Source organism: Mixophyes fleayi, chromosome 2, assembly GCF_038048845.1.
Source record: "Mixophyes fleayi isolate aMixFle1 chromosome 2, aMixFle1.hap1, whole genome shotgun sequence".
Lineage (NCBI taxonomy): Eukaryota > Metazoa > Chordata > Amphibia > Anura > Limnodynastidae > Mixophyes > Mixophyes fleayi.
Window position 1 is genome coordinate 181,178,160 of NC_134403.1, and position 288,358 is coordinate 181,466,517.

Below are 288,358 nucleotides of genomic sequence, written 5' to 3' on the forward strand. Positions count from 1 at the left end.
CCAGATGGTGGCTTACCAGAGTAATATAGGTGGTAATAGGTACTCTGGTAGCAGGGTGACAACGGAACAGGAAGAACAGCAGATGGTGAGAGAATGCTCAGGAAAAGTCTATGACTAGCAGCACTGGTAATGAGTATATAACTGTACACGAGGAACCAGATGGACAAGGAAACGTGAGGGTAGTCAGTGGTCTGCGTGTAGCAAGTTGTACCACTGCTATAGTGAGGAGGAATGTCCAGAGGTAATGAGGAGGCAGTGAGAGTCAGCGGTCTGCGTATAGCAAGTTGTACCGCTGTCTAGGTGAAGGAATGGAATCCAGGTGGAAGTAGATAACAGGGAAGTCAGTGGTCTGCGGATAGCAAGTTGTACCACTGCTATGTGAGAGGATACTGGAAACTGGTGTCACAGGGAACAGGAATCAATGGTCTGCATCTAGCAGAGGAATGCAGAGGATACACGGGGCACACGGAACTTGATCCCACGATGATAACCACAATACAATAATAACTGACAAGCGCTGCTTGAAGTATACAAAGTCACTATAGAGATCCAGGTAATAGGAAACAAAGTCAATAGTAACAATAGCTTCAGTAGATGGAAGACTCCGGAGATGAACACAACACAGTCCAGACGGATATGCAATACAATAGCAAAGTCAATGGAAAGTATGCATACCGCGGTTCAGGAGAGCAGGCTGTCAAGGAGAAGTGCAGGGATACCTGAACGGCTGAACGCCGGCAGGAGGAGAGACCACTGGAGGATGGAAGCGGTAATCAGGTTGGTGCAGCGCACGAAAGGTAACCGGTAATCAACGGAGCAATACTCAGGAAGCAGTAGTAAGTAAAACTGGAAACATGATGAACACGGGAGAGTTGAGGCTGTCTGGTATCCGGCAGTAGTAGCGGAGGCAGCGGAGGGGAGACGCGCTGAACACAGGAGAGTAGAGACGGTCTGGAATCCGGCAGCAGTAGCGGAGGCAGCGGAGGGGAGACACGCTGAACACAGGAGAGCAGAGACGGTCTGGAATCCGGCAGCAGTAGCAGATAGGAATCAGTGGAGAGCTGACACGATGAACACAGGAGAGTTGAGACGGTCTGGAACCCGGCAGTAGTAACGGAGGCAGCGGAGAGCAGACACGCTGAACACAGGAGAGTTGAGGCGGTCTGGAATCCGGCAGCAGTAGCAGATAGGAATCAGCTGAGTGCAGACACAATGAACACAGGAGAGTTGAAGTGGTCTGGAAACCACAATCGTAGTAGACAGGAATCAGCTGGAGCTGAATACACGAGGAAACACAGGAACACCTTCAGAGGCTCATGGGGAATGAGACTCCAAGATCAGGCAACTAGGTAATGATCACAGGTGGTTTAAATAGGGAGGGTTGCCTGATCATCCAATTAATTAAAAGCAACAGGTACTGAAGGTTTCATAAAGGGTGCACATGCGCAGACCCTCAGGATGGCGGACGGCCACGGTTCCTGAAGATAGGAGAAATGGCACTCACAGTCCGGTGAGTGACACCGCAGACTAACGGAGGGTCGTGAAATGTGCACCGGCTGGAGAAACCCAGGAAAGCGGAGTGAAGTCCAGGCAAGGGTCGAGGGCCGGCAGCAGACAGCGTATCCAATGGGCAAACCAAGGTCAGAGGGCACAGGCAAAGCAGCAGCGTGAGGGTCCACGCAAGAGATCAAGGGCACAGGCAATTTTCCTTTGCGCGCGCGCCCGGCTGTCCTAAGTGCTGGGACGCAGCGCTAACAACCAAAGAGTGTGCACATAGCGGACATAGCGGAAGTGACATCCCGGTCGTCATGACGACGGCCGGGACGAGAGGGCACCACACTATAACGGCTGAATTTTTGAGTATTTTCGACAAGTGGAAGGGGGCCTATAGAGACAGAAACCAAACTGCCTTTGTCCATTTCTATTAATATTGTACAGTCTATAACGGCTGAATTTTTGAGTATTTTCTACAAGTGGAGGGGGCCTATAGAGACAGAAACCAAACTGCCTTTGTTCATTTCAAATAATATTGTACAGTCTATAACGGCTGAATTTTTGAGTATTTTCTACAAGTAGAGGGGGGCCTATAGAGACAGAAATCAAACTGCCTTTGTCCATTTCTATTAATATTGTACAGTCTATGACAGCTGAATTTTTGAGGATTTTCTACAAGTGGAGGGGGGTCTATAGAGACAGAAACCAAACTGCCTTTGTCCATTTCTTTACATATTTAACTATAAGTGTAGGGTGTAATATACATCCAAAGACGATGGCTGCCTTGCCATTATGCATAGATGGAGAGGAAGACAATCTGGTTTGTGTGTAGAATTAATGAAGGCCTACCAGGAATTAAACTGTTTTTTGAATAATTTATTAGCTTTACAATTACATTACTTATCTAAGAAACAGGTGGAGCACTACATTTGGTTATTTTAACATTGTTTTTTTTTAAACAAAATAGCAAAACAAAACCAAATTAAACCAAAACCAAAACCAAAACACGCAATGGCGGTTTGACAAAACCAAAACCAAAACACGACGGTAATCCAGATCCAAAACCAAAACACGGGGGTCAGTGAGCATCTCTAGTATAAACTCTACATTTGACACTTTCGAACAACGTAGTAGGGTGGTGCTTTTCTAGCTATAATTTCCTGCTACAATACTTTTTCTTTGTCCATGAGTAAGAAACCATATGGATGCATCCACTATACGTCCAGGTATCCACATAAAAAAATCATAGAACTTCTATATTCCTATTAGGACACTAATGCCAACTAGTGGCTGAATTTAGAAACCCAGCTGGAAGGATTAACATGAAATTAGTTGTAATTTTCAGATGTGAAGGTAAAGATTTTGTACAATCATATAGGTTTACCTTTCCTGTATCTTTCTGTAAAAAAATAACGTGAGTATGCATATATATATATATATATATATATATATATATATAGATATATGTATGTGTATATATAAATATATATATATATATATATATATATATATATATATACATATATATATATATATATATATATATATATATATATATATATATATATATTGTCGAAGTCAGCATATTGGATAAAGTCATTTCAATTAATATCGAGCAAACTTGATTGTCTTTGTCTGAAATTATGCGTAGAGCACTCGACGGCGTGGAAGGGCGTATCCAGCCGCAACACGTGGCAATAACAGTTTTTACACTTTTGTATACATTCGCACAAACACACACATTTGTAAATAGTACACATTAATCGTAGTTGCAACACATAGTTATTTATGTCAAAATATAGTAGTGTTTATGTGTAATATTATAAGCTATATGCATATTAGTGATACATATGGTTCAGGTTAAAGGAAAGGTGTCATGTCTGATATCATATTAATCCCCTTTACATCAGCAGCTGTGCGGTGCATTCGGCGAAGAGATCGCACATTGCATACTCTAGTTATTGATGTTAGGGAATAAACCTTTAATATGATGCTGACTGTAAAATGCTAATGGACTGGTTGTAATTGGAGTTTTGGCAGGAAGAACAGAGCTCATCCCCTGGAGAGATGACCCCCACTTTTGGATTCCTTAGATTGAACCAGCCTATGATCTGCAACCCCCTGGACCTTCCTGAAGCCTGGACCAATAGAAGCAAACCATACCATCTGCATTGTTTCACTGTATTTCTATTTGCATATAAGCAGGAGCTTTTCATCTAGTGTTCAGACATCTTGTCCACAGACTTTAGGACTGAATGACTGTTCACTGGATCCAGAACGCCTGCGATAAGTAACGGCTGTACTTATTATTATTTCGCTTGAATATATTCTGCTACTTTTTGAGAATAAATCTTTGTGCGTTGGAAACACAAATCGAGATTCGACAATCGTTATTGGATAGCGACAAAACGCTCTTAACAATATATATATATATATATATGTAGTGACAGAGTCACTGGAAGGAGGCTAAATGGAAAAGGTATGTGTCCCAGAATTCCTGCATTGCGTACTTTAAAATGCCGAGAGAATGTAGATGTGTGGGAAAAGCTTCCCACAGAGTGTTTCCATGTGGTAACAAACCATGGTAAGGGTCACTGGTGTTATGTATGGAGAAAGAGAAGGGTGGGCTCCATACATAAGACCCAGTCCAGGTCTTCTGATCTACCAGTCTCTAAACAGACTGATCAAGAAATGCACCTGTGAGGTGCCTGTGATAAAGCAGTTAGAACATGCAGTCAGGGTCTCAGACCTGGGGAGGAGGTTAGTTGCCTCCCTAGACACTCTGCTATGGTGAGCAATAATATATTGACTGTGTGTTTGGACACAAGGTCCAACACCTGAGACAGGGTCTTGCATAAATGTGTTAGCTAGTAGCTTGTTTATGTTTTGTTTTATTTTCAAGCTGGTGAATAAACTAGCTGTGGCTGGTGTCCTGAAACCTCTGGACTTGTGTGGTTTACTGTTGCTGTTCACCAAGAAGATAGTACCTATTAGCCTGATTATACTACATATGGTGGAGAATTGGCTTGCAAAGATCTGCACATGTAAAGAATAGCAGCAGTTTTGGAGATACTTGCAGAAACCAGCTCTGTGTGTGTGCTTGGAAAGTTTAAAAGGGACAGACACCATGGAGAAATATGTGCATGTCTTGTCATATGGATAAAAGCAGCTAAAAAATGGAATGTTTATGCACAGCAACAGTGGGAAACAGAGATCCACGTGGATGTGAGCAATAAATCCTACTGTGAAATACTGTTTAAACAGAGTTGCTGCATATATGATGATTTCAGAGGAGTTAAATGTTGTCAGTGAAACTGGTTCTGTTGGAACAACAGAAGTGTATGCAAACACCATTGAGACACAGATTAAAGGCAAAGAAATCAAGTGTTTTCATGGACTGCGTTTAATTGCTCAAAATCAGGTGTGTTCATTAAGACTGGAAAGAAAACCCAAGTATATGTTGCTGAATTCTAGGGATCTAGGGAATGTGTGTCTCTGCAAAGCACAAGTTGGGTGTGGCATGGTTCCGTGCATAAGCAAAGAGCAAAAGACTTTAAAAAGAAAAGCTTAATGAGAATCTTTGTCAGTGTAAAGTGGATGTTTCTGTGTTGAAGCAACAGAAGCATGCAAATGTGTTTGCAAAACCATTGAGCAGCAGTTTAAAGGAAAAAAAACACCAAAGGAAACGTTTGAGACATATACTGGGTGTTGTAATGCCACACATCTTAAGTCAAGTGAAGTGCTCCTTCTATAAAGAAAGTGCTTGGTTCGTATAAAAATATAAGTGGCTGCGTCTTTAGCTACAATGGGCAAGAAAGGCAGAAGCCTACTGTGTGAAACCAGAAAGAGTACATACAGGTTTGTCAAAGTCTCGAAATGGAGAGAGACAAAAATCAGAACTTGGAGCATGTTTGTGTAGCGGTAGATTATGACCCTCACCATTGTGTTAGGTTAAAAGAGGAGGATGTTTCTGATAAAGACTGTTACAACCCAGCAGAAAGCTGTTAGGCAACCGCTGTTACAAGATGCTGCAGCTATGTCTGATAAAGGGCTAGATGCACATTTGTTTGGACTCTGGGAAAATGCTCTGATGTAGTGCCCTGAAAAGGACGACATGCTAAAAGGCTTTCTACACGCTGCTATGGCCCAGCAATCCGCCATAAGACAACAACAGTTAGAATTAGAGGATACCCAGAGGCAACAACAGTTAGACTTTGAGGACTCCTGCAGGCAACAACAGGAGTATCGAAGAGAACGGAAACAAGGCCTTGAAGCCCTCCGTAAAAACGTGAGCTCTAGTAAAGCAAGACAAAAGTCTCAGGAACTAGCCTTAGAAATGCTGAAACAAGAAAAAGAAATTGCGGAAACAAGGTTTGAAGCCGCACAAGTAGAATGTTTAAAATAACGGCAGCATATGAAGCAAATGGGGAGAGAAATAAATGAGCTACAAGATAATCTGAAAACAGAGCAGGGAAAAGCTCTGGTAACTGCAAAGACAGGGGCCCCGCATAAAGATAAAGGGAACGGTGAAATACCGCAACTTCAAGCTAAGCTACAGAAGCTTGAAGCAAATATTGTTACTGTTGCAGGAATCTAACTCTGAACTCAGTGAGAAAAGGGAGATGTTGCTGTCGGAAAAGAATTTGCTTGAGAATGAGGTGTTGGCGCCCCGGGGCAAAGCAGAAGTGTCAGACAAATGGGTGCAACATCTTCAGACTGCAGTAACGCAATTAGAAACCAGGTTGAGAGCATCAGTGCAAAATGTAGAACAGTTAAATGGAAAAAAACGCTTTTGGAAAAACACATTGGGGAGCTACAGGCAAAATTTTCAGATTTGGAAGGAGAGAAGTATGTAGCTATTTCCAGAGTCCATGACTGTATGCAGATTTTAGAAGAAGCCAGCCTTCAGAAAGACCAGGCACTTCTTAGAGAAAAGCAAAAGGAGGAAGATATTGAAAAGATGACGCAGGTAATAGCTAAGATAACTCAAGAAGCTGCTATGAGGACACGAAAAGAGGTAGAAAATGACAAAAATCTTTGTAATGTGCAGATTTCACGTTTGACAGATGACCTCTCAGCATTGCAAATGGAATGTGGAGAGAAGCAAAGCCTTATTGAACGCACCTTAAGAGAAAAGCGAGCTGCGGAGGAAGAACTGGAAAAGGTGTATCAAGAAGGATGGGGGAATGAGGGAGATTATAGGAAGCAGGATGAACTACAGCAGAGATGTCTGATTGCAGAACGCAGTAAATATGACCTCAATATAAGTCAAGGTCAATGTCAGAGTACAAAAGAAGAAGCAGTAAAACTGAGGAATGAGAAGGAAAATCTGCAGAAAGAACTGGATGCCAAAATCACAGATATACAAGAGAAAATTAAGATCATATCACAGGTTGAAAATGTTGGAAAGCAATATAAGACTCAATATGAAGAATTAAAGATTCAGCATGATACGTTGGCTGCCGAAACCCTCCTAGCTCAGACAGCACAATTAGAAGAGCGAGCTTCTCAAACAGATGTACAAGAGTTAAGAGATTCCCATGTCCAGGCTGAAATGAGATATCTGCACTGGCAGATCAACAAGCATCAATAAATGGAAAAGGAAATAAAGATAAAGGTCAACAGGAACAAACCCGAAAAATTCTAGCAGAGTTGTCCACAGTTCAAAAAGTACTATAGTACGCTACTAAATCTATTCAAGACAATGTCAGCAGAATACAAACTGTTAAGGATAACGTGGAGAGGTTTGCCTATGGCTTTGAGACACCTTCTACTTGGGTTTCAGGAAAAGAAAAGCAGTCAAGTGATCCAGGATTATCCAAGATGAGCCTCAAGTTACAAGCACTCAGGAAATTATTAATATGCTTTAAAAGGTAATGGCAGATTGCGATTATTACCGACTTGCCTTGGCAACAGTTAAAGGAGCTGCAAAATCAACCCTGTCAGAAACCTGAGTTCCTGTCCTCATCTATGGCTCCATTGAAAGTGGTACAGACCAAGTATATAGCAACAAAAGAAATGAAGAATACACCCCGCCAGCCTCTAGTTCGGAAACGGCGATCTCCAGTGGATTCTGGTAAGACTGTTCCAGGGGAAAAGGGTGCTAGGCGGTAGAATAAACTGAAATGTACAGAAACTGTAGGCTCAGAAACTGGAGATTGGCCAGTTATGCCAAGAAGGTTCCGGCCTCATAAGACATATGTCAGAAATGTGATTGCCTCTTTTAGATGTGGTGGCTTAGGCCATATTGCTGCTAACTGTTCACATACCTTTGAATCTATGCAATGTAATAATGCTTATATACCTCATAGAAGGTCTTTATGTGCCCAGTTAGCCTGTATTGCAAACCGACAGGCTAAGCCTGACAAATTAATTTGTGAAGTTTCTGTAGAAGGTAAAAGGGTAAAACAACTGTTAGATTCAGACAGCATGGTTTCTTTTCTAAAAGCTGAGTTGATGAGTCCCTTAAAGCATCAAGGGAAAACTGTTGGCGTAACCTGCATACACGGGGATACACTACACTGCGTTATGATACTACTGAGGTACAAGTAGAAACACAGTATGGTCATATGGTAGTCACTATGGGATTAATTCCCGATTTCAAATTTGATGGGATATTTGGGAGAAATTGTGCCCACTTTTGGAAGCTGTGGAATACCCAGTCGATTGCCAAAGTGAATAGCCCAGACCCACATGGTAATGTTACTGATACAGTGGTATGGGGTATTCTCCCCAAGTCAGAAGTGTTACCTTTATCAAATGTGGTTGGTGAGTCAGGAAAGGACAAGGGTAGCAATGGACTGCAGGCGAGTGTAAGTTCTATTGAGATGGGAAATGTTTTCAAGACTGTTAACTGTACACCTGATGTTAAAGTGAAGGAAGATGTTTATGCCTCAGAGCAATTAAGAGACCCACTCTAATAAAATCCAGAGAGAGAGTCAAAATTATTAATCAGAGGCAAGTAGAACCTGGTAATAGATTGTTGTATCCTTACTTGGCAATAAACCAGGGGTTCAAAAAGAGGTCTTTAATTGTTGATCATCCTGCTCTGAGTGTCTGTGCCATATTTCCACGTCTCATTATAAAAGTTTGCTGGCAACTACCCCAGTTTCTCCACTATCCATTGTTCCTTTGGGTTGGAAAGGATCTGTAGCCAATACCCTCCGACTCAGTTTACAGCATAAAGCTAAACGTTTTAGAAAGAAATAGATGAGCATTTAGGGTTACAAGTGTTGCATCCGTAGGTTGAAACAAAGGGGGGGGGGAGGGATATATGACAGAGTCACTGGAAGGAGACTTAATGGGAGAGGTATGTGTCCCAGGCTTTCTGCATTGTGTGCTTTAAAACAGCAGGGAGAATTTAGATGTGTGGGAAAATCTTCCCACAAAGTGTTTCCATGTGGTAACAAACCATGGTAAGGGTCCTGGTGTTATGTATGGAGAAAGAGAAGGGTGGGCACCAAACATAAGTCTCAGTCTGGATTTTCTGATCTACCAGTCTCTAAACAGACTGATCAAGAAATGCACCTGTGAGGTGCCTGTGATAAAGCAGCTAAAATATGCAGTCAGGGTCTCAGACCTGGGGAAGAGGTGAGTTGCCTCCTAAGACACTCTGCTATGGTGAGCAATATTATATATTGACTGTGTGTTTGGACACAAGGTCCAATACCTGAGAGAGGGTCTTGCTAAAATGTATTAGCTAATAGCCAGATGGCTAGGAGTTTGTTTATGTTTTTTAGATTTTCAAGCTGGTGAATAAACTAGCTGTGGCTGTTATCCTGAAACATCTGGACTTGTGTGATTTCCTGCTGCTGTTCACCAAGGGGATAGCACCTATTCCCCTGATTTTTTTATATATGTAGGGTGTTTACATGTAAAGATTTTTTCCGGGCATTTTTGACTTTCACCATCATGTAACCATCTGAGGCTAGCCTATTACATAAATAAACAACAACAAAAGATTAGTGTAAGGTGCAAGAGATAAAAATGTTGAAACACTATGTACAGAAAATATTTGGAATGTTACTCAGCATGCATTATGGAGAGTGAAGAGGCAGTAAAAATCACATGTCATTAGATGGACAGAGGCATCAGTAGATATCGAGACAAGTAGATAACCAAAAGTAAAGTGCAACATAATTTGCTGTCTCTATATAATTACATGTTATATGATGATAGACAAAGGTGGCCTGAACTCATGCTAAAAATTTCAAAGATTAGTACTATGCATTTCTCGATGGGCAGAGCATTCATCAATAGCGGATGGTGCCGTAGTTCAGTGCCGTAACTAGACATTTTGGTGCCCTGGGCGAGACTGGGCACCGGTGCCCGCCATCTAAGTGGGAGTGGCATTTGACAAGTGGGTGTGACCAACCTAATGTGGGTGTGGCTAGCACTTTACTGAAAGAATTCATATATTATAATATATATATATATATATATATATATATATATATATGTACACACACACACACACACACACACACACAGGTGCATTTTTAATTCTTTGCAAAACATTTTTACTTTATTAATTTGTCCTTTATGGGGGGAAATATATTTTTATTTGTACTCCTAATGCAATAGTATGTATTAATATAGGACTAAGTGATAATAAAGCAGTTACCACCAGCAATATTCACAGCCCATCATTCGCAAAGGCTTCCCTATTCCTTGGCATGGGGAAGTCTATTCAACGAGTATTATGACACTAATGCCATGACACCTGTTCTGTTAATAGACCAAAAGCATAAAAAAATGCTTTATTTATAGAATAAATCTTCAGATATGAGCAACAGGAAGTTCTGCATTTGAAACGCAAAAGCGTTCCAAATGCCGAACTTCCTGCTTTCGGTGGAACGCACATGAGTTTCACTGCATTGCCGGGAATGGATTGTTACTTGTAGGGGAGCTGAATTAGAGCGGCGATTCCTCTGGGCACGGAGTCAGGTATCGGGCGGCTACGCCCCCTTGGGCTTGCGCCCAGGGCGGTCGCACCACCCGCACCGCCGTCGTTACGGCTCTGTGCCAGTTACCATGTATATCAACATCCAGATAGCATGTATCTACATACTAATGTCAAGTTTGAGATTAAAATGTCAATTTTGATTTGTCCATTTGGCTAACCTCAAGTGTATTATCTTACCTAGTACAGTTGCTTCAGGATGCCTTGAATGGGCGGATCTCCTTGGTCTGATGCCAGTTGGCTGGTGGTGTTTGGAGCTCAAATTGCCTATGCCTTCGGGGGAGAGGGACTGTAGGTGACATGAAAGTGCAGCGGCATTGAGACTGGAGCCTTCACTTTGCACAACCCCGGGGTAAAGGGGACTGCCGTGACTTGAAGTGAAGGCGTTCCCGAAGACCCATATATAAAATATGGAATGTATAAATAACACAGCTCAACAAAAAATAATTGTTTAATAGCTAAGGATATTTGACAAAAATTATGGTATTTTGTGGTTGTTGAATTCAAATCTGAAAGTATTTTTTTCAAATTGGCTCTAGTTTTTGAGATAATGGATACCCTCAATTAATAGAGAACTTAGCCATAACATTTGCATATAAGAATCTACCAAAATATTCTAGAAGGTGAGACACACAAATATTCTAGGTGGTCATTCCACGATCATTCTAGAAGATTCCCCCTCCATATACAAGTGATCGGTCACCCAATCAGCAGTCAGTTGTCAGTTGAGCATTTTTTTCTTGTTTCTCATCGATGTAATATATTTTTGTCCATATAATTAGTGAAAATAAGTGAAGTTGTATATGGAGTGGTTGTAGTGACAATTTGTATATTCAGTGTGTTTCAAGTAAGAATAAATTGATAATTTATTGACCGCAAAAGAACAAATAATCCACTATTCCATATCAAGCTTTGACTAATGAAACAATTTGTTAAGGCATTGGACAAAGATGGTGATTGCTTCAAATACATTTGTAAATCGTTCCCTGGAAAGTATGGAAAAATTTGAAAGCTGAAAGCTTTGATTTATAAACTTATCAATGATTTTAATTTCACTACATATATGATTGGTGTTGAAGCTTCTATCTGGTGCAGTTATGTCTCAGTTGTCAAGAACTTCAATTCAATAATTGGTCATTAATCTCATTCCAGTCCTCTAGAGCAGGACATTAGTGAGGCACACTTTATAGTCTATACCATTTACGACTTTATCTTTACATAAATGAACAATTCACGGAGTGATCCGCCAATCATATATTGTATATTTGCAACATATTAATGCATAGATTACACTCTAACGCTCCCATACGGCACATTTCTATAATCCACATATTTTCTGTATATTTTGTAGTCTTTCTTATGCATTTATTTTATTATTTATTTTGCACAGAATGAGCCTCCCCTCCCAGACACCGAGCCCCTCCCAGCGTATTTTAAGCTCTAATCCAGGGACTCAAGATCATTCAAACTGACTCGGTATTTAGATGTATACCACGTAGGCCAAATTTTTGGATACTTAGCTTTAGCATTTCTACTAGTATATACATATTTTTCATGTTGCATTGTATTATTAACCAGGGCTCTCCATTTATGAAAATCGGGTGGATCAGGTGCCACCACGCCCGGGAGATCACCACTTTTGCGAGTGTCATTAAATTGAAAATAGAAACAGGTGGATATTTATCAATTAGATCATCTAATGATATCCCATAAAGACAGATTTTGGGATTCATAGGGGGAGCCATTGGAATCGTATCAATCACACATTTCCAGACCTTCACCCAGAAAGCACCTACTACTGGACAATCCCATAGCATATGCCAGAAATCTGCAGGGGAAAAACTACATTTTGGACAGGATGTATCACTTCTCTGACCCATACGGTGCAAACCAACTGGAGTCAGATAAACTCTGTGAAATATATATAAATGTATTTGTTGGTACCGTAGGCAGGTTGTAGCACAAATAGATTTAAGCATGTCAATCCAATCCTCCTCCGTTAGCTGACCCAGATTCACCTGCCATTTCACTTTCAATGATTCTAACTCCTGAGGGGCCAAAGAACCATTAATAATTGAATAGAGCTGGGAAATAGTTTTATTTCTACCCACATTTAGTAAAAAAGTTTTAAGGGAAGATGCCTGAATTAAGGGAGTAGAAGTAGGAAATTGAACATTCAAGGAGTGCCGAAGTTGTAGATAACAGTAAAACGCAGAATTAGATATCCCCCTTTCCTGTGATAATTGTGCAAAGGATTTCAATGTACCAGACTGATATAGCTGTCCAATATTTACTATGCCATATTTTTGCCAAATATTATACTCTCTCAATTTATTAAGCTCCGAGAAGACGAGATTGTGCCACAAAGGATTAAAAGGATCGTAACCTTCATTTCCCACTATATTTTGAGAAATATGCCAGATTTCAACAGCCTGTTTAACTATTGGGGCCACCTTATTCAAATATTTTCCTTTATGTTTATGCTGACACCTTGATTTTTAAATTTTCTTTGTTTCTGACCGCCGGACGACATTTTTCTTTTATTTGCACTTGCACATTGGTCTTATTTGTCCTTGGCTGCCGTCTCAAATGATTTTATACACTTGTACACATTTCATTAATTTAAAGAAGCGCGCCTTTTTTTATTTCACTATTTTCTAGTTGGTTTTTTGGGAGTTGACCACTCCCTACAGCTGCTGCAGGCTTTATAAGATGAAGGTTATGGGGAAGGTTTTAAATGGAACACTGTGAATGTAAATTTGTACCACTAGCTTAGGGACTCACCTACAGGAGATGCCTTGACGCCGATAGGTGAGCTTAACCCCAATATAGCTATATTGTGCACAAAATTCTCCTTTATGTTTATGCTGACACAGTGATTTTTAAATTCTGTTTGTTTCTGAGCGTTGACAACATTTTTCTTTTATTTGCACTTGCACATTGGTCTTATTTGTCCTTGGCTGCTGTCTCAAATGATTTTATACACTTGTACACATTTCATTAATTTAAAGAAGCGCGCCTTTTTTTCTTTCATTATTTTTAAGGGAAGATGCCTGAATTAAGGGAGTAGAAGTAAGAAATTGAGAGTTCAAGGATTGTCGAAGTTGTAGATAACAGTAAAATGCAGAATTAGATATCCCCCTTTCCTTTGATAATTGTGCAAAGGATTTTAATGTACCAGACTGATATAGCTGTCCAATATTTACTATACCATATTTTTGTCAAATATTATACTCTCTCAATTTATTAAGCTCTGGGAAGGAGAGATTGTGCCACAAAGGAGTAAAAGGATTGTAACCTTCATTTCCCACTATATTTTGAGAAATACGCCAGATTTCAACAGCCTGTTTAACTATTGGGGCCACCTTACTCGAATATTTCACCCTTAGTAATATTCCCATAGGCAGCAAGAGTGCTCCGCCTGAAGCCTGCTCGGCCAGAAAGCCCAACAGATCAAGAGGAATCTGATCTCCCGCCCGATTAATCAAATGGGCAAGTTGTGCTGCTTATTAATATATTCTCAAATTTGGAAGCGCTAATCCACCATCAGCCTTAGCTCTGTATAAAATAGACATTTGGATACGTGCTCTTCCCTCGGCCCAAACAAACGAGGAAATAAGTCTGTCTATTTTACTAAACATTGCTCGAGGGAGGTATATCGGGAAGTGCTGAAGAGTGTATAGGAATTTAGGCTGTATTACCATCTTAAAAAGGTTAATCCTTCCCGTTACCATAAGGGGGAGTGTTTTCCAAATATGTGATTTTACTTTAAAATATTCTATAACCGGATCAATATTAAGAGATACAAATTCACTCGCCAAATTAGATATCCAGACTCCAAGATACTTAAACCTTTTGGTCCATTTAAGAGAGTGTCTAGATCTATCCTCAGAGGGATTTACGCCATGGAGGGGAAATATATAAGATTTGTCCCAGTTGATCAATAGGCTTGAAAATATTCCAAAATTATTAACCACCTCTAATAGACAGTTCAATGAGGAATCAGAGTCCGACAAAAACAGCAACATGTCTTCACCATAAAGAGCTTTATAATCACAAACTTCTCAAATTGGAAGCCCAACAATTAACAAATGGTCCCTAATGAAGCAGGCAAGGGGTTCAATGGCCAGCGCAAATAATACTGGAGACAGGGGAAAAAGCCTTGCCTGGTTCCTCGCCCCAAACTAAAGGAGGGAGATGTGTACCCATTTACAGAAACTCTTGCCGTTGGTTCCGAATACAGTAGCCATATCCATTTAATAAACTCCGCCCCTAGCCCGAATCTATGCAGTACCTCCCAAAGGCAACCTCACTCGACCGAGTTGAAGGCCTTGGCAGCATCCAAGGACACCACAACTGCCCCCTCCTCGGCCACATGGGGCAACTGAATATGAGTATAGAGATGTCTTAGATTTGAAAAGGTGGATTTACCGGGCATAAAGCCTGTTTGATCAGGGTGAATTATTTCAGAAATAACTAAGTTAAGCCTAGAGGCAAGTATCTTAGCCAGTATTTTAACATCGGTGCATAGTAAAGAGATAGGTCTATATGACTTGGGATAGAGGGGATCCTTTCCAGGTTTCGGCAAGACCATTATTAGCGCTTCTGACATAGATGGAGGCAATGAGCCTGAATCAAAAAGGCCATTATACAAATCCAGCAACTGGGGAACAAAAAAGTCTTTAAACTTTTTATATAGCTCTATAGGTAGGCCATCAATTCCCTGTGCCTTATGACCAGGGAATGAGGATATAGCAGACTCTATTTCCTCCATCATAGTAGGCGCATTAAAAAGAGATGCCGAGTCCTGAGAAAGACAGGGAAGTTTGATAGAGTCCAAGTAACCCGACAGCTGCGTCTGAGAATATTTGGCTCTTGAAGTATAAGCTTCTTCATAGTATTGATAAAAAGTATCAACAATTTCACCAACTCTAAAAAGTTTTTCGTTTTGACTATTATAAATTGCTGAGATTACTCTACTGAACTGTTGATCTCTTTCAAGGCAAGCCAAATAACTTCCACCCATATCAGCCTCTGAGTATTGCCTATGTTGGGAAAATAAGAGCCGACGTTTAGACTTATCTAGGAGATGATCTCTCCATTCTATCTGAGCCCTTAACCAGTGTAGACGATCATCAGGGATATGTGAGCTTATATGTAAACATTCCCGATCTCTACAACGCTGTTCTAAATCAGACTCTTTCTTCCTGTTGGAATTCTTAATTTCAGCAATACATTTAATTAGAGTTCCCCTCAAGAAGGCCTTGAATGTATCCCAAAGAATATTCATATGCGTTGACCCATTATTGTCAGTAAAAAACGCTTCCCAAGGAACTGTAAGGATTACTCCCGTGCCCATCGTGTTCAGCCAGCATGGGTTTAGCTTACAAAATCTTACTCTTCTATCACTTGACAAGTCTATACCAACAAGAAGCGGGGAGTGGTCTGAGATACCTCTGAACAAATATTCTATCGAAGTTACATAAAGGGACAACGATAAGGATGGTAAGATCAAATCTAACCAGGTGTTATAACTAGTTGAGTGACATGAAAATTGCTATTTATTAGCATTTCTGCATCTTCATACATTTCCAGACCCACTTCTTCTACGACCCGAGAGAAAGCGGTGGGACCACCTTGTAATGGTACACCTAACTCCCGCCATCTATCTAAACCTGCGTGTAGAACATTATTAAAACTCCCAGACATACCACTGGGGTAGCCAGAGATAGCGACATGAATGAGGAGGCTTTACACAAAACATCATTATTATATGGTGGTGGAATATTTATTGCAAAAATAATAAGTGGGGAGAAGTTAACAATTGCCCTTAGGAACACATATCTACCATAGGGATCAATTTCCACATGCTCTAACGTAAAGGTCAAGGATTTCCTTATCAGTATAGATATACAGGCTGTCAGAAAAGTCTCACCGCTGCTGTTTTTAAATGCTGTGATTCTTCTCAAAGAAGGTCACCATCATCTAGCAGCCTTCCACAACTAGTATAGAGATCTTTTTCAGCAAGAACCAGCATTAATCAGGATAGCTATATCGGATTGTGTAGGAGAGCAAGAACTACACGTCCTACTCCATACTACTCCAAGCCACGCCCAGCATGTTATCTTACATTTTGGTATTCTGGAAATACTCATGGTAAAACGGAAGTGAGTGTGGGAGTAACCTGGTCGTTAGACTGCAGGGATTCAATCAATGCTGCTAGAGATGTGGGTAGTTGGGAAACAGAGGCATCCCAATGTGCACCAGGGCCGTCTGTGACATACTCATGCCAACTAAACCATTTTATAATAGGTGCTGATGCAGATGAGGAAAAGGGTACATTTACTGTCTCCATCTCAAAGCTATATTAAATTTTTGAGACAATGCGGGTGATGGTTGGGGGTGGGGGGTAGGAGACTTCCAGTTTTGAGCGATCGCTGCCCTAGTGGCTATAAGCATATGTCCCAATAGGTAGCAGTCATGTTTAGGAATAGAAGTCGGGTATAAATGGAGTAAGGCCAGTGCAGGGTCTGGAGCAATGGTAGTTTTCAAAACAGTGGAAATCAAGGCAAAGACCTCATCCCAGAGTGGCTGGAACACCGGATATCAGCAATCTGGGCACAGTGGCGCCAACAGAATTTTGACTGATTTGGCCAAATCTTGTGAATCCGGGGTGAGGTATCGCCAGTTGAGGAGCTTAACTTGCAATTCTGTGTGGTTAATGCACTTTGACATGTGGTGGGAGGATAAGTAGATAGTTTTCCATTATTGCTGAGTAAGGGATAAACCTACATCTGCTTCCCAGCGAAGCTGGGCTGGGGCTTTAGAGGGCAGAATCAAGGAGTGGAGATCCTGGTACCAGAACGTTATTCTGCCTTTATTGGCACCTTTTGTCAGTCTATCTAAAATTAGAGCTGGTGGTAGAGGGAAAGAGTGAGGAGCCTTAGAGGCCTTTAACACCCAATGCCTGACTTGCAGGTATTTATATGTCTCAGATATGGGGAGGCTTGGTCTTGGAGCAGGGAGAAGGGAAGGAAAAGACTCTGGGCAAACAAATCAGACAGAGATGTAATCCCTCTGTTCTTCCAACATTTTTATGTTTTCAATGGGTAACAAATTATCTAAAACATTAGAACCCATCTAGTAATCCAATGATATATTCGGAATCAGCACCACAAAGTTAGTCCAAAATCACTCTATTATGATTGCCAATAAAATGAGTGTTGACCAATGTAATATATACAGTATATGTTATATTAGTGAAGTGTAAGAAATATATAATAGACAGTTCAAATAGGGCAATACTTGTCCTTCCCACAAAAGTAAATCTAGATAACTGTCATTGATGCAGATATGGTTACTAAAAATATCTGTCTTGATAAGACAATGCTTATGAGAGTCCACCTTCTGAGATATTAAGAAGCCATAATTTTGCTCTGGCAAAGAATACATGTATAAATGGAGATATGATGGCTGATGGTGATGGCGTTATTTGAATTGGAGAAAGCAAATGCAGTGATGGCAAAGTTACAAAGTCTTTCATTAAGACGAGAGTAGACACAAGACCTCAACAATGGACAGCGGCATTAGTAGACATTCAAAAGATGATGAGAGGGCACAATATTAAATGGTGCAACTCAAGATGGCATTGTCCCTGGGGGACACCCACCCACCCAAATGTGGAAAAAGGACGTGCACATAGTTTAAAAACCCAACCACTTCAGCAACAAGGACTGTGGCTGAAGTGCTTAATTTGTTTGGCCCACACAAAAGCCAAGGTTTTGGTTGTTGAACTGGAGACTAGATAGGGATGTTAGCAAATGAATCACACTGTCACTGTTCATCTTCCTCAATGGTGACAAATGACAATCATCACCCTCATCAAAGACATTTATATCAATTACATTTACATTTAAAATAAAATACACCAATAAGGTAACTGTTAAGCAGAATGTGTGGCACATTGGAGTTGGTCAGCAGCATTTTTCTGGAGAAAATTGATGAAAATGTGGACAGTTGTGAAGAGATCATTAGAAAATAGACTGTAAATGACTGTCAATGCTATAATAGAAAAATAGAAACAGAGCTCAAAATCATGTAATTTTCCTATTTTTCAATTTTTTTTATTAAATCCAGATTCAAAACCAAAAACTTTTATGATTTTGTGGCAAACACTTGTATCAACACCAAAGCACGACGACATTTTAGAACCAAAACCACATCCAAAAGCCAAAACATAGGGGTCAGCACCAATCTGTAGGATTAATACTTCATGTTCCTAGAAACACACATGTTTTGCAGTGGTAAGGACAAGCAGATGGAGAAGTCATCACGGGAACAACCTCCTCTCCATCTACTGGTCCTGTACATTCACCATCAGTGGACCTACGGGATGACTAAGCATGAAATAGCTTCTAACTGCGACCGCTACAACCCTCAAGGAGATGAAGGACCAGCAGTCACACTATTTTGGGCATTTAGTATTAACTATAGCGGAGCCTGCGCTGCACTGGTGCCCTTATCAATTCCCACTGACCTAGGGACTGTACCCGCATCTGGCCCTGCTATGCATGAGCCTAGTAGAGCAGTCTCACACCTCCTCTCTTGCAGTAACCAGTGCTCATTCAATATGGAGTCAAATGTGGAGTGCATTGTTTACGGAAACCACAAAAGTCTTGCAGCGGAGACGAGCCTAAAGAAATTTGCCCCATGTGGGGCCTTATTGCTTCGGGGGAGGGGGGGCAGGATGTAAAGTGCCTGTATACTGATGTTAGAGGCACTGAGGGATGCCTACATCACATGGAAGAATGACAACCATTATTTTGGTTGCATGAATTACTGGATGGAATATGTTACGGTTAACATTCGCAGGCCAAAGGTAGACAATAAGCATGTGAAAAAAAGAGAAACTTCAGGAGTGGCTGGGATGTGAGAAATGATCTGGAGGAGATCAAGGGGAGCCTGAAAAGACACTTTGAAGAGGAATACAGATTGCTTCATCTTCTGTTCCAAGTTGGAGAACCTGTCAAAGATGAGAACTGTAACTATTTGCCTTTTAGGAAACTGTACTCTGACCACACTCCCCTGTATGAGCTGTGAAATGGTATTAGTATTCCCAGGAAGGGGAAAGAGGCCATCATGGGAGTCATCAGAGACTACTATGGCAGCCTCAACTCCACAAAGGCAACTGACCAGGACGCGGCTGATAAGTTCCTGCAAGGTATCGCTTTCAGTACTGATCCTGCGGGTAAGGCAGCATGGGTACTCTCCTGGTGCTGGAGGAGCTGCACTCTTCCACTAAATCCTTTACCCCACGTAGTACCATGTGTAGTGACTATCTTCCAGAGGAGTTCTATGTAGCACTGTGGGTCCTCATAAGCTCAGAACTGCTAGAACTGTACGAGGAGATGGTGATAGAAGGTAGAATGCCTCCAGTGCTGAGGGAGGGAAACATCACAATCTTGTATAAGAGGACATAGGTGACCTTAAAAATCAGTGACCTGTCTCTCACCTACACATGGACTAAAAGATCCTAGCCAAAGTACTAGCCAACTGGATAAAGACTGTCATGAGACAAATAGTTTACCCGGAGAAGACATGGTTCATTATATCAAGGACTGGCATGTGCAAGTGGCCTTGGTCAGCCTTGATCAGGAGAATGCCTTTGATTATGTTTCACATGAGTTTATGCGTAGGGCACTGCAGAGATTTGGTTTGGAGGATATGTTTTGTTCGTATGTTAACCTGATGTACTATGACATTTACAGCTCCGTGTTAAGGATTGACTAGAAGACTCTTTCACTACTTCTTTTTGTGTGTTGTATAGAGTTTTTTGTAATGTGCATCAGACAGAATCCAGATATTAGAGGGATCATCACACCAGGACTTGACTGATGAGAAGCCAAGTGATGGTGTTACTGTCTTCTGCGCAGATCAGTGTTCAGTGACGGTACTCATCCAGACCTGCAAGAGCTTCAGGGGCAAAGGTCAACTGTGGGAAGTCAGAGGAATGCTCTTCTGGCAGTGGAATCTGTCATCCTTTGCTGCTTTCCCCTTCACTATCAAGCCAGACTTCAAAACAATTTTGGGAGGTTTGGTGTGGTAGAGAGGGAGCAGCCCTAACATTTTGGGAGGAGAAGCTGGTGACAGTACGATAGAAAATTGTGCTGTGGAGCCTTAAAGACCTTACCATTGAAAGAAAAGCACTGCTGCCAGACAATGAGATACTTTGGCATAAAATCCTTTATCATAAATACACGTAGAAACATGACACCTATATGTGTCGATGCCCCTACCCGAAATTAAAATCGTAATCCCTTGTCTTACAATATAGAAGTGGGATTGCGCTTGTTTTCAACATAGAAGGAGGTAGGAGTATTTATAGTTCAAAACTCTGAACTGGCAGAATCTCTGACATATAACCATGAACATGTTAGTGACACGATAATAAATAAAACAAGCAAAATAATAAGGCACATATTTACAAGGCAGAAACACAATTACCATCATCCACTAGTTAAATGATAAACTAATAAAATATTAATTTATAAAGACAATATTTTAGTTAAAAATCAAGGTTTCAGCCTTCTGGACTCATCCTGTGTCTCCAACGTTATTTGATTTCAGTTGTGCCCCAAAAATTCACTATGAATCTCTCAGAGAACTCATGCAGGCATTTCAAATAGGCAGATACAGAATGGTTCTCCACTCCCTTTTTGATGTTTCTAATATAAGTATATATTGAAAGGGCGTGATGTTTTACCTATGTAAAAAAAGGCCACAGATGCATTATAATAAATAAATATTGATTTTGTATGGCATTTAAGAACTTCTTTTTAATCATATATGTTCTTCTCTTAACCTCAAATTCAAAAAATGTATTCTTGTCTATTTTTACAGATTTTTGATCACAGTGTATTCTCTACATCCGTGGAAACCTGTAGTCCTAATGCAGTTCTCCTTCTTTCTATTAATATAAGTACTTTTTACTAATTTATTCTTCAGATTTGGTGCTTTCCTATAGATTAATATGGGTACATAAGGTAGGCTATTTAGGTGTACAACCATTCTTTGTAGCACTTTCTAGGGCATTATTCCCTTTAACAGTTGAGTACTCTTTTTGTAAAAAAAAAAAAAATATTTTACCCTTCTAGCTTGTTCATTAAACAATTTTTTTTCAGAGCAAATTTTCTTAAGTCTTTAAAATGTCCATTTGAAATATTCTCAGGTCAATTGTGATGGTGACTACTTGAGGCTTCAATATAAGAATTAGTCTGAGGGATTTGCATAATTTAATGTATGGCTATTTATTATTATTTACATGGCACCACAAGTTGTTCATAATGCCGTAGATTGTAAACAATAAGACAGTACACACTATGTCAGGACAGAACAATAAACGCGTAACACTATAACTCCTAAAGCTCCAACCAGAGCTAATAATATCCAGCTACAGGAAGGCTAGAAGAGGAGGAGAGAGCAGGATACATTCCCCAAAACCTGAGAACCTGTGCCCAAAAGTGTGGGCGCAGCTAACAGGTAAGAGGTGCAAAGATATTCAGGAGTGGAGTCAAAGGCAGAAAGCCCAAGGAGAAGGTGGGCAGTGTAGCTGAAGCAGAAGTAATAAATAGCGAGACAGGAGGGAAGCTCAAAAGAGCTAAAAAGCTAAAGAGAGGGCAAACAGACATCAGACACAAGGGGTAGTCAGTGAAGGGTATCTGGGGTAAGAGGAACGTTTATGAGGGATAGAGGATGAGAGAGGGTGAGATAACAAGCACAGAGAGATGGTTAAGCAGATGGCTGGTAGCCTTTCAAGAAGAGGTGAGTTTTCAGTGCCCGTTTGAAGATGCACAGACTAGGGGAAAGTCTGGTAAACTGAGGGTGAACGTTCCCGTGGAGAGGGGCAGCCCGGGAGAAATCTTGGATTTGGGAGTAAAATCAAGGGGGTGGAGAGGTGACGGTCATTGGCCTATCCCAGGGATCGGGAGGGAGTGTCATTGAGAGGAGGTTGGAATTGTAGGGAGCAGTGGAGTGGGTGTGGCGTTAAGGGCAGAGTAGCTTGAGATCCTCAACTGCTAGAACCACTTTGCGAGATGTTCACCGATAGCATCCCCATTTTCGAGGAACTTGCTATGTTCAACAGTACTCGGTTGCCCCCAGGATAGGCTTGGGTTGTAACAGTTGTTGAGCTAGCACCTGCCTGGTAGAGATGACCGGACACAGAAGTAGTAGTGAGCAGCCAGGATATATTAGCAGAACCCTGAGCCAGACAGACAAGGGTCAATATGCAATAGACTGGCACATTATGGTGAGCAACCATAATGTAATTGGCAGAACTCAGAGACAGACGGGCAGGGATCAGGAGTAGAGAAGACAGTGGAATCCTTTAAATAAGCCATGGGTCAGGTAGGTAGAGATATGAGAGCAAATCCATTTAACAAAGCCAAAAGTGAGGAGTGGAGAAGACAGAAGATTTCCAAGTCTGCTTTATTACCTTTCCATAAAAGAAATATCGTCTATATATCTCAACCAGGACACTAGGCCTTCCCTGCCTTATATACCCCATGTAACCAATCAAGAGGCAAGAAGAACCAGCGTAATTATGATCCCCAGGGGCTGCCTAATTAATGCACAATACATTTGAAAGATTCCTTAATAGGCTAATTACCTCCCACAGTGTCATAACACAAAACGGATACAAGGCATCAGACATACATTATAAAAGATGGAGCACCTAGCCAAAATGCAAAAATTATAACTAAGTGGCTCGGGGATCAAAACATCAAAATTTTGGGTCCATGGCCAGGAAACTCCCCGGACCTTAATCCCATTGAGAACTTGTGGTCAATCTCAATAGATGGATGGACAAACAAAAAAACACAAATTCTGACAAACTCCAAGCTCTGATTAGGCAAAAATGGGTGACCATCAGTCAGTATGTGGCCCAGAAGTTGATTGACAGCATGTGAGGGTAAATTGCAGAGGTCTTGAAAAAGAAGGGTCAACACTGTAAATATTGACTCTTTGCATAAACTTAATGTAATTGTGAAAAAAAGCCTTTGACACTTATGAAATGTTTGTGTCACGGAGGTGACTTTAGTACCTCCAAGTATTGGCTCAGCTATGCCAGGAGGCGCGGAGTCTAACACGCCGCCGGTATTCACCAGGGACCCCCACAAGGGAGTTTGGACTTTGCGGCGAACGACGTGCAGGTCGCGGCCCTCCCAGGTAGCTACTTGCGAGGTAAGGGCAAATCCGTGGAGGTACAGGCCGAGTCAGAACCAAGCGGGCAGGTAAGGTACAAAATCAGAAGGCAGAGGATAGTCAGCAGGCCGAGGTCAGAACCGAAGAATAAATGCAGGACACAGGGAGAATCCAAAGGCAAGGTCAGGAAGCCGGGTCAATAACAGGAATCAATGGAGAATACACTAAGGATGGCTGAAACGCTGGAGGCTAGGAAACTAGTTGCTCTGGCATCCTAGTGATGTCAGAGCAGGATATAAATAGCAAGAGCTAAACCCCCATTGGTGGGCAGTGATTCGGTGGCCAGCTGTCTGGCCGCCGACAGGAAATCATAGCAGCGCGTCCCGTTGTCATGGCGACGGGCGCGCATGCGCACACCGCCCCTGGAAGGTGCGTCTCCGTTGCCTAGCAACGGGACGCTGAAGGAGAGTCAGACGTCCGTCCCTGCTTAGCGTGGAGGCGCGGGGACGGCGTCTGACAGTTTGTAATTTTACTTCAGTATGCCACAGCAACATCTGACATAAAGGTCTAAAAACAGTGAAGCAGCAAACTTTGTGAAAACAAATACTTGTGTATGACTGTAGTTCCTATGAGCCACCTGTTTGCAAAATAGCTGTTTGCCAAAAAATCTATGATAAGGAATAGGGAGAGACTGAATTGAAGCTGCAGCCATTCTAATGGGTAGACAAAGACAAGAGCCTGAACAATTACTGTCCCACTGGATTATCTGACCTGCCATGCAGTTGATGGTTGGATTATGCTGGGACAATCATGGCTACATTAAGGAACAAAAAAGAGGAAATGTGTATATATAGGGCACTCGATGACTCATATATTTTATGCTATATTAAAAAACTACATTTTATTGGTATACATTAAAAATGGAGAATGATTGTGTCTCATTCCCATATAGAACCAGTGAAATATTAAAAAAGAAAATGGATTTTATTTATAACTTGAATTTCTGTTAACATGGTAGCAAAAATTACCTAGCCACCTCACTGCTCATCCATTATAACCATTAATGTTAGATTTATTAGTCTTAATAATGAAATAATTTGTTTGGTGTGTGTGAGCTTTTTCAAAAAGGGGATTCTTGGAATTAGACATCCATACTAATATTGTTGTTCGCAGAGCTTGAGTATGATAACGCCCTTATTAATATAATTTGGATGTAAATATTATGGTAATAAAGGATATCAATATTTATAAATCATTTATATGTTGCAGTTATGCTCAATTCGACATTAGCACCATATTAACCCAATGATATATAATTCGGTTAGAACAAGTCCCTATAGACTGGGTGTGGCACATGTTGAAGTATTTCTCCATTGCTCCAAGCCTGCTTATGTATCTCTTCACTTTGGCCAGATTGTAAGCTCTTCATCCAAGGAACTTTGCCACACAGACCACTGACATCTTTGCTATGTCTCAGCCCAAGTGGTGAAACAGTCCAAGCTGGTTTGGGTTTTGGAGTTGTGCATTTCGTGTTTCCCTACTTGTTGAAGTATTTCTCCATTGCTCCAAGCTGAGGGGAGGGAAGCGCAGCGGCGATTTTTAAAGGGTGGGTCGGCGATTTTTAAAGGGGGGGGGCGGCGATTTTCAAACTTTGCCTAGGGCGCCAAGGACCCTAGCACCGGCGCTGTGTGTGGTTGCTTGTTTACTAGCAACCTCTTAATTTTAAAATATACTATGTAAAAAAATGTCCCTTAAATGTTAAAAGAGTTACTTCAAACACTACCAAGCTTTGGACCTTTTGAAAAACAGTGCCAAAATAGACTTCTGCCCCAATTGCCACTTTGTTTACAAGTGGGCCCACACCCAAATGGCAACCAGAAAAACCACACAAGCAAGCAATATAAACGCGTTTGTGTCAGACGCTAGTGGAGCATTTTTGGAAGGCAGTATCCACATTACGTGTAAACGAACTTTGGGACAGCAGATAAACCACTAACCACCCTTTTCAGTTTATATTTACATTGTAAGCTATTTGTGATATGTTATACATCACCTATATTGATCATTGGTCCAGCCATGCAATGTTCCATTCCCGGCCCACACAGATACTCCTTTTTTGCGCTACTAAAATGTGTTTGAATACACACATTGATAGCCAGCACACACTGAACATGTGTTGTGCCCCTCACAATGTATGCTCCAAATAGTTTGTGTACAAATTAGAGATTGGTTCGTGGTGTAAAAATGTGTCATTGCTTGTCAATACAATTTACATTGCTATTGGCCTCTGAAAGGGGCAAGTCTCCAAAATAAGCCCCATTCAGGATGGGTTTCTCTTAATGTCAGATCTGTTAGTGTGTGTTTGTGTAAAGAATCTTTAGGGATACTTTGTGGCATAGTAACAACTATGCTTGTTTCAACATGATAGCAAATGTAAGGAAATCACCAGTACTTTCAAAGTGTTAGACATCACATTATTCTTATATAACTTACATACTAACTCGTATTTCATGAGGCAAACAAATACTTGATACTTTATTTGTACAATGAAAAGAAAAGATTCTATTTGTGTGCTACATGTTAAAACAGTCATTATGTAATTTACGTGCCAAACCAATTACTCATTTGCGCCTCTTGCATTTTGACATGGTTTGGGCAAGGACACTATTTTATAAACATTTTAATGTTAGTGGCTTTAAGATTAAGGACACATGTACAATTTTCTTTCGGGTCTCCATCTAGCACACATTAGTCCTTTGACTGTTTAATGTCTGGGTGATATTGTAGATAATGTATTAATGGTATTGTGAGGCTTCATAGTTGATAGTTTCATAGCTTTTGCTAAATGGGTAACTGTCTGTGTATTATCAAACAATCCAAACGTACCTAAAAAATTTTTTAATGAGGTTGGGCCTAATTTCAATTAACATGACCTTGCTTTAATTAAAACAACTACTGTAGGGGAGCTTCAACCTACTGACCTGGCCTCTATAAAAGTGTATGCATGCAAGTGTTCAGAAGCAAACAAACACAATGGCCAGATTCGGACAAAAAGCCATACAGAATGACGTATTGTGTATATTTGGTCTGGTTGGCCAGGCTCAGACCATTGTGATTTATTACATCACTACTGGATAGTGCAGTTTTAGAGACAAATGAGCTCTTGGACATCCATCACTAGTCGATGGAGATAATGTGTTGTCTACTTACTAAGATTACAGGGTGTAGTTCTTTGGCAGAGGTAAAAATTCCCAATCCTCCCTGTGTATTATATTACAAAACATTATTATCCTGACACACTGCAAACAGCTCACACAGCACAACAGACTTAGGTTGTTTTCCAAAATATGTGCCTATTGCAATAATGACAGGAATGACCATTGATCTAAGTGGTTTGGTGCAGTCCTGGCAGTGTGCCAGCCACTGTGCATTAGCACTATTCTAAAAGGCTAATGGCTTCGTATATATTGTAAATTTGGCCGTATACATACTGGTACATATTTTACGTTAACATTTATGTCCTTGGTGCATACCTAGAATGATTTAAACTAGTCCATTCGTTGCATTTTAACCTGTAAATTGTATCACATTATTGACAGGTAACATATTAAGATAGGCAAATATCCTTGGCTGGAGGAATTTTGCTACCTAGCAAGGTACACTGTAGTTGTTAAATGCTTTGCTCGCCACCATTTAGTCACACAAACCAAGAGACACTGCAACTGGGGTAAACTATGTCTGCTTTTGGTAGCCATTACCCAGTATGAGATATGTTAGAAAATGCACCTATTATGGCTGCCATTCACATGACGCTAGTTTAAATATTAGAGATTTCCAAACCTGATTAGCAGGGCCTGATTAAGGGTTCTGGCCGCCCTAGGCTAATACGGCCGCAGCAAACCCCCCCCCCCCCCCTCCTCCGAATATATAGGTGTATAGGAACACTCCTGAATATGAATGTTCAGGTGTATTCTCCAGCATTCAAATTTAGACAGATTGTGCCATTGTCTCTTACCTGTTCTTGCTCTTCTCTCTTGCAACTTTGTTATCCTCTCGCTGGCTTCTGGAAAGTTGGCGTCCCGTTTTGAAAATGCAAAAATTTATTAAAATGCAAAATGTTAACAAACCCTGAATGATTAGGCCCTTTAGTTAAAACAAAACACTCCATTATGGCCAGCTAAAAGTACCCCATTGGACAGGCATATATAAGCAATATCTGAATATTTGTTGTCAATCAAATACAAACCTCTACCAGCCCCATCTCACTAATATTTAGTATTCTAGTGATTGCTGAGACCACCCATGTGACCACCACACAATCATGAGATTCTGCCCCCCAAAGCTGCTCTATTTTTTAAATACCCCCTGCAGCCATTTTCCTTAACCACAACCCCCCCCACAGCCATTTTCCTTAACCCCTGCTGCAGCCATTTTCTTTACCTCCCACCCTGCATCCATCCGCCTTGCAGCTATTTTCCTTACCTCCACTCTGTAGCTATCCCCCACCCCCATCACATCAAAACTCCCCCAGTCACATATATCAGCCCCCTTCCTCTGCCCTCCTTCATACATATCAACCTCTCTCCCTCCCTATAGATTTTCATGGCAGCCCCCCCCCCTCCCACCCTATAGATTTGTATGACAGTCCCCCTCTCCCTCCCTATACATATGCATGACAGTCCCCCCTCTCCCTCCCTATAGATATGCAGGGTAGTACCCCCCTCCCTATAGATATGCAGGGTAGTTCCCCCCCTCCCTATAGATATGCAGTGTAGTTCCCCCCCACCCTATAGATATGCAGGGTAGTTCCCCCCCTCTCTATAGATATGCAGGGTAGTACCCCCCCTCCCTATAGATATGCAGGGTAGTTCCCCCCCCTCCCTATAGATATGCAGTGTAGTTCCCCTCCACCCTTTAGATATGCAGGGTAGTTCCCCTCCTCCCTATAGATATGCAGGGTAGTTCCCCCCCCTTCCTATAGATATGCAGGGCAGTTCCTCCTCCCTATAGATATGCAGGGCAGTTCCAGCCCTCCTTATAGATATGCAGGGCAGTTCCCCCCCTCCTTATAGATATGCAGGGCAGTTCCCCCCCTCCCTATAGATATGCAGGGCAGTTCCCCCCCCTCCCTATAGATATGCAGGGCAGTTCCCCCCCTCCCTATAGATATGCAGGGCAGTCCCCCCCCTCCCTATAGATATGCAGGGCAGTTCCCCCCCTCCCTATAGATATGCAGGGCAGTTCCCCCCCCCTCCCTATAGATATGCAGGGCAGTTCCCCCCCCTCCCTATAGATATGCAGGGCAGTTCCCCCCCCTCCCTATAGATATGCAGGGCAGTTCCCCCCCCCTCCCTATAGATATGCAGGGCAGTTCACCCCCCTCCACTTACCTGTAGTTGTGCCAGCGTCACTCCTCTCCTCAGATCAGCAGATAGGAAGTGAAGACGTCCTGCTTCCTGTCTGCTGCACAGCAACAGGCAGCCTGGCGATTGGCTGTGTGTTGCTAACCACTGACCACCAATGCTTTTGATCGTCGCGCCCTCCACCCCCCGCGGCGACCCCCCCACCGCGACCCCCTGCGGCGACCCCCCCACCCCTCCCCCACCCCGAAAAAAAAAATGAATGAAGAAAAAAAAAAGAATGAAAAAAAAATAAAAAATACCTGCAGCGCCGCGCCCCCCCGGGACCCAGTGCCCCAGGCTGCAGCCTGGTCAGCCTAGTGGTTGATCAGGCCCTGCTGATTAGTGATGTACATGTGTACTGACATTTAGAGCTTTAATCTGCAGATCCAAGCCATGTTTACATTAAATATTTAGCAATGTGTTGACTATGGAGAAATTAATGTCATGCCTGCATGCGTTGTCATGTACGACATCACTAAATAGTTAGTGGTCAAAGACTGAAATTTAGAGTTAGACATAAGGGTGTTAGCAGTCGCGGCGGCCGCTGGCACCGCCGCGACTCTCACCTATTTTCTGCAGGCGTCCCGGTCGTCGCTATGGCAACCGGGACGTCACTTCCTGCTTTGACCCGGCCGTTGCCAGGGCAACGGTCGGACGTTAGTTACAGAGGCGCTGCGTCCCGGCAGCTGGAAACAGCCGGGCGCATGCACAGAAGCGCCCACAAGCCTGTGGGCTGATTAACATGGCAGGATTGAGCCTGCCCATGTGATGTCAGAGCTAAGCTCTGATTGGCCACTACTGGTATTTAAGGCAGTGAGGTTTGCAGCCTTACTGCCGGTTATAGCGTTCTGTCCTCAGTTCTGCTGCCTGCTTGTGCTATCCATTTTGGTTCCTGCTACCTTGGATTTGACTACCCGTGTTTTGACCCCTGCTTGTTATTGGACCTGTGACCGTTCTCTTCTGACCTTGACCTTTTGCCTGGAATTCGGATTTTGCTTCTCTGCCTGTGAGTTTGACCCTTCGCTTGCCCTTGGATATTGCATCTGTGCCTGTGACCTTTTGACCTAGGATTCTTCTTATACTACAGTCCACCAATCACTCCACTCCTGGGAACTCCTTTAAGTCAGTATACGTTACTCGACCCTCGGTCGGCCCGCAGCCCAGTCTGTCCCCACCACTAGGGGCTCCAGCGAACACCTGGCCTTCTGAGTAGTTCCCGAGTTTCACTGTACTGACTTGGGAGTTCCTAACATTATAATCGGCCAGGAAGATTGGTATCATACGGCCATGGATGGAGAAGAATCGAATCTGTCCCCAGCCCAAATTCTGGCCAACCAGATACAGGCGATTTCTCAAGTGGTGCAGACTTTATCCCAGCGTCTGGCAGTCCAAGAAGAGGTTTCCAGAGACCGGCAGCTCCAGCAAGTTCCCGCTGGTGACACACCGGAGCCTAAGATGAATTTGCCTGACCGATTCTCTGGAAGCAGGCCAGCCTTCCGTAATTTCAAAGAGAGCTGCAAATTGTACTTCCGTCTGAAACCACGTTCCTCTGGTTCCGAACAGCAGAGGGTAGGGATCATCATCTCATTACTCCAGCGCGACCCGCAGTCTTGGGCCTTCTCCTTGCCTTCCACAAGTCCAGCCTTACAGTCTGTGGATGCCTTCTTTCAAGCTCTGGGGTTATTGTACGATGACCCGGACAGGGTAGCCTCAGCTGAGGCTCATCTTCGCACGCTGAGGCAAGGACGTCGCTCAGCGGAAGAGTACTGTGCGGAATTTCGACGATGGTCTACTGATAGCGCCTGGAACGATCCAGCATTGAAAAGTCAATTTCGCTTAGGACTCACTGAGCAGATAAAGGATTCTTTGGTCCAGTATCCGATATCCGACACGTTGGAGAATTTGATGCAACTCGTTATAAAAATTGATCGGCGGATCAGAGAGAGGAAGGCCGAACGGGAGTCCTCTGCTCCTCTGGACGTTTTGCTCAACTTGATAATACTTTGCCTGATTCCTCCGAACCCATGCAGTTGGGCGCTTATCGTTTGCCTCCGGAGGAACGCTCCAGAAGACGCTCACTAGGCTTGTGTATGTATTGTGGTCAACCAGGCCACTTAGTCTGTTCATGTCCAAGCAAGCCGGGAAACTCCAAAGCCTAAGTGCAGGTGAAGAGGTGCGCTTGGGTCTTCAGATTACCTCTTCAGACAATTCTTTATTAGTCCCTGGACGTCTAACCTTCCGTGAGAGATCCATGGACCTGAAAGCTTTTCTTGACAGTGGTGCGGCTGGTAATTTTCTGGATATACATTTGGCTCAGACACTTGATATTCCACATATCAGGTTAGGATCAAGCATCACCACATGTGGTTTGGATGGTAACCCCTTGCCTGGGGAAAGGATTCTCGCCAGGACTCCAATGGTTCGGTTGTCTGTAGGAGTCCTCCATACGGAGGAGCTCTCTTTCTATCTTATCTCTTGTCCCTCTGCTCCTTTGATATTGGGGTATCCATGGCTTCGCAGTCATAACCCCCTTATTGATTGGAAAACAGGGGAGATTGTCCGTTGGAGTCCCGGGTGCTCTACGTCCTGCTTGACCTTGCCTCTTAGAATTATACAGCCTAGTCCAGAATTGTTGCCGGTACCCTACCAGGACTTCAAAGATGTCTTTTGCAAGAAGAAAGCTGATTCACTTCCACCACACCGGGAATACGATTGCGCAATTGAATTGGTACCCGGTTCTAAGTTGCCCAAAGGGCGTTTATATTCTCTATCCCTTCCTGAAACACAGGCCATGGAATTATATGTAAAAGAAAACATGGAGAAAGGGTTCATCCGCCCTTCTAAGTCCCTGGTAGGCGCAGGTTGTTTTTTTGTTTCTAAAAAAGATGGCAGCCTGAGGCCTTGCATCGATTTCCGTGGACTAAATAGCATCACGATTAAGAACATGTATCCGTTACCCTTGATCTCTGTTCTGTTTGATCAATTAAAAACAGTTACTATATTCTCTAAGATTGACCTCCGAGGGGCCTATAATCTTATCCGAATCAAGAAAGGGGATGAGTGGAAGACTGCCTTTAATACCCACTCGGGACATTACGAATATCTCGTAATGCCATTCGGTTTGTGCAACGCTCCGGCAGTCTTTCAGGACCTGATTAACGATGTATTACGTGAGTTCTTGGGAAAAACAGTTGTTGTTTATTTGGATGACATCTTAATCTATTCCGAATCCTTATCTCAGCATCGTCAACACGTCCGCCAGGTTTTATTGAGATTACGAGAGCATCATCTGTACGCAAAATGGGAGAAATGCGAATTTGAGGTGTCCACAGTGGCATTCCTGGGTTATATCATCTCCTCATCAGGATTCGCTATGGATCCCGCCAAGGTGCAGGCAATTCAAGATTGGGTTCTACCTACTAACTTGAAGGCGATCCAAAGATTCCTTGGCTTCGCCAATTATTACCGAAGGTTTATTGGCTCATTCTCCTCGTTAGTGGCTCCTATCACTGCCCTTACTCGAAAAGGAGCTAACCCAGCGGAGTGGTCCGCAGAAGCACTGGCAAGTTTCTCAGCTCTCAAAGCTGCCTTCATTTCCGCTCCAGTCCTTAGACACCCTGATCCAGGACTTCCGTTTATTGTGGAGGTGGACGCTTCGGATGTCGGTGCTGGTGCCATTCTCTCTCAGAAAGACCCACGGACTAAAAAGTTGCATCCTTGTGCATTTTTCTCGAGAAAGTTTTTGCCTGCGGAATGTAATTATGACGTTGGAAACCGTGAATTATTGGCCATTAAGTTGGCATTGGAGGAATGGCGACATTGGTTGGAGGGAGCTGCACATACCATTACCATCTTCACAGACCATAAAAACCTCCAATATATTCAGACCGCAAAAACTCTGAATCCCAGGCAGGCTCGCAGGGCCCTATTCTTCACCAGATTTAGGTTCATTATCACGTTTCGTCCAGGTTCCAAAAATTCTAAAGCCGATTCGTTGTCCCGAAGTTTTTTGGCCCATCATCCTCAGTCACCTGACCCATTGCCTATTGTTCCTTCAACAACGATTCATCTCGGACTCACCCAGGATTTAGGAGCCACTATCCGTCATTTCCAGAAAGTCGCTCCGGTGCAGACACCTGCCAACAAATTATTTGTTCCGGTGCACCTTAGGAAATCGGTTCTCATAGAAGGTCACAATAACCGCTCTGCTGGTCATCTAGGAATTTGTAGGACTATCGAAATTCTTTCTCGCTGGCTTTGGTGGCCTACCTTATCAGATGACGTAGAGACCTATGTCTGTGCCTGTCCTGAATGTGCCAGAAATAAATCTGCTAGAAATCGTCCTTCTGGTCTACTGTTACCCTTACCTGCTCCAACTAGGCCTTGGACCCATCTTTCGATGGATTTTATTGTTGACCTGCCAGTATCTACAGGTCATAACACCATTTGGGTAGTGGTGGACCGATTCAGTAAGATGGCACATTTTATTTCCTTACCCAAATTACCGGATGCTAGGACCTTGGCCACCTTGTTTCTCACACATATATTTCGTCTCCATGGGCTTCCCGAAGATATTGTATCGGACCGAGGATCCCAGTTTATTGCACACTTTTGGAGATCTTTTTGTAAATCCGTTGAGATCACTATCTGTCTGTCCTCGGCATATCACCCTCAGTCGAATGGTGAGACAGAAAGAACCAATCAGGCTTTGGAACAGTTCTTACGCATGTATGTGTCTAAATTCAATGATAACTGGTCCTCTCTCTTACCCTGGGTGGAATTCGCGTATAATAATTCTTGCCATTCCACTATACACACATCCCCATTCTTCTGCAACTTCGGGTTCCATCCGAAATCCAACTCGTTCTCTACTGCTGTTTCCTGTGGGGATTCCGGAACACCTGCTTTTACTGCCAGGATGAGGGGTGTCTGGAAAAAGGTGCACTCTGCATTAGGTCTAGCCTCGCAAAAATGCAAGGTTTTCGCGGACCGCCATCGTGCGCCATGTTCATTGAAAGTGGGGGATCGAGTTTGGTTGTCCACACACAACATCAGGTTACGGCAACCTTGCAGGAAGCTGGGGCCCCGATACATTGGACCATTTTCAATCGAGAAAAAGATAAATCCAGTGGCGTTCAGGCTGAGACTACCACCTTCCTTAAAAATACCTTCAACATTCCATTGTTCTCTTCTAAAGAAAGCTGCGGCTCCCAGCAAATTCAGTCAGCCTTCCTCTAACAGGCCCCGGCCTTTGATTGTGAACGGAGACCAGGAATACATCGTCGAAAGGATCCTCGATTCTAGGATGGTTCAAGGCCAAGTTCAATTCCTAGTCCAATGGAAGGGTTACGGCCCAGAAGAGAGATGTTGGATACCACAGAGGCGTCTCCATGCTGAAAGGCTCATTAAAGAGTTTTTTAATAAGTTTCCCACGAAACCTGGATGTCGGGGGTTCCTTGACCCCTCCTCAAGGGGAGGGTACTGTTAGCCGCCGCGACTCTCACCTATTTCCTGCAGGCGTCCCGGTCGTCGCTATGGCAACCGGGATGTCACTTCTGGCTTTGACCCGACCATTGCCAGGGCAACGGTCGGACGTTAGTTACAGGGGCGCTGCGTCCCGGCAGTTGGGAACAGCCGGGCGCATGCGCAGAAGCGCCCACAAGCCTGTGGGCTGATTAACATGGCAGGATTGAGCCTGCCCATGTGATGTCAGAGCTAGGCTCTGATTGGCCACTACTGGTATTTAAGGCAGTGAGGTTTGCAGCCTCACTGCCGGTTATAGCGTTCTGTCCTCAGTTCTGCTGCCTGCTTGTGCTATCCATTTTGGTTCCTGCTACCTTGGATTTGACTACCCGTGTTTTGACCCCTGCTTGTTATTGGACCTGTGACCCTTCTCTTCTGACCTTGACCTTTTGCCTGGAATTCGGATTTTGCTTCTCTGCCTGTGAGTTTGACCCTTCACTTGCCCTTGGATATTGCATCTGTGCCTGTGACCTTTTGACCTAGGATTCTTCTTATACTACAGTCCACCAATCACTCCACTCCTGGGAACTCCTTTAAGTCAGTATACGTTACTCGACCCTCGGTCGGCCCGCAGCCCAGTCTGTCCCCACCACTAGGGGCTTCAGCGAACACCTGGCCTTCTGAGTAGTTCCCGAGTTTCACTGTACTGACTTGGGAGTTCCTAACAAAGGGCCCTGATTCATTCCGATCTTAAATTGAGAAGTATCTTCTTAAAGTCTCCTGGACAAAACCATTTTACAATACAAGTGGTGCAAAATAGTTTTCTGTTTTGTACACAAGTTAAATACTGACTGTTTTTTCATGTAGCACACAAATATCTCCTTTTAATCTCAGTGTACAAATAAGCGACCAAGTATTTGTGTGCTACAGGAAAAATAGTGAGTATTTAACTTGTGTGCAAAACAGAATACTATTTTGCATAGAGATGGTCACTGACCCCCGTGTTTTGGTTTTGGATTCGGTTTTGCAAAACCGCTATTGCGTGTTTTGGTTTTGGTTTTGTTTGGTTTTGTTTTGCTATTTTTTTGGAAAATCCATGTTTTTGGGCCTAAATTAACCCAATTTAGTGCTCCAACTGTTTTAGAGACAAGTAATCTAATTGTTGAGGTAATAAATCATCCAAAAAAACAGTTTAATTCTTCGTTGGTAGGCCTATTCTACACACAAAACAGATTGTCTTCCTCTCCATCTATGCATATTGGCAATGCAGCCATCGTCTTTGAATGTATATTACACCCTACACTTATAGTTAAATATGTAAAGAAATGGAAAAAGCCAGTTTGGTTTCTGTCTCTCAAGGCCCCCTTCCACTTGTATAAAATACCAAAAAATTCAGCCATTATAGACTGTACAATATTAATTGACATGGAGAAAGCCAGTTTGGTTTCTGTCTCTCTAGGCCCCCCTCCACTTGTATAAAATACTAAAAAATTCAGCCATTATAGACTGTACAATATTAATTGACATGGAGAAAGACAGTTTGGGGTCACTCTGTCTCTCTAGGCCCCCCTCCACTTGTATAAAATACCAAAAAATTCAGCCATTATAGATTGTACAATATTAATTGACATGGAAAAAGCCAGTTTGGTTTCTGTCTCTCTAGGCCCCCCTCCACTTGTATAAAATACCCAAAAATTCAGCCATTATAGACTGTACAATATTATGAAAAATGGACAAAGCCAGTTTAGGGTCACTCTGTCTATGACACCCTACCCTTAAGGATAAATTGCCCTAACAGCAGCCTTTCGAGATGGTATGTGATATGGAAATGCCACAAGTCCCTTTCCTCTTTGGGGGTAGATTGCACCCTACACTTACATAGAAAGTTTTAAAAAGATGTTATCGGCATCATCTTCAGCTTAATCCTCACCCTCATCAGTGTGTACGTCCTCATCACAGACTATCAATTCATCGCCGCTTGAATCCGCCATTAGAAAACAGTCAGTGCTTAGATGTCTTGGATGGTGAAGGCCTTCCTCGTGGAAGATGTAGTTCATTTTTATAAACATCATTTTCTCCACATTTTTGGGAAGTAACCTTCTACGGCGATCACTGACTAAGTTCCCTGCTGTGCTGAACACTCGTTCAGAGTACACACTGGAGGGTGGGCAGCTTAGGTATTGCAAAGCAAGTTTGTACATGGGTTTCCAAATGGCCTGCTTTTCTTCCCAGTAAGGAAAGGGACTGTCTGACATTTCCATATCAACTACCTCTTGAAAGTAATCCTCCACCATCCTTTGCATGTTTATACTCATATTGGATGGAGTTATGGGCAAAGTGACACATTTTTTTGAAAAATCCTTCAAACCAGCCCAGATGTTAAATTGTTCTGGTCTGCCCCCTGTGTCTTCCCTGCTTCTTTTTTGGAAATTTAATTTTTTACGAGCAACAGCTTGAGAAAGTGAAGGAGGACACGTCGTCAAGCCGAGGCCCAGTTCAGCGGCCAACTTGCTGAGCAATAGCTCCTTGCAAAAGTTCACATCTCGCTCATTTACAAGTAAAGACTCAATGTAGGTTTTAAACCTTGGATCAAGCACAGTGGCCAAAACGTACTGATCCGAGTTCAAGATCTTAATAACTCGAGGATCATTGTGAAGCGAATTAAGTACTTGATCGACAAGGCCAACATACTTTGCTGAATTGCTTGCTTTCAGCTCCTCCTTCATTTTCTCAAGCTGCTTTTCCAATAGTCTAATTAAAGGAATGACTTGGCTCAAACTAGCAGAGTCTGCACTGACCTCACATGTCACAACTTCAAATGGTTTCAGCACCTTGCACAGCACTGAAAGGATTCCCCACTGTGCAAGAGTGAAATACATCCCCCCTCCTTTCCCAATGTCATGACTTGTGCAATATGCTTGGATGGCTTTGCGCTGTTCCTCCATCCTCTGAAGCATGTACAGGGTGGAATTCCACCGAGTTACCACCTCTTGCTTAAGTTGGTGGCAGGGCAAGTTAAACTGCTCTTGGAGCTGCTGTAATCTCCTACATGCTGTGGCTGAATGCCTGAAATGGCCTGAAATTTTACGGGCCACCGAAAGCATCTCCTGCACCTCACGGTTATTTCGTAGGAAGCTCTGCACCACCAAGTTGATGGTGTGAGCAAAACAGGGAATATGTTGGAAATCACCCAGCTGTAATGCTCGCACTATATTGTTGGCGTTATCTGAAATGACATACCCTGGGGAGAGTCCGAGTGGTATAAGCCATGCATCAATCACATCTCTCAGTTTGCGTAACAAATTGTCAGCCGTATGCCTGTTAGTGAAGCCGGTGATACAAAGAGTGGCCTGCCTGTGACAAATGTTACGTAGTGGTGTACATGCTGCTGCTGTTCCTGCTGGTGAAGGTGAATGACCAACCCAGTGGGCTGTCACAGTCATATAGTCTTTGGTTTGGCCACTTCCACTTGTCCACATATCTGTGGTTAAGTGAACAGTGGGCAGAATGGCATTTTTCAGCGCAATCTCTACATTTTTACACACTTTTTGGTATAGTTGTGGAATAGCTTTACGGGAGAAATGGTGTCGCGATGGAATTCTGTAACGCGGACACAAAACCTCAATTAACTGTGAAAAACCAGCTGCGTTTATTGTGGAGATTGGACGCAGATCTAACACTAACATTGCAGCCATGGCGTCTGTGATTCGCTTGGCGACTGGATGACTGCTGTCATATTTGCTTCCCCTCGCAAATGATTGTTTCACAGTTAATTGCTGAAATGTAGGACTGCTCATTTTATTAACCTGCCTCTGGGATGACGATTCACCCCCAGCAGCAGCAACAGCAGCAGCAGGACTAACGCTTTCTTCAGAGGAATCAATAATAGTGCCGGAGTCATCCAGCCTTAAGTGGGATGCCGGGCTAACTCCGAGCGATACTGAGGATATTAATGAGGATGGTGTGGTGGGTGTATTTTGTAGCCGTCGGTATGTCGGTGAGCGGAGGGTCTTAGCTGATGAGGGAGTGTTTGTATTCTTTTGGGAAGAACTTTCAGCTTTTCCCAACACTTTGCCATGAACTCTCGTTAAATGGCGTAACATAGACGAGGTTCCAAGATGGTTAAGGTCCCTCCCTCGACTGACTGTGGCTTCACATACACTACAAATGGCTATACAATTGTTGTCTGGATTTGGGTAGAAATAATTCCACACATAAGAAGTTGATTTTTTTGTTTTATGCCCAGGCATGACAATGGCCTTTTTCTTGTCACGTGCCAGAACTGCTGCCACTGGTGCAGGACTTACACAAACAACCTCATCCTCATCAACATCCTCATTAGCGCCCTCGTCGCCTACACAAATCTCCCCCTCATCCTCTTCTAATTCCAAAGTGGCATCCTCAATTTGGGTATCACCGGCTACACTCGGGCTATTAAGGCACACATCAGCAGAATGCTCACGATTAGACATCCCACTGTTGGATGGACTCTCCACAGGGATTGTTGTCATTTGTGAATCAGAGCAAATATTCTCCTGTAATGCCTCACTGTTATCTTGCAGCTCGGCTTTGACGCGTAACAGTAGTTGTGCACCAATTGTAGGCTGGGTAACTTTTTGGGATCTGCCACTAATAGCCAAAGGTGAAGGCCTCATTCTCTCTTTGCCACTGCGTGTGTAGAATGGCATGCTTGCAATTTTTTTTTTATCGTCACTTAACTTTTGCTCAGTTACACTTCTTTTTCGCTTCAATACAGTAAATTTTTTTTGGTTTTTGTTTTTTGCACTAATTTGAAAACACTCTGTTGTTTGACATCGCCTTGGCCAGATGACGTACTGGGAACACTAACATCAGGACTGGTGACAGAACCTGGTTGCTCATTCAGATCATATGTGGACTGCTTTGAATCCATTCTGAGCGCAAACCACTGGGGAGTGCTAAACATTATTTAGTAGATACTGCTGACAGATATGACTTTTGACAGCCAGAAATATTAATGCACAATTAGGGAGGACACCCCAAAAGCACTGAGGAGTGCTAAAAATTATTTAGTAGATACTGCTGACAGATATGACTTTTGACAGCCAGAAATATTAATGCACAATTAGGGAGGACACCCCAAAAGCACTGAGGTGTGCTAAAAATTATTTAGTAGATACTGCTGACAGATATGACTTTTGACAGCCAGAAATATTAATGCACAATTAGGAAGGACACCCCAAAAGCACTGAGGAGTGCTAAAAATTATTTAGTAGATACTGCTGACAGATATGACTTTTGACAGCCAGAAATATTAATGCACAATTAGGGAGGACACCCCAAAAGCACTGAGGAGTGCTAAAAATTATTTAGTAGATACTGCTGACAGATATGACTTTTGACAGCCAGAAATATTAATGCACAATTAGGGAGGACACCCCAAAAGCACTGAGGAGTGCTAAAAATTATTTAGTAGATACTGCTGACAGATATGACTTTTGACAGCCAGAAATATTAATGCACAATTAGGGAGGACACCCCAAAAGCACTGAGGAGTGCTAAAAATTATTTAGTAGATACTGCTGACAGATATGACTTTTGACAGCCAGAAATATTAATGCACAATTAGGGAGGACACCCCAAAAGCACTGAGGAGTGCTAAAAATTATTTAGTAGATACTGCTGACAGATATAACTTTTGACAGCCAGAAATATTAATGCACAATTAGGGAGGACACCCCAAAAGCACTGAGGAGTGCTAAAAATTATTTAGTAGATACTGCTGACAGATATGACTTTTGACAGCCAGAAATATTAATGCACAATTAGGGAGGACACCCCAAAAGCACTGAGGAGTGCTAAAAATTATTTAGTAGATACTGCTGACAGATATGACTTTTGACAGCCAGAAATATTTATGCACAATTATGGGGGACACCCCAAAAGCGCTGGGGAGTGCCAAATATGAAGAAAAAATAATAAACCTCTATCCTCCTCTCTGCACTAGCGATTTTGGTTAGAGCAATTGCAAGAACAATATTGTATTCTCTGTCCCTGCTCTAATTAGCCTATGACTACACCCTGCTCTCTCCCTCTGTCAAATGGCAATGGATTGCTGTGGAGGCGTGTATTTATAAAGTTGAAGTATCGCGAGAACCGAGCCCCGAGATCCGACGACATCACAATGACGTTCGGCCTCGATTTGGATTCGGAATGGGCGGGAGAGTACCGAGCTGCTCAGCTCGGTACTCGGATACCCAAAGTTCAGGTGGGTTCGGTTCTCGGAGAACCGGACCCGCCCATCTCTAATTTTGCACCACTTGCATTGTAACATGGTTTTGTCTGGGAGACTTTAAGAAGATACTTCTCAATTTAAGATCCTGAATGAATCAGGCCCAAGATGACACTTGGGGGTAAATGTATCAAGGTCCGATTTTGCCAAACCAGCGATTTTCTCGGGAGAGTTGAAACTCGCACATGTATGAAGCAGAGATTTCATGCAAAATTGCATTGCAGTTGTGCTTCTGTCAAAATCGCTATTTGCAAAATCGCCTGTTTGCCACTGCAGCTATACAAGTCTCAAATGTATGAAGCTGCGAGTAAGCAAACTCTGCAGAGTTTGCTTTCAAACACGCCAGCAGCTAGCAGCGTGTTGTATGAACACATCACTGTTACACTGTCTGTCACGTGTAAAAATGGTAAAGAATAGATGAAAGTATAAAAAAAAAAAAAGCGTGGCCTCCCCCCTCTATTCGTGCTTATCCCCAGGGAATCCAGCCCAGGGCTGAACAGTGTGGGGTTGGTTAGTCATTATGGCAGGGGGACCCCTGCTGCGTGTCCCCCCTGCTATAGTGCCTACAACCACGGCTGGTTTGCCTAGTGCTGGTTAAGTGAAAATCGGGGGGACACCACGAAAAAATTTTCTCCGATTTTCACGGAACCAGCAGTAGTCAGGCAACACTAGGGTTAAGCAGGAATAGAGGGGGGACCACACGCTTTTTTTTTTTTAAACTTTTATTTATTCTTTACCATTTTAACAGCTGCCGGAGCTCGATGCTACAACACAGGAGAGTTTGCGAAACACGGGAGTGCTTACATCGCAGCAAATCGCCAGAGATGACCAGCGATTTTGAAGATCGGGGTCAAAATCGCAGCTTGATACATTTCAGGTTTTTTTTACTAAAATCACGGGTTACAACCCGCGATTTGACGCGATTTTAACACGCTGTCAAAATCGGACATTGATACATTTACCCCTTGGTCTAGATATCAACTTACCGTTTGAAACATTAATGTCTTGTCAGACACGTTGCAAAAATTAGATTAAGGAATGTAGACTCAGTGTTCTAAGATAACAATGTCATTAGACTTATTTAAAAGTATAGATTTTTAAAAAGCATCCTAAAATATGCTATAACAAAATTACAGCCACATAGTTTTGGTTTGAATATAAAATTTAATATAAACATAATATGGTCTTTTTATTACACCTTTAAAAAAACTATTTTAAAAAAAAAGTAAAATCAAACTCTTTTCCGTTGTAACTGGTTCACACCGACAGGTGTGACTTCGGGTTAACCGTGATGTGGAGGAGTCAGAGGAAGCATCCAAACTCACAAGAGGAACAGATTGAGTCCGACGCTGTGAAGGTGCAGGGTCATGGCCAGGGGGGTGGCAGGGGGCAGGACACGGGGGGTGGCAGGGGGCAGGACAAAAGGGGTGGCAGGCTGCAGGACAAGGGGGGTGGCAGGGGGCAGGACAAGGGTCGTTGGCAGGGCTCTGGACAAGGGGGGTGGGAAAAACATGTGCATAGGACATATAATAAAGATGGGTTAGGGTCGGGTCAAGGAGGGGGGAGGTCACAGACGGGGCAAGGAGGGAGGAGAGAACAGACGGGTCAAGGAGGGGGTAGGGAACAGACGGACCAGGGAGAGAGGAGGGAACAGACAGACCAGGGAGGGAGGAGGGAAAAGACGGGGCAAGGATGGAGGAGGGTACAGACGGGGCAAGGATGAAGGAGGGAACATAAGGAGCAGGGAGGGAGGAGGGAACAGATGGACCAGGGAGGGAGGAGGGAACAGACGGGTCAAGGAGGGGGGAGGCAACAGACGGACCAAGGAGGGAGGAGGCAACAGACGACTGGGGTTAGGGGCTGGGGAATGAATAGTCTGAAATGGGTGAGGGTTCTGTGCCAGAGGTGCGTTGGGAGTGGGCATGCAAGAGATCACCCAGGAGTGTTGCTATAGTATACATTGTGGTATTTAGAGTAGCCATTTGGGTGGTGTGTGTTAATGAAAGTGGTGTGTGTGCTCATGAAAGTGTTGAGTGTGCTATTGAGAGTGGTGAGTTGGTGCTCCATACGGGGTAGAGTGCTCGCTATTTGTGTAAGGTGAGTGTTCTGTGATACAGTGGTGTCTTCAAACCTTTGGGATGCGAGTGGGAGTGCCTGCACCCTTGCAAGTTCAGGCTGATCCCTCTGAGGCTCCTCCACATCACGGGCAACTTGCTCCTGCAGCTGTAGAGCAGCCTGGTGTTCACAATCTGTAGATAGAGGAAAAGAAACAAGAAGATATTAAATCCAAACAGTAACGCTAAAGGTTTTATTTGTAAACATTTTTAGCCACGCGAGATGTAGCATTGGTAAAGTGTAAGCTGCCATGGAATTTGCAAACAGGCCTTTACAGTCCACAAAAGCAGATATAGGCACATATGGTGCTACCTTTTTCTAAAAGCCAAACATATCGAGACATTTTGTCTTCAGTGTGTACATTTCATTTCCTACTATGTGATAGGCAAACACATTGTGCCATTAAAGTTTTACAGAAGACACATACTGAGAGTTGACACATGTGCAGATACAGACACAAACATTAACAGACATTAAATAATGAAACTCATCATGTACCTAGGGGAGAGTGTTCTCCTGTTCGGGATGGGCTAGAGCCAGTATCTATGTCTTCCACCCCAACGATCTCAACAAGAGCAATTGCTGCACTTGCACGCTCCTCTAGGGGTGTTAAAGATGTATCCAGGGGAGGAACCCCACCAGTTCCTTGGGCATGTTTGTGCGTCTGCACCATTTTCGCTTTCAGGCGCCCTTTATAGTCTGCCCATCTGTGCAAATGACAAAGATTATGCCGTGAAATAGCAGCTTACAAACCGAAAAGCAACTTCATTGTGTACTTTTGCTAACTACACAAAATAACGAAACAATAACACTGTAAAATGTGTGGGCCATTTCCAGCGTGGATAATGTAGAAAACTGAACATGTTAATGTGACAAAGTCCCATGGTGATTTTGAATTAGAACTAAGGCCCTGATAGAGAAATGACTTACAGACACAAAGTGGGTTAAGCTCACAGTTGTCTAGCTAGTACTATGGTTACAGTCATCCAAACTAAATTGGACTTTAAACAAACATTTGATTTGTACTGTTTCTGAACTTCTTGCGTTCTACGGTCGAACGAAGATATGTGATTTATTTTTGTGGTGATTTCCGCTCATTATTGGGCGCGTTCATAGCCCGTTATTGGGTGATCATCATTGTGGAAAAGCAAGATGACTTGCTCCACTAGTACTTCCAGCTCCGCGTCTGAGAAATTTGGCCTCGGGCGGCTTGGTAGCCCTGTGGTCCGCTCAGAGCATCAGACATATTGCTCTAGAAAAGAAAAGGAGTGTGTTTATTGGCAAAGCAAACAGTCAGGTGCATGAAACATTGTAGGCCAACCCATCCCCTTACAGATTGCATTTGCCAGACTCCAACCTATGTATCAAGCACATGCCCCTTAATCTAAAAAACATTGTTGTTTCTATATATAAAACCAACATTCACTTAGGCAACAGTACTTTTACAATATTTGTCTAAAATAACTCAACATTCTACTAATACTACCACTCTACACTTTATATTTAATTACATTGTTTATCACGTTGCCAACACAGTTAACTCATCTATATCCCATTTAAAATCCTGACCAGGAACACAAGAATGTGATTTTAAAATACAGCCACCACCAGGATTAAGATTGTAGAATAAAAAATTTAGATTTTTTGGATTCAACCAAATAAGTGCATAGATACATTTGCAGTAATCTGACCATCAATGCTATATTCAACTTATTAGTGTGCTTGTTAGGGGGAAGCCCATTGGCAGAGTGTAGCATTCAATTGTATACTTTCCATGTACATTTTGAGGGCAAGGCCACTCTTTTTTTTTTTTCGGCAAGCAAAGTAAGACATAATTCATCCTAAAAAGCTGTCTCCATAATGTCAGACAAACATTTTATCACACTACAATTAGATCACATCAAATTTTACTTACTGTTTGTTGATGAGAAAAAAAACACCCACAACTGACCACAATTTTAAACGCCACGTGGCCTGGCCTGCAAAATAGCAAGTGAACAGGAATAAAACCTAAGTCCAGGTGGGGTTAAAAGCATGATTTGCTTAATAGACCTTACTAATTGCAGAGCACAACGAGAGCCATGTTTTTGGAGGGAGAAGCAACCATTACACATACAGGTGTCAGAAAGATCCGCGTGAGACGTGATCGCACCCATACGTGGCTCAGAGAACCAATCGGAGTGCAGAGTGCTCCATTTTGTGTGTGAGAGAGAGAGGAGTAGAAAATGAGGGCTACAATTTTCTGCAGGAGAGAGTTAAGAGTGCTCACAGAGGGCATGGATAATGTGCCCTCTGGTAGATACGTGTCACGGTTGGCTTACGGAAAATGATCCCTAGGCTCTGATGAACATGGCTTGACCCACCCACAGGTGCGGAGTCTAACAGGCAGGTGGTTTTCACCAGGAACCCCCGCAAGGAGGTATGGTTTTTTGCGGCACCAAACCTGCAGGTCGCGGTCCTGTGAGTGGGTGAACGGCAGAACGGTGTGTAGGAGGAGCCAGGCGAAGCGGGTAGAGGCTAGTACCCACAGGTATATGGTATGGGAACAGGAACACTAGAGATAGGAATGATGGGCAGCAACAAACGAGGCACTAGGAGAACGGATGTCCTGTGGTATAGCAAGGAAAGAGCAGAAGCTGTCACAATGGTGTATCCAGGAGTAATTGGTAGAGATACTGGAACAGCGGGAGTACAGCACTGGAGTTATGCTGAGCACACACGGGAAAGCAGAGGTAGCTTAGGGAAGCAGCCGATGAATCACCAAGGCAGTTGCGGCTCACAGTGGTAGTGGTTAGAGAACTGGAGCTGTCACGATGAGGTACATCAGAGATGGTACAGTAGAACTGGAGCAGCAATAGTTTAGTGCAGCAGGAGACTGAGAGTAAACTGTCGTGGTGAAGGTAACTCGTAGTAACAGTTGATGTGTCACAATAGTAGTAGCAGTTCTGAGTGGTGGCGGTGAGAGAACTGGAGCTGTCACAATGAAGTACAATTGAGATGGTAATATCAGTACTGGAGCAGCGATAGTTCAACACAGCCAGAGACTGAGAGCAGACTGAAGTAGCGGAGGTAACTCGTAGTAACAGCTGATGAGTCACAATAGTAGCAGCAGCTCTGAGTGGTAGCGATGAGAGAACTGAAGCTGTAGCGATGAAGCACAATGGAGATGGTAGTAGAAGTGCTGGAGCAGCAATAGTTCAACACAGCAGGAGACTGAGAGCAAACTGAAGTAACGGAGGACACTCGTAGTAACAGCTGATAAGTCACAGGTGTAGTAGCAGCTCTGAGTGGTAGCGATGAGAGAACCGGAGCTGTTACGATGAAGTACAATGGAGATGGTAAGATAGGTACTGGAGCAGCGATGGTTCAGCACAGGCTACGAACAGAGAGCAGGCTGGATTAGCAGAGAACCACAAGGAGAACAGGAACCAGAACCACAGGCTACAGGAAGTGAGGTTGAAGAACAGGCATCATACAGGTGAATCCAGGAGGTTTAAATAGTGCTCCAGGAATGCTCAGCCAATGACAAGAGGAGGGAAGTCCAGAAGTGCAATAGATTTGCACCTGTGTAGAACTGAATGTAGCTGAATGAATGAATTAAATTTGTCTGATGCTGGAACATGGCAGTTTCCAGATGAATGAAATGTGGGTAACGAGACAGATACTATTTGCTAGACCGAAGCGTTACAATACGTGTCCAACGAGGTTAAATTGCGGGCCTGCCACAAGGTCCACAGATACTTCCGCCTGCGGCTGAACAAAATTCGGAGCATCGTCCAGTTCCAGCGCCGCTGGAGCGACCTCCGCCGGCTTCATCCCCAGCTGCTCCGAGAGCTCCAGGAGGAAATTATAAGAAGTGAGTTCTCTATTAATCGCAGGAAAAGTGTGTAAACATTTATTTTTGGTATATGTATCCAAATGTGTTCACCCAAATCACCTGACATGGCCTACCACTACACAACATATCAATCTTTCTCCACACTGGAAAGGTCATTCCCCTTACAATGCACTTAACATGCTTTGGCTCCTGTCTCCTAAATGTACAATTATTTTCAAACATGATTTATTGTGAAACTTCAGAACATTAATGCAGGTTTTTAGTTCAAACTCTCCAACTCTTGACCCCAGTGCTGTAACTTGCTGACCTAAGCTTAAAAACCATTTGCTAATTTGAGTGGCAGATTGTTAGGAACCCCTCCAGCCGGTAAAAGCAAAACCCGGAGTCTGCTCTGAAGTCTGGTGTTCACTGTTGCCCCTAGTGATGGGGACAGACTTGGCTGCAAACAAACAGAGGGTCGAGAGATGTGTACCGGCTAAGGAGAACCCAGGAATAGAGTGTTCTGACAGACAGCAGCGTGGGGTCCAGGCCAGAATCGGGGCCGGCAGTAGTCAACGTATCCGGAGAACAAACCAAGGTCAGGGTCACAGGCACAGGTTCAGGATCCAGGGACAGGCAATAGATCAGGGTCAGAAGCACAGGTTCAGAGTCCAAGAACAGGCAATGGTCATACACGGGAAATCAATCTTAGGTTAAACACCAAACACAGGGACAAAGTAGCAGGCAGCATAACTGAAACCGGACGCTATAACCGGCAGTGACGCTCAGTCCTCACCTCCTTAAATAGTGCTAACAGCCATTCAGGGCATGCCCTGATAGTATTCCCAGGACCTGAACCTAATTAATAATAATAGTGGGGCAAATAATTGAATCTTAGTGGATCTAGTGCGCCCAGCGGCACTAATAAATAAGCTGTAGCATAATTAATCAGCCAAGGATGGCTGGGTTAATACAGCCCTGTGCGCACGTGCCCGGCTGTTTGACAGCTGGCCGGGCGCCGGGGCAGGGAGCCTAAAGCGCCCCGGTTGTTGCCCAGGCAACCGGGAGATGGGAACCGGAAGTGACGTTCGGTCATCATGGAGACGGCCGGGACGTCACGAGCAGGACAGGAATGGTCTTGGCGGCCGCGGGCACCGCCGTGACTGCTGACACAGATGTGTTTTTATTATTTGCAAAACATTTGAAAGGCAGCTTTGAATAACAAAAGACCTTAGCTAATTTTCCAAATTTTGGAAGGTCCCATAAGATGCAAACATATTACCTACTGGACTATATATACCTAATCACTCATTCAATAACTGGCTATTTACAATGTGATGGAGTCTCAACAAAGGATGATTTCAAAAGTATACTCATCATCCAAAGTATTTGAGATCCCTCCACTAATTCCGTGGTGCTGTACAGAGAGAAGTAATTCACATCATTACCAGACCTATGGGAGCTTGAAGACTTACAATTCCCCAACATTTCCACACAGACTACTGGCAAATTCTAAAAAAATCCAAATTACTCGCACAGTAGTATTTTTTGAGAGTGTTGCAGTCAACACATGCAAGTATGGAGCAATTTAGCAAACTCCACACAGCTGAATGTTTGATCAGGACGCAAACTCCTACTCCTACTCCTAGTGCTGTAAGAGCAAAGTGCTAACCACTAGGCCACTGAGATATTCAACATCCCTATACCAAAATCAAACATTTGTGACAGGTCATGTGAAATGCTTTGGGTTTATCATGTTTGGTTCCTTGCTTTTGTAGTAGCTTATATTTATGTCTGCTGGCAATGAGAAGTTTATTAAAAATGTATGATCCCCTGATTATCGTAATACTATAGGTTTATTAAGCTGGTGATTGTGTTAACAATACCCTTTTTATTTTATTCCAACAGACCGGGCACGTTGGGAACGGCGGCAACGGCGTTGGTGGAGGAGGAGCCACAGCTGGATCAGCCACTGCCACCAACCTAGCAGCAGTCAGACCAGGCCGCGGGGGATGGCGACGCCAATGGCAATGGCGAGGCAGACCCAGAAACGGAGGTGGAGGGGCAGGGCCAGGGAGATGAGGAGTGGGCCGAGATTTCTGCGGCTGAGCCCCAGTCCTCCACCTCCGCCTCTGGTGATGCTGAGTCGGAGTTGGAGGCGGCGCCTGAACCCGTGACCCATCCGGCCCCGGAGGACAATGGGCAGCTGGGGGATCAAGTGGATGAGGCGTTAGGAGAGAGTACGTATTTCCAGGAAAGGCTTTTCAGATTGGACTACCATTGCAATGTAAATATTCCCTACTTTCAAACCACAGACAGAGCCATCTTAATACATGGGCACGCAGGGCAGGGGTCACACGAACAGATGGGCCCGATAGACTTTTTAATTTGTCAGTATATAATTCTATTTTTTGTTAATTAAAATCTAAACCAAGTTCATTTAAATTTCTGTGAATGGTTGTGTAGGTGGTGCTTCACTGTAATGCTTTGTCCTGGGGCCTATAATGCTGTTAAGACCACCCTGTCCACGCCCCTCTCCCCGGGGCACAACAGAATGTAGTACATCTATAAAAATGCTACACCAAAGCCTTATCAACGTCTAATGTGCGTCCAAATGCTTTTGTAGCTAGAGGCCTAACATTTTAAAGTATTGTAACAGTACACATCTCTAGTAAGTCCGGTCTGTTTGACAATTTAGGTTTGGATGTATATTTATTGTATTATTTTGGTTTCTTTCAGCACCCGTGGAGGAAACTCGTATTTGCGTCCCCCACCACCCACTGCTGCCCAATTGTTGGTTCAAATGGCTCACTTTATCTCAAACTTTGAGTCCCTCCACAACCAACAGGCCCAATTGCTGGCCGATTGTAAGGCCACATTGGCCTACTGTTTTTATTTTTGTTTTTTTTTTAGTGTAAATAAGATATTTTACATTTGTAAATATTTTTGGCAATTTGAAGCCTTTACAAATTATAAATGGCTGTAAGTGATGTAAGACAGAAGTGCAAGCGAAGCCAAGCTCAATGGTACTGGAGTGTGGAAAGCGTTGTGTTTGGATAAAGCCGAGTACATCACATAACGTGTACGCCGTGGATCCAGATGAAAGTCGGTTTGCAGGCAATGTTGCATTTAACTCCAACAAGGCTGTCCCCTCCAAATCCCCCCCCCCCCCTCTTAGTACATTCCTAGTAATAAATGTCAGCATGCACATAAGAATGTGTATGTGAACTGTGGGCCCTGAGGCTTTTCAAAACTTCACCCACAAAAATGAGTTTTTTACAATGCAGAATAAATAAGAGGGCATATTTTACAATGTGGTTGAGCGTGTAGAACAAAACAAAATTAAAAAATAAAACCATTGTGTTAAGTTCCTGCATTTCTTTTTAGCGTAATGGCTATAGTCCACAATGTGCAGACAATTGTTTTTGTGGGTATGCTTGGTATTTGAACTCATGCCTGCTGTGTTATGAGTTCAAAGTGCTAACCACTGAGCTACCTGTGAGATTCCTATTTTTTCATTAATTTGTGTGATTAATGAAGAGTACTATTAAGTGTCAGTTTCCTGTGTAGCACGCATGCTGTATTGTTGGTGTTCTTCATGCTTTTTCAAATCACAGATTGTGCTAGTGGGTAGCTCTCCCACTTTTACATAAAGGTCATCATGAGTTCTAATCCAGACAGAAACCCTTTATCTGTGTGGAGGTTGTATACACTCTTGTGTATGTATCCTTTATGGAAGAGTATGCTATGCATTTTCCTGAAAAGCCAGATGGATTTATACAACATACATTTTCATATATTCATTGTTCATGTGCTTTTAATGTAGCCATGTCCATGCATTTTGCATACTATACGGCGACTTGAAATCCTAAACACAGAAAGGTCTTCAGCAACGTGTCTTAGTTAAAAGTGTGTATTACGCTAATTAATAGCAAACGAAAAACATTGTTCACAGTGTACCACATCATTGTTATTTGCCACTGATTAATCAGTAAAGAGCTATCCCGTGAAAATAAGTCACAGGCATTGTGTTTTGCTATGTGTAAACAAACTGTTTGGCCCTCCCTCATTGGGCGTGACATTTCTCAGCTTCACGTCAATTGCTTGTGATTCGTCGCTTGTGCTTGTACCTATTTTAAAGATCCGCAGGTGGGTGTGTTTTTGGAGTTTGAGGTTGTTATTTCTCTTGCGTAAGTGTCTGTGTCACTCAAAGTATGCAACGAAAATACGGATGCGTTTCCGTACCTTGATAAATTGGGCCCCTTGTTCTTAACTTAAAATCGGGCTTCATTCACTCCCCACCAATGATTATGTTTCCGTGCTTCTGAAGCTCAGTTCACCTTGGCTTTTTCAAAGGGTCATTTAATCTTTGTCACTCACTTAATTTTCATTAACATCAGAACTGTACAGCAGGACAGAGACATGAACAAGCACAAATGAGGGCGAAGATTTAAAGGTGGAGGTGGCTGTCACACCTGCATCTGTCAAAAGTGTTGGACTGGGACATAAAGGGCCCACCAGGGAAATGAAATGGAAGGGACCCATGAAATAATATGGCCAGCCATAAGATGGGGGCGAGGCCATCTGTCAGATAGGGATGGTCAGACACTAGAGGCCAATGAATTCTGTTGAATTCATGTATGACCATGTGAATATTTTATGTAACCTCTCAAAGTATGCTTTGCTGACTGACCTAGGTGACCTGTGCAATTAACAAAGGGTCTTTTAAAACTAGCCAGATAAATAAGGATCTTGGAGGAGTTTGAAGCCCCAAGTTGTAAATTATCTAGTCACTCAAAAAGAGCAGAGGTGAGAGATTCTCTGAGGTGCCCAAACATATATCTTAGTTATAAATAATTTACTTTGGAAAGCTCTGTGTCATTTTGGGAATTAATCTGACTTAATTGAAAGTGTAATTCCTAAGATGGGGGTGAAGAGCCTGTAAGAAGAGTTTAAAATCCTCTGCTTTAGACAATACTGTGTGCATTTTCATGAGGGAGTCTTTCAAGACTGAAATTGCTTCGAGCCGCAGCAGTGCCCAGCCGCCGCGACTCCCTCTTCCGCGTCCCGGCCGTCGCTATGATGACCAGGACGTCACTTCCGGGTCACGTCCCGGCCATTGCCTAGGCAACGGACGGGACGCTGTAAGAGATAGCGCCGCGTCTCGGCATTAGGTGCAGCCGGGCGCGTGCACTAATTAGCGTGGAGGTCAATATGACAGCCTCTAGGGCTGATCACCTCTCCTTCCCCATTGGTAAGTGGTTCTTTATTAGGCAGGGAGGGCTTAGCCTCCCTGCCGGTTATAGCTCAGTGCTCCTGTGCCTAGCCTGCTCCTGTGCCTCAGCTGGTGTATTGTCTTGGATTTTTGATTACCCGTGTATGACCCCTTGCCTGTTACTGGATTTTGCTGTCTTGCCTGTGTCCCTGATCTTTTGGCCTGTACCACGGATTCTGCTGACCTGCTCGTGACCCTGACCCTTTGGCGTGTTTGACTATTCTTTTCTACTAGTGATCCCTGACCTCGGCCCGTTCTCTGGAATAACGATCTGCCATTACTCTCCGTTTCTGGGTTCTCCGCAGCCAGTACCCATCTCACGACCCTCCGTTTGTCTGCAGCAAAGTCTGTCCCCACCACTAGGGGCAACAGTGAAAACCAGACTTTCGGAGTAGACTCCGGGTTTTGTGGTGCTTGTTGCTGGGGTTCCTAACATTATAACCGTCTAGTGAAACTGGGACACGCTTCCCATAGATGAAAGCGGAACAAATCTTTCCCCTGCTCAGGTTTTGGCTGGCCAAATTCAAACATTGTCTCAGATGGTCCAGGGTCTGTCACATAGGTTGTCTGCGCAAGAAGAATCAGCCAGAACCTCACAAGCCCAGCAAGCTCCCGTGTCCGGTACGGTTGAACCCAAATTGAATCTGCCGGATCGGTTCTCTGGAGATAGAACCTTATTCCGCAACTTCAAGGAAAGTTGTAAACTGTATTTTCGCCTCAGGCCTCGGTCTTCAGGATCGGAACTCCAAAGGGTTGACATTGTTATTTCTCTCCTACAGGGTGATCCGAAATCCTGGTCACTTAGCCTGGCACCTACAAGTTCTCCTCTCCAAACTGTGGATGCGTTCTTTGATGCCCTAGGGCTCCTGTATACTGATCCTGATAGAGTAGCCTCAGCCGAAACACACCTCAGGACTCTGAAACAGGGTCGCCGCACGGCTTAGGAATACTGCGCGGAGTTCAGGCGCTGGTCCACAGACAGCGAGTGGAATGACCCCGCACTCCGTAGTCAATTCTGTTTCGGTCTTTCCGAACAAATAAAAGATTCTCTGGTGCAATATCCAGTACCAACTACACTAAGGAATCTCATGCAGTTGGTCATCAAGATTGACCACAGATTCAAAGAAAGGAAGGCCGAGAAGGACACCTCTTTTCCCTCAAGTTCTTTTTCTGTTCCTCCTGCTGTACATTATGAAGCAGCTGAGCCCATGCAGCTGGGTGCATACCGTCTCACTTCCGAAGAAAAATCCTGGAGACGTACTTTAGGCCTTTGTCTGTATTGTGGCAACAGGGGCCACCTCCTTCGTGCTTGCCCAAACAAGTCAGACAAATCGGGAAAAGAGCAAGCTAGAGAACGTGGAAGAGGTTCGTCTAGGCTTACAAATCATATCTTCCAAGAATGCACTCCTCGTTCCGGCGGTTGTCTCCTTTGGTGCACAATCTGCTCCTGTCTCTGCCTTCCTAGATAGTGGCACTGCTGGAAACTTCCTGGATTTAGACCTGGCTCATTCCTTGGGTATACCCATCATTAAGCTTAAATCACCCATCACTGTCTGTGGTTTGGATGGAGGTCCTCTTCCAGGTGGGAAAGTGTGTTCTCAGACACCACTATTACAACTCGCTGTGGGGGCGCTACATTCTGAAGCCTTGCCTTTCTTCCTTATTAGGTGTTCTTCCATTCCGGTGATCCTGGGACATCCTTGGCTACAGCTCCACAATCCGGTCATTGATTGGAACAAGGGAGACATTATCTGCTTCCATCTTCCTTGAAAATACCTAATACATTCCACTGTTCCCTTCTGAAACCTGTGGTCTTATCCTCTAAGTTTGAGACTCTAGAAGAACCCAGACCTCGACCAGTTAATTTGCATGGTTCTAAGGATTTATTGTAGAGAAAATTCTCGACTCCAAGTGGATTCAGGGACAAGTCCATTTTCTTGTACATTGGCGGGGCTACGGCCCAGAAGAACGTTCTTGGGTCCCCTGGAAATGCCTAAATGCCAACAAACTTCTCAAGGAATTCTTTAAACGGTTCCCTGGAAGACCGGGTTGTCGGGGTTCCTTGACCCTTCCTCAAGGGGGGGGGTACTGTTATGAGCCGCGGTGGTGCCCGGCCGCCGCGACTCCCTCTTCCACGACACGGCCGTCGCTATTACGACCGGGACATCACTTCCGGGTCACATCCCGGCCGTTGCCTAGGCAACGGTTGGGACGCTGTAAGAGATTGCGCCGCGTCCCGGCATTAGGTGCAGCCAGGCGCGTGCGCTAATTAGCGTGGGGGCCAATAGGACAGCCTCTAGGGCTGATCACCTCTCCTTCCCCATTGGTCAGTGGTTCTTTATTAGGCAGGGAGGGCTTAGCCTCCCTGCCAGTTATAGCTCAGTGCTCCTGTGCCTAGCCTGCTCCTGTGCCTCAGCTGGTGTATTGTCTTGGATTTTTGATTACCCGTGTATGACCCCTTGCCTGTTACTGGATTTTGCTGTCTTGCCTGTGTCCCTGATCTTTTGGCCTGTACCACGGATTCTGCTGACCTGCTCGTGACCCTGACCCTTTGGCGTGTTTGACTATTCTTTTCTGCTAGTGATCCCTGACCTCGGCCCGTTCTCTGGAATAACGGTCTGCCATAACTCTCTGTTTCTGGGTTCTCCGTAGCCAGTACCCATCTCATGACCCTCTGTTTGTCTGCAGCAAAGTCTGTCCCTGCCATTAGGGGCAACAGTGAAAACCAGACTTTCAGAGTAGACTCCGGGTTTTGTGGTGCTGGCTGCTGGGGTTCCTAACAGGAATGTCCCATATTCTTCCATTGTGTTCCCTCACACACATCAAGTCTACCTAGTAAGTAGTTATTAATTTTTGTAAATAAGCTTTGGAAATATTTTTCAGATTAAATAAATTAAATCTAGTGTATTCTCTGTGATTGTTTGTGAACTTACAAAGCCCAGGGAGGCTCATGCTACATGTGTATGTGATTTAAGTGTATAACATTAATAAGTGGGTTTGGTGAACCTAAGGACACTATACTAAATCATCTGTGGTGGCAGAAAAGGTGCGTTCATTGATATGTGACTAAGGTGATGCCAGTCATGGGCAGCTGTTAAGATTGCTGTATCTGGGACAGGCTGGGCGTTAGTGACATTAATAATAATAATAATAATAATAATAATAATAATAATAATTATAATAATAATAAAATGCATAGTGAAATTATATTCAGATATCGTATATTATTGTGGAAAACTAGCATTTTTTAGTACTGTTTTTGGGTTGCTGTGCTACATCTGGCACTGGGTGTCTTGAACGTGCGTATAGCATCATGAAATCTGGAGATTACCAGGCCGTGTTGAACCCAGTGTCAAAAAGCTCTGTCTCCATTGAAAGTCATGGGTTTTCCAGCAGGACAATGACCTCAAACACTTCAAAAGCATTCAGGGGGGTAAATGTAACAAGTTCTGATGTCTGTATGTTGCTGGAAATAGGCGACTTTGCAGGGGAAATTTAAAGCAGCGATGGCTTTAAAGGCAAAATTGTCTTTACAAGCCGAGAAAGAAATGTTGAGACCAAATACTCTTGTTAATTGCACATTATGTTTACAGGTAACTGATATTTATTTGACAAAAAGACAAGGGGCTTAATATTTTTGCAAACAACGTTTAGTGCATGTCTAGATTCTGCTTTTTGGGAGCTATTCCCATGAAATGTGGATGCATCGCCCTCTTAATGCAGAGACTTATGCTACTGATGTCAGTTATAAAACACATGCTGAGCACTCATTGCTCTCCAAGGTGCCAGGTCGGGTACCCTACCTCCCTGACTAACAGTCTCTTCTTCACCCCCTCACCCTCGCCATTCTTTTCCGCTCTACTTAAGACCCTTCTCCCGTTCTTGTATCCTTCTTCTCTTTTCATCTATTTTCATTGTTCCTTTTCTTTTCGCTCTTCTTAGATGTAGGTCTGATCTGCTATACTGCACAATGCAAAGCAGGATACGTCCAATACCTATGTGAACTATGAAATCCACATAAGAATGCACAGAAAATGTCACCTGTTATTAGTAATGAGTCAGGCTCAATGTGTAAAAAAAATGCAAACAAGTGACTTTTAAATATGCTGTCAGATAAAACAAGACTTTCCTGTTTCATTTGTAGTGAATCATTGATATTTGTTCTACAGTTTTTTTTGCATATATGTAGCAGTTTGTTAACATATGTAATTAATCCATTGTTACTCAGACTTTTCTAAATTTTAATTCTTGTATGTATTTAGATGGAAGTAATAAACATTTGACCAGATATTAGATTGGATGAAATTTATAGCAGGAATTGTATTGTGATATAAAAACCATTACATATACATAGTATATATGGACTTTGGCAGTACATGTTATTCTGTTCCAAAGGAGAGTGTGACACAACTTGGAGGACGTCACACAAATGGTAAAATAGTAACAGTGGCTGTGTTTGTATGGGGTGAGGTGTTCCAGGGTTTTGGAATGTAGTATAAGTGCTGGCAGCTGAATGACAGGTATTATGGAAGGTTATAACAGTGGCATATGGTGCCAGTACTGCAAGCATTAGCCACCTTAACTAAATCTAAAGGAAAATTCTACTATGCTGTGGCAGTCAGAAGCAGAGACCCTGCACTTTACTTCTATTGGCAACACCTTTGATTAACCTGGAGAGCGGGGCTACAGATATTCGGACACGGAAGTATCCCGCCCGAATATCTTACTTAACGATGTACTGGTGAGGGCCCCATCAAGAGAAAGACAAAACCAAACAATGACACTCATCGGGTAGTCACTGCCTCCTCTTGTTGGTCACCTGCAACGTCCAAAAATGGTGCCTAGGAAAAGGGCGAAACACAACAGCCCACCCACAGGGTTGTCTACTGGGCTAATGTGTAATACGCGTTCTAGTGCTAGCTATAGGAACAATACAACAGCAGCACTCTGATCCTAATAACTCATTCACTCAACATTCTATGCTACCGGTATGCAGTGCAACTCCTAGCACTAGGTGCATTGCATTTCTGCAATCCTCACAATTCCAATACATAGATGTACAGAATAGCAAACAGGAACTACAATATAGATGATAAAAGCTTACCTTTCATGGGGGCATGACTCCTGGATCGTGTAATGGACTCCTGGATCCTGTACCTCAAATGCATACATTTAATAGGGGCCTGATGATTGATTGCAAGGGCACAATAAAGGTATATGCACAGGTCTATAAGTGACCACCACACAATGGCCTGGGATAAAATGTTCAAATGGGGTCAGACCAGGCACGGTCTCACAATGATAGGGCTAACTCCTAACTGTTACCAGTCCTAATGTCAACCTTGTGTCCACAGGCCTTGTGCCTGAATTAACTTTGCCACAGGCTAATCTTGCATTCACTGTTGCCAAAGGATAATCCTGAGTTTACTGGGGCCACAGGCTAATCCTGATCTTAAAATGCACCCAATGAGGAAAAAAAGAAACCTATAACACCTACCAGTATCATGTGTCTGAAAGGTAACATGGGCCTTGTCATGCTGATCTTGTCTGTCGGCTGCCACTGTCCTCAAGGGCCCGCCCCTGTGCTTCTTCGTTGGTCCGACGCATCTTGCTTGATACTGACATCTTCTTTCTTGGTCTTGACGTAGTCTCTCCAGAGTTCCTTCCTGGTCTGTCTCCTCCATTGAACTAAAACCACGCTGCTCGCGATGGATAAATATAGGTCCTCACAAGTGTGTTGGGTGATTACATGGCGAGCACCGATTGGCTCACCATGGCACCAAAAATTCAAATAGGCGACATGAGCTTCGACTGTCTCATCATCCTGGCCATAGATTGGCTGGCACCAACGTCGGAGGACGCTGAAAGGAAAGAAGACAGACCTGCATACTGATGTCGTTGAAAAGGTAAGTCACCCTTCAGATACCTCTTCACACTGGACTTTTTTATGGTTTAAGTGTGCAAAATAGATTAATATAACCCCTATTCTATGTACATTTTGTTGAAAGATAAACTCCCTAATAGAGTATATTTAGCAATTTCCTTTACGGCAGAGTCTCCATTTGCGGTGGGTTGGGTGTATGCCAGAGCCATAGCGAGGGCGATGCGGCCGGTGCCCAGGGAGCAAGGCGGATGAAGGCACAACAGCCCCCTATTATTAAACAGGAAGCAGCCCCAGTTACACTTCTGGGGCTCATGCAAAGTCAGTGCCAGCGGATCGTGCTATGAACAGCGGGGGGACGACGACACCATATTGCAGAGGCACTCCACCCGCTATTGACACGACATAGTGACACTGATGTGTAGCACAGGACGTTCCTACGTTAGTCTGGTTTGACTGCCCATTCACCCTCCCACTTAGTGCTGATTGGCAAGCTTACCAAAGTGCCCCTCTCTGGTGGTTAGCCCAGCAAGCTGCTGTCATATTATGGTGAATGCTCAGCAGAGGACCCTCCGCCCCCAGGACAGCCCACCAGCTTCTCCATTTTACAACTTCCTGTACTACAGCCATCTAGGTAATACTAGACATGTTGTTCTTTCTCTTCCTCACTCTCTGTCTGTGAATCTCTCTCTCCCTCTCTCATATCATATGTCTCCCCCTCAGCCTATTAATCAATCTCTCCTCCATATTCTCTCCCCATCAACATATGAGTCTCTCCCCCTCAGCTTGTGTGTGTCTCTCTCCCCCTCCTTCCCTTCCTATTGTCTCCACCTCAGCCTGTCAGTCTCTCTGACCATCCTTACAGGCAATTAATTTAATGGGAATAGGGACTATTAATGTATTGGTAAGGCTATTTATTTAATAAAGGTGCGGGCTATTAATTTAACAGGAGTTGGGGTTATTAATTTATCAGAGGGCCTGTTAATTTAAAGGGGGCAGGGTCTATTTATTTATTAGTAGTGGGGGTTACAAATTTATTAGTAGGGCTCTTAATTTAATGGGGGTATGGCCTATTAAGTTAAGAGGAGTATTCATTTATTGGTAGTCACTGTTAGTTTAATGGGAATAAGGGGTACTCATTTATTGGTTGAGCTATTTGTGAAATGTGAGTGCTATTACTTTAATGTCAGGACAGGTGAGAAGGGAAATGTTTTTTTTAAGAATCATATGTGAATAATATTAACAATCTTGCGAAGGAGACATGATTATTAAACATGTGTACGTTGATTTAATGTCAAGGCTGGTTAGAAGAGGGATGCCTGGACTGTTCACTAGTTGCTTTACTTTCCTTGTGGTGAATAATAACTCTTTTTTATTCCCAAGCAGAGCCACAACAGGATCCAGCCAAGCAGAAAGTGAGCTTAAGATGCCAGCAGCAGCTTTATGTGGTCAAACTACAAGAACAGGTAGGAAAAAGTTGTACAGGGTTGGAAAACCATCTGGTACTTGTGAAAGGTTAGGCGTGTGGTCCCTCCCACACGCTCTCTCTACAAGAGGATGGCTACTTCTCTTGCAGCAGTGCACTCCTTTGGAGGCATCATCTACTCCCACCAAAATTGGTGGTGGGGGGGGGGGGTGGTGGCGCCAGTGGACTATCTTGCCCAGGGCACTAAAATACATAGTTACGGCTCTGGTGTATACAATTTTTTATCTGAGGCTGACACCTACCCAACATCATTGTCTTTGAATTGAGCAGCGCAAATAGCCTTTTGAATTATTCAAACCACAATGACACAGTGGTGGGGATCAAGCAAAGGCAAAAGTATATACACACCAGCAGTAGGTAGAATCATTTTCCTTTTTTTTTATACATAATATCTTCAAGCCAGATCAGTAGAAATACAAAATATCTAGCAGTGATCCAAGTTTATTCATGCTAAAATATTTACTTTGATTCCTTCAGGGTAAGTTTCATAAGGCTACATTTTCTGAATTGAGCCCCAGAGCATTTGAAATCCCATGTAAAGGCTATGATCCATATAATATACCTACCACATTATAAAAAATGTCATGCCTTATTCACAATCTTAATGATAAAGACATTTAGAATATAGATAGATTGATCAATAAATAGTTCAGGGAAAAAAATACTGTTTGTAAAAGAGTAACAGCAGTGATGACTGTGTTTTTTGTTTCTTGCAGAATTTACACTTAATTTAATAATATCAGAATAATGTCATGTTGTCAGTATTGTCATGTTTCATTTACTGTTCCTGTAGTCAGAAAAATATTTAAAAAAACACAATGTTCCACCTCCTCAATCATTACATAGAAACGGTGGTAGTCACATAAATGGTGCTGATAACATCGACAGTGACTAGAATGAAAAAAAAATCTCAAAACTGACTTGCCCAACAGATAATAAATGCTGACTGACCTTAATAATGACAAAAGAAGTCCCCGACAGTCCACGACCACCAATAATGACAGCAGGCTGTTTAAACGTCATTTAAAATGGTGACCGCTTTATCAGTATTTTTAAAGCGGCAATGCCGGTTCTCATCGATCGTAAGTGTTAGGGTTAGAAATAGGGTTAGGGATAGGATTAGGAATAGGGTTAGGGTTATGGACCCGGCATTGCCCCTTTAATAATACTGATATAGTGGTCGCCATTTCAAATGACGTCAAGACAGCCGTAATTACTGGTGCTCGTGATTTCTCAGCACACTGTTGGGACTTCTTTTGTCATTACCAAGGTCATTTAACATTCATTATCTGTGGGGCAAGTCAGTTTTATGAAATTTTTTTCGTAGTAGTTACTGTCGCTCTAATCAGCGCTGCAAAATCGTACCCCACCCTATAGAAATCTATGCACATGCTTTATTTTTGTTTTAATGGCATAAAAGGTTGATTTTGTATTCAGAGATATAATGACTAATTAATGTAGATCAATAAGAACCAGTGGCTCCTCTTCTCACATTTCATGGAACGACACAGAGTTAGGAGCATTTGAAATCCCATGTAAAGGCTATGATCCATATTATACCTAACGCATTATAAAAAATGTCATGCCTTATCCACAATCTTAATGATAACAACATTTAGAATAGAGATGTGCACCGGCCACTTTTCGTGTTGTGGGTTTTGGGTTCTGATTACCTTAAGGTTTTGGGTTCTAATGGGTTTTGCCAAAACACCCCCCTCAAGGTTTTGGTTTTTGGGTTTTAGGTTCTGATTTTTTTTTTAAAAAGCATAAAAACTACTGAAATCCTGGGTTTTTTTTGTTTGTTTTCACTCCTACGCTATTATTAACCTCAATAACATTCATTTCCACTCATTTCTATTCTGAACACCTCACACCTCACAATATTGTTTTTAGGCCAAAAGGTTGCACCGAGTTAGCTGGATGTCTAAGCTAAGCAACACAAGTGGCCGGCACAAACATGTGGCCCATCTAGGAGTGGCACTGCAGTGGTACTGCAGTGGCAGACAGGATGGCAGTTTGAAAAGCTAGGCCCCAAAGAGCACATAATGCCAAAAAAAGAGGTGCAAGATGGAATTGTCCTTGGAACCTCCCACTCACCCTTATGTTGGTGAAATAGGACATGCGCACTTTAACAAACCAATCATTTCAGCGACAGGGCCTACAAAACTCTGGCTGAAATGATTGGTTTGTTTGGACCCCCACAAAACGAGCTGGCAAAGAAAAAAAAGAGGTGCAAGATGGAATTGTCCTTGGGCCCTCCCAACTACTCTTATGTTGCGTAAAAAGGACATGCACACTTTAACAAACCTATCATTTCAGCGACAGGGCCTACCAAACTACTGTGGCTGAAATGATTGGTTTGTTTGGGCTCCCACACAAAAAAAGCTATTTATTTCTCCCTGTACAAACTAAACTGGCTCTACTGAGGCAAGATGTCGTCCTCATCCTCATCCTCTGATTCCTGGCCCCCTTCAGTGTGTACTTCCTCATCCTCACACATTATCAATTCGTTCCCGCTGGACTCCACAATCACAGGTCCCTCTGTAGTCTCTGGAGGCCATTGCTGGTCTTGATTGAAGAATTGATAATTCATTTTGATGAACATCATCTTCTCCACATTTTGCGGAAGCAACCTCCTTCGCCGCTCACTGACCAGGTTCCCCGCTGCACTAAAAACTCTTTCGGAGTACACACTGGAGGAGGGACAACTCAGGTAAAATAGAGCCAGTTTGTACAGGGGCTTCCAAACTGCCTTTTTTTCCTGCCAGTACAAGTAAGGACTGTCTGACATGTCTACTTAGATGCTGTCAGCAAAGTAATCCTCCACCATTTTTTCAATGGTGACAGAATGCAATGCAGCGACAGTAGACATGTCAGCAATCGTTGGCAGGTCCTTCAGTCCGGACCAGATGTTCTCTGCATCCCCGCCAGCGGGTCGTTTAGGAAATCTCAGCTGTCCCCTCGCAGCCACAGGTGTGGAAGAAAATGAAGGAGGAGCTGTTGGCATGTCAATGTCCTCTTCAGAAGACAATCTCCTGATCTGCAGGTCTTTGCACCGCTGTAGACTTGTGTCCGCCGGAAACAAAGAAACAACATACGCTTTAAACCGAGGATCGAGCACGGTGGCCAGAATGTATTCCTCTGACTTTAAAAGAGTGACCACCCTCGGATCCTGGCAAAGCGTACGAATGGCTTCATCCCAAAGAGCTACAGGCTGTGTGGAATCGCAATGCTTTACCAGTTCCTCCCTCACTTTTTCCAGCTGCTTCTGCAACAGCCTGATCAGGGAAATCACCTGACTCAAGCTGGCAGTGTCGGAACTGACTTCTCGTGTGGCAAGTTCAAATGGCTGGAGAACCTTGCACAACACGGAAATCAGTCTCCACTGCGCTGGACTCAGGCGCATCCCCACTCCTTTGCCTATGTCGTAGGTGGCTGTGTAATCTTGAATGGCCTTTTGCTGCTCCTCCATCCTCTGCAGCATATAGAGGGTGGAGTTCCAGCGCGTCACAACCTCTTGTTTGAGGTGATGGCAGCGCAGGTTCAGGCTTTTTTGATGGCGCTCCAGTCTTTGGTAGGCAGTGGCAGAATGGCCAAAGTGTCCCGCAATTTTGCGGGCCACCGCAAGCATATCCTGCACACCCCTGTCACTTTTCAGATAATGCTGCACCACCAAATTTATTGTGTGGGCAAAACATGACACGTGCTGGAAATTTCCCATATGTAATGCCCGCACAATGTTACTGGCGTTGTCTGACACCACAAATCCCCAGGAGAGTGTAAGTGGGGTAAGCCACTGCGAGATGATTTCCCTCAGTTTCTCTAAGAGGTTGTCGGCGTTATGCCTCTTACTAAAACCGGTGATACACAACGTTGCCTGCCTTGGAACTTGCAGGCTTTTCGGAGATGCTGCTACTGATGCTTCTGCTGCTGTTGCTGCGGAAGGTGATGCATCGACCCAGTGGGCTGTCACAGTCATATAGTCTTTAGTTTGCCCTGAACCACTTGTCCACATGTCCGTGGTTAAGTGGACAGTGGGTACAACCGCATTTTTCAGAGCACTGGGGACACTTTTTCGTACTTCTCTGTACATCCCGGGTATCGCCTGCCTAGTGAAGTGGAATCTCGATGGGATTTGGTACCGGGGACACAATACCTCCATCAACCTTCTAAATCCCACTCCACTGATGGCGGACACCGGAAGCACGTCTAACACCAACATAGCTGTCAAGGCCGCCGTTATCCGCTTTGCCATAGGATGACTGCTGTCGTACTTCATGCTCATGGCAAACGACTGTTGTACGGTCAATTGCTTAGTGAAAGATGTAGCGGTATTACGACTTCCCCTCTGGGAAGATGACCGACTCAGAGCAGCAGCGGCAGTAGTAGGCGTGCCGCTGCAGGATCCTGCGGAAGAATCCCAGGTTGAAGAGGACTCAGTCATGCCGGTGACATGGCCTGCAGGACTATCTCCCATCTAGATCGAGGAGGAAATTGACGAGGAGGGTGTTGTTGGTGTGGATACAACGTCACCAAGGGATTTAGGTGTCCCTGGACTGCTGACGGTCCTAGCCACAGTTCCTGAACTAAACACAGATTTATGAAGGTACTTCAGGTGACGTATAAGGGAGGATGTCCCTAGGTGGTCAAGATCCTTACCCCTGCTTATTGCAGCTTTACATAAGGTACATATGGCAATACATTTGTTGTCCGGATTGGGATAGAAATAATTCCAGACCAAAGAGGTGGATTTATTGGTCTTCTGGCCAGGCATGACAATGGGCTTTTTAATCCCATGGACAACAACTGTTTCCCCCCCTGGTGCCTCATTTAAGAAAACCACATCAGCATCCTCCTTGTCAAGTCCCTCCTCAGCGCCAGCTACATCAATATCCTCCTCCTGGCGTACAACATTGACACCTTCATTATCCAAATCTGTAACTGCACTGTGGGTGAGCCTTCCAGCATATTCAGAGGGCATGCTGCAAATGGTGGAAGGAGCCACCTCTTCCCGTACAGTGATGGAAAGGTCAGGCTTCGCAAATACCAAACACCCTTGGACTCGCCTTGGGGATTTGTGATGCCATGTCTTTAGAAGGCATGGTTGTTGTTGTGTTGTTGATGACAGCTTAACTGTCTTAAATTTTTTAGAGGGGGGGAGGAGGAGGGCTTTGATCGTTGTGTGAAGCTGAACTACTAGTCATGAACAGGGGCCAGGGCCTAAGCCGTTCCTTGCCACTCCGTGTCATAAATGGCATATTGGCAAGTTTACGTTTCTCTTCAGATGATTTTAATTTCTTTTTTTTCAGCATTTTAGTGACCTTTGGCTTTTTGGATTTTACATGCCCTCTACTATCACATTGGGTATCGGCCTTGGCAGACGACGTTGATGGCATTTCATCGTCTATGTCATGACTAGTGGCAGCAGCTTCAGCATTAGGAGGAAGTGGTTCTTGATCTTTCCCTACTTTATCCTCCAAATTTTTGTACTCCATTATATGCAGCACAAGGGAGTGTACCCCTAAACCACACACACCCGGCAAAGGCTTTAAAAATTATATGCGGCACTGGACTGGAGTTATATAGCAGTACCACTGGACTTATACTGCAGGATCAGTGAACTTTGTTATATAGCAGTACCAATGGACTTATACTGCAGGATCAGTGAACTTTGTTATATGGCAGTACCAATGGACTTATACTGCAGGATCAGTGAACTTTGCTATATAGCAGTACCACTGGACTTATACTGCAGGATCGGTGAACTTTGTTATATAGCAGTACCAATGGACTTATACTGCAGGATCAGTGAACTTTGTTATATAGCAGTACCAATGGACTTATTCTGCAGGATCAGTGAACTTTGTTATAGCAGTACCAATGGACTTATACTGCAGGATCAGTGAACTTTGTTATATAGCAGACTAGCAGTACCACTGGACTTATACTGCAGGATCAGTGAACTTTGTTATATAGCAGACTAGCAGTACCACTGGACTTATACTGTTGGATCAGTGAACTTTGTTATATAGCAGTTCCAATGGACTTATACTGCAGGATCAGTGAACTTTGTTATATAGCAGTACCAATGGACTTATACTGCAGGATCAGTGAACTTTGTTATATAGCAGTACCAATGGACTTATACTGCAGGATCAGTGAACTTTTGCTATATAGCAGTACCACTGGACTTATACAGCAGGATCGGTGAACTTTGTTATATAGCAGTACCAATAGACTTATACTGCAGGATCAGTGAACTTTGTTATATAGCAGTACCACTGGACTTATTCTGCAGGATCAGTGAACTTTGTTATAGCAGTACCAATGGACTTATACTGCAGGATCAGTGAACTTTGTTATATAGCAGACTAGCAGTACCACTGGACTTATACTGCAGGATCAGTGAACTTTGTTATATAGCAGACTAGCAGTACCACTGGACTTATACTGTAGGATCAGTGAACTTTGTTATATAGCAGTACCACTGGACTTATACTGCAGGATCAGTGAACTTTGTTATATAGCAGACTAGCAGTACCACTGGACTTATACTGTAGGATCAGTGAACTTTGTTATATAGCAGTTCCAATGGACTTATACTGCAGGATCAGTGAACTTTGTTATATAGCAGTACCACTGGACTTATACTGCAGGATCAGTGAACTTTGTTATATAGCAGTACCACTGGACTTATTCTGCAGGATCAGTGAACTTTGTTATAGCAGTACCAATGGACTTATAGTGCAGGATCAGTGAACTTTGTTATATAGCAGACTAGCAGTACCACTGGACTTATACTGTAGGATCAGTGAACTTTGTTATATAGCAGTTCCAATGGACTTATACTGCAGGATCAGTGAACTTTGTTATATAGCAGTACCAATGGACTTATACTGCAGGATCAGTGAACTTTGTTATATAGCAGACTAACAGTACCATTGGACTTATACTGCAGGATTAGTGAACTTTGTTATATAGCAGTACCCCTGGACTTATACTGCACGATCAGTGAACTTTGTTATATAGCAGACTAGCAGTACCAATGGACTTATACTGCAGGATCAGTGAAATTTGTTATATAGCAGACTCGCAGTACCAATGGACTTATACTGCAGAATCTGTGAACTTTGTTATATAGCAGTACCACTGGACTTATACTGCAGGATCAGTGAACTTTGTTATATAGCAGTACCACTGGACTTATACTGCAGGATCAGTGAACTTTGTTATATAGCAGTACCAATGGACTTATACTGCAGGATCAGTGAACTTTGTTATATAGCAGACTAACAGTACCATTGGTCTTATACTGCAGGATCAGTGAACTTTGTTATATAGCAGTACCAATGGACTTATTGGAGGAATCTGAGTAACAAGAATCGCTGGGGTTATGTGAAATACCCTACCTAGTAAAAACTGGGGAGCGATTCTTGATTGAAATAAGAGGCAATGAGGATAGGTGTAACAAAACGCTAACGCTCCGATTAGGCTCGGATCGGCACTGTTCGGGGGTGTTCGGATTGAGAGAATCCGAGACCGCTCATCCCTAATTTAGAATATAGATAGCATGATCAATAAATAGTTCAGGGAAAAAAATATTGTTTGTAAAAGAGTTACAGCAGTGATGACTGTGTTTTTTGTGTCTTGCAGAATTTACACTTAATTTAATAATATCAGAATAATGTCATGATGTCAGAATTGTCATGTTTCGTTTACTGTTCCTGTAGTCAGAAAAATATTTAAAAAAACACGCTGTTCCACCTCCTCAATCATTTCATAGAAACGGTGGTAGTCACATAAATGGTGCTGATAACATCGACAGTGACTAGAACGAAAAAAAATCTCAAAACTGACTTCCCCAACAGATAATAAATGCTGACTGATCCAAATAATGACAAAAGAAGTCCCCGACAGTCCACGACCACCAATAATGACAGCAGGCTGTTTAAACGTCATTTAAAATGGTGACCGCTTTATCAGCATTTTTAAAGCGGCAATGCCGGTTCTCATCGATGGTAAGTGTTAGGGTTAGGAATAGGGTTAGGGATAGGATTAGGAATAGGGTTAGGGTTATGGACCCGGCATTGCCACTTTAATAATACTGAGATAGCAGTCGCCATTTCAAATGACGTCAAAACAGCCGTAATTACTGGTGCTCGTGATTTCTCAGCACACTCTTGGGACTTCTTTTGTCATTACTAAGGTCATTCAACATTCATTATCTGTGGGGCAAGTCAGTTTTGTGAATTTTTTTTCCGTAGTAGTCACTGTCGCTCTAATCAGCGCTGCAAAATCATACCCCACCCCATAGAAATCTATGCACATGCTTTATTTTTGTTTTAATGGCATAATAGGTTGATTTTGTATTCAGAGGAATAATGACTAATTAATGTAGATCAATAAGGAGCAGTGGCTCCTCTTCTCACATTTCATGGAACGACACAGAGTTAGGAGCAAATTTGCAACTGATTAAAAACATTTTGTGCTGCAGATGGAAAAATGTAAAATGTACAACTTTAGAAATGTAAGGGGAGTGAAGACGTGATCTAGCCTAAGAGCATGCAGTAAAATGTTTTGCAACTTCACTCCTTGCACCATAGTTTGCTCATGCTGCAACTTCTGCACCTAGCTGTAGATAACCCCCAAAGTTAGGTGCTTTATGTTATATTCGGATCACAAATGATATCAAATCTGATTACCATTTGGCCAGCATGTTTTCAGTCATTTAATTACTGATCTGTATCTGGATTATAGCACTTTAGAAATGTGTGAAAATATTCAGTTTACCTTATGTTAATCCTTATATATGTATTTTTTTAGGTCTTGCAGTCATAAGTGTGTAAGTAATACTAATAATAAACAATATAGTGTAAAAGAGTTGGAAACAACTGCCACACAATGCAATTGTGTGTCATTTTTTTTAAATGTTTTATTTTCCAATATTTTCCTGGAGCATACCTTGACTGATTTGGATTTCAGTAAAAATGTAGTGAAGATTTCATCTGACAACAAGTAAAAATAAAGGTGAGTAAAAATGACAAACTGCTGACAAAGTAAAGTTGTAAATTCTTTTCTTATTTTTCCTGTTCCTTGTTTTCGTCTAGATTACTACTTTTATCGTTTGAAACATTACAAAATGCTCTTTATCGTTAAGTTTTTATAAAATTATCAGTAAAGAATATTTGCAAAGGTTGATAGCCCTGTTTGTATGGCGTTTGGTGATAGTGCATTAAGGAAATAATTCCTTTTGGAGTCTACAGGAGCCTCAAGTGCTGAAAATCCGCAGGATATTACAGTACTAATACATCTCTTATTTTTTCTTGTACTTCATAGGGGCAGATTCAATTTGGCGCAATGTGACTCTAAGGACAGCAAAGCATGAAAAAGGAGTAACTACATCTGGCCAATACCATGTTGCATTGAAGGGGGAGGTAAATTAAAATGTGGGGACAGATTTATAGTTGAAGTCGGGCATGTCTTAGATCAACTTTAAATTGCAATATAAAAATCAAGTATCATCATCATCATCATTTATTCATATAGCGCCACTAATTCCACAGCGCTGTACAGAGAACTCATTCACATCAGTCCCTGCCCCATTGGAGCTTACAGTCTAAATTCCCTAATATAGACACACACACAGACACAGACAGACAGAGTGGGAGACAGACAGGCAGAGAGGGAGACAGACAGACAGAGACTAGGGTCAAATTTGATAGCAGCCAATTAACCTACCAGTATGTTTTTGGAGTGTGCTAGATGAAAAAACAGACAGTATTTAACTTATGTGCAAAATAATAATTTGCACCCTGTGCATTGTACCATGATTTGTCCTGGATGAACATTTACTCCTTTCTTTGCCTTATAATCCTTAATAACTCAGGCCACATGTGTCTGCAGAGACGCATCACGTCAGAGTGTTTACAAAAATTTCTCCTGGACAAAACCATGTTACAATGCAAAGGGTGCAAATTAGTTTATTATTTTACACATAAGATAAATACTGGCTCTTTTTTCATGTAGGACACAAATACTTGATAGCTTATTTGTACTTTGAAATTTAAAGTTGATCTAGAAAATGCCTTACCCCAACTACAAATCTGCCATCACATTTAAATGTATCTCCCCCTCCAATACAACATGGTTTTGCCAAGGTTCAAAGTTACTCAATTGTTTTGCTTTACTTTACTTAATGAATCAGGCCAAAGTGTGTACTTTCTAAGCAAAAGGGTATATTTTATGTATAAAGTAACGAAGTGTAAATGGAGGTAGATCTGGACAGCTGTATAGACCTAGTGACTTACTGTTACTGCAAGAAAGTACAGAAAACATGGTCATAAAGCACTAGACTTCCTTACAACCTAAAATAATCATACTTGTCTTACTCAATCAGTAACATAATCTCAATGTCTGAAACATAAAAAAAAGAATATTGGAAATCCTATGACTTCTCGACACCAGCCCAATCCACAAAATATCTCATGCAGTATTGTGCAAAATGCTTTTAGTATCAAGGGTAAAGGTAAATCATAACAAAAAGTATGGTTTTCTTCCCTATGCCAAAACATACAACAAAGAAGAATAATAATGTCTATATAAAAAATATTCCCCTTTGATCCATATTTCATAAAATAGAATAACGTGCACAGGTTACAGCAATTTTCGTCTCCCACTGAAAAGTACATTACCAAAAGCATACTTTAGTGATAACTCCACCCCTACTCTAAAGAGAGAATGTAGACATGAGAATCTACTCTATTGTGGAATCCTGCAGAACGTGCTTCTCTAGTGGGCTACTGTGTTAAACTCTTTCAAGATCATCTAGCATAGAGGGGACAATGTTTTACTGAACTTGCATTCTATCAAAGACAATGACAGCACAGATGGATGGACTGCGGGAGAGTTCTCCTCTATCAGGCAAACCTCGCCAATTTATACTTCGATTGTTACCTGATGGATTCTGTGATGAAACAAAACAGCAGCTTAGATTGGCCATACCTGTGGTAAGAGCCTCTTTTCATGACTTTATATGCACATGCCTAGCTCCCAACTTTTGAATATGATTTGAAAGAACACTTTGCTGCTGGACACACACATTTAAACAATTCAAGTGTGGTGCAGTATAGGCAGAACTTGGTGCTCTATAACTCACTTAGTATGGCTATGTCCTTTTTTAAAAAAATGTGTGTCTTTAATAAATATTAACCTAAAAAACATAGATAATTAAAATAAATAATAAAATAAAGAAATAATAATAATAATAATAATAATAATAATAATAATAATAATGAAACATGAAAACTGTACAATCTTATATGCAGAACGTGTGAAATTGTACTGTAAAGTTCATCAATATTGGAAAAATTGGGTAACTTGGAGAAAAGCAAAAATCCAAGTATAGGTCATTAAAAGCAAGGACTGTTTCTGGATTATAGGGACAATATTTAACTAAAGAAATGTACAATAACAAAACAGTGCTAGTAATATAATTGATACATACTTTGAAGGCATTTTAAAAGCAATGGACAAGTTAGACATTTGAATTATATTAGACACACTTAAACATTTGTAGAAAAATCATCTCATTTATTGGGAGTTTAGTTTTTGCAATGAAATGTTAAAAATATATAAATGGAAGAAAAAAGTAATGAAGGCTTGTATTGAGGTCTGTGACATAACCAGAACACAAATGCTTATATTTATCATTTAATAGCTATCTGTTATTACTGATAATTGCAGCCTGGACTTGCTGGGACCTATAGTGCACCAATTCAAAATAGTGTCTTTCTCACATTTAACACTTTTATTACCCCACACCTACTGCCCAGGAGTGTGGGAAGAGCCCAATCTTTCAGCATGGGAATGGGTACCCATAGGGAAGGGGTCTACTACATCTCCCTAGGAAATCCAGACCTGTGCTGGCCATGATGGGGCTGGTAGCACTATAGCAGAGTAGTCTGCAGCATGGTGTCCCCCTGCCATAATGACAACCAGCCCCAGGCTGGTCAGCACAGGGCTGACATAACCTAGTGCTCGTTCTAGTAAACTCAAGAGGACCTCACATTTTTTTGTACCCCTGATTTTGCTAGTACCAGCACTAGGCTGTCAGTACTAGGGTGAATCTGATTTGAGAGCATAGGGACCACGCTGTTTTTAACCCTTTGTGTGTCGATGACTTACGGGTTTGCCAGCTGCCAGTCCAAGTTTTTAGGTGTTGTGGAAGGCACCGTGGGGTGGTGTACTTTTTACTTTTATTATTGTTTTTCTTTCTTAACACTGTTTGTGCCTTATAGCCACTGGACCCGCAGGCATTGCTCATTTAATGTCAGTGTTGTGTTTGTCGGCGTTGTCATTGCCAGCAATCACACTGTTTTCTCAGTGTAGGTCAAATGAAAATGTCGGCATTTGCCCTGTCAACATTTTCATGATGGCAGGGTAAGTGTCCCTATCTGCCACCATTGCCTGGCTGATTTTGTTACCTCTTCTCTTTCACTTTTCCCTCCCGCTACCTCTGCTGTCTCTCCTTTCACTGACTTTTTCCTTAACCACCATTACCTCACCTCACTTAACCTCTCACCGCTCACTGTCCTTTCTTTCTGTCAAAATTTTCAATTGTCTATTTCACACTTATCTCTACCACTAATATAATTTACTCCTTTCTCCCTTCTGTCTATTTCCGTTTTTCAACCTTTTAATATTCTCCCAATTGCTCCCTCCCCCTTTGCCCCTTATTTAAAACCCTGCCCCTCTTCAAACAAATATGTTGGAAATACTTTTATGTAAATAATGATGTCCTTTGCCCTTTTATTAGGAGGATACTATAGATTTTTCCTTAGTAGAATCGGATACAGTGATATCACTTAAGGAAGAGAGAAACAATTTAAAATATGCTTGATCTTGATTTCTTTTAAGCAAATACTTGTACAGATATGTTATATATGTTAAACTCACAGTTCTATTTGTAATTTGGTCATATGCTTAGGTCTTCTGCGACATTGTCCTGTATAAAATGCAAGAGTTGGTTAGGTGCAGGATAGGAAAATTACAGTTCCCAAGGACACTGTGAGCCAGCAAACCACAAAAATAAACTGGGCAAAAAAGTTTGCAGCAGTTTGGCATTTGGAGAGGCTGGTTTCTTAGTGGGAGTAGAGCAGGCCAACTAGTGGCTCTCCAGGTGTTGTGAAGCTACAAGTCCCAGCATGGCCTGCCAGCTATTAGCTGGCTATATATTGACAAAGCATGCTGGGGCTTTACAGTCTCACAACACCTGGAGACCCACAAGTTGGCCAGATCTGAAATAGAGGATGAGCCCTTTAGAAATCCCTGAGTTGATATTAAGACTAGTCTATCTATTAAAGTAAAAAATAAATAAAACAGCCGCACTCATTAGCTAGACTCTCATACTAGAATATCTAAGAATAAGCTAGACCAAAGTACACTATATGGACAAAAGTATTTGGACGCTTGATCACTATACCAACAGGGACTGTAATGACATTAAAATCAAATAAATATACTTTAATATGGAGTTGGTCCAACCTTTTGCAGCGATAACAGCTTCCACTCTTCTTGGAAGGTTTTCCACAAGATGTTGGAGTGTTTCTGTGGGAATTTGTGCCCATTCTGTAAAGTATTTATGAGTACAGGCACTGATGTTGGACGAGAAGACCTGGCTCGCAATCTCCGTTCCATTTCATCCCAAAGGTGTTCTATGGGGTTGTCACGGGCACTAGGAGTCTTTACCCAGGGATCACCAGATGGTAGGCTTACCAGAGCAATGTAGATGGTAATAGGGTACTCTGGTAGCTGGGTGATCACGGAACATGAAATGATGGCCGATGAGATGCTCAGGAAAGTCTATGACTAGCAACACTGGTAATAATGAGGTAATGATACACAAGGAACTGTATGGACAAGGACACGTGAAGGTAGTCAGTGGTCTGCGATAGCAAGTTGTACCACTGCTATAGTGAGGAGGAATGTCCAACAGAAACAAGGAGGTGATGAGAGTCAGCGGTCTGCGGGTAGCAAGTTGTACCGCTGTCTGAGTGAAGGAATGGAATCCAAGTGGAGGTATCCAGGTAGTCAGTGGTCTGCGGTAGCAAGTTGTACCACTGCTATGTGAGAGAATAATGGAACAGGTGATACCGGAAACAGGGATCAGTGGTCTGACATCAGCAAGTTGTACCACTGAATATATATGTGAGGAGGTGCACGGGGGAAGACTGCAACACAGGATATACACAGGCACCTTATACACGATCCACAGTAATATGCACAATATAGATATATATATATGTAAATGACTGATCAGGTCTGCAATCTAGAAAGTCTCTTGAAGTAGTCCAGCACAATGATAACACAGTCAATGATGGCAATAGACTCAGCGGATAGCAGACTCCAGAGAGAACCAAACACAGTCCAGCAAGATATGCAATACACAGCACAGTCAATGAAAAGTATGCATACCGTGGTTCAGCAGTAGCAGTCAGATGGGATTGCAGCGGTACCTGAGCGGCTGGAGGCCGACTGGATAGGAAGTCCCTGGATAGGTGAAGCAGCGGTCTAGCAGGTGCAGCGCACAGGTGAGTAGACCGACAGGGACACGAATCCACAGGAGTCAGCAACACGTGGAACTGGACTCATAGGAAACCCAGGAGAATGGAGATGATCCAGCAGAGGGTAGTAGAAGAGATACAAATCCAATGCTGACAGGAGGGTAGAGACCAGTGGAACACGTGAAGGCGTGGAGAGTGGATCAGCAGGAGATGGACGATAGCGCTGACCACAGCGGCAGGACTCAGCGGCACACGGAGGTAACCAGTAGCAACCACAGGAACCAACAGCGATGGGAAACAGGAGTGCAGCGCAGGGCAGGAGCTGTAGATCACGAAGTGTAGCAGATGGTAATGAAAAGCGGCAGTCTCGAGGAAGTCACAGCGAAGATGAGATGAGAGTGTAGTGCACGGAGGCAGCGGATAGTAATCAGCTGGCAGTCACGATGTTGAACACAGGCGAGTTGCAAGCAGGAGACTGTAGTGCACAGAGGCAGCGGATAGTAGTCAGCTGGCAGTCACGATGTTGAACACAGGCGAGTTGCAAGCAGGAGACTGTAGTGCTAGGAGGCAGCGGATAGCAATGAGCAAACAGTCACATTGATATAAAATAACGTTGAAGTGGTGTAGAAGACTGTAGTGCACGGAGGCAGCGGATAGGAATCAGCAAACAGTCATGATGATACAGTTGATGGTAGAAGTGGTATGGAACCACAGTAGTAGAAGTGGTTTGGAAACCACAGGAATCAGCAGCGCTGAATACACGAGTAATACAGGAACACCTTCAGAGACTCATGAGGAATGAGACTCCAAGATCAGGCCACGTGGTAGTGACCACAGGTGCTTAATATAGGGAGGTTGCCTGATCTGCCAATTAAGTTAAAGGAGTATACACTGAAGTATAGAAAAGGGCTGCGCATGCGCAGACCCTCAGGATGGTGGACGGCCACGGTTCCTAAATGTCCGGGAAGAGGCACTCACGGTCCGGTGAGTGACAGTACCCCCCCTTTTAAAGGTGGGCACAGAACGCCTGGAACCGGGCTTGTCCGGATTTTTGGAGTAAAACTTCTTCAAAAGGGCAGGAGCATTAAGATCTTCAGCTTTGATCCAAGAGCGCTCCTCAGGACCAAAGCCCTTCCAATGAACGAGGAAGTGGAGGACTCCTCGCGAAATTTTTGCATCTAGTACCTCGGTAATCTCAAAATCCTCCTCCTGATGAACTTGAACTGGCTGCGGAGCTGAGGGAGGAGTTGAAAAACGGTTGATAATAAGAGGTTTGAGCAAAGATACATGGAAGGCATTAGAAATCCGAAGACTCTTAGGAAGAAGGAGTTTCACACATACTGGATTGATAACTTGAATGATCCTATATGGACCAATAAAACGAGGGGCGAATTTCATGGATGGAACCTTCAAACGAATATTTTTTGTGGATAACCAGACACGATCTCCAATTTTTAGTGGTGGAATAGCCCGCCTCTTTTTATCAGCGAAAGATTTATATTTGACAGATGTCTTCTTTAAACAGGTTCTGACCTGAGACCAGATATTTTTAAAGGTCTGACAAACCGTCTCCACCGCAGGAACTTGGGTGGGCGGGAGGGCAGGAAATTCTGGAAAAGACGGATGGTGACCGTGAACCACCAGCACTTGACTTTTTGAAGATGACTCCTGAGATCCATCTTCAACGTCCGATGACGTCACGAACGCCCGATGAGGAGGAAGGCGTTCAGACTGAACCTTATCACACAGATCCGTAGATGAAGGATCCTGTGGAGGAGGACCTGGTGGAATAGACGAATGCTGTCTTTTGAATGAACCCACTTGAGAGAGACAACGATGATGACATTCAGCTCCCCAAGATGTAACTTGAGAAGTGCGCCAGTCAATCTGGGGAGAGTGACACTGAAGCCATGGAAGGCCTAAGACAATCGGACTTGTCGTAACAGGAAGAATTAAAAACGAAATCTCTTCATGGTGTAGCCCACCAATCTGAAGCGTTACTGGAGACGTACTCTGGGTGATGAGACCATTGATGAGACGTGATCCATCCATAGCAGTCACAGTAATCGGTGTTTTCAAAGTAATCACTGGTAGGGACCATTGATTCACTAATGATTTGGAAATGAAATTTCCTGCTGCTCCGGAATCAATCAATGCCTGTGACTCAAAGGCTTTGGTAGCACAGGAAATCGTAACATCAAAGGCGCAGACTTTAGATTTCATGGAAGATGGAGAGGACTCCAGGAACCCTAACCTTATCTCCCCAGTATTGGTTAGAGCCCGGCATTTCCTGGGACAAGAATTGAGCATATGCGTAGAATCGGCACAATAGATACAAAGTCTATTCTTTATTCTTCGGTCCCTCTCCTCTAAAGTTAATTTGGAGCGACCTATCTCCATGGGTATCACCGGAGATGAAGCTGGGTGAAATTGAGGATTTGAGAGAAGAGGTGTTTTAGCAGAAGTCGTTTTCTCAGCCTCTCTTTCACGAAAACTCGTATCAACACGATGGCATAGAGAGATCAAATCTTCAAGTGACGAAGGAAGCTCTTGGGTAGTCAGTGCATCTTTAATTTTATCGGAAAGCCCCTGCCAGAAGGCGGCAACTAGGGCTTCAGTGTTCCACTGAAGTTCAGAGGCTAAGATCCTAAATTGAATGACGTACTGGCCTACAGTATGAGATCCTTGTCGCAGACGGAGGAGGCTGGAAGCAGCGGAGGTCACACGACCTGGTTCATCGAACACACTTCGGAATGTAGAAATGAATTTGGCACTATCTTGTAATATTGGATCGTTCCTCTCCCACAGAGGGGAGGCCCAAGCCAGGGCTTGTCCTGAAAACAAAGAGATAAGATAGGCCACTCTGGAACGATGGGTAGAAAAATTTTGAGGTTGGAGCTCAAAATGGACTGAACATTGGTTAAGGAAACCCCTACAAGTTTTGGGGTCTCCATCGTACTTTGACGGAGTAGGCAGGTGAAGCGTGGAAGCTATAGACACCTGGGATGGCAATGGGGAAACGGAGGAAAGCACAGGAGCTTCAGTAGTAGCTGTCACAGTCTGTCCAGATGTTCCTTGGGAGGTTAATGACTGATAACACTGAAGTAACAGCTGTTGGCGGGCATCCTGTTGCTCCACACGGCTAACCAGATGTTGCAGCATCTCTTTGGCGGTAGGTTCCACATCTGGGTCTGTCATGGCCTGATCTTACTGTCACGGGCACTAGGAGTCTTTACCCAGGGATCACCAGATGGTAGGCTTACCAGAGCAATGTAGATGGTAATAGGGTACTCTGGTAGCTGGGTGATCACGGAACATGAAATGATGGCCGATGAGATGCTCAGGAAAGTCTATGACTAGCAACACTGGTAATAATGAGGTAATGATACACAAGGAACTGTATGGACAAGGACACGTGAAGGTAGTCAGTGGTCTGCGATAGCAAGTTGTACCACTGCTATAGTGAGGAGGAATGTCCAACAGAAACAAGGAGGTGATGAGAGTCAGCGGTCTGCGGGTAGCAAGTTGTACCGCTGTCTGAGTGAAGGAATGGAATCCAAGTGGAGGTATCCAGGTAGTCAGTGGTCTGCGGTAGCAAGTTGTACCACTGCTATGTGAGAGAATAATGGAACAGGTGATACCGGAAACAGGGATCAGTGGTCTGACATCAGCAAGTTGTACCACTGAATATATATGTGAGGAGGTGCACGGGGGAAGACTGCAACACAGGATATACACAGGCACCTTATACACGATCCACAGTAATATGCACAATATAGATATATATATATGTAAATGACTGATCAGGTCTGCAATCTAGAAAGTCTCTTGAAGTAGTCCAGCACAATGATAACACAGTCAATGATGGCAATAGACTCAGCGGATAGCAGACTCCAGAGAGAACCAAACACAGTCCAGCAAGATATGCAATACACAGCACAGTCAATGAAAAGTATGCATACCGTGGTTCAGCAGTAGCAGTCAGATGGGATTGCAGCGGTACCTGAGCGGCTGGAGGCCGACTGGATAGGAAGTCCCTGGATAGGTGAAGCAGCGGTCTAGCAGGTGCAGCGCACAGGTGAGTAGACCGACAGGGACACGAATCCACAGGAGTCAGCAACACGTGGAACTGGACTCATAGGAAACCCAGGAGAATGGAGATGATCCAGCAGAGGGTAGTAGAAGAGATACAAATCCAATGCTGACAGGAGGGTAGAGACCAGTGGAACACGTGAAGGCGTGGAGAGTGGATCAGCAGGAGATGGACGATAGCGCTGACCACAGCGGCAGGACTCAGCGGCACACGGAGGTAACCAGTAGCAACCACAGGAACCAACAGCGATGGGAAACAGGAGTGCAGCGCAGGGCAGGAGCTGTAGATCACGAAGTGTAGCAGATGGTAATGAAAAGCGGCAGTCTCGAGGAAGTCACAGCGAAGATGAGATGAGAGTGTAGTGCACGGAGGCAGCGGATAGTAATCAGCTGGCAGTCACGATGTTGAACACAGGCGAGTTGCAAGCAGGAGACTGTAGTGCACAGAGGCAGCGGATAGTAGTCAGCTGGCAGTCACGATGTTGAACACAGGCGAGTTGCAAGCAGGAGACTGTAGTGCACGGAGGCAGCGGATAGCAATGAGCAAACAGTCACATTGATATAAAATAACGTTGAAGTGGTGTAGAAGACTGTAGTGCACGGAGGCAGCGGATAGGAATCAGCAAACAGTCATGATGATACAGTTGATGGTAGAAGTGGTATGGAACCACAGTAGTAGAAGTGGTTTGGAAACCACAGGAATCAGCAGCGCTGAATACACGAGTAATACAGGAACACCTTCAGAGACTCATGAGGAATGAGACTCCAAGATCAGGCCACGTGGTAGTGACCACAGGTGCTTAATATAGGGAGGTTGCCTGATCTGCCAATTAAGTTAAAGGAGTATACACTGAAGTATAGAAAAGGGCTGCGCATGCGCAGACCCTCAGGATGGTGGACGGCCACGGTTCCTAAATGTCCGGGAAGAGGCACTCACGGTCCGGTGAGTGACAGGGGTTGAGGTCAGGGCTCTGTGCGGGCCAGTCAAGTTCTTCCACGCCAAACCCATCAAACCATATCTTTGTAATCCATGCTTTGTGCACTGGGCCACAGTCATGGTAGAATAGAAAAAGGACTTCCCCAAACTGTTGTCACAAAGTTGGAAGCATAGCATTGTCCAAAAGGACTCGGTATGTTGAAACATTAAGATTGTCCTTCACTGGAGATAAGGGTGCCTAGCATCTGCCAAACCAAGATTCCCTCATCTGACTGTTAAACAGAGAAGTGTTATTCATCATTCCACAGAACATGCTTCCACTGCTTCACAGTCCAGAGTCAGTGTGCTTTACACCACTGCATCTGATGCTTGTCCATTGGTCTTGGTGATGTGAGGCTTGCATCCAGCTGCTTGGTCATGGAAACCCATTCCATTAAGCCCCCGCTGCATAGTTTTTTGGGCTTACATTAATGCCAGTGAAAGATCGGAACTCTTCAACTATGGAATCAACTGATCGTTGGTGACTTTTACGCACCATATGCCTTAGCAGACAGACAGACAGAGAGGGAGAGACTAGGGTCAATTTTGATAGCAGCCAGTTAACCTACCAGTATGTTTTTGGAGTGTGGGAGGAAACCGGAGCACCTGGAGAAAACCCATGCAAACACAAGGAGAACATAGAAACTCCACACAGGTAAGGCCATGGTCAGGAATCGAACTCATGACCCAACTGTTGTGAGGCAGAAGTGCTAATCACTAGGCCACTGTGCTGCCCATCACCTACAGTTGACTGTGGAATATCCAGCAGGGATGAAATTAAACAAATTGTCTTTTGCAAAGGTGGCTTCCTATCACAGTACCACGCTTGAAGTCATTGAGCTCTTCATACTGACCCATTTTGTATCACAAATGTTTGCAAACGGAGACTGCATGGTTAGGCGTTTGATTTTATACAGCTCTTGCAACGGGTCTGATTGAAACACCTTAATTCAATAATTAACAGGTGTGGCCAAATACTTTTGTCCATATAGTGTATGTATACATTCCCTGTAAGACAGCACCTGTGTCGAATTCCACTCTGGGTTGGCTGAAAGCCCTGTCAATCAAAAAATACATCTGGCCATGCCCAGTATATTTCCTTCAGAGCTCTTGACTCCCTTTAGTAGTGACAAACATACTGACCCATGAAAGAAGAAACACATGGATGCAGATTTCCTCAGGGATATCTACATTAAAAACTACATATCCCCTGGCATTAGTGGGTTTGTTGGTGGAAAGTAATGCTAAGCTAGAAAAATATATTTTCTGAGTTTCAAAGTTCAGTTAGACCACTAATTCTTTTACTCCCCATAGCAAATTGTTGTAGAACTTAATTTTAAAGTATTAGTTCTAATCATTATAATAAACAGAAAACATACCATAAGCTCATACTTGACCTTATGGTTTAAATAAAGTAATACAATTTTTATTATAGTTGTATATTCAAATAATAACCCTTCCTATCTAAACCTGGTATCTTTTAGCTGTGCATGTCCCTGCTTTCGCCTAGAACTGACAGGGCTCGGTATGAGACCAGAATCTGCCCGTTTCTGCTCATACCCTTAACTTACTACAGGCAGCAATTTTTTATTTGCAATGTGACCATATTTGCTTAGAATTTAGTATTATTGCTTCATGTATGGAACACAAACAATCTAAAGTGATGCACTCTAAGGCAAAACATTGTTTTAAAATGTGTTAAGTTTGATTGTCCATTACTTAAAAACATTTGTCTTGCGAAGTATGAGGAAAAATGGAAGGATTATAATTAAATGATTTCTCAAATCGCTTATATTTAAATTGGCCCATTTGTTCAAATTGTTCAATAAAAATATCTAGAATTCATTGGTTCAAATAGTTTTCCTGAAGTTTCATGTAGCAATATTAACACCAAAGTGACGTAACTTCAAAATGGACAGCGTCACCAAGTATGATCCAATAGAATGGATCAGGTCACCCTGGCTTGCCTGAAAATTCAGTTGGCAGATGACCGCTGTGAAGTTTATCTGGCCCAGTTATACCCACTTTGCGTTGGCTGGCAATCCAGTGGTGCCTTGTTAATCCAGGGAAGTATACCCCTTCTAGGGTTTTATAGACACTCAGGCAAATGCAGTTAGAAAAGTAAAAACAGTTACTAGAATATCATAGACAGACTGTAAATGAATGCCAGGCAAGTTTACCACATTATCTGTCCATTATCTTGCTAACTTAAGGGGCTAGATTTACTAAACTGCGGGTTTGAAAAAGTGGGGATGTTGCCTATAGCAACCAATCAGATTCTAGCTATCATTTTGTAGAAGGTACTAAATAAATGAAAGCTAGAATCTGATTGGTTGCTATAGGCAACATCCTCACTTTTTCAAACCCGCAGCTTAGTAAATCTAGCCCAAGGAGTTACAGTCACCTGGGTATCCTGATTTGCTGATCCCGGACACTTGGCCTGATAATTTCTCCTCAACCAGCGTGGTAGGGGTCAAGCCCTAGGTCTCCCTGCTCTAGCAGGCCCACCAAGTAACAAGACCCATGGAGTTCCGATGAGCTGCAAATGTAACAGCAGGATGCTCAGTCTTGTTGCCAGGATGAAAGCAAAAACAACAACAACCTTTCCTGGGTCTCACTATTGCCTCTTTACCCTGTAGTTTTACCACACTACAGTGGCTGGATCAGGAGTAGCCTTACTTAGCGGGACCCTATGAGAATGTCTTTCTCTCAAAAAGGGGTGCTACAGGGCTGCTTTTCTTATAACAATATAACCCTGGCCACCTGCTGGTTTGACTCTGGGCTACCTAGCTGGCCACAACCTGAGACAATGGTGACATATTCAGGTTAATTAAGGGGCAATGCCAGGATGATAAAGTTACACTTCCTGTATTAACCCCTTGCAATCTTTTTAGCTGGAACTTGCCACCAGCTGTTTAGGGCTTTCTGTAGAGACAGAAGGTGGAAGGAATGCAGCACAGCCCATTCACCTGAGACCATTTATGACAATGTATAACACTATCATTACAATACCAACAATATATATTTTTACAATGGGTAACACATTTTGAAAAAGACTCCTATACAGGCATGACCCCAGTAGAGAGAGGATGTCCAGTGGTTTGCGACTTTTATTTACATGTGTCAGACACCCTGCTTTTGCAGCAACTACTGTCATCTTGTGTGTACGATGTGTGATGTATGTGACTAAATTGAAAACTCATGTGGTCACACCGGCAAAAGGGTAGGACCAGTCCCATATCTGTAGCATTTGTAGCAGATAAAAACTCACCCTTGACATCCATTTAGCAGCATACTAGCTATTGTATAATGTACGTATGATGAGAACAAAAATGTTGATTCATCTCAAGAAGCTAATATATTAACTTACATTTTCTGTTTTGATTATATTTTAGTGCCTATCTCAGCTTATGGTATTTTTTTTGGTTTTTGTGAGTTCCATATTCTGCGGGCATTTAGGCAAAATTGAGCTGGATTCAATAACACTTGCTGCAGCTGTAAGTATTTTCAGTATTGTAACTAAATTGAACTGCATCAAAAAAGATTGAAAAATATTTGTATGTATTTAAAAGCTACCCAAAACTTCCATAGTTCAGCATTAATCCACAATATAACTTATCTGAAGTTCAGTGAACCACTTAATCTGGCAGGTCCCCCAACATCTGGAGTTGTCCAATGATGCTGTCTTTGCTCCTCCTGACTTGTATGGTAAAAGCTCATCTCGGCAGGTACAAGGAGAAAAACCATGCTGTGCTTCAAGGGAGGAGGAAACAAATTTAAAATGTGTAGACAGATTTAGGCTGGGTACACACTATAAGGTTTTCAGCCAACCATCTGGCCAATCACACGATTAATGACTATTTGGCCCGATATCACATTAGTGTGTACGCTCCAACAATGAATGATTATTGTTCCAAAGCACATTATATCCTTTCATTTGATTTTTAAACCAAATTAAAATCTCGTTCAACGATGGAACAATGTCGTTCTAATTCTGCAGTGTGTTTGCACTCACCACTGGCAGTGTCCATAGATCTCTATGGAGTGTGCAGAGTCACGATTTTTTCAGGCTATGGTTATGACAGATGAAGAGCACAGATCTGAAGATAAATCTTATAAAACATGTATAGTGAGTACACATGACTTTTTTTTTTTCAGTCGTTAAAATCGTAACAGATTTTAACATTGTAACATCAGGAGAAATTTTCTGTAGTGTGTATCCAGCCTTAGAGTTGGGAAGGATGCACCTCCTAGCGCAATTCTAAATCACAGTATTAACTAGAGATGCTCACTGACCCCCGTGTTTTGGTTTTGTTTTTGTTTTTGGATCTGGATCACCGTCGTGTTTTGGTTTTGGTTTTTCCAAACAGCCATTGCGTGTTTTGGTTTTGGTTTGGTTTTGTTTTGTTTTGCTGTTTTGTTGAAAAATCAATGTTTTTGGTCATAAAGTAACCAAATTTAGTGCTCCACCTGTTTCTTGGATAAGTAAGGTAATTCTAAAGCTAATAAATTAGTAAGAAAACAGTTTAATCCCTGGTAGGCCGTCCTTAATTCTGCACACGAACCTGATTGTCTTCCTCTCCATCTTAGCCTATTGGCAATGCAGTCATCGTCTTTGGGTGTATATTATACTCTACACTTCTAGTTAAATATCTAAAGAAATGGACAAAGGCAGTTTGGTTTCTGTCTCTATAGCCCCCCCCCCCCCCCCCCCCGCCCTCCACTTGTAGTTGAATAGAAAAAAAGCAGCCTGGATAGACTGAACAATCTAAAAAATAAATGGACCAAGGTAGTTTGGTGGCTGTCTCTGACCCCCCCCGCCCTCCACTTGTAGTTGAATAGAAAAAAATCAGCCTGCATAGACTGTAGAATTAGAATATACAAAGAGATGGACAAAGGCTGTTTGGTATCTGTCTGTATCCACCCGCCCCCCATCCACTTGTAGTAAAATAGAATAAAAGCAGCCTGCATAGACTGTAGAACAAGAATATACAAAGAAATGGACAAAGGCAGTTTGGTATCTGTCTGCATCAGCCCCCTCCCCCATCCACTTGTAGTAAAATAGAAAAAAAAGCAGCCTGCATAGACTGTAGAACTAGAATATATAAAGAAATGGACAAAGGCAGTTTGGTATCTGTCTGCATCAGCTCCCCCCCATCCACTTCTAGTAAAATAGAAAAAAAAGCAGCCTGCATAGACTGTAGAATTAGAATATACAAAGAAATGGACAAAGAGAGTTTGGTATCTGTCTGCATCAGATCTCCTCTCCACTAGGAGTAAAATAGAAAACTATTCAGCCGTTATATAATCTAGAATATAAATAGAAATTGAGAAAGGCAATTTGGTATCTGTCTGCATCATAATCATCAACATCCTCATTAGCGCCCTCGTCGCCTACACAAATCTCCCCCTCATCCTCTTCTAATTCCAAAGTGGCATCCTCAATTTGTGTATCACCGGCTACACTCGGGCTGTTCAGGCACACATCAGCAGAACTGCTGAAAGGGCCCCTCCTTATGGGTACACTAACAGAATGCTCACGATTAGACATCCCACTGTTGGATGGACTCTCCACAGGAATTGGTGTCATTTCTGATTCAGAGCAAACATTATCCTTTAATGCCTTACTGTTATCTTGCAGCTCAGCTTTGACGCATAACAGTAGTTGTGCACTACATGTAGGCTCGGTAACATTTTTGGATCTGCCACTATTAGAGAAATACGAAGGCCTCATTCTCTCTTTGCCACTGCGTGTGTAGAATGGCATGTTGGCAATTTTTTTTTTATCGCCAGTTAACTTTTCTTCAGTTACACTTCTGTTTCGCTTCAACACAGTAAATTTTTTTTTTGGTGTGTGCTTTTTTGTCTGATTTCAAAAGACGGTGTAGTTTGACATCGCCTTTCCCAGATGACGTACTGGGAACACTACCATCAGGACTGGTGACAGAACCTGGTTGCTCATTTTGCTCATATGTGGACTGCTTTGAAACCATTCTGAGCCCAAAGCACTTGTAGTGCTACAAATTGTTTTAGATACTGCTGCCAAATAGGACTTTTGACAGCCAGAAAAATTTCTGCAAAACAATGGGGGACACCCCAAAAGCAATTGGCAGTGCTAAATATATTCTTTTGACACTGCTGCCAAATAGAACTTTTTTGACAGGCAGAAAAATTTCTGCAAAAGAATGGGGGACACCCCAACAGCACTTGGGAGTGCCAGAAACTGAACAAAAAAAACCACTCCTCTCTTCTCCTCTTACTGCGGTAACAACTGGTATTAAGATTACAATTGTATTGAATACAAACAATAATGTGTCCAATTACTGCACTGTCCCTGCGCTGATATAGCCAGTGTGACCTAACCCTGCTTTCTCCCTCTGTCAAATTGCGATGGATTGCTGTGGAGGCTGATATTTATGCTTTTCAAATCTCGCGAGAACCAAGCTCAGAAAAAGGAATACGTCACAATGACGTTTTGCCTCGATTTCGAATCTGAAAGGGGCGGCCGAGTACCGAGCCTACTCGGCTCGGTACTCGGATAGGCTAAATTCAGATGAATTCGGATCTCGGGAACCGAGTCCGCCCATCTCTAGTATTAACATAAAGCTGCTCAGTATTTGTGTGCTATTTGTTACTTCTGTCTATAGATATCTAAGAAATGTACAGATATTCTCCAAAGACCAAATTGTACTAAAAGGAAAAGAATCATGATCTAATAATACAAATCAAAAGTATGCAATCACCATCATCAGCATCAACATATATTTATATAGCGCTAGCAAATTCTGTAGTTAGTCCTGCAATTTGAATTAATAAAACCCACTTCAGATATCTATTATGTTTTATTTGACACAACCGATTAAAATTGTACTTTTAAAGGCCATTCCCTTTTAAAATAGTAGCATGACAGCAATACCGAGGACACGTATTTCTCCTTAGCTCCATGTTCTAGTGTGCTTTTTACTAGTATTGGTGCCCCATTTGGCCCTTCTCATTTAATAGGTAGTTCACTCAGGTGTACGGGCACTACATTCTGGCTGCCTCTTGGGGCTCTCCTACTTCCATTGGACATACCTTTAACCAGGCGAACGGAGGACCCTCACCTGGCACCCTCATCATTGACGGTGAGCTCCGGTGCCATATATACCACCAGAGCCGTAACTAGGGTGGTGCGGGCGGTGCCGTCACCCAGGGCGCAAGCCCGAGGGCGCGCAGCAGCCGCCCGCTACCTTCTCCTCTGTGGCACATAGTAAAAAAAAAATATAAAAAATAATAATTGCGGTACCCCCCCCCCACCACACACACGAGTCGCCGGAGGGGGGGTCGGGTACCGCAAGAGGGGGGAGGGGCTAGTGTGGTGGCTGGTCTCCTCCCTCCCTCTTATGTGTGGCCTGCTCTGTGTCACATGGGACATGCACCACATGACAGGTGCCGTCCCATGTGTGAAGGGGATGAAGACTGCACAGCTCGTGGATGCTAAAGGGTAAGTTTGGGGGGGTGGTTGTAATATATTAAGGGTGTGCACCGGCACTTTTAGTGTTTTGGGTTTTGGGTTCTGATTAGCTTGAGGTTTTGGGTTCTGATTTGTTTTCCCAAAACACCTGACGAAAGGTTTTGGTTCTGATTTCGGGTTTTGGGTTCTGATTTATATTTAAAAAAGCATAAAAAGCACTAAAATCCAGTTTTTTGTGTTTTTTCCCACTCCTACGCTATTATTAACCTCAATAACATTCAATAACAATCATTTCCACTAATTTCCAGTCTATTTTGAACACGTCACACCTAACAATATTGTTTTTAGTCCAAAACGTTGCACCGAGGTAGCTTTCTGGACTGCGTAGTGAAGTGGCCCCGGTACCCAATTTGGTACCGGGGCCACAATACCTCCTCCAACTGGTCTAAATTCCACTGCACATATGGCTGCTCCTACATTCTCTGCAGCATATAGACTGAGGGTGTAGTTCGAGCGCATCACTACCTCTTGTTTTCGACGACCATGGTACAGAGCATTCATCATTGAGATCCCATCAAGTATGTCAAAGACAGACAGCGTTGAAGTGTTATTTGTTGACTTTGGGAACAAAAAAACTGTCCCTGTTGCAAATCTTCGTGCAATGAAAAGTGACTTTTTCATTTAAAGGCTCAAGCTTTCAAGTGTAGTGTTTATAACATCATTACACCAACAGGTAAAAATCCTTTTAACTTGGATAATGGAGCCACAAAGGAAATTGCCCATATGTAATGCCCGCACAATGTTACTGGCGTTGTCTGACACCACAAATCCCCAGGAGAGTCTAAGTGCGGTAAACCATCAACCGTCTAAATCCCACTCCACTGATGGCGGACACCGGATGCACGTCTAACACCGACATAGCTGTTAAGGCCGCAGTAATCCGCTTTGCTATAGGATGACTACTTTGTGCTCATGGCAAACAACTGTTGGACGGTCACATAATGCCAAAAAAAGATTTGCAAGATGGAATTGTCCTTGGGCCCTCCCACCCACCCTTATGTTGTTGAAATAGGACATGCGCACTTTAACAAATCAATCATTTCAGCGAAAGGGCCTACCAAACTGTGGCTGAAATGATTGGTTTGTTTGGGCCCCCACACCAAAAAAGCTATTCATCTCTCCCTGTACAAACTAAACAGGCTCTACTGAGGCAAGATGTCGTCCTCATCCTCATCCTCTGATTCCTCTCCCCCTTCAGTGTGTACTTCCTCATCCTCACACATTATCAATTCGTCCCCGCTGGACTCCACAACCACAGGTCCCTCTGCAGGATCTGGAGGCCAGTGCTGTATTTGATTGAGGAATTGATAATTCATTTTTATGAACATCATTTTTTCAACGTTCTGCGGCAGCAACCTCCTTCGCCACTCACTGACCAGGTTCCCCGCTGCACTAAAAACTCTTTCCGAGTACACACTGGAGGGGGACAACTCAGGTAAAATAGAGCCAGTTTGTACAGGGACTTCCAAACTGCCTTTTTTTCATGCCAGTAACAATATGGACTGTGTGACATGTCTATTTGGATGGTGTCAGAAAAATAATCCTCCACCATTTTTTCTATTGTGACAGCATCCAATGCAGCGACAGTAGACATGTCTGCAATGGTTGGCAGGTCCTTCAGTCCGGCCAGATGTTGTCGGCATCCCCGCTAGTGGGTCTTTTAGGAAAACTGAGCTTTTTCCTCGCAGCCTTAGGTGTGGAAGAAAATGAAGGTGGAGCTGTTGGCATGTCACGGTCCTCTTCAGAGGACAATTTCCTGACCAGCAGGTCTTTGCACCTCTGTAGACTTGTGTCCGCCGGAAACAGAGACACAACATACGCTTTAAACCGAGGATCGAGCACGGTGGCCAGAATGTATTCCTCTGACTTTAAAAGAGTGACCACCCTCGGATCCTGGCAAAGTGTACGAAGGGCTTCATCCACAAGAGCTACATGCTTGGTGGAATCGCAATGGTTTACCAGCTCCTCCCTCACTTTCTCTTGTAATATAGATTGCAGTACCTATTCTCTTGCACTGCTTAAAAATTGAACGTATTAAATGTTATAGAGATTGCAGTACCTATTCTCTTGCACTGCTTAAAAATTGAACGTAGTAAATGTAATATAGATTGCAGTACCTATTCTCTTGCACTGCTTAAAAATTGAACGTAGTAAATGTAATATAGATTGCAGTACCTATTCTCTGGAACTGCTTAAAAAATCAACGTAGTAAATGTAATATAGATTACAGTACCTATTCTCTTGCACTGCTTAAAAATTGAACATAGTAAATGTAATATAGATTGCAGTACCTATTCTCTGGAACTGCTTAAAAATCAACGTAGTAAATGTAATATAGATTGCAGTACCTATTCTCTGGAACTGCTTAAAAATTGAACGTATTAAATGTAATATAGATTGCAGTACCTATTCTCTGGAACTGCTTAAAAAATCAACGTAGTAAATGTAATATAGATTGCAGTACCTATTCTCTTGCACTGCTTAAAAATTGAACGTAGTAAATGTAATATAGATTGCAGTACCTATTCTCTGGAACTGCTTAAACAATCAACGTAGTAAATGTAATATAGATTGCAGTACCTATTCTCTTGCACTGCTTAAAAATTGAACGTAGTGAATGTAATATAGATTGCAGTACCTATTCTCTGGAACTGCTTAAAAAATCAACGTAGTAAATGTAATATAGATTGCAGTACCTATTCTCTTGCACTGCTTAAAAATTGAACGTAGTAGATGTAATATAGATTGCAGTACCTATTCTCTGGAACTGCTTAAAAAATCAATGTAGTAAATGTAATATAGATTGCAGTACCTATTATCTGGAACTGCTTAAACAATGAACGTAGTAAATGTAATATAGATTGCAGTACCTATTCTTTAGAACTGCTTAAATATTTATTTTTTTATTAATTTTGTATAATTTTTAAAATAAAATTTGTATGGACTTAGCACAACAAAGCACAGGACTAAAGCAACACTGGACTCAGCAGTACAGACACTGGCCAAAGCACCACTGGACTCAGCAGGACAGAGCACAGGACAAAAGCACCACTGGACTCAGCAGGACAGAGCACAGGACAAAAGCACCACTGGACTCAGCAAGGACAGAGCACTGGACACAGGCATAAAGCACCACTGGACTCAGCAAGGACAGAGCACTGATCACGCAGGAGCACCACTACCCTACACACCCTCCCTCTTCCCTGATGTCAGGCGAAATGAAGATAGCGGCCGCAAGGTGAGTATTTATGACATCCGAGTATCGCGAGATCCGATGCGAGACTTGGATGTCATAGCCTCGTTTTGGATTCCTTTGGAGTACCCAAACAGTGCTCGGATCCCGTCGGATCCGCACTGTTCGGGTGGGCTCGGATTAGCAGAATCCGAGCCCGCTCATCTTTATAATATATTGCTTGTGTGTATATATATATATATATATATATATATATGTATATATATATATATATATATATATATATATATATATATATATATTATGTGTATGTGAGGGGCCACTGTGTGTGTGTATTATGTCTATGTGAGGGGCCACTGTGTGTGTGTATTATGTGTGTGTGAGGGGCCAATGTGTGTGTGAAGGGGATGGCCCAAACCAATATCTTGCCTAGGGCCCCATGAGGTGTAAATCCGGCTCTGATAGATATATATATCATGCATTTGCAAATTTGTGTAGCAGAATTCTTTCAGTAAAGTGCTAGCCACACCCCCACATTAGGTTGGCCACACCCACTTGGCAAATGTCACTCCCACTTCGATGGGGGGCGCCGATGCCCTGTCTCGTCCAGGGCACTGAAATGTCTAGTTACGGCACTGTATACCCCCCAAAGCGAGTCACAACGCAGTGATTCGGCCTTTGTTCCTACTCTCTCTACCCTAAGTCGCGGTGGCTGCAACTCCCCCTGGCCCTCTCCGGATGCCATTTTTCAGACAACTATCATCCTACAATTACTGAGGCAGTTGTCTCACCTACCTGGTCACTGCAATCTGCCCGGGCTTCATAGCACCGGTCCGCTGATCTACATCTCTCCACTGACAGAGCACACTGCTCTGTAGTGGATACTAAGGCAAACTGCAAGTACTGAACATATTACAGTTGAATTGTGACTGGACTCCTGCAGCTGGAGCCTAACATCAACCTCTACTCTTTAAGAGACACTGACAAGCAGCATGAGAAGGGAGCTCTGTCTAACCTACAGGCTTTCTGTACCATCTTGAGCTCCCTTCTGCTTTATACCTGTCATAGGTTGAGGTTGATCTCTTCTGGACTCGCAGTCAACCCCGACGGTTGCAAGCACAGATCTTCCCCCATCAGTGCCACGTGGCTGAGGCCTCTTTCCAGCCCATTCCTGGTTAGTGGGTCATCATTTCCTGCTGCCATCCGTCCTCCTCCGGGACTTATTGGACATGTGCCTGGCTACCTTTGCACCATAACCGCCAAACTTGGCTCTCTGCTTTTTGGAACTTGGACATTGCAGGCTACAGCTGCGACACTCCGCCATCGTGGCTCTCCTTCTCTGTTGACCACGTGACGCCGCCATTTCCAACAGAAGCTGTCTCTTCCTGTGGATCCAGCAACTTTGCGTCAATTTACTGAGATGAGCACTCCCATAGAGATGTCCTGCAACAGTGACATAGGTGAATTCCATCTCTACCTGGCAATCTGCATTGCCTGCGGGAGAAAGTGGCACCGCATAAAACATCCAGCCTGCGCGGCACCCAGATATCTCATCTCCTGACGATTATAATCACAAGCACCTAAGGGGCACTTACAGCAACAAAGAATAGGATGTTTTTCCCTTTCTTTATGCAGTGCACAGACATCTTTTTAATAGCATCAATGCCATCTTGTGGGTGTTTCTCAGATTACATTGACTGTTTCACTATTTCAAGAGGGTCACTAATACTGCACTGAATATATGACCTCCCTTATCTTGCCTGAACCCAGGCGGATCCCTCTCATACAAGCTGAGACTGGTGTACGACCTCTCACCTCCCTCCTTACTTTATCCTTACCTTCTCTAATCCTCTCCGATCCTCCAAGCTCACTGACTGTTTGTTTTTTTGTTGACCTCACAATGTCCAATAAATCAATGAAAAATGCTACAGGGGCCTCAGCCAACTTCTTCGGCTCTAAATTCAAAGCCTCTCCTCCATGTTTGGATTGCTCTGAGGTGTCAGGCACCTCACTGACCGAGGAAGTTTCACTTGACCCTTAGATTCCACTAAGAACTTTCTAAGGCGGCTAATGATTTAAAATCCGAAATAAACTCGCTTGTGTCAGGCGCTGTCCTCGCTGAGCCTTGTCAGTCGGGGAACGGACGCCCTCCTTCCTTCCGGCCGCAGCGGTCTGTAGGCTAGGTTGCAGAGTCCTGTCGGGCGCATGCGCCCTGTCTCGTCCCGTTGCCTAGCAAAGGGCCGCTATCTGCCCCGCTGGATCCCCGCCTCCCGGCACCTCCAATCATCAGCTGGTAGCATCTATTTAAACCTGGCTCTGGCGCCATTAGAGTACCAGAGTAACAGGTTTATCCTAGTATTCTGGTTCCTGCTTCCTTGTCCCGCATTGTGCCTATATTCTGCTCTCCGTGTGACCCGGCTTGGCGACCATCCTATTGTCTGTGACCCATCTTGTACTTCGACCTCGGCTTGCTGACCATTCTCCCGGATTCTCCCTGGTACCGTACATTCCTGATTGGCTTTGACCCGGACCGTCTGACCCTTCTACACTACACCGGCAACTGGCTAATAGGACCGCGACCTGCGTACCCTGTGCAGCGAAGTCCAAACCCCCTTGCGGGGGTCCCTGGCGAACACCAGGGGTATGTTAGACTCCGCACCTGCTAGTTCAGTGGCGCTAATACCGGTTAGTGTTCTGTTCCGTATACTTCTCAGAAGGCCTGCGGCCTGACAGCTTGTCACTAGAACAGACGCCCTGGAAACAAAAACAAACAAACCTTTGCCACTCACAGTATGTACTTGACAAGGAACTCTCTCGCCTGCACGATGAAGTCGAGGCCCTGATAGAAAAACAGGAGAACTCCGAAAAAATCGTTCTTGTCGCAACAACATTCGCATCAGAAATGTTGCTGAAGAAGTATCAAGACGGATCTTTTTGTCAAGGACCTTTTTCTCCACATTCTTCCGGAACTTTCTGATGCAGACTGCCTTCTGGATTGGGCTCACGAAGCACAGCGGGCCAATCGGTTTGCACTATTATCATACTATAGACCGCATTCAAACAGCTACTAGAGACAAGTCTGTTCTTTCCATCCGTGACATGGACATCCAACTGTTTAAGGACCTTGCACCTTCTGCGATTCAAAAACGACTTGCAGCCTGTTACTAGGATACTTCACCAGCACAATATCCATTACTGCTGGGGCTTTCAGTTCCAACTACAGGGTTTTGTGGCCAACACCTCTCATTTCATTAAACCGCTGGATCAAGGTCAGGACCTGCTAAGCTGGACATCCTTCCTGTGACGTCAGCCTCACAGTCTTCACCTCTAATAACCGTATTTCTCAAAGTGAACTCAAGATGCTACTCTACCCTGATATGACTTCTGTTGATTTTTCTAATTTTTTGATGTCTGTTCTTTATCTAGTTTGATTTTACAGGCTGACCTCTTTATAGGATGGAGCTCCGGGCATCTCGAACCTGATTGCAAGTTCCTCTGATCCGTCACGGTTTAAGTCCTCTATTCTGTTCAATTAGTTGTATAGTTCTAATCGTTGTGACATTATACTGTTCTGACATTTCCATTTAACCCTCCTGGTTATTTGCTATGAGTGGCTAGGAATAATCCCTTTCCCTCCTTCCCTCTCTCCCCACTTCCCCTACCCTACAGTTCAATTTAATATCATTAATAGGGGATTGATTTTTGTATACTGTTCACCAGCTACTTATATCTGTTGTGATTTATGCCTGTTGTTATCTGCCGTGGGTCCCCTGGTCCTGGTCTCCTGCTTCCTTAGCTTCAGGACCACCCCCCACGTACCGTTCGACATTGTTCTACTACTTATGTATAGTTTCTCCACTATGTCTTCGAACCCCCCATGGGTTCCTATCACTCTTGGGTTTTTCCCCAATTGGGCTGTCTCATTTCCTTCCTTTCCCCTCTTTCTCTTGTGGCTTCCTTAATTTTTCCATTTTGCATTCTTACTACATGTTTCAAAGATGGACTCCATATTTCCTTCCCCAGTCCCTGGTCATTTATATAAGAGCTGACGTTGTTTTCCTGCAAGAAACACACCTTACTGGAGCCCACTCCCAACTCCAAGGTAAGTAGTTTTCTCAGACCTGCTTTGTCTCTGCGGATTGTAAGAAATGGGGCGTGGCTATTTTGATCTACAATAAAGTCCCTTCATACACTTCTCTACTTATGCAGACTCTGAGGACCATTTCCTGTAAATGGGGGGGGGGCACCCTCCACTCTGTTCCTGTCACCCTAGTATCAGTTTATGCACCAAATCAGAAACAAAAGCCCTTTTTTTCCAGGCTTTTCAAATGCATTGAGCAGTTTGTGTGGAGTCTCGTGATCGTCGGAGGAGACTTCAATGTTGTCCTTGATCCTGTCTTGGACATGTCTCCTGCCCCACTCCTCCCTTCCCTTAATCCACCTCTCTTGCTACATTGCTCATCCTCAACTGTCTCTACAACACCTGGCGGCTTTGTAAATCGAACGCTAGGGACTACACCCACTTTTCCGACCCCCCCACTAGGTATATTCAAGCGCAGTCATGTTACATGTCTCCAAATCCCTTACCTCCTACGTGACTCAAGCAGGCATAACTCCTCTCTCTTGGATGATCACTCTGGGATGTTATTCCTCCTTGATCTTTTTAAACACCCTCCACAATGGGGTAGGTGGCACTTTAAAAAATCGATCTCCAATTATTTTCTTGAAAACTTTACTCCTGATGTAATTTTGGGTATCTTTTGAGAGGATCACAAAGCTACAATCGAGGACATCTGATTAATTTGGCCGCTACTTCCCGGAGAAAGGCCGCAGAGGAAGTGTTATCCTTAGAACGCAAAGTTGCCTTGCTCCTCGTCCAACACCATGTCCACCTCAACCTGATCCTACTTTCTCAGCTTGACTCGCTAAAGGGTCAATTTAACACCCTCCTCTCCCGTAGGGCATCAACCACCATGCAGAAACTCCAACAGCGTTATTACAACAAAGCTGGTAAAGTTGACTTAGTACTCGCTAGAAAGCTTTGCAAGAAAATGGCCTTGGACCATATAGACAAAATTCAGCATTTCTCCCACAGATGAACTCACCTACGACCCGACGGCAATAGTCTGGAATTTTTACTCTTCCCCTTGACACCCACTCTGGAGGATTACCTTATATCTATTCCTCTTCCCAAAATTACTCCAACAAAGCTATCTTCTCTAAACTCAGACATTACCCTCCTTGAGGTTCCTCATGCCATTAAATCCCTGAAGGCTTCATCTACTCTGGGTCTTGATGGATTCAGCCCACAATACTATAAAAAGTTCGTCAGGTGCTTCTCCAGCACCTGACAAAGTTTTTTAACAAGGTGCTAGAGGGGGCTAACATTATTGTCATTCCGAAGCCACTGAAAGACCCTTCTCTTTGTGCTAGCTATAGACCTATTTTGTTACTCAAGGTGGATCTAAAAACCTATGCTAAAATCATGACCTCCAGATTGAACCCGCTGCTGCCTTCCCTCACCCATCCTGACCAAGTAGGCTTTATTCCAGGGCGGCAAGCCTCTGACAATACCAGGAGGGTTATTGACCTGATACATACAATTCATTGTGATAAACTTCCATCTTTACTCATGGCATTGACGCTAAAAAGGCGTTCTATTGCATCTCCTTGTCTTTCATGGATAGGGTGTTCTGAGCTATGGGATTCTCTGAATGGCATTTGGGCTCTATAATGCTCCCCTTCAGCTGCAATCTCAGCAAACGGTCTGAGCTCTGAGCTTTACTATCTGAAACGGCATTCGTCAAGGCTGCCCTCTCTCTCTCGTTCATTTTTGCTCTTGTTATTGAGCCTTTGGCTGCCAGAATTTGGGCTAATCAGATGATAGCTGGTAAACAGGTAGACTCCTCTGCGCAAAGTATTCTGCTCTATGCAGATGACATACTGATGTCCATTGCTCACCCTACTGTCTCTCTACATTCCCTCCAAGCTGAGCTGGACCTCTATAGCCACTTTTCGGGCCACAAGGTCAACTTGGACAAGACTGAGGTTCTGGAATTTTATGTTTCCACACCAGACAAGCTATAGCTTGAGCGCGTATTCCCTTTCCACTGGCGACTCCAAAAAATCAAATACCTTTGGGTATTTATTACAAAACATCACCATCACCTTTTCCATGGAAACTTCCCTTGCATCCTTACCCAAATAAAACAAGACCTTGTCGCTTGGTCACAACTTTATATCTCATATTAATGCTATCAAGATGAATATCCTCCCCAGATTGCTAAGTCTTTTTCATACCCTACACATCTGTGTCCCCCCCCCAATGTTTTCTGGTCTGGTAAACGCCACTGGGTTCGACTCAAGGTCCTCCAGAGGTTCTTTCGGGAGAAGGGTGGGGCATCCCTGACCTCCGACACTACTACCTCTCCGCCCAACTCGCTCAATGTGTTCTGTGGTGTGGGTATGAATCATCCACAGTCTGGATCAGTATTCAGGCTGAAGGTCTGGGTGTCAAGATTTGAAACCAGGGCTTCTGCCTCTGTGGACTGCTGCTCTGCTGACTGAGCTATTCTGGCTGCCGGACAGTTCCTTGCCTTTATTCTGTGTTCTAGATCAGTTCCACTGATCTCCTGATCTTCCAGCATGCCTAAGCTCCACCCCTTGACTTCCTATAAAAGCCTGGCCAGTTCCTGTCTCCAATGCCTGATTATTGTGCTCTGTGCCTGTGATCTAGCTCCTTCTCCTGTTGCTGTTCCTGTCTACCAGCATCTACTACACGTGTACCGACCTCGGCTTGCCTTCCACTTCGCTTCTGCCCCAACTTTGGACCTCTACGCCTCTCTGTGTACCAAACCCGGCTTGTTTGACCTTTCTTCTATCTCATCTCCTGTTAGCCAGCCTTCCTCCCTGCCACTGGGTTCCTATCCTGTCTCCGGACCGTGATACTGGGACTGATCTCACCATCTACTCTCCTCTGGCTCCCAAAGGCTCGTCGCCCAAAACACTCTCTTCTTCACACAGTCATTTCACACTCTTTAGCGGTTTGGGACTCGTTTTCTCACAAATACAGTCTCTCTCCTCACTCCACTCCAGTAATACCATTATTTAACTCCCCTGATTTCTCCATGGGACATAAACCCAGTGCGTTCCAGCTGTGGCTCTTGTGGGGAGTCAGACACCTTAATGACCTCACTTCTACTGCAACATTTCCCCAATTTGCAAACATCCAATCCCATCTACCTATTCCCAAAATACCAATATATGCACATTTGCCATTTCCACAGCACAATCAAATCTCGTTTCTCTTTCAACCTTTCCACCACTCTTGAAGCTCTCTGTTTGCATCATACCTTCACGAAAATTCTCATCTCTACTCTATACTATGAACTTGCTCCATCCACTTCTGGTCTCTGGGACCCACACAAACTGGCCTGGGAAAGATACCTTGGTTAAACTTTCTTAGAAGAAGAGTGGTCTGAGATCCATGAGAATGTTACCTCTAGTTCTATCTGTGTCAAAATAATAGACAATATCTATAAGGTGTTGTTCCACTGTACTATGTGCCCTCTCGACTCCATAGAATCCTCCCTAATTATTCTGATTGTTGTTGGCGATTGTTGCTTGTCCACGAGGGTACCTTCCTCCATATTTGTTGGATGTGTCTAAAGTTAAATCGCTTTTGGACTGATGTGAAACATCTAATTCAATCAATTCTCTAGGTTGAAATGCCCCTGGATTCTAAATTTATTCTCCTACCATTGGGAGCCCCCACGGCGACCTGACACTGGAATAAGTTGATTAGATGCATTCTCTCGGCAGCCACAAATTGCAGCCAACTGGAGGCAGCAGACTCCCCCATCTTTTCAGACCATAATTAATAAACATTGGCAGACACAGTACATGGAATATATGACTAGCATCCTACGCAACACCTTAAAATCTTTCACCAAGGTTTGGGACCCATGGCTCTCCTTTTTGCAAGCCCGCTCTCCCTTTGCCTGACCTTGTATTGTTCTCAGTCCTCTCCTGTCTCAATCTTCTCTTCTAACTCTTCGCAACCTCAACCAAGCCACGCTACGCCACTTCTTTCTCTCTCCTCTCTCACTCCTCTCTCTTTCCTCTCTCTCTCCTTTCCCTTTCCTCTATCTCTTCTCTCTCTCTCTTTTATTGTTTCCCTCTTCTCTGCTCTGTACTCTTAAAAATTCCTGGTCATACATTATATCTATGTCAGGCACGGATAGAGAGGAACACTAACCAGAATTAGCACTACTGAGCAGATAGGTGCGGAGTCTAACATAACCCTGGTTATCATCAGGGACCCCCGCAAGGAAGTATGGGCTTCGCTGCACAGGGTACGCAGGTCGCGGTCCTATCAGACAGTTACTGGTGTAGTGAAGAGGAGTCAGACGGTCCGGGTCAAGCCAATTGGTATACGAGGTACAGAAGGAGAATCCAACAGCGATGACAAAACAGGCCAAGGTCGCAGGAAAATGATGGGTCACACAGAATAGAGAATGGTCAGCTAGCCGGGTCACAACAGGAATGCAGAGACTAGAGAATGGTCGTAGAAGCCGGGTCCAAACACGAGGCACGAACACAGTGGGAGCTAGAGGCAGGAACCTGTTACTCTGGCACCCTAATGGCGCCAGAGCCAGGTTTAAATAGAGGCAGAAGGCAGCTGACAGGCTCCGTGGAATAGGCACAGGAAGTGCCGGGAAAAGCGTCCCGTTGCCCAGCAATGGGACGAGCTACTGCGCAGGCGCCTGACAGGGTTGGGAGGCACGGCTATTCAGTTGCCCGGCAACCACCTGGGCAGAGCGGTTGTGACAGGCGTCGTCTCCGCCAAGAGGGAGTATGACTGAGACGGCGCCTGACAATCTATTTTATAGTACCAATATTCATGGAAGCCATGAAGCTGCACTGGACGCAGTTATTATTTTATCTCCTATGTTTGTATAAGAACTTTCATTGTTGCATTAAAGTTATTTCATCGCCTACCAATAATCATTGTTCGCTGCGATTTGTGTGGTTCCAATGCACATTTAGATTTAATAGCAAAAAGTAGCAGGATACAATTCAATAAAATAAGTACAGCTGATACATATGCAGGCGCCCTGGATCCATCATACAGTCATTCAATCCTGAAGTCTGTGGTCAAAAAGACTGTCTGTTGGTCCCAGAGCCCCTGCCTAGATACAGCTGGTGTTAAATTAAAAACAATAGAGATGATTTGGCATGTTTCCATAGGTTCAGGCTTCAGGACAGTCCAGTATATTGCAGTTCATAGGTCAGTATGCATAGTTCAACAGCTGCATACTAATCTTCCCGCCGAAAGCTTGTTCAAACTGGTCTATTTACATCACACACACAATACCATTCTGATCATTATTTCCCTATACTCCATAACTTCCGGAAGTAGGTGCGATCTCTTAGCCGATAGGAACAGATGTTTGAGGATAAATAGGGGATTAGAATGATACCAAACCTGAACCATAGATGTCAATAAAGTGCTTTTAACATTATTATATTTAACTATAAACTCTATTACATTTGATTATAAATGACTGTGTGTTGGAACTATTTTTAAGGTGAACTATTTACAAGTGAATGTGTCAGTGTAAGTGTATGTGTGTGTTATTTATCCGTGCGATTGCGTCATAACACGTGACGTACTAATCGCAATCGCATGGTAAAACAATATTATTCAATTTGATTTACTTCATCCAATTTTTTGACTTTGACAGTTGGTTGTAATGTTCATATGACCTTGCAAAAATAATTTGTTTTTTAAAAAAAGTAGAATATGTGTGTCCCCTATATTCAGTGATACATTTGTTGCAATTGAAAAGCTACACATAATTATTAAATAAGGCATTTTTGCTTTGAACTTAGGGATTTGCATAAAGGGCTGTAGCACATGGGTGCTATTGACCATCATAGTTTTCTATCCAGTATACAGCAGTTTGTCAGCTAAGTGCCCTGAAAACATACTTCTTTGCCAGTGGAATAATGTGCTAAGTGTAAAGTATTATCTAACTCGGTGGGCAATTTACATTAATAGTACCTCGGTTTCTGGATTGAAAATTGCAAGGTTCAAAGCACCCACATACTATGGCCTAAAATGTTTCCTCATTTGATATGTGTATGTTTTTCTTCACAGGTTATTAATGTAACTGGCATATCAATTGGTTTAGGCATGGCCTCCGCATGTGATACTCTCATGTCTCAGGTACAAAAAAAAGAGTTATAATGCTGTATGTATTTTAAACATGCTTTTTAAATACATAGTAATTACAAGTTAACCCATGCATGATACTCATGCATTCTAGAAAATGTTTGTTCCCAGGGGGATGTTAGGGCGAGGAGATTTAGGCCCCGCCCCCTTTCCGACTTCTGAGGTTGCCGGGGGCTGCACAGTATGTGCAGGTCCGCTCGGCAGTGACAGGCAGGGACAGTGTGCTGCCTGGCCGCTCTGATTGTGTTTAAAACACAATCAGAGCAGCCGGGCAGCACACTGTCACTGCCAAACGGACCTGCAAATACTGTCGGCAGCAAACCCCTGCTAGGGGGGGGGGGGGGGGGCGATTTCCCCAATCGCAACCCCCTGGATCCGCCACTGTACACATGTGTGTTCATGAGGTAAAATTACCTCACGAAAATGAGTTTGACCCCTCAACTCGTCAATAATGTCAGTATACCAAATTTCAGCCCTTTTTGAGGGGTTTTTTCCCACACACACTAAGAATTTAGTAGGTCAGTTAACCCGTGCATGATACTCATGCATTCTAGTCAAATCAAGCTACTTAAGGTGTTAAAAACTCCCCACTGTCACCCCCGGCAACCATCAACCACTCCCAACTGTCACTTCTCCTTCAAGAAATATATATATATTTTTTTAAAATCTTTATAAACACTTTTAACAATTAACAAACTAAATTAACAAATTAAAAACATCTTAGTATACCAAATTTCAGCCCTTTCTGAATTTTTTTTTCCACACACACTAGGAATTTAGTAGGTCAGTGTATAACTCTGCCCAGCAGGTGGCGCTGCAGCTTGGTTTTATTTTTTCCACACACAGACAGACTAACACATGCCACTAGACATTAATATATTAGGTTATGTAACATCCCCTTTCCTGTAGATCAGCTGGGTGTCTATATAAATTGTATTGTGACCTGTGGTGTTTCCTTTACTTCTATTCTCAGTTAGCGCAGTGCCTCCACCTTGGTTTGAGTGCAGTAGGCTCTTCTTGGATAGTGTTCTTGACAAGCAACACCAGAGACAGGCCAAGGAACCCTCCGCCCCCTACTAACAAAACCAAAGGCACACACAGAAAGAGACAGCAATAGGCAAATTGGTCTTTGAAAGCCACACCAGCACTTTTATTGATTGGTTGCGTGCTCTCAAAGGATTTTCATGTCTAGTTAGACTTTATATATACCAAAATAGAATATCTCTTATATAAACTGTATTTTAAAAGTAACCCTTTAAAACAACTACAATGCAATAACTTAACCTTTTTTACCTTTGCAAAGATGTACCCCTACCTTAAATGCCTATTTGCAATTATTCACCAACTGTAATAATGTCTAGCAATAGTACACTCTAAACTCAACACATATCCACTAACTTAACATGTCAATATAGGCATATTTAGCAATAGAATGCAGTTAAGTGGTCTTATGAGGAAATTAATGACAAGCAAATGTCTCTCCACTTCTCTATCCCAGAAACAGTTGACTATGGTGGAAAAAGCTCCAGAATAAAGTTGTTGGTGTCAGCTTTCCTTAGCTTTGTCAAACACAAATCTCTTTTAATAGTTGCACTCTGTAGTATCCCTCACTTTTCTAATAAGCACAATTTGTAGTCTGTCTTTATCCCGGAGGAATATGACTTGAAGTTGTTAGATGTGTACACACTTTCCTCGTGTCTCGTCCTATTACACAGGCCCAGTCCTGCAGTGAGCCATCTCTCCTCTGTACTTCACTGCAACGAATGTCACTAGTCTGAGGTTTATAATATATATCAATATCTGATCCCTAGCTATATTTTCCTATCACCACCCCTGATAGTTTATCACAGTCCTGCAAAGGGGTGTACAAATTATCTTCAGGCCTTCCCACCAAGTCCCAATCTACCTAATAACAAGAAACACAATACACAGTCCCATCAAATAATAAAAAAAACAGGGGTTAATCATTCATTTAGATTCAGTTTTCTCCTCAGACTTCTCACATTAAATGTCAGCTGTTTCTCTCACAGGACAGGGTTGACAAGTCTGATTGGGCTCTTGCTCCTGTCAGAGCTGAAACACTTCTGTCCCTCCCTGCTGTTTCCTCCTGCCCTTTTCTATACTTCAGTGTATACCCCTTTAACTCAATTGGCAGATCAGGCAACCTCCCTATATTAAGCACCTGTGGTCAACACCACGTTGCCTGATCTTGGAGTCTCATTCCTCATGAGTCTCTGAAGGTGTTCCTGTATTACTCGTGTATTCAGCACTGCTGATTCCTGTGGTTTCCAAACCATTTCTACTTCTGTGGTTCCATACCACTTCTACCATCAACTGTATCATCATGACTGTTTGCTGATTCCTATCCGCTGCCTCCGTGCACTACAGGCTTCTAAACCACTTCTACCATCAACTGTATCATCAGGACTGTTTGCTGATTCCTATCCGCTGCCTCCGTGCACTACAGTCTTCTAAACCACTTCAACGTTAGTTTATTCTATGTTACTGTTTGCTCATTGCTATCTGCTGCCCCCGTGCACTCCAGCTTTTACTTCACTCACCTGCTTCTCATCAAGTCTGTTTGCTGATTCCTATCCGCTGCCTCCGTGCACTACAGTTTCCTGCTGGCAACTCGCCTGTGTTCAACATCGTGACTGCCAGCTGATTACTATCCGCGGCCTCCGTGCACTACAGTCTCCTGCTGGCAACTCGCCTGTGTTCAACATCGTGACTGCCAGCTGATTACTATCCGCGGCCTCCGTGCACTACAGTCTCCTGCTTGCAACTCGCCTGTGTTCATCGTGACTGCCAGCTGATTACTATCCGCTGCCTCCGTGCACTACAGTCTCATCTCATCTTTGCTGTGACTTCCTCGAGCCTGCCGCTTTCATTACCATCTGCTACACTTCATGATCAACAGCTCCTGCCCTGCGCTGCACTCCTGTTTCCCATCGCTGTTGGTTCCTGTGGTTGCTACTGGTTACCTCCGTGTGCCGCTGAGTCCTGCTGCTGTGGTCAGCGCTATCCTCCATCTCTTGCTGATCCACTCTCCACGCCTTCACGTGTTCCACTGGTCTCTACCCTCCTGTCAGCATTTGATTTGTATCTCATCTACTACCCTCTGCTGGATCATCTCCATTCTCCTGGGTCTCCTATGAGTCCAGTTCCACGTGTTGCTGACTCCTGTGAATTCGTGTCCCTGTTGGTCTACTCACCTGTGCGCTGCACCTGCTAGACCGCTGCCTCACCTATCCAGGGACTTTCTATACAGGCGGCCTCCCGCCGCTCAGGTACCGCTGCTATCCCATCTGACTGCTACTGCTGAACCACGGTATGCATACTTCTCATTGACTGTGCTGTGTATTGCATATCTTGCTGGACTGTGTTTGGTTCTCTCTGGAGTCTGCTATCCGCTGAGTCTATTGCCATCATTGACTGTGTTATTATTGTGCTGGACTACTTCAAGAGACTTTCTAGATTGCAGACCTGCTCAGTCATTTATATCTATATGTATATCTATATTGTGCATATTACAGTGGATCGTGTATAAGGTGCCTGTGTATATCCTGTGTTGCAGTCTTCCCCTGTGCACCTCCTCACATATATATTCAGTGGTACAACTTGCTGATGTCAGACCACTGATCCCTGTTTCCGTTATCACCTGTTCCATCATCCTCTCACATAGCAGTGGTACAACTTGCTGCCGCAGACCACTGACTACCCGGATACCTCCACTTGGATTCCATTCCTTCACTCAGACAGCGGTACAACTTGCTACCCGCAGACCGCTGACTCTCATCACCTCCTTGATTCTGTTGGACATTCCTCCTCCCTATAGCAGTGGTACAACTTGCTATCGCAGACCACTGACTATCTTCACGTGTCCTTGTCCATACAGTTCCTTGTGTATTATTACCTCATTATTACCAGTGTTGCTAGTCATAGACTTTCCTGAGCATCTCATCGGCCATCATTTCATGTTCCGTGATCACCTAGCTACCAGAGTATTCGATTACCATCTACATTGCTCTGGTAAGCCTACCATCTGGTGATCCCTGGGTAAAGACTCCTAGTGCCCGTGACAGTAAGATCAGGCCATGACAGACCCAGATACGGAACCTACAGCCAAAGAGATGCTGCGGCATCTGGTTACTCGTATTGAGCAACAGGAAGTTCGCCAACGGCATTTACTGCGGTGTTACCAGGCCTTAGCCTCCCAAAGACCGTCTGTACAAGATGCCACAACTACTGTTGATGCTCCTGTGCCTTCCTCCGTTTCCCCAGTGCCATCCCAGGTGTTTACAGCTTCCACGCTTCACCTGCCTACTCCGTCAAAATACGATGGAGACCCCAAAACTTGTAGGGGTTTTCTTACTCAATGCTCAGTTCATTTTGAGCTCCAACCTCAAAATTTTTCTACCCATCGTTCCAGAGTGGCCTATCTTATTTCATTGTTTTCTGGACAAGCTCTCGCATGGGCTTCCCCTCTGTGGGAAAGAAACGATCCATTGTTACAGGATAGTGCCGAGTTTATTTCCACGTTCCGAAGTGTATTCGATGAACCAGGTCGTGTCATTTCCGCTGCATCCAGCATTCTCCGTCTTCGCCAAGGATCTCGCACTGTGGCTCAGTACGTCATTCGATTTAGGATCTTAGCCTCTGAACTTCAGTGGAACACTGAAGCACTAGTTGCCGCCTTCTGGCAGGGGCTTTCCGATAAAATTAAAAACGCACTGACTTCACAAGAACTACCCTCCTCTTTAGAAGATTTGATCTCTCTTTGCCATCGGGTAGACCTGAGGTTTCGTGAAAGAGAACCTGAGAAAACAACTTCGGTTAAAACACCTCCTCTCTCAAATCCTCAATTTCACCCAGCTTCATCTCCGGTGATACCCATGGAGATAGGTCGCTCCAAATTAACTTTAGAGGAGAGGGACCGAAGAATAAAGAATAGACTTTGTATCTATTGTGCCGATTCTACGCATATGCTCAATTCTTGTCCCAGGAGATGCCGGGCTCTAACCAATACTGGGGAGATAAGGTTAGGGTTCCTGCAGTCCTCTCCATCGTCTATGAAATCTAAAGTCTGCGCTTTTGATGTGACTATTTCCTTTGCTACCAAAACCTTTGAGCCACAGGCATTGATTGATTCCGGAGCAGCAGGAAATTTTATTTCCAAATCATTAGTAAATCAATGGTCTCTACCAGTGATTACCTTAAAAACACCCATTACTGTGACGGCTATAGATGGATCACGTCTCATCAACGGTCTCATCACCCAGAGTACGTCTCCAGTAACCCTTCAGATTGGTGCCCTGCATCATGAAGAAATATCGTTTTTGATCCTTCCTGTTACGACAAGTCCGATTGTCTTAGGCCTTCCATGGCTTCAGTGTCACTCTCCCCAGATTGACTGGCGCACTCCTCGAGTTACATCTTGGGGAACTGAATGTCATCATCGTTGTCTCTCCCAAGTGGTTTCATTCAAAAGACAGCATTCGTCTATTCCACCAGGCCCTCCTCCACAAGATCCTTCATCTACGGATCTGTGTGATAAAGTTCAGTCTGAACGCCTTCCTCCTCATCGGGCGTTCATGACGTCATCGGACGTTGAAGATGGATCTCAGGAGTCATCTTCAAAAAGTCAAGTGCTGGTGGTTCACGGTCACCATCCGTCTTTTCCGGAATTTCCTGCCCTCCCGCCCACCCAAGTTCCTGCGGTGGAAACTGTTTGTCAGACCTTTAAAAATATCTGGTCTCAGGTCAAAACCTGTTTAAAGAAGACATCTATCAAATATAAATCTTTCGCAGATAGGAAGAGGCGGGCTATTCCACCACTAAAAATTGGAGATCGTGTCTGGTTATCCACAAAAAATATTCGTTTGAAGGTTCCATCCATGAAATTCGCCCCTCGTTTTATTGGTCCATATAGGATCATTCAAGTTATCAATCCAGTATGTGTGAAACTCCTTCTTCCTAAGAGTCTTCGGATTTCTAATGCCTTCCATGTATCCTTGCTCAAACCTTTTATTATCAACCGTTTCTCAACTCCTCCCTCAGCTCCGCAGCCAGTTCAAGTTCATCAGGAGGAGGATTTTGAGATTACCGAGGTACTAGATGCAAAAATTTCGCGAGGAGTCCTCCACTTCCTCGTTCATTGGAAGGGCTTTGGTCCTGAGGAGCGCTCTTGGATCAAAGCTGAAGATCTTAATGCTCCTGCCCTTTTGAAGAAGTTTTACTCCAAAAATCCGGACAAGCCCGGTTCCAGGCGTTCTGTGCCCACCTTTAAAAGGGGGGGTACTGTCACTCACCGGACCGTGAGTGCCTCGTCCCGGACATTTAGGAACCGTGGTCGTCCACCATCCTGAGGGTCTGCGCATGCGCAGCCCTTTTCTATACTTCAGTGTATACCCCTTTAACTCAATTGGCAGATCAGGCAACCTCCCTATATTAAGCACCTGTGGTCAACACCACGTTGCCTGATCTTGGAGTCTCATTCCTCATGAGTCTCTGAAGGTGTTCCTGTATTACTCGTGTATTCAGCGCTGCTGATTCCTGTGGTTTCCAAACCATTTCTACTTCTGTGGTTCCATACCACTTCTACCATCAACTGTATCATCATGACTGTTTGCTGATTCCTATCCGCTGCCTCCGTGCACTACAGGCTTCTAAACCACTTCTACCATCAACTGTATCATCAGGACTGTTTGCTGATTCCTATCCGCTGCCTCCGTGCACTACAGTCTTCTAAACCACTTCAACGTTAGTTTATTCTATGTTACTGTTTGCTCATTGCTATCTGCTGCCCCCGTGCACTCCAGCTTTTACTTCACTCACCTGCTTCTCATCAAGTCTGTTTGCTGATTCCTATCCGCTGCCTCCGTGCACTACAGTTTCCTGCTGGCAACTCGCCTGTGTTCAACATCGTGACTGCCAGCTGATTACTATCCGCGGCCTCCGTGCACTACAGTCTCCTGCTGGCAACTCGCCTGTGTTCAACATCGTGACTGCCAGCTGATTACTATCCGCGGCCTCCGTGCACTACAGTCTCCTGCTTGCAACTCGCCTGTGTTCATCGTGACTGCCAGCTGATTACTATCCGCTGCCTCCGTGCACTACAGTCTCATCTCATCTTTGCTGTGACTTCCTCGAGCCTGCCGCTTTCATTACCATCTGCTACACTTCATGATCAACAGCTCCTGCACTGCGCTGCACTCCTGTTTCCCATCGCTGTTGGTTCCTGTGGTTGCTACTGGTTACCTCCGTGTGCCGCTGAGTCCTGCTGCTGTGGTCAGCGCTATCCTCCATCTCTTGCTGATCCACTCTCCACGCCTTCACGTGTTCCACTGGTCTCTACCCTCCTGTCAGCATTTGATTTGTATCTCATCTACTACCCTCTGCTGGATCATCTCCATTCTCCTGGGTCTCCTATGAGTCCAGTTCCACGTGTTGCTGACTCCTGTGAATTCGTGTCCCTGTTGGTCTACTCACCTCTGCGCTGCACCTGCTAGACCGCTGCCTCACCTATCCAGGGACTTTCTATACAGGCGGCCTCCCGCCGCTCAGGTACCGCTGCTATCCCATCTGACTGCTACTGCTGAACCACGGTATGCATACTTCTCATTGACTGTGCTGTGTATTGCATATCTTGCTGGACTGTGTTTGGTTCTCTCTGGAGTCTGCTATCCGCTGAGTCTATTGCCATCATTGACTGTGTTATTATTGTGCTGGACTACTTCAAGAGACTTTCTAGATTGCAGACCTGCTCAGTCATTTATATCTATATGTATATCTATATTGTGCATATTACAGTGGATCGTGTATAAGGTGCCTGTGTATATCCTGTGTTGCAGTCTTCCCCTGTGCACCTCCTCACATATATATTCAGTGGTACAACTTGCTGATGTCAGACCACTGATCCCTGTTTCCGTTATCACCTGTTCCATCATCCTCTCACATAGCAGTGGTACAACTTGCTGCCGCAGACCACTGACTACCCGGATACCTCCACTTGGATTCCATTCCTTCACTCAGACAGCGGTACAACTTGCTACCCGCAGACCGCTGACTCTCATCACCTCCTTGATTCTGTTGGACATTCCTCCTCCCTATAGCAGTGGTACAACTTGCTATCGCAGACCACTGACTATCTTCACGTGTCCTTGTCCATACAGTTCCTTGTGTATTATTACCTCATTATTACCAGTGTTGCTAGTCATAGACTTTCCTGAGCATCTCATCGGCCATCATTTCATGTTCCGTGATCACCTAGCTACCAGAGTATTCGATTACCATCTACATTGCTCTGGTAAGCCTACCATCTGGTGATCCCTGGGTAAAGACTCCTAGTGCCCGTGACACTCTGAAATGAAAAACAAGCAACCGCTTAGTGAAAAACAAGCCCAAAACAAGCCCAATCCAATCCTAAAAAAGCCCCAAAAAAATCCCAACTTACAGGGGACCGTCCTTTTCTATAACACTAATTTCTACACTGAATCTCCATTTAGAAAACCTTTATAAACACAAGAGGACACATTTATACACTGATAGGGCAAATGAAAAAGCAAATGCTGTAATTTAGGGCACTGGTATGTCTATCCCACACAGCTCCATGATATGACAGTATAAAATAGGGCTCTGAAAGCAGTCTTCTGACATGAGCAGATTACTGAATGGGAGGGGGGGTGTTATATAGCAGTGTTATCTGCTATAAGTGCAGCGATCGTGTGTCTGTCACAGCACTTATTTCAGCAGGTTGCTGTACATCAGTCTTCCTGTGATTTATTCCACGTTCTCCTCTGACTCCGCCCACCCACAAAGCGCCACTTCATTGGAGGAATTCGCTGCACAACCCGCCCACAAAAAAAAATATGGAATGCAATCACAAAATGGTGACAGAGGGAAAAAAACGATTATGCAGCCTGAGGACTTGGAGAACGTGTCCAAGCCCAAAAACAAGCTACCTGCGGCAATGAAAAAAATCCCGCAACTTCACAAAAAAAAAAGCCCAATTCCGCTTGTTATAAGCGGAATTGGCAACTATACAGGGACCAACTGCCAGTTTAAAGTAATTCCTCTCACACCTGTCGCTTTTCCCTCGCTCCCTTGATCTCTGTGATGTCACTGTGAGCAGAGATTTATCAATCCCTCACATAAATGCACATGTGCGGGCCATCATGTCCGTCGGCACTACAATTATAACCACAGAGACTTACCTTGTGTGTTATTGGTAGAGATGGGCGGGTCCGGTTCTCCGAGAACCGAACCCACCCGAACTTTGGGTATCCGAGTACCGAGCTGAGCAGCTCGGTACTCTCCCGCCAATTCCGAATCCAAATCGAGGCCGAACGTCATTGTGACGTCGTCGGATCTCGGGACTCGGTTCTCGCGATACTTCAACTTTATAAATACACGCCTCCACAGCAATCCATCGCCATTTGACAGAGGGAGAGAGCAGGGTGTAGTCATAGGCTAATTAGAGCAGGGACAGAGAAAGAATACAATATTGTTCTTGCAATTGCTCTAACCAAAATCGCTAGTGCAGAGAGGAGGATAGAGGTTTATTATTTTTTCTTCATATTTGGCACTCCCCAGCGCTTTTGGGTTGTCCCCCATAATTGTGCATTAATATTTCTGGCTGTCAAAAGTCATATCTGTCAGCAGTATCTACTCAATAAATGTTAGCACTCCTCAGTGTTTTTGGGGTGTCCTCTCTAATTGTGCATTAATATTTCTGGCTGTCAAAAGTCATATCTGTCAGCAGTATCTACTCAATAATTTTAAGCACTCCTCAGTGTTTTTGGGGTGTCCTCTCTAATTGTGCATTAATATTTCTGGCTGTCAAAAGTCATATCTGTCAGCAGTATCTACTCAATAAATTTTAGCACTCCTCTGTGTTTTTGGGGTGTCCTCCCTAATTGTGCATTAATATTTCTGGCTGTCAAAAGTCATATCTGTCAGCAGTATCTACTCAATAAATTTTAAGCACTCCTCAGTGTTTTTGGGGTGTCCTCTCTAATTGTGCATTAATATTTCTGGCTGTCAAAAGTCATATCTGTCAGCAGTATCTACTCAATAATTTTAAGCACTCCTCAGTGTTTTTGGGGTGTCCTCTCTAATTGTGCATTAATATTTCTGGCTGTCAAAAGTCATATCTGTCAGCAGTATCTACTCAATAAATTTTAGCACTCCTCTGTGTTTTTGGGGTGTCCTCCCTAATTGTGCATTAATATTTCTGGCTGTCAAAAGTCATATCTGTCAGCAGTATCTACTCAATAATTTTAAGCACTCCTCAGTGTTTTTGGGGTGTCCTCTCTAATTGTGCATTAATATTTCTGGCTGTCAAAAGTCATATCTGTCAGCAGTATCTACTCAATAATTTTAAGCACTCCTCAGTGTTTTTGGGGTGTCCTCTCTAATTGTGCATTAATATTTCTGGCTGTCAAAAGTCATATCTGTCAGCAGTATCTACTCAATAAATTTTAGCACTCCTCTGTGTTTTTGGGGTGTCCTCCCTAATTGTGCATTAATATTTCTGGCTGTCAAAAGTCATATCTGTCAGCAGTATCTACTCAATAATTTTAAGCACTCCTCAGTGTTTTTGGGGTGTCCTCTCTAATTGTGCATTAATATTTCTGGCTGTCAAAAGTCATATCTGTCAGCAGTATCTACTCAATAAATGTTAGCACTCCTCAGTGTTTTTGGGGTGTCCTCTCTAATTGTGCATTAATATTTCTGGCTGTCAAAAGTCATATCTGTCAGCAGTATCTACTCAATAATTTGTAGCACTCCTCAGTGTTTTTGGGGTGTCCTCCCTAATTGTGCATTAATATTTCTGGCTGTCAAAAGTCATATCTGTCAGCAGTATCTACTCAATAATTTTTAGCACTCCTCAGTGTTTTTGGGGTGTCCTCCCTAATTGTGCATTAATATTTCTGGCTGTCAAAAGTCATATCTGTCAGCAGTATCTACTCAATAATTTTTAGCACTCCTCAGTGTTTTTGGGGTGTCCTCCCTAATTGTGCATTAATATTTCTGGCTGTCAAAAGTCATATCTGTCAGCAGTATCTACTCAATAATTTTTAGCACTCCTCAGTGGTTTGCGCTCAGAATGGATTCAAAGCAGTCCACATATGATCTAAATGAGCAACCAGGTTCTGTCACCAGTCCTGATGTTAGTGTTCCCAGTACGTCATCTGGCCAAGGCGATGTCAAACAACAGAGTGTTTTCAAATTAGTGCAAAAAACAAAAACCAAAAAAAAATTTACTGTATTGAAGCGAAAAAGAAGTGTAACTGAGCAAAAGTTAAGTGACGATAAAAAAAAAATTGCAAGCATGCCATTCTACACACGCAGTGGCAAAGAGAGAATGAGGCCTTCACCTTTGGCTATTAGTGGCAGATCCCAAAAAGTTACCCAGCCTACAATTGGTGCACAACTACTGTTACGCGTCAAAGCCGAGCTGCAAGATAACAGTGAGGCATTACAGGAGAATATTTGCTCTGATTCACAAATGATAACAATCCCTGTGGAGAGTCCATCCAACAGTGGGATGTCTAATCGTGAGCATTCTGCTGATGTGTGCCTTAATAGCCCGAGTGTAGCCGGTGATACCCAAATTGAGGATGCCACTTTGGAATTAGAAGAGGATGAGGGGGAGATTTGTGTAGGCGACGAGGGCGCTAATGATGATGTTGATGATTATGATGCAGACAGATACCAAATTGCCTTTCTCAATTTCTATTTATATTCTAGATTATATAACGGCTGAATAGTTTTCTATTTTACTCCTAGTGGAGAGAGGATCTGATGCAGACAGATACCAAACTGCCTTTGTCCATTTCAATTTATATTGTACAGTATATAACGGCTGAATTTATTAGTATTTTATACAAGTGGAGGGGGGCCTAGAGAGACAGAAACCAAACTGGCTTTCTCCATGTCAATTAATATTGTACAGTCTATATCGGCTGGATTTTTTGGTATTTTATACAAGTGGAGGGGGGCCTAGAGAGACAGAGTGACCCCAAACTGTCTTTCTCCATGTCAATTAATATTGTACAGTCTATAATGGCTGAATTTTTTAGTATTTTATACAAGTGGAGGGGGGCCTAGAGAGACAGAGTGACCCCAAACTGTCTTTCTCCATGTCAATTAATATTGTACAGTCTATAATGGCTGAATTTTTTAGTATTTTATACAAGTGGAGGGGGGCCTAGAGAGACAGAAACCAAACTGGCTTTCTCCATGTCAATTAATATTGTACAGTCTATAATGGCTGAATTTTTTGGTATTTTATACAAGTGGAGGGGGGCCTAGAGAGACAGAGTGACCCCAAACTGTCTTTCTCCATGTCAATTAATATTGTACAGTCTATAATGGCTGAATTTTTTAGTATTTTATACAAGTGGAGGGGGGCCTAGAGAGACAGAGTGACCCCAAACTGTCTTTCTCCATGTCAATTAATATTGTACAGTCTATAATGGCTGAATTTTTTAGTATTTTATACAAGTGGAGGGGGGCCTAGAGAGACAGAAACCAAACTGGCTTTCTCCATGTCAATTAATATTGTACAGTCTATAATGGCTGAATTTTTTGGTATTTTATACAAGTGGAGGGGGGCCTAGAGAGACAGAGTGACCCCAAACTGTCTTTCTCCATGTCAATTAATATTGTACAGTCTATAATGGCTGAATTTTTTAGTATTTTATACAAGTGGAGGGGGGCCTAGAGAGACAAAGTGACCCCAAACTGTCTTTCTCCATGTCAATTAATATTGTACAGTCTATAATGGCTGAATTTTTTAGTATTTTATACAAGTGGAGGGGGGCCTAGAGAGACAGAAACCAAACTGGCTTTCTCCATGTCAATTAATATTGTACAGTCTATAATGGCTGAATTTTTTGCTATTTTATACAAGTGGAGGGGGGCCTTGAGAGACAGAAACCAAACTGGCTTTTTCCATTTCTTTACATATTTAACTATAAGTGTAGGGTGTAATATACATTCAAAGACGATGGCTGCATTGCCAATATGCATAGATGGAGAGGAAGACAATCTGTTTTGTGTGTAGAATAGGCCTACCAACGAAGAATTAAACTGTTTTTTTGGATGATTTATTACCTCAACAATTAGATTACTTGTCTCTAAAACAGTTGGAGCACTAAATTGGGTTAATTTAGGCCCAAAAACATGGATTTTCCCAAAAAATAGCAAAACAAAACCAAACAAAACCAAAACCAAAACCAAAACACGCAATGGCGGTTTTGCAAAACCAAAACCAAAACCAAAACACGACGGTAATCCAGATCCAAAACCGAATCCAAAACCAAAACACGGGGGTCAGTGACCATCTCTAGTTATTGGTGACATGCCATGTTACAGTTCTGACCGCCAACAGAGCTGCACAATGGTTCATGTTTTCTGTGCTTTCAGCCCTTTCCAAATTCCCTATTAATTCCATCCACTCTACTCATCAGTCTCCCATATTTCTCTCCTCCACTCAAAGCAGCTGCTAACAGTATTAACAACATGTTTATGCTTGTCACACTATTGGACTTCCCCTTAGAGAAAAATCAGAATATGGCTAATTTACCTGTCAATTGTTTGTATACTTTTATTTACTATTTCCTTATTGTCCCTTTGTCTAATTCCCTTCCAACCAAATGTATCTTCCTCCTCAGTTTTTATATCCTTTTTCCACAAAGCTCAAAATGAAAATTCATACCTCTTTATGTATCACCCAAATGATAAGATGCTAATTAACCCTGCTATTTTTTTAATGTAGTTTTTTACTTCCTTCTATAAAAACAGTAAATATCAAAGTGTTGTCTAATGTCACGTGTGTACTGGAGATTTTAGATGACATTTATCAAGTTTGAAAAGATAGTAGTCTGTGCTTTCATACCCTTTATTTATTACAATATAATGCAATAGGCAGCCAAGAAAACTGTCAGTTTTTAATATTTTATTTTTGCTTTGTTTCAAGAATGTGCAAAACAGTTAAACCTCAGCACTGAAGAGAAGCAGAAACGTTTCAACTTAGTTTTCAACTATATTTTAACAGGAAAATTAATAATGATGTCTGCAGATAATTTTATTATGAACCAAAAAATATGCATTCCAGCAAAAAAAATTAGAAAGAAAGAGACAGGTGGCCCTATCTGGGTCTAGATCGGGGCCAACATTATTCATTTCATTCAGAACCCATTATTTACACTAATATCCCAACTAAATTAACCTGGACTGAATAATTGGTGGTAAAGGTGTCATTGCACATCAGTTTCTTATAGCCCAGGTTAACGCATCTAAATTGGAAAATAAGAGCAAATAATTCTATATTGTGTAAAATAGATATTGGCAGCTATCAGCCTCCAAACCAAAGGTGGAAAACATTCAGTAAGAGACCTAATAAATCAACCTCAATTGAGTATTTTTTGCACTCTATCAGAAATGTAACATATTGATATTCATTTTAACATTTATCTTAACCGATTTTATGTATGTAAATTAACTTGCCTCCTTACCCCTTCTTCTAGACATATGGAGGAAAAAATGTGAAGCGTGTGGGGACAATATTACAGAGAGGCATTCTCATCCTAATGCTGTGTTGTTTCCCATGTTGGGCTATCTTCATTAACACAGAACAGATGCTGCTGCTCTTCAAACAGAACCCACATGTTGCCAGGTTATAAGTATTTGTATACTATACAACCATCTAATAATTACCAAATGATACTGCATATATTAAATGGAGAACATTCCCAGGAATAAGGAGAAAACATTGTGTGCATTTATTTCAATTTGATAAAGGCTTCAATCGCAGCCAAAAGCAGCAATAACCAAGCTGAAATAAATATGCATATGTCGCATGCACTCTATAGTATCAAACAAGCCCTCATCTATATTTAAACAAAATGAAAAATGCATAGCACTGACAATGAAGTGTATACATGTGTGTAATTTATGTTTCAGCATAGTTTTAAAGCTGCCCTGTCACCTAAGAAGGGGTTGCAGTCATTATTTTCTGGACCCCGTGGCTACAGCTGGGGCTGTGCAGGCTCGGACTGGCCTGCAGGGCAGCAGGACTATCCACCGGTAGGCCCCGCCACATTATAGCCACGCCCCCTCCGTTGTTAGGGAGGAGCTAGGAAAACAGCTGACTCCCGACTTGCATACAATTCATCTTTTGGACATACGCGGGAACAGGAAGGGACAGATGCGTTCCACAGTGGAACGTAGGCACCTTCCTCTCCAACAGTAACAAGCACGGACCATGAGAAACATCCTCTGATTTCAGCACACTGGGTACCCGGCCACCATCTCTATATACATCGAAACTGCAAGTAAACAAAGTTAAATTTGAAATCATTGCAGCAATAACCATGTGATATATGTGGACAGTGATCTGAATATTTATATTGCACTAGCAGAGACTTAAAGAAATACAAATTCCCATCTACTGGACTTGTATGCTATGAACATTATTTTATTGAGATATCAGTGACTGTGTTATATCTGGATAAATGCAGCATTTATACCCACTGCCATTTGCCTCCCAGTAGCTAGACTAGTCCAGGTCAATATACCTAGGTTTGTCTGATTTTTTATGTATGTTCAATTGATGCCATACCATATGTATGTATATAGAAATCAATGCCTCATAATATAAATACTGTGGTTTAATTGGAGTATTTTATTTCTCTATATTAATGTATTTTTATGTATTTTAACCAGGATTCAACAAATTGTGATAAAACAAACATTAAATGTTATCCCACTAATAGAACCGAGCCTCTTGCTCACAGCCTAATACAAGATATAGAAAAATACGAATTGTATTCAGGATAAAAGAATACAAATTTTATTATTAGCATTACACTTGGAATAATACATAAGTCAATGAGCGCTTAACTTTCAGTATATTATTAGTTCGTAGAGAGGGATAACCTGTGTTAATGCTGCTCTTGCAACAGTAGGGGTAGAGCGCAACTCCTCTCCCCCCCCCTCTCCATTTTTGCTAAACACTACCGTTAAACACACTACCACAGAGGTGCTGAGAGTCACGTCTGGGCTCTCTGAACCTGCGCGGTAGTGTGTTTTTCACTTTGAGCAGGGCAGATGAGAGTAGAAGTTTCGGATATCCAACCGCTCAGAGGAGCATGAGCAGGTTAGTAACTAAGTGCGCAGTCAGCCTGTCATTTTAAAAGAGAAGGATGAGCACACTACATTCTTTATATACTACACTATGGTGCTAGATGTCCTTCGTGGGTTCACCACTCCCCCTCTAGTGTCTGGTCTTGCCTCTATGATGGCTGGCCACACCCCCTCTGGTGGGCCCCTAGTGTTGCAGTCCCCCGGTGGGCCCTTCATGCCCCAGTCCGACACTGGGGCTGTGAGATGTGTTGGAGAAGGGTGTGAGTACATGGACCAGTGAGAAGCTGCACTTACAGACATTACTGCTTTTTCCTGCTCACTTCCACGGTTTTCATCCATTGTAAAGTGCTGAACAAAAATGTATATATTTTTGGTGGCTAAAATTTACATTTTTACCATTGTTTTGAGAATGCATTTCCATACATACTAGAGCTCTTGTCCATCAAAGAACTGTTACTGTGTACTGTGCTATAAATAATAGTTTTTATCACCAATTATCTAGTAGTTACCTCACTTTATGTAGCCTGGGCCAGGCTATTTGAGTGAATAGATCGATATACTGTATATCACTAAGTGATACTGCTGTGTAGAGACACAGAAAACCAGCTCACATAAAAATTCACAGTAATTTATATAAATCAAACAACGACGATGCGAGTGCGCATAAATCAATTGGAGCTCTATACAAAAAATATACACAAATACTAATACACTACTTCATACAGTGGAACTAAAACGTTTTCAGCCTTGCTATAGCATTATGAATGATACTGTCATAAAATTTCTTCCTCCATTCATTCAGAAGGTAATTCATTTCTTTCTCACAGAAGAAGAATGTTCCAGTAAGCATAGTATTTCTTAAAAAAACAATATATATATATATATATATATATATATAGGCATAAACAGGATGATTCAATTCTCCGCAATGTGCCACAGAGTGCCTCCAGAACGGTCGTGTGGGCAACCCATAGAGGTGCACAGGAAAATCTGTGATGTTGGTGCACCATCACTGCGGCGGTGTTCCGTGGCGCACCATGTCCTAAATACTTGATTCTTTTAGCACAGAGTTTTATTTGCTCAGTCTCACTATAAGCAATTCAGTCCTTTTAGAAGGAACATTGTAAAAACCCCATTTAACGAATGCTGGAACTTTACTTTTCCTGTGTTTCCATCCCCAATATTCTTGGATGTACAAGAACTATTTACTACATAGATGAAACATATGCAGTTCCAATCCTCTAGCATCTATCAGCACCTGGACCACATTCCACCACTGTTCTTGCTGTACTGCATCTCACTTGATGACATGACAGACAATGCAGACAATTCCTTCACTTTTTATGGTACTGGCATTTTGGGCAGTATATGTTATCAGGGTTAATTAGACACTGTGCTCCCACTCTGGCAGCACTGGGTCTATTGGAACAAGAACTAAACTTATTATCATCTTTTCAGGTTAACACAGAGATATGTGATAATATTTTCACTTGCTCTTCCGGTAAGTTTTTATTTAGTGCTCTATTTTATTATTTTAAGTTTCCCACCCCCCTTGTTTATATATATATATATATATATATATATATATATATATATATACAGGGCCGCCATCAGGGGGATACAGGGGGTACTGTTGTACCGGGTCTGGGCTCACCTGGGGGCCTGGTACAACAGCGCAACACAAACTTACCTGGGGGCCCGCTGTCTTGTATTCCGCTTGTCTCCGCAACTCCGCGCTGATGTCTTCAGCCTGGCTGTCATAGCCAGGCACCAGAATGCGATCGCAGGGGTGGAGGAATCATTCCCCTGCGATCATGTGATCTGCCTGTGACAGCCAGGCTGAAGACATCAGCGCAGAGTAGCGGAGACCAGCAGACTGCAAGACAGCGGGCCCCCAGGTAAGTTTGTGTTGCGCTGTTGCTCATGGGGGAGGGGCGCTCATCGGGGTGCTCACCGGGGGGGGGGGGGGGCGTACTGGGACCCATGATTCCTGATGGCGGCCCTGTATATATATCTATATATCAAACAGTCAGATTTTTCAGATTTGATGACACTTATGTATGACCAAATCTGACAGATCATCAAGTTCCTGGTGAAACTCAGTTTGTATAAATAAGTGGTGATCAAAGGCAGGAAACACACCCAGAAGAATTGAGTTGGGCTGACCATTAGTGTAAGTGGCCAAAAGAACATTGGATACAGTAGAGTTTTAGTGGAGTCTAGCAAATAGGAAGTAGGTTGAATGGGCTATAAAAGAAACATTTTAAGAGACAGGTATCAGTATGATTATACATTTAAAATATGTCCTATTATTTTAGAGATATTATAATTTGTTTGTAATTTAGATTCTACATATATGTACATAATAACATTTGATTTGTTCAGTTAGCTTGCACTATTTAGATTTTTTTTTGTCAAGTTTGTGTGAAAAGCTGTACATATGTGTGTCTGTATGCTTTGTATGTTCTGCTTTGCACTTTATGGACCTCATTTAGAGTCAGACGCAAAGTCCGTCTAAGAAGTGTAGGAGTGGGAGTGTGCCGCAGCTTGGCAGGGTATTACGAGTGGCAAGCAACCCCAGTTACATCCCACTCGTAATACCCTATCAAGCTGCGAGCAGTTCCTGCAGCTAGCTAAAGCTTGCACCACCTAATTCCTGCAACACAGCTTTAGCCCTATTTGATGTGTGTTGCGTCTGCGCCTCACTGCGATTTGGATGTTTTTACATGGTCACGCCTTCACAAATCCGTGTTCCTCCCATTCTCTCGTAGTGAGTCGCAAGCTGTCGCAAGTGTTAATTGCATCTAAGATGCAGGCAGATTTGATGCTTTCTGCACATGCGTGGTAGTGTTTTTTTGCTGGATGCGCCTAAAACGGACTTTGCATCCGACTCTAAAAGAGGTCCTATATGGTTCTGATCATTTTTACAGGCAGTTTTTCTTCAGCAGCTACAAACAAAATATTTACAAAACCAGGTAACAAAATGTACATGTATTGTATCTGTTTTATTATATCTTGATTTTATGTTACTTTTTATATATTTACTCTCCTCTCTCCAATTTTAAACAATGGACTCTTGGGAGGTATTCACTTGTTAACGAGTTGTTTTTTCCCCGCCGGTAAAAAAAAAATCTCCTGTGGGTTTTTGAGGGCAATAGCGATCGTTTTGAGTTAGTGCAGCGGGGAAAACTTGTGCAATTCAATTGAAAAAGAGGTAACGCTGCCCCCGCGCGTTAAACATTTTAAGGGAGTGAATAGCAGAAAAAAAAGGTTTTGCATACATTTCCATACATTAGATTGCATTACACATTGATAATGTCTACATTACAGTACTTTCTTTAGCATATTTTTTAATTGAACTATGTTTTACCATACAATCATCTATACCATGTCAAAACACATTACTACATTCATATTTGTACCAAAAACATACATAAATATAATTAATTAGTGATTTTATTTTTTATGTTTTTTTTATTTCATTATTTTTTCACAGGAAAATCAACTTACACAAGTTAGGCATTAGTGATAAACATAAGTTTATCTTTTTTTTCCACATTATTACATGATTTCAAATAGTTTTCAGAGGTTTTTTTATTTTTAACACATCCCAAGGAGGTGCGAGATAAAACAGCATATTTTCCTGTTTTACCCGCTGCTTTATTGAATAGCTTTTAACGCGGCTGCTCTCGCACACCCTATACTTTCGATAGACCTGGTAGGTTAATTGGCTGTTATCAAAATTGACCCTAGTCTCTCCCTCTCTGTCTGTCTGTCTGTCTCTGTTTGTCTGTCTGTCTGTGTGTGAGTGTTTGTCTATATTAGGGAATTTAGACTGTAAGCTCCAATGGGGCAGGGACTGGTGTGAATGAGTTCTCTGTACAGCGCTGCGGAATCAGTGGCGCTATATAAATAAATGATGATGATGATGATGACGACCTTGTACTGGAGTGCCAGAGGACCTGTTCATGAAAAAAAACGTTGTATTAAAAATGGAATTGAATTGCAGGTAAAATTAACCCACTCGAAAATGATAAAAACAGCGTTACAATGACTTAACGTGGTAAAAAAACAACAACTTGCTGACAACTGAATACCCCCCTTGAAATCCTCTTGTGTTTAAATATTCAGCATTTGTGATTTCTGATAATAATACCCTTAATATATTTGAGTGTTTCTATCAAGTCACCACTACTCTGTCTATCCTTGAAATGATATATGTTTATCTCATTAATTCTTTGCAGACAAATTTTGTTTTGCAGCCTACCATTATGTGCAGCACTTCACTGCATTGATTCTAGCTTACCAGCAAATTTTTGGAGATAAGTCCCCTGAAAGCAGTACACAATCCCTGAGATGAGGTCTAAGGCTGGGTAAACATTATAGGTCTTTCACCCGATTATCGTGCCAATCACATGATAAACGACTGTTAGGCCCGATATCGCATTAGTGTGCACGCTCCCGCGATCATGTATTATTGTACAAAGCACATCGTATCGTTTGATTTGATTTTATAAACTGACTAAAAATCTCTATAACTGATGGAAGGATGTCAGGCAAATTCTGAAGTGTGTATGCACTCATGACCAGCAGTGCAGGCAGGTCTCTATAAAGTTTACAGAGTCACAATCTTTTCAGCAGATGGTTATGACAGATGAAGAGCACAGATCTGAAGGTAAATCTTGGAAGTGTGTAAGAATAATTGGCATGCTGATCAGGACTTTCAGTCGTTGGTAAAATCATTAATGATATTGCATCAGGAGAGATTTACTTTTTCTCCAACCTTCCTGCTACTAATATAACTTCATATAGCAGCAAGAATTCTTCTGGTTTTTCTAACTTTGCTATATCATTTGGGCTAAAAAAGAAATTAGCCCTTTTGCTTAGAGATGATCAGGCTCGATTCCTCGGAAACCGAACCCACCTGAACATATGGGATCCGAGTACCGAGCCAAGTCGGCTCGGTACTTTTGCGCTTTTTCGGATTCGAAACGAGGCAAAATGTCATTGTGACGTCGTCGGATCTTGGATCTCGTGAGTTTTGGAATCTATAAATACCGCCCACCATGGCGATCTAGCACCATTTGAGAGAGGGATACAGAAAGGGTAGCATAGAGTGTAGAGCAGTTGGGCAGGCAAAGTTAGAGAATAGAAAGAGGAGGGTGGAATCAGTGTTAAAGAATGCTCCATTAGTAATTGTCATTGCTGAAATACAAATATACTAGTCTTTGCAGGTTTTTCTTCTGAATTTGCACGAAAAAGTGTAGGGTGTTATATACACCCAAAGACAATAGCGCCATTGGTAATTATCATTGCTGAAAAACAAATATACTAGTCCTTGCAGGCTTTTCTTCTGAATTTGCACCACAAAGTGTAGGGTGTTATATACACCCAAAGACAAGAGCTCCATTGGTAATTGTCATTGCTGAAATACAAATAGGAGGGCTAGCAGGCTTGTCTTCTGAATTTGCAGGGAAATTGGACTGTGTTATATTGAATAAACAGACACATAGGGGGAGAAGGAGAAGAGGGAGACAGAAAATTAATCATCTTCCTTTTCCTCAGGACTGTCAATGGTGTTATAGTCTCTTAGTAGGCTATGGATTAGCCTGCGACAGTTCTGGATGGTCATCTTCTCCCTTTTCAAGATGAGGCAATTCCTGGCAAGCCAAATAGCGTCCTTAAAGCAGTTCATTAGGCTCCAGGCCTCCTGTATTGCCCCAATGATGTGGGTCCTAGGAAATAATCCATAATATAAACGAATGGTATGAAAGGCAAGTATCCTTAAGTTCATGATCCAAGGCATCCAACAGTGCCTGTGCAGTAGGGCAGTCCAAAAAATACGCTGTGCTGTTTCCCTTCTGGTCATGCAGAAAGGGCAGTGGTCAAATCAGCACAGGTTTCGAGAGTGCATGAATGTCCTAAGAAGCAGACCCCCCCCCCCCCCCCCCCCCGGATAGCCATCCATGCAATGTCTTTGTGTCTTTAGCTCTGATGAGCTTGTGGACAGTTTTGGCTTCCACAAGTCTGGTTTAAGTCCCTCCAAGATGGTGCACCCTCACAAATTGTCCAACATCCAGGTAAAATTAAGGTGTAGTCCGATTGTAAGGGAAGGAGCTGTCCCACTTGTCTGAAATAAGGGTCCTCCAAAGAAGCATGCGGAAAAAGCGAGACATGGTGGGGATATTCGGAATCCCTTTCCCTTCTTTGAGGGTCTCCTTATACGTGACCGCTAGCTTCATTCTGTCCATGTATTAGCTGTAGAATTACACTAGTTATCCAAGGAACGGGTGGAGCGATCAAATGAACCATAACTGATTTCCTGATCCAGGATTAATTCCATCTTGTACCACTTTTCTTTTCTACCACTGCTGTGTGCCAATGTATCCTAGATGTGCTATGAACTGCCGTGTGTTTGAGTCATTGCTGTGTTGCTTACCATCCTGCCAGGTCGCTGCAGTATTGGTCCAAAAGTTTATGAAAATAATAATGTGACCTGTGAGGTGGTCAAAACTCACTGCAAATTACTTGAAATTTGTGTTAGTGAGGTTAATAATAATGTAGGATCAAAAAAGAGCAAAATTATGTGATTTTAGCATATTTTTTCAATTTTTCTAAAAAAATACAGATCCAAAACAAAATCAAAACCAAAACAAGAAGCTAATTCAGATCCAAAACCAAAACCAAAACCGCTTCACGGGGGTCAGTGAGCATCTCTACTTTTGCTGTGTTATTGTCAGTACATTAGCAGATATATTTACTAAACTGCAGGTTTGAAAAAGTGGAGATGTTGCCTATAGCAACCAATCAGATTCTACCTGTCATTTATTTAGTACATACAAAATAGCAGCTATAATATCATTGGTTGCTATAGGCAACATGTCCACTTTTTCAATCCCGCAGTTTAGTAAATATACCCCTAGATCTTTGGAGTCAACATTATATTAGTTCTAAGATCTCACAGTTTGAGATCGGAGAACCGATATGAAATGTTTTTGCAGCCGAATGAGTAAGTTCACTGTATTTGACTTATCAAACTGGTGAGAAGACATCAGCATCCAGTTCAGTTATGGTTTATAATTCGGCTACACAGATCATACAAGTGCATTGTGCTCATTCTGGAATATTTGTATCATTAAGAAGAGAGCCATACAATTTGATTAATACAATTTAAGCTACTTTAGTTCACTTTAGTCAACACACAGTTCATTTACCCCTTCTGGGGCATTAACAAATCTGTGTGTCATCTGAAAAGGAACATAACCTTCCTTACAGACGGCAAGTATTGAACAAAAATATCGTTTTTTCTGCGGCTTGGGTTGTGGCCAACTTAGTGGTAGTGTTAAGAATCATATTCACGGAAGATAGTGTAGTGCAAACAATAATAGTGCCTAGTTCACTGAACTAATTTTAAGCTCAGAGACAGATAACGTAAATGCTGATAAATTGTTGTGCAGGGAAAGAAATTCAGGGAATGCATGTAGGAAGAATACCTGAGATCCTGAGCAGCAGACGGCCCTTCCAAGTGTCTCTTGTTTTTCTTTTCTAAAAGAAAAACAGTTATTGGCTGATCTTGTTGCCAAAAAGTACTCTCCCCACTCACCACTCTGCTGTCCACTGGACATTAAAAGATGGCTGGTTCGTCTCCTACAATGTTGCCAGTAGACGGACAGCACTATGAACGGGATCCAGCTAGAGGAAGTTGATAGATGAGAGAGCCAAATGTCATATTTTCACCAAATAAGGAACTGAAAAATTGACCTGGCATCAGATATGGCCAAGCATATTAGACTTTGCACAAGATATAGCTATATATGTTAGACAGCTGTGTGTAAGTAGTAATTGTTAGAAACTCCTCCAGCCGGCACAACACAACCCGGAGTCTACTCTGCCAGTCAGGTGTTCACTGGAGCCCCTGATGGTGGGGACAGACTGGGCTGCAGACTGACAGAGGGTCGTGAAGTGTGTACCGGCTGGGGAGAACCCAGGCAAGAAGAGTCAGGTCCACGCAGAGGTCAAAGGCCGGCAGCAAGTAACAGTAACAATGAACAAGCTGAGGTCAGAGGTCACAGGCAAAGTAGCAGAACGGGTAATCAAGCCAAGGATCAGGGTCACAGGAAACACAAGCGAAGTCCAATACGAAGCCAAGGGTCATACACAGGAAGTCAAAACGTAGATACAGGGTACAGGATCTGGAACAAGCAGGTCAGCAGACTGGAGCACAGAAGCTATAACCGGCAATGAGGCAGCAGACCTCATTGCCTTAAATACAGACATAGACCAATCAGGACTTGTAAACACACCTGCAGAGTAGTACCAATCAGGGCTTGTCCCTGAACACACACAGTTACAGGCTAATGCCTGATAATCAGTCCTAACGACTGACACCTAATGCGCATGCGCCCGGCTACCAGCACCGCCGGGACGCAGCGCTAATGAAGTAGCGTCCGGCCGTTGCCCTGGTGACGGCCGGACAGGAGGAGGAAATGACGTCCCGGTCGTCAAGGTGACGGCCGGGACGCTGGGGTGCATGGGAAGCGAGCAGCAGCGGCTGCGAGTACTGCCGCGGCTCGTGACAGTACCCCCCCTTGAGGAGGGGTCAAGGAACCCCGACACCCAGGTTTTCTTGGAAATTTCTTGAAGAACTCCTTCAGCTGTTTAGGGGCATGAAGTTGTCTCCGAGGGATCCAAGAGCGTTCTTCTAACCCGCGATTCCTCCACTGCACTAAGAAGTGCACTTGCCCTTGCACCTTTTTAGAATCCAGGATCTTTGTGGCTTGCTTGCATTTCTTCCAGACAAACTCGAAGACTGGACTTGATTTGGATAAAGTACTGGTTTTAATAGAGAACAATGAAACGTGTTGGGGATTCTCAAGGAGTGTGGAATTTTTAGCCTGAATGCAACTGAATTGACCTACTTAATGATGAAAAACGGCCCGATGAACTTAGGGCCCAACTTCTTGCAAGGTTGCTTCAGCCTGATATTTTTCGTAGACAGCCAGACTTTCTAGCCAACCTTAAGAGAGCAGGTGATACGATGCCGGTCCGAAATTTTTTTTGCAACAAGTGAGGCTTGTCTTAAAGATGAGTGCACTTTCTTCCAGATAACTCTGAGATCCCTGGCAGTGGAACGGATTTCCTGGATACCAACGGACTGGAGAGAATACAAAGAGTTCGATCTGGGGTGAAAACCATAATTGCAAAAAAACGGAGAGGTTTTGGTGGACGAGTGACAGGAGTTGTTACAGGCAAATTCCGCCCAGGGCAATAAGAAGGACCAGTTGTCATGGAACTCCGACGTGTAGCATCGCAAGAACTTCTCCAAGTACTGGTTAACCCTTTCAGTCTGCTCATTTGACTGAGGGTGGTACGCTGATGACAAACTAATCTTGATTCCCAGGAGGGTACAGAATGATCTCCAGAACAACGCTATGAACTGAGAACCCCGATCAGAGACGATGTCCGCAGGAAGTCCATGGAGGCGGAAAATGTGTTGGATGAATAGGACGGCCAAATCTCGAGCAGTAGGAAGCTTGACTAGTGGAATGAAATGCGCCATCTTGCTGAACCGATCTACCACGACCCAAATGGTATTGTGTCCCGCAGAGGGTGGTAGATCAACTATAAAGTCCATGGAAAGATGTATCCAAGGTTTAGCAGGGGCGGCAAACGGAACTAACTGCCCTACCGGACGAGTCCTGGGAACTTTGTTCCTGGTACAAACTTCACAAGACAGGACGTGACTTTTAACGTCAGCGGATAGAGACGGCCACCATACGGTACGGGAAAGTATCTCTAGTGTTTTGTAGATGCCAGGATGTCCAGCAGTCCGACTGTTGTGTGCTTCAGCAAGAACTGTCTTCCTTAGATGAACTGGGACAAACAAACGTCCTACCGGAGTGTTATCAGGGGCCAACCTCTGGAACCTTTGTAAGGTACAGCTCAGATCTTGAGTTAATCCGGCATGAACCATTGACACAGGAACAATAGGCTCTGGGTTAGTGACTGGAGCATGATGTGCCAGAAAACTTCTGGACAAGGCGTCCGCTTGAATATTTTTAGAACCAGGACGATAAGTAATAATAAAGTTAAATCGGGTGAAGAACAGTGACCACCGATCCTGACGGGGTTTAGACGTTTAGCTGACTGAATATACTGCAGATTCTTATGATCCGTGATAACGGAGATCTGGTGTGCAGCGCCTTCCAACCAGTGTCGCCATTCCTCAAAGGCCCATTTAATTGCTAGCAATTCTCGATTTCCCACGTCATAGTTGGTCTCCGCTGAGGAGAATTGGCGGGAAAAAAAGGCACATGGATGCAAGCGGTGAGTCTGAGGATCTTTTTGTGACAAGATAGCTCCAGCACCGACGTCAAAAGCATCTACCTCGAGAATAAACGGTACCTTCGGGTCCGGGTGTCTGAGGACCTGAGCGGACACAAAAGCTTTCTTTAGGGTTTTGAATGCATTTATTGCTTGCTGTGACCAAACAGCCGGATCACCTGGCGAATCCTAGGAATCTCTGGACCGCCTTGAGGTTATTGGGTTGTACCCAATCCAGGATTGCCTGGACCTTGGTTGGGTCCATGGAGAAACCCTCTGAAGAGATTATATAGCCAAGAAAGGATACCTTCTTAACCTCAAACTCACATTTTTCGAGTTTAGCGTAAAGATGATGCTCCCGTAGTTTCTGTAGGACTTGTCTGACATGACTTCGATGTTCCGGCAATGAATTGGAATATATGAGAATGTCATCTAAGTAGACAACAACAAAGTGTCCCAGGAACTCACGTAACACCTCATTAATCAAATCCTGGAACACAGCAGGAGCGTTACTAAGGCCAAACGGCATGACCAAGTATTCGTAGTGACCCGAGAGCGTGTTGAACGCCGTCTTCCACTCATCACCTGCTCTAATGCGTATGAGGTTATAAGCACCACGAAGGTCAATTTTTGTGAAGAGAGTTGCTCCTCTTAACTGATCAAAGAGTACAGAGATGAGAGGAAGAGGATAGGTGTTTTTAACCGTAATCATATTCAGTCCCCGATAATCGATACAGGGTCTGAGTCCACCATCTTTCTTGGACACAAAGAAGCACCCAGCCCCTACTGGAGACTTGGATGGCCTGATGAAGCCTTTCTCCAGATTTTCATCAATGTACTCCTGCATGGATTTGGTCTCTGGACCGGAGAGAGAGTACAAACGTCCCTTGGGTAGTTTAGTACCTGGAATTAACTCGATGGCACAGTCGAACTCCCGGTGCGGTGGTAGAGTATCAGCAGCCTTTTTAGAGAAGACATCCCAGAAGTCATGATACCTGGAGGGAAGCTGCTCCGGAATGGACCGAACCACACTTAGAGGTAATGTCAAACAGGACTGTGAACAATGAGAGCTCCACTAGACAATCTCTCCTTTTGCCCAATCTATAACAGGGTTATGACGGGATAGCCAAGGGTGACCTAGAATCAAAGGCACTGACGGGCATTCGATGAGACGAAAGACTATAGACGCAGAGTAGAGAGCCCCAATTGTAGTAGCGGGGTCTCCCAGGTAACCTTACCGCCTGGCAATGGAGCACCATTTAAGCCACATACCGTGATGGCGGATTTGAGTTTAACCAGCGGAATTCCAGCAGAGCGGGCAAACTCGAAGTCCAAGAAGTTACCTGCAGCTCCACTATCAATGAAGGCTGCCAGACCCACAGAACAAGCACTGAACGTGAGCTGTGCAGGAACCAATACCGCATTATTCGGGGAGAGAATTTGCAGGCCTAAGTGAACTTTCCCCTCGTTCCCTAGGCATGCTCGTTTCCCGACTTGTTTGGGCAAGAACGGGAGAAGTGGCCCCTTGTGCCACAATATAAACATAAGCCTTGTGACCGTCTCCTGTCTCTTTCCTCAGAGGAAAGACGATATGCTCCCAATTGCATTGGTTCCTCACCATCCTGGGAGATAGAAACGAAGGCTGATGGAGGTGATGACGTTTCCTTTTCAGTTTTTCGCTCCTTATATCTCCTGTCAATTTTAATGGAGAGGTGCATCAGATCCTCCAGAGAGCTAGGAGACGGGTATTGCACCAGCGAATCTTTAATCTGTTCGGATAGGACGACACGGAATTAACTACGTAAGGCAGGGTCGTTCCATCCACTGTCAGGTGACCATCTACGGAATTCAGCGCAGTATTCTTCTGCCGACCGTCGGCCTTGTTTCAAGGACCGTAGATGAGCTTCCGCAGAGGCCACTCGATCCGGGTCATCATACAGCAAACCCAATGCCTCAAAGAAGGAGTCTACGGACTGCATGGCAGGACTGGTCTGTGGCAAAGAAAACGCCCAGGACTGGGGGTCACCCTGTAAAAGGGAAATAATAATCCCAACTCGTTGCTGCTCTGAACCGGAGGAGCGGGGTCTCATCCGAAAATAGAGCTTGCAGCTCTCCCTGAAGTTCCGAAACAGGGTTCTATTTCCGGAGAACTGATCCGGTAAATTCATTTTGGGCTCCTAGATGGGATCTGAAGGAGGTTGTGAAGCTTTTGTGGCTTCTTCTTGAACAGACATACGCTCAGCCAATCCCTGCATCATCTGATACAAAGACTCAACATGGCCTGCTAGGGTTTGTGCCGGAGACGGTGTGGATCCACTTGCATCCATTCTAATCTTGTCTCCGTGAGTGGGCCGGTTATAATGTTAGGAACCCCTCCAGCCGGCACAACACAACCCAGAGTCTACTCTGCCAGTCAGGTGTTCACTGGAGCCCCTGATGGTGGGGACAGACTGGGCTGCAGACTGACAGAGGGTCGTGAAGTGTGTACCGGCTGGGGAGAACCCAGGCAAGAAGAGTCAGGTCCACGCAGAGGTCAAAGGCCGGCAGCAGGTAACAGTAACAATGAACAAGCTGAGGTCAGAGGTCACAGGCAAAGTAGCAGAACGGGTAACCAAGCAAAGGATCAGGGTCACAGGAAACACAAGCAAAGTCCAATACGAAGCCAAGGGTCATACACGGGAAGTCAAAACGTAGATACAGGATACAGGAACTGGAACAAGCAGGTCAGCAGACTGGAGCACAGAAGCTATAACCGGCAATGAGGCTCGTGACAGTAATGAAGAGTCCAGGATGCCAGATGAATCAGTGGAACAATGTAACAGGAGTCTAGAATGTCAGAAGAATCAGACATACAATATAGCAGAAATACTAGGTGCCAGGAAATCAATAATACGACAAAAACAGCTGTTCAGTATATCAGATGTCTCATGAATACAGTCATGGCCAAAAGTTTTGACAATAACACAAGTATTAATTTTCACAAAGTTTGCTGCTTCAGTGTTTTTAGACATTTTTGTCAGATGTTGCTATGGTATACTGAAATAAAATTACAAGCATTTCATAAGTGTCAAAGGCTTTTATTGGCAATTACATTAAGTTTATGCAAAGAGTCAATATTAGCAGTGTTGACCCTTCTTTTTGAAGACTTTTGCAATTCGCCCTGGCATGCTGTCAATCAACTTTTGGGCCACATACTGACTGATGGCTGCCCTTTTTTGCCTAATCAATGCTTGTAGTTTGCCAGAATTTGTGGGTTTTTGTTTGTCCATCCGCCTCTTGAAGATTGACCACACGTTCTCAATGGGATTAAGTTCTGGGGAGTTTCCTGACCATTGATGTTTTGATCCCCGAGCCACTTAGTTATCACTTTTGCCTTGTGGCAAGGTGCTCCATCATGCTGGAAAAGGCATTGCTCGTCACTAAACTGTTCTTGAATAGTTGGGAGAAGTTGATCTTGGAGGATGCTTTGGTACCATTCTTTATTCATGGCTGTGTTCTTAGACAAAACTGTGAGTGAGGAGACAGGAGAGGAGAGACAGACATTGTCAGTTATACAGTAAGTGAAGTCTTCGCCAGACTAGCTGTCTATTGGTTGTGCTGTTCCAGGATGATTTTTTACTAAATACTTCCGTAAAATCATTTGTCGTTGTTGCGATGACAGATGAATATTAACGGGGCAAAACCCTGTTAATTAATAAATGGGCCCCTTAGTGTGTTTTTCTCATAGAAGAAGCAGTGGGTTTGGATCTGGGGTTTTGTCAATAAGATAAACAAATTTCCCTAAATGAAAATGAACACATCTCATTCTTATCTCATTGCCACTAACAATGAGTGACTGAGAGAACCACACCATTCACGCTCAACCAGGGGCATAGGAATGAAGATTTCCATAGGGGGGCATAAGGCCAAGGACTACTATAGGACTTGGAGCCACTTTTTCTCGAGGTTTGTATCTCGTTTTACAACAGTTGTAACCAGGGATGAGCGGACTCGGATTATCGCAATCCGAGCCCACCCGAACAGTGCGGATCCGAGGGCGATCAGAGCACTGTTCTGGTATTTCCGGCGCTGAAAAAAACTGAAAACGAGGCTATGAGTCCAAATCCCGCCGTCGGATCTCGCGATACTCGGATTCTATAAATTCCCCGCTTGCCGCCGCCATCTTCACTCGGGCATTGATCAGGGAAGAAGGAGGGTGTGTTAGGTGGTCCTCTGTCCTGCTCTTTCTCGTGCTGTGCTGTGCTATGTCCTGCTCAGTCCAGTGGTGCTGTGTCATGTGTTCTGTCCTGCTGAGTTCAGTGGTGCTGTGTCCTGTGCTGTATCCTGCTCAATCCAGTGGTGCTGTGTCCTGTGCTCTGTCCTGCTGAGTCCAGTGGTGCTTTGTCCAGTGCTCTGTCCTGCTGAGTACAGTGATGCTGTGTCCTGTGCTCTGTCCTGCAAAGTCCATTTTTATAAAAAAATTATAAAAAAATTATAAAAAAAGTATAAAAAAATTATAAAAAAAGTATAAAAAAATTAGTACTGCAATATCTAACTACATCCACTGTTCCTGCAGTAAAAAGGAATTTCTACTGCAATATCGAACTACGTTCACTGTTACTGCAGTATAAAAAAAATACTACTGCAATATATGACTATGTTCACTGTTCCTGCAGTCCAGAAAAATTAGTACTGTAATACTAAACTACGTTCACTGTTCCTGCAGTCAAGAAAAATTAGTACTGCAATATTTAACTACGTTCACTATTCCTGCAGTCCAGAAAAATTAGTACTGCAATATATAAATACGTTCACTGTTCCTGCAGTCCAGAAATATTAGTACTTCAATCTTTAACTACGTTTACTGTTCCTGCAGTCAAGAAAAATTAGTACTGCAATATTTAACTAGGTTCACTGTTCCTGCAGTAAAAAGGAATTTATATTGCAATATCTAACTACGTTCACTATTCCTGCATTATAAAAAAAATACTACTGCAATATTTAACTACGTTCACTGTTCCTGCAGTCCAGAAAAATTAGTACTGCAATATTAAACTACGTGCACTGTTCCTGCAGTCAAGAAAAATTAGTACTGCAATTTTAAACTGTGTTCACTGTTCCTGCAGTCCAGAAATATTAGTACTGCAATATTTAACTACGTTTACTGTTCCTGCAGTGAAAAGGAATTTCTACTGCAATTTCTAACTACGTTCACTGTTCCTGCAGTATAAAAAAAATACTACTGCAATATATAACTACGTTCACTGTTCCTGCAGTCAAGAAAAATTAGTACTGCAATATTTAACTACGTTCACTGTTCCTGCAGTCCAGAAAAATTAGTACTGCAATATTAAAGTATGTTCACTGTGCCTGCAGTCAAGAAAAAATCGTACTGCATTATTTAACTACGTTCACTGTTCCTGCAGTCAAGAAAAATTAGTACTGCAATTTTAAACTATGTTCACTGTTCTTGCAGTCCAGAAAAATTAGTACTGCAATATTAAACTATGTTCACTGTTCCTGCAGTCAAAAAAAATTAGTACTGCAATATTTAACTACGTTCACTGTTCCTGCAGTAAAGAAAAATTAGTACTGCAATTTTAAACTACGTTCACTGTTCCTGCAGTCAAGAAAAATTAGTACTGCAATATTTAACTACGTTAACTGTTCCTGCAGTCCAGAAAAATTAGTACTGCAATATTAAACTACGTTCACTGTTTCTGCAGTCCAGAAATATTAGTACTGCAATATTTAACTACGTTCACTGTTCCTGCAGTCCAGAAATATTAGTACTGCATTATTTAACTATGTTCACTGTTCCTGCAGTCCAGAAATATTAGTACTGCAATATTTAACTACGCTCACTGTTCCTGCAGTAAAAAGGAATTTCTATTGCAATATCTAACTACGTTCACTGTTCCTGCAGTATAAAAAAAATACTACTGCAATATTTAACTACGTTCACTGTTCCTGCAGTCCAGAAAAATTAGTACTGCAATATTTAACTACGTTTACTGTTTCTGCAGTAAAGAAAAATTAGTACTACAATATTTAACTACGTTCACTGTTCCTGCAGTCCAGAAAAATTAGTACTGCAATATTAAACTACGTTCACTGTTCCTGCAGTCAAGAAAAATTAGTACTGCAATATTTAACTACGTTCACTGTTCCTGCAGTCCAGAAAAATTAGTACTGCAATTTTAAACTGCGTTCACTGTTCCTGCAGTCCAGAAATATTAGTACTGCAATATTTAACTACGTTCACTGTTCCTGCAGTAAAAAGGAATTTTTACTGCAATATCTAACTATGTTCACTGTTCCTGCAGTATAAAAAAAATACTACTGCAATATATAACTACGTTCACTGTTCCTGCAGACCAGAAAAATTAGTACTGCAATATTAAACTACCTTCACTGTTCCTGCAGTCAAGAAAAATCAGTACTGCAATATTTAACTACGTTCACTGTTCCTGCAGTAAAGAAAAATTAGTACTGCAATATTAAACTACGTTCACTGTTCCTGCAGTCCAGAAATATTTGTACTGCAATATTTAACTACGTTCATTGTTCCTGCAGTCCAGAAATATTAGTACTGCAATATTTAACTACGTTCACTGTTCCTGCAGTATAAAGGAATTTGTACTGCTGTATAACTCCAGTCCAGTGGTACTGTCCTGTGCAGCATTTAATTTTTAAAGCCTTTGCCGGGTGTGTGTGGTTAAGGGGTACGCTCTCTTGTGCTGCATATAATGGAGTACAAAAATTTGGAGGATAAAGTAGGGAAAGATCAAGAACCACTTCCTCCTAATGCTGAAGCTGCTGCCACTAGTCATGACATAGACGATGAAATGCCATCAACGTCGTCTGCCAAGGCCGATGCCCAATCCCCTAGTAGAGGGCATGTAAAATCCAAAAAGCCAAAGTTCACTAAAATTAGCAAAAAAACAAAATTAAAATCATCTGAGGAGAAACGTAAACTTGGCAATATGCCATTTACGACACGGAGTGGCAAGGAACGGCTTAGGCTTCATGACTAGTCGTTCAGCTTCTCCCAAGGATCTAAGCCCTCCTCCTCACCCCCTCTAAAAAATGTAAGAGAGTTAAGCTGTCATCAACAACACAGCAAACAACTCTGACTTCTAAAGAGATGGTATCACAAATCCCCAAGGCGAGTCCAAGGGTGTTGATGGTTGCGAAGCCTGACCTTCCCATCACTGTACGGGAAGAGGTGGCTCCTTCCACCATTTGCAGCATGCCCTCTGCATATGCTGGAAGGATCACCCACAGTGCAGTTACAGATTTGGCTAATAAAGGTGTCAATGTTGTACACCAGAAGGAGGTTATTGATGTAGCTGGCGCTGAGGAGGAACTTGATGAGGAGGATGCTGATGTGGTTATCTTAAATGAGGCACCAGGGGGGGAAACAGTTGTTGTCCATAGGAAGAAAAAGCCCATCGTCATGCCTGGCCAAAAGACCAAGAAATCCACCTCTTCGGTCTGGAATTATTTCTATCCCAATCCGGACAACAAATGTATGGCCATATGTACCTTATGTAAAGCTCAAATAAGCAGGGGTAAGGATCTTGGCCACCTAGGCAATTCCTCCCTTATACGTCACCTGAATAACCTTCATAATTCAGTGTTTAGTTCAGGAACTGTAGCTAGGACCGTCAGCAGTCCAGGGACACCTAAATCCCTTGGTCCTGTTGTATCCACACCAGCAACACCCTCCTCGTCAATTTCCTCCTCGATCTCGATTGTAGATAGTCCTGCAGGCCATGTCACTGGCATGACTGAGTCCTCTTCAATCTGGGATTCTTCCGGAGGATTCTGCAGCGCTGCGCCTACTACTGCCGCTGCTGCTGTTGCTGCTGGTAGTCGGTCATCTTCCCAGAGGGAAAGTCGTAAGACCGCTACGTCTTTCACTAAGCAATTGACCGTATAACAGTTGTTTGCCATGAGCACGACGTACGACAGTAGTCATCCTATGGCAAAGCGGATAATTGCGTCAATAACAGCTATGTTGGTGTTAGACGTGCGTCCGGTGTCCGCCATCAGTGGAGTGGGATTTAGACATTTGATGGAGGTATTGTCTCCCCGGTACCAAATCCTGTTGAGAGTCCACTTCACTAGGCAGGCGATACCCGGGATGTACAGAGAAGTACGAAAAAGTGTCCTCAGTGCTCTGAAAAATGCGGTTGTACCCACTGTCCACTTAACCACGGACATGTGGACAAGTGGTTCAGAGCAAACTAAGGACTATATGACTGTGACAGCCCACTGGGTAGATGCATCGACTTCAGCAGCAACAGCAGCAGCAGCATCAGTAGCAGTATCTCCGAAACGCCTGCTCGTTCCAGGGCAGGCAACGTTGTGTATCACTGGTTTCAGTAAGAGGCACAACACTAACAACCTCTTAGAGAAACTGAGAGAAATCCTTTTGCAGTGGCTTACCCCACTTACACTCTCCTGGGGATTTGTGGTGTCGGACAATGCCAGTAACATTGTGCAGGCATTACATATGGGCAATTTCCAGCATGCCATATTTTGCCCACACAGTAAATTTGGTGGTGCAGCATTACCTGAAGAGTGACAGGGGTGTGCAGGATATGCTTGCGGTGGCCCGCAAAATTGCTGGACACTTTCGGCATTCTGCCACTGCCTACCGCAGACTCGAGCAACATCAGAAAGTCTGAACCTGCCCTGCCATCACCTCAAACAAGAGGTTCTGACGTGCTGGAACTCCACCCTCTATATGCTGCAGAGGAGGAGCAGCAAAAGGCCATTCAAGCCTACACAGCCACCTACGACATAGGCAAAGGAGTGGGGATGCGCCTCAGTCAAGCGCAGTGGAGACTGATTTCCGTGTTGTGCAAGGTTCTCCAGCCATTTGAACTTGCCACACGAGAAGTCAGTTCCGACACTGCCAGCTTGAGTCAGGTGATTCCCCTGATCAGGCTGTTGCAAAAGCAGCTGGAGAAAGTGAGGGAGGAGCTGGTAAACCATTGCGATTCCACAAAGCATGTAGCTCTTGTGGATGAAGCCCTTCGTACGCTTTGCCAGGATACGAGGGTGGTCACTCTTTTAAAGTCAGAGGAATACATTCTGGCCACCGTGCTCGAGCCTCGGTTTAAAGCGTATGTTGTGTCTCTGTTTCCGGCGGACACAAGTCTACAGCGGTGCAAAGACCTGCTGGTCAGGAGATTGTCCTCTGAAGAGGACCGTGATATGCCAACAGCTCCTCCTTCATTTTCTTCCACACCTGTGGCTGCGAGGAAACAGCTGAGATTTCCGAAATGACCCGCTGGCGGGGATGCAGACAACATCTGGTCCGGACTGAAGGACCTGCCAACCATTGCTGACATGTCTACTGTCGCTGCATTGGATGCTGTCACCATTGAAAAAATGGTGGAGGATTACTTTGCTGACACCATCCAAGTAGACATGTCAGACAGTCCTTACTTGTACTGGCAGGAAAAAAAGGCAGTTTGGAAACCCCTGTACAAACTGGCTCTATTTTACCTGAGTTGTCCTCCCTCCAGTGTGCACTCCGAAAGAGTTTTTAGTGCAGCGGGGAACCTGGTCAGTGAGCGGCGAAGGAGGTTACTTCCGCAAAATGTTGAGAAGATGATGTTCATAAAAATGAATTATCAATTCTTCAATCAAGACCAGCAATGGCCTCCAGAGACTACAGAGGGAACAGTGATTGTGGAGTCCAGCAGGGACGAATTGATAATGTGTGAGGATGAGGAAGTACACACTGAAGGGGGAGAGGAATCAGAGGATGAGGATGAGGACGACATCTTGCCTCAGTAGAGCCAGTTTAGTTTGTACAGGGAGAGATGAATAGCTTTTTTTGTGTGGGGGCCCAAACAAACCAATCATTTCGGCCACAGCAGTTTGGTAGGCCCTGTCGCTGAAATCATTGGTTTGTTAAAGTGTGCATGTTCTTTTTCCAAAAACGAAAGGGTGGGTGGGAGGGCCCAAGGACAATTCCATCTTGCACCTCCTTTTTTTCTTTGCCAGCTTGTTTTGTGGGGGTCCAAACAAACCAATCATTTCAGCCAGAGTTTTGTAGGCCCTGTGGCTGAAATTATTGGTTTGTTAAAGTGCGTATGTCCTATTTCAACAACATAAGGGTGGGTGGGAGGGCCCAAGGACAATTCCATCTTGCACCTCTTTTTTTGGCATTATGTGCTCTTTGGGGCCTAGTTTTTCAAACTGCCATCCTGTCTGCCACTGCAGTGCCACTGCAGTGCCACTCCTAGATGGGCCACGTGTTTGTGCCGCCCACTTCTGTCGCTTAGCTTAGACATCCAGCTACCTCGGTGCACCCTTTTGGCCTAAAAACAATATTGTGAGGTGTGAGGTGTTCAGAATATACTGGAAATTAGTGGAAATGATTGTTATTGAATGTTATTGAGGTTAATAATAGCATAGGAGTGAAAAAAAACAAAAAAAAAACCTGGATTTTAGCACTTTTTATGCTTTTTTAAAAAAAAATCAGAACCCAAAACCCTAAATCAGAACCAAAACCTTGAGTGGGGTGTTTTGGCAAAACCAATCAGAACCCAAAACCTCAAGCTAATCAGAACTCAAAACACAAAACACGAAAAGTGGCCGGTGCACAACCCTAGTTGTAACAGTGACTGTAGATATACAAAGACTCCCAATCCTATGTTAATTTTTGTTAGTGTTTCAGGGGTGGACAAACCCAGTTTCATTGTTTATTTTACTATAAAAATGTATTTATACATTATTAAATAAATATTATTATTAATATTAACTACCAATTAATATAATACCTGTTAGAAAGAGAGATAAATTCAATTGTTCATCTTAAACATTTTCATTTTTCATAGTCCTTAACCTAGTTTTTATTCAGATTTCATTGACAGCTTAATCTCATTTGATTGGAAGTATTTTTAAATCTATAGTCACTGCCTCACTGGTTATGCTATGTGCTATAAATTCAGATTGCTATATCTCATGTTTGTTACCGGACACACAACACGAAATTCAGGGTAAAAGTAAAGTGAATAGTTGTTCATCATCAATACAGGTTATTTATTAAATGTTTATGAACGGAACACTTAGTGCTAGATTTACTAAACTGCAGATTTGAAAAAGTGGAGATGTTGCCTATAGCAATCAATCAGATTTTAGTTATCATTTATTTAGTACATTCTAGAAATTAAGGCTAGAATCTGATTGGTTGCTATAGGCAACATCTCCACTTTTTCAAACCCCCAGTTTAGTAAATACACCCCTTAGGGGGTATTCAATTGGCCACGTTACTTTTAACAGTAACACGGCCTGCGCACTATTACCGTTATTATGGTAATACTGTGCATAATTACCGTTATTACGGTAGTTTTAACACCGGCTTTTTGCCGGGTTACTATTACCGTAATAACGGTAATATGGTTAACGCGGCGGTACTTAGGTTGAATTCCCCCTTACAGTTTTTTAATAAACAAATCAATCAATCTGTATTAAATCTATACTAAAGCAATCTATATTAAATAACATTTGGTAGTTATACTAAGACAATCTATAATTGGACGGACCGGCGGTGTTTCATGTTGTATTAATAAGCACCAAAAATATTAAAATTCAATTTTACTTTGCTCAAAAAGATTATTTAAATGAGATAAAGGAGTTGAGATAGGACATTTACAGGGACATTCCCTGTTTTGGGGTAGGGTGCAAAGCCTTTAACTCATCACAGTAGGATTTTTCCATGATCTCTTTGGTGCCAGAGATGAAGTATTGTCTTATACGGTAACATTAGTTCCAGTTAAACTTCTGTAGAAAAGCGGATTGCAGGTTCAGTTCAACCAATGTTACAAAAACATACCACACACAAAAGCAAGCCGTAATAATGTCCAGGATAGGCATAAGTGCAGGTTAAGGGTTGTTGTTTGTTTAAGGCAGCCTACATTGATTAGGATTCACAATGTATAGACACAAAAAAATTAAGCTCATTTTGCTTCCTTTTCAGGGTATAATGTGGCCTCAGTTTTTCGTTGGTTTGATAGTTAACGTGGTCAATGCAGTTGTCAATGCAATCTTACTGTATGGACTGAAGCTGGGAGTAGAGTAAGTAATCTCACATTTAATTCTTCTTCTGCTATATGTAAGCAAGTGATAACATGCTGAAACTACCAAAGTATGCACATTCATATTGGCACGTAATAAACGCTGATAAAGCAAATGTGACAGAAAATAATACCTATGTGGAATTACTGTATAAATTAACCAAACTCAGAGTGTGATGACACCTCTTGTTTTATGTAAAACTAGCATATTAACTAAAATTATTTACATATGGGCATATGCTTATTATTTATAGCCACTGTATATTGTTACTGTGAGGTGATGTGGAATTGTGACTTAAATGTCCAATGATTTTTCTCTTACAGTATTATTATTTATATCCTCCAATTGATAATTAAATGTTTAAGCTAACATGTCCCACAACTATTATGTGTAGGGTGGTTACCATTACTTTAATTCGAGAACCTATTCTCACTAAATTGGGCTTGATGCGTATATAACAAGCCATCCGTATGATGGAATATGAATACTATCTTTCAGACTATCTGTATAAATGTCAGGTGAAATCTCCAGCTCACAAGTAAATTGGTTAACAATAACTTCACTGTAAATATTTTTTAAAAGGAAGCAGAACACTAAATAAATTTAATTTTCAAGGTATGCTAGTATTAAGTAGTAATATAATTAAAAATCGCCTGTCCTGCAGTTTTGACAAATCTCAAATCAATAGTAGACCCTGAGTAAACAAATATTTTACACATATGCCATTTTGGTTAAAATAAGCTAGAAAACATTACTCTTACCTCTTTACCTTATTGTTTTTTTCTCCAATAAAACCAATGGTAGTAAAGAAGCCTAAATGATTTTATTAGGCACCCATGAGTGGTCCTCGTTGGTAAATTCTTTCCCTCTACTCTCTCTCATATACAAATGTTCTTCTGTCTGTAGTATGGTAAAGGTGTGATGCAGGTGGCATTGGGTGTTTTTAGCACACACATTTAGGAGATGGTTTTATATGAAAAGATGAAAAAGAACAATGGTTGTGTGGGAACTGGGCTTTTTAACTGATGTTTTTGTACCATCACAGAACATGCTGAAAATGTGTCTGTCAAATATACATACAGTATATAGATCTATCACCCAAAAAGTTCTTTAAGCTAACCAGCGCTTTGTAAAAGTGACCACAGTGAATCATATAATAAATTTATACTTAAATATAATAGGCAGCTCCCCAGTCAATCAACACCTGTCTGCAAGTGTTACACCTAAAAGATAAAATACAAAGAGACAGGGGGCGCCACACTATGTGTGGCGCCCCCTGTCTCTTTGTAGTATATAGATCTATACCTGCCAACAATCCCCATTAGAAATTGGCCTGAACCATTCCCAAGTCTACCCAAACCATGCTTCGATTCACCCATCTTAAATAAGGCCTCGGCCCTTTTCAAGTAGGCCACACCCATCTCGGGTACCAAAAATTGGGACAGTCTCCTGAAAATTGGGACTTTTGGCAGTTATACATTTCTTTACAGCTCCATTTGATTCACAATATGGGAAAGCTATAAAAATGGATTATTGTGCGTTTAGTATAACTGTGAGCTTTCAGAGCCAATCTTTAGAAGATGGTTGTCTTTATACAGGCATCTAAAACAGTGAATGTCAAAGAAACTATACAACTGTAACCAGTGGTCAAAGTGGAAATTTAGAAGTTGCTGTATGGAAAATGTGATGGGAATGTAAGGGAATGGAATTTTATAGTGTTACAATGAAGACAGTAGGAGAAGTGGGGGTATGGCATACCACCGTATACACTACCACTTTCACTTCTGATTGTAACACATAATAAATATAATCTGTGATTATATCTATGTTGTCTATTTAGATATATTTTTGTGTTTGTGACATGGTCACCTTATTTCAACTAATGTGAACTAATCTTGTAAGCATGTTAAAATAACTAAAGTATAAGCCTTTAATCAAAATGCATATTTTTCCATAGTTCACACTTTTAATATTTTTGGGTTAGCAGGATCCTACAATTGTTTTACTGATTAAGTTATAACCAAAAGGAGACAAGTCTTGGCAATTGCCATAATGAATAAACCCTATATCACAGGGGTTTCTCAGTTTTCAGTTTAAAAATTCTGAAAATCCTTTGTGGTGCATTGTTTTCATATTTTTAAAGAGGAATTTAGCCTCAGGATAAAAGTAATGGTAAAGTGGTAGAAGATATCCAACTAATGTTTGTTTATTTGTAGTGTAATTATATTCATCTACAATCTTGTCTTTCATTTGTTTCCTCTAGTGGTTCAGCTTGGGCAAACACCATTTCTCATTGGGCAATGTTTCTTTTGCTGTTTTCATACATTGTTGTGAAGAAACTGCATGTAGAAACATGGGGAGGTATGTGAATAATGACACAGAAAGTACATTTGTTAATATTCTTTTAGAAGCACAGTTTTGGATTGTTCTGAAGAATTCTATCTTGTTTTCAGGTTGGTCTAAAGACTGTCTTCAGGAATGGGGGACATATCTAAACTTGGCCATCCCTAGCATGTTGATGCTTTGCATTGAGTGGTGGACCCTTGAAATTGCAGGTTTTTTGGCAGGTTGGTTCATACGCGCCTTTTTTTTTTTTCAAACTATGGAAATAGTGATTACTTTGGACAACTCGCCCTCTGTATGTACTTGTCCCTCCTCCCCATATAGTATGGTGGGGGGCTCAAGGGGACCCTGCCCAGGACTCCTGCAATTACCAGCAGCTTTCAGCAGCTGCAACCCATTGTTTATGAGTGGATAGTGGAAAAGCAGTTTACACATAAATAATCAGCAATTCCATCTCTCAGCTATAGGTAATGGTCCTAGTAGAGCCCCCACACCAAGGGAGAAGTACATATAAATGGGAGTTGTCACAATGTAAACATAACCTCTGAAATGATAGATTATCATCAAAAGTACAAGTTAGGAATTGGATTTAAATTAAATTTTATTTAAATTGGACTTTGCATACCTCCCAATTTCACTATGTAAATCAGCAGTATTCTGTTTCTTTTTTTTTTTTTTTTTAAAGTCATTTTTATTAGGGTTATTTCAAAACAAAACAATGAGTTTGAAATATACCAAGAAACACACTGTATTCATATGAAATTCAAAAATGTTTACACACAATAGTAAGAAAGACAAAGATAAATTATCTAAAATCCGGTATGCTATTCATGGAAAAGAAAAATGTAGTTTGTTTTTATTTTTCAGAGGGAGGAGGGAGACGAACAATGGGGGAAGGAAAGGTTTTAGGGATGGGGAGGGGAACAGGAAAATATTCTACTCATTGTTTTATGCTTCAGATTATAGGGAAGAGGACCGTTAACCCGTATGGTTATATGGAGATCAAATTAATTTAGGATTTTCTAAAATTTATAAGCAAAGTGATCCTTCTTAAAACTGACGGGGGAACATATCCAAACAACAGAGACTTGTCAAACGGTTGTCAAAGGAGGCTCAGCATCACAGTAATTCGTCCAGGAAGACCATGTGTTTTTGAAATTCACTGATTTGATAAGCTGTGATGCTTTCCATACTATAGATTGACCAAACTTTATTGAAAGTGGCTGAGAGCGAGGGGGGAGAGGTGTTTTTCCATAGAGCGGCAATTAAACATTTAGAGGCACTTAATATATGATTGATTAGTTTTTGCGTGGAGTGACTAGTGCCCGGGAGCCGTCTAGGAAGAAGTGAGTGAGGGGGGACTCGGGCATTTTAACCAGTGTAATATCCTTGATGAGATTATGAATTTGTTACCAATAAGGTCGTAATTTAGGGCAACACCACCAAACGTGCAACAGGGTACCTCGCAGACCGCACCCTCTCCAACATCTGTCGCTAGTAGTCAGAAAGACAGTGTGGAGACGAGAGGGGACCAAATACCATCTGTAGAAAATTATGCAAGAGTTTTCCTTTATCCTAACTGATATAGATGACTTAGCTATATTAGTTGTCACCTTTGACCATTCTGTAGGAGTCAGGGTCTCCCCGGTATCCCTCTCCCAGGCAAGCTCATGAGGGTCTTTTTCGGGCTGGCCAAAGTTATTAATCAATTGATACAAAGTGGAAATTAAGCCTCTAGTAGTCGGGGAACAGCGACATAAATATTCTAAAGTAGAACATTGATCCCATGGGAGAGGCGCTTTTAAGGATCGATAGAGGTGCCTAAGTTGAAGATATTGCTAAAAGATTTTTTGGGGCAAATGTAATCTCCTCTGTAAGTCTGAGAATGTAGGAAAAACCCCAGCCGGAACCAGATCCCAAATGAAGAGCAAATTATGTGCGGACCAGTAATGAAACCTTTTATGATCTAACCCTGGCTCAAAGTTTTTATTGTTCCAAAGTAGGAAAAGAAGGGGGTAATTAGATCGTAACTTGTAAAATCTGGTCACTTGCTCCCACAATGAGACAGAAAAACGCACTGTTGGAAGCTAGGCTAAACATCTAGTCCTATGCTGGGATGGTATCCAGAGTAAAGAATATGGAGAATATAATTGCAATATGTCTGCCTCAATCTGCGTCCACACTCTATAATGAGGGGCGAGTGCCATAAGATACATTGTGACATATGCGTAGCTCTATAGTATTTTATTATATTTGGGAGGCCCAGTCCTCCAGAGGTTTGATGCTTAGTAAATATTCGTATACGTACTCTAGGCTTACGCCCTGCCCATACAAATTTAGATATCATTTGCTGAAGATGGTGAAGAACATGTAAGGGAACCTGAATTGGGAGTGTTTGCCACAGATAAAGTAACCTGTGTAAAACATTCATTTTAATTGAAGCCATCTTGCCAATCCAGGAAATATGAAATTTATTCCATTGAGTTAGGTCGCCTCTAATTGTATTAATTAATCTAGGGGAATTGGCCGCGTATAGAGAGGAGTAATTCTTGGTTAGGTATGTTCTCAGATATTTGATCTTATTGTGCTGCCATCGAAAATTATAGTTGGTTTTAAGTGGTTGGGTGATATGCTGAGGAATATTAAGATCTAAAATTTCCGATTTGTCCGCATTAATTTTGTAGTTCGATAGGGAACTATAGAGCGATATTTCTTCAAAAAGGTTAGGCAGTGAAGCGTGCGGGCTAGTTAATGTAAGTATAACATCATCGGCATATAGAGCTATCTTATTATCTCTAGAACTCGTGGGAATACCCGTGATTTCCGTATTGTTTCTAATTCTAGCTGCTAAGGGTTCCATAATAAGGGCAAAGAGTAAGGGTGATAGGGGGCAGCCCTGGTGAGTGCCATTACTTATTTTAAAGGGTTTGGATGTGAGACCGTTTGCTAAAACTGAAGCCGTTGGATTATGATACAGCGCCGAGATCCCCTTACAAAAGGAACCTTGGATCCCCATGCTTCCTAAAGTCTGCTGAATAAATGGCCAAGCCATTCTATCAAAAGCTTTCTCAGCGTCTAGAGCAACCAACAAGGCAGGGAGAGACGTACTATTAGCTATATGGATTAAGTCTATTATTCTTCTTGTGTTATCTGAAGCTTGCCTTCCTGGAACAAATCCGACTTGGTCCAGGTTCACCAGTGAAGGGAGAACAGCCCCTAGTCTATTTGCTAGTATCTTAGCAAAAAGTTTTAGATCAACGTTAAGCAGGGAAATGGGTCTATAGCTACTCACTTCCGTCGGGTCTCTGTCCGGTTTGGGTAGGTTGTCGGACAAATTTTTTGTAATATATAGATGAAAATCCATCCGGACCCGTGGGTTGATTGACGTTTCAGCGCTTTAATGGCCTCAGTAATTTCTTCTGGGGTAAGCTCTGCGTTAAGAGTTGCCAATTGACTTCTACTGAGTTTGAGTAACTGGCGGGAGCAGAGGTAGCTCTTAATATTTGCTTTAAGCTGGACTGGATCTTCTATTGTTGGACTCAAATTGTATAGAGAAGCGTAATAATCCCTAAACCGTTGCGCAAATTTTTTGAGGGTCATAAAGACCAGAACCCGTAGAATCTTTTACTGATATTATTCTGTTGCGAGTACAGCGGGCACGAAGTTTGTCCGCCAAGATAGAATCAGCTTTGTCGCCTTTTTCATAATACTTTTGCTGTACCCACAGCAGAGTCTTAGCCGCCTGTTTTGATAGTATTTGATTCAACTGTCCCCTAGAAAGAAGTTTTAAATATAGTTTCTTTTTAGGATTTATTTGATGGCGAGATGCAACTTGTTGTATCTGTTGCTCAAGTTCGCGCATGCGCTCTTTATCTTTCTGTCTCTGCTGCGCTGCCATTTTGATAAAGATGCCCCTTATAGTAGCCTTATGGGCTTCCCAGAGTATAGGTTGTGATATCTCCGGGGACGCATTTTGTGAAACATAATCAATGATAGCCTGAGTTATCTGATTGATATTCTCTTTCCTAAGAAGCAATGACTCATCAAGTCGCCATTAAGGACGTGATTGCGAGAGCCGGGGCAAAAGCAAAGACAGCTCAATTGCCTCATGGTCAGACCAGGACAACGGGAACATCTCCCAATTTCTGGGATGTCCAATGATCAACAAAGAAATAATCTATTCTTGAATACAAGTCATGAGGGGCCGAATAATGAGTGTATTCTCTGGAAGAATAGCTTCAATTGGTACTTCAGCCTGCTAGACTCCTTAGAATGACCTGAAGAGATATGAGTTTGACTGGGTCTATCTAGTGTTAGCTCCAAGATTGTATTAAAGTCCCCTCCCACGATAGTCATACCACCTGCATGAGAGGATAGTTGCGTAAAAAGCTCCCTGCTACACGTTTGGGGCATATACTGAGGCTAAAGTTATAGGGCTCTGATTTAAAATACCCTTCAGAATAACATATCTACCAAGAGGGTCAGATATCTGTGATTCAACAGTCAGAGGAACTCTACAATGTATCAGTATTGCTGTACCTCTGCGTTTTGGGATTGCAGAGGAATAAAAGACATGTGGGTAAGATTTAGTGGCCAATGAGGGATGGGGATCCCTAAAATGCATTTCTTGTAAGAAAATCAGGTCTGGGTTCTTCCTCTTAAAATATTGTAAAGCCATTGAACGCTTATTTGGCGAGTTAAGGCCATTGACATTTAGAGGTACTATTTTAAGCCTCATTGGGGATATTGATGTAAGAGAAGCTCTATTTTAACAATGACTTTGAAGCCTTTATTTGAGTCTAATAGCTGGATGTGGGGAAGGGAAGACACATTAGGAAAAAGGGGATGGGAGCGTATGGCGGCCTTGATCTCGAGGTGTGACACCATCTCTTTGGTAGTGGAAATATTAGTGGGAGTATTGGGTTTTCGTGGAAAATATTGCAGATAACTAGCAAAATCTGCACTTTGAGCCCTTTCAAGGCACGCGGGTGCAGGTAAGATGAGCATGGGCGAGGGGGACTGCACATCAAAACAAGTGATATAAATAGCATAATATCAACATCAGGTAAAAAGATGTCAAAACAGTTCAAACATATAAACCTTTCAACAGTGTGAACAAGAACATGTTCTATATATGTTCCGGAGAAAACCAGAGTAAATACTAATATACAAAAAAAGAATCCATGTCTATATTCAGGTCAATCAGACTAGTATTCACTCAGCGCCCTTTAGGAAGAGGAGGTGGGGAGGTGAAAAAAAAGGGGGGGGGGGATGGGGAAAGGGACAAAAGACAAAGAGGAGAGAGGGGGGTGAGCGGGGAAGGGGGGGGGGGGGCTGTTGACCAGAAAACTGTTAACTATACCAAAAAGTAACACAGTCTAAAAAATTAGCGAAGGTCTAAGATTTATCCTCATATAAACTTCAAGTATTAGAGCGGACACACTGAACTTGTGTGAAACATCGAACTAATTACGCGTAAACAACAAAAGTCATAGTAAAGACAGTATGAGTACTCAAACCTCGCAAGAGGACAGGCCAAAGATAGTGAATAGACTTGAGTTAGTTTATGTAAAAAAAAATCACGCTTTTTGCCAGGATTGAGCCGGAGCCGATGTCTTTTGCTGTGATGGAGATGCTGAAGTGGATGGCTCAGATTCCTGGGTGAGGTGAAGACGCCTTAGCAAGTCAAGACCCTGTTCTGGGGTTCTCACTGAGTGGTTCCGACCATCTTTAGAAACAATTAGCTGGAATGGGAAGCCCCACTTATACTTTATCGAGTGGTTGCGTAGAACTTTTGTAACATTAATGAGGTCTCTGCGTTTTCTCAAAGTAGATGGAGCCAAGTCCTGATACAACTGTATGTGCGATCCAGATTAGAAGATCGATTGCACGTTTCTAGCTGATGCCATTATTCGCTCTTTAGTTTTGAAGTAGTGGAAACGTATTATTATGTCTCTGGGAGGCTGATCTGAATGTGTCTTCGGGCGTAGGGCTCTATGGGCCCTATCTAAATTAAGTGATTCTTTTGATAGGTCAGGTATCATTTGGAGGAATAAGTCCTCTAAATATTTAGGCAATGCTTCTACAGAAATGGTTTCCGGGACATTTTTTATCTGGATATTATTGCGTCTGTTTCGGTTCTCCAGATCTTCCAATTGATCTTTAAAAGTGTAGAGCTCCGCACGCAGGTCAGCTATCTCTGTGTCTGTTGTTTGTTGATGTTTAAAGATTGCATCTATCTGATTTTCTATGACATCAGTACGGGAACCAAGTTCTGAAATTTCCGACCGGAGCTCTGATACAATTGCTCTCATTTCTGACTGAATTATTTTTGTAACAATGGCTACCTCATCATTAGGGGTAAGTGGATTTTCAGATGCCGAGTTGTCGTCTGAATCCGATCCTATATCAGCAGTATCATGCAACGCTTTAGATCGACCTCCAGCCTTTTCAAGGGCCTTTATAATGGTATGTTTAGGGGTGCCACTTGTTTTTTTATTTTTGTGACACATATTGGCAAACACGGAACGCCCACAGTCGCCTCAGAATTAACGTAGAGATCAAATCCAGCAACACTCAGGTGAATAGAACAAGACAAAAAAACAAAAAAGGGAGCTTCCCAATCTGTACAGAAAAATATACGACACTTTGTTTCAGAACATCAGAAATTTATTTAGTGCTTCCCGCACCCCTTAAAGTTAGAGTCAAGGTAACATTTCCATAAAACTTACAGTTGCAAGTTGCAGAGGAGCTCAGAACAAGATGGATAGACCAATTATTTAGATAATGGCAACATCAGCAATTAGAGCTGCTGTAGAAAGAAGAATCTCAGCTATTCTCAGCGTCCCTCTGTGAAACTGTGCGCTGGCCGTGGGCAAAAGCACATTCACTCTCCAGAACACTGAGCAAGTGATAAGCCCCAGGGAAGAAAGCAGTTCAGTTTACCCAGAGGGAGATCCACTCACTGCCAGGGAAGCTGATCGGGATTGGAAGCACCTATCACGGGCACTAGGAGTCTTTACCCAGGTATCACCAGATGATGGACTTACCAGAGCAGTATAGTTGGTAATATGGTACTCTGGTAGCGGGGTGATCACGGAACAGGAGACAGCGGATGGTAAGAGAATGCTCGAGGAAAGTCTATGACTAGCAGCACTGGTAATAGGTAGATAACTGTACACGAGGAACTGGATGGACAAGGAAACGTGAGGGTAGTCAGTGGTCTGCGTATAGCAAGTTGTACCACTGCTATAGTGAGGAGGAATGTCCAGAAGTAACGAGGAGGTGATGAGAGTCAGCGGTCTGCGTATAGCAAGTTGTACCGCTGTCTGGGTGAAGGAATGGAATCCAGGTGAAGGTATCCGGGGAGTCAGTGGTCTGCGTTAGCAAGTTGTACCACTGCTGTGTGAAAGGATACTGGAAACTGGTGACTCAGGAAACAGGGAACAGTGGTCTGCCTCTAGCAAGTTGTACCACTGATATATATGTGTGAGGAGGAGCACGAGGAGATGAATACAATGCAGAGTATACACGGGCACACTGAACTTGATCCCACGATGATATGCACAAATAATAATAATAACTGAGCAGCACTGCACAAATATACAAAGTCATAAGAACTATCCAGGCTAAAAGGAAACACAGTCAAATGATAGCAATAGTCTCAGTGGATAGGAAACTCCGGAGGAGAACAACTCAGTCCAGCTAGATATGCAATACACCAGCACAGTCAATGAGAAGTATGCATACCGTGGTTCAGGAGAGCAGGCTGTCAGAGAGAGATGCAGGGATACCTGAGCAGCTGGAGGCCGGCAGGATGAGAAGTCCCAGGAGGGTGGAAGCGGTAACCAAGTAGGTGCAGCGCACGGTAGGTAGACCAGCAAGGATATCAACAATACTCAGGAAGCAGTAGTATATAGAACTGGACACCTGGAGAACACGGAAGAGTTGAGGCGGTCTAGCTGAGGTGAAAGCAGTGGAGCGTTGACCCGATGCAGACAGGCAAGTTGACACAAGCAGGAACACTGTAGAAGCACGGAGGCAGCGGATCGACTGGCTGCAGACACGATGAGCACTGGAGAGTTGCGATGAGCAGGATACTGTAGAAGCACGGAAGCAGCGGATAGGAATCAGCTGGTGCAGTCACGATGAAACACGGGAGAGTTGAGGTGAGCAGGATACTGTAGAAGCACGGAGGCAGCGGATAGAAATCAGCTGGTGCAGTCACGATGAAACACGGGAGAGTTGAGGTGAGCAGGATACTGTAGAAGCATGGAGGCAGCGGATAGGAATCAGCTGGTGCAGTCACGATGAACACGGGAGAGTTGAAGTGATTTGAACAATGTAGAAGCACGGAGGCAGCGGATAGGAATCAGCTGGTGCAGTCACGATGAACACGAGAGAGTTGAAGTGGTCTGGAAACCACAAATGAACAACAGGAATCAGCAGGAGCTGAATACACGAGGAAACACAGGAACACCTTCAGAGGCTCATGGGGAATGAGACTCCAAGATCAGGCAACGAGGTATTGACCTCAGGTGCTTTAAATAGGGAGGGTTGCCTGATCAGCCAATTAACTAAAAGAAACATGTACTGAAGGTTTGAAAGGGCTGCACATGCGCAGACCCTCAGGATGGTGGACGGCCACGGTTCCTAAACACACGAGAAGTAGCACTCACAGTCCGGTGAGTGAAAGCACCAATGGGGGCAGGAAATCCACACCAGCGCTGCGCTCAAGACAGTATTACAGGTAAGGGTGCCGTTGTGCAGCCAGCATGGGGGAGCCCTCTCTGCAGCCTGTGCTTGACTGCCCAGCTTAGACCTGCAGTGACCCGAGACAATCCTCTCCAGCGTCTGGGCTGGTGGGTGTCATCGGCAATGTCAGCAGCCCCTTCCTCCAATGTGTTCAGCGGGTAGCTCCCACACTAAGACGCAGGCAGGCCTCAATGTGAAAAGCACCTCGTTCCTTTTTTTTAATGGCCGGTCTTCAGGCTTCACAGTGAGCCAGCTATTCGACGGGTGCCACCGGCACCTGCCAAGAGGAGCCCGATGAAGAGAGGGTTCAGGGGAGGAGAGGGCTTCAGCCTGAGCGGCGGGACCCCAAAATCGAGGCCGCGACTTTTCAGCTCTTGTTAGGCCTCAGGAGCGCTGGCTGATCTGTGCACCCGTGGATAACTCCAAAACGACGCTGGACTGCAGCGGAGGGTGCCAGGGGGTTAGGGATCTGCTGCGGGAGCACTTTGGGTCGCTGGGTGGTAACGGTGAGCCTTTATTACAACAAGTTCCACGGAGCTCCTACACAGCGTGACTGACTGAGATGGCTGCCAGGCCATGCCCCCAGTATTCTGTTTCTTAAGGAAAGACAGTCACATTTTTGAACCTACATGGTAGAGGGCCAGATATCATGAAGAACAAAGTATTGTAACAAAGTAAATAGCAAGTGCATTACTGCACAAATATACACAGTAAACTGTGCAAAGTATGGATAAATGGACATGTGTGGTCTGACGTAAAGAATATATTAAGTGTGTCAACAGCAAAAATATAAACAGCACATTTAGAATTGCAAAAAGGCTACTGTTCAAAGCAACCCCATGCCCAAAACATAGACCATGGGGTCTATTTATCATGCCCAGCCAGAAATCAGGCATTAAATAACATTCTTTATCACAGCGATACAGAATGTAGTTTTGCTGCAAGCCCCGGAGAAAGAAACCCTCATCGAATTTACTGTCACTCCGCTGGCTTGTCTTTTGTTGGGAGCATAACGCTGTGGCGAGAGGCTTGAATCACTAGTCATCCCTTAGTTTCTTGCAACTCCATATCTACAATCTTCAAAATCTGTTTCTCAGAAAACATTTAAATTGTAGGATTTTGCCGATTTTGCTCCACCCACCACAGAGGCATAGAGGCTAATGCGGAAAAAGTTTTCGCCAGTGACCCCAGCAAGGAGGTTTGGTATTCGTTGCTAGCACCATGCAGGTCATGATTCTACGGGTACCAGGCGAGACTGACAGGTGGCATGCGTATTCACCGGAAAAAGGAGATATCATAGATGCAGAGTAGATATGAAGACGGGAAGCCGGAAATTGAAGAAAAGTTCTGGACACAGAATACTGGTTACAAGAATATCTTCAAGGCACCAGATACTGAATAGCAGGATAAGCTGAGAACCATCGGTACAGGATTTCAGGATCACCTGAGAAGCATTGGATACTGAATACCTGGACTAGCTGAGAAGCATAGGACAATAGAAATAAGCTGAGAGGCACCAAATACAGAATACCAGGATTAGCCGGAAAGCAATGGACGATGGCTGCCAGGATAGGATTAAAAGCACCAGTTACAGGATACCTGGATTAGTTGAGAAGCGTAGGACGCTGGATACCAGGATAAGCTGAGAAGCACCGGATACAGGATACCAGGATTCACAAGGACACATGGGAAAACAGGAGCCAAACAGTCCAACAACAGCAGGCTAACAGGACATGAAGATCTGGCACAGTATTGCCAAAACAAGTGTCACGCTTCATGCAGAGATACAGCTCAGGAGCCAGGAATGAGGTGAAAACACACAATGTTTATTGTTGAAAGTACAACCTGAGGGTGAAGTAATGAGCATACAGGAAAATGCAGAAATAGATACCAGGAATATGGCTGATGCAGGTAAGCGGTGATATGGAGAGATCCCAGGTAACAGGTAAACCACAAGTACAGCAGGAAGGGGGCAAGAGCAGCATGTAACAGCAGCAAGTAACAACGATAACCAGCAATGAATTCTGGGAGAAACAAGTATAAGAAAGGACACACCCAGATGCAAGGAATAATTAGAGAACAAGTTAACCCCTAATACAAACAAGGAGGCACAATAGCAGCACCTCTGGTGAATGGAGGTACTGTCACAATAATATCAATGATAAAGTCCAAAAAGGCAGGAGCTGCCAGGCAAAGCAGCATGCAATGCAAAGGGCTTGCAGGCAGATCCTGACAGTACCCACCGCCCTCGCCCTCCCTTAGGGTGGATTCTAGACGCCCGATTACCAAAATGTCTAAATTCATCGGAATCATAGTCCAAAATGAGGTGCCCGGCAGAAAAGTCCTCACCCATGGGTGGAAAAGCAAAGGAGACTATGCCAGCTGAAAGTTGAAGCACTGCAGAACCACCTCTCTTCTTGCGTCCTCCTCTCTTACGGGACTTCCTCGGAATTGGGACCTGAGCCAACTGGGTGGAGCTGGGTAGTGTTGCCGAAAGCACAGGTGACCCACAAGATGGCACTGCAGATGTTGGAGAAAACTTTTTGATTACTGCCTCAACAAACAGTTGTAATTCCGATAGGATGGAATGATCCGTTTCAATAAATGGGTTTGCCCATTCCAAAGCTTCCCCTCTAAAATATGAAATTAGGAACAGTACCTGTCTCTTAGGGTTGTTAACAAGCTCTGGTATGGAGGGAATATAAGAAGCAGCAGATCTAATAAGGGCACTAAGTTGGGAAATGTGCCCCTCAAAGAAAGGTAACGGCTCAGACTTGGCACCCTCAGCAAAGGATGACTCATATTTGGCAGCAGACTCGACAGGAGGCTCGGACTGGGTGGCAGACTTGACAGCAGGCCTGGACTGGGCAGCAGACTTGGCAGCAGGCCCGGACTTGGCGACAGACATGGCAGCAGGCCCGGACTGGGTAGCAGACTTGGCAGCAGGCTCGGACTGGGTGGCAGACTTGGGGGGGACAGCACTGTGAGAAGCCTCAGAGCAGACAGCGCTGTGAGAAGCCTCAGAGCAGACAAGGCTGTGAGAAGCCTCAGAGCAGACAGCACCAAGTGCTATCTCGGGCTGAATCACATAGAGTAGCAACTCGGGCTGGACCGCATGGACAGGCAACTTGGGCTGAACCGCATGGACTGGCAAATCGGACTGAATCGCATGGACAGGCAACTCGGGCTGAACCGCATGAACAGGCAACTCAGGCTGGACCGCATGGACAGGCAACTCGGGCTGGACCGCATGGACAGGCAACAAGGGATGAACAGCATGGACCTGCAACTAGGGCTGAACCGCATGGACCGGCAACTTGGGCTGAACCGCATGGACTGGCAACTCGGGCTGAAACGCATGGACTGGCAACTTTTCTGGAGTGGACTGGAGGGACAGGACCCCCTCTGGAGCAGGCTTTAAGGGCAGCGCCCCCTCTGGAGAAGGCTGTAGTTTAGGAACAGAGACAGCGGCTGAAGACTCGGAACCTGAGACAGGGGCTGAAAACTCAGAACTACGCAGCACGGTGGCAGGGGACTCGGGTGCAGAGGCTGCGGCAGAAGACTCAGGACCGAACACAGTGGTAAAAGACTCAGGACCGGACATCATGGCAGGAAGCTAAGGACCGGACACCGTGGCAGGAGGTTCAGGACCGGACACCGTGGCAGGAGGTTCAGGACCGGACACCGTGGCAGGAGGTTCAGGACCGGACACCGTGGCAGGAGGTTCAGGACCGGACACCGTTGCAGGAGGTTCAGGACCGGACACCGTGGCAGGAGGTTCAGGACCGGACACCGTGGCAGGCGGTTCAGGACTGAACACCGTGGCAGGAGGCTCAGGACCGGAAACCATGGCAGGAGGCTCAGGACCGGACACAGAGGCAGGAGACTCCGAGCTGGAGGCAGAGTATAGCACCCTGGAGCAAGAGGCAGATGATGGCACCTCGGAGCAAGAGGCAGATGATGGCACCTCGGAGCAAGAGGCAGATGATGGCACTTCCGAGCAAGAGGCAGATGATGGCACCTCGGAGCAAGAGGCAGATGATGGCACCTCAGAGCAAGAGGCAGATTATGGCACCTCGGAGAAAGAGGTAGATGATGGCACCTCGGAACAGGAGACAGAGGCTGTGACTTTGGAACAGGAGACAGAGGCTGGGACCTCGGAACAGGAGACAGAGGCTGGGACCTTGGAACAGGCGGCTGGAGCTGGCGCCTCAGGACGGGTGGCTGGAGCTGGCGTCTCAGGACAAGCGGCTGGAGTGGTCGTCTCAGGACAGGCGGCTGTGGTTAGCAGATTGGGGGTCGTCCCAGAGAGCAGAAATGGTGAAGCATAAACAAATCCAGAATGCAGAGAGAGGAAACAACAGAGGATGGTTCAGTAGGCTGTCGTGATCTGCGGAGAGGGCAGTTTTGTAAGAAGTGTGCATTACTGGCACAGTAGAGACACAGTTTGTTAATTATTCTGCGCCGACGCTTCTCTTTGGTCAGGTGGGAACAAGGACCACCTGTTAACCGGGAATTCATTATACCATAATTCTTAGTAAGCTGCAAATTTGTAGAAGCACAATTCAGAGGTGCTGTTTGCACAGATTCAGCAGCAAAGAAGGTGGTTTGAGACAGATCAACAGCTTCTGTGTCACGGGCAATAGGAGTCTTTACCCAGGGATCACCAGGTGATGGGCTTACCAGAGCAGTATAGATGGTAATATGGTACTCTGGTAGCGGGGTGATCATGGAACAGGAGACAGCAGATGATAGAGATGCTCGTGAAAAGTCTATGACTAGCAGCACTGGTAATATATATGTAGTAGTACACGAGGAACTGAATGGACAAAGGAAACGTGAGGGTAGTCAGTGGTCTGCGGTAGCAAGTTGTACCACTGCTATAGTGAGGAGGAATGTCCAGCAGCAACGAGGAGGTGATGAGAGTCAGCGGTCTGCGCTTAGCAAGTTGTACCGCTGTCTAGGTGAAGGAATGGAATCCAGGTGGAGGTATCCGGGGAGTCAGTGGTCTGCGTTAGCAAGTTGTACCACTGCTATGTGTAAGGATACTGGAAACAGGTGACACAGGAAACAGGGATCAGTGGTCTGCCTCTAGCAAGTTGTACCACTGAATATATATGTGAGGAGGAGCACGGGGAGAGACTGCAATACAGAGGATACACGGGCACCCTGAACTTGATCCCACGTTAATATGCACAATATAGTAATGACTGAACAGCACTGCACAATAATACAAAGTCACAGGAACTATCCGGGCAAAAGATAACACAGTCAATGATGGCAATAGTCTCAGCGGATAGTACTCCAGAGGAGAACAACTCAGTCCAGCAAGATATGCAATACACCAGCACAGTCAATGAGAAGTATGCATACCGTGGTTCAGGAGCAGGCTGTCAGACAGGAGTGCAGAGATACCTGAACGGCTGGAGGCCGGCAGGATGCGAAGTCCCAGGAGGGTGGAAGCGGTAATCAAGTAGGTGCAGCCCACAGGTAGGTAGACCAGCAGGGATAGCGACAAATACTCAGGAAGCAGTAGTATGTAGAACTGGACTCCTGGAGAACCCTGAAGAGTAGAGATAGTCTAGACGAGATGAAAGCAGCGAGACGTAGATCCGATGCAGACTGGCGAGTTGACACCGGCAGGAACACTGAGAAGCACGGAGAGCGGATCAGCTGCTGCAGACACGAGTAGAACTGAGGGGTAGCAGCCAGCAGGACTCTGCAGGTATACGGAGGTAGCGGATAGAAATCAGCAGGTGCAGTCACGATGAAACACGGGAGAGTAGAGCTGAGCTGGAACTGTTGAGCACGGAGAGCAGCAGATAGGAATCAGCTGGTGCAGTCTCGATGAAACACAGGAGAGTTGAGGTGAGCTGAAGACTGTAGTGCACGGAGGCAGCGGATAGGAATCAGCTAATACAGTCACGATGAAACACAGGAGAGTTGAAGTGAGCTGAAGACTGTAGTGCACGGAGGCAGCGGATAGGAATCAGCTAATACAGTCACGATGAAACACAGGAGAGTTGAAGTGAGCTGAAGACTGTAGTGCACGGAGGCAGCGGATAGGAATCAGCTAATACAGTCACGATGAAACACAGGAGAGTTGAAGTGGTCTGGAAACCACAGGAGAGTTGAAGTGGTCTGGAAACCACAGGAATCAGCAGAGCTGAATACACGAGGAAACTCAGGAACACCTTCAGAGGCTCATGGGGAATGAGACTCCAAGATCAGGCAACGAGGTATGGAACTCAGGTGCTTTAAATAGGGAGTGTTGCCTGATCAGCCAATTAACTAAAAGGAACAGGTACTGAATGTTTGAAAGGGCTGCGCATGCGCAGACCCTCAGGATGGTGGATAGGCACGGTTCCTAAATACACGGGAAGAAGCACTCACAGTCTGGTGAGTGACATTCTGTATTAGAAGAGACAGAATCAGACACCTGAGGGAGTCCATAAGTAACGCAGCAAATTTAGCTAGCTGAGAGCGTAGCAAGATTATGTCCATTTGCAAGGTCTGTAACTGTGGTAATTTAAAAGTTGGTAAAGCAAACATGTTGCAAAAAAGGATGGAAATGAATAGCAGTAAAAGGTCCTGGAATGACATTTTCCCACAACTCCTAAGCTGTTCTTTTGGGCTGATTATACTGTCACGCTTCATGCAGAGATACAGCTCAGGAGCCAGGAATGAGGTGAAAACACACAATGTTTATTGTTGGAAGTACAACCTGATGGTGAAGTAATGAGCATACAGGAAAATGCAATACCAAATAAATACCATGAATATGGCTGATGCAGGTAAGCGGTGATATGGAGAGATCCCAGGTAGCAGGTAAACCACAAGTACAGCTGGAAGGGACCAACGGCAGCCTGTAACAATAGCAAGTAACAACGATAACCAGCAATGAATTCTGGGAGAAACAAGTATAAGAAAGGACACACCCAGGTGCAAGGAATAATTAGATAATGAGTTAACCGCTAATACAAACAAGAAGGCACAATAGCAGCACCTCTGGTGAATGGAGGTACTGCCACAATAATAACAATGATAAAGTCCATAAAGGCAGGAGCTGCCAGGCAAAGCATCATGTAATGCAAAGGGCTTGCAGGCAGATCCTGACAACAAGTACTTTAAGTAGGCAGCTGGATTAAGGACGAGTGGAAATCTAATTAATCTAATTACATGGGGAATATAAGAAGATAAAAGACAGAGGACCGACGGATGAGGCGATGGTAGTGTACCGGACCCTGGTAAGAGAGTTGGAGGGTCCTGTTGGTGACAATCCTCCTTTCCATAACCATTCAGTAGTTCAGGGACATGATTTGTATAGTTCACAGGTCACTAATACATGTACAGTGAAGCTAGAAACCAGCGCTTCAGCTCAATTCCATGTCCAACAAATTGAAGGATATAACAAATAAATCCCCAGCTTTCTTCTCAGTGAATTAGGAAGCGGACAATATGACCATGAATGAATGATATAGGAAACAATTCTAGTAATAATCTGAAAAGAATATTAGATATATGTGCAAAGCATCAGTCATCATTACATATCGGTAAAGAACAGAACTAAGCAAAACTTATGCCAGCAATTACACTTCCCCCGCTGTTAACTGACAGCTATGAAGACAAAAGTGGAAGAGCATGCAGGGAAGGAATCAAGAAAAGTTCCCTTTTCTTTGAATTACTGTATATCCTCTCGTGGTGAGGGTGAAATTAATCTGAAAGGTGAGTAACGCCATCCTGAGACTGTGTTATCTTTTTAGGAGAAATGTCAAAAAGTTGAGCTTATTACTTGATATATTAACTCCTTTCGCCGTCCCTATATAGGTGTAGCTAGCGGTAACTAGGTTAACACCAGATAAATAAACCTTTCAGAAATGGACACAGCAGTGAGAGAGCCTTTCTTGTTTTCGTTGTAGTTTTGTTTTATCACCGATTCATAAGTTGACTACCATATGTCTTATGCGCACCAGAGTCATATGCACAACATCTACAGCTAGTGGCCACCTTAATATGTCTTATGCTTATTAGTGACCTATGCTCACCATATACAGTCAGTGGTCAACATTTTAAGTCTTGAGCCCTCCAGTGCGCGTTTATATATGGGTGATATGCCACCAGAGGCTTTATAGTGTAGTAGGGCTGAATGGAGGATTACTTTTGTCTTGCTCTAAAAGTTATGGCAACTCTGGCAAAGACAAAGAAGCACAGCAGTAAAATTGAGGCCATAATGCTTGATAAATAATAAGGTTGTCCATGCTTCTGCATGGGAGCCAAATCACTTGTGATAATGATGTTGAATAAATAGAGCAAAAGAAAAATATAGCTCTATCTCTGTGAAGAAAATTTGATAGCATTGGTAGGACTAGATAAATAGGCCCTACATTTTTAATTATCAAAAATCCCTCTATCAAACTTTAACAATTGCATAAATTAAATAATAAATTATTAAAATAATATATAAAAATATATAATATACATAAAAGAACAATGAAAAATTAGTTACTTGTAATACAAGCCTTATGCTGACTCATTGAGTCATGAGGGCCCTTACTCTTCTTGCTGTTGCCTGACATACTGGTTAATAGCCTGTGCTCTAACTCTCGTGCAACGTTGCATTATCACTTGCAAGTCGGCAGTTTGGGAAGCACAGCGGGGATCTGGGAGGTAAGCCCACCTTCCCAGGAGGCCTCTAAATATTTTGGGTGTCTCCCTGACATTCATACAGAGGAAGGGGAGGAGAGCAAAAGAGACCTTTATTTTATTTCTTTTATAGCTTTTTTTATGACATCAGTCCTCATTTTATTGTAGCGCACCTCTTTCTGTATAGCGAAAAGCAGCAGCCATTTTCTTTTGGCATACTTCTTTAGGTGTGCTGGAGAGTGGTGGTTATTTTCTTGTAGTAGAGCAGGGATCTGGGAGCTTAACCTTCCTTCCTGGGAGACAAAGAGGTGTCCCAATATTCTGGGACAATAGAGAACTATACATTTTAGACCTCATCTGTCCAACATAGTCGCCTCATGTCTACACAGTTCCATGCCGACTATATACAGAATGCGGCCAGGGTAACTACATCATACCCACCAGTTCAATGCCCACCATAGAATGCCTCAGCCCAGTATAATATGTGCTATACACATCATATGCACCTTTGCCAACATAACTGCCTCTAAGCTGCCTTTTTACCTCTATATATAACCCTTGCCCAACAGAACTGCCTCATGCACATCATGTGCAATCTGATTCCCAGCATACTCTAATGCTCACTATAAACAGCATCTGTCTATAATAACATGCCTCTTGCCCACCATTCAGTTTATGCTCATTATTTCAATCCCTACAAATGGCAGCCTTGAACTATTGTCATACCCAGCACTGAAATGTTCTTTTTGTTACTATTGATATATATTGGTCAGGGTACAAGCTCATTTGCTGTGTAATTTATTCTGTCTGTACTTGTACTGTAAAGAGCAATGGTAGACCATGCTGCTATTTGTAATATCTTGTTATTAGTCTCTATAATTTTCTCTTGTTATGTACTTACTACCCATTATCCTTGCCAACCCATTATATTTTCTGTTGTTATGAAACTTTTATTGTTATTTTTGCGTGCAAAAGTTTCTTCCTTAAATACAATATTTAAATTAAAAAAAATCACAGGTGTTGTCAGAAGAATGAATGTACATGGATTTCATCCAGAGAGGCCACAGGACCATTGTCAATCAAACCAAGCCAGTGTCCAGTTATAAAACAGCCACATTGGATATCAGTAATGAAATCTCTAGTTGCTGTTAGAAGAGAGGAATGTTGAAGAGGTCAATAAAACGGCTTTATTTCAATTTGATAGCACTGTCCATTACAGCGGGGCCCTAAGTGACAGGCTGCCAGTTGGGCAATTCTGGAGTTTTAAAGAAAATAAAATCAGTCATTATAGTGTTAGTGCCAAATTATCACATTTTATTATGCCCTTTCTACACCAAAGAATAGTGGGTATGTGCAAGGGAGGGCTAGCAAATTTAACCCGGGGGGCAAGATTTGACTTTTTAAGGAAAAAAAATGTGTTCCAGTGACCCAGCCCAAGGTAGCCCACTATGGGACTGGCGTGGGGGGCAGATGCCCCCCTGCCCTCCAGCCCAGTCTACTGCTGATATGTGTGAGTCTATCTTCCTCATACCATTTTTGCGTGTATGTGCGTGTTCCTGTTTTGATAGTGGTTGGTGGTAGATCGTGAAGTTTGGTGCAAACTTTGCACAAGTCCCTAGAGTGGGAAAGGGTAACTCCACTCAAAAAATGTGTTGCCTAATTAGAATAATTGTGTTGTATACTAAATCATACTGGAATAGCTCCTGATACTCAAAATTGCCTGTTGAATGTGGACAGGAGGTTGACACACAGATGTGCTCACAAAGGGGTTACAATAGAGGTTCAAACAGCAGAAAGTGCCAGATAAGTTTGTTATTAGTAGACACACACATGCCTACATGCAGTATAAATGGAAACTTACATTATTGCACTACAAGTCTTATAAAAACCCATGTGTGTCCTAACTGAGACAACTTAGTGTGACACTGACCGTGCAAGAAAACTAAACGGGAAGAATGACTGTATATCTTCCAAGTTGCCCCGGTTCAACCAGTACAGTACGTAATTCTTTGTGCCTGTTATTGAAGTTAGCTGTTCTTAATAAAGTATGTTATATGTTCATTTGGACATCAATTATTTAATTAATAGGTCACTATAATTTAGGTGAAAAAACATGCAATAGTCGGTTAAACGATCTGTAAAAGAGCAACCTGGGCAATTGACTTCCTTTCAGATTTCCAGCTATCCACAGCTGTACAGAGTAAACAAACTATACATGGTTTTATACGAGTTGCAAATTCATTATAACAATCATAAGGCACAAAGAAACATTATGAATGATGTGCTTACTGAAGGAAAAGGAGATGGAAACTTAAAGTGTATTAAACAGGCTAGATGATACCTTTTCTTAGGGATAGGTTCATCTTAACTATAGAAATAAAAACATTTTGGCAGTTGTTTGTCCTAATCTACATTTATACATATTTATAATAAAATAACATATAAACGTAAATGTTTCTTTTTAGGATTAATCAGTGTGGTGGAGCTTGGAGCTCAAGCCGTAATAATGGAGTTGACAATATTGGCTACTATGGTGAGCAGTTTGTGACTATTAATTGGACATTTAAACTTACTAAAACAGCTATTATTACACACTTTAAAATAACTGTTGCTGCTGAAAAGGAAAAGCAAGAACAATTTAGCATATTTCTTTATAATAACTGATCATAGCTGCCTAACCAAATAATACAAATGAAGTCACGTAAATAAGTAAGGATATGATACCTGTCTGTCCATACTAAAGAATACTGTATATGAATAAGGGGGTATAGCCGTTACTATATTAGTATAGGAATGGACACCCTGGGCCACTTTAACTTGTTTTTGCCAAGGTGCTAAAGTGCACAATCTAGCTGCATGTATGCCTAACTCAGGCCCTAAATGACCTGTGTGACATGTAATGTTACATTTCACCTTTATTAACTGCTTATATGTATCAAGGAATTTCTCCAGAATATAAATATTTCATAAGTATTGTATAAGTAATAAATCTTCTATTTTAAGATAATTATTCTAAATTGGGAAACTTATACCATGTCATTTAAAATGCTATGACAGCTTACTACTTTGCGCTTTTTTGTTATATATTTATTTGTATAGTTATATTTAGATTTTTATAAAAGATTACCGTATATACTCGAGTATAAGTCGACCCGAATATAAGCCGAGGTACCTAATTTTACCACAAAAAACTGGTAAAACTTATTGACTCGAGTATAAGCCTAGGGTGGGAAATGCAGCACCAGCTACTGGTAATTTTTTTAGATTTATTCATTATTATGTTTTTAATTTACATCTGTATATGCATTTTTATATCATGTGTGTTTTTCAGTTTAATGCTATTTTGTTATTTTGATGTATGCTTTCACCCCCTATGTACATTGTTGTGGAAAATAAGAATATGTATACACATAAAATACAAATAAATTATTAAGTGTGTAAGTTTTGTAAGTATAAAAATATTTTGCACTCAACTGTTTAGCATCGGCAAAAGAAATCCCATACACTCTCTGTAGTGTTTCCTGTGTAGGATCCTCCCTCCAAAAGGCTGACAAGTTCTGTTATGAGATGTGATGTGATGAGGCTAGTGATCAGATTAGCGTGTCACAAGTAGGATCTAATTTGTCATTTCAACGTTTCTAAGCACAATCTAAGAGCAGCTTCCTTACCGCTTGTCGTCAAAGCTCCACAGCCGGGTTTAAAGAGTTCTGCCTACAGCCTTTTCCTTCCCCCACAGTGGAACGCATGTGTGTTCCACCAACAGGAAGTTCGGCATTTGGAACGCAAGTTTGCGTTCCAAATGCCGAACTTCCTGTCGGTGGAACGCACATGTGTTCCACTACGGAACTTAACAACTGAGGAACGGGACACCAGGTAAGTTCACCCGTGTATAAGCCGAGGGGGCCTTTTTCAGCATACAAAAATGTGCTGAAAGACTCGGCTTATACACGGGTATATACGGTAGATTTTTTATATTTACATTATTTTTTATCTTGTGACAGCACCACAAAAATACACAGAATAACAAAAGTTCCATGTTAGAAATGAAAGACTTATTTTTATTTTCTCATTTATGACATATTCAGAAATGAGCCTTTCCTCTTTTGTGAAAGTAAAGGAATTAGGACAATTATAATAATTTTTTTAAAATGTCAAAAACAATGCCACATGCAGTAACATGTCTTTTCCACAATTAATACAGGGTGATTCAAAAGTCGCAGTAAACCCTTTTATTTCAAAAACTCTACAGGAAATTGGGAAACCTGAATACTCCAGTAAGGTATGGGTGACATGGTCTATCTTTTACGGTATGTACCAAACATGGGCGCCATCTTGAAATCGGCCAATCGGCCCAATTCCTGTAGAGTTTTTGAAATAAAAGGGTGTACTGCGACTTTTGAATCACCCTGTATATTCATTTTTAGTGTATGTTCAAGACTTGTTGACTAAACATTTTATTTGGTAGTTTCCATTATGTAGACTTCATTTACTTGGTTTTCTTACTCATAAAGCCTATTGTACTGCTAGAATTGCTGACCCTAAAGTTTGGAGTAAAGTGAAATTATTTTTATACCCTAAGATTTGATTACAGTTCTTAATCCCTAATGTATGTATTTATTTTTCTTTACCAGCCTCCACTTGGTTTTAGTATAGCTGCCACTGTCAGAATAGGAAATGCTTTAGGAGCCAGAGATGTTGAGCAAGCCAAAAAGTCTTATAAAGTTGCACTGTGTTGCACAGGTAAGATATTGTATATTTTAAACGGTACACACTGTATAACTTGTTGGACCATACGCAATGCTAAATGAAAATACTGGAGTATATTTATTAATAAATAATTAGGGCAAAAAAGAAAACATTCAGTCAATCAGATTTTTAGTAACATTCGGTATACTTTCTTTGGGCCAATGGGTGTTGTGGGTCCTGGACAGTTTACAGGACTTTTGGCCTACCTTTTGAGTTTTGGGGTTTCTTGTGAATTTTTTAAGCTTTTGTCAGTGTATTGGTGACTGACAACTGAGCAGATAGTATTATAAGACATATTGGCATCTCCTGCTTAGATCAATAGAAGAAGGACTCAAAGCAATGCTCCCCCTTTTCGTTGTGTTGCATTCAGGTTTAATTAATATGGCTCTCTGATGAATTATGTGTGTAGTTTGTAGAGATGGTCACTGACCCCCGTGTTTTGGTTTTGGATCTAGATTACCTTCGGGTTTTGGTTTTGGCAAAACCACCCTTGTGTGTTTTGGTTTTGGGTTTGTTTGGTTTTGTTTTGCAATTTTGTTTAAAAATCAATTTTTTGGGCCTAAAATAACCTAATTTAGTGCTCCACCTGTTTCTTGGATAAGTAAGGTACTTCTAAAGCTAATAGATTAGGAAAAAAACAGTTTAATCCCTGGTAGGCCGTCCTTAATTCTGCGCACAAACCTGAATGTCTTCCTCTGCATCTTAGTCTATTGGCAATGCAGCCATCGTCTTTGGGTATATATTACACCCTACACTTATAGTTAAATATATAAAGAAATGGACAAAGGCAGTTTGGTATCTGTCTGCATCAGACTCCCTCTCCACTAGTAGTAAAATAGAAAACATTCAGCCATACTAGACTGTATAATATAAATAGAAATGGACAAATGGACAGTTTGGTTTCTGTCTCTATAGGCCCCCCTCCACTTATAGAAAATAAAACAAAAATAGTATAGAGCCACACAAAGCGCTGGATGAACAGTTGCAGCAGCAAACACTCCCAAGGAACAATTGCACATATGTTGTGGATTGAACTTAAACAGATATAAAAGAAGGGAATGGTTGCAGCGCTACTGAAATCCCAATATTAACAAAAAACGACAACTGACTTATAATAGGAGTTCGTATTATTCAAATACTGTGTAGATTTTCAAAGCCACGTTCTATTAGAAATAGACTTACAATAAAAATGTAATCAGTGTTCCCGTAGCAGGTGCTTGTGAAGAGAGTGATCTATTTTCCCCGGAGTATTCAATGTGAATCATATATAATAGGAAAAGGTTCGTATCATCCTCTGGTACCAGTGTTGTCAATTTAACCTTGATTATTCCTTGTAAGTTGGGCCGTCTCAATTTGCCACAAGTAGTAAGCTAATGCATGTGTAAATGATAATCTTCTCCTCCCCTCTCAGCCAAAAAATCAAATGGTATGTGGGAGAGAAGAGATAAATACTAGTGTAGTACGTTTTAAATAAAATTTATTACAGTAAAGACACACAAGACCGGGATATAATTACCCGTACCATATAGTGAAAGGGTAACAATCATATAGAAACCATGTAATATACGAAGTGTCCAAACGATTATAGACCGTGATGTTATAGTCACCAATTGGAAGTGCTGGACAATCGATATCTCCGTCCACCATTCACCAACGCGTTTCGACTTTAACTTTCTTAAAGTCGAAATGCGTTGGAGAATGGTGGACGTAGATATGGATTGCCCAGCACTTCCAATTGGTGACTTTAACATGACATAAACTCTGCTAGTTGTTATCACTTTGTTATCACTACTCTTGAGGCGCGGAGTCTAACGCTGTGACTGGTCTTCTCCAGGGACCCCCGCAAGAGGGTTTGGGTTTCGCTGCATAACAGCGCATGTCGCGGTCCTCAAGAGAGTGCCACAGCAATGGAGTACAGCTAACTATAACATTGATGAATAGAAACCATGTGAAGATACTCAGGTGAGCGTAGATATATAAGATGATGGTAACAACACTTGTCCGGCAGGAAAGACAATGAAACATAAACTATAGAAACTATAGGATAAACAAACAGAGGTAATGTTATCACGATAACACTAAAGCAAATAAGTCCAATGAGAAAGATATAACACGATAGTGACAATTGGCTAAAAGTGATAAATGCTGATAGAATCGAAGGTGGCCAACAAGTAATAGGTAATAGTCACTTCAGCCTACAGCAGGAGGCTAGTTGACCACAGTTATGGCTAAGAAGTATCCGGCCAGCAGGTGGGAAACAGCGGTCACTGCAGCATACAACAGGAGACAGGTTTACCACGGATGTGGCTAAAAGTATCCGGCCAACAGGTGAGAAGCAGCGGTCACTACAGCATACAGCAGGAGGCAGGTTTACCACGGATGTGGCTAAGTATATCTGGCCAACAGATGAGAAGCAGCGGTCACTACAGCATACAGCAGGAGGCAAGTTTACCACGGCTGTGGCTAAGAATATCCGGCCAACAGGTGAGAAGCAGCTGTCACTACGGCATACAGCAGGAGGTAGGTTTACCATGGCTGTGGCTAATAGTATCCGACCAACAGGTGAGAAGCATGTCAGGATCTGCCTGCAAGCCCCTTGCAGTGTATACTGCTTTGCCTGGCAGCTCCTGCCTCCTGGACTATTTGTGTTCATTTTATGTGTTAGCAGCAGTACCTCTGATCACCAGAGGTGCTGCTATTGTGCCTGTTCATTAGGAGTTAACACTGCCTCATCTCATTATCCCATGCACCTGGGTGTGTTCCATATATACCTGTCACTCCCAGCACACATGGCTGGTTATTGTTGTCATATAACAGTATAACCAGCCCAAAAGAAAAAACAGCTTAGGAGTCGTGTGGAAGATATTTATTCTGGGACCTTTTTCTGCAATTGTTTTTTCATTTGGTTTTTGCAACATGTCTGTTTCACCAATCTTGGAATTGCCACTGCTACAAACTTTACAGATGGACATTATCTTGCTACGTTCTCAGCTTGCTAGATTTTCCACTTTACTTTTGGACCCTCTCAGGAGACTGTCTGATTATGTCTCTCCTAATACAGAAGCTGCTGGTCTGTCTCAATCCACCTTTATTGCTGCTGAACCTGTGCAAACAGCACCTCTTAATTGTGCTTCTACAAATTTGCTGTTTAGTAAGAACTATGGAGTAACTAATTCCCAGTTCACAGGTGGTCCACGCCCCCATCTGACCGAAGAGGAGCGACAACGCAGAATAACAGACAAGTTGTGTCTCTACTGTGCCAACAATAAACATTTCTTGCAGGACTGTCCTATCCGTAGACCACGTCAGCTTACTGAACCATCCCCTGTTGGTTCCTCTCTGCATTCCAAATTTGTTTATGCTCCACCATTTCTGTTTTCTGGGAAGAGATCCAAGGTGCCAGCTCCAGCCGCCTGTCCTGAGATGCCAGCTCCAGCCGCCTGTCCTGAGGTGCCAGCTCCAGCTGCCTGTCCTGAGGTGCCAGCTCCAGCCGCCTGTCTTGAGACACCAGCTCCAGCCGCCTGTCTTGAGACACCAGCTCCAGCTGCCTGTCCTGAGGCGCCAGCTCCAACCGCCTGCCCTGAAGCTCCAACAGCCTCTGTCTCCTGTTCCGAGGTGCCAGCCTCTGTCTCCTGTTCCGAGGTGCCAGCCTCTGTCTCCTGTTCCGAGGTGCCAGCCTCTGTCTCCTGTTCCAAGGAGCCAGCCTCTGTCTCCTGTTCCGAGGTGCTAGCCTCTGTCTTCAGCCCTGAGGTCCCAGCCTCTGCCTCCAGCTTGGAGTCTGTTGCCACTGTGTCCGGTCCTGAGTCTGTTGCCACTGTGTCCGGTCCTGAGTCTGCTGCCACTGTGTCAGATCCTGAGTCTGCTGCCACTGTGTCCGGTCCTGAGTCTGCTGCCACTGTGTCCGGTCCTGAGTCTGCTGCCACTGTGTCCGGTCCGGAGTCTCCTGCCGCTGCCTCTATACCCAAGTCTCCTGCCACCGTGCTACCCAGTTTCGAGTCTTCAGCCGTTGTCTCCAGTTCTGAGTCTTCAGCCGCTGTCTCCAGTTCCGAGTCTTCAGCCGCTGTCTCCAGTTGCGAGTCTTCAGCCGCTGTCTCTAGTTCCGAGTCTTCAGCCGCTGTCTCTAGTTCCGAGTCTTCAGCTGCTGTCTCTAGTTCGGGGTCTTCAGCCGCTGTCTCTAGTTCCGAGTCTTCAGCCGCTGTCTCCAGTTCCGAGTCTTCAGCCGCTGTCTCCAGTTCCTAGTCTTCAGCCGCTGTCTCCAGTTCCGAGTCTTCAGCTGCTGTCTCCAGTTCCGAGTCTTCAGCCGCTGTCTCCAGTTCCGAGTCTTCAGCTGCTGTCTCCAGTTCCGAGTCTTCAGCTGCTGTCTCTGTTCCTGAGCTACAGGCTGCTCCAGAGGGGACGCTGCCCTTAAAGCCTGCTCCAGAGGGGGCGCTGCCCTTACAGTCTTCTCCAGAGGGGGCGCTGCCCTTACAGTATTCTCCAGAGGGGGCGCTGCCCTTACAGTCTGCTCCAGAAGAGTTGCCAGTCCATGCGGTCCAGCCCGAGTTGCCAGTCCATGCGGTCCAGCCCGAGATGCCAGTCCATGCGGTCCAGCCCGAGTTGCCAATCCATGCGGTCCAGCCGAGTTGCCAGTTCATGTGGTTCAGCCCGAGTTACCACTTGGTGCTGTCTGCTCCGAGGCTTCTCAAAGTGCTGTCTGCCCTCAGGCTTCTCAAAGTGCTGTCTGCCCTCAGGCTTCTCGAAGTGCTGTCTGCCCTCAGGCTTCTCAAAAAGCTGTCTGCCCTCAGGCTTTTCAAAGTGCTGTCTGCCCTCAGGCTTCTCAAAGTGCTGTCTGCCCTCAGGCTTCTCAAAGTGCTGTCTGCCCTCAGGCTTCTCAAAGTGCTGTCTGCCCTCAGGCTTCTCACAGTGCTGTTCTTGCCAAGCCTGCCGCCCAGTCCAGGCCTGCTGCCAAGCCTGACGCCCATTCCGGGTCTCCTGTCAAGTCTGCTGCCAAGCCTGCAGCCCAGTCCGGGTCTCCCGTCAAGCCTACTGCTAAGCCTGCCACCCAGTCCGGGTCTCCTGTCAAGCCTGACGCCCAGTCCGGGCCTGCTGCCAAGTGCAAGTCATCCTTTGCTGAGAGTGCCAAGCCTGAGCTGTTGCCTTTCTTTGAGGGGCACGTTTCCCAACTTGGTGCCCTTCTGAGATTTGCTGCTTCTTATATTCCCTCCATACCTGAGCTTGTTAACAACCCTAAGAGACAAGTACTGTTCCTAATTTCATATTTTAGAGGGGAAGCTTTGGAATGGGCAAACCCATTTATTGAAACGGATCATTCCGTTCTATCGGACTTACAACTGTTTCTTGAGGAAGTAATCAAAAAGTTTTCTCCAACCCCTGCAGTGACATCTTGTGGGTCACCTGTGCTTTCAGCAACACTACCCAGCACTACAGTCCGAGAACGACCTTTGTGCTCCACCCAGTTGGCTCAGGCCCCAATTCCGAAGAAGTCCCGTAAGAGAGGAGGACGTAAGAAGAGAGGTGGTTCTGCAGTGCTTGAACTGGCAGCTGGCATGCTCTCCTTCGCCTTTCCGCCCATGGACGAGGACTTTTCTGCTGGGCTCCCTATTGTGGACTATGATTCCGACGAATTTAGACATTTTTGATAATCAGGCGTCTGGAATCTGCCCTAAGGGGGGGGTACTGTCAGGATCTGCCAGCAAGCCCCTTGCAGTGCATACTGCTTTGCCTGGCAGCTCCGGCCTCCTGGACTATTTGTGTTCATTTTATGTGTTAGCAGCAGTACCTGTGATCACCAGAGGTGCTGCTATTGTGCCTGTTCCTAGTTCCTTAGGAGTTAACACTGCCTCATCTCACTATCCCATGCACCTGGGTGTGTTCCATATATACCTGTCACTCCCAGCACACATGGCTGGTTATTGTTGTCATATCCTGATGTCACATCCTGTTATTACTGGTTACTGTCTTCTGATATGCTTCTGGTTACTTGCTGCTTGGGATTTGTTCATATTACCTCCTGCTTCCTGCGTCAGCTTTGTACATGGTACTTACTACAAACTTGATAACCTGCTATTTGTACATTTCTGCAAATAAACACAGAGTGTTTTCACCATATTCGTGGCTCCTAGCTGTATTCCTGTATGTAACCGTGACAAAGCAGCAGTCACTACAGCATACAACAGGAGGCAGGTTTACCACGGCTGTGGCTAAGAGTATCCGGCCAACAGGTGAGAAGCAGCAGTCACTACAGCATACAGCAGGAGGCAGGTTTACTACGGCTGTGGCTAAGAGTATCCGGCCAACAGATGAGAAGCAGCTGTCACTACAGCATACAGCAGGAGGCAGGTTTACCAGCAGCCACAGAACAAGGTACACAGCTGACACGAGGAGGTGAGTATCAAGATCAGACAATTAAGGAGGGGTTGGGAGTGCCTAAATAGAGACAAGGCTAATGGATAGCCAATACCAACAAAGGAAAGGTTATAAAGAGGTCTCCTGATCTGCACATGCGCAGAAGTCTAGACAAGATGGTGGACGGCCGTGGCGCAGCACAGGCACCGGCAGGGGGACAACAGGTCCAGCCCTAGATCTAGAAGTCCGGTGAGTAACATTCCAATAGTCTAATTAAAAGAAAGACTTGGCTCAAGCTAGCAGATTCTGCACTCACTTCACATGTCACAACTTGAAATGGTTTCAGCACCTTGCACAGCCCTGAAAGGATTCCCCACTGTGCAAGAGTGAAATACATCCCCCTCCTTTCCCAATGTCATGGCTTGTGCAATACTCTTGGATGGCTTTGCGCTGTTCCTCCATCCTCTGAAGCATGTACAGGGTGGAATTCCACCTAGTTAACACCTCTTGCTTAAGTTGGTGGCAGGGCAAGTTAAACTGTTCTTGGAGCTGCTGCAATCTCCTACATACTGTGGTAGAATGCCTGAAATGCCCAGAAATTTTAGGGGCCACCGAAAGCATCTCCTGCACCTCACGGATATTTTTTAGGAAGCTCTGCACCACCAAGTTGATGGTGTGAGCAAAACAGGGAATGTGATGGAATTCACCCAGCTGTAATGCTCGCACTATATTGTTGGCGTTATCAGAAATGACATATCCTGGGGAGAATCCAAGTGGTATAAGCCATGTATCAATCACATCTCTTAGTTTGCATAACTAATTGTCAGCTGCATGCCTGTTAGTGAAGCCGGTGATACAAAGAGTGGCCTGCCTGTGACAAATGTTACGTAGTGGTGTACATGCTGCTGCTGTACCTGCTGGTTAAGGCGAATGACCAACCAAGTGGGCTGTCACAGTCATATAGTCTTTGGTTTGCCCACTTCCACTCATTTACATAACTGTGGTTAAGTGGACAGTGGGCAGAATGGCATTTTTCAGCGCAATCTAAACATTTTTACACACTTTTTTGTTCAGTTGCCGAATAGCTTTACATGAAAAATGGTGTAGCGATGGAATTCTGTGACGCGGACACAAAACCTCAATTAACTGTGAAAAACAAGCTGCATTTATTGTGGATATTGGACGCAGATCTAACACTAACATAGCCATGGCGTCTGTGATTCGCTTCCCTTAGCAAATGACAGTTAATTGTTGTAATGTAGGACTGCTCTTTTTCTTGGCCATCTTTTGGGATGACGATTCACCCCCAGCAGCAGCAACAGCAGCAGCAGTGGGACTAATGCTTTCTTCAGAGGAATCAATTATAGTGCAGGAGTTATCCAGCCTTACTAAGTGGAATACAGGGCTAATTCCGAGCGCTACTGAGGATATTGATGAGGATGGTGTTGTGGGTGTATTTTGTAGCCGTCGGGAAGTCGGTGACTGAAGGTTCCTAGCTGATGATGGAGTACTTGTAATTTTTTTGTAAGAACTTTCAGCTTTTCCCAACACTTTGCCATGAACTCTGGTCAAATGGCGTAACATGGATGAGGTTCCAAGATGGTTAAGGTCCCTCCCTCAACTGACTGTGGCTTGACAGACACTTCAAATGGCTATACAACTGTTGTCAGGATTTGGGTATAAATAATTCCACACATAAGAAGTGGATTTTTTTGTTTTATGACCAGGCATGACAATGGCTTTTTTCACATGCCAGAACTGCTGCCACTGGTGCAGGACTTACAAAAACAACCTCATCATCATCAACATCCTCATTAGCGTCCTCGTCTCCTACATAAATCTCCCCCTCATCCTCTTCTAATTCCAAAGTGGCATCTTCAATTGGTGTATCACCGGCTACACTCGGGCTGCTCAGGCACACATCAGCAGAAATGCTGAAAGGGCCCTTCTTTAGGGGTACACTATCAGAATGGTCACGATTACACATACCACTGTTGGATGCACTCTCCACAGGGATTTGTGTCATTTCTGATTCTGTGCATATATTTTCCTCTACTGCCTTACTGTTTTCTTGCAGCTCGGCTTTCACACGTAACAGTAGTTGTGCACCACTTTTGGATTTCAAATTACTTGGTCTTGCTTGGTCACGAGTGATCGTACAAGAAGAAGGCTCAGTAACATTTTTCGATCTGGCACTAATACAGAAAGGCAAAGGCCTCATTCTTTCTTTGCCATTGAGTGTGTAGAATGGCATGTTGGCAATTTTTTTTCAACGGCAGTTAACTTTTCCCCAGTTACAGTTCTTTTTTGCTTCAACACAGTAAAAAAAAATTTGGGGTGTATTTTTTCCCCTGATTTAAATAGACTATGTACTTTATCATAGGCTTTACCAGATGACGTACTGGGAACACTACCATCATAGCTGGTGCCAGCACCTGCTTGCTGATCCAGCTCATATGTGGACTGCTTTGAATCCATTTAAATGAGCCCAAATCACTTGTAGTGCAAACTATTCAATAGATAGTGCTGCTAGATGGGACTTTCTGCAGCCAGAAAAATTAGTGTTTCACACAGGGTAATATGGGACACCCCAAAGCACTTGTAGTGCAAAATAATCAATAGATACTGCTGCTAGATATGACTTTTTACAGCCAGAAAAATTATTGTTTCACACTGGGGAATATGAGACACCCCAAAGCACTTGTAGTGCAAAATATTCAATAGATACTGCTGCTTGATATGACTTTTTGCAGGCAGAAAAATTAGTGTTTTACACTGGGGAATATGGGACACCCAAAAGCACTTGTAGTGCAAAATATTCAATATATACTGCTGCTAGATATGACTTTTTGTAGGCAGAAAAATTAGTATTTCACAATGGGAAATATTGGACACACAAAGCACTTGTAGTGCAAAATAGTCAATAGATACTGCTGCTAGATATGACTTTTTGCAGCCAGAAAAATTAGTGTTACACACTGGGGAATATGGGACACCCCAAAGCACTTGTAGTGCAAAATATTCCAAAAAATGCCTCCTCTATCCTCCTCTCTTCCTGCTCTAACAATCGCTATAAGAATTGGTAGCAGAATTTCAATAATAATTGAAAGAATGAGGTATACAATAATTGCTCTGTCCCTGCTCTAATGCTGCCTTTGACTTAACCCTGCTCTCTCCCTCTGTCAAATGGAGATGGATTGCTGTGTAGGCGGGTATTTATGCTTTTCAAATATTGCGAGAACCCAGCCCCGAGATCCGACTTCGTCACCATGACGTTTTGCCTCGATTTAGATTTCGAACGGGCGGGAGAGTACCGAGCCGAGCTCGGATAGGCAAAGTTCGGGTGGAATCGGATCTCGAGGAACCGAGCCCGCCCATCTCTAGTAGTTTGTTTTATACCTCACACATATACCAGGGTGTGCAGGTTTCCTCAGCTATATCTTGTGCAAGAGTAAGGCTGACTTAGTTTTCAGCTGAGCTTACCAAAGTGTTTATTGATTGTGGCTATTAGGTTATATGTAGATCTGACAATGTTGTAACTTACCACATTCTGTATATGGTGGCTAATCAATTAATCACCTGTGATCTGTTCGGGTTTATTACATATTGTACAATAAATGGCCACATGTGAGGTTATACATAGCAATATGTGCATTCCAGCTGCAATCTTGTTGTTGAGTATTATTTTAGGCATTGGTTGCTATAGCTTAAATGCAGATGTCCCTGTCTGGTTTGTTTTATACAATATGCTTCTGTGACTGGATCACTTATAAATAACTGATTTGTGGCTGGATCTGGTAGAAATATTTTATTGTAGAAATGTATTTCAGTCAGAGTTGCAGGCACCAATGTATAATTTGAAATGCACTTATCGTGTTACATTGGGATGTGTTTTGTATGGAAGTGTCATTGTTTGAGTTTGTAACTTTGCTAGAGGAAGTCTGCTTGCTGATAGAAGGAAATGCTAAGTAAGTCTTTATGTGAAATGACAAACACCTGTTTAGCCTTTGTACTCAGGAGGGGGCCGCTGCCTGGCTGCCTGGCGTGGCTGCATTTCAGATAATGCAAGCATCAAGTTTTAGCACATAACAGTAGTGTAAATATTGTTAGCCTTGCATTGCATTTACATGCATGTTTGGGAAACATATATCATAACTGTTAGGAACTCCCAAGCCAGCACAATGAAACTCGGAGTCTACTCCGAAAGCCTGGTGTTCGCTGGAGCCCCTAGTGGTGGGGACAGACTTGGCCGCAGGCTGACGGAGGGTCGAGAATCGTATACTGGCTTAAGGAGAACCCAGGAGTGGAGTGATTGGCGAACAGCAGCGTGGGGGTCAGGCAGAGAAAACCAAGGTCAGAGGACACAAGCACAGGTTCGGAATCCAGGGACAAGCGAAAGGTCAGAAGCACTAGCGGAGGTGCAGAGTCCGGATTTCAGGCAAATGGTCAGGGTCAGAAGCGTAGGTTCAAAGGTCCAGGGACAAGCAAAGGTCATACACGGGAAGTCAGTCGAAGGTATAAACACCAAGCAGAGAGTGAGCAAGCAAGCAGCAGAACTGAGATCAGGACGCACCTGTACCGACATCCGAAGCATCCACCTCCACAATGAACGGAAGTCCTGGGTCAGGGTGTCTAAGGACTGGAGTGTAAATGAAGGCGGCTTTGAGAGCTGAGAAACTTGCCAATGCTTCTGAGGACCACTCTGCTGGGTTAGCTCCTTTTAGGGTGAGGGCAGTGATAGGAGCCACTAACGAGGAAAATGAGCCAATAAACCTTCGGTAATAATTGGCGAACCCAAGGAATCTTTGGATCGCCTTCAAGTTAGTAGGGAGGACCCAATCTTGAATTGCCTGAACCTTGGCGGGATCCATTGCGAATCCTGATGAGGAGATGATGTACCCCAGGAATGCCACTGTGGACACCTCGAATTCGCATTTATCCCGTTTTGCGTACAGGTGATGTTCCCGCAATTTCAATAAAACCTGGCGGACATGCTGACGATGCTGATATAAGGATTCGGAATAGATTAAAATGTCATCCAAATAAACAACGACTGTTTTCCCCAGAAACTCACGTAATACATCATTGATCAGGTCCTGAAAGACTGTCGGAGCATTGCACAAACCGAATGGCATTACGAGATACTCGTAATGTCCCGACTGAGTATTGAAGACAGTCTTCCACTCATCCCCCTTCTTGATTCGGATAAGATTGTAGGCCCTTCGGATGTCAATCTTCGAAAATATAGTGGCAGTTTTCAGTTGATCGAACAGAACAGAAATCAACGGTAAGGGATACATGTTCTTAATAGTGATTTTATTCAGTCCACGGAAATCGATGCAAGGCCTAAGGCTGCCATCTTTTTTAGAAACGAAAAAGCAACCTGCACCTACGGGAGATTTAGAAGGGCGAATGAATCCTTTCTTCAGGTTTTCCTCTATGTATTGTTCCATGGCCTGAGTCTCAGGGATGGATAAAGAATATAAACGCCCTTTGGGCAACTTGGAACCTGGTACTAGATCAATAGCACAGTCATATTCTCGATGTGGTGGAAGTGAATCAGCTTTCTTTTTGCAGAATACATCCCTGAGGTCCTGGTAGGGTGCTGGCAACAATTCTGGACTAGGCTGTAGGATTCTGATAGGCAGGGTCAAGCAAGACGTAGAGCACCCGGATCTCCAACGGATAATTTCCCGTCTTTTCCAGTCAATAAGGGGATTATGACTGCGAAGCCAAGGATACCCCAGAATCAACGGAGCAGAGGGACAGGTAATTAGGTAAAAGGAGAGTTCCTCCGTATGGAGGGCTCCCACAGACAACCGAACCATTGGAGTCCTTGCGAGAATTCTTCCCCCAGGCAAGGGGTTACCATCCAACCCACAGGTGGCAATGCTTGATCCTAACTTGATATCAGGAATGTCAAGCGTCTGAGCCAAATGTATGTCCAGGAAGTTACCAGCCGCACCATTATCAAGAAAGACTGTTAGATCCATGGATCTCCCACGGAAGGCTAGACGTCCAGGCACTAACAAGGAATTCTCTGAAGAGATAATTTGAAGACCTAAGCGCACCTCTTCGCCTGCACTTAGGCTTTGGAGTTTCCCGGCTTATTGGGACAAGAATGTACTAAGTGACCAGGTTGACCACAATACATACAATGGCCTAATGAGCGTCTCCTGGAGCGTTCTTCTGGAGGCAGGCGGTAAGCGCCCAACTGCATGGGTTCGGAGGGATCTGGCAGAGTAGTACAAGAACTGAGGGGTAAATCAACAGGTACGGATGATTCCCGTTCAGTCTTCCTCTCTCCGATCCGACGATCAATTTTAATGACAAATTGCATCAACTCCTCCAGTGAGTCGGGTACCGGATACTGGACTAAGGAATCCTTGATTTGCTCGGTAAGACCTAAGCGAAATTGACTTCGCAGTGCCGGATCATTCCAGGCACTATCGGTGGACCATCGCCGGAATTCCGCACAATATTCCTCAGCGGAGCGACATCCTTGCCTTAACGCTCGGAGATGAGACTCAGCTGAGATCACCCTGTCTGGGTCATCGTACAGTAACCCCAGAGCCTGGAAGAAGGTGTCCACGGTCTGCAAGGCAGGACTCGTTGAAGGCAAGGAGAAGTCCCAAGACTGAGGGTCGCCCTTCAATAGGGAGATAATGATCCCTACCCTTTGCTGTTCAGAACCGGAGGAGCATGGTCTCAGGCGGAAGTACAACCTGCAACTCTCTTTAAAGTTGCGGAAAGCTGGCCTGCTTCCAGAGAACCGGTCAGGCAAGTTCATTTTGGGCTCTGGTGTGTCACCAGCGGGGGCTTGCTGAAGCTGCAGGTTTCTGGAAGCCTCTTCCTGGGCTGCCAACCGCTGGGATAGATTTTGTATGACTTTGGAAATCGTCCGTATGTGGTTCGCCAGGATCTTGGCTGGAGACAGATTCGGTTCGTCGTTGTCCATGGCCGTATAATACCAATCTTCCTTGGCCGGTTATAATGTTAGGAACTCCCAAGCTAGCACAATGAAACTCGGAGTCTACTCCGAAAGCCTGCTGTTCGCTGGAGCCCCTAGTGGTGGGGACAGACTTGGCCGCAGGCTGACGGAGGGTCAAGAATCGTATACTGGCTTAAGGAGAACCCAGGAGTGGAGTGATTGGCGAAAAGCAGCGTGGGGGTCAGGCAGAGAAAACCAAGGTCAGAGGACACAAGCACAGGTTCGGAATCCAGGGACAAGCGAAAGGTCAGGAGCACTAGCAGAGGAGCAGAATCCGGATTTCAGGCAAATGGTCAGGGTCAGAAGCGTAGGTTCAAAGGTCCAGGAACAAGCAATGGTCATACACGGGAAGTCAGTCGAAGGTATAAACACCAAGCAGAGAGTGAGCAAGCAGGCAGCAGAACTGAGAACAGGACGCTATAACCGGCAACGAGGCTCAGTCCTCATTGCCTTAAATAGTCCAAGTAGCCAATCAGGGAAGAGCCCAGAGGCGTGACTTAACAGATAATACACCTAGTGGGCAATAGTGATGCAGTGTTCAGCTGCATAATAACATACCACCCAAAGACACTGCCTCCTGAGTATCTAGATAGCCATGATTGGCTACCACCTAAGTAACCCTGCGCGCGCGCCCACCTATTGACCGTGCGCCGCGCCAGGGAGCCTGCAGCGTCCTGGTTGTTGCCCAGGCAACCAGGACGTGGAAACCGTAAGTGACGTCCCGGTTGCCATCATCGGAGGAGACAGGAGAGTTGCGGCGGTGCCCACGGCTGCCGCGATCTCTCACAATAACCTGATACTAAAAATAACTCAGACCTCAAGGGCTGGCTTACCCTGTGAGGCTGTGCCCAAACTTTATAAAAAGAGAGACCTTGTACCTTGAAATGTATCATCATTCTTGTTCCATCTGACCTTCAATCTGTGTGATTGCAAATAAACATCGCTTGCTTCAAAGACTGCTTGAAAACGTCTTCCATGATGATAATCCTGTGATCTACAGTTTAGTCTCAAAATCGAATTCGTTTTTAGCTGTCTGAGGTTTGGACCCAGCTTCCCAGCACCACCGCTCTACCAGCAGCTCTGGCCAGTGTGATAGGCCGGGGGGATCCATCCACAGCAACTCTGATCCATAGTAAGTGGTCAGGGGTACCAGCCCAGGTGTACCAGCGAGGGGGAACCCAAGCAGTGACAGTTACCCAGAAGGAACCCGGTACTGGATGGAATCCAGTGGTGGCAGTATTTGTAAGCCCCACCTACTGCGGTTAGAGGGCGCATTTGGAATAACGAAGGGGAATGGTGGCAAAGTGAGCCCAACTGGTTCCCAGTATCAACAGACAGTCTGGCAAGGCGCTCCATCCTGTCACAGCTTCCATCTGGTTTTATATGGGGTATAGTTTTCATGTAAATCATTGCTTTGAATGGTGTTCACCTTGGTGAAGTGGATGTTTACTGTAAGAAGTTACTCAGTATTTCAGCATTTAATATTGTACTCAGCTATTACACTGGCTACAGATCTCACTGAATCACCCCAAAACAGTTTTCTCACATCCATACATACCTAGGGCCTGATTCATTAAGGCACGTCAATGCGTGCCATATTTAATTTAAAATCGCTCAGCTCATGCCCAGTACTGGACAATGAGCCAGTAAACGCAGCAAGGTCCAAATAATCTTTGAGCGCAAAAAACCCTTACAACAGTGTAAGATTTCAGGATGGGACTGGGGGGTATGCACATAGTTAATGTACAGTTTGAACGTGCCCAGAGAGAGCACACAGCAGTGTCCTTATTCAAGCTTTGGGCTTCTCAAAGATATGTGTATTTCTGTTGTATCACTTGCACCAGCCACAAGTTTGGTGTAAGTGCCAAGTGATAGTGATTAGGGATGAGCGCACTCGGATTTATGAAATCCGAGCCCACCCGAACGTTGCGGATCCGAGTCGGATCCGAGACAGATCCGGGTATTGGCGCCAAATTCAAAAGTGAAACTGAGGCTCTGACTCATAATCCCGTTGTCGGATCTCGCGATACTCGGATCCTATAAATTCCCCGCTAGTCGCCGCCATCTTCACTCGGGCATTGATCAGGGTAGAGGGAGGGTGTGTTAGGTTAGGTGGTCCTCTGTGCTGTTTAGTTCTGTGCTGTTTAGTTCTGTGCTGTTTAGTTCTGTGCTGTTTAGTTCTGTGCTGTTTAGTTCTGTGCTGTGCTGTGCTGTGCTGTGCTGTGCTGTGCTGTGTTCTGCAGTATCAGTCCAGTGGTGCTGTGTGCTGTGCTCTGTCCTTCTGAGGTCAGTGGTGCTGCTGGGTCCTGTGCTGTGTCCTGTTCAGTCCAGTGGTGCTGTGTCCTGTGCTCTGTGCTTCTAAGGGCATAGTTATTTCCCCATTATTCCCAAGTTTTTAAAAAATAAAAAAAAAGTAAAAAAAAATAAAAAATTTAAAAAAAAAAAAAAAAATATAATAATTATAACCAAATTTGCAAAACCAATCCAGCAGTATAAGTCCATTGGTACTGAATTATTTCCAAGTTCACACATTCTGCAGTATCAGTCCAGTGGTGCTGTGTCCTGTGCTCTGTCCTGCTGAGTTCCGTAGTGCTGCTGGGTCCTGTGCCGTGTCCTGTTCAGTCCAGTAGTGCTGTGTCCTGTGCTCTGTGCTTCTAAGGGCATAGTTATTTCCCCACTATTCCCAAGTTTTTTAAAAATAAAAAAAAAGTAAAAAAAAATAAAAAATTAAAAAAAAAAAAAATATATAATAATTATAACCAAATTTGCAAAACCAATCCAGCAGTATAAGTCCATTGGTACTGCAATATTACCAAGTTCACACATTCTGCAGTATCTTGTGCTACATATAATGGAGACCAAAAATTTGGAGGATAAAGTAGGGAAAGATCAAGACCCACTTCCTCCTAATGCTGAAGCTGCTGCCACTAGTCATGACATAGACGATGAAATGCCATCAACGTCGTCTTCCAAGCCCGATGCCCAATCTCGTAGTACCGGGCATGTAAAATCCAAAAAGCCCAAGTTAAGAAAAAGTAGCAAAAAGAGAAACTTTAAATCATCTGAGGAGAAACGTAAAGTTGCCAATATGCCATTTATGACACAGAGTGGCAAGGAACGGCTTAGGCCCTGGCCCGTGTTCATGACTAGTGGTTCAGCTTCACCCACGGATCTTAGCCCTCCTCCTCCTCCCCCCCCCTACAAAAAATTGAAGAGAGTTATGCTGTCAGCAACAAAACAGCAAACAACTCTGCCTTCTAAAGAGAAATTATCACAAATCCCCAAGGCGAGTCCAAGGGTGTTGGTGGTTGTCAAGCCTGACCTTCCCATCACTGTACGGGAAGAGGTGGCTCGGGAGGAGGCTATTGATGATGTAGCTGGCACTGTGGAGGAACTTGATGAGGATGGTGATGTGGTTATTGTAAATGAGGCACCAGGGGGGGAAACAGCTGATGTCCATGGGATGAAAAAGCCCATCGTCATGCCTGGTCAGAAGACCAAAAAATGCACCTCTTCGGTCTGGAGTTATTTTTATCCAAATCCAGACAACCAATGTATGGCCATATGTAGCTTATGTAAAGCTCAAATAAGCAGGGGTAAGGATCTTGCCCACCTAGGAACATCCTCCCTTATACGTCACCTGAATAACCTTCATAGTTCAGTGGTTAGTTCAGGAACTGGGGCTAGGACCCTCATCGGTACAGGGACACCTAAATCCCGTGGTCCAGTTGGATACACACCAGCAACACCCTCCTCGTCAACTTCCTCCACAATCTCCATCAGATTCAGTCCTGCAGCCCAAGTCAGCAGCCAGACTGAGTCCTCCTCAATACGGGATTCATCCGAGGAATCCTGCAGCGGTACGCCTACTACTGCCACTGCTGCTGTTGCTGCTGTTAGTCGGTCATCTTCCCAGAGGGGAAGTCGTAAGACCGCTAAGTCTTTCACAAAACAATTGACCGTCCAACAGTCGTTTGCCATGACCACAAAATACGATAGTAGTCACCCTATTGCAAAGCGTATAACTGCGGCTGTAACTGCAATGTTGGTGTTAGACGTGCGCCCGGTGTCCGCCATCAGTGGTGTGGGATTTAGAGGGTTGATGGAGGTATTGTGTCCCCGGTACCAAATCCCCTCGAGATTCCACTTCACTAGGCAGGCGATACCAAAAATGTACAGAGAAGTACGATCAAGTGTCCTCAGTGCTCTTAAAAATGCGGTTGTACCCACTGTCCACTTAACCACGGACATGTGGACAAGTGGTTCTGGGCAAACGAAGGACTATATGACTGTGACAGCCCACTGGGTAGATGCATCCCCTTCCGCAGCAACAGCAACAGCTGCATCAGTAGCAGCATCTACAAAATGGCTGCTCATGCAAAGGCAGGCAACATTGTGCATTACAGGCTTTAATAAGAGGCACAACGCTGACAACATATTAGAGAAAATGAGGGAAATTATCTCCCAGTGGCTTACCCCACTTAGACTCTCATGGGGATTTGTGGTGTCAGACAATGCCAGTAACATTGTGCGGGCATTAAATATGGGCAATTTCCAGCACGTCCCATGTTTTGCCCACACCATTAATTTGGTGGTGCAGCATTACCTCAAGAGTGACAGGGGTGTGCTGGAGATGCTTGCGGTGGCGCGCAAAATTGCTGGACACTTTCGGCATTCAGCCAGTGCCTACCGCAGACTAGAGGCACATCAAAAAAGCATGAACCTGCCCTGCCATCACCTCAAAAAAGAGGTTGTGATGCGCTGGAACTCCACCCTCTATATGCTGCAGAGGATGGAGGAGAAGCAAAAGGCCATTCAGGCCTACACAGCCACCTACGACATAGGCAAAGGAGTGGGGATGCGCCTGAGTCAAGCGCAGTGGAGACTGATTTCCGTGTTGTCCAAGGTTCTCCAGCCGTTTGAACTTGCCACACGAGAAATCAGTTCCGACACTGCCAGCTTGAGTCAGGTCATTCCCCTGATCAGGCTGTTGCAGAAGCAGCTGGAGATAGTGAGGGAGGAGCTGATAAAGCATTGCGATCCAACAAAGCATGTAGCTCTTGTGGATGTAGCCCTTCGTACGCTTTGCCAGGATCCGAGGGTGGTCACTCTTTTAAAGTCAGAGGAATACATTCTGGCCACCGTGCTCGATCCTCGGTTTAAAGCGTATGTTGTGTCTCTGTTTCCGGCGGACACAAGTCTACAGAGGTGCAAAGACCTGCTGGTCAGGAGATTGTCCTCTGAAGAGGACCGTGACATGCCAACAGCTCCACCCTCATTTTCTTCCACATCTATGGCTGCGAGGAAAAAGCTCAGTTTTCCCAAAAGAGGCACTGGCGGGGATGCTGATAACATCTGGTCCGGACTGAAGGACCTGCCAACCATTGCAGACATGTCTACTCTCGCTGCATTGGATGCTGTCACAATAGAAAAAATTGTGGATGATTACTTTGCTGACACCATCCAAGTAGACATGTCAGACAGTCCATATTGTTACTGGCAGGAAAAAAAGGCAGTTTGGAAGCCCCTGTACAAATTGGCTCTATTTTACCTGAGTTGTCCCCCCTCCAGTGTGTACTCGGAAAGAGTTTTTAGTGCAGCGGGGAACCTGGTCAGTGAGCGGCGAAGGAGGTTGCTTCCTCACAACGTTGAAAAAATGATGTTTATAAAAATGAATAATCAATTCCTCAATGAAGTACAGCACTGCCCTCCAGATACTACAGAGGGACCTGTGGTTGTGGAGTCCAGCGGGGACGAATTGATAATGTGTGATGAGGAGGAAGTACACACTGTAGGGGGAGAGGAATCAGAGGTTGAGGATGAGGACGACATCTTGCCTCAGTAGAGCCTGTTTAGTCTGTACAGGGAGAGATGAATAGCTTTTTTGGTGTGGGGGCCCAAACAAACCAATCATTTCAGCCAAAGTTGTTTGGTAGGCCCTGTCGCTGAAATGATTGGTTTGTTAAAGTGTGCATGTCCTATTTAAACAACATAAGGGTGGGTGTGAGGGCCCAAGGACAATTCCATCTTGGACCTTTTTTTTTTGCATTATATGACCAATCAACAGTCGTTTGCCATGTTCAAAAAGTAAAACCAAATTTAAAAAAATACAAGAAATTAAACCAAAAGTAAAATGCCGTGTCATAATTTAAAACAAGAGGTATTGACGTGCTCTAAAACTACTGTATTGTTGTTTATATTTTATAAACACTACACTTGACAGCTTGAGTCTTTCAATAAAAAAGTAACTGTCCATTGCACGAATATTTGCAACAGGGACAATTTTAGGGTTAAGAAAGTCAACTAATAACACTTCGACGCTGTCTGTCTTTATAAACACTACACTTGGAAGTTGGAGGAGGTATTGTGGCCCCGGCACCAAATTTACTACCGGGGCCACTCCACTGTGCAGTCCATATTTAGGTGTATCAGATATTAAACAACGGTGACAGTTGATGCCCAATTTTTTAATTATATTGTGGCCTCGGTACCAAATTGTGTACCGGGGCCACCACACTACGCAGTCCAGATACTTGTTTGGTGGAATTCAGACCAGTTGAGGGTTTTATTATTATATTGTGTGGACCACTCTATCTATACCACACTACAACTCTATATACCACTCTATTTCATACTTTAATTCAATTTCATACTTTAATTCTATTTCATACTTTAATTCTATTTCATACTTTAATTCTATTACTAATTACCATAAAGAGGAACAAAATAAACCAATTTTACCAAAAGTATAATATGACTTAGACTTACAAACACTACACTTGAAAGATCGTGCCTTTAAATGAAAAAGTCAGTCTTCATTGCACGACTATGTGCAACAGGGACAGTTTTTTGGGTTTACAAAGTCAAACAATAACACTTTGACCCTGTCTGTCTGGGATCTCAATGACGAATTGTCTGTACCATGTTTGGAGGAGGTATTGTGGCCCCGGTATCAAATTGGGTACCGGGGCCACCCCACTATGCAGTCCAGATACTTGTTTGGTGGAATTCTGACACGTGGAGGGTTTTTTAATTATATTGTGGCCTCGGTACCAAATTGTGTACCGGGGCCACCACACTACGCAGTCAAGATAGATAGATGCGTATTGTGTATCATAGATAAAGTACATTCAGTGGTGTGGGGCAAATTGAAAAATATTCAAAATGCACTGACATTATCAAAAACAAGAGGTTGTCACACGCTAAAACTCCAACATGTATATGATGGAGAGGATGGAGGAGCAGCCGTATGTGTAGTGTAATGCAGATCTGTTGAAGGTTTTTTATATATTTTATTGTGGTGCCCAGTGCCCACTCCTCTACGCAGTCCAGGTACATTTATTGGTGCGAATCATAAAAGTTCAGGGTTTTTAAGATATTGTGGTGACCCACTCCTCTACGCAGTCCAGGTACATTTATTGGTGCGATTCATAAAAGTTCAGGGTTTTTAAGATATTGTGGTGACCCACTCCTCTACGCAGTCCAGGTACAATTATTGGTGCGAATCATAAAAGTTCAGGGTTTTTAAGATATTGTGGTTACCCACTCCTCTACGCAGTCCAGGTACATTTATTGGTGCGAATCATAAAAGTTCAGGGTTTTTAAGATATTGTGGTGACCCACTCCTCTACGCAGTCCAGGTACATTTATTGGTGCGAATCATAAAAGTTCAGGGTTTTTAATATATATTTTGGTGACCCACTCCTCTACGCAGTCCAGGTACATTTATTGGTGCGATTCATAAAAGTTCAGGGTTTTTAATATATATTGTGGTGACCCACTCCTCTACGCAGTCCAGGTACATTTATTGGTGCGATTCATAAAAGTTCTGGGTTTTTAAGATATTGTGGTGACCCACTCCTCTACGCAGTCCAGGTACATTTATTGGTGCGAATCATAAAAGTTCAGGGTTTTTAATATATATTGTGGTGACCCACTCCTCTACGCAGTCCAGGTACATTTATTGGTGCGATTCATAAAAGTTCAGGGTTTTTAAGATATTGTGGTGACCCACTCCTCTACGCAGTCCAGGTACAATTATTGGTGCGAATCATAAAAGTTCAGGGTTTTTAAGATATTGTGGTGACCCACTCCTCTACGCAGTCCAGGTACATTTATTGGTGCGATTCATAAAAGTTCGGGGTTTTTAAGATATTGTGGTGACCCACTCCTCTACGCAGTCCAGGTACATTTATTGGTGCGAATCAAACAAGTTGATGGTTTTCTTATTATATATATTGTGGTGACCCACTCCTCTACGCAGTCCAGGTACATTTATTGGTGCGATTCATAAAAGTTCTGGGTTTTTAAGATATTGTGGTGACCCACTCCTCTACGCAGTCCAGGTACATTTATTGGTGCGAATCATAAAAGTTCAGGGTTTTTAATATATATTGTGGTGACCCACTCCTCTACGCAGTCCAGGTACATTTATTGGTGCGAATCATAAAAGTTCAGGGTTTTTAATATATATTGTGGTGAACCACTCCTCTACGCAGTCCAGAAAGATACCTTGTTGCAACGTTTTGGACTAATAACTATATTGTGAGGTGTTCAGAATACACTGTAAATTAGTGGAAATGCTTGTTATTGAATGTTATTGAGGTTAATAATAGCCTAGGAGTGAAAATAAGCCCAAAAACTTGATTTTTAAACTTTTTATATTTTTTTCAAAAAAAATCCGAATCCAAAACCTTAAATCCGAACCGAGACCTTTCGTCAAGTGTTTTGCGAGACAAATCCGAACCTCAAAAATAACGAAAATCCGGATCCAAAACACAAAACACGAGACCTCAAAAGGCGCCGGTGCACATCCCTAATAGTGATGAGGATCGTGTTTGCAATCAGGAGCAATTGTAAAATGAAATGGAGTTATTGCCAGGACAGCCACTTATCGGATGCACTGTCCCGGCATGACTTTTTTGATAATTGGTCCCAATCATTCAACCCTTATTGCTGCGAAATACAGCAATAAGGAATAATAATGTAGGTGCTATTTTTTCAGTGGCTCATAAATAGACCCCTTAAAGAGCTTAATTTGCAGGATATAGTCCACTGCACTAGTTTTAGGAAAAACATGGCCATAAATGATAAATAAGGTGAAGAAACAATACAAACCTTCAATCTGATCATAAAGAGACACCCAAAAATCAATGACAGACTCCATCTTGTTTCTAAATAAAAGTAAAACGAATGCTATCATTAACTACATCAAAAAATACTCCAAAATCTTTTACCTTCCATATCTTTCCTTGGACATATCAGAGACATAACTCCCCATTTAATAAACAGGTCATAACCTCCCACACAGTTGCATATGAAATATATTATTATGATATTTTTAAGTCTCCTGCAGGAAAATATGCAATTACTGTATGTTCTCTATATTTATAATTTGCACACATTATTCAATTTTGTACCTGAACTTACATTGGCACCTAGAGTTCCGAAATCATTAAATAGGAAGAACAAAATGTGTTTTGAAGGTTATATTTTCTATATCATCACTTAAGCAGCTGATATCTTTTGTCCAGAATCCTTTTGTCTATGGATTTCACTGAGTTACTCCTCTGTGTTAAAGAATCTTTCCTGCTAGTGTTTTTTTGTTTGTACAAGACCTTAATTCAACTGTCTACCCTAAATAGGAAGGGACATGGATGATGAGAGGAAAGCAGGCTTGTAACTTTCATATGTTATGTGAGTTTTCAGAAAGAATCTCTGTGGACCTTTTGAATTATCTTTTGATATACCTAACCTAATTAGCTCCTCACAGGACAAACTTTTAAAACAAATTATCTGAGGCGAAATCATGTATATGCATCCATAGCTAGTGGTTTAAAATTTTAGGTTTTGGGTTTCATTGTGCAAGAGTTTTGTTACATGCCCTTTATGGGAGAGGATGGGCTGTGTTTTATCCCTTCCTTCTTTGGGAATATCTAACATATTGGCTGAGAGGGATGAATATGTAACTACCCTGAAATTCCCTTTTTCTCATCCTTCAAATCCAGTACAACAACCCCTTGCTGTCTTTATTACATGACTGAGGTGTACAGAGAGGCGGCATCTCCTATCGGAAACCTCCCCTGAAAAAATCTGATTAACTTTTTCCCTAACTCTGCTGGTGTGTAGGAGCTATCTCACTTGTATTGCTTCGTATGATTAAAAAAGAGAATTTCCAGGTTGGTTAAAATGTGATCTTTTTCTTTCTTTTCTTTCTTATCTACCTTTTGCCAGTTAACCATACTACTGCTATCCAACCAACATAATTAGATTTTGTAACTTTGCTTGGCATGGCTATGAAGACAAGGTTATTAATGTTAATTTTGAAGGGCAATAATAAAATCAGCAAAATAAAATACCTCCGTCTCATTGTAAATATCACTTTGCACGGTGTCTACAGAAAATTAAGCTGACCCATCCCCTATAGTGATTCACGTAGCTTTGTAAAACTTTATCATAGATTCAGACAAATGTGGCTCTAAATCCTAAATATTTTGGTTGGCGGGCTGAACCATGTAAAATTTGCTTATCTCTTGCTGAATGTTGTCTTCCCTCTTTTTTCCTTCACACTGTCATAATCATGTTGTAAAAGTGCTGCCCTCCTAGTCAGATACTGTGAATTTGTGTGGTGAATTATTACAAATAAATAATGAGTATGGTGCTTAAACCCTATAGAAAAGTCATCAACTTTTGCTTACTGGATTTTGTCATTTCTATCTATTGACTTTCTAATGTAATAATTAATGCAGTTTCTACTTTTACATATGTCAGAAATTTAAACTTAAGAAACCCATGTTGATATCGTGGAAATAATTTAGGCACAGGTGCAACAAAAGAAAATAAATACACTAATGTTAGTTGGGAGCTCATTCTATATAAATATATGAGGAACAAGTGCAGAACTCTAGCCATAGCAGTCCGTGTCACTGATATGGGGCCTGACAGCCCAGAGGGCTCTAACCCAGAGGAAAAAATGTGCCTTAAACTACAAACTTAATATGGTTTCATAATGAATTTATCCAGACATCTATATGATTAGAAAATAAGTATAACATGACTGTACATATTCTACAGACTAATGTGCCAGATTGCTACTAATGCAATTAGTACTATGTCCTGTTGGACACTGAGGGCCTCATTTAGAGTCGGACACAATGTGCGTTTAAAATGCAAACTCACGAGCAGCTGCAGGAACTGCCTACAGCTCGGTAGGTTATTATGAGTGGGACGCAACCCAAGTTGCGTCAAACTCGTAATACTCAACCGAGCTGCGGTTAGTTCCCGCAGCTAGCTAACTACTTGCACTCCCTTATTCCTGACGCACTTTTCTCTCTTTTTTGACGTGTGTTCTGTCTGTGTCTATGTCCATCTATGGTTTTATTTGCAGGTAGACGCCCATAGTATCTCCTCACTGGCCTCCCCCACTTCCGTCTCTCCCCACTCTGCTCTATACTCAATGCGGCCGCAAGACTCATCTTCCTCTCTCGCCGCTCCTCCTCTGCCTCCCCTCTCTGCCTTGCCTTACACTGGCTCCCCTTCCCCTTCAGAATCCTTTTTAAACTCCTCACCACCACTTACAAGGCTCTCTCCAACTCTACTGCCCCTTATATCTCTAACCTCCTCTCCATTCACACTCCTGCCTGCTCCCTACGCTCGGCCAACGACTGCCGCCTCTCCTCCACTCTTATCACCTCTTCCCACTCCAGAATCCAAGACTTTTCCCGTGCAGCCCCCCTTCTCTGGAACGACCCCCCTCGTTCCATCCGTCTCTCTCCTACTTTGTGCTCCTTCAAACGTGCACTCAAAACTCACCTCTTCCTCAAAGCCTACCAACCATCTACTTAACCCCCATCTCCTCCCTTTAGCTCGTCCTCCCTTCTCTACCTCTTGCCTCAACTGGCTCCTCTTGTGCCTGTTCTGTTTACCCTCCCTTAGGATGTACGCTCGTATGAGCAGGGCCCCCTCCCCTCCTGTCCCCATACCTGTTCTTCCGCTCCGTCTTTACTGCATATGACTGGCCGGAGTTTCTGAAGTATTGGTACTTTTTGTTCATTGTTCTGTATGGTTTCACCTTGTATAGTTTACTGTTAGTACTGTGTGCGGATACCTTGTGGAGCCTGACAAATAAATGATAAAAATAATAATAATTATACACGTTCACGCCTGCATAACTCCACGTTCCGCCCTTTTCCTGGTAAAGAGACACAGACTGTTGCAAGTGTACACTATGTCTGAGATGCAGACTGAACTAGTGCTTACTGAGCATGCGCATCAGTGTAAACGTGCAAGATGCTCCTAAAAGGGCATTTGTATCCGACTCTAAATGAGGCCAAGATTGAGGATTGAGGATGGAGCATACATTGTAGTGAGTAAAACTTCATGATGGTGTGTAAAGGGCCCCAAAGCTTGCTATGGGGCCCCAAAATTTAGATTTCTGTTCATGATATGGAGCATATTATGTCCATCCAGATTCTATATTATTTATAAACAAATGAATTGAATAAGAATATGTGTTGGTAAAAAATAATCTGTATCTCATTCTCACTCTCCCTTCCTGTTTTACAGCATTTGCTGCTTTGCTTGTAAGTAGTGTACTGTTAGCATTGAAAAATGTCATTGGCTACATTTTTACTAAAGACAAGTAAGTACATTCGAAAGTGTAGTTACTTTAACAGTCAACTGTAATTTTCGAAATTCAATGTATCATTTTTTATTGTGACTTTATATCAAGCAGAACACCCAATGCTTAATTCTTAAGAGAGTGACATTTTATTAACTATAATAGCAGAGGTCATCACCACTTCTTATACAGATCAGACTGGAGAAAAGTCTTGGGAAGTAGTAACAGGACCTGATGGAAAATGTACAACAGCAGAGAGAAATGATACCCAGAATACAAGGATACAGTCTTCTTTAAGCAATTTATTGGCTGCATATCTTTATTAGCATTCCCCATGTAGATTATCCCTTGCAGGGACAGCCAGATCACATGATCGCAGGGGGAATGATTCCTCCACCCCTGCGATCGCATTCTGGTGCCTGGCTGTCACGGTGACACAGAAGAAGAAGACAGAGTAGCTGAGACCAGCGGACTGCAAGACAGTGGGCCCCCAGGTAAGTATGTGTTGTGCTGTTGTACCGGGCCACCTGGTGAGCCCGGGCCCGGTACAACAGTACCCCCATACCCCCCTGATGGTGGCCCTGGTGCTACCACCGGTTGGGGGTTGAGTATAAAATCTCAATGGAAGAAAACCCAACACTTATACAGGTGACATGAAAATGCAGGCACACTAAATGGTGGTATTTCAATTTAACTGATAAATGCATTGTAAAATGCATTGTAATTACCGACAGTGAAAATGCCGACAGTCATAATGCAAACATTGAATCGGCAAAGCCAGAGGATCCAGCGGCTATGCGGCACAAAACAGTGCTAAAGAGAGAAAGCAGTAATAAAGTGAAAATTCCCCCCCCCCCCGCCACCCTTCCAAAACACCTAAAAACTTGTACTTGCCAGTAGGCCGTCAGCACACAAAGGGTTAAAAAAACCAGCCCTGCTGGCACTGAACAGTCTTAAAAATAAATTATTAATCCAATCAAATTAACCCTAGTGCTGCCGGCGTAGTGCTGGTTAGAGGAAAATCAGGGGAACAAACAGCGTGGGGTCCCCTCGATTCTCCTTCAACCAGCCCCAGGCTTAGCCAGCTGCAGCTGGTGGCACTACAGCAGGGGAACCTACAGCGTGGGGGCAACCATGGGTATGCTGATGCCTGTAGTACTAGTACTCAGGGTAAAGCTATGGGTAAATGTAAATCTTTACACTATCTATATACAATGGTATATAAAAACATTGATTCCATCATACTGTTATACTAAATATTTATATGTATAAAAATATAGGTGTAATGGTTTTTTCTTGTTTACATGCAGACAAATTATTGCTTTGGTTTCTCATGTCATGATCCTCTTTGCTCCTTTTCATCTGTGTGATGCTGTGGATGTAAGTATTTACAGCAACATTCTATATAAAATTAAACACATCAGGGATCATTTATGAAAACTGGGGCACAGACAACAGTGGAAAAAAGGTGATTCACCTTTTGTCCCCTAAAGTGACTAATGACATATAATATTTCATACTTTCTATTTTCTTGTAGTTCGCCTGTGGTGGAATACTCAGAGGAATAGGAAAGCCAAAGATTGGCGCTATTATAAATGTTGTTGGTTATTACCTCATTGGTCTCCCTATTGGAATATCGCTGATGTTCCTAGTGAAGCTTGGGATCATAGGTAAGATATAATACTATATATATACTATTACAATCAGCACAGTAGATGAAAGAATATGCACACATCATGTTTGTTTTTTTTGAAAAGTCAGTTAGTCAGATAGGTTAATACAACTTTCTGTACAAAACATAGGACATGATGTGGCAGTTCCTCTACTGTGCTTACAGCATTTCTTGGACAAGGCCTGCTTTCATAATCTTATAGTCACACAATACTGGGAGGAACTCTTCTGGATCAGTGTTGGAAGTTGGTTCAGGAACTAGTGGCAGATTAAGATGGACTTTAGGTATGGATGCAAACCAAGACATAGGCTTCCTTCAACAACCACTAGTGCACCATGTACATGAGCTTGATAATATTGACTCAATTTAATATTACATTTATCACACCAATTGAAAACAATCCAAATTAACATAAATCACCCTAAAATTTATTAGGTTGTAGTCCTGAATCTACTTTGGGGTTACCCTAAATCAGGGGCAAATCTAAAGGGGAACTGGCTGCTTGCCCCTGCACACTCTGTACATGTGCCTGACAGCTGATAGGAAGGCAGAGAATCCTTCCCGGCCACTCCAATTATGTTTAGTGTAAACACTATCAGAGTGGTTAGGCAGCATCTTCTGCCTGCCTCTAGGCTGTCAAATACATGTACATAGTGTACGGCCACAGGCAGCCAGCCCCTGCTAGAAGTGAAGGAGGGCGCTGTGCCCACCAATTACTGTTATGGTGCCGCTCCTAAGTCTAGATTCTTCCCTGCCTTGACTGTCAGATATGCAATACATTGTATTGTAACCACACTGATATTTACGGGCTAGTTATAAAAAAAATCAACCCCACTGTTCTTTGGTATATGGTAGTACCTAGCCACACATTACATTGCTCTCCACTGTAGCAGTCCTATGTACAAAAAAAGTATTATTCATGTTAGATCTTTATAAATAATATATCTAGGTAAAAATAATATAACCTTCTTGTTGTGAAAGACTACACCCTTCCCCAGATAGTGATTTCAGAACCTGTTCAATAGAATAACATCAAGAGTCTGACATAGTGTTGTACATTTTCTTCAACAAAAAGAATCCCAGTTTACATTACTGTTTACCATTGATGTATGTAACTAATTAAAATCACAGAAAGTGTTGGTAAAGCAACAAACTCATTGCTGAACTTAATGATAATACTGACTCCAGCATCTAATATCAAATTCCAAATTTAATTTTGAAAGATATAGGGGTATATTTACTAAACTGCGGGCTTGAAAAAGGTGGAGATTTTGCCTATAGCAATCAGATTCTAGCTGTCATTTATTTAGTACATTCTACAAAATTAAAGCTTGAATCTGATTGGTTTCTATAGGTTTCTATAGGCAACATCTCCACTTTTTCAAACCAGCAGTTTAGTAAATATACCCCATAGTGTTCTGTAAGTAAAAAAAAAATTAGCCCGTAAATATGTAATGCTAATACTTGGTATCTCTTGCATAATTACCATATAAACTTGTTTAAAACTTGTGTTTTCAAGGGTTATGGACTGGGCTATTGTTTCCAGTGGTCCTGCAAAGCTTCATCTATGTGCCCTATATTATACGAAGTAATTGGAACCAAATATGTGAAGAGGTAATTTAATTTTGTTGTAGTTGTGATATCTTATTTATGTATTGGTTACATTGTACCCTAAGGATGGGCAAAAAAAACACACCACAAACATATGCGGCTATGCAGATTTATTTGAGTCGTGCGCCTGAAGTGGTGGGATGGGGTGGGAAGGGGCATTCCATGCTCTGAAGCTTGGCATACCCTTACTGTACATTAACTACGTGCTTACGCTTAGCTGACGTAATGTAAGTGTCCTTTGCGCTAAAAAATTAATTGGATTAATCAGTTTCTAGACATGCGCAAAAACGGGCTGGCCAAATCTACATGTGTGGCCAGAGATAGCAAGAGAGAAATACCTAGTGGCCATATTTCTCCTGTATAACTTCAATAGTCAATGTTTTATGTGGCAGTGGGGGTGGGTTATATGCAGAGAGCATAAGGCGTTGGGTAGTAAACAGTAGACGACTCTGTAGGACTCTGCACTTGTGTGTAGCTAATACATTATTGCAGCATCTGTTAGGGGCTTATATTATGAACCTTGACTAGTTGGGTCTGCTTAAGTCAAAGTTCACAAACGGTGTATTTATCATTTAATAGAAAATGCAACCCAAATGTCAAATGTGATTTATAGCCAACTGCTTTAGAACCAGTGGATAGCATTTCATTTGGGTATGTATGAAAACCCATTAAGATTAACCATGCTTGTTATTCTAATTATCTAATTATATTTTAGGCTTCTATTAGAGCTGGAATAAAACATCAGCAAGTCCTTGAAACCAACACGTTAGGTGAAGAAATGTGTAGTACTGGATTTGGCTTGGCTGAAAATGGTAATAACAGTCTTGTTTCTTTATCACAAAGAATCTGTCATGTAAAACTGCACTTTTAAAATAAATTACAAGAATATTTATTTTCTATATAAATATGGGCATATACTAAAACAAGATGATAATCTCTAGATGGTGCACTTTAGAGGGAAGTTTTCAGGCACAATGTAATGTAATGTTGTGCCTAACACACAGAAACGTAAAGTAATTTGGGTACAGGAAAATGATGACTATATTTACGATCTGCAGTAGTGTTATTGTTATATTGCTTCTAACTAGAAAGTGTTACTTAGGATTGTGTGTGAGCTAAGAGACAGCACCATTAATGCACCATGTAGTTGTACTAATTATGGATGGTTAATTTGCTTTTTACTTAAAAATCTTTATTTTCTACTATACTACAGAGAACATAAAGTCACCAGTTACAGGTGCAGTTATCTTGCCTGACGTCATCTCCAGTGACAATGATACAAACCAGTTCGTGTTGGGAAATGATCCATCTTTGGAAGCATCCATTGTAGTAGGAGAAATCCTCTCAACAAAACAGCTGATTGTCCGGCGCGGACTGGCAGTGTTTTTTTCCTTAATCATACTTGTGTTAGGTATTACGGTCCGCTTTATTACTGCCAATCGATAACACTAAAGATGACAATCAACGGTGCATGCTCTATAAACTGAAAGTGCTGGATAAACAGGAGAACTACAGTTCCAGCTTCATCCCATCAAAGTTTCTCAAATCTCCTCCCCAAAGTAATACGAAGAGAACAGGGCCGGACTGGGACTAAAAATCAGCCCTGGCATTTAAAACACATAGGCCCACCTCTGTTCCAGATTAATAATAATTACAGTACATTTTGCAAAAGCTCATTGTTATATGGTGTCCCGTGAGATATTAATGTATTACGTGCAGCTTGACTCTCTATTTGCAGCATAGGGCACACCAGTATCAGATAATGGTATGCACAGGACTGGCAAGAGAAATTTGGGGCTGGGGTACAGTGAAATTTTGTCTCTCCCCCACCCCCACCTCTAGAGGTGCACAGGAATAGAGATGTATACCGATGCACAGCGGTGCCGGTGAAGGGGTGTGGTCGCATAATGTTGGGGGCATGGTCAATATGTGGTGTGGCATAACAAATTGGGGGAGACTCAATTGCTGGTGATGTGATACATGGGTATCGCGCAGCGCACATTACTGGCAATTACGGTAGAAATCTCTGCTTTTTTTTCCTTGAGAGGAAAAATGAACAGTGATTTCTGTCAAATTTCAGCCGCAAAGTGTTTCGCGGATGTTCACTTGGCAGCTAATTGAATTCCCCCATTATGTATTAAAATGGTGTTACTCTCACCTACCAGCTATTGCAGTTTTCACAACCTGGTACTGGATTCTTGCATAGATCCTGGAATGTTGGGACCTGTTGGAAAATGTATATATGGAAAACCGAGCAATAACTGAACATCGTACATGACACAGATCACACGGTATAAAATACATACATTATAATAAAATATTACATTTATCACCAGCTATATAACGCCACCCCTCAGACACATCACGCCACATCCTGCATCACGCTACCCCCTGCCACATCACCCATCACACCACAACACCCCCCAAGACAAATCACACCATGCCACCCTGCAGACAAATCAGGCTACCCCCAGTCACATTATCATGCCACCCCCAAGGCACATTATCATGCCACACAAGACATATTATAACCCCCCAAGACACATTATGACACCCCCTCCAGCCTGCTGTACTTACCTATGCAGCTGACATCAGAGTAAAAAAGAACGCCTTGCAGAGTGAGCAGGTAACTCTTAGTCTTGCGAGATTTGGAGCTCCAGGCTTGTTTTGCCGGCTGCTGGACAGTATATGATGACACACACTGTAACCACACACTGTCCGTGGACAGCTCCCCCCATAGTTGGATTAAGGCTTTGGGAGGCCTTGGCAGTTGAGACAGGGGGGCCCCTTTGGTCTAAAAATTAAGAGCATAGTATCATAATTCACAAAAGAGAGAGTTACTAACTAATCCATAATGTAGAAAAAAATTACCATTCAATCACTTAGCAAAAATTTTTAAAATCAGAATATTGAGGTTAACTGCCATCCTCAGGTTCAGTTAGGTGGCATCAATATTATTATTTCTTATTGTAGATTTCTAAGGCATACAGTAGGTAAAATAGTACATTCATAAAACAGGGACATACTAGGTAGACAAAATAAATGAAGACTTGAAAACAAAGGGTATGGAAGCTGCTCATTAGAGAGCTTACATTCTAAGTGGAAGAGGGCACAGTTGAAATAAGAGAAGCAAGTGTGGCTCAGATTGGAGATTATGACAATTGTGAGTGTGCATTAGTGTGAATAGTGTTTTCGAGGATAAGGTCACCTCTAAAAAAAGATGGGTTTTCAGAGAGTGTCTAAAGATTTAAAGACTGTGGGAAAGCTGGATTAGGCGTAGTAGGGAATTCCATAAGAGGGGAGCAGCACAAAAGAAGCCTTGTAGTCGGGAGTGAGAGGTGGCAGTGGACATGGTTGTGCACAGGGGAAAAATAGATGCTGGTAAATGGTAGAAGAAGGTGAGGAGATACATGTGATAATAGGGGCAAAGAGAGACAGACACACAAAGGGGGAGAAGGAAAGGACAGACACCCACAATGTGAAGAATGTGGAAAAGATTATGTTCATCAAAATGAACTACATCTTTCACCAGGAAGGCCATTACTGGCAAATACATCCAGTACTGACATTTCTGTAATGGCGGATTCCAGCGGAGATGAATTAATAGTCTGTGATGATGATGTACACACTGATGAGAGTGAGAATGATGCTGAAGATGATGACGACAACATCTTGACAGTGTAGAATTCATTTGACAGCATTGTTGGTCTAACCTGCCTTTAGAGCATTGATAGCTGGTTTAGTGGGGACCCAAACAAACCAAGCACTTCAGCAACAAAAGTGGCAGCCCTTGTCGCTGAAGTTATTGATTTGTTAAAGTGTGCATGTCCTTTGTAAGATCCAACATATTCCCAAGGACAATTCAATCTTGCACCATAATTCTTTCCTGTCACTGATGTGTGTTTCTGCTATTACTCTAACAAGCCCATTGCTAGCTTGTTTAGGGAGGGCCATATTGGACTTGCACTTCAGACACAAAAGTGGCACTCCTTGTGGCTGAACTGCTTGGCTTGATAAAGTGTACATGCTATCTCTCCTAATTGTGGGTGACATTGTTATCTTGTTTATTGAGGGCGGAAAGAAAATAAGCACTTCAGCCACAAAAGTGGCACTCCTTGTGGATGAACTGCTTGGCTTGTTAAAGTGTGCATGTCCTTTTTAAGATCCAACATAAGGGTGGGTGGGAGGCCACAAGGACAATTCCATCTTGTATTACTTTTCTATTGTGAGTTTGTGACACTGGTGTGTGGCAATGTTTTCTAGATGTGATATAAGCTGCAGTGTGTTTGTGTCGTTGCTCTGTCTCTTAACATCCAGCCAGCTCGCTGCAGTATTTGGCTGAAAGTGTATGAAAAGCATAATGTGACTTGTGAGATGGTAAAAATTGAATGGAAATTAGTGTTAGTGAGGTTAATAATAATGTAGGTATAAAATAATACCTAAATTATGGGATTTTAGCCAAAAAAATGCAATTTTGTAAAAAATAGCAAAACAAAACACGCAAGGGCGGTTTTGGCAAAACCAAAACCCGAAACTAATCCAGATCCAAAACCAAAACCAAAACACGGGGTCAGTGAGCATCTCTAGTTATAATGCAAATGCCATGTTTTTACTTTTATGGGGCAATACATTTATTTTTAAAATTGTAATAAATACAGAAGTCGGCGCAGGGGGAAGGATATGGGAACAAAAGGGGACAAACAAAAAACAAATACTATAATATGCAAGCTGAAAAAGTCCTACCCCACTTCTTGTGGGGAATGTTTCTAACGTTACCAGTTCAAAATCACAGTTCTATCCGGGTGTAGGATGGTGCCCTTGGTTACTTCTTAGGAAATGCTGTAGTTCCTCCTCAACCCGATAAGCAAATATACAGGGTATAAAGAGAAAAAAACCGCTCATAGCGTAAAAACGTTTTTTACATTTATTTAAATGACATTAAAAACACTCACATTGAGTAGCGATGTCTGTTCCCATAAAGGTATCTTTACTAAGAGTCCCACAAGAGAACGCGATTGTCACTCACCGGACTGTGAGTGCTTCTTCCCGGACATTTAGGAACCGTGGCCGTCCTCCATCCTGAGGGACTGCGCATGCGCAGCCCTTTCTAAACCTTCAGTGTATGTTCCTTTAACTTAATTGGCAGATCAGGCAACACTCCCTATATTAAGCACCTGTGGTCAACACCACGTTGCCTGATCTTGGAGTCTCATTCCCCATGAGTCTCTGAAGGTGTTCCTGTGTTTCCTCGTTTATTCAGCCCAGCTGATTCCTGTGGTTTCCAAACCACGTCTACCTCTGTGGTTTCCAAACCACTTCTACTACTGTGGTTCCCATACCACAGCTACCCCTCTGTGTATCATCGTGACTGTTAGCTGATTCCTATCCGCTGCCTCCGTGCACTACAGTCTTCTAACCACTTCAACTCTACCGTGTATTATTGGGACTGTTAGCTGATGCCTATCCGCTGCCTCCGTGCACTACAGTCTTCTAACCACTTCAACTCTACCGTGTATTATTGGGACTGTTAGCTGATGCCTATCCGCTGCCTCCGTGCACTACAGCCTTCCATCCACATCCACTCACCTGTTCATCATCGTGACTGTTAGCTGATTCCTATCCGCTGCCTCCGTGCACTACAGTCTTCAACCTGCAACTCGTCTGTGTTTCATCATCGTGACTGTTAGCTGATTCCTATCCGCTGCCTCCGTGCACTACAGTCTTCAACCTGCAACTCGTCTGTGTTTCATCATCGTGACTGTTAGCTGATTCCTATCCGCTGCCTCCGTGCACTACAGTCTTCAACCTGCAACTCGTCTGTGTTTCATCATCGTGACTGTTAGCTGATTCCTATCCGCTGCCTCCGTGCACTACAGTCTTCAACCTGCAACTCGTCTGTGTTTCATCATCGTGACTGTTAGCTGATTCCTATCCGCTGCCTCCGTGCACTACAGTCTTCAACCTGCAACCCGTCTGTGTTTCATCGTGACTGTTTGGCTGATTCCTATCCGCTGCCTCTGTGCGCTTCAGTCTTCAGTTCTTGTCAACTCTCCCGTGTTTCCTTGAGGCTGCTGCCACTATTGCTACCCGCTACTCTCCGTAATCAACAGTGCCAGTTCAACTCTGCTCTCCCGTGTCCCATCGTTACTGCACCTGCTGGTTGCTATTGGCTACCTCCGTGTTCCCGCAGAGACCCGCTGCTGCTACTCCTCAGCACTACTCATCCATCTACTGCTGATCCGCTCTCCACGCTTTCCTGTGTTCCCTGCTGGTCTACCTACCTGTGCGCTGCACCTACTAGACCACCGCTTCACCCATCCAGGGACTTCGCATCCTGCCGGCCTCCTGCCGTTCAGGTATCTCTGCACTCCTGTCTGACTGCCTCCTCCTGAACCACGGTATGCATACTTCTCATTGACTGTGCTGTGTATTGCATAACTTGCTGGACTGTGTTGGTTCTCCTCTGGAGTGTGCTATCCGCTGAGTCTATTGCCATCATTGACTGTGTTATCTTATGCTGGACTACTTCAAGAGACTTTCTATATTGGCAGTGTTGTTCAATCATCTATACATTTATATTGTGCATATTACTCTGGTTCAAAGTCAAGGTGCCCGTGTATATCTTGTGTTGCAGTCTCTCCCCGTGCACCTCCTCACATATATATTCAGTGGTACAACTTGCTGAAGGCAGACCACTGATCCCTGTTTCCTGTATCACCTGCTCCAGTATCCTCTCACATAGCAGTGGTACAACTTGCTATCGCAGACCACTGACTACCCGGATACCTCCACTTGGATTCCATCCCTTCACTCAGACAGCGGTACAACTTGCTATCTGCAGACCGCTGACTCTCATCACCCCCTCGTTTCTGTTGGACATTCCTCCTCACTATAGCAGTGGTACAACTTGCTACCGCAGACCACTGACTACCTTCACGTGTCCTTTGTCCATACAGTTCCTCGTGTATTACTACCTCCATATTGCCAGTGCTGCTAGTCATAGACTTTCCTGAGCATCTCATCACCTGCTATTTCCTGTTCCGTGATCACCCTGCTACCAGAGTACCATATTACCACCTATACTGCTCTGGTAAGCCTATCACCTGGTGATCCCTGGGTAAAGACTCCTAGTGCCCGTGACAGTAAGATCAGGCCATGACAGACCCAGATACGGAACCTACCGCTAAGGAGATGCTGCAGCATCTGGTCAGCCGTGTGGAGCAACAGGATGCTCGCCAACAGCTGTTACTTCAATGTTACCAATCGTTAACCTCCCAAGGAACATCTGGACAGACTGTTACAGCTAATATTGAAGCTCCTGTGCTTGCCTCCGTTTCCCCAGTGCCATCCCAGGTGTCTACAGCTCCTACGCTTCACCTGCCTACTCCGTCAAAATATGACGGGGACCCCAAAACTTGTAGAGGTTTCCTTAACCAATGTTCAGTCCATTTTGAACTCCAACCTCAAAATTTTTCTACCCATCGTTCCAGAGTGGCCTATCTTATCTCATTGTTTTCTGGACAAGCCCTGGCTTGGGCCTCCCCTCTGTGGGAGAGAAACGATCCAATTCTACAAGATAGTGCCAAATTCATTTCCACGTTCCGAAGTGTGTTCGATGAACCAGGTCGTGTGACTTCCGCTGCTTCCAGCATTCTTCGTTTGCGACAAGGCTCCCATACAGTAGGACAGTATGTCATTCAATTTAGGATCCTAGCCTCTGAACTTCAGTGGAACACTGAAGCATTAGTTGCCGCCTTCTGGCAGGGGCTCTCCGATAAAATTAAAGATGCACTGACTACCCAAGAGCTTCCTTCGTCACTAGAAGATTTGATCTCTCTTTGCCATCGTGTAGATATGAGATTTCGTGAAAGAGAGTCTGAGAAAACAACGGCTGTCAAAGCACCTCTTCGTTCAAACCCTCAATTTCGTCCAGCTCCATCCTCTGTGATTCCCATGGAGATAGGACGTTCCAAATTATCTTCAGAGGAGAGGAGACGAAGAGTAAAGAATAGACTCTGTATCTATTGTGCTGATTCCACGCATATGCTCAGCTCTTGCCCTAAGAGATCGGGAAATGCCAGGCCCTAACTAGTTCTGGAGAGGTGAAGTTAGGGTCCCTGGAGTCCTCTCCATCGTTTATGAAATCTAAAGTCTGCGCTTTTGAGGTTACGATCTCCTTTGCTACCAAATCCTTTGAGTCCCAGGCATTGATTGATTCCGGAGCAGCAGGAAATTTCATTTCTAAATCACTAGTGAATCAATGGTCCCTACCAGTGATCACTTTAAAAACACCCATTACTGTGACGGCTATAGATGGATCACGTCTCATCAACGGTCTCATCACCCAGAGTACGTCTCCAGTAACCCTTCAGATTGGTGTACTACACCATGAAGAAATTTCGTTTTTAATTCTTCCAGTTACGACAAGTCCGATTGTCTTAGGCCTTCCATGGCTTCAGTGTCACTCTCCCCAGATTGACTGGCGCACTCCTCAAGTTATGTCTTGGGGGTCTGAATGTCACCAGCGTTGTCTTTCTCAAGTTATTCCTCTTAAAGTACAGCAATCTTCCATCGCATCTTCCTCCCCGGGACTCCCTCCTCAGTATGCTTCATTTGCCGATGTGTTTGATAAAGCTCAGTCTGAACGTCTTCCTCCTCATCGTTCTTGGGATTGTCCGATCGACCTTCTACCTGGCAAGACTCCTCCCAGGGGCCGGGTCTATCCTCTCTCGTTACCTGAAACTCAAGCCACATCTGAGTACATACAGGAGAATCTCCAGCGTGGCTTCATTCGACCTTCCACCTCTCCCGCTGGAGCTGGGTTCTTCTTCGTCAAAAAGAAGGATGGATCATTACGCCCTTGTATAGATTTTCGTGGACTCAACGCCATTACTATCAAGAATCGGTATCCCATTCCGCTGATCACTGAGCTATTTGATCGCATCAAGGGAGCTCGGATATTTACTAAGTTGGATCTTCGTGGTGCCTACAATTTAATTAGAATCCGTTCCGGTGACGAATGGAAGACCGCGTTCAACACCAGAGATGGGCATTACGAATATTTAGTAATGCCCTTCGGGCTGTGTAATGCCCCCGCTGTTTTCCAGGGTTTCATCAATGAGATCTTTCGGGACTTATTATATGTATGTGTCGTTGTCTACCTGGACGACATATTGATCTTCTCACAGGACCTGCCTTCTCATCACCAACATGTGGCAGAGGTCCTCTCCAGACTACGGAAAAACTCATTGTTCTGTAAATTGGAAAAATGTTCATTCGAATTACCCCAGATTCCATTCTTGGGGTATATAGTTTCCGGAGTTGGCCTGAAGATGGATCCAGACAAAGTAAATGCTGTACTACATTGGCCTCAGCCAACTACTCTTCGTGCCATCCAGCGTTTTTTAGGTTTTGCCAATTACTATAGACGCTTCATTCAAGACTTTTCATCCATTGCATCTCCTATTGTGGCCCTAACTCGGAAAGGGGCTAATACTAAGCAATGGTCATCTGAGGCTCTCCAAGCCTTTCAAATTCTAAAGAGTCCTTCTCGTCTGCTCCCATTCTTCGACAGCCTGATGTGACACTCCCCTTCTTCCTAGAAGTAGATGCCTCTAATGTGGGCTTAGGAGCCATTCTCTCCCAACGCTCGGAGCAACAAAAATTACATCCTTGTGCCTTCTACTCTCGGGGTCTTCTGCCCGCAGAGAAAAATTATACTATCGGGGACAAGGAGTTGCTGGCCATCAAAGCTGCATTAGAGGAATGGAGATACTTGTTGGAAGGAGCTCGCCATCCGGTGACGATCTTCACGGATCATAAGAACTTGTCATATTTGCAATCTGCTCAATGCTTGAACCCTCGTCAAGCAAGATGGTCTCTTTTCTTTTCCCGTTTTGAATTAATTATAACCTTCAAACCAGCCGCTAAGAACAAGAAAGCTGACGCTCTATCTCGAGCTTTTGTGACGTCCTCTGATGTAGAAGAGGTTCCCAACCATGCTATTCTAGACCCCAAATGTATTTCTCTGGCTGCTTCATCCACCAAAATGCTACCATTTGGGAAGACCCTCGTGCCTCCTACTCTGAGGAGGAAAATCCTTTCGTGGTTCCATGCCTCTCGTTTTTCTGGACACGCCGGTGAACACAAGACCTTTGAGATTCTCTCTCGAAGTTACTGGTGGCCTTCAATGAGGAGAGACGTCAAAGAGTTTATTGCTTCCTGTGATTTATGTTCTCAGTTCAAATCCTCCCGCAGAACTCCAGCAGGGTTGCTGCGACCACTACCCATTCCGTCCAAGCCTTGGACCCATATTAGTATGGATTTCGTTACTGATTTGCCACCAAGTAAGAATCACAATACTATTTGGGTAGTGGTAGACAGATTTTCGAAGATGGCTCATTTCGTCCCTCTGTCCGGTTTACCTTCCTCGTCTACTCTGGCTGAACATTTCATTAAAGAAATCTTCCGCATCCATGGATGTCCGTCTGAGATTGTCTCAGATAGAGGAGTACAATTCGTTTCCAGATTCTGGCGGGCCCTTTGTAAAACCTTGGGCATACGATTAGCACTCTCATCATCTTACCATCCGCAATCTAACGGACAAACGGAACGAGTCAATCAAGATCTTGAGACTTTTATTAGGATGTTCTCTTCAGCCAACCAAGACAACTGGGTAGAATTGCTCCCTTGGGCTGAATTCGCCCATAACAACATGTACCATGAGTCATCATCCAAAACTCCATTCTTTGTGGTCTACGGTCACCATCCGTCTTTTCCGGAATTTCCTGCCCTCCCACCCACCCAAGTTCCTGCTGTGGAGACTGCTTGTCAGACCTTCAAAAATATCTGGTCTCAGGTCAAAACCTGTTTAAAGAAGACATCTAACAAATATAAGTCTTTCGCAGATAAGAAGAGGCGGGCTATTCCACCACTAAAAATTGGAGATCGGGTTTGGTTATCTACCAAAAATATTCGTTTGAAGGTTCCATCTATGAAATTCGCCCCTCGTTTTATTGGTCCATATAGGATCATTCAAGTTATCAATCCAGTATGTGTTAAACTTCTTCTTCCTAAGAATCTTCGGATTTCCAATGCCTTCCATGTGTCCTTGCTCAAACCTCTTATTATCAACCGTTTCTCGACTCCTCCCTCAGCACCGCAGCCAGTTCAAGTTCATCAGGAGGAGGATTTCGAGATTACTGAGGTATTGGATGCAAAAATTTCGCGAGGAGTCCTCCGTTTCCTCGTTCATTGGAAGGGCTTTGGTCCTGAAGAGCGTTCATGGATCAAAGCTGAAGATCTTAATGCTCCTGCCCTTCTGAAGAAGTTTTATTCCAAAAATCCGGACAAGCCCGGTTCCAGGCGTTCTGTGCCCACCTTTAAAAGGGGGGGTACTGTCACTCACCGGACTGTGAGTGCTTCTTCCCGGACATTTAGGAACCGTGGCCGTCCTCCATCCTGAGGGACTGCGCATGCGCAGCCCTTTCTAAACCTTCAGTGTATGTTCCTTTAACTTAATTGGCAGATCAGGCAACACTCCCTATATTAAGCACCTGTGGTCAACACCACGTTGCCTGATCTTGGAGTCTCATTCCCCATGAGTCTCTGAAGGTGTTCCTGTGTTTCCTCGTTTATTCAGCCCAGCTGATTCCTGTGGTTTCCAAACCACGTCTACCTCTGTGGTTTCCAAACCACTTCTACTACTGTGGTTCCCATACCACAGCTACCCCTCTGTGTATCATCGTGACTGTTAGCTGATTCCTATCCGCTGCCTCCGTGCACTACAGTCTTCTAACCACTTCAACTCTACCGTGTATTATTGGGACTGTTAGCTGATGCCTATCCGCTGCCTCCGTGCACTACAGTCTTCTAACCACTTCAACTCTACCGTGTATTATTGGGACTGTTAGCTGATGCCTATCCGCTGCCTCCGTGCACTACAGCCTTCCATCCACATCCACTCACCTGTTCATCATCGTGACTGTTAGCTGATTCCTATCCGCTGCCTCCGTGCACTACAGTCTTCAACCTGCAACTCGTCTGTGTTTCATCATCGTGACTGTTAGCTGATTCCTATCCGCTGCCTCCGTGCACTACAGTCTTCAACCTGCAACTCGTCTGTGTTTCATCATCGTGACTGTTAGCTGATTCCTATCCGCTGCCTCCGTGCACTACAGTCTTCAACCTGCAACTCGTCTGTGTTTCATCATCGTGACTGTTAGCTGATTCCTATCCGCTGCCTCCGTGCACTACAGTCTTCAACCTGCAACTCGTCTGTGTTTCATCATCGTGACTGTTAGCTGATTCCTATCCGCTGCCTCCGTGCACTACAGTCTTCAACCTGCAACCCGTCTGTGTTTCATCGTGACTGTTTGGCTGATTCCTATCCGCTGCCTCTGTGCGCTTCAGTCTTCAGTTCTTGTCAACTCTCCCGTGTTTCCTTGAGGCTGCTGCCACTATTGCTACCCGCTACTCTCCGTAATCAACAGTGCCAGTTCAACTCTGCTCTCCCGTGTCCCATCGTTACTGCACCTGCTGGTTGCTATTGGCTACCTCCGTGTTCCCGCAGAGACCCGCTGCTGCTACTCCTCAGCACTACTCATCCATCTACTGCTGATCCGCTCTCCACGCTTTCCTGTGTTCCCTGCTGGTCTACCTACCTGTGCGCTGCACCTACTAGACCACCGCTTCACCCATCCAGGGACTTCGCATCCTGCCGGCCTCCTGCCGTTCAGGTATCTCTGCACTCCTGTCTGACTGCCTCCTCCTGAACCACGGTATGCATACTTCTCATTGACTGTGCTGTGTATTGCATAACTTGCTGGACTGTGTTGGTTCTCCTCTGGAGTGTGCTATCCGCTGAGTCTATTGCCATCATTGACTGTGTTATCTTATGCTGGACTACTTCAAGAGACTTTCTATATTGGCAGTGTTGTTCAGTCATCTATACATTTATATTGTGCATATTACTCTGGTTCAAAGTCAAGGTGCCCGTGTATATCTTGTGTTGCAGTCTCTCCCCGTGCACCTCCTCACATATATATTCAGTGGTACAACTTGCTGAAGGCAGACCACTGATCCCTGTTTCCTGTATCACCTGCTCCAGTATCCTCTCACATAGCAGTGGTACAACTTGCTATCGCAGACCACTGACTACCCGGATACCTCCACTTGGATTCCATCCCTTCACTCAGACAGCGGTACAACTTGCTATCTGCAGACCGCTGACTCTCATCACCCCCTCGTTTCTGTTGGACATTCCTCCTCACTATAGCAGTGGTACAACTTGCTACCGCAGACCACTGACTACCTTCACGTGTCCTTTGTCCATACAGTTCCTCGTGTATTACTACCTCCATATTGCCAGTGCTGCTAGTCATAGACTTTCCTGAGCATCTCATCACCTGCTATTTCCTGTTCCGTGATCACCCTGCTACCAGAGTACCATATTACCACCTATACTGCTCTGGTAAGCCTATCACCTGGTGATCCCTGGGTAAAGACTCCTAGTGCCCGTGACAGCGATGAAGCAGATTAAGTAGTTCCTTATTTCTCGAGTAGCTCCAGCCGTCCTCAGTCTCAGAGTGCCGGAAAGAACCCTGTGACGTTCGGAGGGCGTGGTTACTCCGTGGATGCTTCCAATTGGCCCAACGCGTTTCGTCACAGGTTGTGACTTCATCAGGGGTGTGTCCAGTGTCAAACTTTCCTCCTTTAAATACTGCTAGTCTTCTAATGGGGATGCCGTTCAATAGGACAGAATAATTACAATGATATCCGCTCTACCTGTTTCTGATATTGCAATCAATAGAGAGGCAGATTTGTCAGGACTAACAGCATGATTTTGTAGAGCGGGCAGTTCAACAGTTTGCATACCTTAAATACATGGTGTACGTTATTCAAACACTGATCTTAAATATAGTGAAATACACATAAACATTTCAAGCCCATTTTCCCCTTTATTAGAGCTGAGTTTGTCACAGTTGTTTTCAGTCACCCCTAACTAGAATCTAAATGTATACAGTGTGAGTGAATGAACTTCAACTTTACCTTTTATTCCTTACTAGAGGAAAGAGGCAAGCTCAAAATCAATATTTAATCCTGAAGGGGTCAATGTCTTCAATCTATATATCCACTTTGCTTCCTCACAATTAATTCTCTTGATAAAATCTCCTCCCCTCCAATCTTCCTTTACCTCACAAATAGCAACAAATGTAATGCCTGATGGATTTTGTCCATGTTTTTCTTTAACGTGTTTTGATAAACTGTGTGTTTCTATACCCAACTTGATGTTACGAATATGTTCTGTAATTCTGACCTTAAGTTGTCTCACCGTCCTCCCCACGTACTGTAACCCACACGGGCAGGTAATCAAATACACTATTCCCTTGGAGTCGCAGGTAAGTTTGCTTCTAATCTGGAACATTTCCTGAGTGGTGTTGGATTTAAATGTTTGTATACCTTTAGTGGTCTTGATTTTTGCAGTTCTACATGGGAGACATCTAGTGCAATAATAAAAATTATTTTTTGTAGTTTCTTTCGTAAGCCAGTTTGTCTTCCTTTCTAATTTTTGTGGTAAATAGCTATGCACTAACTTGTTTTTGAGATTTGGTGCTCTCCTAAATGTAATCTGTGGATATTTAGGTAATGATTTGCCTAGGATCTCATCCTGCAGGAGCAAGTGCCAATGTTTCCTCAGTAATTTCCTGACTTGCGGAGCAGAGTCCGAATATTGAGTAATAAATGAGAAATTTCTCACTTTGGATTCATCCTGTAATTTATTTTTATATACAAGGAGTTCTCCTCTATTTTTACTACTGGTGCTGTCTATGATCTTGTCCATTTCACTTAGATCGTATCCCCTTTCCATGAACCTATTTTTCAAGATTTTACTTTGATCTTTAAAAGTATCTAAACTAGAGCAGTTTCTTCTTAGCCTAAGAAATTGGCCGGACGGAATGTTTTGTAGCCATTTACAATAATGGTTACTGGTTATGTCAATGAAACTGTTGCAGTCCACTAGTTTAAAATGTGTACTTGTTACTATCCTGTTTTCTTTAATGGATATATCCAAATCAAGGAAAGTTACTTGGTTTTTACTTATATTGGTGGTAAATGACAGGTTACGGTTGTTATCATTCATGTCCGAAATAAATTTGCGTAGAGACTCTTCACTTCCCCTCCAGATGAAGAGGATGTCATCTATGAACCTCCGCCACAGGACCAAGTTCGCCACCAGAGTTGAATCCGCCCATACACATTCCTCCTCCCACCTACTCATGAATATGTTGGCATAACTGGGTGCGAACTTGGTTCCCATGGCGGTGCCCCTAACCTGTAAATAGTGTTCATCCTCGAACCAAAAATGGTTGTGGGTTAAAATGAAATAGATACTTTGGATCATAAATTCAATTTGTTTGGATGTCATGGATCCCTCCTCCTCCAGGGCAATTCTAATGCTTTCTATTCCTTGATCATGATCTATACAGGTGTACAGGGTCTTCACATCACTAGTCACTAACCAAAATTTGTCTTCCCAAATGATTCCATCCAGTATATTTAGAATCTCCATAGTATCCCTAATGTAGGATTTTTGCTTTTGTACTATACTTTGTAGAAAAAAGTCTATGTATTCAGACAATGATGATGTGAGTGAATTGATTCCCGAAATAATAGGGCGGCCTGGTGGTTTACTAGCATTTTTGTGTATCTTGGGAAGATAATAGAACAGAGGAAGTTTGGGATGGGTAATGTTGATGTATTTAAACTCATCCCCATTTAGTATGCCATCATCAAGTCCTGATTTTAGGATCTGAATGAATTCTTTCTGAAATTTGTGAATAGGGTTGCTCCCCAGCTTCCTATACGTAGTGGTGTCCTCAAGGAGGTGGTATGATTCCTCCAAATAGTCCTCTTTATTCAGAACAACCAACCCACCCCCTTTATCTGCTGGCTTAATTACAATAGACGGGTCTTGAGTTAGTGCATCTAATGATCTTCTCTCTCTAAAGGTAAGATTGCTTTTATTCCCCCTCTTATTAGTTTCTAACTTCCTCAAATCTTCCTCAATGTTTTTCTGAAAAGTGGTGATATAATTACCCTTGATGTAGGATGGGTAGAATGTGGATTTTGATTTTAATCCTGAATGTTTGAAAGTATCCCCATTAACTTTTGGTTCATACGAAACGCCCTCTCTCATGAAAAATTTTTTTAAAGTAATTTTGCGTATATATTTTTGTAAGTCAATATATGTATTGAACTTATCCATCCTATTGGAGGGTGCGAATTTCAAACCCTTCTTTAGGAGGGTGAGATCACTAGCTGATAGATGTTTGTTACTTAAATTGAAGATTCCTGCTGGGGGATCCTCTTTTTGATTAGTTAGATCTGATTTCTGGTTCTTTTTAGATGTCCCTCCCCCTCTCCTTCCTCTTCTGACGAGGACTCCCTTCTTCTTTTCATTATTGTTGTGACTTGTGGTGATGTATTTTCTATCTCTTCCACCTCTAAAAAATGTTGTGTAGTGGGGGGTGTGTCATTTAAATCTTGAGCATTCCCTTCTAAATTCATTTGATTCTTTCCCACATCTTCCAAATCTGGAGTATCACTATTGTGTTCTCCTTCATGTACTGCGACTACAGTTGATATTTCTATCCCTGATCCACTGATACCCAATTTTTCCGATATTACAAGTATTTTCTCCATATCCTCTCTCCCTCTATCAAAAGATTCTTTTGCTATTTGTGAATACTCCTCCATCTGTATATCAATTGTTGTTAGGGATCTTTTATTGCTCTGTGAATGTGTGTTCTCATGTAGAAGTTTCATATATTGTTGATATGTGAGATCCAGTTGTTCATACACCTTCCTATATTCCCCTTGATTAGGAGCTAACATGAGATTTAATGTTTTGTTAGATCTAATTCCTTGTGAGTGATCATATTGATCCCTTTTCACTTTCCTTGTTTTGACTGTAATGATGTCTGACTCAATTTTCATCAGTCTTTGACTTGCTACTTCTTCAAGCTTTATAAAGTGTGGATGATTTTTGTATTCCTCCATCTTGCTATATAGATCCTTGATTTGAGTATCTAATGTATCTAGTTCTTCCCTCCTCTTCTCAATTATCAATTCCATCAGTGAAAATGAACAGTTGTCTAGTGTACTGTTCCACTTCTCCATGAATTCAGGGTTATCTGTATTATGTGTCGGTTTTTTTAAAATCCTAAGGCCTCTTGGGATGATATTTCTATTCCTATAGACCTGTAATGTGTTTGCATCCCACCATGTTTTGGCTTCTTTATATAAAATTTTCTCTAATTGTAAAAAATTCTCACAAAAAGACATCTCATCCATACCCAATATTTGTGTACTTGAGATTGTATTGAACACTGAATGGGCTAACGTGCTCCTTCTTTCCCTAATGCTCGATATGCTTTCTGACATGATGACTGTGTATGGAGGACAAAACAGTTGGTAGATAGGGGCTGCAAGATCAAAATAGAGGCTAGTACAATAGAAATATATACATACGTTATGATCTGCGCACTCCAAGGATTGGGGGAAAGGGAAAAGGGATGCTGCCACTACTTCTAGTGAAGAATAGCCTCTACTCCACAATACTATACAATTGTAATAAATACAGAAGTCGGCGCAGGGGGAAGGATATGGGAACAAAAGGGGACAAACAAAAAACAAATACTATAATATGCAAGCTGAAAAAGTCCTACCCCACTTCTTGTGGGGAATGTTTCTAACGTTTCTAGTGTGAATAGTGTTTTCGAGGATAAGGTCACCTCTAAAAAAAGATGGGTTTTCAGAGAGTGTCTAAAGATTTAAAGACTGTGGGAAAGCTGGATTAGGCGTAGTAGGGAATTCCATAAGAGGGGAGCAGCACAAAAGAAGCCTTGTAGTCGGGAGTGAGAGGTGGCAGTGGACATGGTTGTGCACAGGGGAAAAATAGATGCTGGTAAATGGTAGAAGAAGGTGAGGAGATACATGTGATAATAGGGGCAAAGAGAGACAGACACACAAAGGGGGAGAAGGAAAGGACAGACACCCACAATGTGAAGAATGTGGAAAAGATTATGTTCATCAAAATGAACTACATCTTTCACCAGGAAGGCCATTACTGGCAAATACATCCAGTACTGACATTTCTGTAATGGCGGATTCCAGCGGAGATGAATTAATAGTCTGTGATGATGATGTACACACTGATGAGAGTGAGAATGATGCTGAAGATGATGACGACAACATCTTGACAGTGTAGAATTCATTTGACAGCATTGTTGGTCTAACCTGCCTTTAGAGCATTGATAGCTGGTTTAGTGGGGACCCAAACAAACCAAGCACTTCAGCAACAAAAGTGGCAGCCCTTGTCGCTGAAGTTATTGATTTGTTAAAGTGTGCATGTCCTTTGTAAGATCCAACATATTCCCAAGGACAATTCAATCTTGCACCATAATTCTTTCCTGTCACTGATGTGTGTTTCTGCTATTACTCTAACAAGCCCATTGCTAGCTTGTTTAGGGAGGGCCATATTGGACTTGCACTTCAGACACAAAAGTGGCACTCCTTGTGGCTGAACTGCTTGGCTTGATAAAGTGTACATGCTATCTCTCCTAATTGTGGGTGACATTGTTATCTTGTTTATTGAGGGCGGAAAGAAAATAAGCACTTCAGCCACAAAAGTGGCACTCCTTGTGGATGAACTGCTTGGCTTGTTAAAGTGTGCATGTCCTTTTTAAGATCCAACATAAGGGTGGGTGGGAGGCCACAAGGACAATTCCATCTTGTATTACTTTTCTATTGTGAGTTTGTGACACTGGTGTGTGGCAATGTTTTCTAGATGTGATATAAGCTGCAGTGTGTTTGTGTCGTTGCTCTGTCTCTTAACATCCAGCCAGCTCGCTGCAGTATTTGGCTGAAAGTGTATGAAAAGCATAATGTGACTTGTGAGATGGTAAAAATTGAATGGAAATTAGTGTTAGTGAGGTTAATAATAATGTAGGTATAAAATAATACCTAAATTATGGGATTTTAGCCAAAAAAATGCAATTTTGTAAAAAATAGCAAAACAAAACACGCAAGGGCGGTTTTGGCAAAACCAAAACCCGAAACTAATCCAGATCCAAAACCAAAACCAAAACACGGGGTCAGTGAGCATCTCTAGTTATAATGCAAATGCCATGTTTTTACTTTTATGGGGCAATACATTTATTTTTAAGAAAACTACTTATCGGGTATATCTTTTTTGCTGTATCATGTATACTACATTTTTCATTTTGGCTATAGTGGCATGGAGTGCCACAATTATTTTTTTCTTTAAAAACATACTAATTTAAAATGCAAGTGTTTATTTTTCATGCTACACTTCTTTATAGAGCTGCAAAAGATTGAATCTAGTTAAGAGATTCCATTTTAATGAATATAGATTTTAGCTACATATAACTTGGACAAGTAGTATATACGTTGACTTAACTGAGTTAAATACTCTCTTCAGAGTGAAAAGTAAATATGATTTAGCAATACCCCTATGTAGTATATGTATGACAGCAACCAATGTCTGCAGGTGCACACAGGGCTGCCAGGAAGAATTCAGGGCCCTGGTACAACAACGTCATGGCGCCCCCCTTATAATTGAGTAAAAAAAATTGCAAAGCTGTGGGTGTATTCATATGATTGTGGGTGTGGCTATGCATTATTGGGGTGTGGCTAGCAGGTAAAAAATTCTAGGCCTACCCTCCTACAGAAAAAAAAACCTGCATTGTTGTGCACTCCTGACTTTCAGGACATCTAGCACCATAGTGTAGAATATAAAGAATGCAGTGTGTATATAAAGAGTTAACAATCTTGGCCTGCCCCTTACATTGGGCAGAACACTCACCAAAAATTGTGATTGTCCCACTAGAATCACAACATTTCACACACTGTCCTGCTCTCTCCTAGCTGTTCTTGTCACTTTCACCACCTGTGGCTGTGTTATGATCTGCCTTGTTTCTTTGTGTGCATTTTTGTTATGATCTGCCCTGTTTCTTTGTGTGCATTTTACCCTGTGTTATGATTTGCCTTGTTACCCTGTGTGCACAGATCTGTGATTCTCCAGAGGAGCTGCTGTCCGGCCATTCCTCTATCAGGGGTTAACTAGCACTGCTAATTAATTATCCTCACCTGTCTGTGGCCTATATATGCCTGCTTATTCCTGAATCCTTTGCTGGTCATTGATGTTCCTAGCCTGCTCATGTATTTCTCTGTTCCTGATTTACCTGCATGTTTCTGACTACTGCTGCAAACTGGTTTCAGTTAAGTCATCTGCTGCATTTCTTTATTATTTACTGCTTGTTTGCCAAGATCTGGAAATCCATTGTTCCATTCAGCCTGAACTGTTACTGTTTATTTTTGCCTTACCTGGACTATACTTTTCTGCAATAAACAGTTTAAAACGTTTACATCACGTGTCTGGCTCCATGGCTGTAATTAAGGAAGTGTTTGTGAACAGAACCCTAACAGGCTGCTGGTTTCTTTAGTTGCAGCTTGTCTGGATCCTGGAATGTTGGGGGCTCTATTGGAAAAAAAATGGGTACATTTAGAAAATTCAAACCAGCCCAGGCGTTAAATCAATAGCACCCACGAGTAATAATTAGGCCTTCCTCTAGCCCCAACATAAAATAATGGTATTCACATTTAATAAATTAACCTATTTCCTTTCCTGCAAACAGCCCCAGCAATAAATTAATAGTATTTACATTTCATAAATATATTTCCCGCAACCATCATTGCCATTAAATAATTCATAGTCACATTTAAAAAAGAGACCTCATTCCTCATTCTCCCCAAATTCACCCCCACATTCAATAGCCCCCAAATCACCCCATCTTAAACTAATAGTCAACACTAGTAAAATGCCCCACCATCGCCCCACAAACAAAATAGCACCCATTAATTAGCCACCACCTACCTCACACACACTACATTCCCACAAGGCATCACATACACATTACGGTGCCCCTTCATCATCACCAGGCTGTGCCCCCTTATGATCACACTGCGCCCTCTATGCTGCTTTTCCCCTCCTCACCTGTCCCCCCTTTTTTAATCACACTGTGCCATGTTGCTTTCTCCCCTTTTCAATCACACTGTGCCTTTCTGCCCCCTTTTCAATCACACTGTGCCTCTTCCCCTTTTTCAATCACATTGTGCCTCACCCGCCTTTTTCAATCATACTGTGCCTTTCTCCCTCCCCCTTTTTCAATCACACTGTGCCTTTCTCGCCCCTTTTTCAATCACACTGTGCCTGCCCCCTCCATTTTTTCCTCACACTGTGCTTTTCTGTGTTCCTCCCCTTGCCTGTGTATAGGGCCGGATTTACAGCTAAGGCAACCTAGGCACCTGATGGGGGGGACAAGAGAGAGGGGAAAAAAAAAATCGGCCCCTCTCCCGACAAGCACGCGGGGGAGTTGCCGCAAATCGTGTGAGGGGCTGGTGTTAGAACTAGGGGTAGAGGCTAAATCCTCTTCAGCTTAGGTACCTTGGCACTCGATATGGCATCAGGGCCATGTGATTGCAGCAGTCACATGAAAGACAGTGACTGCTGGAATTCAAAGGTAGTTGGTGCAGAAGCTCCATCAGATCCTGGCATCATTTGTGTGGAAAAGAGTAAGAAGAAGGGTACTTGGAAGCTGCAGGGGGGCATGTGTGATGGAAGCTGCAGGGGGGGCATGTGTGATGGAAGCTGCAGGGCACAGGGGGGGCATGTGTGATGGAAGCTGCAGGGGGGACATGTGTGATGGAAGCTGCAGGGCACAGGGGAGGCATGTGTGATGGAAGCTGCAGGGCACAGGGGGGGCATGTCTGATAGAAGCTGCAGGGCATAGGGGGGGCATGTGTGATAGAAGCTGGAGGGCATAGGGGGGGCATGTGTGATGGACGCTGCAGGGCACAGTGGGGCATGTGTGATGGAAGCTGCAGGGCATCTGTGGCTAAAGGTGCTGGGCAGAAAGAGGGCATGTGTGAAGTACTGGGCAGAGGGGGGGCATGTGAGTTAGAAATCTGTTCCCCACATGGCCCCTCCTCAGCCAACAATACCCTTACAACACTCACCAGCTTTTCTTTGATATTCCCCATGACACGTGCTCATTATCTATTCCCTCACATGACCCGCTGCCTCAATCCTGACACCTCTCTTACCTCAAAATGAAAAGAGGCACCCTTTATATTAATATAATATGTGTGTGTGAGGGGCCAGTGTATGTATATTATGTGTGTATGAGGGGCCAGTGTATTTATATTATGTGTGTGTATGAGGGGCCGTTTGTGGGAGGGAAATAGGTTTATTTTTTAAATAGTAACACCATTATTTTAATGTTGGAGCTGGTTGGAGGGAAATAGGTCTATTTATTAAATGTAATTACAAAAAGAGAGAAGACTGAACTAGGCTATCCATTAACTCCTTTTCTATCTACAGATTTCTATTAAACTATCATCGTATAAGATATCTGTGGAGGGAAGGTGCACCCGATCATTGGATTGATCACTGGTTAACATTAAAAAGAAGAGGAAGAATGATCTCATGGGGCACTCATAATGGATGTAGAGACATATATGTAAATCATATTTATCTGATCAGAACTTTTCTGAATAAATCTTTATTAATAATATTCATGAACTTGTGTCTAGTAGCGAAATACTAATACTTTTAATTGAATAACACACTGAATAAAGAAAACTTTTAAAAAGACTAATACTCTTTGTCTGGCCGCGACGCTGCTCTTTAATTATTGACCAAACTTAATGTATCTTGTCCCATGACATATATGATAGGTATTTTATTTATACCACATCCCTCTAAGAAACTTTTCATGTCTTGGTTTGTTACTTTATTGATACATCTCCTTAGTAGAAGCAAAGTAATTAAATCAAATATGGATAATTGAAATGGCGCTTCTATGATAGATATATATATATATATATATATATATATATATATATATATATATACACAGCTCATGGGATTTATGAAATTCCTCTTATGTCCATTATGTACTTCATACTTCCCATTCACAATAACATTAGTCCCATCTAGAATAGCATTGGTCCCATGTGTGGAGATTATTTCCTTTTAATAACCTCGAGAGCTGGAACTACTAATTATCCTTCCTTAATGATAGTATTGTGAATAGAAATTGAATAGTTAACTCAGTCTCACTCTGCAGGACCATCCCGCTAAGGAAGCTATTCTATATCTGGTTTACTAAGCTGCTATACCTAGCTATCCTTTCCAGCGCTTTCACGCCTCTAACTAATTCTAACAAGGAGAGCAGCGTGTCTAAATATTCCTTCTATATGAGTGCTTTCAAGAGCTTAATAGCAGGGATTGGTAAGATCAGAGCAGCGAACGCGGCATCCGCCGACGCGCGTTTCGCTATTAGCTTTCACTTAGGCAAGCCAAGTGTAAGGCTGAAAGGATTTTAAAAGGGACAGCCCTCCCCTTGCGTGACGTCTTTCCTTAGAAACGTTGTAGCAATAAGCTTGCATGTGTTTTAACCGGACATGAGTGTGACACTTCTTCGATCAACAGGAAGTGACATACATACCCTTAGCGTCATGATCACCATGGTACCCTGATATTTTCCCGATATCAAAATCTTTGTACAACAGGCAGTGGGGAAGTGATTTAAACTTTCGTATCAGCAAGTTAAAGAGGTAACTTGTTGTTACTAAATATAGAGAGAATTGAGATTAATATTACGGCAAATGTCATGATAACAAAAAGGAGAAAAAACAGCTTAAGGTAAGTATACAATATTGAACAACAATCTATGACCTTTCTAATGATACTTCCAAGGTGCCAGTTAGAATAATGCTCTCCAAAATATCTAAATGTGAAATAGTTTAGGTGCTTCTAACGTAAAGTCTCTAAACTGTGAATAATAAAAACTCTGTGTGTGATTAAATAAAATACTATGACGGATAAACACCCATTACATTGCAATAAATTCTTATTAATATAATAATGAGTGATATCATTACAAAGCTAATATATAACTATAGAGTGTTAAAAACTTTAACACCTATTTAACTGAGTGATTTAGGAGCTAGCCTTTGAAGGAATCACTGACTAGCTGTATGACTTTAACAAATTTAAATATATAATTAGTGCAATTGTCGTATTTAAATCAATAGTGTTCAAATTGTGAAAAAACAAAATAAGATGGTCCATTAGCGACCGATAAACAGTGACACAATGAAATTTATAAACTAAAGTGAAAACAACCTAAAAGTATCGTAGCATTGTCATATCCAATGTTATAAATGTAAATAGCAGATTCGTATCATACACTACCTATATCTACATATATTGTCCTCTGTGATAGTGATATATTCACAGATTAGAAGAGGAATATTCAAAGGCTCCTTAGTTTAAAAAGGCTGAATAATTACTATGGTCATTCAGACCATATGGGATCATGCTCCCCATCAGGAAGATGTGTTTGGTTTCCATACGTAATAATTCATTCTGAATGTCGCCACCCCTTAAACCTAGATTGACTTGTTCCATAGCAAAGGCTGTTAGGACCCTAGGATCCTAGGATCGCTATAATGGTATTTTAGAAAATGTTTATCCACCACAGTTATTTGTCTTAAATTGGTCCTATCATACGCAGCCCTTTTGATATTACCTATATGCTCCAAAACCCGCTTTTTGAGGGGTCTACTCGTCATTCCCATATATTTTAGATTGCACGGACATGAAAGGCAATAAATGACATTTGCTGAATTACAATTTAAGTATTTGGAAATCCTTCAAACCTTTCCAAATTTGTCACTATATTCCTTAATCTGATGCATATTGGAACACGCCTTACATGAACCACACTTAAAAAAAACCTTGGGGATGTTGGAGAACCTTTTCCTTGGGGTTAAGAAACTATGGACTAAATGGTCTCTCAGATTTCTGGATCGTCTCCATGTAATGGAAATTCTATCCTCTAATATTTGTTTAATGTCATCATCCAGTTGTAAAACGTGCCAATGTTTTTGTAAAATCTGCGTGATACTTTTCCACTCTGAGCAAAAGGTTCCTATTAGTCTTAACTTGGAATCTTTTCCTTCCATTAATCCCTTATTATGACTTTGATGTACCAGGGTATCTCTCTTTAGTTTGGAAACATTTCTTTCAGCTGTTTGAATAATGTTGTGATTGTAACCCCTTCTCTTGAGTCTACATATTAATTCAGCCAATCTTTGTTTATAAATTTGTTCATCTGAACAATTTCTTTTGGTCCTCAATAATTCAGCTTTTGGAATTCCCCAAATAACTGATGGGTAGTGCGAACTTGAAGCATGTAGTACACTATTTGTGGCTGTCTTTTTCCTATACATATCGGTATGTAGTCTACCGTCATCAGTTTTAAAGATAGTTAAATCCAGGAAATTGATTGATGTATCCTGTATCTCTGATGTTAGTCTTAAATTGAGATCATTCCTATTGAAAGATTTTGTAAATTCATGGAACAATCTATCATCACCATCCCATAAAATGATCACGTCATCTATATATCGCAACCATAATAATATATGGTCAGTAAACTTATCATTCCGCTGATTGAAAACTACTTCTTTTTCCCACCAGCCCAGATATAAATTGGCATAGGTGGGAGCGCAAGCAGTTCCCATAGCGGTCCCCCTGATTTGTAGATAGAATTTCTCTTCAAACACAAAGTAATTCTTTGTTAATACAAATCTTAATAGGGTAACCAAGAATGTCATGAAGTCTGTACTTTTTTCCATCCCTAGGAAGTACTCGACTGCATGAAGTCCATCTCATGTGATATGTTGGTATACAATCACTCAATGTCATATGGCGCTAGTTTGGTAGTTGGATTCACAGTAATGTTATCTAATTTAGATAATACATCTTTCGTATCTCTAATATAAGAATCCAAACTGATGACATGTTTACGCAAATGATGGTCAATGAATTTGCTAGCTTTCTCTGTCAAGCTTCCATTTCCTGACACAATTGGTCTACCTGGGGGTGATTGTTCATTCTTATGAATTTTTGGCAACATATATATGGTGGCGATTCTAGGGTCGGTAAATTTTAGAAATTCATAATCTGTCTTTGAAATTACATTGTTCTGATGAGCCCAATCAATAATGTTGTTTTAATGGATTAAAAAATTTGCAGTTGGATTAAATATAATCCTTTTATAACATTCTTTATTATTTCACTGGCGATAGACCTCTTATATGTATTGTTGTTTGGGCCACAATACTACATTCCCCCTTTATTAGGGGGTTTTATCAAGACGTCTTCCCATTCTGAAATCTCTCTCAATGCCCTAATTACTTCTTTATTAAGATTACTAGAGTGGGATTTATTCTGCTTGGTTTTCAGAAGGAGTTTTTCCAAATCCTTGGACACTAAGTCCTTGTATATTCCAACCTGCGGGCAAATAGAGAAATCAGGGAAGAAAGTGGATCAGGGTTTGATATTACGTGACTCCTCTCTGATAACTCTTTCAGACGGGATTATATCCCCTTCTATATTGGATTGGTTTAGTTCCTCAAGTATCATTAGAGCCTGTTCATCCTCTTCCGTATTAAGTTGAATCCCATTCTCATTTGACATACTAACATCACCTTGAATGGGAGTAATATCCTCCCTTTGTTTAATATTGAAAAAAAATTTGAGTAGCAATTTCCTGGAGAATAGAACCAAATTTCTTTCCCATTTGAATCTATTAAAAACCTGTGTGGGGAGGTCTGGGCGAAAATCTATAAGAATATATACAAAATGTCAGAGTGTATTAACCATTCAGAAATGCTTATTAAAATGGTTCACAGGGTGTATCTCACGCCAGACAAACTACATAAAATCTGGCCATCAGAAACCAAATACTGTTGGAGAAATTGTGGGGAAATTGGTACGCTTATACACGTTTTTTGGAACTGTCCTAAGCTACAACCACTTTGGGTTGAAATTTTCCAGCTAAGTACTAAGGTCACTAAGGATGATTTATCCCCATCCCCGGCTATGGCGCTTTTACACCTATATCCCCCTCATCTTCAGCGTCATAATCACTATGTGGCTGGGCACATTCTCATCTCAGCCAGAGCCGCAATAGCTCAAAGATGGAAATCCCCCTTGGCTCCATCTCTTACCAAAATCATCAGCAAAGTACAACACAGCTATGAGATGGAAACCATAGGGTTTAACTTCACCTCAAGGGCTTCCTCACCCCTGGTTAAATGGTTCACATGGTACAAATTTTTCTTTGGGTACAGACCTGTGTCTGCCACCTAACTCTTGTCGAAGTCAGTAATTTGGATAAAGTAATTTCAATTAAAATCGAGCAAACTTGGTTGTCTTTGTCTGAAAAGATGCGTATGGCACGCTACGACGTGGAAGGGCGTATGCAGCCGCAACACCTGGCAACAACAGTATTTACGCTTTTACATACATTCGCACCAACACACACATTTGTAAAATAGTACACATTAATGGTAGTTGCAACACATAGTTATTTATGTCGAAATATAGTAGTGTTTATGTGTAATATTATAAGTTATATGCATATTAGTGATACATATGGTTCAGGTTAAAAGAAATGTGTCATGTCATATTAATCCCCTTTACATCAGCAGCTGTTCGGTGCATTCGGCGAAGAGATCGCACATTGCATACTCCAGTTATTGATGTTAGGGAATAAACCTTTAATATGATATTAACTGTCAAATGCTAATGGACTGATTGTAATTGGAGTGTGGCGGGAAGAACAGAGCAGTTTGGCGGAAAGAACAGAGCTCATCCCCTGGAGAGACCCCCACCTTTGGATTCCTTAGATTGAATCAGCCTATGATGTGTAACCCCCTGGACCCTCCTGATGCCTGGACCAATAGAAGCAAGCTATACCACCTGCATTGTTTCACTGTATCTCTGTTTGCATATAAGCAGTAGCTCTCATGTAGTGTTCAGTCACCTTGACCACAGACTTCAGACCTGAATGACTGTACACTGGATCCAGAGCGCCTGCGATAAGTAACGGCTGTACTTATTATTATTTTGCTTGAATATATTCTGCTACTTTTTGAGAATAAATCTTTGTGCATTGGAAACACAAATCGAGATTCGACAATCGTTATTGGTTAACGACAAAACGCTCATAACACTCTCCCATGCTGCCCCTCTGGAGGGTAGATGTCCTGTTTTCAAAATGTATTTTTATGGTTGATTGGGTTTAATACGGCCAGTCTCCGACTCTTGCCCCCCTGTCTGTCTCCCTCCCCGTTGAAGTCTTTGTCTTATGTGTATTTGAATGTTTCTTGTGTTATTGTTTGTTGTTTCTTTTTTTATTGTTTGTTTATGGGCAGTTCTGACTGATTTATTGGATCTACATTATGCACTGTACTCTGGTGTAACTGCCATGTTTGTTACATATTCTTTTACTAAAAACTTAATAAAAACCTTTTAAGTTAAAAAAAAACCTGTGTGGGGAAACAAGAAAGACCTTTGCCCAAAAGAGCGGTTTGGGTGGGGGTAAGGGTCCTATCAGATAAATTAATAACCCTAAGAGAGTCTTCTAGAACCTGGTTCGTCTGTGGTTCCTCCTTATCGGGAATTGAATCACCTGTTCTTCCATCTCTTTTCGTTTTCTGTCCCTTAAACTTCTTCCCCCCCCTGCGAATCTTGTGGAACTCTCTTGAGCCCCTCTGTCTTTGTTTCTGGCACCTAAGTCTAAAAAATCTATTGCCTGAGTTTAATCTCTAATATTACTAGAACCATAGTGTTCAGATGTTTCATTATCAGACGAATCCAACTCAGAGGTACTGTAAATGGGTGTTCTTTTAAACGGTTTCCTAGTATGCCATCTAAAGACCTTATCTTGAAGATAGTCCTCTTTATCTCTAGAAAATTTACTACGTTTCTTCTCCACTATAGTGTTTTCAAAATGGTCCAGATCCTTCTTTAGTTTCTCATAGGATTTCTGAAAAGACTCAAGTCCCTCAAAATTCTTCAACTTATCCCCCAAGATGGATTATTTCTTGTGTATATTTCTCCAACAAGATACTATCATGTCTAATCAAAATATTTATTAGTTCATTAGAGAATTTTGTTAAAGCAATCTCCCATTCTTTTCTTAATTCCTCATTTACAAGATCAAAAGTGGGGTATAGCTTCGGTCTCAACCCCCTAGGAATCATTTTCTGTTTGATATAATTACAGAATATGGTCTTATTCCATAAAGTTTTCACTTACTTAAACATGATACTTTTTAATTCAAATAGATCTTGTGTCCATCCCTTTGATAATGAGGGATGCCCTGAGGTGATATCTGTCAAAAAATCAATTCCCCCATCTGTTTGCCATTTGTGGTGGCTAAACATTTTCTAAAATACCATCATAGCAATCCTAGGGTAGTAACAGCCTTTGCTATGGAACAGGTCAATCTAGGTTTAAGGGGTGGCGACATTCAGAATGAATTATTACGTATGGAAACCAAACACATCTTCCTGAGGGGGAGCATGATCCCATATGGTCTGAATGATCATAGTAATTATTCAGCCTTTTTAAACTAAGGAGCATTTGAATATTCCTCTTCTAATCTGTGAATATATCACTATCACAGAGGACAATATATGCAGATATAGGTAGTGTATGATACGAATCTGCTATTTACATTTATAACATTGGATATGACAATGCTACGATACTTTTAGGCTGTTTTCACTTTAGTTTATAAATTTTATTGAGTCACTGTTCATCGGTCGCTAATGGATCATCTTATTTTGTTTTTTCACAATTTGAACACTATTGATTTAAATACGACAATTGCAGTAATTATATATTTAAATTTGTTAAAGTCATACAGCTAGTCAGTGATTCCTTCAAAGGCTAGCTCCTAAATCACTCAGTTAAATAGGTGTTAAAGTTTTTAACACTCTATAGTTATATATTAGCTTTGTAATGATATCACTCATTATTATATTAATAAGAATTTAATAAGAATTTATTGCAATATAATGGGTTTACCCGTCATAGTATTTTATTTAATCACACACAGAGTTTTTATTATTCACAGTTTAGAGACTTTACGTTAGAAGCACCTAAACTATTTCACATTTAGATATTTTGGAGAGCATTATTCTAACTGGCACCTTGGAAGTATCATTAGAAAGGTCATAGATTGTTGTTCAATATTTTATACTTACCTTAAGCTGTTTTTTCTCCTTTTTGTTATCATGACATTTGCCGTAATATTAATCTCAATTCTCTCTATATTTAGTAACAACAAGTTACCTCTTTAACTTGCTGATACGAAAGTTTAAATCACTTCCCCACTGCCTGTTGTACAAAGGTTTTGATATCGGGAAAATATCAGGTTACCATGGTGACCATGACGCTAAGGGTGTGTATGTCACTTCCTGTTGATCGAAGAAGTGTCACACTCACGTCCGGTTAAAACACATGCAAGTTTGTTGCTACAACATTTCTAAGGAAAGACGTCACGCAAGGGGAGGGCTCTCCCCTTTAAAATCCTTTCAGCCTTACACTCGGCTTGCCTAAGTGAAAGCTAATAGCGAAACGCGCGTCGGCGGACGCCGCATTCGCTGCTCTGATCTTACCAATCCCTGCTATTAAGCTCTTGAAAGCACTCATATAGAAGGAATATTTAGACACGCTGCTCGCCTTGTTAGAATTAGTTAGAGGCGTAAAAGCGCTGGAAAGGATAGCTAGGTACAGCAGCTTAGTAAACCAGATATAGAATAGCTTCCTTAGCAGGATGGTCCCGCAGAGTGAGACTCAGTTAACTATTCAATTTCTATTCAAATACTATCATTAAGGAAGGATAATTAGTAGTTCCAGCTCTCGAGGTTATTATAAGGGAATAATCTCCACACATGGGACCAATGCTATTCTAGATGGGACTAATGTTATTCTGAATGGGAAGTATGAAGTACATAATGGACATAAGAGGAATTTCATAAATCCCATGAGCTGTGTATATATATATCATAGAAGCGCCTTTTCAATTATCCATATTTGATTTAATTACTTTGCTTCTACTAAGGAGATGTATCAATAAAGTAACAAACCAAGACATGAAAAGTTTCTTAGAGGGATGTGGTATAAATAAAATACCTATCATATATGTCATGGGACAAGATACATTAAGTTTGGTTAATAATTAAAGACATACTTGCCAACTCTCCCGGAATGTCCGGGAGACTCCCGAAATTCGGTTCAGTCTCCCGGGCTCGTTGGCATTTCTCCCGCATCCTGGATTTCACCGAGAATCGCGTCAAATGACACGATTCTCGGTGATTGACGCCATTTTGTAGGGCGGGAGGGGGTGGGTCGAGGCCAATCGCGTCATTTTGGCCCCGCCCCCACAACGTAAATTACGTTTTCGTGGGGGGCGGGACCAAAATGACACGTTTGGCCTCGTCCCGCCCCCTCCCGCCCTCCAGTCACGCCCCCTCTCCCGGAAACTTGTTTTCGAGAATTGGCAAGTATGATTAAAGAGCAGCGTCGTGGCCAGACAAAGAGTATTAGTCTTTTTAACAGTTTTCTTTATTCAGTGTGTTATTCAATTACAAGTTTTAATATTTCGCTACTAGACACAAGTTCATGAATATTATTAATAAAGATTTATTCAGAAAAGTTCTGATCAGATAAATATGATTTACATATATGTCTCTACATCCATTATGAGTGCCCCATGAGATCATTCTTCCTCTTCTTTTTAATGTTAACCTATTTATTAAATGTGTATGCTATTAATTTAATGTTTTGGTTGGAGGGAGTTCTACTTATAAAATGTGGGTGGTATATTGATTTAACACTGGGGCTGTTTGGAGTTTACTAAAAAAAAAAATCCAACATTCCAGGATCCAGACAAGCAGCAGCTGATCTAAAGACACCAGCAGCCACAAGCCGTGAAAGTTACGAGAACAGGTAGGAGAGAGCAGGGCAGTCTGCCAACTTTCCTGAATCTGGTGGGATTTATATTATGAGGAGGTCTGACTTGTTTAAATGTTGCACTATGGGATTCACGCAGAAGACTGACATATTAACATGATTATTGCATTCCAGCACTTTTTCATGTTTCTGTAGGTAGAGGGCTGCAGTCAGTAACTGTACTGGCGCATGGTCTCTGATGTGGTAGTAATAGGAGACTGCTGTTTTTTTTTATTACTGGGCTTGCTAACCATGAACTGCAGTTTCTTGACATGCTAATTACGATTAATATATAAGTTTAGTTAACGATAAAGTACAATTTGTGTGAATTGAAAGGTAAGCAGTGGTGAAAGTGGGGTGTATATGGTAGTAGGCCATACCGCTACTTCTCATACTGCCATCATTGTAAAATAATGAAATTCCATTCACTTGTTTACATTGCATATTACATTTTTCATACCGCCACTTTTAAACTTCCACTTCGACCACTGAGCTTAATATTCATCATATGGAGTATATGACCAGTATAATTAAAAATTCCGCTAGATCCTTTGACAAAATATCGGGTCCATGATTCTTTAACTGCTGGGACCACAGTGTGATGCAGTGCAATGATAAAAGAGGGCACAGTGTGATGAGAGGGACAATAATGAGGGGTCGCATGGTGATGCAGAAGGAGCAGCATGATGTGGGGCGGCACATAGTTTACCCTTCTACTTAACTATAGGAGTATATGCTATGCTAAAAAAAATATAGTGCTATGGATTGTTTCAGGGAGGATGGGGGCCCAAACCAATATTTAGCTGTTAGTAGTCGCGGCGGTGCCCGCGGCCGCCGCGACTCTCTGGTGTCCCCTGCTGGCGTACTGGCCATCGCTATGATGACCGGGACGTCACTTCCGGTTTCCGCGTCTCGGTAGTTAGAATAGAGCCAATCATGGCTATGTCAGGTGTTGAAGGAGGCAGTCTTTGTTTGGGCTATTTATTATGCAGCTGAGCTCTGCATTATTATTGGCCACAAGAACTACTGTCAATTAGGCTACTCCTGTGGCTACTTGTAGGGCTCTATTCTGATTGGCTCCTTGTACTATTTAAGGCAGTGAGGACTGAGCCTCACTGACGGTTTACAGTTCTGCTGCCTGCTTGTTCTCTCTGTGCTTGGTGTTAAACCTATGATTAGACTTCCCGTGTATGACCCTCGCTTGTTTCTGGACCTTGAACCTACGCTTCTGACCCTGACCATTTGCCTGAAAACCGGATTCTGCTCCTCCACCAGTGCCCCTGACCTTTCCCCTGTCCCTGGATTCCGAACCTGTGCTTGTGACCTCTGACCTTGGTTTACTCTGTACATTACTCTGTCTACTGCCGGCATCTACTCTGCCTGAACCCCACGCTGCTGTCCGCCAATCACTCTATCTCTGGGTTCTCCTTAGCCGGTATACGATCCTCGACCCTCTGAAGCCTGCGACCAAGTCTGTCTCCACCACTAGGGGCTCCAGCGAACACCAGGCTTTCAGAGTAGACTCAGAGTTTTATTGTGCTGGCTAGGGAGTTCCTAACACTTGCCTAGGGCCCCATGAGGTCTAAATCCGGCTCTGCCTGTGTACCTTTACTTACCTTTGTATTGGCTTCTTTCCTTTCATCTCTTTTCTTCTGTCTTCTCTCTTCTTGCTTCTGTTTTAGTCCTTTCTGCGCCGCTCCTCACTGAATGTCGGGTGTGACTCGATGACGTCACGCCCGACATTCAGTGTGAACAGAGCAGGGAGAAGGGAAGAGGGACGCCGGCACCGCGATCACGGGAATATGATTTTTTGGGGGTTTTTTTTAACCACCCTGCTCCCCCCACCAACTAACGGAGCGGAGCCGCCACCCCACGTGTAGATAAAAAAAAAAAAAAACACAAAAGAAGAAAAAAGTAATTAAAAAAATAATAATAAATAAACGTTGGCAGTAAGGGCCCGGGCTGAACCCCCTGGGATGCCCGGGTAATTAGTACCCAGCTACCCCTCTCGGCGGGCCTGGGTGCACAATCTAATCTATTCATGAATGAATCACAATGTCCTAATTAATTATACACAGATGCCCGCCTAAAGCTTGTTGCTATCATTTAGAATATTTACCGATATTAGAAACATAGATCATCTAAAATATTTTCAAAATTATATCATTTTTAATATAGTTAATATTGCTAAAACACTAGCTCCACTTATTGTTCATGTCTCAGGATTACTCACCCATGTATAAAGGGTTGGAAAAAAATGAGTTCATTTTTAGCAATGCTGATTTTAAGAAAATGTGAAGACATCCAGGAGTAGAGGGCGGAAAGGCAATCAGACACATTAGAGCGAAGGGAGGGGGGAGGGGGGAGGGGGGTGGGCAGTCAGGAGAAGAAATGTAGAGTTGAATGTTATCAGTGTAGAGGTGGAGACCAAAGGAAGAGATGATATTGCCCAGAGAGGTAGTGTATAGTGAAAAAAGAAGAAGGCCACGAACAGAGCCCTGAGAGACTCCAACGGGGAGGGCGGCAGGTAGAAAACTGAATTCCAAAACTACCTCAAATGATGAGGCAGCTCCCAGTCACAGAGTCATGAGAGTGCAATTATGAGATGATTGCAACACTGCAATCCCAGCCCTCAGTGGCTGGAAGCTGCATTTAATCAGCTGCAGGCAGTTACTTCTAGCTGCCTCTTGTGGGGACAGCAGGAAAGAACGCCTCGTGATGTGTCTGCTTTTAATTTGTTACATACACCCTTCCCCTGTGTCAACCTATGGGGAAGAAGGGGGACATGAAAGCACTGAGTATTGGCATTGGTGCAGCACCCAACAGACCTCCTGGTACTTGGAGCACAAACTTCAGTTCTCTGCCCACACTATGCCCCTGGGCCTATGGGTTGTGCCAAGATATGCCTCCTACAAAGCGTATCTTAAACATACTTGCCAACTCTCGGAAACAAGTTTCCGGGAGAAGGGGCGTGACTGGAGGGCGGGAGGGGGCGGGACGAGGCCAAACGTGTCATTTTGGTCCCGCCCCCCGCGAAAACGTAATTTACGTCACGGGGGGCGGGGCCAAAATGACGCGATTGGCCTCGTCCCGCCCCCTCCCGCCCTCCAAAATGGCGTCAATCACCGAGAATCGCGTCATTTGACGCGATTCTCGGTGAAATCCAGGATGCGGGAGAAATGCCAACGAGCCCGGGAGCCCGGGAGACTGAACCGAATTTCGGGAGTCTCCCGGACATTCCGGGAGAGTTGGCAAGTATGATCTTAAAGATATGTCTAAATCTAAATTGAACACATCTGTAAAAGGAATTGCTGAATTGCATCTCCACGCCCCTGCTGTTCTAAACTTACATGTGAATGTCCCTAACTTAATTCTACAAGTGCAAGTGGGAGCAAGTATAACATACACTCAACTAAATATACAGGCAAAAGTAGTGCATGACACATTTTTATCTGGCGCAAATGTACTTATGTCCAAGCCTAAATCTGACCCTCTTTGTCTTAAAAGCGCTGCTTATAGTAATATGTTTAGTAGTTATACCTAATATGCAACCCCTTCCTTTTAATAACGTACCATATACAGAACTACATGTAGATTTCAGATGAGGTTTATGTTGTAATTATTATAAGTAATACATATATAGTATATGTGGTACATTAGTCTGTACAAGCCATGTGAGATATGACAAGCCATAAGAGATATGACATATCATCATCATCATCAACATTTATTATATATAGCCAGCAGCGCTTTACAATTGGGGTCAAACACAGTAATAAAACAATACTGGATAATACATATAGACAGAGAGGTAAGAGGGCCCTGCTCTCAAGCTTACAATCTATGGGACAAAGGGAGTTTGAAACACAAGGGTAAGTGCTACATCATAGTGCATATTGATCCAGCTAGAATGCAAACTTAAAAAGTACTTAGTGTGTTATATGATCAGTCGCACAGCAATGTTAGTCACAGCGTTTTGTCTTGTGTGAACTGTATAAAGGGTGGTAATAGGGTAACCTAGGGAGATTAAGAGGGTGGTTGAGGAATATTATAAGCTTGTCTGAAGAGGTGGGTTTTTCAGAGAATGCTTGAGGGTTTGAAGGCTAGAAGGGAATTCCACAAAGTGGGTGCAGCCCGTTAAAAGTCCTGTAACCGGGAATGGGAGGATGTGATGAGCGTGGAAGAGACGAAGATCTTGTACAGAGCGGAGGTGTCGAATTGGGAAATATTGAGGAGATGTATGATGCTACAATTTTGTTGATGGCCTTCTATGTCAGTAGAAGAATTTTATATTGGATTTGTTGAAAAAAAAGGCAACCAATGTAGAGACTGACAGAGTGGCTCAGCAGAGGAAGAACGATTTGCATGGAAAATTAATCTATCTGCTGCGTGCAAGCTTTTGTTGGTGGGTTATTTATTAATTCTGTTTTTAGAAAGATTGAGTTGACGAGAGGATATCCAAGATGAAGTAGCAGAAAGACAGTCAGTAACACGAGACAACACAGATGGTGAAAGATCAGGAGAGGATATATTTGCATATGTTACAACAACCTGTGCTGCATGAACTTGTAGAACTAGGAGGAGAGGTCTTCACCTATAGCAGCCGCCTTTCCTGTAGAGACTGGTTACGCTCACAGGTACTCGGATGCCCCCAGGTCTTATGGGCAGTGTAGTAGAAGTTTATGATCACACGGGTAGCGCTCAGGTACAGGAGGTAATACATGGAGTGGGGATAGGTCAGAGATCTGCGGACCGGACAGAGATGAGAGTGTCCGACTGGCCTGACAGAGCGCAGATGGAGACGTCAGGTACAAGCTGGGTCAAGGCCACAGGCAAAGGTTCAGAGTCTGGGTACAGGCAGAAGGTCAGGGTCAAAGGCAAAGGATTAGAGTCCGGGTACAGGCAGAGGTCAAACACGATACACGAGAAAGCAATCCAAGGTTTAAATATCAACACAGCACAGGAGCAGGGCAAAACCCTCTAAGTGCTCCCATCACTTGCATAATAAATTACTGGCACAGAGCCAATGATAGAGCAGAGCGCCAGCAGTGTTTCCTAACACTAATCAGCCATACACAGCCCACACAGCTCTGCGTGCGCACGCACGGCTTATTGACAGCTGGCCGGGTGCGGCGGCAGGGAGTCTGAATCGTCCCAGTTGTTGCCCAGGCATCCGGGACGAAGGACCCGGCAGTGATGCCCCGGTTGTCATAGCGACTTCTGGGACGCCAGCAGGAGCTGGCAGAAAGTCGCAGGGGAGTCCGCAGACGCTGCGGCTACTAACAAGATAGATAAATTTGTGTATCATCTGCATATACATGATACTGAAATCCAAAGGAGCTTATTAGTCTTCCAAGAGAAGTGGTGTAACTAGAGAATAGCAGACCTAGGACTGAACCTTGTGGGTACTCCAACTGATAAAAAAAAGCAGAGCTGAGGTGGATCCAGAGAAATTAACACTGAAAGAGCGATTAAATAAGTAGGAGGACAAAAAAAGATAGGACAGTGTCTTGAAGGCCTAGGGATTGTAGCGTTTGTATGAAGAGGTCAACAGTGTCAAATGCAGGAGAGAGATCCAAAAGAATTAAAAGAGAGTAATGGCATTTAGTTCTACCGGTGATCAAATCATTGACAACCTTGGTCAATGCAGTCAATAGAGTGCTGAGAGCGAAAACCCTGACTGAAGATAATCCAATAGGTTGTTTGCGGTAAGAAAGTGTGTGAGGTGAGCGTAGGCAATTCTCTCTAGAAGCTTGGAGGGGCATGGGAGCTGAGAGATGGGGCGGTAATTTGAAAGAGAGTTTTGGTCAGAATTTTGCTTTTCAGAATAGCAGTAATCACAGTGTGCCTGAATTGTGATGAAAAGATACCAGTAGAGAGAGAGAGATTACAGATTTTAGCTAGAGGTGGAATGAGCATGAGAGACCGAGATCTACCAATATGTGAGGGTATAGGATCAAGAGGACAGGAGCTAGAGTGTCACGGCTCAGAATAATTTGTGGATCACCTGCCTCTATTTTAGATGGTATCAGTAGAGGATGGTGGAGATAGAGCACGATGGTATGCAGAGTGATGGTAATCACAGGTTAAAGTTCTTAACTCGTAAGCATCATGGATAACAAAAACACAGGAGATGATGGTAGTGTTGCAACGTAGTATATTAGTTGATGATACAACAGAAATTAAAATATAAATATATATACATCTCAGCAGAGCTGAGCACACGGCAGTTCATCAGATTACAGGAATAATCACAGATGTTACTTTATAGTTGGTAACCGTTGGCAACAGCATGAAATAAGCAATATAACAGTTCAACGCAGAGATGATAAGTAGAACACTTGGATCCAATAGAAAACACACAGCAGATGAACGTGAATCACTGATACAGCTAAAGTCCAATTAGAATAGTATGTAGACCTTGACTGATCCGGAATGATAATATGATTCAACTAGCAAGTGGTTACGGGTATCACAATAGTTCTTATCTAGCGGAACAGTAAACGTTATACAACATCCAAAGACTTGGGTGTAGATAGAGACATGCAATAAGATGTTGCCTAGAAGTAACTGCGAGGTGAAGAGTATCTGAACCATGCGTGGAACTACAGGTCACAGATAATCCAGTTCACAGGTACAAGGTGAGTTCACTACAATAGGCAGCAGCTGAACAGAGGCACACAACTTGAGCTGAAGAAATGGCTACAGGCTCGGCAGTTCATAGTAAAAGTCCAGCAATAAGTAAACAGCAGAGTAATAATAAGCCGTGCCAGATGTAGAACTACAGATGACAAACAACTTGATTGTAGTTCAATATCGTAGTGCAGCAATATACACAGCCGGATAGAATGGTACTTTAGCCAACAGATATAAGCACAGGTGTAGTAGACAACTCACAAAATAGTTCAGTGTGCAGATGAATAGCAGAAAGTAACTTCAGCTTGTAGATGAACCGCAGAGAGGAACACAGCTGAGCCGATGAAGAGTAACAATAACAGGTAACTTCGGCAGCAGGCAATATCCAGAGAACAGGTAATGAACAACGGAAAGTCCAGGTATACACTCAGAACCCACTGCAGTGTAAGTAACACGAAGAACAGGCAATGAGTCCATAATCACAGGAGGTTAAAATAGTACTCTAGAACCAAAAAGCTTTGGGAGGAGGTCCCAATCAAGGTAGCAAGGAACACCTGCGAAAAAGCAATGTCTCTGAAGCAGATGCAAGCACAATCATAGTTCTTAAAGGGAAAGTCACAACGCCGGCACCTAGCTATGGGACCGGCGTGTGACAGTACCCCCCCTTCTAAAAGTGGCCACTGGACACTTAGCGATGACTTTCCGTGGGAACTTGATGTCTAACTTGTGTAATAATGCAGGGGCATCAATGTCAGAGGCATTTACCCAGGAACGCTCCTCAGGGCCAAACCCTTTCCAATCCACTAAATATTTAATCACTCCTCTGACTACTTTTGAATCTAAAATTTGAGTGATTTCAAAGTCCTCCTGTTGAGAAAGTTCTGGTACTGTTGAAGAAGATGTTGTAGATGAAAAACGATTAATAATTACTGGTTTCAACAGAGAGATATGGAAGGAATTTGAAATATGAAGTGAGGCTGGCAGCTTTAATTTAAAGGACACTGGGTTGAGGACTTTCAAAATTTTATACGGACCGATGAATTGAGGAGCGAACTTCATTGAAGGAACTTTAAGACGAATGTTCCGAGTAGACAACCAGACTCTGTCACCCGTTTTAAGAGTAGGTACGGCTCTACGTTTCTTATCAGCCGCTGTCTCATATCGAGTAGAAGTCTTCTTAAGCTGAGATATAACTTGGCTCCAAGTGGAAGAAAAATTCTGAATAAGTTCTGTAGCTGCAGGAACATGGGTGGGAGGGAGGGCTGAAAACTTGGGCAAACTAGGATGTAAGCCATATACAATAAAAAATGAAGAAGTAGACTCATGAAACAAATTATAATGAGCAAACTCTGCTCATGGCAGGAGATCCATCCAGTTATCTTGTGAAGCAGAAGAGAACATACGAATAAAAGTTTCAAGGTCTTGATTCACTCTCTCTGTCTGCCCATTAGATTGTGGGTGAAATCCGGATGAAAAGTTAAGCTGAACTCCTAAGGCTTTACATAATGCTCGCCAGAATTTAGAAGTAAATTGTACTCCTCTATCAGAAACAATCTCCTGAGGACATCCATGTAGTTGAAAAATCTCTCGAATGAAGTGTTGAGCCAAAACTGAGGAGGAAGGCAAGCCCACCAGCGGTACAAAATGAGCCATCTTTGAAAAGCGATCCACCACGACCCAAACTGTATTATGACCCCTACTGAGAGAGAGATCAGTTATAAAATCCATGCTGATGTGGGTCCATGGTCTGGAGGGTATAGAAAGAGGCAACAAGGGTCCCATAGGAGCCAAACGAGAAGATTCATGCTGGGCACAGACGTCACAGGAAGCCACGAAATCCTTCACATCGATACGAATAGATGGCCACCAATACGAGCGAGATATTAGCTCGTAAGTCTTCAGAAATCCTGCATGGCCAGAAATTTTAGAAGCATAGTACCAACGTAATAATTTTTTACGGAGTGTTTTAGGAACAAAAGATTTACCAGGAGGAGGAGTTTGAGACACAGTAGAAGCCAACTGGCACTTAGGATCCAAAATGGGACGATTACTAGAAGGATCTAAATCTGCTGAAGTATCAAAAGCCCGAGATAGAGCATCCGCTCTTTTATTCAAATGTCCAGGTTTAAAGGTGACATAAAGATTAAAACGAGAGAAAAAGAGGGACCATCGAGCTTGTCGAGGGTTGAGACACTGTGCCGTTTGTAAATATAGCAGATTTTTATGATCAGTAAAAATTGTTACTACATGTTGTGCTATTTCCAACAGATATCGCCATTCAGATAAGGCCAACTTCATCGCCAATAACTCTTTATCTCCAATGGTGTAATTTTGTTCTGCTGGCAAAAAATTTTGAGAGAAAAATGCACATGGTAACAGACGGTTTGCAGATGAACGTTGGGAGAGGACTGCTCCAACCCCAACTGCCGATGCATCTACATCCAAAAAGAATGGTTGCAAAAGATTTGGCTGTTGGAGGATAGGTGCTTAAGAAAAGGCCTCCTTCAGATGAGAAAAAGCCTCTAAAGCCTCCACTGACCACTTTTTAGGATTAGCCCCTTTCTTGGTGAGGGCTGTAATAGGAGCCATAATACTAGAATAATTTAAGATAAACTGTCTGTAGTAATTTGCAAAGTCTACAAAACATTGAATGGCTTTGAGAGTCACTGGAAGTGGCCAATCCAGAATGGCTTGAACTTTTTCTGGATCCATCTGCAAACCCGATCCGGAAACAATAAAACCTAGGAAAGGCATAGAAGTTGCTTCAAAGGAACATTTTTCCAATTTACAGTAAAGATGGTTCTTGCGGAGCCTACTTAGTACTTCAGCCACATGCCTCCTATGAGTATCCAAAGTTTTAGAGAAAATGAGAATATCGTCTAGATATACAACAACGTAAGAATAGAGAAGATCCCGGAATATCTCATTAATGAAACTTTGAAAAACGGCTGGGGCATTACAAAGTCCAAATGGCATTACCAAATATTCGTAATGGCCATCGCGGGTATTAAAAGCGGTTTTCCACTCATCTCCAGACCGAATACAAATTAAATTACAGGCACCCCTAAGGTCCAGTTTCGTAAAGATGTTAGCTACTTTAATTCGGTTGAATAATTCGGTAATCAGAGGGATAGGATAACGATTTTTGATGGTCACCAAGTTAAGCCCACGATAGTCAATACAGGGACAAAGAGAGCCGTCCTTTTTCTTTACAAAAAAGAAACCGACCCCAGCCGGGGAAACAGAAGGTCTAATAAAGCCTCTTTGGAGGTTCTCCTTAACATAAACGGACATGGCTTCAGTCTCTGGTTGAGAGAGAGGATACACTCGACCTCTAGGCGGAATTTTGTCAGGTAATAATTCTATGGGGCAATCCCACGGACGATGAGGCAGAAGAATCTCTGCACGAACTTTATCAAAGACATCAGCAAATGATTGATATTGAGAAGGTAACATAGAAGAATCCGATGGTACAATGATCTTGGAAGAATGAAGTGGTCTTACTTTGAGTAAACATTCTGAATGGTACTGAGGACCCTACGATAGAATCTCAGACGTCGTCCAGTCTAGTTGTGGAGAGTGGAATTGAAGCCATGGGAGGCCCAGGATGACTGGTGACGTAGTACACGGCAATATAAAGAAAGAAATACTTTTAGAATGTAAAGTTCCTATATTGAGACGAAGAGACTTGGTCCGGGCATAAATTACACCTTTAGAAAGTTGAGAACCATCAATAGCTGTAATGACAAAAGGATTTTCCAACGAAACAAATGGAATAGACCATTGGGTAACTAAATCTTGTGAAATAAAGTTTCCAGCAGCACCAGAGTCGATTAAGGCTTAGGTAGAATGTCTCTTAGCGTCATATAGTAACGAAACTGGAATAGTGGAAGCAGCAGAAGAGGAGGTTTTCTCAAGCCCCAATCTGACCTCCCCAGAACAGATCAGGGTCTGGCGTTTGCCGGCCTCTTGCAACAGGTATTTAACAAGTGGCCAGAGTCACAACAATAGATACATAGCTTGTCTCGTCGTCTGCGGTCACGTTCTTCAGGGGTCAACCGAGATCTCCCAATTAGCATAGGTTTATTAATTACAAAAGATTGTGAAACAGGATGTGACACGGGCCCATGAATTAGACAACGTCCTACTCCCTTCTCCACTGTTCTTTCTCTAAAGCGTAGGTCCACTTTATTACATAATGATATAATGGCATCCAAGGTAGGAGGAAGTTCATGGGGCGCTAACGCATCTTTTATGTGGTCAGATAACCCCTGCCAGAAAGCAGCCACCAATGCTTCATCATTCCAGGAAAGTTCAGAAGATAAAATGCAGAATTCAATGACATATTGTGCCACTGTGTGAGTTCCTTGGTGTAAATGAAGTATAGCCATGGAGGCAGAGGAGAGGCGACCAGATTCATCGAAAATCTGACGGAACATCAAAAGAAAAGATGCATAATCAGAGAGAAGCGGATCATTCTTCTCCCAGAGTGGGGATACCCAGGCTAAGGCTTGACCATTCAGTAAAGAAACCACATATGCCACTTTGGATCTATCAGTGGGAAAATTTTGCGATTGAAGCTCAAACTGAATTGAACACTGATTGAGGAAACCACGACACATTTGAGGGTCCCCATCAAATTTGGCCGGAGCAGGTAACCTGAGCATGGAGGAAGTCACAAGGGAGGCCTGGTGTCCCAAAACTCGATCAGGAGGAGAAGCTGGCACCACTGGTTGATTTGTTTGCAACATATCCAGACGACCTGCTTGAAGACATTGTAACAACTGATGCTGTGTATTATCCTGTTGTTCAACTCGAGCAACTAGATGCTGTAGCATATCCTTCGCAGAAGGCTCCACTGGGGGATCAGACATTTGGCCTGTACTTACTGTCACGGCTCAGAATAATTTGTGGATCCCCTGCCTCTATTTAGATGGTATCAGTAGAGGATGGTGGAGATAGAGCATGATGGTATGCAGAGTGATGGTAATCACAGGTTAAAGTTCTTAACTCGTAAGCATCATGGGTAACAAAAACACAGGAGATGATGGTAGTGTTGCAACGTAGTATATTAGCTGATGACACAACAGAAATTAAAATATAAATATATATACATCTCAGCAGAGCTGAGCACACAGCAGTTCATCAGATTACAGGAATAATCACAGATGTTACTTCATAGTTGGTAACCGTTGGCAACAGCATGAAATAAGCAATATAACAGGTCAACGCAGAGATGATAAGTAGAACACTTGGATCCAATAGAAAACACACAGCAGATGAACGTGAATCACTGATACAGCTAAAGTCCAATTAGAAAAGTATGTAGACCTTGGCTGATCCGGAATGATAAAATGATTCAACTAGCATGTAGTTACGGGTATCACAATGGTTCTTATCTAGCGGAACAGTAAACGTTATACGACATCCAAAGACTTGGGTGTAGAAAGAGACATGCTATAAGATGTTGCCTAGAAGTAACTGTGAGGTGAAGAGTATCTGAACCGTGCGTGGAACTACAGGTCACAGATGATCCAGTTCACAGGTACAAGGTGAGTTCACTACAATAGGCAGCAGCTGAACAGGAGCACACAACTTGAGCTGAAGAAATGGCTACAGGCTCGGCAAACAGTTTATAGTAAAAGTCCAGCAATAAGTAAACAGCAGAGTAATAATAAGCCGTGCCAGATGTAGAACTACAGATGACAAACAACTTGATTGTAGTTCAAAATCGTAGTGCAGCAATATAGACAGCCGGATAGAATGGTACTTGAGCCAACAGATATAAGCACAGGTGTAGTAGACAACTCACGAAATAGTTCAGTGTGCAGATGAATAGCAGAAAGTAACTTCAGCTTGTAGATGAACCGCAGAGAGGAATACAGCTGGGCCGATGAAGAGTAACGATAACAGGTAACTTCGGCAGCAGGCAATATCCAGAGAACAGGTAATGAACAACGGAAAGTCCAGGTATACAGCCAGAACCCACTGCAGTGTGAGTAACACGAAGAACAGGCAATGAGTCCATAATCACAGGAGAGTAAAATAGTACTCTAGAACCAATTGTCACTCACCGGACCGTGAGTGCCTCTACGCTGGTGCGTGGCTCCCTAGCCTTCCTGCCGGCACCTGTCCTGAACCGCGGCCGTCCGCCATCCTGATGGACTGCGCATGTGCAGCACCCAAGAACTCTTGTGACCTTTGCTTTTAATCTAATTGGTTGATCAGGCAACTCTCCCTATTTAAGGCACATGTGCTCATTACCTCATTGCCTGATCTTGAGTCTCATTCCCTGTGAGTCTCTGAAGGTGTCTCCTGTGTTCTACTAGTGTCTTCAGTTTCCTGCTGATTCTCCATGTTACTCATCGCTGGTTTCCATACCCGCTACAGTCTCCTGTGTTCTACTAGTGTCTTCAGTCTCCTGTGGATTCCCTGTGCTACTCATCGTTGGCTTTCATACCTGCCACAGTCTCCTGCTTCCTGCCTGTGCCCTCAGCTGGTCTCTGATTACCGCTTCTACTCACCTGTGGTTCCTATACCCGTTGCTGCCGTTCAGCATCTCTGCAGTCCCTGCATCTTCTTGTGGACAGACTGTTCTACTGAATAGCGGTATGCCTATTTGTTATTGACTTTCCATACCCGCTATAGACTGTTATTGTTACACTGCATATCTGTGCTGAGCAAGTCTCTCTACCCAGCAGCGCCACACATACCGTTATAGACTTTGCTGGATACACTGCATATCTGTTGGGATCAAGTTCCTCTGTGCTCTCAGTGTCTTCATCCTATTACCCTTTGTATGCCTCCACTCATCGGCACCTGTACACATCCTCACCTATTAAGCAGTGGTACAACTTGCTGTACGCAGACCACTGACTTCCCCGCTACCTACCTGCACCTGGACAAGTCTTCTCTCCATAAGCAGTGGTACAACTTGCTGTACGCAGACCACTGACTTCCCTGCTACCTTCTTGCATCTGCTCACGTCCATCCTGATCTCTGTGTTCAAATCTGCCTTTTTACAACAGCAGCTAGTTGCTGACTCATTGACCAAGATAGCTGCAAGTCACTGACTTTCCTATTCTATATTGGCATCCTCTCTCCATCTGCTGTGATATATGTTCCGCTAGTCACCCCACTACCAGAGGACCGTTGTGTTAACTTCACCACTCTGGTAAGCCCAGTCATCTGGTGAATTCCTGGGCAAGACTCCTAGTGCCCGTGACACCAATAAGCTTCAGGAGGAGGTCCCAATCAAGGTAGCAAGGAACACCTGCGAAAAAGTAATGTCTCTGAAGCAGAAGCAAGCACAATAATAGTTCTTAAAGGGAAAGTCACAACGCCGGCACCTAGCCATGGGACCAGCGTGTGACATAGAGTAGGAAGAACAAAGTAGATACTTCCTTTTCATTTGTGGTATCAAATGAAGAGAGGGTGTCAGAGGGTGCTGGGAAGGAATTGAGGTGATTGTTTGTCAAGGAAGATGATAACATTTCAAGTCAGAACTTATCAATCTTGTCCTTGAAGTAGGAAGTAAGATCCTGGGCCCTAATGGTAACTGAAGGGTTTGGGTTAGAAGTGTTTTTAGAGACTTAAATGTGTTAAAAAGGCATTTGGGGTTAGATGGCTGAGCAGAGATGAGAGAGTGGAAGTATGTTTATTTCTCAGCATCTGGAGCATTTTGATATGAGTGGTAGATAGCAGTATATATGAGGAAATCATAAGAAGTACAAGATGTACCAGTGACATTCTGCTTTACGAGAAAGTTTTTGTAGATTTCGTGTTACTTTAGTGTGCATTGGGTTACAAGAAAGTCAATGCGTCATGTGAAGATACTGGGTTTTTTGGCCCAAATCTACCCACTTCACACTCGCTGGCCACCCATGGGTATCTTACTATGTCAGGGAAGCCTACCCAGTATCTTCTAAGGTTGCTATAGTCACTCAGGAAAATTCAGTTAGAAAAGTACAACAGTACATTTATTGTAATAAAAAAAACACTAGAATATTATATACAAACAGTAAATACATGCCAGGCAGGTCTACCACATCATCTATCCCTTACCCCACTAGCTTAAGAAATTACAGTCACCTGGCTGTCCATGGATCTGCAGATGTACTCCACTGGTAGGGAACAGCAGCTCAAACCAGCCACTCTGCAGCTTCCAGCCATCAATCCCCAGAATTAATATCTTTTCCCCCTGGAATGGCTCCTTATATCCATGGTTAAATTTCCACAGTACTTTTCCCTCCCTAGGCCAACCCCTGGCTCTCTCCTTCTTAAAAATTGGTAGATGTGGATGTGGATCAGAGTGCTGGAGGGGGAGTGGAGATGAGCTGTGATTCTACAGAAGCTGACCTGCTGGGTTGCAGACAAAATGTCTGGACTAGTCCTGTGGAAGACAATGGATACTAATTGGCCTACCCCACTTCCAAAGATAAGATAATAGTCAGCAATTAACCCCCTACACTACTTTGTGATGTCACAGGGTCCCCAGCTGTTCCATGCTTCCTTTAGAGAAAGGAGAATGAATGCTGCTCCAACGCCCTCAACTGTATCCTGGGCACCATCTGATCCTTACCCATAACCCACCTGGCTTCAATTTTAGAACTATGCATAACAGCATCACTGAATTAACAACAAGCATGTTTTTACAATGGGTAACATGGAATGAATAAGTCTCTTATATAGGCATGGCTACAATGTCCACTTATCCACATTTAATTAGACACTGCAGTCGTACTCTGTTGAGCTGGGGAACAAAAACAGAGCTATAAAAAGTACACGTTATATTCCACATCTTGTGAGGAACAGGCTGGTTAAGGTGTTATTAAACTCGTTCCGTCACACGGCATATAAAGAGTCACTGGAGCCATTTGATCAAGAGCAGTTGCTAGGGTTTGGTGAAATGAGAAACTACCATATCAGGGGAGGAGGATGTAAAAATAAAGGAGCAAAAGGAGTTGAAGAGAGTTGGAAAACTGTTGAAAATCAATAGAGTTAATATTCCTGCGGGTATGAGGAGACTTGGTAGAGTTTGATAGCAGGGTGACTAAAGAACTGGAGGTGAGTGAATAGATGAATAGGTAATGATCTGTGAGGGGGAAAGGAGTGTTAAGGAAATCAGACACTGAGCATAGTATAGAGAAAACATGATCACGATAGTGGCCATCCTGATGAGTACAGAGGATTCAATCCACTGGGAGAAGTCAAGTGAGGAGGCTAGAGAGAGTAGTTTTGAAGCAGCATTGGAACGTGGATTAGCAATAGGGATGTTGAAATCATCCATCGTAATGGTGGGAGTGTCATAAGATAAGAAGTGAGGGAGCCATGCAGAGAAATGTTCAAGAAACTGTTGGTGTGGTCCAGGGGCGGCGATAGATCACATCAACAAATATAGAGAATGGTTTAAAATTCTAATAGTAAGAACTTCAAAAGAAGTGAAAGTGAGAGATACGACATTTGGTAGAACTGTGAATGTGCACTGTGGGAAGAGAAGTAGTCCAACCCCACTTCCTTGTCTGCCTCAAGGGCTGGAGGTGAGGCAGTGTCTTAATGCGTAAGCCATGTTTCTGGTGAAGCCAAAAGGTTCAGGTTGTTTGAGAAGAAGAGGAAAGTCAAACTGATATTGAAGAGTGTCCTATTTTCTACTTCTCCCAGAACAGAAACTTGATCATACATGAGTTTATCAATTCTGTGTTTAGTATTTTTATTTTACAAGAAATCATTGCATTATACCTTTGTATGTCATTTGATTAATTATTTTATCTTAAGCATTGTGGATTTATATTACATATTAAATTGTGTGAATTCGTAAGAACATAGAGACCTGAACTTATTAAGTGTAATTTAATATGAAGATAAAACAATTAATCAAATGACATACAAAGGTATAGTGCAATGGATAAACACAGAATTGATAAACTCACGTATGATCAAGTTTCTGTTCCTGGGAAAACCAGAAAATAGGACACTCTTCAAAATCAGATTGATTCCCCAAAAGTGAACGTGGGAGGAGGGAAGTGAGCTCAGACATATATGATATGATGTATAAATGTCATATAGGGTGACAACATGAAAACAGAAAGTATAGCAGCAAACTCATGATGGCCATTTATAAACTTTGAATAAGTGCATCATTATAGTGACCCTGTTACGTATACAATCAAAACCATTCTCATGATCTGATTGGCTACATGTGGTTCTATCACTGATCAAGTAAAAGTTAGGATATATATAAAAAGGAGATGAAGACTGAGTACAAAATGGTACTATTCCTAGTCAAACACATGAGATGAAAGTGTAATCCTGACGATGGCATGATAAAATCTCTATTTTCAAAACCAAGGAATAAATAATATGGTGTTGAGCGAAAAAGATATTCCTTAATAAGGTTAAGTTACTCCTAACTCAGACCTAACTGAAGTGGTGGAACGGAATAGTACGTAGTACAAAATAAAGATATACACAGATATAAGTGTCCTTCCAGAAGTAAGTTCAAAGAAACTGTGCTGTATTGGTTAGAGATGGGCGGACTCGGTTCCCCGAGATCCGAATCCATCCGAATATTGCCTATCCGAGTAGGCTTGGTACTCTCCCGCCCATTCGGAATTGAAATTGAGGCAAAACGTCATCGTGACGTATTCGTATTTCGGAGTTCGGTTCTTGCGGGATTTGAAAAGTATAAATACCAGCCTCCACAGCAATCCATCGCCATTTGTCAGAGGGTAGAGCAGGGTTAGGTCACAGGCTATATTAGCGCAGGTACAGAGCAAGTAGTGTACACATAAGTGGGTCTATACTAATCTCTTCAATTATAATATTAATACCATTTTCAATTATTAGAGCTGTAATAGAGGAGGATATAGGAGGTTTTTTTTTTCTTTTTTGGGCACTTCAAGTGCTTTTGGGGTGTGCAATATTCCCCAGTATTTTACACTAACTTTTCTGGCTGTCAAAAAAGTCATCTTTGTCAGCAATATCTATCTAATACAATATTTTGCACTATAAGTGATTTGGGGTGTGCAATATTCCCCAGTGTTTTATAACAACTTTTCTGGCTGTCAAAAAAAGTCATCTTTGTCAGCAGTATCTATATAAGAAAATGTTTGGCACTACAAGTGCTTTGGGCTCATTAAAATGGATTCAAAGCAGTCCACATATGAGCAGAATCAGCAACCAGGTTCTGTCCCCAGTCCTGATGGTAGTGTTCCCAGTACGTCATCTGGGAAAGGTGATGTAAAAGTACATAGTCTTTTTAAATCTGGGAAAAAAACACACACCCAAATAAAATTTACAGTGTTGAAGCAAAAAAGAAGTGTAACTGAGGAAAAGTTAAGTACCAATAAAAAAAAAATTGCCAACAGGCCATTCTACACACACAGTGGCAAAGAAAGAATGAGCCTTTCTCTATTAGTGGCAGATCCAAAAATGTAACCAAGCCTTCTTCTTGTACAGTCACTCGTGACCAAGCAAGACCAAGTAATTTGTCTGAAAGAGGTGCACAACTACTGTTACGCGTCAAAGCCGAGCTGCAAGAAAAAGTAAGGCATTAGAGGATAATGTATGCTCTAAATCAGAAATGACAACAATCCCTGTGGAGAGTCCATCCAACAGTGGTATGTCTAATCGTGAGCAGTCTGTTAGTGTACCCATAAAGAAGGGTTTTTTCAGCAGTTCTGCTGATGTGTGCCTGAACAACCCGAGTGTAGCCTGTGATACACCAATTGAGGATGCCACTTTGGAATTAGAAGAGGATGAGGGGGAGATTTGTGTAGGCGACGAGGGCGCTAATGAGGATGTTGATGAGGTTGTTTGTGTAAGTCCTGCACCAGTGGCAGCAGTTCTGGCACGCGACAAGAAAAAGGCCATTGTCATGCTTGGGCATAAAACAAAAAAATCCACTTCTTATGTGTGGAATCATTTCTACCCAAATCCAGACAACAATTGTATAGCCATTTGTAGTGTATGTCAAGCCACTGTCAGTCGAGGGAGGGACCTTAACCATCTTGGAACCTCATCTATGTTACGCCATTTAACGAGAGTTCATTGCAAAGTGTTGGGAAAAGCTGAAAGTTCTTCCAAAAAAATTACAAGCACTCCATCATCAGCTAGGACCCTCTGGTCACCGACATCCCGACGGCTACAAAATACACCCACAACACCATCCTCATCAATATCCTCAGTAGCGCTCGGAGTTTGCCCTGCACCCCACTTATTAAGACGGGATGACTCCTGCACTATAATTGATTCCTCTGAAGAAACCATTAGTCCCACTGCTGCTGCTGTTGCTGCTGCTGGGGTTGAATCGTCATCCCAGAAGATGGCCAAGAAAATGAGCAGCCCTACATTACAACAATTAACTGTGAAACAATCATTTGCTAGGGGAAGCAAATATGACAGCAGTCACCCAGTCGCCAAGCGAATCACAAACGCCATGGTTGCCATGTTAGTGTTAGATCTGCGTCCAATATCCACAATAAACGCAGCTGGTTTTTCATAGTAAAATCGAGGTTTTGTGTCCGCGTTACAGAATTCCATCATGACACCATTTTTCCCGTAAAGTTAATCCACAACTATACCAAAAAGTGTGTACAAATGTAGAGATTGCACTGAAAAATGTCATTCTGCCCACTGTCCACTTAACCACAGATATGTGAACAAGTGGAAGTGGGCAAACCAAAGACTATATGACTGTGACAGCCCAATGGGTTGGTCATTCACCTTCACCAGCAGGAACAGCAGCAGCATGTACACCACTACGTAACATTTGTCACAGGCAGGCCACTCTTTGTATCACCGGCTTCACTAACAGGCATACAGCTGACAATTTGTTACACAAACTAAGAGATGTGCTTATACCACTTGGACTCTCCCCAGGATATGTCATTTCTGATAACGCCAACAATATAGTGCGAGCATTACAGCTGGGTGATTTCCAGCACATTCCCTGTTTTGCTCACACCATCAACTTGGTGGTGCAGAGCTTCTTACGAAATAACCGTTAGGTGCAGGAGATGCTTTCGGTGGCCCGTAAAATTTCAGGTCATTTCAGGCATTCTGCCACAGCATGTAGGAGATTGCAGCAGCTCCATGAGCAATTTAACTTGCCATGCCACCAACTTAAGCAAGAGGTGGTAACTAGGTGAAATTCCACCCTGTACATGCTTCAGAGGATGGAGGAACAGCGCAAAGCCATCCAAGCATATTGCACAAGCCATGACTTTGGGAAAGGAGGGGGGATGTATTTCACTCTTGCACAGTGGAGAATCCTTTCAGTGCTGTGCAAGGTGCTGAAACCATTTGAAGTTGTGACGTGCGAAGTGAGTGCAGATTCTGCTAGTTTGAGCCAATTCATTCCTTTAATTAGACTATTGGAAAAGCAGCTTGAGAAAGTGAAGGAGATGAAAGCAAGCAATTCAGCAAAGTATGTTGGCCTTGTCGATCAAGTACTTAATTTGCTTCACAATGATCCTCAAGTTATTAAGAACTTGAACTCGGATCACTACGTTTTGGCCACTGTGCTTGATCCAAGGTTTAAGACCTACATTGAGTCTTTACTTGTAAATGAGCGAGATGTGAACTTTTTCAAGGAGCTATTGCTCAGCAAGTTGGCCGCTGAACTGGGCCTTGGCTTGTCGACGTGTCCTCCTTCACTTTCTCGAGCAGCTGCTGCTCGGAAAAAATTTAATTTCCTAAAAAGAAGCAGGGAAGACGCAGGGGGCAGACCAGAACAGTTTAACATCTGCGCTGATTTGAAGGATTTTTCAAAAAAATTTGTGACCTTGCCAATAAGTCCATCCAATCCGAGTATTAACATGCAAAGGATGGTGGAGGATTATTTTCAAGAGGTAATTGATATGGAAATGTCAGACAGTCCCTTTCCTTACTGGGAAGAAAAGAAGGGCATTTGGAAACCCATGTACAAACTTGCTCTGCAATACCTAAGCTGCCCACCCTCCAGTGTGTACTCAGAAAGAGTGTTCAGCACAGCCGGGAACCTAGTCAGTGAACGACGTAGGAGGTTACTTTCCAAAAAATGTGGAGAAAATGATGTTCATAAAAATAAACTACATCTTCCACGAGGAAGGCCTTTACCCTCAAAGACATCCAAGCAATGACAGTTCTCTAATGGCGGATTGAAGCGGAGATGAATTGATAGTCTGTGATGATGATGTACACACTGATGAGGGTGAGGATGATGCTGAAGATGATGTCGATAACATATTTTTAAAACTTTCTATATAAGTGTAGGGTGTAATCTACCCCCAAATAGGAAAGGGACTTGGGGCATTTTTATATCACGTACAGTCTTGAAAGCCTGCTGATACAGACAGCCACCAAACTGCCTTTGTCCATTTCGTTTTAGATAGTACAGTCTATGCAGGCTGCTTCTTTTCTATTTAACTACAAGTGGAGGGAGGGGGGGGGCTATACAGACAGACCCCAAACTGCCTTTGTCCATTTCTATTGTTATTGTACAGTTTATGCAGGCTGCTTTTTTTCTATTTTACTACAAGTGGAGGGGGGTCTAATGCAGACAGAAACAAAACTGCCTTGGTCCATTTCTTTATATATTTAACTATAAGTGTAGGGTGTAAAATACACTCAAAGACAATGGCTGCATTGACAATAGGGAAAGATGGAGAGGTTTGTGTGTAGAATTAAGGATGGCTTACCAGGGATTGAACAGTTTTTTTCATAATTTATTAGCTTAAGAATTACCTTACTTATCCAAGAAACAGGTGAAGCACTAAATTAGGTTATTTTAGCCCAAACAAATTTGGTTTTTAAACAAAATTGCAAAACAAAACCAAACAAAACCAAAACACGCAAGGGTGGTTTTGCCAAAACCAAAACCAAAACACGAGGCTAATCCAGATCCAAAACCAAAACACGGGGGACAGTGACCATCTCTAGTTATTTTGAAGTAAAATATGTTATAATGAATTCTCACTTTTAGTATTAATATGATTTTGTTTAACATTACATCAGCTATATTTGTTAGTATAAGCAGCATTTGATATTAATATTCCAAGGTTCATCTCCAGTAATTCATGAGACTCATAAAGTCTCTGCTTCCTTCCGATTATAGTGTTGGATACATGATCATAGGGCTTATTTTTCAACTTTGGAAAGGTTAAAGTCCCCCAAAAACTGCAGTTTTCGGGGCATTAACACATTGATTAGTAACAAGGCTATCTATTATAGCATTACACTACTTCAGTTCCTGCCTCAACATTCACAAACCCAGTCCCATTATGTGTCTATGGGTACTGTGATTATGCAGTATTTATCCAGTTCCTAAATTTGGAATTCCCCATTGCAAATTCTGCACAGTCCTTTAGAACCTTTAACTAAAGTGATTACGAATGCAATAGTTTTACTATAAACTATTAGCTGAGACAGGCTCCTATCGGAGCTGCTGGCCCAGTTGAATAATGGTAATAAATAGACACATTATATCCTTTCTTATCAATGTGAAAAGAAATAATAACCAACATGAGAAAAATACCATGGGTCGTAAATAGATCCCTATAACTTGTTTAAAGAAACTTATACTATGTGACATTTAATTTATAAAGAATAGCCTTGTGTATGTTGATAACAGATATATCACTAAAGCTCATGTTTAAATGTGATATAATGTATTTAACTCCAAACAATTGTTATGCATATAACATGCACTTACTTAAATACCTTAAAATTCAGGAGCTGGCTGGCAAATTTTAACCCAGGGGACAAGACATCCTATTTTGAACATTTTAAAATAAAATGCAGGTAGCACAGTGACACAGCCCAATTGAGCCAACTATGGGACCGGTATTATTATTATTATTATTATTATTATTATTATTATTATTATTTCTGCTTTATAACTTAGGGATATTAGCTGTTAGAACTGATATTGAGTGAAGGCTACCAATATATCTATATGGTATCTATACTTTTCTTGTAATCACTGTATAAAAACAGGAAATTATATAGAGAAATATTTCCTTACCTAAATTAATAGAAAGGAAACATTTTAAAGCAAAATTCTTCGACTTGAAAATTAATGTTTTGTATTTATGTCTGGTTGGCAGGCATTCTGTATTTATTGAATCTCACATATTTATATTGGGTTACACTGCTTTATGCTTGTAATACAAACATTGTACATCAAAAGCATTAATACTAATACTTTTTTTTTTTAATTTTTTACTTTTTTGAACCAAAGACACACACTACTGTCAATTCTCACACACTGTCCCTTTACTAAATTTTTAATCTCAATGTAACTACTTTCTACCTACTTAACTTTTATAGAATACCTTCATTTGTGTTAAAAATTTAGCAGAACCAGCACATTTCTTAAAAATGCAATGTGACTTGATTTGTTATACTTATGATAGTCTACTTCCCTTTTATTCAATAACCTTTTGTTCAGATTCTCATAAAGGATATCTCTTATCAGATAATTCTATTAAGGACTGAATAAGGCTAGGTACACACTGAAGCGTTTTTGTCCAATATTCGGGCAAATCAGCAGACATACGACCATTCGGTAGGAAGTCGAGTTAGAGTGTATAGTGACACGATGGTCGAAAGTTGTGCCAAAGTGTTGATTGTCTGCTCGTTTGGTTGGTCGTACTGTTTAATATTTTCTGATCAATCTCCCTAACGATCATGTAGTGTGTATCATTTTCCGATCAATTCACGACCAAGTGGCGATAGTTTCTCGAACTGAGAGTCCTTTGGGGGCATATATATGTTAATTTCTGATGCCTGTACCAGTTCCACATGGTGTGGTGTCCGCACTTCACACATTTTTTAATTAGGTGCTTCTAGCTGTAAAGCATTAGCAGGTGTCTATTGCGTTAATGCCAGGGGCGCACGCAGGGGGGGTTTCTGGTTCTCCAGAAACACCCCCCCCTTCCGCGAAGGAACGGGCACTTAACATTGCCCCTACACAGCACTGTACTGTACAGCAGCCGCGGCGATGTCAAGGAAGCGTCCACGGCGGTGCTGTATTGGAGTTGCTGCGCATGCGCGGCAGCTCCATTTCGTTATTAGAGGTGTAATCCTTGAAGCCACTCGGCCACAATACACATCTGCAGGTCTCTAAAGGTTCCACTGTCCCGGGTACTTAAATAAGCTCAAATTTCTCACCTGTGCACCTCAGCCGTGTATGTCTTCCACTCCTGTGGAATTTATTGGTGGATTTATTACTTTTGAATCATTGTTTTTACAAATGCCACAAAACAAATATCCATACTACAATATGTATTCTGTACAGTCTTAAATACATAATACATATGAAGAAGTATGCTAAGGACACATAGGATGGAAAAAGAAAGACCTATATTGAGAGGTTGAAACGCGTTGGAAATAGGGCTATTGACCTGGAATTTATGAGCACCCCATCTTTATCAACTCAATATCCAGAGAAGTGGACCCCAGGGATGTTGAATACAAACTGTTTATCCACCTATATCTGGTCGGGACCCTCATATATCCTATGGTCCAACTTTTATGTTTTTTATGTTTTTTATCCATCATTTTATATGTTACATTATTGTCATAAAATCTTTGTAGTCAAACGGTATCACACCAGAACCGTTCTTTTTCCTTTTATATCCACAATATGGAAAATGCTTATCTGAGAGAAAGATCCTGACTATTTTAATGGAGGATTCCAAAGAACTTTGAACCCAGGCTTACTATCTCCTTTCATTTTGTAAGTATAATCACATAAGAAGTTGGGTGAAGACACCATACGATATTTACCACTTAACAATTAAGGCACATTTATATCTTGTATTTGGTGAGTGGATTCACATAAGAAGAAAGGATTGAAATACACCTCATATTCACGAAAACGTCATTTATTGTTACTGTATTACACTATGTTGTGTTTTTGTATTTTTTATGCAATGTCATCACATATTGGAGGAAAGATTCGAATGAAGTAATCCATACATCTACCTCCAAATTTAAGTATTTTTTTCTATCTTATTATCATCTATAAATGTTGTTAAGAAGATAAGATTACTCTTTATATACATTTCCCTAAGTCATTACAGCCCACAGCGCTGGAACAATCCTATATTTACTGTATATATTGTATTCAACATTGGGAATTTTGTGTGATTCCTATAGGTGTGTCTAGCAGCAGTGGGGTATTAGCGATATCTACCTCTTCTTACACCTACTTTATTCTAGCTTATCAATGATGATTGATTTCCCAAAAGACTGACAGTTTGTCCATTCACAACACAGGTTTTTATGCAAAATCAAATGGAACAGCATTCACAGGACCAGTGTGAATGCTGATCTGAGGGCGGAAATGTCCCTTGGGTGTCACATAAGGCTTGTTCAAAACTATTACTAAGTTTTGACCTGTCTTAACTTTTCTCAGAAATATTCCAGAAACATAACTCTCCAGCCAATAAACCGGTCATAATCGCCCACACATTTAAATACCAAACATGATGGAATTATAACAATATGACATACCTTTCCTAAAGACATGTGACTACAGCTGCTTCCTGGTACCACTAGTACCTGTCATTCACAACCCTGGTGTGGTTTCTGTCCGTCAGTATGGAGTGGCACACCGATTTCCCAAAATATGAAATGTGAAAGCATTTTCTTTGAAGTTTATATTTATATATACCTGCATAGACAGCCTTCAGGTGTTACCTTTGTCTACATAAGATATAAAGCTGTGAACAGCTTCTTAGAGTCATTCTCAGTGTCAATAAATTCTCCTAGGTCAGGATTTAGTTCACCGCAGGGGTCTTTGAAGCTGACTCAGGTGACACTGTTATTTTTTAACATAGAGGTGAGCAGTGCCAACAGGTAAACACACCAGACCCTCTGCCTTCACATTTTACACCTTAGTAGCTCAATTTATAAATGGATTCTTTTGATATAACATATTTACACTGCAGTTATGATTAGACCTTATTCCTCACAGTTATGTTATTGGTTAATCCTTATAACTGTTCACTATAGCCCTCATTGAGTTTTATCTCTCAATACAGCCCTCAGTGTCATTTTCAGTTAATAATCCTGCTCTAGACAGAACTGAGACATGGGGAGTTGTGGGGAGAAAATGTGGAGATAGTTCATTTGTATATGTGAATAAAATAGCATATGGGTGAAGTAAGTGCTTTTTCTGATATATGCTTGGGAATAACACAGACAATTTTGGTGCCAATTCACAGCTATATTGAACTGTCTTCAGAACCAATGCGGTATCAGAAGCCCCTGAACTGTAGTATCATTTTTTGCAGCCTGCAGTCCTGCATAAACAGCAGTTATTAAGAGCAGTGACGAAAAGCTCATTATCTGTTTATAAATTTATTGACTTTGAAAACTTGCTTTTATATCTCTCGCTTCAGCAATATTTGATCAGCAAGTGGGGCTAGTTATCCCACTCTTTATTCTCCTGAAAGAGGAAGATCTGATGATCTACTAAAACACACCAGAGCTCATGGCCATTTAGTAACCTGTCTATAAGCATAGATGGATTTGCAGAAAAATATTCTTGTACTTAGAATACAATGATGGTTCTTTCAAAACAGAAATCATCTCACATGGAAAATATTCATGATTGGATTTGTTGATACAGGCAACTTCTTTTCAATCCAAAAAACAAAAGAAAACAATAATATAAAGTAAGGTAGGAACAGGGCTGATTAAGTGCTCAGGCCACACTAGACTAATACACTAATATACATAGTAGGTAAAAAAAAACCTTGTTCTTAACTTAAAATCGGACTTCATTCACTCCCCACCAATGTTTATCTTTCCGTGCTTCTGATGCTCGGTTCACCTTGACTTTTTCAAAGGGTCATTCATTCTTCGTCACTCACTTAATTTTCATTATTATCAGAACTGTACAGCAGGACAGTGGCATGAACAAGCACAAATGAAGGCAAAGATTTAAAGGTGGAGGTGGTTGTCACACCTGCAACTGTCAAAAGTGTTGGACTGGGACATAAACGGCCCACCAGGGGAATGAAATGGAAGGGACCCATGAAATAATGTGGCCAACCATAAGATGGGGGTGTGGCCATCTGTCAGAGAGGGATGGTCAGACACTAGAGGCCAATGAATTCTGTTGAATTCATGTATGACCATGTGAATATTTTATGTAAACTCTCAAAGTATGCTTTGCTGACTGACCTAGGTGACCTTTGCAAGTAACAAGGGGTCTTTTGAAACTAGCCAGATAGATAATGATCGTGGAGTAGTTTGAAGCCCAAAGTTGTAAATCATCTAGTCACTCAAGCAGAGCAGAGTTGAGAGATTCTTTGAGGTGCCCAAACATGTTTCTTACTGATAGATAATTTATTTTGGAAATCTCTGTGTCATTTTGGGAATCAGTCTGGCTTAATTTAAGTTCTAATTCCTAAGGTGGGGATGAAGAGCCTGTTAGAAGGGTTTAAAATCTTCTGCTTTAGACAATACTGTGTGCATTTTTGTGAGGGAGTCTATCAAGACTGAAATGTCCCAGTTTCTTCAATTGTGTTCCCTCACACACATCAAGTCTACCTAGTAAGTTATACTCTGATTTTGCTTCCTATTTTATTTTCTGAAACTCATTTGTGTAAACATATTGTATGTCATGTTATTCATTTTTGCAAATGAGCCTTGCAAACATTTTTTAGATTAAATAAATTTAATCTAGTGTATTCTCCGTGATTCTTTGGGCACGTACAAAGCCCAGGGAGGATCATGCTACATGTGTATGTGATTTAAGTGTGAAACATTAATAAGTGGTTTTAGTGAACGTAAGGACGCCATAATAAATATTTTGTGGTGGCAGAAAAGGTGTATTCATTGCTAAGTGACTAAGGTGATGCCAGTCACGGCCAACTGTTCAGATTGCTGTATTTGGGACAAGCTGGGCGTTCGTGACAAACTGGTTGGCAGCTTAGTGGGATAGATAATATTTTTATTTTTATAATAAGACCTTAAGTGAATTAGTGGTGTGGTATTCTGTAGAGAGTCAGCATCCTAATTGACCGGCGATTGCGCTCAAGGCTTACAAAATTTTAAAGGACATGGCTTTGTGTGTTGAAAGAGAAATTTCTGTCGTCCCCGTCAGGAGCTGAGAGAAACTGATTCAAGCGCTTATGAGGGCTTATCAGAATCTAAGTGTCGGAGGAGGCAGTGGAGAAAACCTCTCTGCTTCAGGAGACCAGCCAGCACTGGACTTTACCACAAATACTTCTGTTGAGCCAAGTGGGGAGTCTACCCTAGACAGTTACCTTCCTATTGCTCTCAAACAGCTGAAGGATGCTGTTCCTGCAACCTCAATGCGGTTGATCCAGCAATATCAAGTGGTTGCTGTCACACGGTGGCCCCGCGGACGTGCACCGGCGTTGTTACCTTCCTGTAAGTGGTAATTACGGTATCCTGATGACACCCTTGGATAACATCTACCATCTGGCCTTTCGCTCTGCGAATGTGCAAAGCCAACTCCCCTCTCTTATGACCTTCTACTTGTTCCCCATTGGTCCTGTCATTTTGGAGCACTATTTAAACCTTCCACTTCCTCCTGTCCATTGCCTGTTCTTCGAGTTCAATCACTCTCTGTAAGGACCTGGCTCACTGCGGTCTGCTGCATCTGCTGTTGCTCCAGTGTGGACACTACCTCTCACGATTCCTCCTGCTGCCGCTGTGAGTAACTATCATCGGACCAGCTATAGTTCTACACCTCTATTGCCTCTATTGAACTGCCGCTGTACCAGTGACTCTCCTGCTGTTGCTCTGAGTTACCATCTTTGGATCAGCTATAGTTCTACACCTCTATTGCCTCTATTGAACTGCCACTGTACCAGTGACTCTCCTGATTTTGCTCTGAGTTACCATCATCGGATCAGCTATAGTTCTACACCTTTATTGCCTTTATTGAACTGCCGCTGGTATAATGACTCTCCTGCTGTTGCTCTGAGTTACCATCATCGGATCAGTTAAAATTCTACTCCTCCATTACTCTTTTTGAGCTGTCGTCATCTCTTCTCCATGTCTGGCTCCGCCGATCACTCTGCCCAGCACTCATCCAGGGGACCGCAACCTGTGGGATAGGGGCAGCTAAGTCCATAACCCCTTGCAGAGGTCCCTGGTGAACACCACCTGCCCGTTAGACTCCGTGCCCCTTAATGAGCAATATCACCTGACAGTTACAAGGGATCCACTAAATATCCACGGGTATCGAGACAGTTGCAGAATGCTGTGCAGACAGGGAGGCTGCCGCTGCAGAGCATCGAGCAGAACGCGAACACCAGCTGGAACTAGCCAGGTTCAGCAGCCAGTCCAGGTAGGAAAAACCCAGGCATGACCAATTCCCTGTGTTGGAAAAAGACGGCAACCTTGATACGTTCCTGAGGGGATTTGAAAGGACTTTCCAACAGTTTGAGCTGGACCCCAGTGAGTGGGCCAGCTATCTAACCCCTGGACTGAGAGGGAAAGCTTAGAAAGTGTTTGCAGACCTTCCCAGGAATGGAAGGCGATTATGTCTCAACTAATAAAGCCTTGTTACTTTGTTTCAACATAACTCCAGATGCTTACTGGCTGAAAGTCCCTCTGATACTTATGTCGGACTGTTAGCGCAATTATCATCCATGATGCATCAATGGATTGAGGGAGTGCAGGTACCGGACTATGATAAGCTAAAGAATCTTATTCTCCAGGAGCAGTTCTTCACTCTGTGCTCAGCTGAGGTGAGGGAATGGGTTGTGGATCGTGACCCTAGGACAGCGCAAGCAGCTGCTAGCCTGGCTGACAAGTACACAGTTACCAGGGGTCCTGCAGCGAAGAAGAGTTGGGGAGCTCCAGGGCAAACTACGTGTAAAAGAGGCATCCTGGATGATCACCCCTGAGTTCCCCATCAACCAAACTAGCTGTTGCTGCACCTTTTGGTGGGGCGGCGGGAAAGCCTGTTGTGGCAACTGTTTTACATGTGATGAAGTGGGGCACATCAGTGTCAATTGCCCCAAAAAGAAGAAAACCACCTTCTCCTTCTCCTGTTGGGGGCCCGGCAGGAAAGCCAGTGCCAGCCATCCTGTGTGCAGGAGGACCCCAAGAACGCCCCATAGACAATCTGTAAGTGGTTAAGGTAGGACACCAAGTTGCACTTGGTTTGTTAGACTCTGGCGCAGACCTCACTCTTGTACATCCAGCTCTAGTGAGCCCAGAGATCATTTCTTGGGAAGACTATTTCTGGAGTGGCATGCCTACTAGTCCTAGCCAGAGAGTACCTAGATTGGGGATCTGGCAGAGGAATACAAGACGTTGGGGTACTAGTTAATCTGCCTGCTACAGTACTGTTGGGGACTGATTTGGGAAGGATGCACGCTGCTTATATAAATGAAAGTGATGTAATTTCTGATGCACTGATTTAAACTAACCTTAATATTTCCCAGGTAAACTCTGCTGACCAGCATAAAATAAATGCAAAAATATGTAATGCGCTGCTGAGAATACTCATGCAGATTTGCAGGTACCTGTGATGCAGAGGGAGGGATTATGTGTCAATGTGTTTGATGATAATGCTCTTGTTGGAGAGACTTACACTTTAAATCCCCTAGGTTGTGAATTTTATCAGGGCAAAATGTGTGAAATTGTGCCTCAATGATACCATGTCTGCTAATGTTTTAGGGAGTCAATTTGATGTACATGTGCCCAATTCTGAAGGTGACCCAAAGTGTGAAAATGTATGCGATGTTTTAGCAGCAGTGACCCGGAGAGCAGCACAGAGGAGCTGTGCATTAACCCCTAAGAGTGTAGAGGGATATTCACAAATCAGAAGCTAATCCCCCTCCACCTCCTTTCCTCACTGTAGGAGCTGCAGATTCAGGCCGTGATTTGAATGAGCTACCTCGAGCTGTGTGCAACACTAAGCTCAGAGAAGTGACACTTTAAAATCAGAACAAAACACTGATCCCAGTCTAACAGCAGTGAGGGGGAGGGTCAGTCAGGCCTGTCTGGAAAGTAAGGTAGACAGAATTTTTTTGGAAAAAGGTCCTTTTGTACAGAGAGAAAAATGTCACAAGTTTGCATCCATATGTAATTGCTGACAGGCAACTAGTTGTATCTCAAACCTATAGAGAAGGGTTGCTGAAAGTAGCCCATGAGATACCCCTAGTGTCACACACCGTTCTCCGGGTATCTCCACCCGAGCCTCAATACACTGACTCTCACTTTAATTCTCTTCATTGTGCAGGCTGTCAGCTACGGTTTGCACCTGTGCTTACTTCACCTGTGTTTGGCCTGTTCAGCCATTGGTCAGTCCTCCTTTATAAGGCTCTTCCTTTCACCTTCTCATTGCTGCTTTAAGTCTACACCTGGCCTATTTCAGCTTCCTCTCTCCGTTGTGATCATCGCCCGCTACTTACTCTGCACGCACCGCTGACTACTGCTGATTCGTTCCACATCTCTGTGGTAAGCTGTGGCTCATCGTTTGCTGCATACCTGGATACCGCTGATCTCTGCTCATCTGTTCCACTCAGTCGTGGTAATCGCTGTGATCAACACCCGCTACTTACTCTGCGCACACCGCTGACTACTGCTGATTCGTTCCACTTCTCTGTGGTAAGCTGTGGCTCATCATCTGCGGCATACCTGGATACCGCTGGTCTCCGTTCATCTGGTCCGCTCGTTACTGGTAACTGCTGTGATCATCTCTCACGATCTATTCTGCCTGCATCGCTGACCTCCGCTAATTCCTTCCTCAGCCATGTGGTGATAGTTGTGGCTCATTGTCTGCTGTAGGCCTCATGCTTCATTGAACTTCATTGAACGCTGCATAGATGTTCCACTCCTTAGTGGTATTTGCTGTGATCCACGCTCACTATGTATTCTGTCTGCAGCGCTGGACTCCGCTGACTGTTTCTACTCTCCAGTATAGCAGCCGTGGTCTATCATCTGTAGGATACTCTGCACTCCATTGAACTTTACTTTTATGTTCTACTCTTTAGTGGTAATTGCTTTGATCATCATCTGCTATTAGAACTGTATCTCTCTGCATGCTGCCTAAACTAATTCTCTAATCTGTCTCACTGGGATTTCCCTGGAGGGCCGCTACCTGCAGGGTAGAAGCCACTGAAGCCTAAATTCCCTTGTGGGAATCCATGTCAATACCTTCCATTCTGTTAAACTCCGCGACTCTAGGAAAGTCTAGCCAATACCAGTTGAGACAGCAGGATCTCTCTCATTCTTCGTGTACAGACCTGACAACTAGCAGGACAATTTGGGTGTTGCCAGAACTAAAGATTGTTTGGTATATAATTTTTACTGGACTGGCATGCTGACTGACATAGCCAAGTACTGCCACTCATGCCATGTGTGCCAGGTTGTTGGGATATCTGGTCATGTGGGAAAGACCCCTCTCCTTCCCTGCTCGTCATATCCAAACCCTTTGGGCGGGTTGCTGTGGATATCGTGGGTCCCCTAGCCATTCCCATTAGCTCAGGGAAAGAGTACATTTTGACTGTAGTGGATTATGCTACTAGGTGTTAGGAACTCCCTAGCCAGCACAATAAAACTCGGAGTCTACTCCAAAAGCCTGGTGTTCGCTGGAGCCCTTAGTGGTGGGGACAGACTTGGCCGCAGGCTGACAGAGGGTCGAGAATCGTATACCGGCTAAGGAGAACCCAGGAGTGGAGTGATTGGCGGACAGCAGCGTGGGGTTCAGGCAGAGTAAACCAAGGTCAGAGGTCACAAGCACAGGTTCGGAATCCAGGGACAAGCGTAAGGTCAGGGGCACTGGCGGAGGAGCAGAATCCGGTTTTCAGGCAAATGGTCAGGGTCAGAAGCTTAGGTTCAAGGTCCAGGAACAAGCGAGGGTAATACACAGGAAGACAGTCACAGGTTTTAACACCAAGCAGAGAGAGAACAAGCAGGCAGCATAACAGGACGCTATAACCAGCAGTGAGGCTCTGATCTCACTGCCTTAAATAGCACTAAGAGCCAATCAGGACAGAGGAGGGTAGGGCTGAGAATCAGCCTCAGGAGGCAGCTAATTAATTACTAGCTAGAACTAGCATAGGAAATAACATAACCAGGAAGCATGTATAAAAATAAAAGTGAACCAGTTTAAATCATATAGGAGTTCCCCCTGGTGTTGGAGAATGTCCCTACACCCTCCTACATCTATATCACAAGGATAATAACAGAGCACAGAATCTAAAGTACACACCCGGCTCATGACAGTACCCCCCCTTGAGGAGGGGTCAAGGCACCCCGAAATCCAGGCTTAGAAAGAAACTTCTTAAAAAATTCCCTAAGGAGTTTCGCAGTATGGAGACGCTTCTGGGGTATCCAAGTTCGCTCTTCTGGGCCGTATCCCTTCCAATGGACTAGGAACTGGACCTGCCCTTGAACCCTCCTTGAGTCCAGAATTTTTTTAATGATGAACTCGCGGTCTCCATTAATAAGCAGAGGCCGAGGTCTTTTAGAGGAAGATTGACTGTGTTTGCTGGAAGCAATGGCTTTTTTCAGAAGAGAACAATGGAAAGTACAGGGAATTTTTAAAGATGGTGGTAGTTTGAGTCGGAATGCCACTGGATTTACTTTCTTCTCAATCAAAAATGGCCCCATAAATCGGGGACCAAGTTTCTTGCAGGGTTGTCTCAATTTGATGTTCCGTGTGGACAACCATACACGATCTCCTGCTTTTAATACACATGGCCTACGATGGCGATCAGCGAAGTCTTTAGACCTAAGAGAGGCTTGACACAGAGCGGAATGTACCTTCTTCCAAACTGACTTCAACCTGGCAGTGAAGGCAGGTGTTCCAGGATCACCAATAGTAACAACAGAAGAGAGAGAGTTCGCTTTTGGGTGGAACGCAAGGTTGCAGAAGAACGGGGAGGTACGTGTTGCAGAGTGGCAAGCGTTGTTATAAGCAAACTCTGTCCAGGATAAGAGGGAGGACCAATTATCGTGAAACTTGGAAACGTATATGCGCAGGAATTGTTCTAAGGATTGATTGGTTCTTTCCGTCTCACCATTTGACTGAGGGTGGTAAGCTGAGGACAAACTAACTTTGATTCCGAGGGAATTGCAAAAAGACCTCCAAAATTGTGCAATGAATTGGGACCCTCGGTCCGAGACTATGTCTTCTGGAAGGCCATGGAGACGGAAGATATGAGTAATAAATAAGGTGGCCAAACTTCTGGCATCCGGCAATTTGAGCAAGGGTATAAAATGTGCCATCTTGCTGAATCGATCAACAACTACCCAAATGGTGTTATGACCCGAGGACAAAGGGAGGTCGACAACAAAGTCCATAGAAATATGGGTCTATGGCCTGTTTGGAGTTGGCAAGGGTAGAAGTTGACCCGGAGGACGGATTCTGGAAGACTTGTTCCTGGCACATTCTGGACAGGCGCACACATAGTTTTCCGCATCTGAAGACAAGGTGGGCCACCAAAGCCAGCGGGAAAGCATTTCTATGGTCCTCTGGATACTGGGATGACCTGCTGAGCGGTTGTCGTGGCATTCGATGAGGGCCGACTTCCTCAGATGAATAGGAAATAACATAACCAGGAAGCATGTATAAAAATAAAAGTGAACCAGTTTAAATCATATAGGAGCTCCCCCTGGTGTTGGAGGATGTCCCTACACCCTCCTACATCTATACCACAAGGATAATAACAGAGCACAGAATCTAAAGAACACGCCCGGCTGCTAGTTCACGCCAGGATGTGGCATACAGCCGCGGCTCATGACAGTACCCCCCCTTGAGAAGGGGTCAAGGCACCCCGAAATCTAGGCTTAGAAGGAAACTTCTTAAAAAAATGAACTGGGACAAACAATTTATCAGCAGGTGTCTGAGCTGGAGCAATTCTCTGGAAGTGGCAGAGTGTGGGCCCAAGATCCTGAGTTAGACCAACATGAATGGAGGTCAAGGGAATTATTGGTTGCGGGTCCGGGGGCTGAGGATGGGATGCCATAAAACTCAGAGACAAAGAATCAGCCTTAGTATTTTTTGATCCTGAACGGTAAGTGATAAGGAAGTTGAATCGGGTGAAAAACAAAGCCCAGCGGGCCTGTCGAGGATTTAGAGTTTTGGCGGTCTGAATATACTGAAGATTTTTGTGGTCAGTGAAGATGGTAATAACGTGAGACGCTCCTTCTAACCAATGCCGCCATTCTTCGAGGGCCCACTTGATGGCCAATAACTCTCGATTCCCAACATCGTAGTTAATTTCGGTGTCACGGGCACTAGGAGTCTTTACCCAGGGATCACCAGGTGATAGGCTTACCAGAGCAGTATAGGTGGTAATATGGTACTCTGGTAGCAGGGTGATCACGGAACAGGAAATAGCAGGTGATGAGATGCTCAGGAAAGTCTATGACTAGCAGCACTGGCAATATGGAGGTAGTAATACACGAGGAACTGTATGGACAAAGGACACGTGAAGGTAGTCAGTGGTCTGCGGTAGCAAGTTGTACCACTGCTATAGTGAGGAGGAATGTCCAACAGAAACGAGGGGGTGATGAGAGTCAGCGGTCTGCAGATAGCAAGTTGTACCGCTGTCTGAGTGAAGGAGTGGAATCCAAGTGGAGGTATCCGGGTAGTCAGTGGTCTGCGATAGCAAGTTGTACCACTGCTATGTGAGAGGATACTGGAACAGGTGATACAGGAAACAGGGATCAGTGGTCTGCCTTCAGCAAGTTGTACCACTGAATATATATGTGAGGAGGTGCACGGGGAGAGACTGCAACACAAGATATACACGGGCACCTTGACTTTGAACCACAGTGATATGCACAATATAAATGTATAGATGACTGAACAATACTGCCAATATAGAAAGTCTCTTGAAGTAGTCCAGCATAAGATAACACAGTCAATGATGGCAATAGACTCAGCGGATAGCACACTCCAGAGGAGAACCAACACAGTCCAGCAAGGTATGCAATACACAGCACAGTCAATGAGAAGTATGCATACCGTGGTTCAGGAGGCAGTCAGACAGGAGTGCAGAGATACCTGAACGGCAGGAGGCCGGCAGGATGCGAAGTCCCTGGATGGGTGAAGCGGTGGTCTAGTAGGTGCAGCGCACGGGTAGGTAGACCAGCAGGGAACACAGGAAAGCGTGGAGAGCGGATCAGCAGTAGATGGATGAGTAGTGCTGAGGAGTAGCAGCAGCGGGTCTCTGCGGGAACACGGAGGTAGCCAATAGCAACCAGCAGGTGCAGTAACGATGGGACACGGGAGAGCAGAGTTGAACAGGCACTGTTGATCACGGAGAATAGCGGGTAGCAATAGTGGAGGCAGACTCAAGGAAACACGGGAGCGTTGACAAGGACTGAAGACTGAAGCGCACAGAGGCAGCGGATAGGAATCAGCCAAACAGTCACGATGAAACACAGACGGGTTGCAGGTTGAAGACTGTAGTGCACGGAGGCAGCGGATAGGAATCAGCTAGCAGTCACGATGATGAAACACAGACGAGTTGCAGGTTGAAGACTGTAGTGCACGGAGGCAGCGGATAGGAATCAGCTAGCAGTCACGATGATGAAACACAGACGAGTTGCAGGTTGAAGACTGTAGTGCACGGAGGCAGCGGATAGGCATCAGCTAACAGTCCCAATAATAAATGGTAGAGTGGAAGTGGTTAGAAGACTGTAGTGCACGGAGGCAGCGGATAGGAATCAGCTCACAGTCACGATGATACAGTAGATGGTAGAAGTGGTATGGGAACCACAGTAGGAGAAGTGGTTTGAAGACTGTAGTGCACGGAGGCAGCGGATAGGAATCAGCTCACAGTCACGATGATACAGTAGATGGTAGAAGTGGTATGGGAACCACAGTAGTAGAAGTGGTTTGGAAACCACAGAGGTAGAAGTGGTTTGGAAACCACAGGAATCAGCAGGGCTGAATAAACAAGGAAACACAGGAACACCTTCAGAGACTCATGGGGAATGAGACTCCAAGATCAGGCAACGTGGTGTTGACCACAGGTGCTTAATATAGGGAGGTTGCCTGATCTGCCAATTAAGTTAAAGGAACATACACTGAAGGTTTGGAAAGGGCTGCGCATGCGCAGTCCCTCAGGATAGAGGACGTCCACGGTTCCTAATAGTCCGGGAAGAAGCACTCACAGTCCGGTGAGTGACAGTACCCCCCCTTTTAAAGGTGGGCACAGAACGCCTGGAACCGGGCTTGTCCGGATTTTTGGAATAAAACTTCTTCAGAAGGGCAGGAGCATTAAGATCTTCAGCTTTGATCCATGAACGCTCTTCAGGACCAAAGCCCTTCCAATGAACGAGGAAACGGAGGACTCCTCGCGAAATTTTTGCATCCAATACCTCAGTAATCTCGAAATCCTCCTCCTGATGAACTTGAACTGGCTGCGGTGCTGAGGGAGGAGTCGAGAAACGATTGATAATAAGAGGTTTGAGTAAGGACACATGGAAGGCATTGGAAATCCGAAGATTCTTAGGAAGAAGAAGTTTAACACATACTGGATTGATAACTTGAATGATCCTATATGGACCAATAAAACGAGGGGCGAATTTCATAGATGGAACCTTCAAACGAATATTTTTGGTAGATAACCAAACCCGATCTCCAATTTTTAGTGGTGGAATAGCCCGCCTCTTCTTATCTGCGAAAGACTTATATTTGTTAGATGTCTTCTTTAAACAGGTTTTGACCTGAGACCAGATATTTTTGAAGGTCTGACAAGCAGTCTCCACAGCAGGAACTTGGGTGGGTGGGAGGGCAGGAAATTCCGGAAAAGACGGATGGTGACCGTAAACCACAAAGAATGGAGTTTTGGATGATGACTCATGGTACATGTTGTTATGGGCGAATTCAGCCCAAGGGAGCAATTCTACCCAGTTGTCTTGGTTGGCTGAAGAGAACATCCTAATAAAAGTCTCAAGATCTTGATTGACTCGTTCCGTTTGTCCGTTAGATTGCGGATGGTAAGACGATGAGAGTGCTAATCGTATGCCCAAGGTTTTACAAAGGGCCCGCCAGAATCTGGAAACGAATTGTACTCCTCTATCTGACACAATCTCAGACGGACATCCATGGATGCGGAAGATTTCTTTAATGAAATGTTCAGCCAGAGTAGACGAGGAAGGTAAACCGGACAGAGGGACGAAATGAGCCATCTTCGAAAATCTGTCTACCACTACCCAAATAGTATTGTGATTCTTACTTGGTGGCAAATCAGTAACGAAATCCATACTAATATGGGTCCAAGGCTTGGACGGAATGGGTAGTGGTCGCAGCAACCCTGCTGGAGTTCTGCGGGAGGATTTGAACTGAGAACATAAATCACAGGAAGCAATAAACTCTTTGACGTCTCTCCTCATTGAAGGCCACCAGTAACTACGAGAGAGAATCTCAAAGGTCTTATGTTCACCGGCGTGTCCAGAAAAACGAGAGGCATGGAACCACGAAAGGATTTTCCTCCTCAGAGTAGGAGGCACGAGGGTCTTCCCAAATGGTAGCATTTTGGTGGATGACGCAGCCAGAGAAATACATTTGGGGTCTAGAATAGCATGGTTGGGAACCTCTTCTACATCAGAGGACGTCACAAAAGCTCGAGATAGAGCGTCAGCTTTCTTGTTCTTAGCAGCTGGTTTGAAGGTTATAATTAATTCAAAACGGGAAAAGAAAAGAGACCATCTTGCTTGACGAGGGTTCAAGCATTGAGCAGATTGCAAATATGACAAGTTCTTATGATCCGTGAAGATCGTCACAGGATGGCGAGCTCCTTCCAACAAGTATCTCCATTCCTCTAATGCAGCTTTGATGGCCAGCAACTCCTTGTCCCCGATAGTATAGTTTCTCTCTGCGGGCAGAAGACCCCGAGAGTAGAAGGCACAAGGATGTAATTTTTGTTGCTCCGAGCGTTGGGAGAGAATAGCTCCTAAGCCCACATTAGAGGCATCTACTTCTAGGAAGAAGGGGAGTGTCACATCAGGTTGTCGCAGAATGGGAGCAGACGAGAAGGACTCTTTGAGGATTTGAAAGGCTTGGAGAGCCTCAGATGACCATTGCTTAGTATTAGCCCCTTTCCGAGTTAAGGCCACAATGGGAGATGCAATGGATGAGAAGTCTTGAATGAAGCGTCTATAGTAATTGGCAAAACCTAAAAAACGCTGGATGGCACGAAGAGTAGTTGGCTGAGGCCAATGTAGTACAGCATTTACTTTGTCTGGATCCATCTTCAGGCCAACTCCGGAAACTATATACCCCAAGAATGGAATCTGGGGTAACTCGAATGAACATTTTTCCAATTTACAGAACAATGAGTTTTTCCGTAGTCTGGAGAGGACCTCTGCCACATGTTGGTGATGAGAAGGCAGGTCCTGTGAGAAGATCAATATGTCGTCCAGGTAGACAACGACACATACATATAATAAGTCCCGAAAGATCTCATTGATGAAACCCTGGAAAACCGCGGGGGCATTACACAGCCCGAAGGGCATTACTAAATATTCGTAATGCCCATCTCTGGTGTTAAACGCGGTCTTCCATTCGTCACCGGAACGGATTCTAATTAAATTGTAGGCACCACGAAGATCCAACTTAGTAAATATCCGAGCTCCCTTGATGCGATCAAATAGCTCAGTGATCAGCGGAATGGGATACCGATTCTTGATAGTAATGGCGTTGAGTCCACGAAAATCTATACAAGGGCGTAATGATCCATCCTTCTTTTTGACGAAGAAGAACCCAGCTCCAGCGGGAGAGGTGGAAGGTCGAATGAACCCACGCTGGAGATTCTCCTGTATGTACTCAGATGTGGCTTGAGTTTCAGGTAACGAGAGAGGATAGACCCGACCCCTGGGAGGAGTCTTGCCAGGTAGAAGGTCGATCGGACAATCCCAAGAACGATGAGGAGGAAGACGTTCAGACTGAGCTTTATCAAACACATCGGCAAATGAAGCATACTGAGGAGGGAGTCCCGGGGAGGACGATGAGATGGAAGATTGCTGTACTTTAAGAGGAATAACTTGAGAGAGACAACGATGGTGACATTCAGGCCCCCAAGACGTAACTTGAGGGGTGCGCCAGTCAATCTGGGGAGAGTGACATTGAAGCCATGGAAGGCCTAAGACAATCGGACTTGTCGTAACAGGAAGAATTAAAAACGAAATTTCTTCATGGTGTAGTACACCAATCTGAAGGGTTACTGGAGACGTACTCTGGGTGATGAGACCGTTGATGAGACGTGATCCATCTATAGCCGTCACAGTAATGGGTGTTTTTAAAGTGATCACTGGTAGGGACCATTGATTCACTAATGATTTAGAAATGAAATTTCCTGCTGCTCCGGAATCAATCAATGCCTGGGACTCAAAGGATTTGGTAGCAAAGGAGATCGTAACCTCAAAAGCGCAGACTTTAGATTTCATAAACGATGGAGAGGACTCCAGGGACCCTAACTTCACCTCTCCAGAACTAGTTAGGGCCTGGCATTTCCCGATCTCTTAGGGCAAGAGCTGAGCATATGCGTGGAATCAGCACAATAGATACAGAGTCTATTCTTTACTCTTCGTCTCCTCTCCTCTGAAGATAATTTGGAACGTCCTATCTCCATGGGAATCACAGAGGATGGAGCTGGACGAAATTGAGGGTTTGAACGAAGAGGTGCTTTGACAGCCGTTGTTTTCTCAGACTCTCTTTCACGAAATCTCATATCTACACGATGGCAAAGAGAGATCAAATCTTCTAGTGACGAAGGAAGCTCTTGGGTAGTCAGTGCATCTTTAATTTTATCGGAGAGCCCCTGCCAGAAGGCGGCAACTAATGCTTCAGTGTTCCACTGAAGTTCAGAGGCTAGGATCCTAAATTGAATGACATACTGTCCTACTGTATGGGAGCCTTGTCGCAAACGAAGAATGCTGGAAGCAGCGGAAGTCACACGACCTGGTTCATCGAACACACTTCGGAACGTGGAAATGAATTTGGCACTATCTTGTAGAATTGGATCGTTTCTCTCCCACAGAGGGGAGGCCCAAGCCAGGGCTTGTCCAGAAAACAATGAGATAAGATAGGCCACTCTGGAACGATGGGTAGAAAAATTTTGAGGTTGGAGTTCAAAATGGACTGAACATTGGTTAAGGAAACCTCTACAAGTTTTGGGGTCCCCGTCATATTTTGACGGAGTAGGCAGGTGAAGCGTAGGAGCTGTAGACACCTGGGATGGCACTGGGGAAACGGAGGCAAGCACAGGAGCTTCAATATTAGCTGTAACAGTCTGTCCAGATGTTCCTTGGGAGGTTAACGATTGGTAACATTGAAGTAACAGCTGTTGGCGAGCATCCTGTTGCTCCACACGGCTGACCAGATGCTGCAGCATCTCCTTAGCGGTAGGTTCCGTATCTGGGTCTGTCATGGCCTGATCTTACTGTCACGGGCACTAGGAGTCTTTACCCAGGGATCACCAGGTGATAGGCTTACCAGAGCAGTATAGGTGGTAATATGGTACTCTGGTAGCAGGGTGATCACGGAACAGGAAATAGCAGGTGATGAGATGCTCAGGAAAGTCTATGACTAGCAGCACTGGCAATATGGAGGTAGTAATACACGAGGAACTGTATGGACAAAGGACACGTGAAGGTAGTCAGTGGTCTGCGGTAGCAAGTTGTACCACTGCTATAGTGAGGAGGAATGTCCAACAGAAACGAGGGGGTGATGAGAGTCAGCGGTCTGCAGATAGCAAGTTGTACCGCTGTCTGAGTGAAGGAGTGGAATCCAAGTGGAGGTATCCGGGTAGTCAGTGGTCTGCGATAGCAAGTTGTACCACTGCTATGTGAGAGGATACTGGAACAGGTGATACAGGAAACAGGGATCAGTGGTCTGCCTTCAGCAAGTTGTACCACTGAATATATATGTGAGGAGGTGCACGGGGAGAGACTGCAACACAAGATATACACGGGCACCTTGACTTTGAACCACAGTGATATGCACAATATAAATGTATAGATGACTGAACAATACTGCCAATATAGAAAGTCTCTTGAAGTAGTCCAGCATAAGATAACACAGTCAATGATGGCAATAGACTCAGCGGATAGCACACTCCAGAGGAGAACCAACACAGTCCAGCAAGGTATGCAATACACAGCACAGTCAATGAGAAGTATGCATACCGTGGTTCAGGAGGCAGTCAGACAGGAGTGCAGAGATACCTGAACGGCAGGAGGCCGGCAGGATGCGAAGTCCCTGGATGGGTGAAGCGGTGGTCTAGTAGGTGCAGCGCACGGGTAGGTAGACCAGCAGGGAACACAGGAAAGCGTGGAGAGCGGATCAGCAGTAGATGGATGAGTAGTGCTGAGGAGTAGCAGCAGCGGGTCTCTGCGGGAACACGGAGGTAGCCAATAGCAACCAGCAGGTGCAGTAACGATGGGACACGGGAGAGCAGAGTTGAACAGGCACTGTTGATCACGGAGAATAGCGGGTAGCAATAGTGGAGGCAGACTCAAGGAAACACGGGAGCGTTGACAAGGACTGAAGACTGAAGCGCACAGAGGCAGCGGATAGGAATCAGCCAAACAGTCACGATGAAACACAGACGGGTTGCAGGTTGAAGACTGTAGTGCACGGAGGCAGCGGATAGGAATCAGCTAGCAGTCACGATGATGAAACACAGACGAGTTGCAGGTTGAAGACTGTAGTGCACGGAGGCAGCGGATAGGAATCAGCTAGCAGTCACGATGATGAAACACAGACGAGTTGCAGGTTGAAGACTGTAGTGCACGGAGGCAGCGGATAGGCATCAGCTAACAGTCCCAATAATAAATGGTAGAGTGGAAGTGGTTAGAAGACTGTAGTGCACGGAGGCAGCGGATAGGAATCAGCTCACAGTCACGATGATACAGTAGATGGTAGAAGTGGTATGGGAACCACAGTAGGAGAAGTGGTTTGAAGACTGTAGTGCACGGAGGCAGCGGATAGGAATCAGCTCACAGTCACGATGATACAGTAGATGGTAGAAGTGGTATGGGAACCACAGTAGTAGAAGTGGTTTGGAAACCACAGAGGTAGAAGTGGTTTGGAAACCACAGGAATCAGCAGGGCTGAATAAACAAGGAAACACAGGAACACCTTCAGAGACTCATGGGGAATGAGACTCCAAGATCAGGCAACGTGGTGTTGACCACAGGTGCTTAATATAGGGAGGTTGCCTGATCTGCCAATTAAGTTAAAGGAACATACACTGAAGGTTTGGAAAGGGCTGCGCATGCGCAGTCCCTCAGGATAGAGGACGTCCACGGTTCCTAATAGTCCGGGAAGAAGCACTCACAGTCCGGTGAGTGACATTCGGCAGATGAGAATTTCTTGGACAGATATGCACATGAGTGCAATTTTTTGCATTGAGGATCTCTTTGAGAGAGAATGGCGCCTCCTCCTACATCTGAGGCGTCTACTTCAACAATGAACGGAAGCTCAGGATCTGGATGCCTAAGAATGGGTGCAGATGTGAAAGCAACTTTAAGGGCAGAAAAGCTCGCTAACGCCTCCGAAGACCAATTAGTTGGTACGGCGCCCTTCCGGGTGAGGCGGTAATAGGAGCCACCAAGGAAGAAAAGGAGCGTAAAAACCTCCGGTAATAGTTGGCGGAGCCAAGGAACCTTTGGATCGCCTTGTGGTTAGTAGGAAGAACCCAGTCTTGGATTGCTTGGACTTTACTGGGGTCCATGGAGAAGCCAGCTGAAGAAATGATATAGCCCAAGAAGGCCACCCTGGAGACTTCGAACTCGCACTTCTCCAATTTTGCATAGAGGTGGTGTTGACGTAACTTCTCCAGAACTTCCCGAACCTGTTGGCGGTGCTGAGGCAGGGACTGAGAATAAATTAAAATATCATCTAAATAAACCACCACGGTCTTACCCAGGAATTCTCGCAAGATGTCATTGATTAAATCCTGGAAGACTGCCGGAGCGTTACACAATCCGAATGGCATCACCAAATATTCATAATGCCCAGAGAGGGTATTAAAGGCGGTATTCCATTCATCTCCCTGTCTTAAGCGGATGAGATTATAAGAACCCCGTAAGTCAATCTTAGAGAAGATGGTGGCAGACTTGAGCTGATCAAACAAAACAGAAATCAAAGGCAGCGGGTAAGTGTTTTTGACTGTGATTTCGTTCAGGCCACAGTAGTCGATGCAGGGTCTTAGACTGCCATCTTTTTTAGCCACGAAGAAACAGCCAGCACCTACCGGGGATTTAGAGGGACGGATAAATCCTTTCCTTAGATTTTCCTTTACGTACTGTTCCATAGCTTGAGTTTCCGGGGCAGAAAAAGAATACAGACGCCCTTTGGGCAATTTAGATCCTGGCACAAGATCGATAGCACAGTCGTAGTCCCGATGAGGCGGGAGAGAATCAGCCTTCTGTTTACAGAAGACGTCACTGAAGTCCTGGTAAGGTGTAGGCAACAATTCTGGACTAGGCTGCAGGGTTCTGAGAGGCAGGGTCAAACATGAAGTAGAGCACTCTGGACTCCAACGGATGATCTCTCCTCTTTTCCAATCAATAAGGGGATTATGACTTTGCAGCCATGGATACCCCAGAATCAACGGAGCGGAGGGACAGGTGATCAGGAAGAATGTGAGTTCTTCAGTATAGAGAGCGCTTATGGATAATCGAACCAATGGGGTCTTGGCGAGTATTCGGCCCCCAACCAGGGGATTACCATCCAAGCCGCAGGCGGTAATGCTTGAATCCAGTTTGACTTTGGGAATTCCAAGGGTTTGAGCCAACAGAATGTCCAGAAAGTTACCTGCTGCACCGCTATCAAGGTAGGCCGACAAGTCAGTGGAACGATGTCTGAAGGCTAAGCGTGCAGGGACTAACAGAGAGTTTTCCGAAGAGGTTATTTGGAGACCTAAACGCACTACTTCTCCAGCACTTGAGTCTAGGCATTTTCCCGCCTTGCTGGGACAGGAACGTACTAGGTGGCCTGATTGACCACAATACAAGCAAAGGCCTAGTGAGCATCTTCTGGAGCATTCCTCCGGAGGCAGGTGATAAACACCCAGCCGCATGGGTTCAGGGGTATCCAGCAAAGAAAAATCGGAACTGGGTGATGAGCCAGGAGGTATTGATGACTCACGTTCAGTTTTCCGCTCTGTAATTTGACGGTCAAATTTAATGACAAGCTGCATCAAATCTTCAAGTGAGGCGAGTACAGGATACTGAACAAGAGAGTCCTTAATTTGCTCGGTAAGGCCCAAACGAAATTGTCTCCGCAGTGCAGTATCATTCCAGGCACAATCAGTAGACCAACGCCGGAATTCCACACAATATTCCTCAGCGGAACGACGTCCTTGCCTTAATGCCCGGAGATGAGACTCAGCTGAGGCCACTCTGTCTGGGTCATCGTATAGCAACCCCAAGGCCTGGAAGAAGGCATCCACGGTTTGTAAGGCTGGATTTGTTGGTGAAAGGGAGAAGGCCCAAGACTGAGGATCGCTCTGGAGTAGGGAGATAACAATCCCTACTTGTTGCTGTTCGGAACCAGAGGAGCGTGGTCTCAGGCGAAAATATAACCTGCAACTCTCCTTAAAGTTGCGGAAAACAGACCTGCTCCTGAGAATTGATCAGGCAAATTCAACTTCGGCTCTGAAGATACGCCAGAGGAGGCTTGCTGAGGTTGCAGGTCTTTGGAGGCCTCTTCTTGCGCTGACAAACGCTGGGCCAATCCCTGGATCATTTGATACACAGTGTCAACATGGCCAGCCAGCACTTGAAATGGAGACGATTTGATTCCGCTTTCCTCCATTAAAGTTGGTGTCCTGAATTTCTGTTTTGGCCAGTTATAATGTAAGGAACTCCCTAGCCAGCACAATAAAACTCAAAGTCTACTCCAAAAGCCTGGTGTTCGCTGGAGCCCCTAGTGGTGGGGACAGACTTGGCCGCAGGCTGACAGAGGGTCGAGAATCGTATACCGGCTAAGGAGAACCCAGGAGTGGAGTGATTGGCGGACAGCAGCGTGGGGTTCAGGCAGAGTAAACCAAGATCAAAAGTCACAAGCACAGGTTCAGAATCCAGGGACAAGCGAAAGGTCAGGGGCACTGGCGGAGGAGCAGAATCCGGTTTTCAGGCAAATGGTCAGGGTCAGAAGCGTAGGTTCAAGGTCCAGGAACAAGCGAGGGTAATACACGGGAAGACAGTCGCAGGTTTTAACACCAAGCAGAGAGAGAACAAGCAGGCAGCATAACAGGACGCTATAACCAGCAGTGAGGCTCTGATCTCACTGCCTTAAATAGCACTAAGAGCCAATCAGGACAGAGGAGGGTATGGCTGAGAATCAGCCTTAGGAGGTAGCTAATTAATTACTATCTAGAACTAGCATAGGAAATAACATAACCAGGAAGCATGTATAAAAATAAAAGTGAACCAGTTTAAATCATATAGGAGCTCCCCCTGGTGTTGGAGGATGTCCCTACACCCTCCTACATCTATACCACAAGGATAATAACAGAGCACAGAATCTAAAGTATACGCCCGGCTGCTAGTTCATGCCAGGATGGGGCATACAGCCACGGCTCATGACAGTACCCCCCCTTGAGGAGGGGTCAAGGCACCCCGACATCCAGGCTTAGAAGGAAACTTCTTAAAAAATTCCCTAAGGAGTTTCGCAGTATGGAGACGCTTCTGGGGTATAAAAGTTCACTCTTCTGGGCCGTATCCCTTCCAATGGACTAGGAACTGGACCTGCCCTTGAACCCTCCTTGAGTCCAGAATTTTTTCAATGATGAACTCGCGGTCTCCATTAATAAGCAGAGGCTGAGGTCTTTTAGAGGAAGATTGACTGTGTTTGCTGGAAGCAACGGCTTTTTTCAGAAGAGAACAATGGAAAGTACAGGGAATTTTTAAAGATGGTGGTAGTTTGAGTCGGAATGCCACTGGATTTACTTTCTTCTCAATCAAAAATGGCCCCATAAATCAAGGACCAAGTTTCTTGCAGGGTTGTCTCAATTTGATGTTCCGTGTGGACAACCATACACGATCTCCTGCTTTTAATACACATGGCCCACAATGGCGATCAGCGAAGGCTTTAGACCTAAGAGAGGCTTGACACAGAGCGGAATGTACCTTCTTCCAAACTGACTTCAACCTGGCAGTGAAGGCAGGTGTTCCAGGATCACCAATAGTAACAGCAGAAGAGAGAGAGTTCGCTTTCGGGTGGAACGCAAGGTTGCAGAAGAACGTGGAGGTACGTGTTGCAGAGTGGCAAGCATTGTTATAAGCAAACTCTGTCCAGGATAAGAGGGAGGACCAATTATCGTGAAACTTGGAAATGTATATGCGCAGGAATTGTTCCAAGGATTGATTGGTTCTTTCCGTCTGACCATTTGACTGAGGGTAAGCTGAGGACAAACTAACTTTGATTCCGAGGGAATTGCAGAAAGACCTCCAAAATTGTGCAATGAATTGGGACCCTCGGTCCGAGACTATGTCTTCTGGAAGGCCATGGAGACGGAAGATATGAGTAATAAATAAGGTGGCCAAACTTCTGGCATCCGGCAATTTGAGCAAGGGTATAAAATGTGCCATCTTGCTGAATCGATCAACAACTACCCAAATGGTGTTATGACCCGAGGACAAAGGGAGGTCGACAACAAAGTCCATAGAAATATGGGTCCATGGCCTGTTTGGAGTTGGCAAGGGTAGAAGTTGACCCGGAGGACGGATTCTGGAAGACTTGTTCCTGGCACATTCTGGGCAGGCGCACACATAGTTTTCCGCATCTGAAGACAAGGTGGGCCACCAAAGCCAGCGGGAAAGTATTTCTATGGTCCTCTGGATACTGGGATGACCTGCTGAGCGGTTGTCGTGGCATTCGATGAGGGCCGACTTCCTCAGATGAATAGGACATAACATAACCAGGAAGCATGTATAAAAATAAAAGTGAACCAGTTTAAATCATATAGGAGCTCCCCCTGGTGTTGGAGGATGTCCCTACACCCTCCTACATCTATACCACAAGGATAATAACAGAGCACAGAATCTAAAGTACACGCCCGGCTGCTAATTCACGCCAGGATGGGGCATACAGCCGCGGCTCATGACAGTACCCCCCCTTGAGGAGGGGTCAAGGCACCCCGACATCCAGGCTTAGAAGGAAACTTCTTAAAAAATTCCCTAAGGAGTTTCGCAGTATTGAGACGCTTCTGGGGTATCCAAGTTCGCTCTTCTGGGCCGTATCCCTTCCAATGGACTAGGAACTGGACCTGCCCTTGAACCCTCCTTGAGTCCAGAATTTTTTCAATGATGAACTCGCGGTCTCCATTAATAAGCAGAGGCCGAGGTCTTTTAGAGGAAGATTGACTGTGTTCGCTGGAAGCAACGGCTTTTTTCAGAAGAGAACAATGGAAAGTACAGGGAATTTTTAAAGATGGTGGTAGTTTGAGTCGGAATGCCACTGGATTTACTTTCTTCTCAATCAAAAATGGCCCCATAAATCGGGGACCAAGTCTCTTGCAGGGTTGTCTCAATTTGATGTTCCGTGTGGACAACCATACACGATCTCCTGCTTTTAATACACATGGCCCACAATGCAGCTAATTAATTACTAGCTAGAACTAGCATAGGAAATAACATAACCAGGAAGCATGTATAAAAATAAAAGTGAACCAGTTATAATCATATAGGAGCTCCCCCTGGTGTTGGAGGATGTCCCTACACCCTCCTACATCTATGCCACAAGGATAATAACAGAGCACAGAATCTAAAGCACACGCCCGGCTGCTAGTTCACACCAGTATGTTATATACAGCCGCGGCTCGTGACACTAGGTACCCAAAAGCAGAAGCTCTTTCCTCCATTCACTCATACAAGGTAGCAGATGCCTTTATAACTATTTTCTCCAGGGTGGGGGTCCCAAAAGAAATGTTAACTGATCAAGGTACCCAGTTCATGTCTAACCTCATGCAGAGTCTTTGCAAAAAGATGCCGGTGAATCATTTAATTACTTCCATGTATCACCTGCAGGCCAACGGGCTGTGCATATGCCTTAATGGCACCCTAAAACAAATGCTTAGGACCTTTATGGAGTCACAGGGAAGAGACTGGGAGAGGTTCCTGCTGCACCTACTCTTTGCATATCATGAGGTACCGCAGGAATCCATTGGCTTCTCACCCTTTGAACTTGTGTATGGGCACTGGGTGCGCGGCTCGTTAGATTTGATTAGGGAAGAGTGGGAAGGAAAATTGATCACTCCAGAATCGTCAGTGGTACACTATGTAGTACAGTTCAGGGAAAAATTGCAGTCCTTAATGGGGATGGCATAGAGCAACCTGAAAGCTGCACAGGCAAAACAAAAGCTGTGGTATGACCGCAATGTGAGAGAACGCATATTTGAGGTGGGGCAAAGTGTTCTGGTTCTGATCCCTATGCGGCAGAACATGCTGCAGTCTGCCTGGGAGGAACCCTATACCATAGTACAGCACATTAATAATGTCAATAATGTAGTGGCAAAGGATGAGGGCCCAAAGAGGCAGAAGGTATATCACATCAACATGCTCAAAGCTTATCATGACAGGGAAGCTTGTGTATTAGCTGTGTGTAGCTTGCCTAAGAGCGATCAGGAGTCTGACACCTTGGTAAATTTAGCAGCTGCTGCCAAAGAGGCAGGATCCCTAGCAGACGCCCACTGCAACGAAGAGCTGTCTGACTCACAGCTAGAGCAGTTGGCTGACATGCTACGGCCCTATCTGTCCCATTTTACAGGGAAACCTGGAAAAACACACTTGGTCACACATCATATAAACAGAGGCAACCAGACCCCCCTCAGACAGCCAGCATTTCGTACTTCCCTAGAAGTGCTAGAAGCAATAAAAATGGAAATAGACGAGATGTTGCAGCTAGAGGTTATTCAGAAGTCTCACAGTTCTTGGACTGTCCCAGTGGTACTGGTTCCAAAGAAATGTGGGGGCACCCAGTTCTGTGTAGACTATAGGAGGTTGAATGACGCCACAGTGTTTGATGCTTATCCTATGCCTAGGATAGATGAACTACTAGATCAGCTTGCCCAGGCACACTACATCACTATTGTTATGACTCGCCAGGCTCTCTGTCAGACTAACTAGATAGATAGATAGATAGATAGATAGATAGATAGATAGAGATAGGTAGGTAAGTAGTTAGGTAAATTAGATAGCCACTCAGTGTTTAGATAGTTAGTTTAGTTTTAGATAGATTACATAGATTAGTTTAGGTAGGTCAGATATGCAGATAGATTAGCTAGATTGATTAGATATGTATTAGATAGGGTTAGTTAGGACTGTTCTCTGTCAAAATCTGCCCTCAATTCATGCTGTCATTTTTCTATTATGCCTCACCTGGCCAGCCTGTTTCTCCTAACTCATTCACCTGGCTTCCTCATTATCACCTGCAGCCTATTGGTTCTGCTCTCCTTAAAAAGCCGGCTAATCCTCTGCAGGATTGCCGGTAATATGTTTACCTTAGTGTTCTGCTCCTTTGTGTTTGCCCTGTTACCTGCTCCTGTTGCTTCCTGCCGGCTTAGTGTATTCCCGTGTACCAGACCGTTTCCGTTCCTGACTACTCTTCATTGGATTTCCCCGTGTACCAACTCGGCTATGCTTTGACTCTTCTCCTGTGTTGATATCCCGTGTACCAGACCCGATTCTGTTCCTGACGATCCTACTATCTACTCACCAGTTCCAGTCAGCTATCTCCTGGACCCTGGTAAAGTCGTGCTCACAGGCATGGCTCCAGCGTGAACTGCAGCTCCTCTGCTCATCCTAACCTAATAAGGAGACGCAGCCCCTGCAGCATCTCTGTGCTCAGATTTCAAAAATCTTCTTTTGACTCCGGACTCAACCTTGCCACAGATACTATTGACTATTTATGTCACGATTTGCATTCTGCAGTGACTTTATTGGATTTGTTATGTATTCTACTTGAAGTACCACTGCCCACCAAAGGGGCCACTGTGCTACTTTGATTATTTTCCTTGATCACTGGGAGTGGTTTCAACTGCATGAGGCCTATACAAACCTGCCTGCTTCAAACAGTCTGGGCCAGATCATCAGGTCACTCCTGTGAGCATTTCCATGTGCTTTGTTCCTGTGAGCATTTCCATGTGCTCAGCTCCAGTCTGCATTTCTATGTGCTCAGCTCCAGTCTGCATTACCAAGTTGTCAGCTCCAGTCTGCAGTACCAAGTTGTCAGCTCCAGTCTGCATTACCAAGTTGTCAGCTCCAGTCTGCATTACCAAGTTGTCAGCTCCAGTCTGCATTACCAAGTTGTCAGCTACTGTCTGCATTACCAAGTTGTCAGCTACTGTCTGCATTACCAAGTTCTGTGAGTTCAGGTCTCTCATCAGGACTGGACTTCCTTTGTGAGACTTACCCGTGGTTGCAGTGCACGGCTATTCCAAGATCTGCTATTGTTGCTCTCTCTACACCTGCTGCGCTGAATACCATCTACGGATCTGTTAAGTCTTCTATATTGTTGTTCCCATTGAACTGTTGCTCGGTCTTTTCATTTCTGTATATCTGTGCCACAATCCGTGGTGGACTGTTATTTGTGTTCTTAATAAAGCCACTTTAACCACTTACGCTCTCTCCGTGTTCATACCTGGGAAATCCTGACAATTTACATATATCACCATGTGCCTATAATTGTAGTTACTCTTGGCAATTGCCTAAGAACTGTTACCCTAAATCTCCGGACTCTCACCGGTACTGTTGGTTGCAGTTACCCCTGGCAACCGCCCAAGAACTGTTTCTCATAAATCTCCGGACTCTCACCGGTACTGTGGGTTGCAGTTACCCCTGGCAACCGGCTAAGAACTATTTCCCTAAAATCTCTGGACTCTCTCCGGTACTGTGGGTTGTAGTTACCCTTGGCTAGTGCCTACATTCAGTTTCATCAACTTTACCTATCACTGCAAGCTCCGTTCCTTTCCGGACAAGCACAGGTACAGAAGTCGCTGTGGATCAGGGGACTTCTCTATTAACTGTTCCTTATTTATTCCAGTGGCCATGAGTGATATATCAGTCTTGACACCATCCACTCTGTGTCTCTCCAGACTCCCTCCTGCACTTCCTACTCTACGGCCTCTTTAACTCTATTCCTGGGTTCTCCCAAGCCAGTGCACCTCTAGCGACCCTCTGTTTGTCTACAGTCAAGTCTGTCCCCACCACTAGGGTCTACAGTGAACACCGGACTTTCGGAGCAGACTCCGGGTTTTGCTGTACTGGCTGGAGGGATTTCCTAACAAATATCATGGATCTTAGTAGAGGGTACTGACAGATTTCATTGTCACACGAGACATTAATCACCTCATTTGGGCTGTTTGAGTTTTTGGCCATGCCCTTTGGAATGAAAAATGCCCCTGCGTCCTTCCAGCGCTTGGTCAATAACCTGCTAGAGGACCAGGAGGGACATGCAGTTGCCTACCTGGATGACATTGCAGTGTTCAGCCAGACCTGGGAGGAGCACCTGATCCTTCTGAATATGTGTTTGGCCGAATTACTGAGGCAGGTCTGACTATCAAGCCAGAGAAGTGCCAGCTAGGCATGTGTGAAGTGCATTACTTGGGACACCATGTAAGGGGGGGTACCCTCTGTCCAGAGCCAGGCAAGGTAGAGGCAATCACGGAGTGGCCAAACCCTACTGTTATGCCTTCAGCAGTTATGTATTTATTCTGTGTAAACTCCATCTAGTGGTCAGCTTGGTATTAACTTAAATTGAACTCTCAGAGCCTCTGTAGTTTATTCACCAATGCACCATGGGTAGCTACGGTCTCCATTTTAGATATTACATGCTAGAAGCAAGAGGTGCAGTATATCTCTCCCCTTAGCACAGCATCAATGGTAAGATTGCTCCCTAGTTATGCACTTTTGCCATGTGTTTTCATGTTTGCATTACAATACATTTGTTCATGTTGTGAATGTATTTCCTTATTCCTGTATTACAGTTTTACCACTTGAATTATAACTTTCTTAACTACTTGAATAAACAACATTGAAGTAGGAGTGGTTATGCTGTCTGTCTGATTATATTCAGGCTAAAGAGAAGATTATAGTGAAGACAGAACAGTAAAACATTGGCTGTCAGCAAGTGGAACACATATATTCTGATTAACAGACCTGCTACACTGCCAACTCAGTTATCTGCATAGGACAACTGCAGTTTCTACACAGTCTGCAACACAGTGGCCACTCAGCAAGAGGATTGCAGCCACTTGACTTCACAGAAACCTACAAATTGTCAGTGCAGTCATCCTGATTCAGCAATAAAGCTGTTCCTGCATAGTGAAACACCTCCTTAAAGGAGCCAACACTCTAACTTCTCAGAAACTGGCACTCAGTATACTGCAATATAGTGATCTCTATACAGTCAAACACCTACCTCTCAACATCATGTCACAAAAAATGACATCTTCATACAAAACAAGGTCTCAAACCTGTGGTTCCTCAAAATCTTCATCTGTCACCAACGCAGCCATCATTGCCCGCGCAAAAGCTGTAGCCGCGAAAGTACGCTCCAACTTTGCAGAGCAAGAAATGCAATTGAAAATGGAGAAATCACATTTGGAGGCAGAGAAATGACAATAGAGAAATTACGATTAGAGGCAATTATGGAAAAGCTTGCTGCAGTAAAGGAAGCCGCAGCTGCCATTGCTGAAGCAGACTTCTTGGAGACTGCAGATCGCCCTGATATAAAAGGCACCATCAATGTACTTGACTCAGAGCTCGAAACCCAAGAACCACTGCAATATACATAAGAATATGTCCATCAAGTCTCCAAAATGAGTAGCAACCCTCCAGAAGCACAAGGTATGCAAACAGACTTTATCAGTGAAAAAAGTCTAACACGCTGTACAGTGCAACTACATGTGAACAACAAACCGCAAGTTTACAAGCAAGAGAATTCTACACAAGTTGAACCCATGAGGGACATCCCTCCCCCTTGCCCAGAGTTTGAGTCTGTAAACTACAACAAAGGCAGCGGCTCCTGCAGACAAAAGTGGTATGACACAAGCCGGCTGGAAACAGATAATCCTAGCAGGTATGATCACACACCACTTGCTCACTATGTTCATACACCGACAGCACATCCTAGAGCCAACCAGGATACACTAGACTTTGCCAAGTTTCTTGCACAACGAGAGCTAGTAACACAAGGACTTTCAAAGTTTAATGATCAACCTGAGAGCTTCAGAGCTTGGCGATCCTCCTTCCTAAATGCAATCAGAGGCTTAGACCTTTCATATAGCGAGGAGATAGACCTCTTGATTAAATGGCTTGGAAATGAGTCTGTTGAACATGCTAAAAGGATCAGAGCAATTAATATAAACTACCCAGCGTCTGGCCTTAAGATGATCTTGAGGAATGTTCTGGCTCACCAGAAGCAATAGAAGCTGCACTATTCAAAAGAATTGATGATTTCCCTAGATTACCTAACAAGGGCTACCAGAGACTTAGAGAACTGAGTGATTTATTAATGGAGCTTCAAGTAGCCAAGTCTGAAGGAGACTTACCGGGACTTGCCTACCTTGACACAGCCAGAGGCATTAACCCCATAGTTCAAAAGCTACCTTACAATCTGCAGGAACAATGGGTCACCCATGGCTCCAAATAAACAGCGAAACAATGTGCCATTTCCCCCATTCTCTGTTTTCGTGGACTTTGTACACCAGCTAGCTAAGGTCCGGAACAATCCTAGTTTTGCCTTTACCCTATCAGGTGCTAACCCAATGCTACCTAGCCCACGCAAACATCAGTTGCAGTTCACAAGACTAATGTGTATCCTCCAGATTCCTTCCACAGGTCTTCCAGATATATATCAGTCAAGAGACTAAAGACAAGGATCCTAGCAAACAGTGTACTCTACCTCGGAGACCACATCCTCTCCTGAAATGCAGAACCTTCAGAGAGAAGTCCCTGGAGAACCGCAAAGCCTTCCTTCGCGAAAACGACATCTGCTACAAGTGCTTCTCTTCAACATCCCACTTCGCCAAGGACTGTAAGGTCAGTGTCAACTGCACAGAGTGCAACAGCACAGATCACAACACATCTCTACACCCTGGGCCTCCACCATGGACTTTATTACACAGTCAAAGTGACACCGAGCATGGCGGGGAGCACAGTGGAGAGGGAAGGAACACTACTACAGTCACACAAGAGATCACTTCACAATGTACTGAAGTCTGCAAAGAAGCCATAAGGGGCAGATCTTGTTCCAAAATCTGTTTAGTGAGAGTCTACCCAAAGGGCCAGCCAGATAAAGCTGTCAAACTCTATGCAATCCTAGACAATCAAAGTAACAAGTCTCTAGCCAGATCAACCTTCTTTGAAATCTTTATTATCAAAGGCCCCAACACTCTTTACTCCTTAAAGACTTGTGCAGGGAGTTTTGAGACAACAGGGAGGAGAGCTACTGGCTATCAAGTCGAGTCAATGGACCGAAAGACTTGTCTTCCCTTACCAACTATCACTGAGTGCAACTAGATCCCAGATAACAGGTCTGAAATTCCTACACCAGATGCAGCTATTCATCATGCACACTTGAAACGTATAGCACACCTGTTACTAGAACTGGACCCTCAAGCCCAGATAATTCTACTCATAGGAAGAGATATCTTAGGGGTCCACAAAGTCAGAAGCCAGATCAACGGTCCATACAATGCACCTTATGCTCAACGACTAGATCTGGGATGGGTCATAATAGGAGATGTATGTCTGGGAAACCTACACAGACCAGCTTCTGTTAACAGCATGCTTACCCATACCTTGGAAAATGGACGTCCTTCTATTTTCCAACCATGTCATAATCGCTTTCTCATAAAAGAATTGCCACACTGTTCTGTCATAGACTCCTCTAGTGACAATCACATCTGTGACAACTACCAAGATCATCTAGGGTGCACAGTCTTCCAAAGAACACAGAAGGATGATCAGGTGGCAATGTCAATTGAGGACAAACAATTCTTAGAAATAATGCAGAATGGACTAGTCAAAGATGAGGCAAACAGCTGGGTTTCACCTCTACCCTTTAGAACCCAAAGACCTCGCCTACCTAACAACAGAGAACAAGTACTTAAATGCTTCTCTTCACTTAAACATAACTTTCACCGGAAACCAGAGATGAGAGATCACTTCTTCTCTTTCATGAACAAAATATTTGAGAATGGCCATGCTGAGATAGCTCCCATCCTCAAAGATACAGAGGTACAGAACCAGAGACTCTGTGTATTCTCTGATGCTTCAATTAAAGCAGTAGCAGCTGTTAAATATATTAAAACTGTGGACATACAAGGACAATGTCATATCGGGTTTGTTATGGGCAAAGCAAGGTTAGCACCACAACCAGAGCACACCGTACCCAGACTGGAACTTTGTGCTGCAGTACTAGCTGTTGAGTTAGCTGAACTCATCGCATCTGAGTTGCCTATTGAGCTTGCAGAAGCAGAATTCTACACAGACAGTAAAGTAGTGTTAGGCTACATTAACAATGAGACCAGACGATTTCATGTTTATGTCAGCAATCGAGTGCTACGGATTAGGAGATCTACCAATCCAAAACAGTGGCATTATGTATCTACTGTTCACAATGCTGCAGACCACGCTACAAGAGCTGTCACAGCCAATCTCCTTAAAGACACTTCATGGCTCACAGGACCTGAATTCTTGTACAAAGCAGATTGGAACAATCCAGAAAGTCACACATTTGAGTTAGTAGACGCAGACTCAGATGTTGAAATCAGTACACAAGTGACTACAATCCATACCACAATTTCAGATTGTCAATTGGAGCCTCACAGATTTCAAAAGTTCTCAACTTGGAAATCACTTGTCAGAGCTTTTACTTGTCTAACCCACATAGCTCGGTCATTTAAAAATGCCACACCTGTAAATGCAAATGGATGTAAGGGTTGGCATCACTGTCAAAATACTTACATAGTAACAGAGACACAACAATCCAAGAACCTCATTATCTGTGTTGTGCAACATCAAGCCTATACTAGAGAGATTGACTGTATTACCAGTGGAAAACCTATTCTTAGAGACAGCGTCCTGAAGAAGCTAGACCCATTCCTCGACAAGCATAATTTGCTAAGAGTAGGAGGTCGTCTTGAAGAAGCAAACTTAGGTTTCAATGAGAAACATCCATTAATCATTCCTGGAAGTCACCACGTTACTTCTTTAATTGTGCAACACTATCACAATGAAGTCAAACATCAGGGACGATTATTTACCGAAGGGTCTCTACGATCAGCTGGGTTCTGGATTATTGGAGCAAAACGACGTGTAAGTAACATAAGCTTCAAATGTATCACTTGTCGCAGACTTCGTGGTACTTCTCAAACTCAGAAAATGGCCAATCTTCCAGCAGACAGGCTTAGTACAGAACCTCCCTTTTCTAACGTTGGTCTTGATGTATTTGGTCCCTGGACTGTCATCACCCGACATACAAGAGGTGCGAATGCGAGCAGTAAGTGCTGGGCAGTTGTATTCACCTGTATGGCTATCAGAGCTATTCATATTGAAGTCATAGAATCAATGGACACTTCAAGCTTTATTAATGCTCTTAGACGTTTCATTGCCATCCGTGGTCCTATAAAACACATCCGCTCCGACAGAGGCACTAACTTCGTTGGAGCAGCCAAAGAACTACAAATTTGCTCGAACATCGACATGAAAGGTGTGCAGAGATACCTTAGTGAACAGGGTTGTGCATGGACCTTCAACCCACCTCATTCTTCTCATATGGGAGGGACCTGGGAGAGAATGATCGGCATAATTCGCAGAATCCTTGATTCTATCTTCCTACAAGTTGGAACTGCAAGACTCACTCACCAGTGTTTAACAACCTTCATGGCTGAAGTCTCAGCTATTGTCAATGCTAGACCCCTGACTTCAGTTTCTAATGACCCAGAAGACCCATTCCTGCTTACTCCTGCCACTCTTCTTACCCAGAAAACTGGGACTATCCATGCTCCTCCTGGAGAGTTCAACACCAAAGACTTATATAAACGTCAATGGAGGCAAGTACAAAGTCTTGCAAACACCTTCTGGGACAGGTGGAAGAGACAGTACATCTCTACGTTGCAATCAAGGAACAAGTGGCAAGTTGCCAAACCTAACTTAAAACCAGGTGACATTGTGCCTGCCAGAGATTGTCAATCACAGCGCAATGAGTGGCCTTTAAGTCTTCTCACCAAAACATTCCCAAGCAAAGATGGTATCAGACGCCGTCCCTGCACCTCCTCATTATGCAGGGACAAGCGCCTTCTTCCAGCCGCGCTCCCCGTTGCTAAGCAACGGGGACGTTTCTTCCGGCAACGTGGTGCGCATGCGCGCTCGTCGCCGTAGCAACGGGACGTGCTCTCGGACTTCCTGTCGGCGGTCAGCACGACTGACCGCCGAATCACTGCCCACCAATGAGGAGCAGACACTTCCTATAAATACCTGGCTCTGACACCATTAGGGTGCCAGAGCAACTAGTTATCTAGCCTCCAGCGTTCCTGTTATATATACATATATACCTTCATTACCTGTTTGATTCCTGTTACCGACCCGGCTCTCTCTCTGTCCTCGCTCTTGGATCTCCCTGTTGTCCTGCCTTGTATTCTCCGGTTTGACCTCAGCCTGCTGACTCCTCTTCGTCTCCTGAATCTGTACCTTTATTGCCTGCTTGGTTCCAGACCCTGCCTGTACGACCACGAATATCTCCGTCATCTCGCAAGGAGCTACCTGGGAGGGCCGCGACCTGCACATCATTCGCCGTGAAGTCCAAACCTCCTTGCGGGGGCTTCTGGTGAATACCGGCGGCGTGTTAGACTCCGCGCCTCCTTGTGTAGTTGTGCCAATACTTGCAGGTGTAAATACCTCATTCATGACAGCTTGCTCTGGCCATGTCAACCGAGACATCTAACTAACCTTCTGCTCAGGACCTCCTACTTCACTTGGCTCACAGAGTTGAAAAACAGGAGTCTGAGCAGGCGCAGCTGTTTCAATGTATTCAAGGAGTCGCTGCACGCCTCGAGTCCCTTCAGGCCTCTGTGACATCTGCTCAAATCATTCCCGTGGCGACCTTGGCTGCTGCAGCAACCTCATCCACTCCTGCTGTGGCGTCCACCGCTGCATTGAAACTTTCCCCGCCGGATAAGTTTGACGGAGAGCCCAAAAGATGTAGAGGATTTCTAAATCAGTGTCTTATCCACTTTGAGTGTAGTCCAGCATCCTTTCCCTCGGAACGCATAAAAGTGGCTTTCATTATATCCTTATTGTCCGGACAAGCTCTAGCCTGAGCCTCTCCCCTGTGGGAACGAAATGACCCAATGCTATCTAATGCCTCTACCTTTATCGTGGCCTTTCGGAAGGTCTTTGATGAGCCCGGTCGTATATCTTTTGCTGCCTCCAGTCTCTTAGCCCTCCGCCAGGGATCTCTGACAGTCGGTCAGTACGCTATTCAGTTCCGCACCTTGTCCTCTGAGCTCGCTTGGAACAATGAAGCTTTGGTAGCGACATTTTGGCAAGGGTTGACAGACCGAGTCAAAGACGAGTTAACCTCATGGGCGCTTCCTACAGATCTGGATTCCCTGATCTCCCTATGCAATCGCATAGATCTACGTTTCCGAGAGCGTACCCAGGAACGTTCAGCCACCAGACGGACCTCCACTCGCCTTGCTCCCCTGTTCCAGAACCCGGTACCTCAGGAGGAGCCAATGCAAATTGGCCGGTCCTGGCGTACCCCTGAGGAACGTCAGTGACGCTTCAAGCAAAACCTTTGCTTATATTGCGGGGATCCTGGTCATACCTTATCTTCTTGCATCAAAAGACCGGGAAACGCCTCCTCCTAGTCGGTGGCAGGGAGGCCGACTTAGGAGTTGGGGTTACTACTCCCTACACCGTTTCTGGCACTGATTGCCTCATGCCCATCTCCTTGGACACACCTGTCGGCCCCTTCGAGACCTTAGCCTTTGTGGACTCCGGCTCTGCCGGGAATTTCATCTCTGCCACTCTGCCATCGCAACTCCAATTAATTACACAAAAATTGCCTCAGCCGTTATTTCTCACCGCGGTGGATGGGAATCGGATCTCCAACGGGTCAGTTTCCCATATCTGCTCTCCTATCCGGTTGATGGTAGGGGTACTACATTCTGAAGTCATCGAGTTCCTGGTTCTCCCTCGCTCTGTTAATACAGTCATTCTAGGATTACCTTGGCTCAAGCTTCACTCACCCCAATTTGATTGGCATCGTGCGATGGTCACCTCTTGGGGCCCACAATGTTTTAAGTCCTGCCTCTCTGGCCTGAAACCTGGCCACTCCTCTCTTCCTTGTCGTCTGACATCTCCTCAGATTGAACTACCATCTGCATATCTCTCCTACCAAGATGTATTCTGCAAGGCCGCTGCCGAGGCTCTACCTCCTCACCGTCCCTGGGATTGCTCCATTGAATTATTACCAGATAAACCTCTCCCTAAAGGCAGAATCTACCCATTATCTCTTCCCGAGAACTCTGCTATGGCTACTTATATATCTGAGAATCTACAGCGTGGATTCATTAGGAAGTCCACTTCCCCAGCGGGCGCGGGATTTTTCTTTGTTAAGAAAAAAGATGGCTCCTTACGGCCTGATTACCGGCGACTGAATGCCATCACCGTTAAGAACAAATACCCATTGCCACTCATCTCTGAACTGTTTGATAGGATCTCAGGATCAAAGATCTTCACTAAACTAGATTTGCGGGGGGAATATAACCTCATTCATATACGCTCTGGAGACGAGTGGAAGACTGCTTTCTGCACCAAAGAGGGTTACTTCGAGTATCTAGTGATGCCTTTCAGATTGTGCAATGCTCCTGCTGTTTTTCAGTCCTTTATTAACGAAATTTTTCAAGACCTCCTCTATGTTTCTGTATTAGCTTACCTAGACGACATCTTAATCTTCTCCTCCGACTTGGCCAGTCATCGTGGTCATGTAAGGGAGGTCCTCTCTCGTTTACGAGCAAATAAGCTCTATTGCAAACTCGAGAAATGTGTTTTTGAGATGCCACAGATGCCCTTCCTGGGCTACATAGTGTCGGGGGCTGGTCTGCAGATGGATCCTGTGAAGTTATCCGCAATTCTCAAGTTGCCTAGACCTATGGGACTGAAAGCTATTCAGAGATTTATTGGCTTCGCCAACTATTACCGACAGTTCATACCGCAATTTTCCTCCATCATCGCGCCTATTACCGCTCTGACCAGAAAATCAGCTAACCCCCAGGTTTGGTCTCCAGAGGCTGTCACTGCCTTTGAAGTCCTTAAGAAAGCCTTCTCTTCTGCTTCTGTGCTTGGTCAACCTGATCAAAACAGACCATTCCTGGTCGAAGTTGATGCTTCTTCTGTTGGTGTCGGGGCAGTTTTGTCGCAAGAGGCTATTTCTGGGAAACTATTACCCTGTGGGTTCTTCTCTAGGAGGTTCTTTCCCTCTGAGTCTAACTATGGCATTGGAGATAAAGAGTTACTTGCAGTAAAGTCTGCACTTGAGGAATGGCGTCATCTTCTGGAGGGTGCTCTCTACCCGGTTACTGTTCTTACCGATCACAAGAACCTCATCTACCTTCGGGATGCCCGGTGTCTAAATCCCCGTCAAGCAAGATGGTCCTCACTTTTTGCCCGGTTTAATCTAAAACTCACCTACCGTGCTGGTTCTCTGAATTCCAAGGCTGATGCTCTTTCTCGTTCCTTTGACATCTCTGACACTCCACCCTCAGTAGAACCTCCACCAGTCTTAGAACCTTCATGTATTGTGGCTATCACTCGTACACCTCCTGTTGGTTGTTCCTTCCTGGAGCCATACCTACGCTTGAAGGCACTCCATTGGGCACATGCCTCAAAATTCGCTGGTCGAGCCAGTACAGAGAAGACCCTCTCGCTGCTTTCTCGACATTACTGGTGGCCCACTGTCCGTACAGATGTTCGGGAGTTCATAGCCTCATGCACTACTTGTGCTCAGAATAAAGTACCTAGGCAACTTCCCGCAGGACTGTTACAACCTCTCCCAATTCCTGATCTTCCATGGTCTAGCATCTCAATGGACTTCATCACTGATTTGACACCCAGCAGTGGCTGCAGCACTATTTGGGTCACTGTGGACAGATTTTCCAAGATGTCCCATTTCGTTCCACTAAAGGGTCTTCCAACTGCATCTAAACTAGCACAAATCTTTATTAAAGAGATCTTTCGCCTCCACGGTTGTCCTCAGGAAATAATCTCTGACCGTGGCGTCCAGTTTATTTCTCGCTTCTGGAGAGCCTTCTGCAAAGATCTACCGTGTTTCCCTGATAATAAGACACTGTCTTATTTTTTTTTTTTTGGTCAAAAACACACCATAGGGCTTATTTTCAGGATAGGGCTTATTATAATTAACATTGACATTGCTCCTTTTATCCCCATCATGCCCCTCAGTGCTGCTTTAACCCCATCATGCCCCCTCAGTGCTGCTTTAACCCCATCATGCCCCCTCAGTGCTGCTTTAACCCCATCATGCCCCCTCAGTGCTGCTTTAACCCCATCATGTCCCCTCAGTGCTCCTTTTATCCCCATCATGCCTCCTCAGTGTTCCTTTTATCCCCATCATGCCCCCCCTCAGTGCTGCATACCTGTTTTTTTCTGTGTCCTGCCTCGCGTCTCAGCTCTCCTCCGCGGCTCTCAACAATGGCGCTGGCACGTCAGGGGGAAGGAAGAGGAGCACGCTCACTGCTGCAGCCTGTGATTGGATGCCGGCGCAAAATCGCGGCATCCATGTCAGGAAAGGTGGGCGAATAGGATACCAGTGTGTACCGTATCAGAGCATCGGGAAAATGGCGCTCGTGATAGGGCTTAATTTCGGGGTAGGGCTTATTTTAGCTGTAGGAAGGGAATTTAGGGTAGGGCTTATAAAGTGACTAGGTCTTATTATCGGGGAAACACGGTAGGTATTGGTCATAAATTCTCCTCTGGGTATCACCCACAGACCAACGGCCAGACGGAGCGAGTAAATCAAGGCTTAGAATTATTTCTACGTTGCTTTTCCTCACACAACCAGTCCAATTGGAGTCTTCTGCTGCCTTGGGCCGAATTTGCAAACAACTACCATAGTCATTCTTCTTCTGGATATTCTCCCTTCTTCACTGTGTATGGGACCCATACTATTCTTCGACAACAAACAGAGAGTTGCGCAGGAATTGCCTGATAAAACATTTATTAAATCAGATCATGTGAGAGCAACCAATGTAAAGCTTTCATAGATCAATAAATAGTGATCTTATAACAGTAATAGCATATAGAATATATAAAGATATAGATACAAATTATGCTTGTAAAAAGCAAGACATAAAACAATCATATTACATGGCTTTCAAAAGAGAAAAACATTGCTATCAATATATATTTAACCCTTATTAGACAGTATCCAGTTAGATGAGGGTATCCAACAGCTGAATCAATAACATTTGCAGATGCTAGTAACCCTTGGGAAATCCTAAGCAGCCGTGGAGAAAACCAATAGAATGTCAATTCCAATAAATCATCTGTGACGCGTTTCGTCTGATATACAGACTTTCTCAAGCATCAAGCAGCTTGAATCAATCCCTGGATCGTTCCCTTCCTGTGGCTGCGCCCCCTAATACTTCTGACCCTTTATCCTCTAAATCTCTCCTCAGTCTCATGGAATCCCAGCTTCTCTACGATTCCTGGCGTGTGAAGGAACCGTCCTCCCAGGACTATACATATTACTCCCCACCACACCATTCATACTCACACATTGATATGATCCTGCTCAGCCACAACTTTGCATTAAACCTCCAGGCGGTCCAAATTCACCCAATGATTTCGTCTGATCACTCTCCTATATCTATAGACCTCTGCGGCCTTCCAGACCATCCCCGCCCCATGACCTGGCGTCTCAATGATTCTCTGCTCCATAATGCGTATATAATTTCCCAGCTTGGGGCTTGCCTCGAAGACTATTTTGAGCTCAACTACCACCCAGATATTTCTAGGGCCACTTTATGGACAGCGCACAAGGCGGTCCTGAGAGGGCACCTGCTTAGCATTGCCTCCAGAAGGAAAAAAGAAACCCTTACCATGACCAATAAGTTATCTCTTAAACTGCAACCTCTAGAGGCCTAACACAAGGCTACTCCGGATCCTTCCATTCAGCTAGCCCTCCGCTAGACTAAGACCCAACTAGATCTTCTTTTCTCCAAGCAGGTAGCTAAACGCCTTAAATGGCTCCGACAATCCTTCTATGAAAAGGGAGATAAGGCAGATAAAATCCTCGCTGCGCGGCTTCGGTCAGAAAGGAGCCTCAAAAATTTTATTTCAATCCGTGACTCTAAAAACCAGCTCCTCCATGATCCTGCTGCCATTAGAGAGGCTTTCCAGCAATATTACTCCGCCCTATATAATCTTCCACCTCCCCCTGCCTCTAACCCACAACAGTCTAACGCTTTGTTGATATCACATTTCCTTGTTAAATCCAAACTTCCTAAATTGCCCCTCAGGCCCTCCAGTCCCTCAACGAAGAAATCACATTAGA

The 288,358-nt window shown here is 43.4% G+C and overlaps 1 protein-coding gene across 1 annotated transcript; it reads left to right on the forward strand.

Moving 5' to 3' along the window:
* Positions 1-6,190: 6,190 nt before the first annotated feature.
* Positions 6,191-193,818, forward strand: LOC142139875 (uncharacterized). The gene is made up of 21 exons (XM_075197734.1): positions 6,191-6,796; positions 46,586-46,766; positions 53,294-53,584; positions 59,267-59,349; positions 82,394-82,495; positions 99,867-99,935; positions 114,479-114,627; positions 117,555-117,597; positions 119,027-119,071; positions 138,403-138,500; positions 140,764-140,861; positions 140,954-141,067; positions 160,706-160,773; positions 162,872-162,980; positions 188,887-188,962; positions 190,252-190,321; positions 190,479-190,611; positions 192,133-192,227; positions 192,940-193,036; positions 193,438-193,553; positions 193,636-193,818. Exons 1-21 carry the CDS (start codon positions 6,191-6,193, stop codon positions 193,816-193,818), a joined length of 2,826 nt encoding a protein of 941 aa, XP_075053835.1.
* The last annotated feature ends 94,540 nt before the right edge of the window (positions 193,819-288,358 follow it).

Bases quoted from the DNA above. Each gene is read 5' to 3' on its own strand.
- LOC142139875 (XM_075197734.1), top strand. From the start codon at position 6,191: ATGGGTGCAACATCTTCAGACTGCAGTAACGCAATTAGAAACCAGGTT. The intron at 162,981-188,886 runs GTAAGATATTGT...CCTGTTTTACAG, and splicing joins AGTTGCACTGTGTTGCACAG to CATTTGCTGCTTTGCTTGTA. The intron at 188,963-190,251 runs GTAAGTACATTC...GTTTACATGCAG, and splicing joins TACATTTTTACTAAAGACAA to ACAAATTATTGCTTTGGTTT.